The 288,358-nt window shown below is 43.0% G+C and overlaps 1 protein-coding gene across 5 annotated transcripts; it reads left to right on the top strand.

Annotated features, from left to right (window-relative positions):
- Window positions 1–46,390: 46,390 nt before the first annotated feature.
- On the top strand, window positions 46,391–274,137 carry CCNY (cyclin Y). Of its 5 annotated transcripts, none has more exons than XM_008002822.3 (11): window positions 46,391–47,077; window positions 107,361–107,425; window positions 189,244–189,318; window positions 206,803–206,837; window positions 221,851–221,951; window positions 230,314–230,349; window positions 234,322–234,379; window positions 234,469–234,588; window positions 255,864–256,030; window positions 268,822–268,984; window positions 271,861–274,137. In XM_008002822.3, the coding sequence occupies exons 2-11, from the start codon at window positions 107,392–107,394 to the stop codon at window positions 271,975–271,977; spliced, it is 906 nt and encodes a 301-aa protein (XP_008001013.1). In that variant the 5' UTR covers window positions 46,391–47,077; window positions 107,361–107,391; the 3' UTR covers window positions 271,978–274,137. The 5 variants fall into 5 exon arrangements, with proteins under 5 accessions (XP_008001013.1, XP_008001014.1, XP_008001012.1 ...); XM_037986509.2 differs by lacking the exon at window positions 107,361–107,425 and adding an exon at window positions 78,901–78,927 and having other exon boundaries at window positions 46,755–47,077; XM_008002823.3 differs by lacking the exon at window positions 107,361–107,425.
- Window positions 274,138–288,358: the final 14,221 nt, after the last annotated feature.

The raw sequence follows: 288,358 nt of genomic DNA, 5'->3' as shown, positions 1-288,358 counted from the left end.
CTTGGCTAACAAGGTGAAACCCTGCTCTCTACTAAAAATACAAAAAATTAGCCTGGTATGGTGGCATGCACTTGTAATCCCAGCTACTCAGGAGGCTGAGGCAGGAGAATCTCTTGAACCCGGGAGGTGGAGGTTGCAGTGAGCAGAGATTGCACCACTGCACTGTAGCCTGGGCAACACAGCAAGACTCTGTCTCAAAAAAAAAAAAAATTAGCTGGGCATGGTGGTGTGCGCCTGTAATCCCAGATACTTGGCAGGTTTTGAGGCATGGACTCACTTGAGCCCAGGAGGCAGAGGTTGCAGTGAGCCGAGATTGTACCACTGCACTCTAGCCTGGGCAACACAGCAAGACTCCATCTCAAAAAAAAAAAATTAGCTGGGCATGGTGGTGTGTGCCTGTAATCCCAGCTACTTGGGATGTTGAGGCATGGACTCACTTGAGCCCAGGAGGCAGAGGTTTCAGTAAGCCGAGATTGTGCCACTGCACTCTGGCCTGGGTGACAGAGCGAGACTCTGTCTTAAAAAAAAAAATCATAAAAGGGTGTTTTGTTTTGTTTTTTTTTGCATCTATTGAGAGAACTATATATTTTTCTATTTTACCTGCTAATGTGCTAAATTCCGTTGATTTTTTATTGGTTTTTATAATTTTTTCAAAAAGACAATTGAGGTAAAATTACATACTTTACAATTCACTCATTTGAAGTATACAATTCAATAGTTTTTAGTATGTTTTCAGAGTTGTCCCACCATCATCACATACAATTTTACAACATTAACACACTTTAGCCAGGTGCAGTGGCTCACATCTGTAATCCCAGTACTTTCCAAGGCCAAGGTGGGAGGATTGCTTGAGGTCAGGAGTTCGAGACTAGCATGGGCAACATAGCGAGACCCTGTCTATACGAAACAACAACAACAACAACAACAACAAAAAGAAACCAAAACATAAAACAAAAACAAAAGCAAAAAGACAAATCCAACACTTGAAAAGAAAACTCCCTACTCATTACCAGTCACTCCCATTTACCCCTAACCTTTCCAGCCCTGGGCACACAATAATCTACTTTCTATCTCTATAGATTTGATAATTCTACACATTTCCTTTAAATGGAATAATGTAATATGAAGTTTTTTGTTTTTTTTTTTTTTTTAAGATGGAGTTTTGCTCATATCGTCCAGGCTGGAGTGCAATGGGGCAATCTCAGCTCACTGCAACCTCTGTCTCCTGGGTTCAAGCGATTCTCCTGCCTCAGCCTCCTGAGTAGCTGGAATGACAAGCACCCGCCACCACGCCCAGCTAATTTTTTGTATTTTTAGTAGAGATGGGGTTTCACCATGTTGGCCAGGCTGGTCTCAAACTCCTGACCCTAGGTGATCCACCCGCCTTGGCCTCTCATTGTGCTGGGATTATAGGCGTTGAGTTGTGCCTGGCCTAATATGAGGTCATTTAAAGCTAACTTCTTTCACTTAGCATAATGTTTTTAAAGTACATCCATGTTGTAGCATTACTGTACATTATTTCTTTTTATTGTCAAAAAATATTCCATTGTATCAATAGAACACATTTTATTCACTTAATCCTCTGTCAGTTGTGTTGTGTCCACATTTTTGCTCTTATGAGTAATGCTGCTACACTATTTGTGTACGACTCTTTTTTTTTTTTTTTTTTTGAGACAGAGTCTGGTTCTGTAACCCAGGCTGGAGTGCAGTGGCATGATCTCACTCACTGCTACCTCTGCCTCCCGGGTCCCGGTTCAAGCAATTCTCCTGCCTCAACCTCCTGAGTATCATGCCCAGCTAATTTCTATATTTTTAGTAGACATGGGGTTTCATCATGTTGGCCAGGCTGGTCTTGAACTCCTGACCTTGTGATCCACCGGCCTTGGCCTCCCAAAGTGGTGGGATAACAGCACCTGGCTTGTGTATGACTTTTTGTGTGGACTAAGGTTTTATTTCTCTTGGGCATATATCTAGGAATATAATTGCTGGGCCATATAACCCTATATGTAACCTTTTGAGAAATTACCAAACTGCTTTCCAAAGAGGTTGCAACATGTTACATTCCCACCAGTAACATAGTGGGGTTCCAATTTCTTCACATATTTGCCATCTTATCTTTTGGATTGCAGCAATTCTAGTGGGCATGAAGTGCCATCTCATTGTGGATTTGGTTTCCATCTCCCTGATAGCTAATGGTGTTGCATCTGTTCATGGTTTATTGGCCATTTACACATCTTTTTTGGAGAAATTCAAAATGTTTGCCCATTTTTACTTCCATGATTTGTCTTTTTATTATTGAGTTATAAGAGTTCTTTATATATTCTATATACAAGCCCCTCACCCAAGAAATGATTTTTCTCCCCATTTTGTGGGTTGTTTTTAAATTTTTTTGATGGTATCTTTTGGAGAACAATAGTTTTTAATTTTTATTTTTTTTTATTTTTATGTTTTGAAGATGGAGTTTCACTCTTGTCGCCCAGGCTGGAGTGCAGTGGCATGATCTTGGCTCACTGCAACCTCTGCCTCTTGCGTTCAAGCAATTCTCCTGCTTCAGCCTCCCGAGTAGCTGGTATTACAGGCGTTCACCACCGTGCCTGGCTAACTTTTGTATTATTAGTAGAGACGGGGTTTCACCATGTTGGCCAGGCTGGTCTCAAACTCCTGACCTCAGGTGATCCATCCTCCTTGGCCTCCCAAAGTGTTGGGATTACAGGTGTGAGCCACCACGCCCCGCCAATAGTTTTGAATTTTTATGGTATCCAGTTTATCTTTTTTCTTTCATTGCCTATGCTTTCAGTGTCATATCTAAGAAACCACTGCCTAATATTATCCTCTAAGAGTGTTTTCTGTTTTTTTTTTTTTTTTGGAGACGAAGTCTTGCTCTTGTCCCCCAGGCTGGAGTGTGATGGTGCGATCTCAGCTCACTGCAACCTCCTGGGTTCAAGCAATTCTCCTGCCTCAGCCTCCCGAGTAGCTGAGATTACAGGCACATACCACCACACTCAGTTACTTTTTGTATTTTAGTAGAGACAGGCTTTCACCATGTTGGTCAGGCTGGTCTTGAACTCCTGACCTCAAATGATCTGCCCACCTCAGCCTCCCAAAGTGTTTGGATTACAGGCATGAGCCACTGCATCTGGCACAATTGATATTTGTATGTTGATCTTTTATCTTGAAACTTTTCAGAACTCATACCTCCGTTTTAAGGCTTTTTTTTTCTTTTTTTATTAAGCTCCTTAGGATTTTTCTAGATACAAGATCATTGCATTTGCTAATAGAAATAATTTTACTTCTTCCTTCCCAATCTGGATGTTTTTACTTCTTATAATTATCCTGGCTAGAACCTCTAGTATAATACTGAATAGAAGTGATGAGAGCAGATATCTTTGTCTTATTCCTGATCTGAGAGTGAAAATATTTAGTCTTTTACCATTAAGTGTAGTGCTAACAGTGGGTTTTTCATAAATGTCATTTATCAGGTTGAGAAAGTTCCCTTCTGTTCCTAGTTTATTGAATGTTTTTATTATGAAAGATTGTTACATTTCATCAAATGCTTTTTTTTCTACAGCTATTGAGATAATCTTGTGTTTTTTGTCCTTTATTCTATTGGTATCATGTATTACATTAACTGATATTCAGATGTTAAACCACCTTTGCATATCTGGGATAAATCCCACTTGGTCATGAGGCATAAATCTTTTTATATGTTGCTGGTTTCACTTTTCTAGTATTTTGTTCAGGATGTTTACATCTATACTCGACAGATGCTTTCTAGTGATATTGTTGGGATTTAGTATGAGGGTAATACTGGCATAATAGAATAATTTGGAAAGTGTTTTATACCCTTTTATTTTTTGGAAGAGTTGGTGAAGAATTGGGATGAATTACTATTTAAGTGTTTGGTAGAATTCACAAGTGAGGTTACCTGGGCCTGGAATTTTCATCGTGGTAGTTTTCTGATGATTAATTCAATCTCTTTGTTATAGATTTATTTAAATTGTCCCTTTCTTCTTGAGCCAGTTTCAGTAGTTGTGGCTTTTTAGGCATCTGTCTATCTCATCTAAGTTATTTAACTTTTAGCCAGGTGTGATGGCTCACACCTGTAGTCCCAGTTTTCTTAGGAGGCTGAGGCAGATGGATTGCTTGAACCTTGAAGGCGGAGGCTGCAGTGAGCCGAGACTGCACCACTGCACTCCAGCCTGGACAACAGAGTGAGACCCTGTCTCCAAAATAAATAAATAAATAAAAGTTATCTAATTTGTTGGCATACAGATATTTGTAAACAAGTTATCCCTTATAATACTCTTTTTTTTTTTTTTTTTTTTTTTTTGAGATGGAGTTTCGCTCTTGTTGCCCAAGCTGGAGTGCAATGGTATGATCTTGGCTCACCGCAACCTCTGTCTTCCGGGTTCAAGCGATTCTCCTGCCTCAGCCTCCTGAGTAGCTGGGATTATAGGCATGTGCCACCACGCCTGGCTAATTTTGTACTTTTTAGTAGAGACAGGGTTTCTCCATGTTGGTCAGGCTGGTCTCAAACTCCGGACCTCAGGTGATCTGCCCGCCTCTGCCTCCCAAAGTGCTGGGATTACAGGCTTCAGCCACCGCTCCTGGCCTCATCATCACAAACAGAAACTCTATACCCATTAATCAACAAATCACCATTTTACCCTACTCCCAGCCCCTGATAACCTCTATTCTACTTTATGTCTCTATGAATGTTCATACGATACTTGTCCTTTTGTGTCTGGCTTATTTCACTTAGCTTAATCTTTTCAAAGTTCATCCATATCATATCACATGTCAAAACTCCATTTCTTTTTAAGGCTGAATAATATTCCACTATATATACAAACTACATTTTGTTTATCCATTCCTCTGTTGATAGATATTTGATTGTTCTGCTGCTGAATGACTTTGGGGTAAATAATGAAATTAAGGCAGACATCAAGAAATTATTTGAAACTAATGAGAACAAAGATACAGCATACCAGACTCTCCAGGGACATAGCTAAGGCAGTGTTGAGGGAAGTTTATCTTAATAGCACTAAACGTCCACATCAAAAAGTTAGATCTCAAATTAAAACCTAATATCACAACTAGAGGAACTGGATAAGCAACAGCAAGCCAAACCCAAATCTAGCAGAAGACCAGAAATAACCCAAATCAGAGCTGAACTGAAGGAAATTGAGAAGCAAAAAACCATACAAAAGATCAATGAACCCAGGAATTGTTTCTTTGGAAAAGTTAGTAAGATAAACCACTAGCTAGACTAATAAAGCAAAAAAGAGTCTGGGAGGGGTGGCTCATGCCTCAGGACTTTGGGAGGCCGAGGCAAGTGGATCACTTGTGGCCAGGAGTTTGAGACCAGTCTGGCCAAAATGGAGAAACCCCATGTTGACTAAAAAATACAAAAATTAGTGGGGTGTGGTGGCGCATACGTGTAATCCCAGTTACTTGGGAGGCTGAAGCAGGAGAATTGCTTGAATTTGGGAGGTGGGGTTGCAGTGAGCCGAGATTGCATCACAGCACTTCAGCCTGGGCCACAGGGTGAGACTGTCAGAAAAAAAAAAAGGAAAAAGAGAGAAGAACCAAATATACACAATTAGAAATGAGAAAGATGAAATTACCACCATCTACAGAGAAATACAAAAATCCTATGCACACAAACTAGAAAATCTAGAAGAAATGCATAAATTCCTGGACACATACCACCTCCCAAGATAGAACTAGGAAGAAATTGCATCCCTGAATAGACTAATAATGAGTTCTGAAATTGAAGCAGTAATAAAAAGCCTACCAACCAAGAAAAGCCCAGGACCAGATGGATTCACAGCTGAATTCTACCAGATGTATAAAGAAGAGCTGGTAGCATTCCTACTGAAACTATTCCAAAAATTGTGGACGGTCTCCTCTCCAACTCATTTTATGAGGCCAGAGTCATCCAGATACCAAAACCTGGCAAAGACACAACAACAAAAAAATCTTCAGATCAATATCCTTGATGAACATGGATGCAAAAATCCTTAACAAAATACTGGCAAATTGAATCCAGTAGTACACCAAAAAGCGAATCCACCATGATCAAGTAGACTTTACCCCTGGGATGCAACGGTGGTTCAACACAAAAATAAAAAAAAAAAGAAAAAATATATACAAATTAAAAAAAAAAAAAGATTGGTTCAACACATGCAAATCAATAAATGTGATTCATCACACAAACACATAAAAAAACATAAAGCGGCCGGGCGCGGTGGCTCAAGCCTGTAATCCCAGCACTTTGGGAGGCCGAGGCGGGTGGATCACGAGGTCAGGAGATCGAGACCATCCTGGCTAACATGGTGAAACCCCGTCTCTACTAAAAATACAAAAAAAACTAGCCGGGCGTGGTGGCGGGCGCCTATAGTCCCAGCTACTCGGAGGCTGAGGCGGGAGAATGGCGTGAACCCGGGAGGCGGAGCTTGCAGTGAGCCGAGATCGCGCCACTGCACTCCAGCCTGGGCGACACAGCGAGACTCCGTCTTAAAAAAAAAAAAAAACACATAAAGCATAATTATCTCAAGAGATTGAGAAAGGCTTTTGATAAAATTCAACATCCCTTCATGTTAAAAACTCTCAATAAGAAACAAGGCATTGAAGGAATATACTTCAAAATAATAAGAGCTATCTATGACAAACCCATAGCCAACATCATACTGAATGGATAAAAGCTGGAAGCATTCCCCTTGAAAACCGGCACAAGACAAGGAACCACTCCTATTCAATATAGTACTGGAAGTCCTGGCCAGAGCAATGAGGCAGAAGGAAGAAATAAAAGGCATCCAAATAGGAAGAGAAGAAGTCAAACTATCCCTGTTTGCAGACGATATGATTCTATATCTAGAAAATCCCATAGTCTCTGCCCTAAAACTCCTTGATCTGACAACTTCAGCAAAGTTCAGGATACAAAATTAACATACAAAAATCAATAGCATTCCTAAACACCAACAACATCTAAGCTGAGTGCCAAATCAGGAATGCAATCCCATTCACAACTGCCACAAAAAGAATACAATACCTAAGAAGCTAACCAGCAAGGTAAAAGATCCTACAAGAAGAATTACAAAACACTGCTTAAGGAAATCAGAGATGACTCAAACAAATGGAAAAAATATTCCATGCTTGTGGATAGGAAGAATCAGTATCATTAAAATGACCATACTGCCCAAAGCAACTTATATATTTAACACTACTCCTATCAAACTACCAATGACATTTTTCATGGAACTAGAAAAAACTATTTAAAAATTCTTATGGGCTGGGTGTGGTGGCTCACGCCTGTAGTCCCAGCACTTTGGGAGGCCAAGATGGGTGGATCCCGAGGTCAGGAGATCGAGACCATCCTGGCTAACACAGTGAAACCCCGTCTCTACTAAAAAAAATACAAAAAAATCAGCTGGGCGTGGTGGCAGGCACCTGTAGTCCCAGCTACTCGAGAGGCTGAGGCAGAATGGCCTGAACCCAGGAGGTGGAGCTTGCAGCTCCAGTCTGCACGATAGAGCGAGACCCTGTCTCAACAACAACAACAACAACAAATTCTTATTTAAAAAAAAAAAAGGCCTGAATAGCCAAGGGACTTCTAAGCAAAAAGAACAAAGCTGGAGGCATCATATTACTCAACTTCAAACTATACTACAGGGCTACAGTAACCAAAACAGCATGGCACTGGTACAAAAACAGACACATAGACCAATGGAACAGAAATCTGTTGAAGTGTAATTAACATAAAATAAGCACACCCATTTTAGGTGCACCTTTCAATGAGTTTTCACAAATATAATCTCACCATATTCAAGATACAGAACATTTCCATCATCCCCCAAAGTTCCTTCATGTCCCCTTGCAACAATCCCAACCCAACTCTTGGCACCAGGGAATGACTGATTTGCTTTGTGTCACTATTGATTAGTTTTACATTTTCTAGAATTTTCTATAAATGTAATCATAACAATATACTCTTTATGTCTGGTCTCTCAGCATGTTTCAGGGATTTGTCAATGTTGTACATGTTAGTAGTTTGCTCATTTTTATTGCTGAGTATTATTCCATTCTTTTTTTTAAAAAACAGAGACAGGGTCTTGCTCTGTTGCTCAGGCTGGAGTACAGTGGCGCTATCATGGCTCACTGCAGCCTCAAACTCCTGGGCTCAGGCAATCTTCCTTGCCTCAGGCGCCTGAGTAGCTAGGACTACAGGTGAGTGCCACCATGTCTGGCTAATTTTTTTTATTAAATTTTTTGCAGAGACAGGGTTTCACTATGTTGCTCAGGTTGGTCTCAAACTCCTGGCTTCATGAGGTCCTCCACTTCAGTCTCTCAAAGTGCTAAGACTACAGGCATGAGCCATTGTACCTGGCCTCATTGGTTTTTTTGTTTGTTTGTTTTAACTGTAGTTAGTTTATCTAGTTATCTATTGATGAATATTTGGATTGGTTGTTTCCAGTTTATGAAAATTATAAAGATGATTAAAATAATTTATGTATATGTTTTGTAATGAACATATGTTTTCATTCTTCTTGGGTAAACATCAAGAAGTACAATTGTTTATATGTTTGACTTCATGTTTTAAAAAAATGACAACTGTTTTCAAAGTGATTGTAACATTTCACATTCTTACCAGCAATGTGGAAGAGTTCTAGTTTCAGTTACTGATTTCTAATTAAATTGCATTTTGTTGGAGAAGCCCAGTATGTGATTTCAATCCTGCTCGATTAATTGAGACTAGTTTTCATGGCTCAGCATATGATGAATGAATCTGCAATGAAAACACTGTCTAGTCTGCCATTGCAGGGTGGAGTGTTCTGTAAAAGTTAATTGGATCCAGTTAGTTGATAGCGCTGTTCAAGTGTTCTGTATTCATACCAATTTTCTGTCTGCTATTTCTATCAATCATGAAGAGAAGGTGGTGAAATATGCAACTTAAATTATGGATTTGTCTTTTTTCCCTTTCAAATTCTGTCAGTTTTTGCTTCAGGTCTTTTGAAGTTCTACAACTGGGTGCATTCACATTTAGGAATGTTATTTTTTCTTAGTGACTTGATAGTTTATCATTGTGAAATGTCCCTCCTTATGTCTGGTAATATTTCTTGTCCTAAAGTGTGTTTTGCCAGAAATGAATACAGTCAATCCACCTTTCTTATGTCTCATGTTTACCTTTTTCCATCCTTTTACTTTTAACATTCTTGTGTCTGTATAAAGTGGATTTCTTGTAGACACCAGAGAGTCAGATCTTACTTTACTACCCAATTGGATAATCTTTGATTTATAATTGGAATGTTTAATTCATATTCATTTAGTATAATTACTGATATGGTTAGGTTTAACTGTACTGTCTTGCTATTTGTTTTCTATTTATACCATACGTTTTTATTTTTTTCTTCTTTTCCTGCCTTTTTGGATTAGCTGAGTATTTTTCAATATTTCATTTTATCTTCTCCATTGGCGAATAACACTCCTTTTTTTTAAAAAAATGGTTGCTATAGGTTTATGGAATACATCTTCAGTTTATCAGTGTACCTTCAAATAATATGATGCCACTCCTACAATCACGTAAGTTTTCAGAACCATATACTTTCAAGGTCTTTAGGCTTTGTCTGTTCAGAACCTGAACACCTCTCAGATCTCTGGGGACTGCTCCTCTTAGTTTCCTAGCGGATGCTCTTTGCTTGGCCTCACAGTTTTACATTGTGCACGAGCCAAAGATGCAAGAGGGCTCCCATGCGGATTTCTAGCTCTTGCTCTGTCTAAGCTTACTCATCTGTGGTACCCTGCCCTAGAAATTCCAGTTGCCCTCCCCCCGTCCCTACTTCTGTTCTGTCTCATCAAGGCAGCAAGGCTGCCACGCCCTGCCTGGGTTACCCTCCTGTATCACAATCAGCAAAGCAGCTTCAGAAAGAAAGCTGGGGTGAGCGTGGGTCTTGCCTTGTTTCATTTCTCTTGGGGGTTACAGTTCTGCTTTGTCTGTTGTTCAGTGTCTGAAACAATTGTTTCATATATCTTATCTAGTGTCCTGTTGTTTATTGCAGTAGGGCAAGTCCAGTACCAGTTACTGCTTCATGACCAGAAGCAGTAGTCTTCTCTCATATTTGTTTTTCTTAGACCTTTATTTTTGCATTCGCTTGTACAATTTATTTTTTTAATTTATCATTGCCATATGGTTCATTAAAAATCTATGTTTATTTTCTGCTTAACAACTGCTTTACTCAGTGGGTTACATGTGCTTGCAGACATACTGCTTAGAACATTTTCAAAGCAAATATGCTGTTTGTTCAGACTTCTAATGTAAGCTCCATTATTTATTCAAGCTAGTATTCTAATATTCATTCCATTATTATTATTATTATTATTATTTTGAGACAGAGTTTTGCTCTTGTCGCCCGGGCTGGAGTGCAGTGGCGTGATCTCAACTCACTGCAACCTCTGCCTCCCAGGTTCAAGTGATTCTCCTGCCTCAGCCTTCCGAGTAGCTGGGACTACAGGCAGCCACCACCATGCCTGGTTAATTTTTTTTGTATTTTTAGTAAAGACAAGGTTTCACCATGTTGGCCAGGCTGGTCTCAAACTCCTGACCTCAAGTGATCCGCCCGCCTCAGCCTCTTAAAGTGCTGGGATTATAGGCATAAGCCACCATGCCCAACTATCATACCCATTTAAATAGGCGAAAAGATGCTTTAGAGAGATCACACAAGGATTCAAACTCAGATAATCTGGCATCAGGGCCGAGATCTTAACTACAACATATATTAGCTTTCAGAGCAATTTTTGCCTGAATACAAGTATAATATTCATTGTTTAACAGATATATGGCCAATGTGTGTAGACATGACGGAAGGCCCAGTTTTGAATATGGGTTGAAATGTGTTTCTAACCCTTTCCATTAACACTAGAAAGGGTTGTCTGAGAGACAGTGTGAAGACTTTCCTGGAAATGTTTCATAATAGAATTGCTTATATCCTACCCAGGAAAGTGAAGGTAAAATGAAGTCACTTCACTTCTATGTGGTCCATGGCAAAGTGATAATCATTTTGCAGATGTTCTTGGCTGCACAGAGCTTTTATGCATGGTATTTCTCTTACTTCCTAAACACATGGGATATTTGAGCCTGACAAATTAGCAGTCTTTTCTTATTTTTTTTATTAGAAGCCTGTTTTCATCGCTGTCTTTTGTTTCGTTTTGTTTTGAGACAGGGTCTCACTCTGTCACCCAGGCCTGGAGAGCAGTGGCACGATCACGGCTCACTGCAGCCTTGATCTCCCTGGGCTCAAGTGATCCTCCTGCCTCAGCCTCCTGAGTAGCTGGGATAACAGGTCTACAGCTGCAGGGCACCATGCCTCGCTAATTTTTGTTTTTTTTTGTAGGCAGGGTCTCAATATGTTGCCCAGGCTGGTTTCAAACTCCTGGGCTCAAGCGATCTGCCTGCCTCGGCCTCCCAAAATGCTAGGATTACAGGCGCGAACCACCCCACCCAGCCTTCATTGTTATTTTTATTTTATTTATTTTTTTTGAGACGGAGTTTTGCTCTTGTTGCCCAGGCTGGAGTGCAATGGCGTGATTGCGGCTCACTGTAACCTCCACCTCCCAGGTTCAAGCGAATCTCTGCCTCAGCCTCCTGAATAGCTGGGACTACAGGCACACGCCACCACACCTGGCTAATTTTTGTGTTTTTAGTAGAGATGGGGTTTCACCAATTTGGCCAGGATGGTCTCAATCTCCTGACCTCATGACCCACCTGCCTCAGCCTCTCAGAGTGCTGGGATTACAGGTGTGAGCTACCGCACCCGTCCTCATTGCTCATTGCTATTTTTCTATCAAAACAGCAGGTTAATACTTTGACATGTTAATCTTTTTTTTTTGAGACAGAGGCTTGCTCTGTCACCCAGGCTGGAGTGCAATGGCGCGATCTCAGCTCACTGCAACCTCCCGTCTCCTGGGTCCAAGTGATTCTCTGGTCTCAGCCTCCCGAGTAGCTAGGATTGCAGGCACGCACCACCACGCCCGGCTAATTTTTGTATTTTTAGTAGAGACAGGGTTTCTCCATGTTGGCCAGGCTGGTCTTGAACTCCTGACCTCAGGTGATCCACGCGCCTCAGCCTCCCAAAGTGCCGGGATTACAGGCATGAGCCACTGCGCCCGGCCTGACATGTTAATATTTTTAAATGAAGAACAGCTAACCTAAGAAAAACAACTAGCAGGCACCCAAGGGCATCTCAGGATGAAAAATCTGTGGCTGAACAATTCAATCTACATCATAGCCACTGAGAACAATATTAATTTCTCAATCAGTAGCAAGAGCAGAGAGATCATGAACAGATAAAGCTGAGTAGAAAACTGCTAAAACATTTTGAGACATGCTAGCATAAAAGCTTCTTGTAAGTACGGCATGCTTATTCAGTGTAACTAAAACAATATTTATTAGAAATTATAAAGGTAAGGAGGCTGGGCATGTAATCCCAGAACTTTGAGAAGCTGAGGCAGGAGGATTGCTTGAGGTCAGGAATTCGAGACTAGCTTGGGAAACATAGTGAAACCCTATCTCTACAAAAATAAAAATAAAAATAAAAATAATTACCTGGGTGTGGTGGCACAAACCAGTAGTCCCAGCTACTTGGGAAGCTGAGGCAGGAGGATCACTTGAGCCCAGGGATTTCAGGCTGCAGTGATCCATGACTGCACCACCGTACTCCAGCATGGGTGACAGAGTAAGACCCTGTTTCTTTTTTTTTGAGACTGAGTTTCACTCTTGTTGCCCAGGTTGGAGTGCAATGGCACAACCTCAGCTTACCGCAACCTCTATGTCCCGGATTCAAGCAATTCTCCCACCTCAGCCTTCTGAGTAGCTGGGATTACAGGCATGTGCCACGACGCCTGGCTAATTTTGTATTTTTAGTAGAGATGGGGTTTCTCCATGTTGATCAGGTTGGTCTCGAACTCCTGACTTCAGGTGATTCTCCCACCTCGGCCTACCAAAGTGCTAGGATTACGGGCAAAACACCCTGTTTCTTAAAAAGAAAGAGGAAAGAAGGCCAGGAGCGGTGACTCGTGTCTGTAATCCCAGCACTTTGGGAGGCTGAGATGGGTGTATCACCTGAGGTCAGCAGTTCGAGACCAGCCTGACCAACATGGAGAAACCCCATCTCTACTAAAAACACAAAATTAGCTGGACGTGGTGGCACATGCCTGTAATCCCAGCTACTCGGGAGGCTGAGGCAAGAGAATCCCTTGAACCTCGGAGGTGGAGGTTGCGGTGAGCCAAGATTGTGCCATTGCACTCCAGCCTGGGCGACAACAGTGAAACTCTGTCTCCAAAAAAAAAAAAAAAAAAAAAAAAGGGGGGGGAAGGAAGGAAGGAAAGAAGGAAAAGAGGAAGGAAGGAAGGAAGGAAAAGAGGAAGGAAGGAAGGAAGGAAAAGAGGAAGGAAGGAAGGAAGGAAAAGAGGAAGGAAGGAAGGAAGGAAGCAAGGAAGGAAAGAAAGGTAGGTACATGTCAAATAGAAAAAAACCTAGTCTTTCAAATTTTCCTAATAGATTAAAAGACAAACAAGAGCACAGATTATGATATGGGGAAGAGACTAGGTTCCACCACTCTTTACCCACCCATCATAGCCTAGAATTAGAGCCAATTAGGAATAAAGGAAAGACCATTCCTGATACCTACTGGGTGCTAGCCACATGCTCCAGTTTGTCTCCTGCACCCGTGGACGGGCTTCTGGAAAGCACCGACCCCTCTTCCTCTTTAGTGCCTTCACAGCTCCTGCACATGGGGTAGCTCAGCACAGGTTTGCTCAGTTCAGGTGACAGGTAGGTTAGAAATGGATTGGGAAAGGTGTTGAAAGTAAGGCTGAGGAAGTTACAATTTATAATCTAATAAGAGCCATTGTAAATTCTTGAAAAGGCTTTTTTCTTCTTTTTTTAAAATTATTATACTTTAAGTTCTAGGGTACATGTGCACAACCTGCAGGTTTGTTACATATGTATACATGTGCCATATTAGTGTGCTGCACCCATTAACTCATCATTTACATTAGGTATATCTCCTAATGCTATCCCTCCCCCCCCCAACCCCATGACATGCCCCAGTGTGTGATGTTCCCCTTCCTGTGTCCAAGTGTTCTCATTGTTCGATTCACACCTATGAGTGAGAACATGCAGTGTTTGGTTTTCTGTCCTTGCGATAGTTTGCTCAGAATGATGGTTTCCAGCTTCATCCATGTCCCTGCAAAGGACATGAACTCATCCTTTTCTATGGCTGCACAGTACTCCATGGTGTATATGTGCCACATTTTCTTAATCCAGTCTATCATTGATGGACATTTGGGTTGGTTCCAAGTCTTTGCTATTGTGAATAGTGCTGCAATATTCTTTTAATTAAAAGTGGTTTTGTTAGCATATTGCCGGTTTTCTCAGCCACAGTACTACTGGCATGTGGAGCTAGATCATTTTTGTTTTGGGGGGCTGTCCTGTGCCTTGTAGGATGTTTAGCAGAATCCCTGGCCTGTACCCACTAGATGCCAGTGGCATCCCCTAGTTGCAACAACCAAAAATGTCTCCTGGGGGCAAAATTGCCCAGGTTGAGAACCACTAGAGTGTTAGGGGGAGTGCTGAGCCTCAAGACAGGGGGGATCAGAGGAAGAAGAGCCAAAAAAAGTGGGTGGATGGAAGAGACACTAATTCAAGTGTGGTCTGAGAGTAGTGACTCTTATCACTGTTGCTGTGTTACATAGTATTTAGGAGCCTAATATACAAGTGTCATGTAGTATTGGACTAAAAATCTACAGGAACAATTCATGAGGCATTCCCGTTTGTCTCTTTTGGAAAAATATAAAACCTGACATTGCTTGGAGAAAACTGGGGCCAGACTTGTCAGGAAAATGTTATGGCCAGGTGTCCTTTTGCCTGAAGACATTTATCCTTTATGTAACTGGCAATACCAAAAGTAAATGTGCTTTCTAATGAAAATTGTCATTTTATGTTTACAAAGCTTTTGGTTTATTGTGCAAGAGAAAAATTTCCTACAGTTAATGCTGTAGTTCCCCCCTGCTAAGGAGTAAATTGTAAAAATACATGCTGTTACTCTTTGAAATGCGGAGTGATGTTCCTTAAAGTCTAGAGGATGTTACATGAAATCAGCTTCAACACAGGCTTGAGGGGACAGGAACATGAAATATATATTACATGCAAACACTTTGGTTTTGGAAATCTGCACATGTTTATTCCAATGGCATCAGCTGATACTGTGTTCACTGTAACCTAGCAATGTCACAGCAGCATCTGGGGGCATATAATCGTGTCAGAGCTGCTGTTTACCCAGTTAAATGAGACAAAGATTAGGTAAGATTTGTGCTACTTATGATTCAATGGCAAGGCTTCATCTTCCTAATCCTCCCTATTTTTGCCCCTGCAAGAAAGAAAGAACAGTTCTAATATCTTCTTGTTTCTGAGTATTGATGATTGGGATATGTGGATACTTCTGGGTAGACATCCATTTGGAAAAGATGCTTGCTGAGTGCCCTTTGTACTGACAATGGTGGAAGAAATTTCCTGATTGGGATCTGGCTCTTGATATATGATTCTTAGAGGTAATGTCCCTGTGGATGGTGCTGCCAGTCTGGCCCCTTGTAAGACTTCACAGATAGGCTTGGGATCATTAGAGTGGGTTTCGTTTCTATCATAGAAGGAGTTGATAAAAGGTGCAGGAAATCTACTCCTATTTTCCGAAGTTAGTTTCCAGTATAGTAACACATCCTGTGTAATTTTGTACTTAAAATTCATCTTTCGGCCGGGCGTGGTGGCTCAAGCCTGTAATCCCAGCACTTTGGGAGGCCGAGACGGGCGGATCACGAGGTCAGGAGATCGAGACCATCCTGGCTAACACGGTGAAACCCCGTCTCTACTAAAAAAATACAAAAAACTAGCCGGGCGAGGTGGCGGGCGCCTGTAGTCCCAGCTACTCCGGAGGCTGAGGCAGGAGAATGGCGTAAACCCGGGAGGCGGAGCTTGCAGTGAGCTGAGATCTGGCCACTGCAGTCCAGCCCGGGCTACAGAGCAAGACTCCGTCTCAAAAAAAAAAAAAAAAAAAAAAAAAAAATTCATCTTTCATATGCCTTTTTTTTTTTTTTGAGACAGAGTCTCACTCTGTCGCCCAGCCTGGAGTGCAATGGTGCAATCTCGGCTCACTGCAGCCTCCACCTCCCAGGTTCAAGTGATTCTCCTGCCTCAGCCTCCCGAGTAGCTGGGATTACAGGCACACGCCACCACACTTGGCTAATTTTTGTATATTTAGTAGAGACGGGGTTTCACCATGTTGGCCAAGTTGGTCTCAAACTCCTGACCTCAAGTGATCCACCTGCCTTGGCCTCCCAAAGTGCTGGGATTACAGGTGTGAGCCACCGTGCCTGGCCAACCATCTTGGATTTGTCATTCAGCGCAGCAAGGAAGTTGGTGCCAGGCATCTTGCTTCTTTGTACAATATTTCCATCTCCTAGGATCATGCCACGTGACGGAGGCCTGCCTGGGTTTCCACCAGCCCCTTCCCTGGCTTTTGGTCCATTCCAGCTTCTCTGAGCAGAACTCTGTCGATGCTTGGGGGACCAAGAAGGCACAAGGGCAAACACACACATGAATGAAGGTTGTGGGTTATTTAGCGTGAAGCAAGCATCATGGCAGAAGCTGTTTGGGAAGAGGTGGTCTCTCTGGTACTCCCCAGTCTCTTCACTGTTCTCACCCCTTCTCCCACATGCCGTCTCCCCCCACTTCCCCTTCTTTTTCTTTTCTTTCTTTCCTCCTTCATTTTCTACATGACATAACAACCTTCAGGTAGCAAAACATCTGCTAGGAGTCATCCTGGCTTTTGTGTGTAAATCTGGTTCTATTTAGGATGCTCTTTAAAGGAAGTTTTATCTTAGGGGGCCAGGAGGATGGCAGGAGTGCTGTCTTAAATAGCCTTAGAGCAGCATGTCCAGGAGCCCAGGCAGCTGCTAGAAAAGCATGTGTAGCTGCAAAAGATAAGCATTTCCATCAGTCAGGGAATCAGTGAGTAAGTTTTCTACTACTCACCTGAGTGTGTGCAGTCCCGCACCCTGGGAAGCAGTACACGGCAACACACCTCGCTGCTGGGCTGGGCTGCAGTGCCTCAGTGCTGCTGCTCACTAGCCTTGTGCCCTCAGGTAACACGCTGGCAACCTGGGCCTCTGCTTCCTGATTCATAACTCAGGGATGACGACGGCAAGCTCCCTCATCAGGCTGTGGTGCAGGTTAAGCGAGTTTATAAATTTAAAATGCTGGCTCACAGTCCACATTCAAGAAATGTCAGCTATAATAATATCATGATCCTTGTCCTCAAGGAACTTGAAAACTAGTTAGACAGAGGGAACAACACATGTGAAAGAATTACAAAAAAAGAGTCAGCCTGGGTGTGGCGGCTCACGCGCATAAACGACATGGAGTTTAAAGAAGAATGAAATGTTTCCGCATCGGAGCGGTCAGATAGTATTAGCAGAGGACGGAGATTATGTTAGCTTGCAAGTTGTTAAGCCAACAAACATTAAGCACCTATTCCTGTGACTCACTCACCCAACTGTTTGCCATATGACATTGATTTTGCCAATCACGTTTTGCTAATCCTAAAACGAGGCACAATTAAGATCTTTGTGCTAGGTTCTGGGCTAAATAACCTTCCATGCATGATGCCATTTCATCCTTTCAACGAAGCTGGAACAAGGTAATTTTTTTTTTTTTTGAGATGGAGTCTCGCTCTGCTGCCCAGGCTGGAGTGCAATGGTATGATCTTGGCTCACTGTAACCTCCGCCTCCCGGGTTCAAGTGATTCTCCTGCCTCAGCCTCCTGACTAGCTGGGATTACAGGCGGCCACCACCACGTCCAGCTAATTTTTGTATTTTAGAAGAGATGGGGTTTCACTATGTTGGGCAGGCTGGTCTGGAACTCCTGACCTCAAATGATCCAGCCGCCTTGGCCTCCCAAAGTGCTGGAATTACAGGCATGAGCCATTGTGCCCGGTTGAGGTAGTAATAATTTTATGGACAAAGAAATTGAGGTTTTGGAGCTGTTAGCTTGTCTAAGATCAAAGCACTAACACATGGCAGAGCTTACAATGGAGCAGGGTCAAAGATTGCCTGATGGCAGAGCACGCAAAAGAGGAGGAGGTGGGAGGCTGGGCACAGTGGCTCATGCATGCCAGTGATCCCAGCACTTTGGGAGGTCAAGGTGGGAGGATCGCCTGAGCCCAGGAGTTCAAGACCAGCTTGAGCAACACAGTGAGACTCCATCTCAACTGAAAAGTATAAAATAGCTGGGCATGTTGACATGCACCTGTAGTCCTGGCTACTTGGGAGGCTGAGGCGGGAGGATCATTTGAGCCTGACAGTTTGAGGCTGCAGTGAGCTATGATCGTGTCACTGTACTCTAGCCTGTGTGACGAGCGAGCCCATGGGGAGGAAGGAAAAGGAGTGTGTGAGGTGTGAGAGTCTGGACAGAAAGGGAGACCAGAAAGGTGTGGAGGGTAGGGACCCAATGAAGTCAATATTCTAGTGGGAACAGGGCATCTGTGGGGGAACCTGAGTGACATACATAATGTGAGACTAATGGGCTACTGGCAGATGAGAGCTCATTTCAGCTTGAGAAAAGGCAGCCAGGCAAAAGGAAGTAGCAGCCATGCAGATGTGACCTGGTGAGGGCTCAGAGTCGGGGCAAAAAGAACAAAAAGGAAACTGTGAAGTCTAGGGAACCCCTTGAAGGCAATATTGACAGGTGTCTGTGACAGCTTGGATGATGATGGTCAGTGAGAGAGGGAGGGTGAGAGTGATCTCAGAGTCCTTGCCTCAGCAGTTCTGAAAATAGTGATCTTCAACCAGGCCAGGAAAACAGGGAAGGTGGGTGGGAAAGGAGGTGCTGTTTTACACACATTAAACTTAGGGGAACGTGTGGGAATCCTGTAAACATTCGGACAGACAAAGACTGGGGTATATGGGGGAGGCCAAACCTGGAGACAAAGATTTGAGAATCAGCCATACAGAGGGAAAGGCTACATCTCCAAGGCAGTGGTTCACGGCCAAAGGAAAAGTGGCCACAAAGGGAAAAAGAGCGATTGGTTTGGATGGTTACAGGAAAATCAGGAAAACAGAAACAGTGTCTCAAGGAAGAATATACCCCTCCACAAGAGAGAGGTCAGCAACCACTCAGGTCCTATGAGGAAGCAGACTCGGACTCAGTGGACTGTGAGGGTGGAGGAATTCCCCACCTGCCTCTGGGTGATGGAGAATCTACCTGGGAGGCTTGGGGATGACAGATGGAGGGCAAGAGCAGTGGGTTTTTGCTTTTTTTTTCATAGAGACAGAATCTTGGTGTCACCCAGGCTGAAGTGCAATGGCACCATCAAAGCTCTCTGCAGCCTCAAACTCCTGCTCTCAAGATACTTCTGTCTCACTCTCCCAAGTAGCTGGGACTGCAGGCACACACCACCATGCCCAGTTAATTTTTGAATTTTCTGTAGAGATGAGGTCTCACTATGTTGCTTAGGCTGATCTCGAACTCCTCGGCTCAAGCGATTCTCCTGTCTTAGCCTCCCAAAGTGATGAGACTGCAGGCATGAGTCACTGTGCTCAACCTCCAAGTCTTTGTTAAAAACTGATTTTTTATTGATACATGACAGTTACACATATTTCTGGAGTACACGTGCTATTTATTTATTTATTTAGAGACAGTTTCACTCTGTCGCCCAGGCTGGAGTGTAATGGTGTGATCTCTACCAGCTAATTTTTGTATTTTTAGTAGAGACAGGGTTTCACCATGTTGCCCAGGCTGGTCTCAAACTCCTGACGTCAGGTGATCTGCCTGCCTCGGCCTCCCAAAGTGCTGAAATTACAGGCATGAACCACAGTGCCTGGCCAATAAGAGAGTGTCTGAATTTTGGATTCAGTGCAGGGGTGATTCAGACCACTTGAATTAAAAGCTCTTCATTCGGGTAAATGAAGCCTCAAACGTCTCATCCCATGGCCTGTGTGGTGATTGAAATCGTGACCTTAGTGTTGTTAGCACCATGCTCTAACCAACTGAGCTAACAGGCCACACATGATATTTACATAGATGCATATAATGTGTAACGATTAAATCAGAATATTAGGATACCCATCCCCTCAAACACTTATCATTTCTTTGTGCTAGGCACATTTCAAATCTTCTAGCTATTTTGAAATATACAATAAACTACTATTAACTACAGCCATCCTATTGTACTAGCAAACGCTAGAACTTACTCTAACTGTATTTTTATACCTATTAACCTCTCCTCATCTCCCCTTTCCTCTATCCTTCCCAGCTTCTGGGAAACACTTTTTTTTTTTTTTTTTTTTTGAGACAGGGTCTCGTTCTGTCGCCAGGCTGGAATGCAGTGGCACAATCTCCGCTCACTGCAAGCTCCGCCTCCTGGGTTCATGCCATTCTCCTGCCTCAGCCTCCCGAGTAGCTGGGACTACAGGCACCCGCCACCACGCCCGGCTAATTTTTTCTATTTTTTAGTAGAGATGGGGTTTCACCATGTTAGCCAGGATGGTCTCGATCTCCTGACCTTGTGATCCGCCTGCCTCGGCCTCCCAAAGTGCTGGGATTACAAGTGTGAGCCACCGTGCCCGGCCAGGAACCACCATTCTTTTCTCTATCTCCGTGAGATGAACTGTTTAAGTTTCCCACATATTAGAGAGATCTTGTGGTATTTGTCTTTCTGTACCTGGCTTATTTCAATTCACATAATGTCCTCCAGGTCCATCCATGTTGCTGCAAATGACAAGATTTCATCCTTTTTTATGGCTGAATAGTAGTCCATCATGTATATGTACCACATTTTCTTTATCCATTCGTTAGCTGATAAGGCACTGGGGTTGATATTTTGGCTGTTGTGAATCGTGCTCCAATAAACATACGAGTGCAGGTACCTCTTTGATATGCTTACTTCTTTTGGATATATACCTAGCAGTGTGCTTGCTAGATCAACGGTAGTTCTGATTTGTAATTTTTTGAGGAAACTTCATATAGTTTTCCACGGCTGTATTAATTCACATTCTCACCAACAGTGTATATCCCCTTTCCCTTTATCCTCAACAGGATTTGTTATTTTTTGTCTTTTTTGTCAATAGTCATTGTAACTGAGGTGTGGTTTTGCTTTGCATTTCCCTGATGATGAGTGATGCTGAGCATTTTTCATACAACTGTTGGTCATTTGTGTGTCTTCTCCAAGCTTTTTTGATTGCTTAGCCTTTGTAGTGTGATTGCTTTTTGAGCACTGTCTTAATATATGTATAGTTTTAAATTATACATACACACTACTATGATTAGCTAATACCTCAAGGTATATTATTCACTAGGGTGAGTTCACTATTAAAAACAGATGATTGGCTAGGAATGGTGGCTCATGCCTGTAATCCTAGTACTTTGGGAGACCGAGGCAGGAGGATTGCTTGAGTCCAGGAGTTCGAGACCAGCCTGGGCAACATGGTGAAACCCTGTCTCAACAAAACAAAACAAAACAGAGGATTAGAAGTCACAGTGGCTCATGTCTATCATCTCAACACTTTGGGAGGCTGAGGCAGGAGGACTGCTTGAGGCCAGGAGTTGGAAACCAGGCTGGTCAACATAGCCAGATCCTGTCTCTACAAAAGCAAAATAATTAAAGTTAGCTAGACATCGTGGTGCGTGCCTGTAGTCCCAGCTACTTGAGAGGCTGAGGGAGGAGGATCCTTTGAGCCCAGGAGTTCGAGGCTGCAGTGAGCTATGACTGCACCACTGCACTCTAGCCTGGGCCACAGATCAAGACCGTCTCGATTAACAAAACAAAAAACAGAGGATATAATTTTATATTTCAAATGTTCTTGATAATTAAAAACTTATTTTTGGTTGAGTGCGGTGGCCCATGCCTATAATCCCAGCACTTTGGGAGGCTGAGGCAGGTGGATCACCTGAGCCCAGGAGTTCAAGACCAGTGTGGGCAACATGGCCAGACCATCTCTACAAAAAATACAGAAATTAGCTAGGCATGGTGGCATGTGCCTTCAGTCTCAGCTACTTGGGAGGATCACTTGAGCCCAGGGAGGTCGAGGCTGCAGTGATCCAATATTGTGCCACTGCACTCCAGCCTGGGCAACAGAGGGAGACCCCATCCCCCCCCCAAAAAATTTTTTTTTGGCTGGGTGTTGTGGCTCATGCCTGTAATCCCAACACTTTGGGAGGTTAAGGTGGGAGGACTGCTTAAGCACAGGAGTTCAAGACCAGCCTGGGACACCCCCTCTCTACAAAAAGTTTAAAAATTAGCCAAGCGTGGTGGTGTGTGCCTGTGGTCCCAGCTACTTGAGAGGTTGAAGTGGGAGGGTGGCTTTGAGTTCAGGAGTTTGTGGCCACAGTGAGCTGTGATTGTGCCACTGCACTCCAGCCTGGGCAACAGAGCAAGCCTCTAAAAAAAATTTTTTGTTTGGTTCCTTCTTGTTAGAATCAATTATATTGCCATTATGTTTACCTTGCACTTGACTAAGGGTTTGTTTAGTAAAGCTATGTAAGATAATTCATATTGGCCGGGCACGGTGGCTCATGCCTGTAATCCCAGCACTTCGGGAGGTGGAGGTGGGCGGAACACAAGGTCAGGAGATCAAGACAATCCTGGCTAACATGGTGAAACTCCATCTCTACTAAAAATACAAAACCAAAAATAGCTGGGTGTGGTGGCGGGTGCCTGTAGTCCCAGCTACTCAGGAGGCTGAGGCAGGAGAATGGTGTTCTCCGGGAGGCGGAGCTTGCAGTGAGCCGAGATCGCGCCACTGCACTCCAGCCTGGGTGACAGAGCAAGATTCCGTCTCAGAAAAAAAAAAAAAAATAATAATTCATATGAATTAGGTACTTGTAAACCCGTCTGTGCAAACTAATGCATGTGGACACCACATCCTTCTCACTATGGTGCCCTCACACCCAATTCAGGGTACCACATGCATCATTCCTGACCCATGGCTGTCTAATGTAGTACGATGTGAGGGTACCAGGCCATTTTCCCTCTTCTGTGACAAAATAAAGCATAGATTTTACGTCCTAGTGAACCGTCTTATCCTGGGGTATGTGTATCTGCCCATCTGGTAGAACACATCTTTAGAGAGCACTATGTTGAGGAAATGGGAGAATTACACTTATCATTATCCCAATAGAGTATTCCTTTTTACTTTTTTTTTTTTTTTTTTTTTTTAAAGAGTTGGGGTCTTGTTCTGTTGCCCATGCTGGAATTCAGTGGTGTGATGATGGCTCTCTGTAGACTCAAACTCCTACGCTCAAGCCATCCTGCTGCCTTGCCTCCCAAAATGCCAGGATTACAGGTATGAGTCAGTGCTCCCAGCCTCTTTCCTTTAGCTTAGCTCTTAGGCTTTTTCCTATGATTCCTTACCACCTTTCCTTCTAGGCATTGTAGGTCATTAAAAGTGCCTTGGACTGGGAATCAGGAGATGTGGTCTTAGCTGTCTCTTTGCTTCCAACTTGCATACAACAACGTAGGGCCAGTTCCTTTACCTTTCCCACACCTCAATTTCCTATAGGCCAGGGATGATAATCCGTTTCACATGATCCTGAAACGGCTGCGGCTGGCTCACGTGGACTCGTGTTTGAAAGTGTGGCAAAAACTGGAAACCGTCAAAGGCCAAAGACTGGTTTCATGATAACTGTCTTTTCAGTCTCATCTCTGGGGACATATAGATTCCACATAGTATACCATTTTCACAAATTTCTTTACATTGCAGCAAATTATTTGATTGTGAAGTATTTGTTTTATTTATATTAAGGCACTGAAGTAGGATGTGCAGGTAGAGCTGTGTTGCTTGTTAGCTGGTGATACTTACAGACTCCTTTGGGTCTCTTTGCCCATGTAACTGTCACTTCCCTGAGTTTGCATCTGTTTCAGGTTCTCGGCAACAAGCACTTTTTCATTGTCAACGAAGTCCCGTGCCTATCCCTGCTGCTGGACTGAGGCACAGGAGCCTCCAGGTGGTTTACCTTGCTCTAGGCTCTACTCAGTGTGCCCAAGCCCAATCTACACAACCATCCAGTCAACTCAAAGTGGGGAGAGACCACAACACCACACAATTGGCTCTGCATAAATTAGTAAAAGTAAATGGCCAGACACGGTGGCTCATGCCTGTAATCCTACCACTTTGGGAGGCTGAGGCAGGTGAACCGCTTGAGTCCAGGAGTTTGAGACCAGCCTGGGCAACATGTTGAAACACCGTCTCTACCAAAAAAGATTAAAAAAAAACTAGCCTGGTGTGATGATGCTCTCCTGCAATCTCAGCTACTCAGGAGGCTGAGGTGGGAGGATCACTTCAGCCTGGGAGGGGGAGGTTGCAGAAAGTCATGATTGCACCACTGCACTCTAGCCTGGGTGATAGAGAGAGACGTCATCTCGGGAAAAAAAAAATAAAAGTAAAAAACTGGTTATTTTTTGTGGGGCTGGAAACATTTAATTTTGTTTTCTAATTATGAAACATTCATCATAGCAAATTGGAAAGACAAACAGAAAAAGAAAAAAAAAATGAGCTGTAATCCTAATCTCATATTTTGGTGTCAATAGTCCTCATTCTCCCTTTATGGTAATTAGATCACACTCATAGTAGTCTGTTCTCTCGTTGCTGGTAAAGACATACTCGAGACTGGGTAATTTATAAACAAAAAGGTTTAATGGACTCACAGTTCCATGTGGCTGGGAGGCCTCACAATCATGGTGGAAGGCAAAAGGCACATCTTACATGGTGGCAGTCAAGAGAGAATGAGAGCCAAGCAAAAGGGGAAACCCCTTATCAAACCATCAGATCTCATGAGACTTATTCACTACCAAGAGAACAGTATGGGGGAACCACCCCCGTGATTCAATTATCTCCCACCAGGTCCCTCCCACAACACATGGGAACTGTGGGAGCTACAATTCAAGATGAGATTGGGGTGGAACACAGCCAAATCTTATCACACCATTTATAATTTATTAAAATTTTTTTTATTGTGGTAAAATAATATGAGATTTATCATCATAACCTTTTTCTGTATTTCCATTTTTCTCATTTTTATTTTCCATAGTACATTTATGACACAGAAATGTCCTGCGTCCTCTCCTTGAACGTCTGTAAGATTGCATTTTCAGTACCTCCTGCCTGTCATTTACTTATGCTAGCAATTGAAGTCTGATTCTTGCAATGAATATTGTCCCATTAATATTAAGTAACTTTTAAAAAAACTTTTATTTTAGTTTCAGGGATACATGTGCAGGTTTGTTACATAGGTAAACTTGTGTCAGGGTGGTTGGGTGTACAGATTATTTCATCACCCAGGTACTAAGCTACCATAGTACCTGGTAGTTATCTTTTCTGATCTTCTCCTTCCTCTTACCCTCCTCCCTCAAGGGGGGCCTCAGTGTGTGTTGTTCCCCTCTGTGCCCATGTGTTCTCATCATTTAGCTCCCACTTATAAGTGAGAACATGTGGTATTTGGTTTTCTGCTCCTGTGTTAGTTTACTAAGGATGATGGCCTCCAGCTCCATTCATGTTCTGCAGAGGACATAATCTCGTTCTTTTTTTATGGCTGCACAGTATTCCCTGGTGTATATGAACCACATTTTCTTTATCCAGTCTACCGTTGATGGGCGTTTAGGTTGATTCCACGTCTTTGTTATTAAAAAGAGTGCTTCAATGAACAATCACATGCATGTGTCTTTAAGGCAGTACGATTTATATTCCTTTGGGAATATACCCAGTAATGGGATTGCTGGGTCAAATGATAGTTCTAACTTCTTTGAGGAATTGCCATAGTGGCTGGACTAACTTACACTGCCACTAGCAGTGTATAAGCGTTCCCTTTTCTCTACAAGCTCCCCAGCATCTGTTTTTTTTTGACTTTTTAGTAACAGCCATTTTGACTGGTGTGAGATGGTATCTCACTGTGCCATCTTACCCATTTTTAAGTGTGCAGTTCAATAGTACTAAATACATTCATAATGTTGTGCAACCACCACCGCCATCTGTCTCCATTACTCTTTTCATCTTGTAAAACTGAAACACTAAGAACATCTCATTCCAGTTTCCACCCAGACCTATTTCTACCTTCTGCCTCTATAATATTGACTACTCTATCCCATATAAGTGGAATCAGACAATATTTGTCTTTTATTGTGACTGACGTAATATTTTAAAAATATGTCATATACAGTGCATTTTTTCTGTTATTAAATCTTCTTTTACAAAGTGATTTTTAATGAGGCATTAGTATATTCCATTGTGTGAATCCCACTTGATTTAGTGATGCACTGTTGTGAATACTCTGGCCATACTCTGCCTGCCTAGCAGTGTACTGGAGTAACAGAGCTGGCTAGGGGTAGAGGTCAGAAGCTAGAGATACAGAGCAGGTGTTTAACCTGAGCACATGTTCCAGAAAAGAAACTTCGATAAAAATCTTCCCCCATGTTCTCACCTCCTTAATGGCAGAACTGGACCACTGTTCATCACTGCGGTGTGCATTCCATACGGCTCTGTCTCTACCCACAACCATTGTTATCTCTTTTGGATGAATTCATAGAAATGAAAATATGGGATTAACATGTATATAATATTCTAAAGCTTTTCACAACAAGTGTTGCACAACTGCCATTCAGAAAGTTTGAACCAAATGTAAAAGAATGCTTATTTCCTGGGTGTTGTTGCCAAAATTGGGTGTAATCTCTTTTTTAAAACATGGTTTTGTACTGGAATAATTTTAACTGTTTATGTTTACTGAATTAAATTGTGCTATGGACATCTAGCCAAAAAAAAGTTTCCAAGCCTCTTTTGGATGGTTGTAAAATTGTTTTAGTTTTTTATTTCTGTTTAAGGCAATGGCCACAGCAATGAAAACTGAAAGCAGAAAGTACCAAAACAGTGTATTAAAATCACCACTGAATACTAGAATGTATCAATAAAGCAAGAATTCACTGATTACAGTATTGGTAGAGAATGTTTTAGATTACAAAGTGTGTAGACCAAGTCTTGCTCTGTTGCCCAGACTGGAGTGCAGTGGTACAATCTCACCTCACTGCAACCTCCACCTCTCAGGTTCCAGCGATTCTCCTGCCTCAGCCTCCTGAGTAGCTGGGATTATAGGCGCCCACCACCATGCCCGCCTAATTTTTGTATTTTTAGTAGAGATGGGGTTTCACCAAGTTGGCCAGGCTGGTCTTGAACTCCTGACCTCAGACTATCCATCTGCTTCAATTTTCCAAAGTGCTGGGATTACAGGCGTGAGCCATCGCGCCCGGCCTAATTTTTTTTTTTTTAAAGTTTATTTTTTATAGAGATAGGGTCTCCCTGTGTCACCCAGGCTGGTCTCAAACTCTTGGGCTCAAGTGATCCTCCACCTTAGTCTTCCAATGTGTTAGGATTACAGGCATGAGCCACTGTACCTGGGACTCAATAAATATTTTCTGATCACACTCTGCACCAGGTCCTACTCTAGGAGTTGAGGGCACAGCAGTGAACAGAACCAAGTGCCTGTCCTCTTGCAGGTGATGTTGTGGCTTTCATGACCAAGATGACCTATTTTTCTACTCCAGGGTCCTTGCTTGACCAAGCAGCACATGTGTTCAATCTGATTTCCTGTGGAGCCTGCTGGATTTAAACTTTGACTTATGCCAGGTTTGAGTTAGGACCAGGAAAATTCCAAGCTGGTTTCTGACCTTTGAATCTGGAAGTCTAAGCTACAACTGCATGAAGACTGCACTGTGACCATGTGGCATCTCTCAGCATGGAAGAGAGCAGCACATTTCCTTGAGAGACATTTCACAGATCCTGGCTGGCTGTCACTGCTTGCGGATGAAGCGCTGCCCTCCTAAGTGTGTGCACTCCCAGGGAAAGAGATGTGGGGAATGGTGATGGTGACTGAAGACTCACTTTGTCTTCAAATGTCCCAGTCAATGGACAGGTGGGCACCATTTGGAGGAAGCTACTGCTTAACTGGGCCAAAGACCCATCTAGAGAGACTTTCCCTTTGGAGGAGTGATCTACACAACCACTGTTAGTAACATGTACATACAGGGCTACGTGCTACCTTACATAGTTCCAGCCTGGCACGGTGGCTCTTGCCTGTAATCCTAGCACTTGGGAGGCTGAGGTGGGAGGACTGCTTGAGGCCAGGAGTTCAAGATCAGCCTGGGCAACATAGGGAGACCTCATTTCTACAAAAAATTTCCAAATTGGCAGAGCGTGGTTGTGTATGTCTATAGTCCCAGCTACTCGGGAGGCTGAGGTGGGAAGATCACTTGAGACCAGGAGTTTGAGGCCAGCCTGGGCAACACAGCAAGACCTTGTCTCTACCCATGATTGTGCCACTGCACTCCAGCCAAGGTGACACAGCCAGACTCTATTTCTAAATAAATAAATAAATAAGATTAAATAGCTCCATGTTAAGGAGAAGGGCAAGAAAGCAGAGTTGTGACCACCAATTGTGTGCATGTGCAACTACCCACCTACCCAGGTGCAACTGTGGGCCTTACAAGTGATAACTGAGTAGCCAATTTTAAGTTAGTCCCCTATCTAGTCATGAAGTAGAAATATTAATATATACTCCTATATCTACTGGAGAGAGATGAAAATCAGGTTTGCTGGATCTGATATGGGTTTAATTAGGTTATACACAGAAAGGTAAATGATTCTCTTATTTTTGAGGTAGTTGAATAGCTACTTTATGCTCCTGTATTGTAAACTAAAATGTGACAGAAGCTGGATCGCACGGCAATTTTCTTGCAGTTCTGACTATACATTTCCCTTTGGTAATATTGAAAAGCAAGGGCTTTTTTTGTTTCTATGCAAGGATCTGTTGGTCTGTTGGCCATTTAGCAGCAGCAATGCAGTGATTCGAGTGGTAGAACAATAATGATGACTCAGTAAAAACAAAAAAGATAGTGAAAGAACAACAAATGAAACCAAAGTAAAACAAAGTAAAAGAAAGGAAATAATAAATACAAGACTTGCCCCTCCCCCCGCTTCCCTTGAGACATGGTCTCACTCTGTTACCCAGGTGACAATTTAATTGATAATTAAATTTCCTTAGTATATATAGGGCTACTCAGATTTTCTATATCTATTTATTTATTTATTTATTTTTTGAGACAGAGTCTTACAGTGTCACCTGGGCTGGAGTGTAGTGGCGCGATCACGGCTTACTGAAGCCTTGACTGCCCGAGCTCAAGAGATCCTCCTGTCTCAGCCTCTCGAGTAGCTGAGACCATAGGTGTGTGCCACCATGCCCCAGCTAATTTTTAAAATTATTTGTAGAGATGAGGTCTTGCTGTGTTGCCCAGAACTCTTGGGTTCAAGTAAGCCACCTCAACTGGCTAATACGTATAGGAATTAAAAGAGGCTGAACACAGTGGCTGGCTCACACCTGTAATTCCAACAATTTGAGAGGCTGAGGCAGGAGGACTGCCTGAGACCAGGAGTTTGAGGCTGACTGAGTTATGATCGCTACCGTGTTCCAGCCTGGTCTGGGTGACAGAATGAGAACCTGTCTCAAACAATAAGAGCAAGGAGGAAAAGAAAAAATTACCAACATTAGGAATGAAAGAGATGATATCACCACAGATCTTGCAGACATTAAAACAAAAAAAGAATATTATAATTATGTAAATAAATTCAATGGCATAGATAAAATGGACAAATTGGTTGAATGCCGATTAACCACAGTGATTCAAGAAACTATAGAAAGAAGGCCAGGCGCAGTGGCTCACTCTGTAATCCCAGTGCTTTGGGAGGCTGAGGTGGGCGAATCATGAGGTCAGGAGTTTGAGACTAGCCTGGCCAACATAATGAAACCCCGTCTCTACTAAAAATACAAAAAATTATCCTCATCTCAGGAGTTTTAGACCAGCATGGCCAACATAGTGAAACCCCGTCTCTACTAAAAATACAAAAAATTAGCCAGACATGGTGGCGGGTGCCTGTAATCCCAGCTACTTGGGAGGTTGAGGCAGGATAATCGCTTGAACCTGGGAGGTAAAGGTTGCAGTGAGCCAAGATCGTGCCATTGCACTCCAGCCCAGGCGACACTGTGACACTCTGTCTCAAAAAAAAAGAAAAAAAAAAGAAACTAGCCCTACATATACGAAGGAAATTTAATTATGAATTAAAACTTCTCGCAAAGAAATTTCAGACTGAGGTGGCTTTAGCAGTAAATTCTATCAAATATTTAAGGAAAAAAACAATTAACAAACACACACAAACTCATTCTAAAAATAAAGAAAGATCACTTCTCTAGTCATTTTTTTGAGCCTAGACAATGACACTGAAAGGAAAGAACACTAGAGACCAGTATACCTCACTGAATACAGATGCAAAAATCCTTAATTAAATTTTTGGCAAACTGAATTTAGCAATATACAGCAAGGATAATGCATCATGACTAAGTGGGGTTTATCCCAAGAATGCAAGCTTGGTTTAACACTAAAAAAATCAACATAACTACCATATTACAGAATAAAGGAGAAAAATCATATACAATTCTCTTATTAGATGCAGAAAAATATTTAACAAAATTCGCCACCCATTCACAATTTTAAAACTCTTAGCAAACTGGAAATAGAGGGGACCTTCTTCATCCTGGTAGAGTACACAATCTCTGAAAAACCTTCAGCTAACATCATCTGTTAATGATGAACAACTGAATACTTTCTCCACAGATTGAGAATAAGGCAAGGATGTCCAGTCTCAGGATTTCTATTAAACATTACTCTGGAAGTCCTAGCCAGTACAATAGGCAAGAAAAAGGCAAAGAAAACCATACAGACTGAAAAGAAGAAATAAAACTGTCTATCTGCAGATGACATGATTGTTTACGTAGAAACATTTAAGGAATCTTTACGAAAAGCAAATCAAAATAATGTGACTTTAGCATAGGTTAATACAAAACAATATTTTCTGCATACTAGCAATGACCACCTGGAAATTTAAATAAAATATTTACTATAGTATCAAAAACAACGCCTCTGGCTGGGCATGGTGACTCACACCTGTAATTCCAGCACTTTGAGAGGCTGAGAAGGGAAGATTACTTGAGTCCAGGAGGTTGAGACCAGCCTGGGCAACACAGCAAGACCTTGTCTCAATTAAAAAAAAAAAAATTATCTGGGCGTGGTAGTGCACACTGTCATCCCAGCTACTTGGGAGGCTGAGGCAGGAGGACTGCTTGAGCTTAGGAGGTCAAGGCTGTAGTGAGCTATGATTACACAACTGCACTCCAGCCTGGGTGACAGAGTGAGGCTCTGTCTAAAAAAAAATATATATATATACAAACACACACACACACACCCCATTTACTATAGTATCAAAAACATGGACTAGTTAGGGATAAATTTAACATAATACATGCAAAGCACCTATACAATTAAAACTATAAAAACATTGCTGAATGTTATGTTGAAAATTAAAGATGCAAATAAATGGAGATATACTATGTCTATGAACTACAAGACTAAATATGATAATGACCATTTTTCCCAAATTGTTCCATAGATACAACATAATCTTAACTGAAATCCCAGCAGGGGTGGGGCATGGTGGCTCACACCTATAATCCCAGCACTTTTGGAGGCTGAGGTGAGAAGACAGCTTGAGCCCAGGAATTCAAGATCAGCCTGGGCAATGTGGTGAAACCCCATCTCTACAAAAACAAACAGCAGCCAGGTGTGGTGGTGCACACCTGTCGTCTCAGTTACTTGGAAGGCTGAGACAGGAGGATTGCTTGAGTCTGGGTGGTTGAGGATGCAATGACCTGTGATCATGCCACTGCACTTCAGTCTAAAGCTACATTATTATTATGGGATCAACATTTGGATTAATAGAACAAAATAAATGAACCCACATGTCTATGGGCAAGTAATTTTTGACCAAGTGGCCATAGTAAGTCAATAGGAGAAAGGCTTTTCAACAAATGGTGCAGGAAAAGCTGGATAACCATATGGGAAAAAATGAACATTGACTATTAACTTACTCATACACAAAATTCACCTCAAATTGGACCGTGTACCTAAGCTTAAAAGGTAAAACTTGGATGGGTGCAGTGGCTCATGCCTGTAATCCCAGCACTATGGGAGAACAAGGCGGGTGGATCAGCAGGTCAGGAGATCAAGACCACATTGGCCAACATGGTGAAACCCCATATCTACTAAAAATACAAAAATTAGCGGGTGTGGCAGTGGGACTACCTCCTGTAGTCCCAGCTACTTGGCAGGCTGAGGCAGAATTGTTTGAACCTGAGAGGCGGAGGCTGCGGTGAGCTGAGATCATGCTGGCTACTCTCCATCCTGTATGACAGAGAGAGATTCTGTACCCCGCCCCCCCCCCCCAAAAAAGGTAAAACTTAAAATGTCTAAAATAAAACATAGGAGAACATTTACATGATCTGGAGGGAGTCAAAGAGTTCTTAGATAATTGAAGACACACACACACACACACACACACAAAAACAAACAAAAAAAGATAAGAGCTATAAAAGAAGATAGCTAAAAATTAGACTTTTACAAAGTTAAAGACTTCTGCTCTTCAAAAGACAATACTAACAAAATGAAGACAAGTCACAGACTGGGAGAAAATAGTCACACAACACATATCTACATATCTGCCAAAGGTATTGTATCTAGAATATGAATAATTATTACAACTGAGTAAGAAGACAACCAACCCAACTAAATTGGAAAACACACTGAATAGGCACTTTACAAAGATACATGAATATCCAACATGCACACAAAAATATGTCAACATCATTAGTCATCACGGAAATGCAAAGTAAAACCACAGTTAGATACCACTACATATCCATTAGAATGGTGAAAATTAAAAAGACTGATAATAGCAAGTTATTATCAGTGAGAACGTACGGCAACTAGAACTCTCATAACTTTACTGGTGGGATGTGAGATGGTACCAGGACTTTGGAAAACAGTTTGGCCATTTTTTTTTTTTTTTGAGATGGAGTCTCGCACTGTCGCTCAGGCTGGAGACCAGTGGTGTGAGCTCAGCTCACTGCAACCTCCACCTCCCGGGTTCAAGTGATTCTCCTGCCTCAGCCTCCCAAGTAACTGGCATTACAGGCGTGTGCCACCATGCCCGGCTAATTTTTTTGTAGTTTTAGTAGACATGGGGTTTCGCCACGTTGGCTAGGCTGGTCTTGAACTCCTGACCTCAGGTGATCTGTCCACTTCGGCCTCCCAAAATGCTGGGATTATAGGTGTGAGCCACTGCACCCGGCTGCCATTTCTTTTAAAATTAAACATACACTTAGCATACAACCCAGTAGTCTTACTCCTAGATATTTACCCAAGAGAAAACATGTACACACAAAAATTGTACATAGATGTTCATAATGGCTTTATTTATAATAGATAAAACTGGACAAAGCCTAAATGTCCATCAACATTTGTGGTATATAAACAAATTGTGGTATATACATACATTGGAAAAATACTCAGTGATAAACAGAAATGAACCACTCATTCATGCAACATAGACAAGTCTAAAAACATTATGCTGAGGAAAAGAAACCTTACACACGAGTCTACACATTTCATAAGATCACATTTTTATGAGACTCTAGAAAAGACAAATCTGATCCGCAGTGACAGAAAACAGATGAGGGCTTGCCGGGGACCAGGGATGAGTACCAGGGAATTTGGGGATGATGGAAATGTTCTAGATCTTCATTGTGGTGATGGTGGTTACATGCGTATATTACTTTCTCAAAACCCATCAAACCGCGGCCTGGCGCGGTGGCTCACGCCTGTAATCCCGACATGTCTGGGGACCAAGGCAGGCAGATCACCTGAGGTAAGGAGTTTGAGACCAGCCTGGCAAACATGATGAAACCCTGTCTCTACTAAAAATACAAAAATTAGCAGGGCGTGGTGGGCACATGCCTGTAGTCGCAGCTACTTAGGAGGCTGAGGTAGGAGAATTGCTTGAACCTGGGAGGCGGAGGTTGCAGTGAGCTGAGGTCACGCCACTGCACTCCAGCCTGGGAGAGAGTGAGACTCTGTCTAAAAAAAAAAAATTCCAAAGGTCTAAACTTAAAATATAATAAATACTAAATATATTTGGTGTACAAAGGGAATGTGAAAAAGAATAAACCTCAAATCCAGGAAACGAGGCTCAATTCCTTTAAGAAGCCTTCACTTAGAGGACCCTGGGACTCATGGCTCAAAGCCTTGTCCTTACAGAGGCAATGAGAGCTTTACATTACCTGCTTTGTAAAACCAGATTCAGCCCTGTTACTGCCCACTCTGAAGCCAAGTCTCTTGCTTCTCTGCCAATGACTCCCTTACATCATCCACTGGAGAAAATTACTGCAGCTGAGCTCTGTAAATTAAATGGCATGAATGAGCAACGCTAATCTGAATACCTACAACATTTTTGGAATTACTAAGCATACAAGCTTATTTGGATTGTAATGAAACCCTGTAAACAAAATATTTGTATAAACCCTTTGAATTCAGTAAATCAATACAAAAAATTACACTGACAAATACTTAGGTATCTACTGTGGTCTCAAGGAGCTGAAGATCTCATTGAAAAGAGAGTTTGTAAGCACGGAATTGCCAAATAAACAAGACACCCAGTAATTCCTCTAAGAGCTGAGATAGGGGAAGCATTAGGCTTTAGTAGTCTAGAGAGGCCTGATGAGAAACTCATACTTATGCAGAACCAAAATCCAAAAGACCAATAAGGAATATTTTTTTAATTACAGAGTGCTGCTTTTGTGCATACATTTTTTTTCTATACAGTTGAACTGGGTCTGAAGAATAAAAGAAACATTAGGTTATATTTAACAGTCATAAAGGATATATTAGCCTATATTTATCCTTCATAAAGGATATTTTGTGATGATTCTAATTCTCTGAGTAATAGTTATTTGTGCACACTATATATAGGCAGCTTTCTGAAGGCTATAATGAGAACACCCATCACCCCCTCAGTCCCACTCATGGAACTACTAGAAGAGATTGAAATTTTAAGTGTCAACATACTATAAAAATATAGAGAATTAGCTAGCTGTATAAACAACATAAATTAACTGCAAGAGTTTTATTTGGAGATACGAAGTTAAGGACATTTTTGGCAATCCCAGTTCAATCAAAATTTGATTTTAACTAAAAATTTAAACCTAATTATATTCGTAATGACTCTTATTTCCCTTTCATTTTTGTTTTGTTTCATTTTTTGACATGGAGTCTCACTCTGTCACCCAGACTGGAACGCAGTGGCATGATTTTGGCTCACCGCAACCTCTGCCTCCTAGGTTCAGGCGATTTTTGTGTGTCAGCTGCCTGAATAGCTGGGATTACAGGCATGTGCCACCACACTCGGCTACTTTTTTGTATTTTTAGTAGAGAGGGGTTTGTGGCCATGTTGGCCAGGCTGGTCTTGAACTCCTGACCTCAGGTGATCCACCCACCTTGGCCTCCCAAAGTACTGGGATTACAGGTGTGAGCCACCAAGCCCAGAACTCTTTTTTTTTTTTTTTTTTTTTGAGACAGAGTTTCGCTCTCGTTTCTTAGGCCGGAGTGCAATGGCATGATCTTGGCTCACTGCAGCCTCCACCTACTGGGTTCAAGCTGAGGCTTCCCGAGTAGCTGGGATTACAGGCATGTGCCACCACGCCCAGCTAATTTTGTATTTTTAGTAGAGACAAGAGTTTACCCATGTTGGTCAGCCTGGTCTCGAACTCCCTACCTCAGGTGATCCACCCGCCTCAGCCCTCCCAAAGTGCTAGGATTGATTATAAGCATGAGCCACTGTGCTCGGTTCCCCTTTCATTTTTTCAAATCAACTTTGGTCAGGCATGGTGGTTCACACCTGTAATCCCAGAACATTGGGAAGCCAAGACAGGAGGATCTCTTGTGGTCAGAAGTTCGAGACCAGCCTGGGCAACATAGTGAGACCCTCATCTCTTAAAAAAAAAATTAGCTGGGCATGGTGGCACATGCCCATGGTCCCAACTACTTGGGAGGAGGCTGTGGTAGGAGGATCACTTGAGCCCAGGAGTTCAAGGCTACAGTGAACCATGATTATGCCACTGCACTTTAACCTGGGCAACGGGGCAAGACCTTGTTTCAAAATAAATAAATAAATAAATAAATAAATAAATACACTTTATGAGATATGGTTTACATAAAATAAAATGCGCCCATTTTAGTTATACAGTTTAATGAATTTTTTTGTTTTTGTGAGACAGTCTCACTCTGTCATCCAGGTGGAGGGCCTAGCCTGGAAAATATTTTTCAATGGAGAAGACTATGGTTTGCATTTTGGAGACATTACCTTTTACAGTGTTTTAATAATGAAAAGGCACAGGAAAATGCACATACAGTTACTCAAAGTACAGCCTTGGGGAGGGGAATGGGAAAGGAGAGGCAATGAAACGGAAGGGCCCTCAAAAGGATGGAACCTAAGTGACTAGACAGAAAGCATCTTGGCTTAAGTGGCAGCATAGCTAATATAATTTTACAGTAAGTTAAATAAAATGGAAGCTAACACGTTTGGTGCCCAAAGGCAAGAAATTGTACCAGTTGATGCCTTTTAGTCTAAGAGCTAGGATTCTGTACATAATGCTGAGTTTCCAGGCTGCACTTTTCCTGGATCAGAACCATTGCTTCTAGGCTGGGTGTGGTGGCTCGCATCTGTAATCCCAATGCTTTGGGAGGTTTACTTGAGCCTACGAGTTTGAGACCAGCCTGGGCAACATAGCAAGACCCTGTCTCCAAAAAAAACAACAACAACAACAACAAAAAACTAAACTAAAAATTAGCTGGATGTGGTGATGCATACCTGTAGTCCCTGATACTAGAGAGGCTTAGGTGGGAGGATTGCTGGAGCCCAGGGGTTGGAGGCTGCAGTGAGCTATGATGGTACCACTGTACTCCAGCCTGGGTGACAGAGCGACACTCTCTCAAAACAAAACACACACACACACACACCCCATGGCTTCCCTTTGTCTCCTGGTCCTCCTGGTCTTATAACCACATATGAAGTGTCTTCCTGCTTGGATTTTGTTCTATCGTGGGCATGGATTCTACTCTACAATCCTTCCTGGTTTTAGCAAACCACAATGGTTGATACAAAGATTAATAAGGGGAAAATAATTTGAAGTAAAAGATTTCGTTAGGCTATTCTTTTTTGGAGGGAGAAAGTGTATTACTGCTTTTTAAAAAGGTACAGATTTAACGCAAAAAAGAAAAAAGAAAAGAAAAAACAGAGGAAAAAAAAGACAACTAAGTTAATCACTGTTTAACAGTAAATATCCCTAAAGACATCTCTTTGCATATATATTCAGTTTTGCAGTCTACTTTCTCTCTCGACAATATTTTGTAGCTTTCTTTCTATAACAATAAATACAGATGTACATCCTTATTTTTATGACTTCATAGAATTCCATTGTAGTCCACTGTATGTAACTAGCTATCATTCATGGGCATTTAGGTTGCATTCAGTTTTTCACTATTATAAATTAAATGGCAATTTTTAGCATATTTTGCCCAACTAATCTGACATCTATGAATATTAATATTCTTTCCAAAGTTTAAAAAAATGAGTAATATTTTGTGAATGGAGAAAACTGTTAGCAGGAGTAGATGTATTTTTCCTTCCTGAGAAGTGCTTTCCTTTTGCTACTATATTTCCAAAATTACAATGTTCACGTTTAGGGTATGGAAGATAGTAACCTAAACCCTGTTTGTCTCTTCTGTTGAGCACTGTAGACACAGAAGCTTCCCAAGGAAAAGTTGTGAACTCTACACCTTGAGAGGAGGTTGAGGCAGTGGGGGTGAGAGGTATGAGTCTTTCCGGAGCTGACTTTACTGTTTTTCGCCTGATCTCCTGCATACTTGATGTCCCCATGTTTTCCTCTGAGTGCTCCAGGCCCTCCATGGTGGCTCCTGGCTGGATCCCCAGCAAGAGCTGATCCTGTGCTCTCACTGGTCCTTTCTCTCTAGCTTCTCACAGGTTACCGAGTGAAGGAATGAGGCTTACAGAGATTGCCCTGTGTTTTTCTGTTCCTTTAGTGCCTTGAGAGGTGAGCCAGCTGGCTAAGATACACTAGCTGGTACTGTGCTAGCAGAAAATGATAATTTTCATTTTGATGTGTGAACATTCCAAATACCACTTCTCAAAGACAAAATGAGATTTTAAGGCATCAGTCCCAAAGGGATAGTCAACTGGCAATTTTGGGCTCCCTAATGGGCACTGAAGGTGTTATCACCAGGCAAACAGGGCCTTTGCATCCTCAGGGCACACTGGTGAGGGGGGCACCTGCTTTGACCTGCCTCTTTCCAGCCCAGTACCATAGCAAGCAGAGCTATACAGATGTTATGGAATCGATCTCATTTTCAAACAGAAGACCCCAGATTCTGGGGGCTGATACAAAAAGGCGTGAAAATGGAGCTGGGATATAGGCAGAAGAGCGGGATTCACACTTCTTTCTTTTTATCTCTCACTGTTTTTCCTGGCATTTATCATACAGTGACTGATCAACATTCATTAAAACGTAGCATCATATAGTTTGCCAAGATAAAGTCCCCAGGAAATGCAGGACAGTAACTAAGCAACAAGAAGACTCTGTGGTTTGTGATACTCATTTCTCAGGCTCCTGAGTGTATATGATGAGGTTATATCATGGAGAAACGCTGCAGGCAGAACCAACTACAAGTTCGTGTGATGGATAAAATAAAAAATGGGACTGTTAAAAGGACATGGTGAAGCAATGTGGAACTTGGAAAAGAAAAACATGTTGAGGAGCTGTCAGGGCCAGGTTAAGATGAATATAGCTCTTCAACTGTATGCAGCTTCCCTAGGTTAGGTATGGAAAGCTTTATTTTGATCTATCACAGGGAAACTGAGATTGAGACAATTACTCTTTCTGCAGATTTACCTACAAAGGGCCTTGATGCCTGTTAGGTGTTACTGTTCTCAGTATCGTGCTACAAAGAGTAAAACAAGTTCTGTTTTCCACTTCAGAGCTTACTTGGAGAAATGCAAGCAAAACATAATACATCTTGATAAGTGTGTATAAATCATAATACATCTTGATAAGTATGTATAAAATGCTGCTAGAAGCAACGGAAATTTGTCCAATTACAGATCACAGAATGACCAAAAATTCTCTAGGTTTGGACCATCAATAAGGAAACAATTATTCGTGTAAAATGATGTAAACTTTCTAAGGTGTCATATGGCAATATTAAGAGATTAATGTTCCTTTTTGGTCAAAATGACCTAGATATTCCAATTCTAATGATTCCTTTTATAGAAATGAGCAGATACAAAGATTAGCATATAAAAATGTTCATCCCTGGCTGGGTGCAGTGGCTCACGCCTGTAATCCCAGCACTTTGGGAGGCCGAGATGGGCGGATCACGAGGTCAGGAGAGAGAGACCATCCTGGCTAACATGGTGAAACCCCGTCTCTACTAAAAATACAAAAAAAAAAATTTTTTTTTTCATCCCGGAACTGTTTTTATTATCCTGAAAAAGAAACAAATGAAATGTCCATTCACTGGGCAGAGGTTAAATAAGTTAGAGTACACCTAATATATTTTGCAGTCATTATAGTTTTAAAAAAATGCTAACTGGCATGGGAAATATTTATTCAGAGAGAATCTATGTGAGTTTATCATCTCCAGTCTCCAGTATGAAGGACAAAGGAAAAGCATTGTTTGTGCCAGGCCTTGAAGGTTAAGTCAGATGCAGAGGTGGGGAGGAATAGCGCTCAGAGGGACGAGGTCACAGGAGCAAAGTGAGAGGCCACAGTGGCAGACACCAAGGGAGTTGTGAGCAGGTTTGAGCGGCTGGGGAGAAAGCCTGGGGAGCAGGCCAACTTGACTGTCAGGTGGGCTGGGTTTTTAGTCTAAAAACAATGAGAAGCTATTGACGGATTTTAAGCAGGGGAGGGACAGGACCACCCACTTCAGTAGGGTCTATTGAGCTGCTCCTGGGGGGCCCACGGCTATTTTAATGTTGAATTATAGCTGCAGTGCCTTTTGAGTTCCTTGGAGGTTACTAACGTGAGACAGAGACAAGTACAACTCATCAACTATCCCTTTTTGGCTTTTAAAATGCTGTCGGGTTTTGTCCTGTTAGGAACAGGGTCTGAAGTGAAGCCAGTTAACTAAGATTAAGGTATCTGAAAGTGCCTGGCTCGGGGGAGGCACTCAATAAATCCCCTCCCAAAGTCAGTCACCTTGGATAGAAAGATTTCTTGCCAGGGTATATTCAAGGAGCTTCCTGTTCACAGGAACCGTTAGCTACAGTTCTGGGAATACTGAAGAAGTGCTGTATTAAAGTAATACATCAGACAATCCTTCTAATTTTCATGGGCCTAATCTGCCTCTTGGGTGAATCATTTATTTTTACCACTTATACCGTATCTTGGCTCCGGAGCCTGCCTACTGTATCATTCCATTCCATCCTGGATTCTCCTATGGGGAGCCAAGTACACATGATGGCCCCACAGGTCTTGGTCATAGTACCTATCGTCTGGGGGCCAATCAAGGAAAACTACCACTGGATGCTAGAACTCCAGCTATCATGACCATACTCCAAGAAGCAGAGAAGAGGTAGCTTTTTTTTTTTGAGATGGAGTCTTGCTCTTGTCATGCAGGCTGGAGTGCAGTGGCACCATCTCAGCTCACTGCAAACCTCCACCTCCTGGGTTCAAGCAATTCTCCCTCCTCAGCCTCCTGAGTAGCTGGGATTACAGGCGTGCGGCACCATGCCCGGTTAATTTTTGTATGTTTAGTAGAGACAGGGTTTTGCCATGTTGGCCAGGCTGGTCTCAAACTCCTGACCTCTGGTGATCCACCACCTTGGCCTCCCAAAGTGCTAGGACTAGAGGTGTGAGCCACCGTGCCTGGCTAGAGGTAGCCTCTTTGGAGAGCTTTTCTGGAAGCATCCACTCACATCTTAGTGGCCAGACTTAGTCCTGTGGCCAGCTGTCATCTTTGAGCTGGGCATATTGCTGTTCTTCACGAAACAGGCCTTGAAACTATGGGAGATGGGAGAACAGCCACTGGGGAGCACAGTAGCCACCTCTCTCACTTCAACCTATGCCTGACCCTGCTAGATGCTACATTTTGCCTGATCACAGGTACATCCTAGTTCTCAAGGATCCCACATATATATACTATTTCTCTTCTTGAAGAGTATGGAAGGATAAAGAAGGTAGAGTTTGGCAAGAGATAGTCTGGGCTTCCTAAGGCCATTTAGTGTGGGGACAGATAGTGAACTTGCAGTGGTGAGGCAGATAAATCAGTTTCCAAGTGGGCTTTCTCCCAGATGCCAGAGACCCTGGCTGTTCCTGTTTCATCATGCAGTCTATTAACAAAGGTTTTACTTAGGAAAAATATGTGGCACAAGTGCTACCCTCTCCCTCACTCCTCCCCTCATGGCGGCTCCCTTCTCTGCTAAGCTGGAACATGACCTCAGAATCCTCCTCAACACAACATCCCTGGCAGTTACTCTGGTCCAAAAGACTTGGCACTACTACTTAAAACTATTAGCCATCCTTATTTTCTTGCGGGAATTTTTATTTGGATAGAGAATTTCTGGGTAGTTCCTAATTTCATGGAAATAAATTTCTCATGGTGCAATTTGAGGTATATGCCCAGGCGATAAATGTAGATATTTATAGGCGGCAGGCGTGGCATTCCTTAGATTTCACCACTCAGTGGCTGCAATCACTCTCATTACTGGAAACTTGTTCTTGTGATTGTTTAACTTACTGGACTGTGAGTTTCTCCAGAATGGAAACTATAATCCACTTTTGTATCCTCATGGTTCCTGGCTCAGTATACTCTCAAAAATGTTATCCATAAATGAGTCACCTGCCTTGATCAAGGTCAAGTGGCTATCAAAGTAAATACTTCCCCTGTAGCTGGTTACACTGTGGACTGCCTACCACCAAGGACAAAAGGCAGGACTCATTTGGAGAGGAGGTTGGTGACAGGAGGAGCATCAGTAGCACAACACACAGAAGGTCTTGGTTATTCCACAACTGCCTTAGAAATGCTTGAGTAACTGTCATGAGAAACTGACTAGCAGGTGAAAGGGCAGCCATACCCCGAGGAGACACTACACGTTTTCCTTTTCACAAAAGGTTCAGGTCCTGGGCTAACTCAGCTCAGTGTTTTCCGTGTTCCAGGAGGTGACTCAGGCAGTTGTGCAAATGACTGACTCATATTTCATGGATATGAGTATGGCTGATGTAAGACTGCAATTATCTCCTCCTGATTCAATTAAGGTAGCCTATTCTTGATTGTTTTTATAAGTAGATCTATAAATTATACAAGTTGATACTAATATTGCTTACGTTTTAAATAGTGTGGTTCCACAGAAAATTTTGTTTTTTTCTGTGAAAAACAAAGCTACTATTGCTAAAACAGCGTCGAGAGCACTGACTTAGCTATAGTCCATCTGAGTTTTTTTTTTTTTCTGAGACAGAGTCTCGCTCTGTCGTCCAGGCTGGAGTGCAGTGGCGCGATCTCAGCTCACTGCAACCTCCGCCTCGCGGGTTCAGGCCATTCTCCTGCCTCAGCCTCCCGAGCAGCTAGGACTACAGGTGCCCGCCACCACACCTGGCTGATTTTTTGTATTTTTAAAAGAGGCAGGGTTTCACCGTGTTAGCCAGCATGGTCTTGATCTCCTGACCTTGTGATCCACCTGCCTTGGCCTCCCAAATTGCTCGGATTACAGGTGTGAGCCACCATGCCCGGCCCACCTAAGTTTTATATTTACCTGGTTACAGTGATCAAATTATTCAACAGTGATCATGGAGAAAGGTGAAACAAAATAATTCCCAAAAGATTCTTTCTGCTCAAACAGCAGGGTGGGTATGAGTAGATCCAGGCCAATTTCTTTTTTTTTTTTTTTTTAAGAGACAGGGTCTCACTCTGTCACCTAGGCTGGAGTGCAGTGGTGCAATCATAGCTCACTGCAGCCTCCAACTCCCAGACTCAAGCCATCCTCCTAATCCTCCTCAAGCTTGAGGACAGGCCTTGTTACAGTGCTCAGTGTGTACCTCTCCCCTTCCCCACTCCCCTTGTCCACATTCTGGGCTAGATCCACACTCTACTGAGGAACTGTCCCTGTATTTTGATTCCCGAGTGACACAGTGCTGGAGATGCTGTGGCTAGATACACGTTATTTCTGCATATGGCTATTCCTCAACCTTGTTGCCTGTCTTCTTACTCTGGTCTGAGGGCTGAACCCCACAGAAATAACAAGGCTACCCTCATCCCTTTCTCTCCCTTAAAGGTTAGTACTAGTCCTAAGTGGTCAGCTCCCAGCTTCCTTTAGGACAGAAAAAAGAGGAGAGAAGCAACACTTGTTTTTCTACTCACAAAGTCCCGGAGATGGGAGGTAGGAGGTTGGCGTGGATGTAGCTTGGACTTCGGAATTTAGAAACAGGTTCAAATCCCCAGTTAGGACATTTCTCAGTATTTTGATCTTGCATAGGTTTACTTATCAGAGTTAAAGTGTCTATTTATAAAATGGGGTACAACTTATCAGATTTAGATGTAAGAAATAGTATAGTGCATGGCAGCTAGCAGGGTTTCAACAAATGACATCTCTCATTACTATCATTTTGACATCACATTTCTCTGCTTAGAGTTGGTTACTGTTCTGCAATTTTTCCCAAAGTGTCACTGTGTGTCAGGCAGGGAGCATCTGCCTGGAGGAGTCTGAAGTGTGCATGTAGGGTGGGTGAGTTGCGGGGGTCGGCAACCAGGCAAATCACTAGCGAGGCTTTAGTACCTATCTTTTCTCTCCAGGATTCTTGACCAAAAGTTACACTCTAAAGTCCAAACAGGTACATACCTAAGGGGAATATGGTGGAAATGTCAAAGAGGAGATAGGCATGGTGCGGGGGCAGAAAAATCCCGGCAGACCACAGGCTGTACCACCCTTTGTTAAGGGTATGTGGCTACATTGATCTCTGGTCTTCCAGATGCTCTTCCCAGTTAACACTGCCCAGTGACCTGCCTGGACAGGAAGCAAGTCACCTTAGTGCCACTGTCTCTTTCTCCTCTTAAGCCCTCAAACCATAATTGAATGTAAATGTTATACATTTTATAATGAAATAAAAATTGCGTAATGCGCCTAAGTAGATATGCCACACACCTATGGTTCAATGACTGAATGCTGACTTTCATATATGGCCCAAATTACAAAGCAGCAATCAGAACAGACAACAAGGGAACTCCTCTCCCAAGGGTTCAGCAATCTGACCCAAACTGCATAGCCCAGACAATCTGAATACACACATGCAAGTGTAAATATGCCCCAATCAGCTTTCCCCGGAAGCAGGAAGGTCTACACAGCCTCAATGAAGAGCACTATTTTGGACTGTTGCTGTCTACCCACCCTCTCCAGGGCTGTAATTCTTTAGAATTCCCCTTTCACACTTCTTTTCTCATCTGGTCAGCATTACCACTTTGCAGCCACTTATTTTCCATGGATATCTGCCACTTATCCTAACAAATAGCATTAATACAGAGGAGAGCATGGAGCTTTTAAAATATGGACTAATAAATGTATAAACAGTACTTTGAAAGGGAGAGAAAGCACAGGTTAAAATATGGCTAGATGTAGAGAATTAAATGAAATGTTTATAAAGCCTTTCACAAGATGTCCACACATTGCTGATGCTAGACAAATACCAAGTCCCTTATTCCTTCTCTTCCCTTTTAGTACCTGGATTTGTCACTAACAGGTACTGAGGTCTGAATAAATCAAGGCATGATTTCATTTCTGGGCCTCAGTTTCCTCATATAAAAAATTAAGATAGCTGTACTATCATACTAACTAGTCTTTTTTTCAAGAACTAGTTCAAAAAATTCCCAGACCCCCCACCCCCCGACCAGACTCTCCTCCTGACTCTCCTCAGTAAATATTTGGAAAAAGGGTGGGAAGTTTGTTTCTCCACCTTATATTCTTCCCAATAAAGGCAAGAAAAGTCAGGGATGGGCGTCGGGAGGGAATGCTAACCAACATTTACTGTACTTCTCTCACAGCCAGGAACGTTCACATACCTTGATCTTAGTCAGCTGGCCTAAGTGAACTTGTCCCCATCACGACAAAACCCGAAGGCATTCTAAAAGCAAAGCAAAGCAAGGCCAGTGGATGAATTTTGTTAATTTAGTTCTCTACCTCACGTTAACCTCCAAGGAACTCAAAAAAAACTCCACAGCGAATTCAACATTAAAATAGCTCTGGGACCTCAAGATTTATTTCACAGCTTAAAACAAGGTCACCATCAAGTTCTCGGCAAAGCTCAAAATATAATAAAAGAGAGAGCTCCCAAATCAAGGCCCAACTTCTTTTAAATGCTAAAACAAAAACAAAACCCGGGTGCCGTGGCTCATGCCCATAATCCCAGGGGAGACCGAGACGGGAGGATTGCTTGAAGCCAGGAGTTCGATACCAGCGCGGGTTACGAAGTGATATCCCATCTCTACAAAAAGTTAACACAGACACACACTCACATCCACCACCTTAGCTTGGCTTAGGGGCGGAAGCCCGCGTTACGAAACGAGATCTCATCTCTACAAAAAGTTAACACACACACACACCCTACCTTAGCCTGATGTAGTGGCGGTGGCCTGTAGTCCTCACTGCTTTGGAGACACACACACACACACACACACACACACACACACACACACCCCTACCTTAGCCAGGGGTGGTGGCGCGCGCCTGTAGTCCCGGCTACTTTGGAGGCTGAGGCGGGAGAATCGCTTGAGCCCAGGAGTTCGAGGCTGCAGTGAGCCGAGCTTGCGCCACTGCCCTCCAGCCTGGGCGACAGACCGAAACCGTATCTCTAAAAAAATAAATTAGAAAAAGAAGAAGACAAAAAGAACAAGACCGGTCTCGGAGAGGCAGGCGCAGCCTCAGCTCCCTGGGCCTGCGTCCCCAACCCGGCCCCGGCTGCACTCGCGCCCGCTGCGGGTCCCGGGGACACACCTCGCACGCCGCGCTAGACCCCGTTCCGTCCAGCCCGGGGGAGTGGAGGAGGCAGAGGCCAGGTGGGGAAGGGCCTCCAGAAACTGAGCTCCCGACGACGTCTCCCGCGACCCCAGCGCCGGAGAGAGGCGCGGCCCCCGGGAGCGATCCCACATCCGCGCAGGGCCGCGCAGGGCCGCGCAGGGCCGCGCCGCCCCGGCCCTCCCCGCGGCCGCCGATCTGCTTCCAGGGCAGAGGGAAGGGGCGGTAACGGGGCGGGGCGGGGGCTGCGGCGAGGGCGGGCGCCGCTGGCGGGGGAGGGCCGTCAGCATCCTCCCTGGCCGCACCGCGCCGCGCGGGGCCCAGGGGCCGCGCCCACGCCCGCTGCCCGCTAGCTCGCCGGCTAGTCCAGTAGTCCGGCGCTGACACGCGTGCCCCCAGCTTGAACCGGAACCTCTTGAGGAGGCGGCCGCCGCCGCCGGGGAAGCGGACACCGACTAGGAAACGCGGGGGGAGGCGGCCTGCGCGGCGCCGCCCGCCATGGCCGCGGCGGGGTGAGGTAGGCGCGGCGGCCGCAGTCGCGCGGACCCGAGCGCTCCTCCGCCGCGGATAGGCCGGCCGAGGGGGAGCCGGGGCCGTCGCCCGCTCGTCGCCGCCGCCCGCTCGTCGCCGCCGCCGCCGCCCATGGCGAGGCCCCGCCGCCGCCGCCGCTGCTGACCCGGCGGCCGGCCGCGGCTTCCGCCCCCTCCCTTGGCGGCGAGCGGGCGGGCCTCCCCACACGCCCCCGCCGCCCGCGCCCCGCGTCTGCCCGACCCGGGTCGGGGAGAACAGGACCGCAGCAGTAGTCGGGGGGCCGCCGAAGATGGGGAACACTACCTCGTGCTGCGTGTCGTCCAGCCCCAAGCTCCGGAGGAATGCCCATTCCCGGCTGGAGTCCTACCGGCCGGACACGGACCTGAGCCGCGAGGACACGGGCTGCAACCTGCAGCACATCAGCGACCGGGAGAACATAGACGGTGAGTGCGGCCCGCCAAGCCCCCTGCCCTTCCCCGGGGCTTCAGCCGCACACCCAGCGTCGGGGCGGCCCGGCTGCACTTGCTTGCTCAGCCGGTCTCGGCGACCCTTGCATAACGGGGGCTTCGCCCGCGCAGCCGAGGCGCCCAGGGCCCCGCAGCCTCCGGGCGTACCCCTGGCTAGTTACCCCCAAGTGAGCGGCCGCGGAAACTTTGCAGGCCCGCGGCAACCAGCACGGCGGGCCGGGGGCGGGTGTGTGCGCGTGGGTCGCGAGGTGACAGGAGCCGGTCCTCGTCCTTAATGGAGCGGCCAGCGCTGGGCAGGGGCGGCCCGGGAGCTCGGGGTTCCAGGCATTACCTGAATGCAGCCCGAAGCCAAGTTGTGCACGTGTTTGTCCTGTAAAAGCGAAGTGAGTGGATTCTCATTTTGGAATCCCGGTGTCTCCAACCTGGAGTTGGAAAACATGTTGCCTTGAGTCAGTTCCTCGGAAGCTTACAAATGGACTTCACTTGGCTGACCCCCATTCCCATTCTCCCGTTTTTTTAAAAAAGATGTTTTTGAGTGGCGGTTCCGGGATTAGAGTGACATAGCTTCTCCCGAGAATGCTCTTTAAAAGATTGTCAAGACACCTTTGGGTTAAGTCACCCACTTTTTGCATGGGCCCGAATTGCAGTCCTATGAATTTATGATTTATTCAGGTGACTTTTGGTTGGACTGGAGTTTACAAAAAGAAAAAAAGCTAAGATTACTGCACGCAGTAATGTTTTATTTTATTGGTTTGGCAACATATTTATTAGCACTGTTGCGCAATGATATCGACAGAGGGATATTTATCATGCTTAAAATATAGTTTATAGAATTTTCAACTGAAAAGATTTGAAATTGGAAATGTCTTTTTATGACAACGTGATTTTTTTTTAACCAAACATCTTCTCATAATCTGCTTGAACTAATATGAAAAAATTTTTGTGTGAATGAATGAACACAACTCCATAATTCATTCCTGTCGACTTTAGGATGGAATATTCTCTCTACTGTGGAAAGGCCACGTTTAAACTCTGCTAAAGGAAAGATTTTTCTCGTTTGTCTTTGTGTAATTTCTTCCAAGTGGTAATTTCATCTTTTTAGGAGGGCATCTTTATTAAATGAGTGCCATGTATAAAGAGACTAACATAACGTCTGGTTTCTAGTACGCGCTTAGTAAACTATCATTCCATATGATGTTTCTAGTGTTGTTATTTTAGATTTCCGTTATTTTAAACGTATTCTTAGATGTTTGAACTACAGCCATATTTTCTTCTTAAATCTGTGCATTAAAGGCATTTAAAGAAGGATGAAGGCCACATCAGTCTTGATCAGTTTCACAGCCTCTAGCATCTGAAAGAAAAGTCTAGCATATAACAAACATTCAGTAAGTATTGCACTTTAAAGGGAGGAGTAAATGAATAAATTTATTACAGAAAGCCATTACCCAGTCCTATACTATGTTGACAGGCGAAAACATTTGGAAATAATTTCTTCTTTATGCTGTGCAGTAAATTTCTTTATGTTGTGCCATATCTAGCGGAGGCTTTATGTTTTGAATGATGGATCCAAAAAAAAGAAAAAAGAAAAGAAAAAAACACAAAAGATTTACATTTCTTAGAGCCAGGCTGCATAGTTATTATAGACTATATTAAAGAAATATGGTGGAAAATATAAGTGTAACCAGGTATTTGGCACCAAGGCTTAGTACAATTTTGCCAGAGTACAGTGAAATGATGTTTTGTGTTCTTTCATTTCAAAGAAATCTTAAGTTTCAGTCATTAGGAATTTTTGAGAGAACGTTTGGAAGACTGTTTTGCAGATTCAGCGTAGTTTAAGAGAGTATAGGGTAGGTTTCCAATCTAGGCTGTGGAGTGTCCTCTCATCCCAGATCCCAGTTCTTATGATTATGCTAGTTTAAACCCCAAAATACTAGTTCATCTTCTGTCTCTCAGATTCAATAAATAATACTTTCAGCATTGACCCAGCCAGCAGTTCTCAACATTGGTTTCAGTTAAACTAGAAATCTAGTACTGTACATTGCCATTAATATGTTTAATTAAATCTCTCCAAGGTGGTACTAAGATGCAGGTAGGCCTGAGAATTGTTGGCTGGACGAATCTTGGAAGTGTTACCTGCTGTTCAGGGACATTTTTGGTAGAAATTCATTATTAGAGGCTGAGAGAAGAGAACAGTTTTAATTAAATAGTGTGTATATATGCACACAACATCTATATGTCTGTATTTGCTAATCTGTATCTGTATGTATTTGAACTGAGTTACGTTGATTGTTAGGTTATTAGTAAACATTTTAAAACTAGATTTTAAGAATTATTGATTCTAGTATATATCAAAAGCTGAAGTACTCAAGTACCATTTTTTTTTTTTATGTCCTGAAAAACATCCCACCCAGCTGGTTTAGAAAGGTTTGAAGTTCATGGGTCTTCTATGATAGGTTAGCGTCTTTAAATCACAGAGATATGATATATGTATCCATGTTTTCTTTCCTCTGTCACCAAACACATGAAGGGATAATATTTGTCCTGTAGAATTTCAGTAACAATTTTAGAGTCCGGGTACTTAGATGTCTGTGGTGCTTTATGGCAACTTAATGTGTCTTTGTACTCAGTGTATCTTAGTGTTAGGTGATTCATGTTTTTGAAATTGGTATTAGACTCATGCTCCCCAGGTATTATTTTTTATAAAATCATTCAGAGATTGAGAAAAAACAACAACACATAAGAACAATGATAATAATCTTCAGAGCAATTCTTTAGGAAAAGAAAAAAAATGATAGTAATAATTGCAACCTATGTATTACTTTGTCTGTACCAGCTGCTGCTCTAAGTACTTGGATTCCATTCATTTACTTAGAACTCACAGTAACCCTATGGGTAATATTATCCTTACTTTAGGACAAAGAAATGAGTCATTGAGAGGAGAAATGACTTGCCCAAAGTCACACAGCCAATACGTGGCAAGTGGAAACTTTCCATTGTTGCTTGACTTAGCCATCAAATGTTAGCTAATCTGGGGTTGCCTTCTGGGGTAGGGTGTCTTGTCATTGCAGTCATATCCATACTTTCTCAAAGATAAACAGCTTCTGTCTGCAACAGTTATTCAGTCCAGACTTCCAGGACTACATTATTTCTGTGGGAGGAAAAAGGGAGGGAGGGACTAAAGAAAATTTAAAATGTGAGGAGACCAAATAAATCAGGATACTTGTAACAGCTGTACCATAGAGTCTTTGTAGGGTTTTACCTCAAAATGGTTAATGGCAACTTCATTTTTTTTTTTTTTTTGAGATGGAGTTTTGCTCTGTCACCCAGGCTGGAGTGCAGTGGCACAATCTTGGCTCACTGCAACTTCCGCCTCCCCAATTCAAGCGATTCTCCTGCCTCAGCGTCCCAAGTAGCTGGGATTACAGGCATGTGCCACCATGCCCGGCTAATTTTGTATTTTTAGTAGAGGTGGGGTTTCTCCGTATTTGTTAGACTGGTCTCGAAATCCCAACCTCAGGTCATCTGCCCACCTTGGCCTTCCAAAGTGCAGAGATTACGGGGGTGAGACACCGCTCCTGGCCCATTCTTTTCATTTTTATAGCTTACCTGTCATACTTGACAACTCACTTTCTCCCTCGTCTTGTATCATATCTGGTAGGAAAGTGTGGCTGTCCGTCCTCAGAATACATCCAGACTTTGACCACTCTCAAGACCTCTACTGCTGCTGTTCTGAAGATCTAAGCAGCTGCCGTCTCCCCCAGCCCACCTGGTCTCCCTGCTTCCACCCTTGCCTGCTCCAGTCTATTCTCAACACAACAGCCATGGCTGAGATCCTTTAAAAAACTTTAACTTATTCCTTCACTCAAAAACGGCAGTGACGCCTCATTGCACAAGTAAAAGCCGTACGGTGGTCTTCAGGGCCCCTTGGGATCTGCCTGCCATCAGCTCACTCTGTCGTTCATTCCAACCACATTGGCCTCCTTCCCTGCCCCTCCTGGAACATACCAGACACAAACTTCCACCCCTGTTCTCTCCCTCTGCCTGAAGTGTTCTCCATGTGCTCTCTTGGCTGAGTCCCTTTATCACCTGCAGCCTTGGTTCAAGCCTGACCTTTTCAGGGAGGCCCTCCCAATCACCTTTAAACATCCTTTCTGCTGCCCACTGGCAATGCCAGTGCATATTCTCTGCACTCCTGTTTCTTTATTCCCTAATATCTCATGATACACTGTATAAGTATAAACATAAATAATAGCTACTTTCACCTACTAGCATGTAAGTTCCAGTAGAATATTTGTTTGGTTCACTGATGTAACCTAAGTGCCTAGAGTAGCACCTGATTCCTTGAAGATACTATAAATATTTGTTGAATGAATTTGTTGAGTGAAACCAACCATTGAAAGATGTGAGTGAGAACATCATCGCGTGTATTTATTGGGTGAGGGGAAACAGGAGGGAAGAAGAAAATGAAGAGGATTTGTCATAATGAAAGTAGCATGGATGTGAAACTTTTTGGCTTTGTAGTTTAACCTGAGAGGTAGCAGATAGAGTGATGTCCTTAAAGTGAAACTTAAAGGTTTTAAAGCATATAAAGAAAAAAAGGAAAACACACCCAGGCTGAAAGGAAACCCTGGCTAATGGGAATCTGTTTACTAATGTGGTATTTTTAGTCTTTTTTCCTTGTTTCTTTCAACAAATGACTTTAGCTGTGGCCTTACATCCTTAAGGGTCAAATTGAGACTCAAGTGCTTAATTAACCAAAAAGTACTAGATGAACATCTGCAGTTATGAACATAGTCACTTACGTTGATTTTCTTGTCTGAGATGTGAAGTGTCTTATGGGATATAGGTACATGGTGTTTGGAGACTCTACAGCCAGAGAAGCTAGAAGCCTCAGGGACTCATCCCAAGCAACGGAGGGATAACTGTCTCAAGTATGATTGTGTTAGAAGGGTGGGGACATGGGGGCAATTTGAAATCTTAAGTTCCTGAAGAATGAGCTTGCATATTGTTCTTGGCTTCCTTGAGTGTCTACAATCTATTTAACATCACCTCTGCAGCACTTTCTTGAATCTTCATCCCACATTAACGTTATCAGCCCTAGTGAGCAGAACACACCTGTGAACTTTCTTTCCAGGCTAAGACTTATCAGCCCTGCTGCCTGTGAGATGTGTGGAAACACTCCGACCAAGCATGTGACTTTGTGTTAGTTAACAGTGTGGAGAGGTGCAGTTTAAGGATTTGTCAAGAGAGCCATTCTCCATAGCACTGACCGTGGGCCCATGACCTATCTCTACTCGCTTTTCATATGTTTCTCTTTCGCTTAGAATCAAGGAGTCCTTTGCTTCCACACCCCCGTTTTATAGGTAAGAAGACTGAATCTCAGAGAGGTGTAGTTTCTTGCCCAGGTCATGCAGAATTTATTCTGTTAATTTTCAGCCAAGAACAGTGTTAATTACTTGACCTGTATTGTCTTAGTCTTCTCATCATTCTCCCCACTTTCTAGGTGAAGAAATTGGGCCTTAAAGGTTAAGACATTTGTGGAAGGTTCCTCAGTTTGTTAGTGGCAGCTGGGGGTTCAGTCTGCTGTCAGCTTGCCTCCATGCCTCAACTGCCCTGTGACAGCTAATTAGAGAATGATCCATGTTTAGAATCTGAACCTCCTGGTGCCTGGCCCAGCCCACTTTGTTTCAAGAGATTCACAGTTATTGCCTGTATGCTTTTGTCTAGCAATATTTTGTGATTAGGACTTTTACATTCCCGCCTGCTTTTTTTTTTTTTTTTCCCCCTGAGACAGCGCACTCTCTTGCCCTGGCTGGAGTGCAGTGGTGCGATCTTGGCTCACTGCAACCTCTGCCTCCCAGGTTCAGGTAATATCTCCTGCCTCAGCCTCCCGAGTAGCTGAGATTACAGGTGAATGCCACTACTGCCCAGCTAATTTTTGTATTTTTAGTAGCGATGGGGTTTCACCATGTTGGCCAGACTGGTCCATATGATCCACCTACCTTGGCCTCCCAAAATGCTGGGATTATGGGCGTGAGCCATCACGCCCAGCCTGCTGCCTGCTTTTTGAGAGTAATGAAAATTAAATAATTCTGTGGAGTGGTAGCTTTTCTCACCTTCTCACCCTCTTCTACGGAACTGATGGTCCTTTTGATGGTCTTTTTTTTTTTTTTTTGAGATGCAGTTTCGCTCTTATTGCCCAGGCTGGAGTGCAGCGGTGCCATCTCAGCTCACTGCACTCTCCGCGTCCTGGGTTCAAGCGATTCCCCTGCCTCAGCCTCCTAAGTAACTGGGGCTACAGGCACGCACCACCACACCCAGCTAATTTTTGTACTTTTGGTAGAGATGGGGTTTTGCCGTGTTGGCCAGGCTGGTCTCGAACTCCTGACCTCAGGTAATCTGCCCGCCTCTGCCTCCCAAAGTGCTGGGATTACAGGTGTGAGCCACAGTCCCCAGCCTGATGGTCTTGCTTTTACATTTCTGGCTAGATGAAACTAATGCGAAGATTAAATTTATTTCTATCCAGGAAGAAGGGGCAGAACCAAAAAATACCAAGAAACAGGGTATGTGAGTGGCTTTGAAATTCTGTTTTAATCACATAAGGTCAGATATTTAGCTCCAAGTGTGTCACATTGGATTGACTTTAAGGAAACAGTGCTATTTTTCCCAAGAGGGCTATTGACAGTATCATACTTGTCGTACTTCACAGTACAAATCCTTTCATCATTCAACATTGGGCCATGAGGGTAGGTCCCCAGCAATGACAGTTGATGTAAGCCCCTCATCCTTTCAGTATTGTTTCCAGTTTGTAGCTGGAAGAAGGGTGAGAGTTCACTTTCCCTGCAGCATTTCTCATCCTCTTAAGATGTTGAGTAGTTTGTTGCTTGGAGCCTTGGTCATGAGACCGTTTCTTCTGTGATTCTCAGCATTATTCTAGCCTGTCTTTCCTGAAGAAAGGAGAGGCTCAAGGAAGGTAAAGTCAGAGAGGGCTCTTCTCAGGGAATTTATAGGGTGTGCTCTCAGCTCTGTGAAGTGTGGTGGAGGGCAAAGAGAGGAAGCCTCGTAATGGAAAGACACGCATTCCAGATGTGGCTCCACTTTTACTGAGGGGCCTCCGTCCTGCTGAACCTCACCTTCCTCTTCTGCTTAAAAAAAGTGCTTAAAAATACTGCCTTGCCTTGAGCTGGGCACCGTGGCTCACACCTGTTATCCCAGCACTTTGGGAGGATGAGGTGGGCGGATCATGAGGTCAGGAGATCAAGACCGTCCTTGCTAACACAGTGAAACCTGCTCTCTACTAAAAATACAAAAAATTTCATGGTGGCGGGTGCCTGTAGTCCCAGCTACTCAGGAGGCTGAGGCAGGAGAATGGTGTGAACCCAGGAGGCGGAGCTTGCAGTGAGCTGAGATTGCGCCACTGCACTCCAGCCTGGGCGACAGAGACTCCGTCTCAAAAAAAAAAAAAAAAAAAAAAACTGTCTCACCTTACACATTGAGGTAGTACTGTAAGGATCCAAATGAGGCTAAAATGCTTAATAAGCCACATAGTACTAGATGAACTTATGTCATTATGAATGTGGCACTCACATTGATTTTCTTGTATTATATGCGAAGTATGCTCCAAGATCTACACCTAATTATGTTTGGACTGTCCATAGCCAGAGAAGCTGGAAGCCTAAAGGGCTTATCCTAACAAAGACATCAAAGCAGGCTTCAAGGCAGTCCCAGAACATAACTGTAATTTTAGAGCTGGGTAGGGTGAGGTTATATAGAGCTGTGTGACCTTTGAGTGGGATGCTTGCTGGCTGTAGAATTTGGAATAGAAATACTATTTCTCAGATTCATTACTCTTCTCAGTTGCATCTTTCTGAAGTCAGTGTGATGCCCAGTGGGATGAATATTTGAAGAAGCTTTCCCTGACTCCTGGGGTAGTGGAGCCCACCCAGGCTGTCTCCTAACGGTGTCCTCGGAACCACATTCCTAGGAATGTCAGCATGCACCCTTAGGTATAAGCTGGAGCCAGGGCTTGCTTGCTTACTTATTTATTCGAAGAATAGGGTTTTGAGGCTTGCATAAATATGCTTTATTATATTAAAATACTGCTTTTAATAAAGGGTACTTGGTGACCTGAAATAATAAGGTCAGGCATTCCTCAGCAGGTTATTAGGGACTGTTGTTCCCATTTCTTTTAGGAAAGGAGTCTAACTGGCTAGACCCAGAGTTACAGGGAGCTCAGGAGATACCCCACCCACCTTTTCTTTTCTGCTGTTGGCTCTGTGTGCTGCTGGTAGCTGTTGCTAGGCTCTCTGTCTCCCTTTACTTTTTCTGGGGTCTTCCTTTGCTATCTGCCAGCTTGGAGAGAAGGGTGTGCTAAAGCTAAAATTGAGCACGTCAGCCTGGCAACTCAGATTGGTGGATCCCACAAGTCAGCAAGCTTTTTGCCTATAAAGTCCCTTGGTGACTCTGGCAGGAGAGTTCATTTCAGGGATTGGCCAACTCCAGACTGCTAGTTTGTTGCCTTGCCAGGAAGGTTGCTTTTCAAATAGATAAGTGGAAAACCTGTAAATCTCTGTTTTTCATCTTTGTCAGAAGATGGACGTTCTATACGTTAGGTTTTTTTTTTTTTTGAGATGGGTTTTGCTCTGTTGCCCAGGCTGGAGTGCAGTGGCGTGAGCTCACTGCAAACCTCTGCCTCCCGGGCTTAAGTGATCCTCCCACCTCAGCCTCCCAAGTAGCTGGGACTAAAGGTGCGTGCCACCATGCCCGGCTAATTTTTATATTTTTTGTGGAGAAAGGGTTTCGCCATGTTGCCTGGGCTGGTCTCGAACTCCTGGGCGCAAACCATCTGCCCGCCTCGGCCTTCCAAAGTGCTGGGATTATAGGTGTGAGCCACAGTGCCTGGCCCCATTAGTTTGTAAAAAAACTTTTTTGTTATTATTTTGTGTTTTTGTTTTAGTATGGTTTAAAAACCGATCTGAGAGGCAGTTTCATAATAGAAATTCTAAAGTGTTTTGGGTCATGGTAACAACTCTGGGGTCTAGTCTCCCATGGTTATACTACTTGCATTAAAAATTACTTCAGTGCAGACACATTATCCTCTACTGGGGATGTATAGTGGGGGTTCAGACACGTTATTCCCTACTGGGTATGTATAGCGGGGCTTCATTGGGTATGGTGTATGTAAGTGGCTTGCTCAGCAGAAATGTATGAGCAGCTTAGACATGTCAGCTGGCTCCTGGTACTGAGAGAAATACAGCTGGGCACAGTAAAGAGAATTGTTAGCAACTACAGTCACATCCGTGCCAGTTTGCTTTGTGAGCTTTGCAGAAATCCCAGTTGGGTGGTGAAATGCAAGTCACTTCTATTTTGGATGCCTCTGATTATAGACCTTCTGACTGTGAAGGCTGACTAGGAAATTCTCTGCATGGGAGTTCTATGTAATATAGCTATATGTTTCAAAACTGTGAGTGCAGTGCTTACAACATTTTATAAGCAAGTTCTTTATTTTGGGTGGATGCTTCTTTCTTGGTGGGCAATAAGGAAAAAGAGAAGTTAATAAGGATATTTTGTTTATATTTGGTAAACTCCTTGCCTCACACTACAGATTTAACATGAATCAGAGGAATTAGTGCATGGTGGGTTGGATGAGGTCTGTTTTTCACTTCTCGAGAAAAGATTTCACTCCAAATTTAGAATTCTGTCTATTCATGATTACATGGTCTTAGGATTTTAATTGACTTTCAGGATTTTATTGGATACATTTATTCCAGTTAGTGCAATAATAATAATCCTTTAAATTATTTCTGGTTCTTATAATAGGTTTGTAGAATTTGTGTAGTTGTTTAAAAGTCCAGATTTTACAGCTCCTTGTCTGTGTATCCTGCCAACATCCTGGAGGAGAAAGAAGTCATGGTATTGTGTTTCCCATGGCTGTGTTTCCTTGATGCACACATTTATCAAGGATTCCTTTCATTTACAGTGAGTGTTACTTTTGTCAGTTTAGGGATAATCTTATTTTTCCACAGCCTTTTTTCCCTCAAGCTGTGAACCGTTATTTTACCATGTAGTGCTTGTTGCTCTTTTGCTTGCAAAGTGATGATAAGCAGTTTATATAGCATTAGAGATTGCCTTCTATCTTCTGAAAGCCAAAGCTGATGTTATTGAAGAGTTACAAGTTGTTTATTCACTCTAACGTTAGCAAATGCTTGACTCCCACTTTTCTGTAAGATAAATCTGATGTCTGATTTGCCATTTTTCCTATTTGGTGGTAGGGAGTCTGGAGGAAGCCTAGTAAGCTTGCCGTTCAGAAAGGATGATGCTAGGCATAACCACGGAGGGGTCCATCCGAGGGCTGGAACATGCCCTTGCTTTGCGAACCATTGACTTCTGAGGAGGATTGTTGGTTCCGTTATGGCACATATCTTAAGCACTGTGTGTGCTCTGCGGGCACACTTGGCTGTTGGTTGAGTTCTCTTCTGAAGCAGGAGGATACAACTTTGTCACTCACAGTAGGAAGCTGCCTGCGGCCTCTGGGTGTTGGAAGTGTAAGATGTGAGCAGAGGATATGAGCAGGAGTCCCCGTCCAGGGTGATATGAGTCAGGAAGGACCCCACTGCAAGATAGCAGGGCTGTGAAAGCCCGGCAGGGCCCTGAGAGGTCAGCAGCAGACAGCCAGAAGTAACTTGGATGCTTTTATTCTTGGCGATGTTTGGGTGCCTCTGTGCTGTGCCCTGGAGAATGGCTCGGGCTGGACAGCTAGCATGGCAGGGATTCTCAGTTAGGGATGGGCTGAATCTGGACACAATTTCCTTCTTCCATGGAACTAACAGTCTGAGAGAAAAATTTGTTGAAATCTAAGTTGGGTTTTTTGAAAATGAACCTTACTCTTGTATCCAGGATATTTTGTAAGGCGGCATTGTGACAGGAATCCAGTGACCCTTGAACAACACGAACTTGAACTGTGCGGGTACACTTCCATGTGAATTTTTTCCAACCAAATCAGGTTGAAAATGCAGTGTTCTTGGGATGTAAGATAGAGGGCCGCCTTTTTGTGTATCAGCAGGTTCCACAGGGTGGACTGTGGGACTTGAGCATGCTTGGGTTTTGGTATCTGCAGGGGTCCTGGAACCAGTTCCTCTCAGACACTGAGGGATGGCTTTAGAGTTGAGAATGAAGGGTGCCTCTGGAAGGAGAGCTCAGCAGGTGAGTCACAAAAGGGATGGTGTAGATGCATGAGCAGTCTACTAGGAGACAGCCAGCTGCCTTATGGACACAGCAGAGCCTCTCCTTGCTACCCACTCTCCCACAACCTCCGACTACATCTGTGTCTTCACTTTGGAAGTGGCAGGTTGACAGTCAAGGCCTCAAACGAGTGCATTTCCCTGCCCTCTGTGTCTGGCTTTAACATGGTTTGAAACATGTAAACTGTAATATTAATGCCAACCAGAGAAGGACAGTGTGCAAGTTGACGATACACTTCTTAGTGTTCTGTTTCCTAAGCTCATTTTCATAAATGAGTTTCTTACTTGATTAGTCATATTCACATGTGAATGTGTATTTGCTAAATCTCGATTCTTGGTGTGAAATTCAAGGACACTTTAAAGCAGGAATTGATAAGGAAGCTATAGCAGGATTTCTCCCTCCCAGCACTGTTGACATTAGGTGGGGGCTGCCCTGTCCATTGCAGAATGTTTATCGGCCTCCCACCTCTGTCCACCAGATGCCATGCCAGCAGCAGCAACAGCACCCTCCATAACAAAAAAAAATGTTTCCAGATGTGGCCAAATGAAATCTCCCCTGAGAGGGCAACTCTTCTACTCTGCCTGAAAATCAGTGCCTTACAGGCTCTAGGATTCCAGGTAAAAGAGAAATTTAGTAGAGCAACTTGCAGTGGTTCTGTTTTCTTTGTGTCTGTCACTTGCACATATCCTGGCCTCAGAGAGGACTTCACAGACTGCAGGGGTTGCACAGCTCCAGGATTGCCATTAGCATCAGACTTTGATGTGCATGAGCCCTATGACTCCTCCTGCAGCTTTGCAAAGGGCTGCGTTGTTCCTTGTAACTCCTTAGAACTAACATTAGGTTTTAAGATGGTGTTACTAATGGTATTGTTGACAGAAAAGACATTGGCCACCGTTCTGACAATGGGTGGTGGGGTAGCTTTCTGTGTGCACTTGGAAGTTGTGTAATTTCTTCAACTCAGATTCATAATTCACTTTTTTTTTTTGCCCTTATTTCTTTTGCTTTTTTTTTTTTCCCTTCCTTTTTGGAGTAGTATGTCATACTGAAAGGGTAGTAAATTTTTCTTCCTTTATCCAGCAGTTTTGTTTCTTATTCATTTTTCACATTAGCTACTTCCGTATGTGTGTGTTTCATATTTTATGACTACTCACAGTGGAATTTTTTTGAGAGTCTATTCTGATGAGGAATATGTAAATAGAATGACAGTTAAGAGTCTGTAAAGTTCTAATCTGACTACATTTTCTGACAGTGTGTAGCTTTGGCTTGGTTCAGGTGCTGAATTGGTTTTGTATCTTTGTGAACTGTTCGAAATCTCAGCGGCAGCATGAAGACCTGGCCCCCTGAGGCAGGTGGTGAACCGAACAGGCGTTTGATTCAGGGGTCTGGCATTCAAGGACATCCTTAGTGGAAAACTTTGAAGGGGAGAAAAACCCTTGTTTTGTTGCATCTCTATTGAGCTGTTGAAGAAAAATAGTGATGAGATCATTTGAATTATTTGATCTCAAGAGTCACTTCCATTAGTCAAGTGCACTGCTGCTGGATTGAGGAAATGGCAGTGTGGGTTTCTTGAAATAGAGGTTTAGAAATTCGAGTCTTGATTTTCAGCTTGCCTAGATGAAGGAAGCTCCAAAGAATGTGGTGACACAGTATTCCTGACAAACATTGTCTCTAAGGATATTTGAACCAAAAGTGTCAGTTCCTTAGAAGAAAGTGTGTTTATAAATATACAAATGGAAGTGATTCTTGAAATTGAAAGTGTCTTCCAGAAGTCTTGAGGTTTGAAAGCATTTAGTCAACTCTTGCTCTGTCCATATAGCGCACAACTTTTATTAGGAAAGTTATCATTATAAGAGAATAGCTATTCATTGAAGAGGTGGTTTTCAACACTGCTGTTGCAGAGCTCAAGGGGGACTGCCTGGGCCATTACTGCAGGATTAAAAAGGCCCCTGCACATGATTGTTGGGACGTCTGTCAGTGTGTACACAATCAGTCAGGAAGATAATTTGGAGTTGTGAGAATGAACCTCTTCTGTTTGTGTGACACATCTGGAAGTGACGTGGAAGATGAACTCTTCAGGTCAGTTTAGGCGAAGCTGCCAAACCTTGATTACTTTCTCTGTATTCCTTTTGGTATTCTGTGGTCCTTCAGAGCGACTGTAAGTACTGTTTTTAGAGTGATTCTGAAGTTTAAACAAGCTCAGTATATGCCTCATTTCCTGAAATAGGAGGTCTCTTAGGGAACGTCTAGCTTAACCCAAGTTAAATACGTGCTTTAGTTTTATCAACTGTTTTTCAGATGCAACTAATCTAGAAAGTTTGTTTGCACAAAATAAAAATATGGCAAAATGTATTTTATATTGCTTACATAGTGGGTGCTTAGTTTGTGGGAAACAAATATATTTCTGAAACAAGGAAAATTATGCTTACAGAATATTTCAAGAATTTTTATTTTAAGTATATAATACCAGTGGAACAAGATGAACAGCACTACTTCTTATGAGATACCCTTACAGGACCTCTTTTGGTAAAAGGGTAACTAGCTAATTATTAGGGTAGTGTATATGTAGGGAGAGTATTTATAATAGCCTGAAATCATATTCTCTTCTCAAAGACCAGTGCTCCTCCTGAATGTCTTCAGCCTAATAATCTAAAGAGCCATTTATTATACAGTTTGGTGGTTGGATTTAGCCATCTTGTGGTGGGAGCAGTCACTGAGCTCCAAGTTCAGTTAGCCACATTGTTTTGTTTGCTTCTGAGTGTGTAAGTGATCTACCTAGTTTTCAAGTATTTTAAGATGTTTGGCGAATGATGTTTTCGCCTTCAGTTCACTTGTTTTATTCCATTGAAGTTTTAACGCTGATGGTGGGGTCACTGTATGGGGTGACAGTGGCTGAAAAACTGATTGCAAAGGTATATTTAAAATTTTTTTCAGTTCGCGAGTGTTGTCAGTTCTTCAGTTTGACATTCTTGCTATAGATAGAGGTTATGTAAACACAGTGCTAATACTCGGAGGAATGAAACAAGCTGAGTAGTGGAGTTCCTTTCCTTTCCTGGTAAGCTAACATTTGTAGCAAGTATGCATCCCCTCAGAGTGCTTGTAGAATGGGTTCTCTTCATCCACAGAGAAGATGTTGGAGAGAAAACAGAATTCACTGGGCAAGTAGTTGGCTGAGAGAATTACCAGTGCCTGTGGCGACTAGGCTTAGAGCCACAGCCATTGTAGGTGGTCCACAAATATGGTTTCCTGAACAGCAGGCCATTTTCTAGAAATGTGAGAATTGGATGTCCCCTGTGGGAGTTCGAGGTTCAGTTCTTCAGTAGGTCAACAACCATTGGTCAGTCCAAGTTCTGCGTTCCAACCTCCCTGCTGGATGCTGGGAATACAAAGATCAACATTATTTGGACCTTGCGCTTAAGGACATAATGATCTATTGGGTGAGACAGATGCAAATAAGGGATTACAATACGTTGTGTAGGAGAAGAAGGGAGACCAGAGTCCCCTGGATGGCGGAGGATGTGGTCAGGGAAAGTTAGCAAGTAAGCGCTGCCTGATTAGTGAGGGGCAAGAGTGGTGAAGGGGGTGGGGTGGCGAAGCAGAGGCCAGCAAGGCCAAGGCAGGCACAGGAATTTGCTTCTGAAAGATCCAGGCTGGACTGGGCATATCTTCCTCCCTCCCTCCCTTTTCTCCTCTCCTCTCCTCTCCTCTCCTCTCCTCTCCTCTCCTTTCCTCTCCTCCGTTCCGTTCCTTCCCCTCCCCTCCCCTCCCCTCCCCTCCCCTCCTCTCCCCTCCCCTTCCTTTTGTCTCACTCTGTCACCTGGACTGGACTGGGATCATGACTCCCCAAGTCTCAACCTCCCAGTTTCAACCAGTCCTTCCGCTTCAGCCTCCCAAGTAGCTGGGACCACAAATGTGCACCACCGTGCCTGGCTAATTTTTAAAATTATTTGTACATACAGGGTCTTGTCATGTTGCTTAGACTGGTCTGGAACTCCTGGGCTCAAGTGATCCTCCTGCCTCAGCCTCCTAAAGTGCTGGGATTACAGTCATGAGCCACCACACATGGTGGTCATATGTTCCTTTTGAAGTCAGTAGGCAGTTTAGTTGAACTTGTTCGTGGCTTAGTCCCCAAACATTTAATGCATCATGCTCATTAAGAGGACATTTGTTGGAAAAGAGATTTCACAATGATGGATGTGTACTGGAGTTTCTTGTATATTTTTATATACTCTAGATTCTGGAGAATGATCACTCAGTTTTAATGTGGAAGACAGAATAGACATCTTTAGAACTGTAAAAGGAATAAGCTATTTTTGTTGAGTATGAGAAGATAGCCTTCGTAGAATCACAGGCTGTTCAGAGCATCAAGGACCTCATACTGTGGAAATCCTCATGTTACAGATAGGACAGCTGAGCTGCCAAGAGGAGCTGCTCCTCCACTCTTCACAGCTGGTTCACAGCAGTTCTTAGTCTGAGAGCAAGTCTTCTGATATTGGAGTCAGATCCTTGCACTGCAACACACTGTACCTCTTTTAAACCAGTTCTTATAGCAAGGTAAAACTTTCTCAAGAAGAAATTGACCTATCTTAATGTTTTTCTTTTTTAATGTGATGTTAGTCTAAGTAAGAATTATGTTTTAGGGAATTGTATTAGTTGAAAAGCTGTACAAGAAATTACCCCAACATTTAGTAACTTAAAACAACATTTATTATCTCCCAGTTTTTGTGAGTCAGGACTCCCAGCTTAGCTGAGAGCCTCTGGCTCAGGGTATCTCATGGGATTACAGCTGAGCTGTCAGTTGGGGCTATAGTCATCTCAAGGCTCAACTAGGGGAACTGCCTCCAGGCTCACTTATGTGGCCAATGCAGGCATCAGGTGCTCACTGGCTGTTGGCTGGATACATCAGTTTCCTTTCACATTGGCCTCTCCATAGGGCAGCTGGCTTCCCCTGGACCAAGTGATCCGAGAGAGAGCAAGAGAGACCCATAAGATGGAAGCCATACCTAGTCTTTTTTTTTTTTTGAGGTGATGTCTCGCTCTGTCACCCAGGCTGGAGTGCGGTGGTGGGATCTCAGGTCACTGCAACCTCTGTCTCCTGGGTTCAAGAGATTCTCCCGCCTCAGCCTCCTGAGTAGCTGGGATTACAGGCACCCACCACCACACCTGGCTGTTTTTTGTATTTTTGGTAGAGATGGGGTTTCACATGTTGGCCAGTCTAGTCTCGAACTCCTGACCTCAAGTGATCTGCCTGCCTTGGCCTCCCAAAGTTCTGGGATCACAGGCATGAGCTGCTGCACCTGGCTGGAAGCCATAGTCTTTATAATCTGAGCTTAGAAGTGACATTCTGTCACTGCTATTTGATAGAATCAAGTCATTAAGTCGAGGGGACAGTATTAATACACGAGTGTGAATACCAGGAGATACATTGGGGCCTGTCTTCGGGGCTGTCCATGACAAACATGGATTAAGATTCTGTTGATTGTGTTTAGCAGAAGTCCACTGAAACTGACTTCAGCAAAATAGACTGGGAGTGGGAGAGAGAATAAATATGGGATATGAGGATTTTTCATGGAGACCAAGGGTGAGGAGCATAACTGGGTCTCATGTGGAACTGGACTTGGAAGGTGGACAGTCTTAGGAACTGAGGCAGCTTTCTCCTGCAGTATCTTAATAGTAAAGTCTCTCATCCTTCTAAGTCAGTCTTCTGTTTCACATGTCTCAAATTTATTTTTCTTTTAATCTTTATTCTTTATAAAATAGCTATTTTTCTTTGTCTGCACATGGTGGAAAATGGCCACCCCAGTGGTTCTAGGACCATAAAAGACTAATGGGAAGAATCTCCGTGTCGCAGGAGAGAGGATTGAGTTTGCTTTGCCCCACTAGTGGGATGGCTCCCCCTATGGAAGTTGTCCAGTGAGCAGGGTCAAGGTTTAGGTTGGGGATATGGACATGTCTGCAGTAGCCTTACTCTCCTGTGAGCTGTGGGGGACGGATAAACGGGATGAAGTTGGAGGGGTTTAGTGAATCATTGGGACAGCAAATTTCAGAGAAGAGCATTTGGAAATAATTTTCTCAAATACATAGTTTTAAAATCCATATTTGATTTTTTTCCTCAGGGATTCCCAAGCAAAGTAGAGCTAAAATGAATTAATTTGGGTAAAAGTAAAGTTAAGGCTAAGTTAGGAAACACTTTTAAAAAGAGGAACCTGCTTGGTGCTGTGGGCTCATGCCTGTAATCCCAGCACTTTGGGAGGCAGAGGTGGGCGGATCACCTGAGGTCAGGAATTCAAGACCAGCCTGGCCAACATTGTGAAACCCCATCTCTACCAAAAATTCCAAAATTAGCTGGGCGTGGTAGTGCATGCCTGTAGTCCCAGCTACTCAGGAGGCTGAGGCAGGAGAATCGCTTGAACCTAGTAGGCAGAGGTTGCAGTGAGCTAATATTGCGCCATTGCACTCCAGCCTGGGCAACACAGCAAGACACTGTCTTAAAAAAAAAAAAAAAAAAAAAAAGAAAAGAAAACCCTTAATGGAAAAGTAAGCTTTTCTATATCAATTATTTAAAAAAAGTCTCTGAGGCTAGTATTAACCTGGAAAACTTACTGATTATCATAAGTACTGTTTCTCTGTCTGTCTCTCTCTTTAGTTGCCCCTTATAAATTCCAGGTTTATCCACTTTTTAAAATGTTCTTGTGCTGTGAACATCTGTCAGCTTTCCTATATTAGATTTTTTTCTTTTTAGCAGCTTATATAACTTGAAATAAAATTACCATTTTTTTGTTCTAAAACTGCCTATTTAGTGTGTTGATAGGGCTTCGCTTTTGGCTTCAGTCGATTTCAATAGATGACAAAGATGCAGAGAAGGTTTTTATTTTCATTTTTGCATGCTTGTTCACTTCCATGGCACTTTAAAATGATGCACACTCCGGCTTAGCTGCAAGAAAGCTTGTATTACAAAGGTAGAAACCAAAAGCCTTTTCTGGAGGTGTTTTTCTTTTTGCTTTGTAGATAAGTCAGAAGAATCCTGTAAAACCTAAAGACAGTCTACCAGTTGCATAGTTGGGTAGTTTTCATTTTTGTTCTTGGAGTTGGATTTGAGCAGTTCAGCAGTAGCAGCAATTAAAGCATGTTAGTGTATGGTAAACACTTACGCTTGTACATCTTAAGATGTTGCTTTGTTGGTCAAAATCTGATTTTAAAAGTTGAGACTGGGGCAGTGGTTTTGGGAATTACCACATGGTAAACAGCTCTGTTCCCAGCCCCCAACTCTCCATGACTCTGCGTAGGGGAAGCTGGTGGTGTAGCGCATGTTTGAGAAGGTGGATGTGGACATGGGAAGTGTGCTTCAGGTGGGGTGGGTCCACAGAGCCTAGCACGGTTGGCTGGGTGGTGCTCCTTCAGAAAAATCTGCGCCCACTCCTTAACCTCTTCATGTTTTACTCATACTCTGCTATTGTGGCTTTAGGTTTGGCAATAATGCTGCTGTTTACAGTGAGAACCTAAGAGGGGAAAAAGAATGGACTTTGTAGTTGCAGTGATTGCTGGGAAGATGCAACAAGTTTTTTCTAGCTTCTTCCTACTATTTACTGTGATGCATTCTCTTAAAACTATTCTTTCTTATAATCTTCTCTCTGTCTCCTTAACAGATGTGGAGTTGATCATGCCATGCCCTGCTCACAACCCCTGAGTGGCTTCTGTTCTGGTTAGAGTAAATACATACTCCTCCCTGTGGCTCACGGTCATTGGTGTCTGTCCCCTGCCTGCCATGTAAACCTCCTTTCTCGTGGTGACTTCAGCCATAAGGGCCTCCCGGTGTTTTTCAAGCTTCCAACTTTGTCTGTCTCAGGGTGTGTACAGATGTTCTTCCTTCTGCCCTGCATGCTCTTCCACAGCTTGTCACCTGGCTGGCTTCTGGGCATCCCGCATCACCTCTTCAGGGTTTTTTCCTAAGAATACAATCCAGAGAGAGCAGCCTCTGCCCCTGCCGCTGCCCCTGCCCCAGCCCCAGCCCCAGCCCCAGCCCCAGCCCCACCACGCTCAGTCTCTTTACCTTTATGAGGTAATGCTTACCACAGTCTGAAATTATCTTATTTACCTGTTGCTTGTGTTTCCTCCACTCCCAGAATAGAAACACCATGAAGATAGAGACATGTCTTGCCCACCACGATGCCTCCATCACCTAACACAGTACTTAGCATATAGTAGTTCTCAGGAAATACTCGAATGAATGGAAGTGCTGCATTCGTTTAACACATAGCAAACATTTTTTTGGTCTCTGTTTTTAGACCTCAGCGTTTTTAAAGAGCACTGGTCAGTTTGTAAAATATCCCTCAATTTGACTTCGTCTGGTGTTTCCTCTGGATTAGACTCAGATTATGCATTTTTGGCAGAAGCAGTGCCTCGTGTCAGAAGGCACATGTCTGTTTATCCCAGCACTGGGGATGCTAACTTTGATCACTTTGTAAAGCTGTGGCGTATTCTAGGTTTCTTCAGTGTACTGTTGCTGCTTTTCCCTTTGTAATTAATAAGGAACTTGTGGGGAGATTGAGACTTTGTAAAATATTCAATTTCTTATCAAACTTTCACTCACAAGTTTTAGTATCCATTGATGGTTTTTTAGGTCCTGTATCTATTAGCAGCCTTTCTCTTGTAAGGAAAAGCTCTCCCTTTTCATCATTTATATATTGATCAGTATGGACAGATTGTTAATTTCATTGAGTTTTAATCTATTATTATTTTTTCGTTGCTTAAGTTGTCCAAGATTTGACTGGTGGGAGCGTCTTCAAACTGGTTTCTTTTCAAGTTGTGTTCTTTTGCTATGTCCTCATCATTCCTTCAGTGCTTCCTTAGTTTCTGTCAGGACATCTGCTTTTTAGAAGTCATTTTTCTCCTGGTTTGGAAAAAGCACTTTTTTGCTTTTTCCTCCCCCTGCAAGAAGTATGGATGTAATACTTCCCTTTACAGAACATCACCGTAACATCTGTAGTCAGTCATGGTACCTAAAAATGTGACCTTAAGCAAGTCTTACTATTTTTTTTAAACTCTCATGATTTTTCTTGCTGTTTCTGTGAAATCTAAGAGGAGCAGCTTGTCTGTTTGTAGTTCGGGGACAGAATAGCGTTGTGTGAGATGGTCCACAGTATTTACTGAATACTGCCAGTGCATAAAGCGTACTACCTGGAGCTGGAGAGAATCACAAAAGAGAGTAGAAGAGAGCATGTCTCTGCTCTCAAGGATGGCAGGATTCAGTGGAGAAAGAGAAGACTGTACTGCACGTAGGAACAAATGAAGTTGAAAAGGTTAATTTTCACAACTAACAGTCTTCTTTATCCTGCTCATGGGTAAAGATTACCATTTAATTTGTAGCAGTAGTGAGTCTTGAAAAGTGGGTGCCATTTATTACCACTTCTTGTCAAGCTCACACATGAGACAAGTCAAGGGCCAAGAAAGCCTGACCTGTAGATGAAATAAGCCGCTTGTAGATTTAGGTGGTTAATTACTTATACAGATAGAGAAAAGAAGGCGGCGGCAAAGATACCAGCTTCCTGTAGTCCTTGTCTAGCACACCAAGAAGAGTGACACTGAAACTCACGGCTGATGACCGTGAGTCACAGGATTCTGGCTGCTGAGGAACTAGATCCAGATGGCAGCTAAGTGGGTTTATCTTCTGGACCCTTAATTGAGGCCAGGTGGAGGGATGCCCAGAAAGTCCCATGCTTCACCAGAACCCAGGAGGCAGTGAGGACCTGTCTCCCGTCAGCTACAAGGGAAGTAGGGAGGTGAGTGGGTGCTGACATAGCATCCCCCTCTCTTGTGTTCCTGGAGGGTCATGAGGTATTCTTCCAAGACAAAGCATCTGCTCTTCTGTACTTGCCTACATGGCTTATTAGGTAAGTACGGGCTGCCAGGGATTTGTGGCAGAGCTGTTCTCCTGTACTTCTTTGGACTTGTTGTGTGACTGATATCTCCACATAACAGATAATCACATCGCCTCTCAGTGTTACTCCCCAGCTTTTTTGCCTCCCTGTCCTGTCCCGTCTTTTGACAGATGCTGTTGTGTGAATCAGTTTCTGTTCTTGGGGCCTGTTTTCTGTCTGCCTCCTCTTCATATCTGACATGTAAGCATGGCTGGCATTGGTTTGAGAATCCTGGTTCAGGCTCTCCCTATACATATTTAGAGCCACTGGACTGCAACAGATATTGCCTAATTGTTTGTAGAAGGCTGTGTTTTTTGTTTATTTGTTTAAAAAACAAATTTGTGGTATAATGTACACATCAAATTTACCATTTTAGCTCTTTCTTTTTTATTTATTATTATTATTTTTTTGTAGAGACGGGGTTTTGGTATGCTGCCCAGGCTGATCTTAAACTTTTGATCTGAAGCAATCTGCCCGCCTTGGCCTCCCAAGGCGCTGGGGTTACAGGCGTGATTCACCACACCCATTTTAGCCATTTGTAAGTGTGCAGCTCAGTGGCATTAGGCGCATTCACATTGCTGTGCAACCATCACCACTCTCCATCTCCAGAACTACTTCTCCCCAAACGGAAACTCCGTGCTGAGTTGTTAAAAAACCCCAAGTCCTCGTTTCGTCGTCCCCCCAGATGCTGGTGACCACCATTCTTTTGGTGCCTAAATTTGTAACTCATGTAAGTGGATCCATAAATATTTGCCTTGTGACAGGCTTATTTCACTTAACGTAATGTCCTCAAGGTTTATCCATGTTGTTGCATGTATAAAAATTTCCTTCCTTTTTCAGGCTGAATAATGTTTTATTGTATGGATATATCACATTTATTTACCCATTCATCTGTTGTGGGTTGCTTCTGCCTTTTGGTGATTGTCAATAATGCTGCTAGGAACAACAGTGTTGAAACATTTGTTTGAGTTCTTGCTTTCAATTCTTTTGGGTACTCAGAAGTGGAATTGCTGGAAGGACTGAAAGCTTACTTTTTGGTTAATTTGTATTGTTACTTAATGTTAATGGCTGTATCACCATATTATATGGGCCTTATGAGGCCAAATGGATGACTGGAATTTTAAAATTAAATTTCTTTTTTTTCTTTCTTTTCTTTTTTTTGAGGGTCTCACTTTGTCATCCAAGCTGGAGTGTAGTGGTGCGATTATGGCTCACTGCAGCCTCAATCTCCTGGGCTCAAGCAATCCTCCTGTCTCAGCCTCCTGAGTAGCTGGGACCACAGGCATGCACTACCATGCCCAGCTAATTTTTTTTTGTAGCTATGGGGTCTTGCCATGCTGCTCAGGCTGGTCTTGAGCTCCTGGACTCCAGCAGTCCTTCTGCCTTGGCCTCCCAAAGTGCTGGGATTACAGGTGTGAGTCACTGTGCTCTGCCTAAATTTTATTTTTTTAAAAGTAGTATTTATTATTTCCCTCCTTGATTGTAGAAAATTTTGAAAAGTATATGGAAAAAATTATCTGTAATTTCCTACCACACAGAGCAATGCATGTTTTTAAAATTTTGCATTAGTATTTTAATATTAATACGAACATAAATAATACTCTATGGTATATCTGTATATGATTATACACAATGTATAACTTAAAGAAAACTAGATAATATATTAATATGTCTCTGGGTCAGACACATTAATCAAGCTTCTGTGGTGGGGATTTACCAAAATGCAGGGGTTTTTTGTTTGTTTTTTTGTTGTGTTTTGTTTTGAGATGGAGTCTTGCCCTGTTGCCCAGACTGGAGTGCAATGGCGCGATCTCAGCTCGCTGCAACCTTCACCTCCTGGGTTCAAATGATTCTCCTGCCTCAGCCTCCTGAGTAACTGGGATTACAGACGCCCGCCACCACGCCCCAGCTAATTTTTGTATTTTTAGTAGAGACAGAGTTTCACCATGTTGGCCAGGCTGGTCTCGAACTTCTGACCTCGTGATCCCCCTGCCTCGGCCTCACAAAGTGCTGGGATTACAGGTGTGAGCCACCGCACCTGGCCCATAATGCAGGTATTTATTCACCCATTTACTTATTGTTTCATTTTCTCTCAGGTATGTTATCTGTATTTACATATATGCTTGTGGATATATATTTCTTTCATAATTGAGACCATGCTGTAAATATGACTTTATAATTTTTTTGTCTTATTATAATAGTATGGCCTCTAAACAGTCTTCTGAAACATAATTATTAGTTACCACAGGTAATACAAGGTACGTCAATTCCATGATTTATTTAATCATGACAGTACTATTTATACTAGCATTAATTGAGTGCTCGGATTTAGATTTTGGTTCTTTAGGTTTTTTTCTTTTAATCTTTTTAAAAACTCATATATAATATTTTGTTTTCATATCTGTGGGGGCATTTCCTTATTTTTAAAAGTCACCTTTATGAGACAAAGGAATGAAACTTTTGATACTTACTGAGTAGGCAGGAATTTAAAAACTACTGAATGTTATTTTTCAGGTGTATGTGAGTAACTTTTAATATGAGTCTGAAGAATCGGCATTCTACTCACTGTCTTCACTAATTCTCTAAGAAAATATTAAGCATCTACTGAGAACCTTATTATATTAGGTAGATGTTACACAGATATACAAGACATGGCTTCTGATTTGTGGATCACTAAATTGTAATTGTGAAAATGAGAAGTATGGGGTTGAGCATCCCTGATCTGAAAATCTGAAATCAGAAATGCTCCAAAATCTGAAACTTTTAAAAAATGTTTGCCCCCCTCAACACACACTCCCCTGCACCTAAAATCTGAAATCTTTTGAATGCCAACATGATGCCACAAGTGGAAAATTCCACACCTGACACTTTTGCTTTTTGATGGTTCACTGTACACACATCTGTTTCATGCACAAAATAATTAAAACTATTGTATAAAATTACCTTCAGGTTATGTGTATAAGGTGAATGTGAAACAAATGAATTTTGTGTTTAAACTGGGGCCCCATCCCCAAGTGTGTGAGCAGATCTTCCAAAATCAAAAAAAAATTGAAATCCAAAACACTTCTGGTACCAAGCATTTTGGATAAGGGAGACTCAGCCTGTATATACATTATCATTTAAGGCAGCATGTGATACATACTATGTTAGTTGTACAGAAGTAGCTGCTAAAATCAAATAAAAAAGAGTGTGCAGTAAGGTGTTTAAGGTGGAAGAGGCGACTTCTGGCCTGGGTGATCTGGGACAGTTTCATGGGGAGAGAGATTGGGGACTGGGGACTGGGTCTTTTGTTTGGGTGGTTCTTGCAAATAGAATATTTCTGGCAGTGGGGAAGGCAGTAGGAAAGGCCTCCAGGTGAAAAAGTACAGGATTTATTTGGGTCTTGGCAAATGAATTTACTCAAAGACAGGGAGGATAGTCCAGACAAGGCTCGGGCGACTTGCAGCCTAAGGGGTCTATGTTGTGGAGGGACCTGAATGCCCAGCTTGGGGGTACCAGATTTTTTTTTTTATTCTCCAATTTAAAACTTTTAGTTAAAAAGTAAACTTTAATGTTGAAAATGCAGACTTTTTGACAGGGCAGAAGGATCACACACAAGGCTGTCACTTCACACTTGGAGGGTTGCACAGCAGCCAGGCAGAGGCACTCCTCACTTCCCAGAAGGGGCTGCGGCCAGGCAGAGGCGCTCCTCACATTCCAGACGGTGTGGGGGCCGGCCAGTGGTGCTCCTCTCTTCCCAGACAGTAGGGGGACCGGGCAGAGGCGGGGATACCAGATTTTGAGGTAGTAGGCTCACCTGATCAAAGTGACCCTGGAAGATTAATATGCTGGAGATATGGGAACTGGATGGGAATGGGAAAAGACTGAGTCAGTGAGATCAGCTGTGTTGGTTCTGTGTAGTGGGGTATTGGATTGGAAAGGGAGTTGTAGAAGCAAGTCTGGTGCTGTCACCCCGCCCCACGACCTGCGGGAGACGATTTTGAACATACTGATACTGTCAGTCAGAAGAAAGCTTTTAAAGGTTTTCGTATTCCCCGCCTACCTGGCACTGAGTAGGTATGAAATCACTGTCGAAAGAATGAGTGAACCAGCAATATAATTTTGTACCTGAAGGTGCAGAGAAAGGGAGGATTCAGAGTTGACGCTGAGTCTTTGAAGGCAGGGTAACTGAATGAACATGCTTTTAGTGTATGGATATTGGAGAAGAGAGGAGGAAGATTGGCTCTTAAGAGGGATAGGGTAAGAATTTTGAATTTGAACAGGTTTATACAGTCTTGCTCAGTGTTAAGGGATATTGATGTTTACGAATTTTATTTTAATGTGTTACTGTTGAGAATATAATTTTTTAAGATCTGAGTGTTCTGATTTCTAAAGTGGTGTCAGAGAGATGATGGAAGGATCTGGATTTATGGTCAACTGACTTGATGACAATGTGTATTTGCAGCAGTTCTTGGTGGTTTGGGATCCTTAGATCTCATTTCTCATGTGACTTCTGATCATTAAGCCCTTTCACTCGTAGTTCACCATCCATCTAAACAATGGAAGGAGCAAGCAGGAGTGGAATTCAAATGTGTAGATTTAACAAACGCTTCTTTTTGGTTATTCTTACCTTTTTCAAGATAGCATTGGTCTACATGAACACCAATAACAGAAAGTTAACTGAATTTTACATGCTGTTTGTCCCACCTATCATTAGATATATTGAAGGACTGACTGCTGACCATCAGATGTATGTTTTTAAATTAGTTTAAAATAATGTTATGTATTTAATTTAAAAATAGTGTTGTGGTGGGGGCACAAATGCCTGTAGGGTGCTCTTTGAGCATGTTCATAGCAGTGTAAAATATTAAGAGATGACATACTTATTCTAAAGAGTTTTGAAGCCTTCTGTGAAAGTCAGCTTCAATAGGGAACATTACCTGCCTTAATATATTAGGCAGTTCACTTCTGTGAATTGTGTTTTTTTAATACTTCATTTTTTTCCAGCTACTCCTTTAGTGTTTTTTCAGAAGTTTATTTATGGTTAGCCTAGTAGCTCATTCTTACAATTACTGCAGTTTTAAAAACCATCTATTATAAACCGAGGTCTTCACCAAAGCAAAGGCTGTATAAATCTGATTGGGAAATGGTTCTGAGTGAGAACTGAGCCCTTCTCAAAGTGTGGAAATTTTCTGTTGTGCATTTTACTAGTGCTGGGTTAAGTCCAAGCTCACCATGTATATGCTTTTGAAATGAGCCAATTAGGGCATGTTTAACTATCAGTAGGCTTAAACAAATGTATTTGCATCGTGTTGGAATTTGAACTTAGTACTTTGGAAGGTGGAAAATTCCATATGTAAGTGAAAGATTTCTATCACTGGGCTCCGTACTTAACAGCCAGTCCTGTCTCAAACTTAATCTAGTAATGTTTATTGAGCTGGTAACGTTTATATATGAGATAGGCTATCTTTTCTGTAGGACATTGGTTATCTTCACTGGAGGTCTTTTGAAATTGAAAGAAAACAAGAGTAACATAAATTTGATACTTAGCTAGAGAAGATGATGTATTTATATTTAACTTGTCCTCATGATATAAAGACTTGCTTTGTGTCTTTAAAAAAGTGGTTACTGTTTTTACTATAGTATTAATATCTTAAAGCCAATACATAGATTCATTTCTTCTTTGTTCTCCAAATTCAAAATGAGGAGACATTTATTTCTGTGCTTCCTACTACTACTTGAAAAAATGTTGAATATCAAAAATAAAAAATTGCGGAAGAATAAACAGCAAGAGCTAAAGTTCTCGTTATTGGCATGTTACCTGCTCCTGGATTACCTACTGCAAATTAGGATGTTTTTGGTTAACTTTGATGGGTTTTGAGATTGTTACTTCTCTTTTACCTCTATTTAATCTTTGTATGCTTAGAAACTGCCAGTTTAGCATATTAGGTGAAAAGGGTTAGAAATATAAATAAAATCTTTAGTTGATAGTATTGTACCAATGTTAATTTTTTAGTTTAGAAACTTGTACTATAGCTATATAAGGTATTAACCTTAGAGGAAGCTGGGTAAAGCGTATATGGGAACTGAACTGTTTTCACAGTTCTTCTGTTATCTGAAAATTGTTTCAAAATAAGAAGCTAAAAAGTGATTAGACTAACTCAACAGCTACAAAGTTATTAGTGTATTGCAAAACAGAGATAAGTGATTTGTGTGTTGTAGGGATTGGACAGAGATTCTCTTCTCTTTGGATGGTTGAAATCCTTGTTCATTTTCATTGACCTGAAAAACTGAGAGTTGATGCTGTATCTCATGAGGATGAAGATGCTGTTAGAGTATGTTTAGTAAATGCAGACCTCTTTTTCTGTGTTATGAATATATGCAAAAATACACGACAGATACCAATTTGCATACATACATGCAATATGCTTCCAAATGAGGTGATTGGCTTTCTAAAAATATCACAGAATTTCATTTTGGCTTGTTACACATTTGTTTTCTTGATGAGATAGTGGCAATCATTTGCCTTTTGAGAATAAATTAGATTCTTTTATTTTGGAAACACCAGCATGTGATTTGGGGCTTCATACATAAATTGAGCGATCAGACTTTTTAATACTGAGTTGAATCTAAATTTAAGAAATGAGTTGTTTTTTTTTTTAAATAAGTGAACTGGCTCTGAATTTATTTCCAAAGAATAGTACAGATCTTTGTGTGGTTCCTGCATCATTGGACTAAGTCTGATATTTGTGGATTTCAACTTTAAAGGATATTATTTGTGTACTTGATTTATGTTTATTATAAGTTACTAGTGCTATCTGTATTAACAGAGATGGAAGACTCCAAGGTTTTTCAGCAACTGCTTTCCCTAGGCCTACGCTGTAGCTGAGTGTGGACATTCACCTGGACATTTGGGCTGCATTTCCGGTCTTCACTAGTTCCACCCCATTTACCCTCTTGGAACTCACTCTTTTTGTTCTAGGGCAGCACTGTTATTAGAGCTTTCTGTGATGATGGAAATGTTATATATCTGCACTGTCCAATGTGGCAGTCAAACACTTGAAACATAGCTAGTGTGACTGAAGAACTGAATTTTAAATCTTACCTAATTTTATAGAATAAATTTAGATAACCACATGTGACTAGAGGCTTCTATATTAGGCAGCACAGACTGAGGGCTACCATTGCTAATTCCTTAAATAGTCTACCTGGAATGCCAATTTAAGTGTAAAAGGAGGGAGTGGACACAGACATTTATCATATAACTGAATTGTCTGTTGTTCTCATATAAAATTCCCTTTATAAGCATTTTAATTGACTTGATGTGGAAATGATGTTACCATGCTGATTCCTCGCTTTTGGGTTGCCTTTTGTGAGAGGTGCTCTTTGGGTACCACTTTAAAACCTGCTTTTTTCACGTAAATTTTTTCATGTCAGTAAACACACTTCTGTCTCATTGTTTTTAATGACTGTGTAGTATTCTATTTTATTGATGTGCAGTCATTTACTTCTGTTTATCCTTTTTCAAAGTTTTTATGTTACCTACAAATTCAAGAAGACTGATCATGCACATACATTTTGGGGACACATCTTTGTTTTGTGACTTACGAAATTCCTAGCCAAGTCAAAGGGTAGGAATATATTTGGGGTTTTGTAGTGGTGGGTTGTTTAATGCACACTCCAGAAGTGCCACCTGCTGCCAAGCACCCTCCCCACTGGGTTGTACCAATTTACCCTCTAAATTGGTGTTTGTGACAGATTGTTAATCAGTGAGAAACACTTTAGGGGTTGTGTGTTTACACAAAGGCTGCTTTAAGGCAGCATCTCACACTCTTCTGTCTGTTCTTTCTGTTCAGGGCAAAAATCAAGTGGCCTTGAATGTGGTGTGTTTGATATTTGGCTTCCTTGGGTTGGCATGGCCTGAGGGTAGTCCAGAAGGGGCCCCCATGGGTGGGGTTGAGGCTCATCGGGCAGGGCTTCTGGGAGGTCCCATCAGCAACCTCTCTGCCTGCAGTTCTGCTTCATGCCGCCTTTTGTGTGGCTTGTTCCCTTGGACAGCAAGTCTGGGGCCTTTCAGCTCTGTCTTCACCAACTATAGAACAGGGGCCCTTGTGTTCCCTACCTGTGTGGCAGTGCTGCTGCTCTCTCTGATAGTGACAGCCCCGTCTGTGCACAGTGATGTATTTTTCGTGAACCCAGGCTAATCTGCTGGATTTAGCTGAGTATCTGTGGTCAGTGTTTCTAGGCTGGTCTTGAAGATAGGTGCTTATTTTAAATTTGGGACCAAAGGAGGCCTCTGTTCTTTCACACTTTTGTTAGGATGCTGTCTTATCTTAGTTTTGAGAAAGGTTTCAAGTTCAGAGGTTTCTTGAAAAAAGTGGCCCGCATTTTTTAAAAAGTAATTTTAAAATTGTGGGAATGGAGCTGTACTAACATGTTAATCTGGGACAGGGTATGGCTGGCTACTGGCAAGGAGACAAAATTCCCAAGCTTTAGAATTGATGGTGAAAAGATTTTCTCTTTCAACAGGTACTGGACATGTGCAGAATGTAGGGTTATATAAAGATGGGAATAACACTGCTTGCTTATCAGGGAATAGAGAGTTTATGTGAGAAGTAAGATATACAATGAAAAGTCATGAAACAAGAAATCTTTATAATGATAGAAGGTGGAAGAGGCAAATGGATTAACGTATATTGTGGACCTGTCAAGTCCTGGCCCTGTGCCGTGCTCTTCGTCCATTGCTGAGTTCAGTGTGGCTGTAGAGATGTGTCCAGGCACCCACGGAGAGTGTCCTGGAGTGGTGCAGGCTGCCTGACCCACGTCCATGGGGGAGAATTGGTGGGAGGGACAGGGTTCAGGCTGAGCCTGGGAACCTCGTTAATTTTGATGAAAAGGAGAGGATGCACCTTTCAGGCACAGAGAGGATTCTGAGAAAGGTTTGCCTCAGATGAAGAGAGAAGACTGAAGACATTGGCCGAGGCCACATGGTGGCTGGGGCATTTGAGCTTTACTCTTGAGGCAGGGAGGAAGATTTCTCAGCAAGGCAGTGATGTGATAAAGTTGGAGTTTCAAGGTGTTTCATTGGGTATGAGTGAGTAGGATACAATGTTGGAAGGGAGTCTAAAAGCAGGGAAACCAGAATTCCTGTCTGGAGACAGGGACACTTCCCAGTGTTTTTGGCTGTTGTTACCCTTGTGGAAGTTACCAGTGAAAGGAAGGAAGAGTCAGCAGTCAGGGCTGGATCTCTTCAGTCCCAGAGTGGGTTAGAATCCCTTTTCCACCATGCACTAGCTGGGAGCCTTGGGCCTGGTTCCTTTTTTTTTTTTTTTTTTTTCGAGACGGAGTCTGGCTCTGTCGGCCAGGCTGGAGTGCAGTGGCCGGATCTCAGCTCACTGCAAGCTCCGCCTCCTGGGTTTATGCCATTCTCCTGCCTCAGCCTCCCGAGTAGCTGGGACTACAGGCGTCCACCACCTCGCCCGGCTAGTTTTTTTTGTATTTTTAGTAGAGACGGGGTTTCACCGTATTAGCCAGGATGGTCTCGATCTCCTGACCTCGTGATCCGCCCGTCTCAGCCTCCCAAAGTGCTGGGATTACAGGCTTGAGCCACCGCGCCCGGCGGGCCTGGTTCCTATCTTCCTTCTCTGTAAAATGGGACAGTAAAAAATGTCTACCTCATAGAATTGTTTTGGGTATAAAATGAAATAAGATAAAGTGCTTGGTACAAAGTAAATGTGCTCAGTAAATAGTTATTATTAATAATATTGTTAGGTAAAGGTCATTTCTTATGAGATAACATGGGCCTACATCGCATGGATTTTATGGAATAAAACAGACACTTTAAAAGTTGGGACATGTTAAACCTCTCTGGAATGCAGATCTGAACGCGGCTGCCTTCCCAGGGTGGCCTCCGCCATAGAAGTCACGGTGTGAGAGCACACCTTCCTGCCGCTGACTGGAGCAGCGTCTTTGGGAGCTGGGTAGGATTGTCAGTGTGCGCCCATGTCAGTGCCTCTTCCCCTTAGAGACTATTGCAGGTCTGCAGTTAAACAAAAGTAATTTTCCTAAACCTGAAAAAGGCATGTCTGAATTACCGGAAGTGAAATATTTCATTTAACAAAACTGACTCTTGCGGGAGTCAGTTTTGACTCTAATTTTGCCTATACTCCTGAGTAATGAGGCACAAGAAGTAGTCACATACATACTGCCCCTCTCCCACACCTCTTTAAAAACTTTGGAGTGTAAATGCTGGCTTAAGGTGTTTGGCTCATACTTGGAAGGCTGTTAGAAATGAGTTAAAATTCTCTGAAGAATGATTTAGGTTCTTATGCTAGGAAACTCTTGAAAGATTGGATAGAGTCTGGAATTGATTACAATTGAGGCCGTGGAGTCTTTCTGCCTGGAGGTCATTAGAACAACGAGAACTGCTTATTTGGGAAATCAGCTTTGTAGTGGAAAAACATCTGCCCAGAAATCTGGAGACCTGACATAATGTGTGCTTAGTCTTTAGCTGCATGACCTTCGGTGAATCTTGTTCAGTTTTCTGGGCTTCAGGTTCCATCCTCAGCTCTAGTATTAATTTGTGGACTGTGTCCCAGTGTTTTTCATTTGCAGAAACTGCTTTGCATTAAAATGGAATAATCATAATCTTTTTCTAATTTGCAGGGGGAAAAAGCATTTTCAGCGGAACTGGTAGGCTTTTATTAGTTTTTCTAATGTAAAATTATCTTAAACTTTTTTGCTACTCTTTATCTGCTACCAAGTGCTCATGTTGTTATTCTCATGTATGTGGTACATGGCGGTTGTCATTTTTTACTGTTCAGATGTCACAGGCATGCCTCTGCTAGTGAAACCATTCCCAGGTTGGACTGTTCGCATCCACATTTCGTGGTGTTTTTGGAGTGCTCTCCAGAGACACAGTGACTCCTCCTGGGGGTGTCCGCGCCTGGGTGACTCCCTTGGGCATTGACTGCTCTACAGCCCAGCCCCAGGCATCAGGGCAGGCTGCTGTGGGGTGGGCGGTGTGGCATAGGACTGCCCTTCCAACTTGGGAATAAGGTAGCGGCTTTCTGATGTGAAGAGTCCTAAATCAGAGATAGATCCTCAAAGGGGCTGCAGAGTTCCTTTTCCTTGGCTTTCCTTAACTAGTGCTCAGAGGTACCCAAGGAAGTGAGGCTGGCAGGGTGGGGCTGGGCCTAGTGAGCAGGGTCTCTGTACTTCCACTGTTCACTTCTGAGATCTTATCACTATTTGGCTTCAGAAGTTTTTCAGTTTCTCCACTTTTCTGGTGTACAGGAAGGAGCAGCAGTAACCTGCCTGTTACTCTGAGGAACTTGCTGGTGATTTACATCATGGAGATCTGTCCTACTTCCTCTGTGGAAGTAGTCCAGGGTTAAACATACAAAAAGCATTGTGGACTAATAAATATTCAGGCAGAAATGACCTTACAGTAGACTGTAGACAACATTCATTAAGAGTATGTGAGGTGCTGGTGACTGTGCCTGTCCTGGTTTCCACTCCTGTGTGGGCATCAGCGGAACAGGAACAGAGCAGGATGATGAGGCTTGAGGTCCTACCTGTGACCTTGGACCGTATTTCCTCCTGCCAGAGGAATCTGCCAAACTGTTAAGGGCATGAACATTGTTTGGTTTCAGTGATGGATTTGTTACCACATTTGCAAAGCTCCACACAGTTTAGGGAAGTTGTAGTCTCAGGAAAGACTTAAACAGCTGTTTTTGTAATCCCTGAGAACTTGGATTCTTGCTTTCAGAAGACACAGAAGAAATTCCAGTCAACTTTTTATGGGTAAGAGTCATGAGCATATAAATTAAGAGAATACATTCTTGGCTTAATATATCCTTTTTGAGAAAACTACTGCATTGAGGCTGTTCCCTATTTAAATTTATCTTGCCTGAGATTATCATAGGATTTTTATTAGCGTGCTGAGGCAGCCACTTAAGTGAGCTGAAGATACATACAAATTTGCAATGGAAAAGTTTCTGAGATTAAGCCTATTAATATGCTGCTTAATGTTTCTTATTCTGCACATTATCTAAATGTATGTATTTTGTAAATTGGACTTCATAAATTTTAATTTCTTATCAATATTTTTATTAGAGGTGACCAAATATCTTAATAAAGTATATTTGAGTGCAGACTCATGTAACTCCAAATTTTGTAAACTACTTTTAAGAACATTTAAAAAGATGACCTGTTATTCTCTGCATTAGAATTAATTATCTGGATGACTATTTAAATTTTCAGGGATCAGATGGGAGGACACGCATTTTTTAGTAAGCCTTAAAGTTTGAGAATCACTGACTGCTTTAGTCCATGTAGGCTTCATAGTAACTTCAGAGTTTCACGGTGAGGGTATGAGCTTTAGAGTACCATCAAGCATATGCATATACATATACATATACAGTAAATTGTTTGTTAGACGTATCCATGGATCCCTCATCCATATTCTTTTTTTTTTTTTTTTTTTTTTTTTGAGACAAGGTCTCACTCTGTTGCCCAGGCGGGAGTACAGTGGCTCGATCTCGGCTCACTGCAAGCTCCGCTTCCTGGGTTCATGCTATTCTCCTGCCTCAGCCTCCCAAGTAGCTGGGACTGCAGGTGCCTGCCACCACGCCTGGCTAATTTTTTGTTTTTTTAGTAGAGACGGGGTTTCACCGTGTTAGCCAGGATGGTCTTGATCTCCTGAACTTGTGATCTGCCCGCCTCGGCCTCCCAAAGTGCTGGGATTACAGGCGTGAGCCACCGTGCCTGGCCGTTCCTCATCCATATTCTTTTGGTGTTTATGTGTATACTTGCTCTGTGCCTGGAAACAGACTTAAGTATGAAGCCTATTTGAACATTGTCATTATAAATTTAGCTAACTATAGACCTTGGATGATAATGACTAGGAATCTTCTCTGGCTCTGTTTTTATTGTGTGCAGTTATTCCAGAGACTGGGCAGGTAGTGTGAAGTGCCTCATATTTTCCCAATTACTACTTTTCTTCCTTTGGTTAAGTATCTGATCTTGGATAAAACAATTTTTTTTTTTTTTTTGAGTTGGAGTCTCGCACTTTCGCCCAAGCTGGAGTACAGTGGGGCGATCTTGGCCCGCTGCAAGCTCCACCTCCCGGATTCACACCGTTCTCCTGCCTCAGCCTCCTGAGTAGCTGGGACTACAGGCGTCTGCCACCACACCCGGCTAATTTTTTGTAGTTTTAGTAGAGACAGGGTTTCACCATGTTAGCCAGGATGGTCTCAATCTCCTGACCTCGTGATCCGCTCGCCTTGGCCTCCCAAAGTGCTGGGATTGCAGGTGTGGGCCACTGTGCCCAGCCAGGATAAAATTCTTAAAACCTATTCATTATTGATTGTCTGTTGGGTTATTTTACTTGCTGTTTTTCGAGATGGTTTTAAGAGGGCTGAATTTCTTTTCTTGACTTCTCCATGTAGCCTGTGTGTCCCTTCAAAGCAGGGACTGTATGGATCATGTTGGTAGTACCACCGCCCAGCCCAGCACTGGGATACAGAAACAATGTGATACCTGTGTAGTGACTGACTGATGAGAGGTGACCTGGACATTGTATCAGCTGATGCTTCTTTGTTATTTAACTTGGACTCTCAAGAGACCTCCCCTTCCTTTCTGTTTCAATTGTGGCCACACTAGTTTCTGCCTTGATTTACTGAGCCTGGATTAATTGTCTTCCTTGCCTTAGTCTCTTTGCTGTTAGGTCCATCTTTCACAATCCTTCCAGGCTAGTCGTCCATCCACACTCCTTTGAACAAGTCACTTTCCTTCTCAGTGACCTTCACTGACTTTCCTTTGTATGTGAGGTTCTCCATGATCTCACCTCCACTAGCCTTTCTAATTTCTCATACTGACCTTTCCAACCAAGTCTGGCTGTTGGTGACAGGTACTTTCATCCTCCCTACAGTTTTAACGTGAGGCCTCAGCTTGGGAGGAGGACTGGGACACAGTAGAGATGCTGTAACTGTTTGCATGGCATGGGAAGCTGGGGCACAGGGTGGAGGCCCCGGGCCATGTAGCACTTGTGTCTGTGAGGCATGGGGAGAAGCGAAAACCAAGAAGAGTGGTCAGAGCTAGTGCAGGAACCAGAAGCAGCAGCCACAGAAGTCAGAGGAGGAAAGAACTTCAAGATGAGGAGGATGGTCAGCAATTCTGAGTTCTCAGGCAAGTCCATGAAGACTGAGCAAGTTTCATTGCATTTGATGAGTGATTGATGGCAGCCTAATGTGTTTCTGAAAGATTTCAATGGGGACAGAAGCTGAATTGCCGACATTCAAGATTACAAAGGATGCAGCAACAAGGGCAGACCACTCCTGTGTGAGACTGGGGTGTGAAAAGTCAGGTACTGTGTTTTATATTTACATTTTCCCCCGACTGGCAGATGCATATGTGCTTTGAAGTCTCAGAGGATGAAGCCAGGTTAGAGGGAGAGATTCAAAATAATGAAAGGGGTCACTATGGAGAAGGAGGGAAAGGATGGGGGTACTTCAGGGGTCCCATTAACCCTGACAGGAAGGAGAGGAGGGGACAGCAGGAGGAGTGGCTGCATTCAAGTGGCTTCATTTTTTTCTGCCGATTAGGAGAGGAGTTTCACGTGTTAGCAGTGTGCATGGGCCAGCCTGAATTGTTTCTGCAAAGATTACTCTTCCAAAAGTCAGTGTTCTGTGGTCTTAGTCCTGTGTTCACAAGCCTTAGACGATTCACTCTGAGTCCCTGGGATCAGCCCCGGGCCTTCCAGGGTATGCAGAGGTCATGCATGAAGTGTGGCTCAGCCAGCTCTGGCCTTTCTCTCACTCTTGGCCCTCTTAGACTCTCTGTTCCACTTGTCATTCTCTGAGCACTCCCTACATTGTTTCCCGATTACGTGCCTTTGCTCACTCTGGCTTGTGCTTTTGCTGGGCATCAGCCCTTCCTGCCCCACTTTTCTTCTTTGTGTCTGTTCTGTGTCAGTTAACTGTGTATCCCATTTCATAGAGAACTACTGCTTACAGTTGTGGTCATTTTTATTTATTTATTTATTTTTTGAGACAGAGTTTCGCTCTTGTTGCCCAGGCTGGAGTGCAATGGCGCGATCTCAGCTCACTGTAACCTCTGCCTCCCGGGTTCAAGTGATTCTCCTGCCTCAGCCTCCCGAGTAGCTGGCATTACAGGTGCCTGCCACCACACCTGGCTAATTTTTGTATTTTTAGTAGAGACAGGGTTTCACCGTGTTGACCAGGCTGGTCTCAAACTCCTGACCTCAGGTTATCCACCTGCCTCAGGCTTCCAAAGTGCTGGGATTGTAGGCGTGAGCCACCACACCTGGCCAGTTGTGGTTATTTTTATTCATGCTCTTATTTCCTTTGCTAAATTGTAAACTGAAAGGATTTTAAAATGCAGGGATAATTTTAAATGTAATAAAATGTAAGAAAACTTACATGAAGTATCAGAAGACAAGCCTGAGTCAGGAAGACTTGAGTTTGAATCCTGGCCCTGCTTCTTCCTGATGCGGTTTTGGGTGATTGCATCCTGTCTCTTTATTCACTTAACTGATTTACAGAGTGGGGATAATGAAACCTACTTCTTAGAGCTGTTAGGAGAATAAACGAGACAAAGCCTGTAAAGCATTTGACCTAGGCCTGACTCCGTTGTAGGTGCTTAGTAGACCATGCTGCAGCTGTCAGCAATGGATTCCTTGCCACCCAGCAGTGTTGGGTTGAGCACCTGGATGGATGGTGAGTGGTGGTGGAATGTGCTCACCTCCCACCCCATTTATGTTGAGGGCAAGGATGGTGTACTTTACTTTGTATTTCTAACATGGGTCTATATATATATATAAAATAAAGAGGAACGGCATACTTCTTGTAACTGGGTCCACTTATGCATGGATTTTCTTACGCCTCTGCTCCCCTGGAGACAGCAAAACCAACTCCTCTTCTTCCTCATCTGCCTTCAACCTGAGGATGCCTAGGATGAAGACCTTTATAATGATCCACTTTCACTTAATGAATAGTAAATCTGTTTTCCTTATGATTTTTCTTAATGGCAGTTTCTTTTCAGTAGCTTACTCTGTTGTATGAATATGGTATATACATATATAAAACATATATTAATCGACTGTGTTATAGGTAAGGGTTGCAGTCAACAGTCAGCTATTAAGTTTTTGGGGAGTCAGAAGTTACACACAGATTTTCAACTCCATGAAGGGGTTGTTTCTCCTAACCCCTGAGTTGTTCAAAGGTCAACTATATTAACTTGTTTTCTAAAGTGCCCCATACAAATAACTTTTTTCATGTTAATTGCATAGAAGGAGGTATCATTTTGTACAGTTTTTTGAAGACTGGGAACTGGTTGGAAATGATGCATAATAAGGTGTTCATAACATTTATAGCAAGCGGTGCAGCTTATAGCATTAGTTTTCCCAATTAAAGCCCCTTTGCATTGTTTTTGCCCACAGAACTCTGGACATATTGAATGATTTGTTTTTTTGACCCTTTCCTTTGTAGAACAAATGGTGAGGCCTAGAAGTTTTAGTGCAGCGGTTGTGTGAAGTGTACATATTATATAGTTTATGAAGCCAGAGATGGAATGATACCATGGGGTTAATTTTTTTAAAATTAATTTTTAATGCATTTGACATTGTTTCTGGGTAGCTGATCCTTTCAGTTTCTCAGTAGGAACACAGATGCTTCCTCATAGAAAACAGGAAAAGAAGCTTGCTCTAGGAGAACTTGACAAACCAATATAAATGTTTTGTCAGAGTGCCCTGTTGCTCTCCACGGCCAGTCACAGGGGTTTTATCTCTCATCCATCTTTGTGATAAATGAGTACATATTAATTTTTAGTGCTGTAAAATATGTCTTATTTGTTGTAGAGACTAGGGACGAATGACACTTTCAACCAAGATATTGTATGGAGATGTTTTGCAGTTGCAGGTGGGATATGGTTTCCTCATTGAGCCAGTTAAAAGTATTTCATGAATGGCCATGCAGCTGTGGTCTTTGTGAACTGTTTCTTGGTTTGTCAGGTGTGTCCATGTTTATGAATATAAATCTGGATCATTTTATATTTATAGCATACTAGAGGTTCTAATATATGTGTCTCTGAAAAGTCGGGTAAATATGTTAAAGATAGTGGCAAAAAACGGGGTGGAAAATGAAGTAATTGCCCATGGAAGAAATTTTGGATTGTTAAAATGAGGATGCAGAGAAGGCAGAGGCGAATTGTCAACACTTGCCACTAAGTGATACTAAGCAGCTTCTCGGGTGCTTGTCATTTGATGGAAAAAAGGATTTAAGAGTAAGCATTCTCAGACTGTAAGAAAGAAAGTTGACAATCTCAAGGGGAAAGAGTGTGGCCAGGTCAGGGCCTCTATCTTATGAAATTAGTTGGGGTATGAGACTAGGAAGGGGGCGATTCTTTAATATATATATACACACAAACACACACACACACACATATATATATATATATTTTTTTTGAGATGGAGTTTCGCTCTGTTGCCCAGGCTGGAGTGCAGTGGCCAGATCTCGGCTCACTGCAAGCTCCGCCTCCCGGGTTTATGCCATTCTCCTGCCTCAGCCTCCTGAGTAGCTGGGACTACAGATGCCTGGCACCTCGCCCGGCTAGTTTTTTGTGTGTGTGTGTTTTTAGTAGAGACGGGGTTTCACCATGTTAGCCAGGATGGTCTCGATCTCCTGACCTCGTGATCTTCCCGTCTTGGCCTCCCAAAGTGCTGGGATTACAGGTGTGAGCCACCGCACCCGGCCATATTTTTTTTTTTAAAAGGTGGACTTACACTGTGTTAATTTTCTACTGATGCCATAACAAATTACCACAGAGTTAGTGGCGTAAACAACACACATTTACTATTGTGTAGTGCTGTAGGTTGGAGGTCTGACACAGGACTCGGTGGGCAGAAATCAGGCTTTCAGTAGGGTGTGTTTCCTGTTGTGGACTCTTGGGGAGAATCTATTTTCTTGCCTTTTCCTTGCTTCTAGAAGTTTCTCACATTCCTTGGCTTCAGGCCCTTCCTCCATCTTTAAAGCCAGCAGTGGTAGATGGAGTTCTTCTCACATCTTCTCTCTCTGGCTCTCCTGCCTCCCTTTTTAGGATCGTTGTGATTATGTTGGGTCCACCTGGAAAATCTGGGCTCATCTCTCTACCTTGAAACCAACAGATAGCAGCTTTAATTCCATCTGCAGCCTTAATTCCCTTTTGCTATATGAGGTAATGTATTCACAGGTTATGGGGAAGTGTTCTAAGTATTGAGTCATCTTGTTTGAATTTTGTTAGGGTACTGAAGTTCAGGGAAACTGTTCTCTCCAGAAGTCATCTGAGGCTTGCTAAGTATAGGAAAGTCTTAGTTTTTGCTGCTTCACAGATGTAATAAATATTGCAGACCTCACTCACAGAGGGTCTAACCTTGGGATTCTTTCTCTCAGCACAGAGAGAAATTGTGTCTATAGGTGAAGCAGGTTCTTATCATCAGGAAGGGAGAAGAGGTGAAGGCGTGATGACCTGACAGGTGTGCGGTGAGGAGCTCAGCAGAAGCAAGAGGAAAAGAAGACACACTGAGGTGGAAAGTAAAAGAGGGTGAGAACAGAGTGGTGGGCATTGTGGCTTGAGAGCCCCAGGCACCAGTGGAAGACACCGAAAGGAGGACTGCTCATACCTGGGGTGGGCTGGGTGCAGTAAAGCCATTCCCTGTACTGTGCCTTGGAAGCTCTGAGGGGTCGTGGCTCAGATACTCTGTCTCTAAGCCTGAGCTTCTGTAGCACATGATGACCTCACAAGGAAGGGGACTTTTATCTCAGCAGCCCACAACCTGGCACTGCAGTTATTAAACTTTTTGGTCACAGGACACCATGTATAGTGTTAAAAAGTATTGAAACTCTCATACATTGCTGGCATAAAATGGTACAGCCACTGAGGAAAACAGTTTGATAGTTCGTCAAAAAGTTAAACATGAAGTTACCATATGACTCAGCAGTGCCACTCTTAGGTGTATGCCAAAGATAACTGAAAACATGTTTATACAAAAATGTATACACAAATGTACACAGCATTATTCGTGATAGCCAAAAGGCAAAGACAACTCAAATGTCTATCAGTGGATGAATGGATAAACAAAATGTGGTATATACATACAATGGGATACAGGTTGAACATCCCTAATCTGAAAATCCAAAATCAGAAATGCTCCAAAATCTAAAACTTTGAGTGCCACCATGATGCTCAAAGGAGACACTCATTGGAGCATTTCAGATTTTGGATTTTCGTATTAGGGATGGCCAGCTGATAAGCATATAATGCACATGTTCCCAAATATGAAAAAACCTTTAATCCGGAACATTTCTGGTCCTAAGCATTTCAGGTGAGGGATGATCAGCCTGTATTATTTAGCCGTTAAAAGGAGGGAAGTAGTGATAACCTGGTACAACATGGGTGAACCTTTAAAACATTATAGTAAGTGAAAGAAGCCAGTCATAAAAAGCCACGTATATTACGATTTCACTTATATGAAATGTCCAGAACAGGGAAATCTAATAGAGACAGGAAGTAGGTTAGTAGTTGCCAGAGATGGGGGAGAAGAGGATGAGAGTGACTGCTAAAGTGTTTGGGGTTTCTTTTTAGGGTAATGAAAATGTTTTGGAATTATGTAGCAGTGATGATTATACAACTTTGTGAATGTACTAAAGCACCACTGAATTGTACAGTTAGACACCACATAATGATGTTTTGGTCAAGGATTGACTGCATATGCGTTGGTGGTCCCATAAGATTATAGTGGAACTGAGAAATTTCTATCACCAAGTGTCGCCGTAATATCGTAGTATAATTACTTTTTAAAAAATATGTATATATTTAGTGTAGCTTAAGTGTACAGTGTTTATACAGTTGACAGTAGTGTACGGTAACGTCCTCGGCCTTCCCATTCACTCACCACTCACTCGCTGACTGACCTAGAGCAACTTCCAGTCCTGCAAGCTCCATGCATGATTGGTACCCTGTGTAGGTGTACCATTTTTAATCTTTTATACCAGATGTTTACTGTACCTTTTCTGTGTTTAGATACACAAGTACTTAGCATTGTGTTACAATTGCCTATAGTATTCAGGGCATTAACATGTTGCACAGATTTGTAGCCTATGAACCACAGGCTGTCCCATATAACCAAGTGTGAAGTAGGCTATGACTGTCTAGGTTTGCGTAAGTACACTCTATGACGTTTGCACAGCAACAAAATTACCTAACAATACATTTCTCAGAACATACCCCTGTCATTAAGCAAGCATGATTGTACATATTTAATTGGTGAATTTGATGGTGTGTGAATTACATCGCAATAACAGAAATTATAGAGAAGAATGTTTATGTCTGTAGAGAGTTATATTAGAAATTAAAACTTGTAATTAAAACATACTAATTTTTAAAATAACATTATAATGTAACCATTATATGTTAACATACATTTTTATTTAAAAAATCCTCAAAACAAAAAATTAAGTGGGAAGAGTAGCATTACCTTACATTTCTTTTATATCTTTAGTATCTGGTTAGTAGGAGGCAGCAAGAACCTCATATGTGCTTCTGTGTCAGTCTTTTGTGCTGTGTTGCTTTGTGAAAGTATATGAAGAAAATTCAGCTTTACACAGATGTGATTGGAAAAGAAAGGAGTATTGTTTTACAGACTTTTAAGATTACATGGATATTCTTTGACACTACCTCAAAACGTGACAAATGGTAGTTTGTTAAAGGCTAGTTGCACTGTGGAATCTGAAATCATTTATATTAAAGTTTATTGATCTGTCATACTTTAAATGGACCTTTTACCACATGCAAGATTTTGTGTCATCATGCTTTGTCATTTGGAAAAGTATTGGTTCACTAAGTTATTCTGTCTAAAATCACATTTGCTAATGTGATCCCTGACCTCCTCAGAAAAGTCTTAATTATTGGGAAGCTTTCAAGCTCATGGTGGTAGATACGAGTTTTCCAGAATTCTGACTTCTGTGTGATGAGAGCCTGTGTCTTTTTGGTTGGCTTTGGTGGGTATGATCTTCACTGTTTTACAATATAAAAGAAGAAACGATTTTTTGGGAGAATTTGTGAGAATAGAGTGCTGGTGCTAAGTTGTCTATATTGGGTGACTTCCTAGAAGAGGTTACCGGAGCCCTCTATGGTTGCTTCTTTGGCTAGGGTGGGGTGTGTGTGTGCTGAGAAAAGTTAGGAGGGTTTTTCTATTTGAGCAGGGAGCTAGAAGGACAGTAGAAGAGCAGAGCTGAGTGTTGGACGAGGGAGATGGAGCCCAGGACGTGCCGGGGGAGTTAGAACACGTGGGTCAGGATGGCTTGCAGAGTGCTGTTCCACATCCTGCCCCGTTCGATCCTTACCGTGATCTTACTAGTTAGGCCCAGAGGGTGTTCTGTTACACTTCTTTAATAGGTAAGGGAAATGAGACTCAGAAATGGCAGTGGAATTGTCTAGAATTGTCTGGTTAGTTAGGAGTGGAATGGGCACCTGTCCTCAGCCTCTGCTTCCTAATGCATGCTGGTTTGTTTGCAGCTGCACTAGGCTTGCTTTATTGGTGAGAAACTGAGACAGAGGTTTCTCATGGCCAGAGTCAAGGGAGACATTGGTGGAGTTGATGCACCATGCATCTTTGGATGAAGGTCGAAAGGAGTATACAGGATCTTTTACTTTGGGAAATGCTGTTGCCACTGTACAGAGGTGGGATGGACCCACACAAAGTTTGGTTCACATATCAGCCTGATGAGACCTCACGATGCACCCAGAGAGTAAGAAAAGGTTAAGTATTGACATGGTAAAGCTTTTGGGGGAGAACAGGCAGACTCTCGGGTCCAAAAGTGTCTTGAGAGAGCAGGGAAAGGAGACTGGCTTGGCTCTTGCATGATTAGGGGTTGGGGTTGGTCGAGGGCTTCCTTCCTTGCCCCCCTGGACCTGGATGGTTTGAACTTCCTGCCAGTGCCAAAGGAGGGGGCCCCAGGCTTTCTTATCAGCTTGCCTAGATGGGGGTAGAAGGGGAAGGTGGGGAGTGGTGGGGCCTGAAAACTGTTAGCAGTCAAATGTCAGAAATGGAGCCAGACTCTGTATTATAGGAAATGACATCTTCTTTCAAGGAATCTAGCAAGTAGCAATTTGATTCTAAGTTTAAGACTTAGGACCAGCAAAGGGAGTGACTGAGTGAGCTACTGGCAGAACTTGTTGACTTAGCTGAAGTCTGCATGATCACAGCTCTGCATATCCTGGAACTCCACATTTCCTCCTGGTGACGAAGTGATGTGTTTCAGCTGATTTAGAATGTTGGCCTGTTGGGAACAAAGCGAAGCTTGTGGGAGAAGAAGATAATGTGGTGTAGGAAGGCCCTGAATGCAGGGATGTTGCTTTCTTTTACCGAGAATTCTCTCTTGCTTACCGTTGCCTTTATCTGCCCCCCACCCCTTCTTTCCTTTTACCCTGAGAGTTGTTGGGAGGAAGCTTAGCTGGGCCAACAGATGATGGAACCATCTGTTGGAGGCTTTGAAATCCCATTTTACCACACAAGGAGAAGCATAGCTGTCTTCTCCAGGAGTTTTAGTACTCATCAGTCCTAGGCTGTCATATGAAGCAGTCCACACAGCACAGTAAAAAAATACGAACTAGTCAATAGTTTGTATGGGAGGACTACTTTGTGATTCGAATGTTTGTACTTGGAACACTGTCCCAGATATTGCTTAGGTTACACTTGGAAGATGTTTTGGAAGCAAGTAGGACTTGAACTCCAACAGATACTGGGTTAAGGAGGCTGCCAGGCACCAGTCTTAGATCCCTGAGGGCTTGGATCTGGAAGTGCTGGTCCCATTTTGGTTTGTATTTTGTAATGAATGCTTGGAGTCAGCTCAGCGTCCAATAAGTGAAGCATTGATGTGTGAAACATTGATTATGCAGTGATCACTTGAGGAGGTGACTGGTGGTCACAGCTTATTTCTCTAATGTCTTTGCCTTTCTCTCCCACTCCTCATTTCCACCTGGGAATCCTCTCCTTCCAGTCTGGAATATATGAGAGAGTTTTAGAGCCCAAAGAGGCCTTGGAGGTGATTATTTCTCTTATGTGTTATATTTAAGGAACTTGATAATAACTAACTTCAAACATTTATTTCAAAAAGTTTCAAAACTATACAGAATTAAAGAGAATAGTGTGATGAGTATATATCACCCAGATTTAGTAATTTTAAGATATTGCCCAGGTACAACTATCCACATACAGAGCACTTCACATGCTTTACTTTTATAACCTCCCAACAGCCTCTTGCGGGTAGATACAAATATATTTCCTCTCTTGAAGATGAGAAAACTGACAGGCCCAGAGAGATGAAGAACGTTGCCTGGGGTCTCCCAGTCTGCAGCCAGCCGCCTGTGACTTCACCCTCTCTGCCGCACTGCCTGAAGAGGTTTTAAAGTTTGCCTGACGTACACGGTCAGCTGAGGTCCGGCTAGAAGTGGAACCAAGAGATCTCACTCCTTCACTGTTTCTTTCATTGTGATTTTCTGTGGCTTTTCTCTTTCTGTTACTCTTTTGCAACTGACTTTCTGGGCTTAAAGAGTCTCGGTACCATTTTAACTCTGATAGGCAGACAGCAGCATCCTAAGGTTGGGGTGGTGGGAGTGGTCTACTCCACTGCCGGTGATGAGGTGTGCATTGTCTATGGAGGATTTAATAACACTAATAAAAGCATCCAGAAGTATGCCTGTAAAGTCTAAATATCTAGAATTTTGCCTGCAGTTCTAAACAATGTCGGTGATATTCTTTCCCTGAAAATCTTTTGTTGGTGTTCTAAATAATTGCTTTATTGAGTTTTAATAATATATATATATAAGCTTCAAATGAGTACTTCTGGAGTACTTAGCCTTTAATAGATACTGCAGGCCCAGCGCCATGGCTCATGCCTGTAACACCAGCACTTTGGGAGGCTGAGGCAGGTGGATCACTTGAGGTCAAGAGTTTGAGACCAGCCTGGCCAACATGGTGAAACCCCATCTCTACTAAAAATACAAAAAATTAGCTGGACATGGTGGCATGTGCCTATAATCCCAGCTACTGGAGGGGGTGGGCTGAGACAGGAGAATGGCTTGAACCTGGGAGGTGGAGGTTGCGGTGAGCCAAGATCGTACCACTGCACTCCAGCCTGGGTGACAGAGTGAGACTCCGTCTCAAAAAAAAAAAAAAAGATACTATATGCAGCATGGAAGTTAAATCTGACACTCCTGATTATATAGTTAGCCCTGAACACATGGGGACTCAGCTGCTTGCATTCATTTCCAGAGTAACTTCTTAAGACTTTAGAATTTTCAGAAAGCTTGCTTAGGACAGTCTTGTGTATTTAACCCTGTAGTATTACATATATCTGCTTTTAAACAGTAGATTTGAAATAAATGATAGTGTTACTGATGACTATAATTGTCACTCTGTGTGATCACTTGGAGTTTTTGTCCAAGAGTCCTTAAAAATTAAAACAGTGAAACAGAATGCAAACCGTGAGGTGTAATATTTTTGCTTGGTAAGTACAAAAATAATATCTGTAAAATTAAAATTTATCACTTATCATTTAAGACAGTTGTATTAAAACTAAAGAACACATCTAGAAAATAATAGTTAATGATTTTTACATAACTATTACTGAAAATAATTTTTTTTCATACATGGAGGGTGTGTTAAAAAATGATCCTTCCTAGGTGTCTATAATGTGTTAGATATGCCATTGTAGGCAGAAGGCTTTTTCTATGATTCGTTTTTAAGTGAAGAGATTGAGAATCTTTCATACGTGCAACTGGAACCATTAGGATAGGAAGAAAGTTACACAGGGCATTACTTGTATTGAAGGATTACTCTGTGCCAGAAGTTGCTGGCGCTTGGTACAGCTTTATCTCACTTTGATATTTGTCAAGCTTCTCAGTCCTGTCTGCAGTGCTGACAGACTGTGTGTGTGACAGTGGCAAGAGCTCCTGCTGCCTCCTTTGCTTGGAGCATGCAAAGGGGGCTTAATGCCTTCTCTTGGGAGGGGGCCATGGCGCCTTTGCAGTGGTAAGACCTCAGCCGGAGCCCTAGCTTCTCTACTGTTATCTCTAGCATCACGTAGAACAGTGCTTCTCCATTGATTTTGCCCCCAGGGCAGGTTTGGCAACGTCTGAAGACATTTTAGTTGTCACCACTGGATGGGGGCTGCTATTAGCATCTTGTGGGTAAAGACATGACTCCTGCTAAGTGTCCTGTGGTACACAGGACAGCCCCTGTACCCCTCCGGTAAAGAATTACCAGCCCCAGTCATCCAGTAGTGCTGAGCTTGAGACACTGACTTAGGGCAAGTTACTTAAACTTGTATGGCCTGCTTCCTCATTTCCTCAAAATGGGAAAAATAACAGCAGTACTTTTCTCATAAGGTTGTTGTGAAAACTATGGGAGACAGATTCACAATAGCTTCAAAGACAATAAAATACCTAGGAATCCAACTTACAAGGAATGTAAAGGACCTCTTCAAGGAGAAATGTAAACCACTGCTCAGTGAAATAAAAGAGGACACAAACAAATGGAAGAACATACCATGCTCATAGATAGAAAGAATCAATGTCGTGAAAATGGCCATACTGCCCAAGGTAATTTATAGATTCAGTGCCATCCCCATGAAGCTACTAATGACTTTCTTCACAGAATTGGAAAAAACTGCTTTAAAGTTCATATGGAACCAAAAAAGACCCCGCAGTGCCAAGACAATCCTAAGCCAAAAGAACAAAGCTGGAGGCATCACGCTACCTGACTTCAAACTATACTACAAGGCTACAGTAACCAAAACAGCATGGTACTGTTACCAAAACAGAGATACAGCCCAATGGAACAGAACAGAGCCCTCAGAAATAATACCACACATCTACAGCCATCTCATGATTGACAAACCTGAGGGAAACAAGAAATGGGGAAAGGATTCTCTATTTAATAAACGGTGCTGGGAAAATTGGCTAGCCATAAGTAGAAAGCTGAAACTGAATCCTTTCCTTATTCCTTATACAAAAATTAATTCAAGATGGATTAGAGACTTAAATGTTTGACCTAAAACCATAGAAACCCTAGAAGAAAACATAGGTAATACCATTCAGGACATAGACATGGGCAAGGACTTCATGTCTAAAACACCAAAAGCAATGGCAACAAAAGCCAAAATTGACAAATGGGATCTCATTAAACTAAAGAGCTTCTGCACAGCAAAAGAAACTACCATCAGAGTGAACAGTCATCCAACAGAGTGGGAGAAAATTTTTGCAATCTACTCATCTGACAAAGGGCTAATATCCAGAACCTACAAAGAACTCAAACAAATTTACAAGAAAAAACCAAACAGCCCCATCAAAAAGTGGGCAAAGGATATGAACAGACACTTCTCAAAAGAACACATTCATACAGCCAACAGACACATGAAAAAATGCTCATCATCACTGGCCATCAGAGAAATGCAAATCAAAACCACAATGAGATACCATCTCACACCCCTTAGAATGGCAGTCATTAAAAAGTCAGGAAACAACAGGTGCTGGAGAGGATGTGGAGAAATAGGAACACTTTTACACTGTTGGTGGGCCTGTAAACTAGTTCAACCATTGTGGAAAACTGTGTGGCGATTCCTCAAGGATCTAGAAGTAGAAATACCATTTAACCCAGCCATCCCATTACTGGGTATATACCCAAAGGATTATAAGTCATGCTGCTATAAAGACACATGCACACTTATGTTTATTGCAGCACTATTCACAATAGCAAAGACTTGGAATCAACCCAACTGTCCATCAGTGATAGACTGGATTAAGAAAATGTGGCACATATATACCATGGAATATGATGCAGCCATAAAAAAGGATGAGTTTGTGTCCTTTGTAGGGACATGGATGCAGCTGGAAACCATCATTCTCAGCAAACTATCGCAGGAACAGAAAACCGAACACCGCGTGTTCTCACTTATGGGTGGGAATTGAACAATGAGATCACTTGGACACAGGAAGGGGAACATCACACACTGGGGCCTATTGTGGGGAGGGGGGTGGGGGGAGGGATAGCATTAGGAGACATACCTAATGTAAATGACGAGTTAATGGGTGCAGCACACCAACATGGCACATGTATACATATGTAACAAACCTGCAGGTTGTGCACATGTACCCTAGAACTTAAAGTATAATTAAAAAGACAAAGCAAAACAAAACAATAAAACTATGGGAGACAGTACATTTAAGAGCTTAGTAATTATAATTGTTATTATTGTGATTAACTTAGTGAAAATAAAATCCAAAAGGTAGAAAAAACAAAAACAAAAACTGCTACTGTGATATACCTAAGATCTGTAGAGAGTCAACATACTACACTCTTTGTATCCTTAGTACTACACAGTTGACCCTGAACACCTTAGATCTAAGCCACATTAGTCCACTTACATGTGGATTGTTTTCAATTGAACATGGATCAAAAACGCAGTATTTGCAGGATGCAAAACCTGCGTGACCAAGAACTGCCTTTTTCTGTATCTGTGGGTTCTACAGCTCCAACTGTGAGACTTGAGCATGCACAGATTTTGGTGTTTGTCCAAATACCAGTCGCCTGCAGATAACCTAGGGGCAACTATAAATGGATAACAGTGCTTAGAATAATGACCGTGAATCAATGTTCAGTGTATGAAACTTAGTAAAGTGGGAAATTGAACTAGAAACATTTAGAAACATTTTCTTTTTTGATGGTGTTTTGCTGTTGCCCAGGCTGGAGTGCAGTGGCACAGTCTCGGCTCACTGCAACCTCCGCCTCCTAGGTTCAATCAGTTCTCCTGCCTTGGCCTCCCGAGTAGCTGGGATTACAGGCGCCCGCCACCATGCTCAGCTAATTTTTGTAATTTTAGTAGAGACTGAGTTTTACCAATTGGCCAGGCTGGTCTCAAACTTCTGACCTCAGGTGATCTGCCCGCCTCGGCCTCCCAAAGTGTTGGGATTACAGGTGTGAGCCCTCGTGCCTGGCCTGAAACATTTTCAAAAGAAGAAAATATTTCTGGCCAAATGTTAGCTTGTCAATATTTTCTCAACTGTTCTGATCGTGTCACCTCATGTGCCTCTTAAGCTACCCGACCCCTCCCTTAAAGTTTTTGATAAAGGGATCGGGGAACCCTGTTTTAACATGATAGTCCTAGATGATTTTTAAGATCAAGCTAGATTAGGGACTGTTCTTTTAGGTAGAAAAAAGATTTATCAACTAATAAAGCAGGTTTCTTTCCTGAAGCACTTTATATGGTAAATGGTAAATTGTATTATGCATTGTGGGGAATGAGAGTAAAAAAAAAATGTATGTATCAAGTAATATTTCCTAAACTTAACTATGGAATGTTCTGTTAAACACATTTTCTGATGATGTTTCGCAGACAGCACACTGGGAAACAATTACAACTCCCTCACTATAAATTCTGATTAAAGGAAGGTTTCCTTCCCTTTCACATTTTAGCAGAATAGCTATGTAAACCCAAAAGTATTTGAGACAGATCGCATTCAGTTTAGAAGTTTATTTTGCCAAGAATAAGGACAATGACAGGGATTAAAGAAACATGGCATCACACAAGCAGTTTATAGTCTATGCTTTTCTCCAAAGATGATTTTGAGGGCATCAGTATTTAAAGGGGAAAAGCAGGCTGAAGGGGAAAGAGGGTAGGGTATTACTGAATCCACATGTTGCAAGAGAAAAGGAGCAGGTAGGGGAATAGTCAGTTACATATTCCTCTGGAGCTCAGTAAATCAACACTTTACCTAGATAAGGTGTACAATAGAGTAGCAACCTGTGGAGATACTTAGCGTTTATTCTGTAGCTATCTACTTAGGAACAAAAGGAAAAACAGCTTTCAGCTTAATATTTTTCCTTTTGACATAGTGAGTTGGAGTCCCAAGTTTTTGTTTTCCTTTCACAGCTACTTGGCTTTCGAGTGGCCCCGCAGTGGAGGAGCGGGGTGAGTACACATCATGACTCACATAGGGTGAGTCCATCTGGGTCTGCACACTCGTGTGTGGAGATGACTCCAGGCCAGTCCTGGGCACAGAGTTTGCCTGTCCTCCTGCCCCAGGGACAGGGTGCCTCTGAGACCCTTTCAGTTTAGGTTTGTGGGAAGAGCTTTCCTCAAAAAGTGCTTATGTGGGCTTCTGAGGCAGCAGGCCTGCCCTCTGAGAATTCTATTGGCTCCTCAAGTGATGCCTTGGTGGGGTTACCTAATTTCTGCCAGAGGGCCACACCCACATTTGCCTCAGGAAGTTCCTGCCAGTGCTCAGGTGACTGATGAGTTCCTTTTGGGCACCACTTCAGCTAACAACAGTCATCTCTAGGAACTCAGATTAGTGCACAACGTCAAATCCACAGCCTTTGTTCCCACCATATGGATTGAGTTTATCTGTATTTTATAGTGATTATGGCAGAAAGATAGTAGCAGAGATCCAGGTACATGACAGCTGTTGACGGATTGAGAATTGGTAGTGGCTCATAATCTGGTTACTTGTGTCTTTCATTATTGTAATTTGATACTGTTAAATCTCAAATATAGCAATATGTGAATTCAAATTATCTTACTCTTACTGTTTATTCTTTTTAGCCCTAATTTGTGAAAAGTGATTAGCCCAGAGCAGGGAGATGTGAGTGATCTCCCTCCCTCCCCCTTTGCCAGCAATTGGATTGTTTGTACATTGTTTGTATTTCCAACTCCTGTGGTACTCCTGTACTAAATGGGTGACTCAGATAAATGAAGTTAGTTCAGTGATTGTGATCCTGTCATTCTGTGTGACCACTTTAGTTTTTATTTGTGTTTAAAATTAAAAACTAAACCTAAGGTGTAATATCATTTGGTACCTGCAAAGTTTAGTTAGTACGTGGAATGCTTTGTCCACAGTTTTCCAAAGTGATTATGCCAGTGTATACTCCCAGCAGCAAAGGTGAGAATATTCCAGTTGCCCCATATTGTTACCAATACCTGGTATTTCTTTAAAATATGTGAAATTGAGTTTCGCTGCTATCTTCCTAGTATTAGATAATAAAGTTTTAAAACCCAGTTGCCCTTTGCAGTGTGTGTCATCAGAACCATACAGTCTTGGGGTGCCTTCCATAAATGAGAACTTTGTGATCTCCTCTTCCATGAATTAGATATTTAGTTATTTTGGTGGAGAGTGACACCGGCTTTTTGCTCAGTCTCTTGAAAGAGAAAAGGTCAACATCATCTTGTGGATTTCATTGAGCACAAAAACAGAATTTACCATAAGCATGTGTGAGCTCTGAATGTCACTACATATCTGCCCTAGCGTTTCTCATATTTTAAGTGTCTTGCTCCTTTGTCTTTGTTTCCCCCCCCCGCCCCGCCCCCCAGCAATCCGATTGAAATGGGAAACAGAAGGATAGGAAATGGGTGCGCTTTTGGACCTCTGGATATGCAATTTCATTAGATTTAGCCAAAAATTTGTGTCACGTTCCTGTAGAAGAGAGCTAGTGACCTGGGGATTCTTAACTTGGGGCCGGCTGGTTGAGAAGTCGTACATTACATTCTGTGAATTTATCTTTTTTAAATCTTTGTATTCATGTAAGAGTCTGTGGAACCTTTTATATACTTAGCTCCCATTAACCTTGGTGCTAGAGAAAAGGCAGGTCTGGAGTGGAAAGGATTTCCTGGTAAAGCGTGGCAGCTTTTCTCGTCCTGCAGGTCTCACTTAAGAGAGCTATGCATCCTGGTTCTTAGAAGATGACAGGTGAGGAAGAGGCCTCTGATATCCAAAGTTAGACTTGATTGTTCTTTGGTAGTGAATGAGTCCAGGAGAATGAATACTAGGTAGTATTCATGGTTTGGGGCTTTAAAGTTTATTGTATATAAGCAGTATCCCATTATGTCAATTTCTGTCATAAAAATATGATACTTATTGGCTTTTACAATATGAGAATGCAGGTTTCGCTAAACTGATGACTTAAATGGACTTGGAGTCCACTGGTGCTGACTTGTGTGAGCGCATCTTGCAATGTACGGCCTTCCAATATTGACAGAGTTGAAGGAAACCTGAAGGTTTTCTGGGAACTAATCTTCAAATGAGGCATTTACAATATATTGTTACTTTTGTAGGATTGATTCTGTGTGGAAAGTGCATTCTTTAGATATGTCAAGATTCCTTCTTTGATTTTTAATCATGAAGGTCTTTAGTAAAACTTGTTTTTTGTTTGTTGTTTGGTTTTTATGGAAGGATGGGGGGCGGTGCAATTCTCTGAAAGCCTTGGTAGTGAAAAGCTGGCAGTGGCCCAAACTGCAGTGCTGCCTTTGTGCACGTTCACATTCTTCAGTGAGCACCAGCGGGCCCTTCAGTGATTTCCTGCTGTTGGGCCAAAACATAGCTAGTACTAAATTTTATGCTACCCTGAGCTGCCAGCATATACTACACTACTGAGAGGAATTCCACTGTCCTTTTATTCTAGAGGTAAATCTATTCTGAACTTTTATGGGAGAGAAATGAGACTGACTTAAAAAATACACAGGAAAAAATCTCCCACTCCTCTTTGATTAACTTATGAACAAAGGAAAACAAAACTTACTATTGATTGCTTTAAAAAAGTTACTGCTAGTGAGATAGTCCTTTTCTTCCTCAGGATGCTGAGTTCCTTCCCCTCTGTAGCTTGCTGAGGGGTTGCGGGAGCTCCCCTAAGAATGTCTGGTGATGATGGTGGTTCTGAGGCTTGAGGGTTCTGCCCCTTCTGGATTGAAATGCAGAGGAGGCTGCTTCACAGCTGGACAGCAGTGAGCTCTGGGCCACCATGAGACTGCCTGCTCCGTGTTCTATGTGGGGCATATGTGGGAGAAGGATGGTGGGAAGAATGGCTTCCAAACTGTTGACTGATCATATATGCAAGGGAGGATGCCAGGGGATAATGCCAAGAAGAGGTGGGTAAAGAAAGGAAAGGAATCCACAGAAGGGAGCAGGGGAGTGCAGGTATGCATGTGTTCTGAAAAGTGCTCATACACATTCAGTTTGCTTGTTATTTAAAAACTTACTGTGGGAAGTTTTCTAAATGTATTTTATAAGGCAAGTTAAATGGGTTTTGTATAAATAAATTTAGTAGTTAATGTATAGCATGTAGAATTAAGCATTTTCTTCCTGAGTGAGCTCACTGCCAGGATCCACGTAGGAATATTTAAAGTCACAGATCATTGGTGAATTCTGAACAGAGCTGTAGGATTCCATACTGAAGCACAGCTTTCCTGAAAATAGCCAAATTAGGTGTGGCCCTTCCCCTCTGGCCTTAGTCCTGCTGAGGCTGTGTTCCTCTGAGTCATCTCAAGTAAGTAAACAAATGCTGCGCCAGTGTCCAGGAGGAAGCAGCCCCTTTGTGTGTTTTCGTGTTCCTTTAGCATTTCAGAATGTGGCCTGACAGGTAACTGTGGGGCTATTTTTGACTCATAAAGAGAATTCTAGAGGAGGAGATGCTCTGGCCCCCGGCTGGGGGTGGGCTGTCTTCTGTAGCTTTTCCTGGTATCACATCTAAATGTTGTGCTCCATGGTAGGCTGTATTTGTAGTGTTTCAGTTGACAAAGGCTGAAGCAAAATAGATTGAGAGCAGACATCTCAGAAGGCCCAGATGAACACTCACGTATATGGCACAAAAGTGCTAGGTGGCACTGCAGTTTCTGTATGAATAGTTATGGCCCTGTATTGGCGAGTAGTTTTTCTCCCACATCACAGCTCTGTTGACTGGCGAGTCTATGAAAGATGTTCTGGGAGCAGGCACTGGAAACTTAGTGTCACATGATGGATATATACCACTTGACATTTGCATTTTTGCACCAAGCTTTAGGTTTAATGAGCTTCCTCTCCTTGTTGGGTGTGGCTGATGGAAGCATTGGTAGGAATGAGTATTCTCTTTTGACATATAAATAATTGCATTTTCCAACGGAAAGGCTCTATGTTCATTTTCTGTTGCTGCCACAGCAAATTACTATACATTTTCTGGCTTAAAACAATACAAATGTGTTATCTTACACTTCTCTAGTTTAGAAGTCTGACCTGGGTATCACTAGGCTAAAATCAAAGGGCTGGCAGCACTGTGGTCCTCTGGAGGCTCTCAGGGAAAATCTGTTTTCTTGCCTTTTCCAGTGTCTAGAGGTTGCCTACGTTCCTTGACTTACGGGCCCCCTCTGTTTCCAAAGCCATTGGCCTCGCATGTCTGGAGTATACTTCTGTCAGCACATCTCTTTATCTTCTGCCTTCTTCTTCCCCTTTTAGGGAGATTACTTTAGGCTTACCCAGATAATCCCAGGAACATCCGTTTTAAAGTCAGTGGATTAGCAACTTTAATTCCATCTGCAGCCTTAATTCCCCTTTGCCATGTAAGGTTGCAAGTTCCAGGGATTAGGAGGTGTACATCTTTGGGGACATTATTCTGCCTACCATAGGCTTTTACTGTGTTTCCTTAGAACCCTCATCTGTATCAGGTTATATTAGAAGTTGTCTGTTTATATATATTTTACTGCTGCTGCTACTACTACTACTGCTGCTGCTGCTACTACTACTGCTACTACATTTTACAGACTTCTCAAGGTTAGGCACTGTTTGTTTCGTATTTGAATCCTGGCATTACCACAGCCCCTGGTGTACATATAATGGTGCTTAGTGTTTGCTGAGCTAAAGGGAACTCTTTCAACTCCCTGATTTTACGTATGAACAAACTAAGAAACAGAGAACTGTGCTTTTTTTTTTTTTTTTTTGAGATAGAGTCTAGCTGTGTCGCCAGGCTGGAGTGCAGTGGCATGATCTCAGCTCACTGCAACCTCCACCTTCCGGGTTCAAGTGATTCTTCTGCCTCAGCCTCCCAAGTAGTTGGGATTACAGGCACCTGCTACCATGCCCAGCTAATTTTTATATTTTTAGTGGAGACGGGGTTTTACTGTGTTGGCAAGGCTGGTCTTGAACCCTGACCTCATGATCCACCCACCTTGGCCTCCCAAAGTGCTGGGGTTACAAGCATGAGCCACCACACCCGGCTGAGAATTGTGACTCTTAAAGTACTGAGAACTCAAAAACCCTTTAATCTTGACTTCTATAAAACTGAAATGCCAAGCTCAAATCTTCATGCTTGGAAGAAAACTTGGGTATGCAATAAGAACGTGTTGTTGTTGCCTTCTCTCATAATGATACTGGTCATGAGCATAGAACAAAATGAACAAAGTGAATTATTGCCTGTGTATCTGAAGACTGCTCTCTGCTAAACAGACTATCACTTAGTCATAAATCAGCTTAGTGTTTACTTAATGGAAAATGAGGAAGATCTCCTACCAAGCATTCATTGGCTTGATTTTAAGGATTATACTCTCAAAATGTGAGAACTATCAGATTATGTTTGTACAAAATATAGCATACAAATTAAATCAGCACGGTAGCATAATTTGAAAACCATGCACTTGTGGCTGAGTATAGATAAATTCTTGTCAATTAATTTTGACCTTGTCTGAATGCCTTGCAATGATTGATTAGTAGGAAGCAAACCTAGGATGGCAAAACACACCAAAATAGTTGCCCAGGCTGCCTGGTGTGCCAGCAGACGGTATTTCCCCCCCAGGATCAGGATACTGAGGAAACCCATGTTCTTCTGCAAGATTGGCACACATTCAGGTGGTTTTAAAATAGAGTTGTTTATCTGTTGTGTTTATTTTGGTATTTGAAATTTTGTGTATCAAAGCTAACCCTAAAAAAACAACAGATTTTCTTAACTTTTTATTTAAATACTGGCTGCTTTGAGGATGTGCTTACAGATTTGGTTTTGGTGTGAACCAATGACTGACAGTTGTCACCTGATAAAAGCGCTCCTTTACTTCAGTGTCTCGGAACTTTCTGGGCCTTAGAGTTGCAGTCTTATTTCCCTCTGCTTCCCAGCCCATGTGCAGGGCAGGCCTCTTCCTCCCTCAGTCCCAGCTCGGCACACCCGCCGCCAAAGATGCCTTTGTAGTTGGCAATATGGCATAGGGCGGTGGTTTTCAAACTGTTGTTTAGTTTTGGGAGTCATGGAACTCCTGTATTATTATTATTATTTTTAATGACTTGTAAATAAGATACATAACATGAATTAAAGTGGAACTGCTGAGGTTGAAGATGAGTGGGAACCCAGGGCCCTGCTGAACTGGGGCCTGAGGCCAAGTATACAGGAATCCCTCTGGGAACACAGAATTCAGTTGAAATAGTCTTAAAGTAGAAAGAGCACAGATTTCATCACTTACTAGATGGATGAGGTGTGTGACTTTGAGCAAGTTACTGTTAGAAATGCTTGTTCCCCAGTGCCACAAAGAAATAGCGCTCGAACATAAATTTAATTCTCTCAGCAAGGCAATTTTTACTTTCTGCAGAAAGGGTGCTCGTTGCAGATGGAACAATGGCGAGAGCACACCTGAACAGGGGAGGGGCAGGGATTCTTATTCCTGTTGCAGGTAGCCCCTGCTACTGTGTTGTTCCCCTATTGGCTAGGGTTGGACCGCACAGTCTAAGCTAATTCTGATTGGCTATTTTAAAGAGATCAGGGGTATGAGCCACAGTGGCAGGGTGAGTAGTTTGGTGGGAAGAACAGTTAGAAACAGGTAACTAAAGGTGACTTACGTCAGAGCAGGTGACCAAGGGTGACTCAGGTCAAAGTGGATGACCGGAATTAGGACGGAGCAGATGACCAGGGGAACAGATGTGAACTACTGATTAGGACTGGTGGGAAAGTTGTTTACTGAAACTAGAAGCAAGTGGGCAATGAGAACCAGGAAGTTAAACTTTAAAATGGAGAATCAAAGAGTAAGAGAGCTGAACCTACTGACATACTGATTCTTTGAAGAGAAACTTGGGGTTCACCATATTTAACATTACCCTAGTTTTTAGTTTTCTCATCTTTAACATGGGAATGATAGTACTTGCCTTACTGGATGGCAGCAAAGATAGATGAGCTCGTGCTTGGGAGGAGCCTGGGATCAGGCAGGTTCTCAGTCAATGGTAGCCATAACTGTCGCTTTGTGATTCTTCTCTCTGCCCCCTCCTCCGTCTTCCTGTTGTCCCCCTTCTACTTCCACCCCTGCTACCAGTCCTCCTCTTGTTCCCTCTTCCTTCTGTTTTTATCCGCCAGCCTTCATGGCCTGACTAGTGCTGGCCTCACTTCTCCCATGACTGTCTCATTGTGTGTTCCTAGTCACAGGAACCACAGCCTTCTCTAAATTCCTATAACACTTATTATTTGTTCCATTAAAATGTTTTCAAAATGACATTTTATGTCATTATAAAAGGAGCACATGTTTGTAAAAGAAATATATGTTTATTGTAGAAAATTTAGAAGATATGTAACTACAAGATCTTTCAAGATAGGAACTCTTTTTATATTTTTTTCCTGCTGCGTAAATATAGTGGGAATCATCCATTTCATACTTAATAGATTAAAAACTATTAGTTTTAAGTCTGTGGTGTTGTATTACCTCATTTGAAAGAGATTTTGATTTTTATGGCAAAGGAGGAAAGAATGTCCTCCATGAAGTTGAGAACATAAAGACCAGAGGAAGGCACTGTTCTGGGTGTTGTGAAGGATGTAGAGGGACCCAGACCAGGTTTCCTGTCCTTCAGGAGCTCATAGTTCAAATAGGACTAAATGCTAATAAAAAAATAATCTAGTTACTGGTGCAAAGAGAATGTCCCGTGGACTCATTGAGGATGAGGAGGTCCAGTCCTGCTGGGGTATCTGAGAAAGCTTCGGAGGCATTGGAATTAGAACCAGATCTTGAAGGGAGTAAGGATTTTGACAGATGGCCACTGAGAACATTCTAGTGGTGGGGAAGTGAAGTGTGAGATGTGGTTAGGTGACCCCACTGGCTGAAAGCAGAGGAGAGGGTCGGCTGGGGAGCTGGGCCTCCAATGCCAGGCCAGCCCTCAGAGCTGCACGGCAACTCTGTCACAGCAGAGTTGGGAGTGGAGAAGTAACATGACCAGGTGACAGGACCAGTGGGAAGGTTTGAGAAGGAGCGGCCGGGAGGACTTTAGTTGGGGCCATTACAGAGCCTAGCCTAGATGACAACGACCATCTCCTTGACCAGATGATACTCAGGCTCCTTCGAGTCCTCTTTTTGACCAGGCCTTTTTCTTGGGTCCTGTCTTCAGCCTGCATAGCTTTGCTAAGTCAGTTTAACTACAACCTCCCACTCTTGAGCTCTCCTTCCCTGGCCTGCCTTCAGCAAGAATCCCCCTCCCCTTGCTGTCTCTTGTGAGTTATTTTCCATCCACTGACCCCGATCACTCTGTGCATTGGTGCTGAGTCCCCAGTTGCCTTGTGTTTTCTGAGTTGAGCTCCATCTCCTTCTCCTATTAGGATAGTCTTAGCATCTATCACAGTAGTCCTGGGAAAGTCTTCCTCACCATTTTAATAAGCGCCAGAGTAATTTTTTCTTTTACACAGATCTAGTAAAGAGATGCTCCTATAAGTATATGATGAATTGAATTGACTTGTGGAGGAAAGATGAGGCAATCAAATAGCAGTGTTTTCTCAAACCTTGCTGCCGTGGGCTTTTTGTTGTCATTGTCCTGAGTGGTGTCCTGAGTGATGTCCTGAGTGATGTCCTGAGTGGTGTCCTGTGTCTTTTATTGACTCAGAAATTGTGGCCTGGTTACTATTTGGGAAGGCATGTTTGTGAACCAGTGCAAATTGGTGGCATTTAGTACCCCTGCGTTTCCTTTTTAAATTCACCTTCCACTTTCCCTTCCACCCTGTTGTAGGGACACCTGCCTTACTCACAGGTTGCTCCTGGAGACTTTGTGTAAAGGCTCGTGTTGACCTGAAGGCCTCGTGCAGCTCGTTTTGCCTTCCTTGTGTTTTTCTTACATCTTTTCCCTTCCTTGGCTTCCAGCCATTCTCTGTGAAGAGGCAGCTCACTAGGTGAGCTGTGGCTTTAGAGCTTGTTTGCATTCAGTAGGTTTCCAGGCCATTTTCTCTAGCCTTTTAGTGCATGGCAAAGGCATCATTGGATGAGTGTCATCAGGAGGGAAAGGGCAGATGGCAGTGTGTGGACTGTTAAAGAAAGCAGTGTGTGGGCACGGTGGCACGCACCTGTAGTTCTAGTTACTCCAGAGGATTGCTTGGAGCCAGGAGTTTGAGACCAGCCTGGCAACATAGCGAGACCCTGTCTAAGAAAAACAAAAAGGTTTACAAATCTAGGCTTTTAATCTGTATAAAAGAAAAAAGAAAATGAAATAACAGCAAAAAAGAATGCAGTTTGTCCAGAGACAGGGATGTGACTGGACAGCAGGAGTGAGTTGAGCCTTTCTTTGCCAGTGTTTGGTTCAGTTCACTCTCCAGTGCTTTGTGCAACTCATGTTTCCCCTCCTGTTTCCTGCTGGGAAACAACCTTCTCCAAGAGGTGTGGAGCTGTGGCTAGAAATGGCCTTATGGCTGTGGTAATCCCCAAGTCTACCTCATAGAGACCATCTGGCTGTTTTCTGATTTCTCCACTCCTAATTTAAAGCTTTAGTTAATTGCCTGCACTTTGAGAAGCCTGGTGGAGATAACTTATAAGCATAGGTTAATAGTGAAAATGCTGAAATACAAGAACTGCCCAAACTGCCTTGATTCAATTAACATGTGCATTTTTCTTTAAAAGAATTTCACACTGTGAAAAGCCTAGTAATTGTGATTTAAATTGTTTAATAAAAGCGTTCATTTGATTGCAGACTTGAGTAACTCACATTTGTTTAAAAGACTCATGATGGGGATAAGGGGAGTTAGGTTGATTTGCTTAAGATCCCATATGAAGTTGAAGTGTATGGGTCACACGGCTTCAGGGCATTGTTTGGACCGGTCAGGGGGGCAGGGTGGCACTTCATGGCTTTCACACTGAGTTGGTTTTCAGCCAGACCGGTCTTTTGGTATGCTGTCGCATAGACACTTGTTAATATTTAAAGTATCTCTGACCTCTTGTGCCTTTTAGTTCAAGATTTTTGTTTGTTTTGTTTTTAGGGCATGTTTTTCATTCCTTACTTAGCCTCTGTTTTGAAGGGCCTTGGTGACCACACCATATTCTCCTGTTTAGGTAACCCCAGTGGCTGAAAGCAGAGGAGAAAATGTTTCATCACGGGCCCTCACCTTCTGAACACTGTGAGTCTGTGCCTTGGAAAATTAAATGCGAGTATTGTAAAACTCACTGAGGGCTTCTCTTTGGAAACTTCACATTCATTCTCCACGTGTTCTTCCTTCCCTCCCAGCCCCAATAGGAATTAAAAATTGGGAGTTGAAGAAGAAAACTAGAAGTATTATGTTGCAGCCTTGTTTGCTTTAATAAAGTAATAGTTCTATTTTATCCTCCTCACTTTGCTGTGTAGTGTGCTCCCTTAAAGGTGACTTAGACAGTTGACTGTCTCAGTCTTCTCCCTGTGGTCCCACTACCCAGGCTCCTAACAGTTAAAAAGTTTTTACCAGAAAGTGATGGGTAATAGTACTGGCTTCCTGAGGAAAAGCTATGTGTTGTTGCATTGTTAGAGAAAAAAACCAGAGCTGGGTAGTAGTTAAGGTGGTGAAAATGGATTTTACTCAGGAAAACTATTGCAACAGGGGAGGAGAGATCCCAGAATAAAACCAGGCTCAGTGCCGAGTGCAGCATGGGCCACTGGGAATTCCGAGCCAAGGAGCAGTGCGAGGGTCATTGTATGGAAATTACTGGAGGAAACCTCAGGGGTCAGCGGGATTCTAGCTTCATTGACCCAGTGAGGATTCTTGCTGAGGGCAAGCCAGGAGAATCAGACATCACCTGGGGGGTTTTGGGGGACAGTGGAGGCGAGGGACACATCACATATCAACAGTGATCAGATGTTGAGGAGGGGGCAATTCAGCTAAACTGACTTAGCAGGGCTCTTGCCAAAGTCAGGCGATGCAAAGAAGGATATGGAAGACCAAAGGTGGAGGTCCATTTTAGAAGAGCCTTAAGAGCGGTCCGACTAAAGTTGGTCAGAGAGAGACGCTGTCAGCGCCTGGTTGTATGTTACTTTTAGGTCCTGTGCACTGTCTTTTTTCAGTTGAAAGGACAAACCCTCACCTTCAGCTGTTCTGGGTGCATCTCTGAGGCTGAGTTTAGGGCTGGGCCTCTCCATTAGCTCCTGGGGATGGGGGCAGCACTCACCCTTTGCGGAGGTTTTGCAGCACCCCCAGCTGGCCCAGTGTGTGGGTGTTGTGGGGTGCATAGGGCCCCCGAGAGAGACTTTGGGTCTGTCTCAGTGTGCGTGTTACTGTGTTATGCTATAGTGGCTTCCTCTGTTTGCCTCTGTGAATGGTGGGCTCCAGAGGGCTGGGATCCTGACTGGCTCTTTCATCCTCTCATCTCCAGCATGGCGTTTTGCACATAGCACGTGCTTGATATGTAGTGTGTGAAGCAGTGAAGGTCGTTTGTGAAAACTGGCCTCAGTTCTTTATACTCATGGTGATAGGATCGGGGGATCACAGTTCAGAAACTAGTGGAGAGAGCCTGGAGTATGGAAAGCTATAATTATTTTAAAAGCTTTCTCTCAACAGGTCATTTCATTCTCACACCTTCCCAAAGCATTCACCAGACAGGCCATCTGGAGTTTCACTTCCCCATTTGCTCTGCTCCCCACCCCATTGCTGAGTTGTAAGAGGCAGGTGCCGCAAGAAGGTGGAGTGGTGGGCAGCCAGCCTTAGTATCTGCAAATTGCAGAATGAGCCCTCCTTCTTGGCCCTCCGTAATTGAATGTTATACCATCTTTCTGGTACCGATAATGGGCCAGGGTGCCCCAATGTTCTCACTGACTCTGAAATGAACCGTTTCTCTGTTGTGGGTTCTTGCATCTGGCAGGGCCATGGTGGGGAGACAGTGCTCCAGCCATGCCCCAGGGGCTGGTGAGGAGGTCCAGACAGTTTAACCTAGGCCTCAGGGACACTTCCCATGAGAAAAAAGGATTCCTGCTGGGCCGGGCACTCCTACCTTGCAGCGTGGGAGCAGTCGCTGGAGGTGCTTGAGTTGCTGGGTGCTGTGTCCCAGTGCCCCTGCAGTCCTCTTCCTGCTCTCCCCATGAAGTTCCCAAGGCAGGATCTGGAGGCCCCAGACTGTTCAGGCAGCCTTGTCTGGCTTGCAGGATTCCTCTAAGCTCTGGGTTTCTAGGATTCCAATTACAAACGGTTATAATCTCACCTCCAGTTGGGTAAGGAAAATTCAAAGTACTGGAGTCAGATCAATTTTTCTGTCTGTTACAATTCTGGGGTCTGGCTCAGAGGGAGCAGATTCTTAGCACTGCTCACTTGGCAGCTCCAGGTGCCCCTTGGACCCTACACTTTACCACATAGCCGTCTTCTTCCCAGGGCTGGGGTCCCTCTGCCACTGCTGCATGGACTTTTGTGCAGAACATACACATAAAACAAACTTGGAGCTAGTAGGAAACTTTTGTATTCAGAGGAAATGTGGAAATAAAACGCAAGTGTCCAGGAAGTTGTTCTAGTAGGCGGCCCTGTGCAGACAGCAGTGGTGTCTCTAGTGGTTCCTCCCTTCAAACCTACTTACCCCCGTCATTATTTTTAGCACAGTGCCTGAAATCCTTCTACTAAGTTCCCTAACCTTTATAATTATTCAGGAGCAAATATTGTACCTTTGGGATCCTAAGGAGTTAGCTCTTGCTTCTTTCCTCCCTTGTCTCTGGGAGGTAGCTTGTCACAGACCCTACCTTAGAGGTACTCAGATACTTTGGAGGGCAGAATTAGTCACTGATGGGGGCACCATTTCTCTCTTTGGCCCTGGATTGGGGAGGAGGAGTTCTAGGAGGTAGGGGAGAGACACAACATTGGTGGTGGGAGGGAGTAACACTTCTTCTAGGGTCAGGTCAGCCTTATATGCAGGGCACCAAATGAACCCTGTCCCTGGGACCAAAGACTGAGAACTTGGGCCAGGAGTGGCAGTGCTGGCAGTGCTTGAGTTATGTCTGAACTATCCCAGGAGATTCCAGAATTAGGGAACTCCATCAGAAATGGCCCCAGGTGTGTGTGGGCTGTTGCATCCCTCCTGCCTGGAGGCATGTGTGTCCTTTCCCTCTGCCAACCTTCTAGTTTTTCATTTTGATCCTTAGGTGGATTAAAGAGAAGACCTTAAACTGCCAGTTGCTAACCTTGAGTGAGGATTCCCAGAGGAGTGATGGCGCATTATAGGCAGGACTTCCTCTTCTGGTGATGTGCTTGCTTCCAGGGCCAAGGGAAGGGGAGGTGCAGTGAGACGAGACTCTGTTCTCTGAGCTTTGCTGGAGAGAAACACCCTCATCCATGTGGAGTGGGCATGGTTAGAGGCAGCAGGGAGGATAGTAGCTGGGCTTCCTGGGGCCTGTGGAGGCTGAGAGCAAAGCCACGTGATCAAGGAGCATGACTGGGAAGCCAGTGGAGGTCCCCTCTGCTGCATGAGAGCCACCTCCTGGATCCTAGGGCCCCGGCTGTGGGCAGAGCTGGCCCTCTGTTCTCTGCAGTGAGTATAGGGATGGATGTGATTGTGATCCTTTCAGAGGACTGATGCATTTTGCCAGAGATGTAGAAGTGGCTCAAAAGCCAGCAAGGTCCTTGGTGGACATGATATAGATACAGGTTGCGTTCCTCGGAAGTAACCTGCATGTGTCGTTTTGCATGGCGGAGATTCGGAACTGCAACCTGTGCTAATCCTGTTGGGTCCTTTTGTTGTGGCCATGGAGCCCCATGATTTGGTCACTACTTGGGGTCATTTATGTGTCTGACTGATCCAGTTCCCGTGTTTTGACTGCTGGGACCAACAGCTGTGTGTGATTAGGGCATTGCTAAGTTCCTGGTGGTTGAAATCTTTTTCTATATGGTTCTCTAGATGTCATTGTGTAATTCAAACTCCTAAGGCTGTAAGTTTTGCTAACTGCTCTTGAAGTGGTGCTTTCCTTGCGTTTTACAAAATGCACAGTAGTTTTTGTCTAAAAGGAAAACAAAAAATCGGAAAGTGACCAAGTAAATTTGCAGATAAAATACCCTTATATGTTTCTTCCTTTAAAATCACTGAAAATATGCTCAATTTTTATTTAGTTTAACCAGACCACGTTTGTGAGGGTAAGATACTCCCAAGCTATTCTGAGAGGGGGTTTAACCTGAGACCTGGTGGGGCCTGGGAAGGGATAAGACCTGCCTTGCCTGACAGAGCTGCCCCTGCGAAGAATCAGACATATGCTGTGCTTGCATTCCTGGCCTTTCAGCTTGGTATGTCAGTCCCTCATAGCGTAGGCTTCTAGCAAACTCGCTGCAGAAATGCATTTTAAGTTCCAAGCAAATGTTGTACAAATGAACTTTGAGAATCCAACTGAATTGAAAGCGTGAGCTGACTGGGTTTCTCACATGGTTTCTTTCCACATTTTATAAAGTTCCTGCTTTTTAACCATGTGTGCTTGGCAGTAAGACAACTAAAGGCAGCTTGAAAGTGAGGGTGGCATTTTGGATGTCTCTCTTGAGCATGGTGAGGTCATAGCTCCCTGCTGGGCCATGGAGGCTGTGGACTGCATGTCTGGCTGCTAACTCTTGGCTTAACTGCCCAGGGGGTCCTTCTGCATGGCCAGGATGCTTATCCATGTTTGAGATTCCTTCTCGGGGACTGGTGTCTTGGGTGTCTCCTCCACTTTTCTGAAAGTCTTTTTACTCCACCACAGAATTTGGGTACTAGTGTGTGAAGTGGTGAGGAGGTGACATGACCTGCAGACCAGCCTGCCTGCCAGGTGGCCGACACAGGACACACGCTGTTGAATTCAAGGTGTGAAGGGAGGCACAGGCTATTCTGTTTTCCTCAATTGAAAAGGAGCAGGATGGGTGTGGTGTTTCACGCTGTTAATCCCAGCACTTGGGAGGCCAAGGTGGGAGGTTTGCTTGATGCCAGGAGTTCAAGACCAGCCTAGGCAACGTAACGAGACTCTGTCTCTACAAAAATAAACATAAAAGAAAAGGGGTTATTTCTCTTCGGCAATGGATCTTTTATTTTTCTGTGCTGAGTACTGATAGGGAAATACATAACTGGACTCCCCCTTAGCAGATCCCAGTAATATGCTCCCTTCAGTGCCATGTGGGGGAGAAAATTCTGACTGTTGTATGGAGAACTCTGAGAAGACTTCTTCCTGTAAATTGGAGATGTTCTGGCTGAACACAGGATTAGCCTCCAAACTGGTGATTTTGTTTTTAGAATAAGATACATGGCTAGTAGAGATAAAGTTCTGTTGACATGGAAGGCTGGGTATGTTCTCCAGTTTACATGGGGACTCAGAAAATATGTGGAGCTGGAGTCTCAGAGAAGGGACATGCCATGGGTCCCTTCTGACATCTGTCCGCTTCCCACCCCAGATCTCCCCTGCCTGATTTTAGCCCTGTGTATAGCTGTTCTTTATGTTTGGATTTTCTTCCAGCACTATCTAGTTGATGTAGGCAGTTTTATAGAGGAATTCTTTTGGACTTTCTGAAATACTAAAAACGCTTTCTAGTGGTTTGATGAAAAGGCATTCTGTTTAGAATCTTCTAGCACAGTGCAGGGGGTGGCAGGGCTGGTGGGGTGGGGTTGTTTCCCTTCTTGGAGGGGAAGCTGCACAGATCCCTCCCTGTCTTCTCCCTCCCCTCACCTTGGGAATGAATGCCTGGGGCATTTAGGTTGGTCTCTTTGAATTAGCCAGTTCAAAGATGCTTCACTTCGGGGAATGGAGCCTTGTAATTGCTGACTTGATTGGATTACCCGAAGTAACCTTTTATGCTTGGTTAAGAATATACTTTGTTGAGAAAGCATATTTCTGTTTTAAAATATTAATAATTTTTTCTGACCAACATCTTCTCCAACCTCCCAACTAAAAGAATTATCAGTGGCTGTTTCCAGAGTTATCTACTGTTCGTTAGATAATTAGGAGCAGGAATATTTATTAATGGTGCAATATGTACTTAAACAGTATTTTTGATGGGGAGAATTCAAGTACCTGAAAACAAGGGTGTGTTTTCTCCTCCCCCAGGATTGTAACTTGACTTCTCTCTCTCTTTTCTAGAGTCTCTTAAAGCATTTTGGAATGGAATGGTTGCTGTTACAAGTTGAGCCATGGTGCAGTTGCTGTGGAAACTCTAGCATGACTTTCCAGACTATGGTGTGTTTTTTAGTAGTAAACACACCGTGGCATTGAACTGTTATCTTAATGTACACTTTTTTTTTTTTTTTGAGAGAAATAGAAGGTAGTAGAGAAGAGAAGAGACTTTCTCAAATGCACACTTTGTGGAATAGTTTACTGAAGTAACTGTGCTCTGAAGGGCGTGCAGCAGCACCTAGGGTGGAGGCCCAGCAACTGGCCAGCCCCGAACCAGGTGGCAGCTGAGTTTCAGCTGTGTCGAGCATCAGCAGTTCCTGTTTTTTGTAGAATTTTATACTGAGCTCTGTGTGCTTAGAATTGTTGGACTCTACCTGCCCTTGTGATAGTTCCTTCTCAGGTTTAATAAGAATAGAATAGGGAGCTGAGGGGCAGAGATGAGTGCAGAGGACTGTGTAGAGGACCATTTGCTTACCGGGAAAGGAAGCTGCAGGTGTGCTCTTTTGTCATAGTGCTGTCTGTCTCTGGTTAAATCAGCATGGCTGGAGGTGATACTGAAACCCTGGAATCTGCAAGACGATCACAGAGCACTTTGCAGTCCAGTTCTGATTATCTGCCAGTTTCCTTCTTAAATAGCCGTAACAAAAATTTGTTTTGCCAGGAAAGAGATCAATTCTAAGTTTCCCAAAGAAATTTTCTTTTCTTTTTTTCTTCTTAGGAGGTACAAGCAAAGGCATCTTCTTTTCTCCCTCTGAAAGTTTTTTTTTTTTTTGCTCAAAGTTAGCAATAGTAATATGATGGGTTGAGGGAAATTTATCAGAAGAGAAAATGAACAAAAAAATTTCTAACTTTACTGGAGAATATTGATGCAGAGGTTTAAACTAGAAATGGATTCAAGTAGACAAACTGTATTATTTCATCATAAATGCCTCCACTTTGTTCTTTCCTTCCATTACCCTGCTCAACTTTTTTTTTAAATTCTAGTTATGAAGAAAAAAAGTTATTTTGCCTTGACCCAGTGCAGAGATGAAAGCAGAAATCAGATTTACCCTATGTAATAGCTTGTTACTGGGCAAAGAAATGAAGTTCATTAAGGAGGCCTTTTTTCCTCCAATGACTGTTAGACTATGTATTGCAACCAGGAGTTGTCAAGCTCCTGATCCTAATCCAAGCTGGGGACTCTGGTACAGTGTGGCCAGCTGCCTTGCCAGCTGCCTCTTGCCAGGCAGGTCTCGCATCTGTGACTGTCATCCCACTGGAATCAAGTTGCATGCCAGTGAGCTTGCTGGGATGTGCCCAGGTCAGAACAGTTACAGCTTAAAAGCCTTCGCTGACTTTTTTCAGATCCTCTTCCTGGGAGAGTCTCCCACACTAAGTTCGGCGTGGGTGCTGGCTGTGGTGAGGGTATGCTGCCACTGCAGCTGCTGTCTGGGCATCTGTGTTAGGGCCAGTACTCCAAGAAGTGTGAGTCATTGTGAAGTGACTGTAGGCAGCTGGGAAGTAACAGCTGTGAACAGAAAAAAGACTGGTGACCTGCTTTCTGGAGGCCTGGCCGTAGTGATGAGAGGCCGAGGAACAGAGAGGGAAAAGAAAAATGAAGTTCTAAAATTAAAAAAAAAACTTAATTTAAACCATGATTTACGGTTAATTCCCAAGTGTGAAAGACAGTATAGGAAATACTCCAAAGAGCTTGCATTAAAATAAAAATAAATAAAAATGTAAAGATTTCCTGCCCCTATGTGAAAAAGTCATCTGTGATTGTTTTGTTTTGTTTTGTTGAGACAGAGTCTTGCATTGTTGCCCAGGCTGGAGTACAGTAGCATGATCACAGCTCACGGCAGCCATGAACTCCTAGGCTCAAGCAATCCTCCCCGCTTGAGTAGCTGGGACCACAGACATGTGTTATAAGCTATGTCTGGCTTATTTATTTTTTGTAGAGACAGAGTCTTGCTGTGTTGCCCAGGTTGATCTTGAACTTCTGGGCTCCAGTGATCCTCCCACCTCAGCCTCCCAAAGTGCTGGGAATATAAGCGTGAGCCACTGCACCAGCCATGTGATTGTTCCATACAACTTAGATGGTACAGAAAAGCAAAGGAAGGAAAAATATCAACCTTGTCCTGTCACCTAGGAGGAGGGAACCAGAGACAGACACGTGGTAAGCACGGACTTTGAACAGTGTCAAAGCTTGGAATAAGCTGAGCCTTACACAAATGCTGAAGACAAAACAAAAGAGGAAAAAGAGTTTTACATTTCAAACAGGACCAAGAAAGAGAAATGATCAATAAGTAGAAGAGGATATCAACTGAACAATTTGGTTTTCTCCAACTTTCTTCCCAGCGCCTGCTCTGTTGGCATGCCAGCATGAAACCTAGATAAGGAGAGAAATTTCCAAGAGATTTTTTTCTTTTAAAAATTATGATGTGCCAGACGCTAAGAGAACATGTGATCACGGAAACACTGCAGATAAATGTTAAGAAATTGTTAACACTGGGAAAAAAATGTCACAAGGTAAGGCAAATAGGGTCCTAATTTTCCAAAAAGGGAGGAAAGAGTTTGTGTGCACTGTGGATTGGTGAGCTTAACTTTGCTTCCAGGCAAAGATGATAGAAAGGTTGATTAAATAGTTTTGGACATTTGGAAAACAAAGAAGAGCTAACTAAAAGCAAGCTGAAGTTCAAGAAGAAGAAATCAGTGCAAGCATACCACCTTCAGTTTTGAGAGGGTTGTTCCAAGGACAGGCAAGTGCACCAGAGCTCTGCTTATCAAACCGCAGCTGCATCCGTGTCACTGGAGGGCTGGGTTTTGAGACAGTAGGTCTGGAGTAGGGCGGGAATTTGCATTTCTAGAATTCCAGGTGACGCTGATGTCGCTGGTCTAGAGAACTACTGCTAGTATACTTAGTGTTGTTGGATTTGGGGAAGACTTGTAACTTTTGGAGAATATTGAGAAATTGGTTGGGAATATTAATGGTGGTGTGTGGAGGGTGAGGGCTTTTGACTGGTTAAACAGTGTGCAACTTTGTTGTCATTATTTTAACTTGGACAGTTGTCTTTAATATTTTGTCAGAATACTCTGGACTTGACCCTCATCTGTTAAGTAATTTCATCAGGGACTCAGATGACAAAAAGGTGTGTTTCTCAAATCTGAAACACTAAAAGATTCTAACTAATAATGTTGAATGGTTGAGGGTTTAAATGATCTTGGTATGTTAGATTTAGCAGTGATAGGCCGGGTGCGGTGGCTCACGCATGTAATCCCAGCACTTTGGGAGGCCAAGGGAGGATAACCCGAGGTCAGGAGTTCGAGACGAGCCTGGCCAACATGGTGAAACCCCGTCTCTACTAAAAATAGAAACATTAGCCAGGCATAGTGGCGTGTGCCTGTGATCCCAGCTACTTGGAGATTCTCTTGAGGGAGGAGAATTGCTTGAACCCAGGAGGTGGAGGTTTCAGTGAGCTAAAATCAAGCCACTGCACTCCAGCCTGGGCGACAGAGCAAGACTCTGTCACAAAAAAAAAAAAAAAAAATGATTTAGCAGTGATACATATAAAATGACTGCAGTTAGTTACAGGAGGCTCTACAATACCTTCTGGGATAAAGGCCTAGGAATTTGGATTGACCTCAGTATTGTTTGAGATAACCTTAAGGTGGACTATATCTCTTCCATCTGACAACCTGTTTCTCACCCCTACCTGGGAAACCCAAGGCAAGTTTTATGTTCTACTGAGAGATTTCTTCCATGGTCAGGCCATATGTATTGTATTTAGTGCAGTTCTAGCACCACATTTGAAGATTTTGACAAAATTTGATAGCATCTTGAAGGAAGAGACCAAGGTGTTTAAATCTGGAATGGATTTGCTGTGATAACAACACCACTGTCTCACTGGCTTTCCCTAACAAGCCTTAATTTCTTGCTCATATCACGGGAAGGTTGCAGGTGAACTGTGGCTCTGCAGGGCTGTGCTTGGTTCCAAGTGTCTTCCTTCAGGACCCAGACCAAAGGAGCAGCTCCTGTCTGGGTCTGAGACATGCTGTTCTCCTGGGAAAGGGCTGGAGTGCAAGGTGGGGAAGATGCCATATTTGCGACCATCTAATTGGCTGAGGGTGCCAAGGTCAGCCTGTGACTGTGGGGCAGAGGGGGAAGTTGTAACTTCGTTTCAGGGAGGGAGTGGGCAGTTGGAAACAGTAATCCAATCTACAGCAGATGGAAGATTCAGTTACCTTAACATTTATTGATTACCTACAAAAAATTAGGCATTGTGCTAAGGCATGTAGGATTCAGAGATCAATAGAAACCCTGGAGGAACTCAGTATAGAAGGACAGAGGGAGATATAATCAAATAAATTGCTATACAACTTGGCAGATAGAAGAATCACAGCATTCCCAACTACAGAGGCTGCAGAGAAGAGGGTGGGAAGGGCTGGCGGCAGGGAAGTATGAGGTCAGTGTTCTCAGAGGAGGGGGGACATCCAGCCTAGGTGTTGAGGATTTAATTAAGAATTTGCAGCTGGGTGCTGTGGCTCATGCCTATAATCCCAGCACTTTGGGAGGCCAAGGCGGGTGGATTGCCTGAGCTCAGAAGTTCGAGACCAGCCTAGGCAACATGGTGAAACCCTGTCTCTACTAAAATACAACAACAACAACAAATTAGCTGGGTGTGGCAGCGTGGGCCTGTAGTCCCTGGCAGGAGAATTGCTTGAACCCAGGAGGCAGAGGTTGCGGTGAGCCGAGATCACGCCACTGCACTCCAGCCTGGGTGACAGAGCGAGACTCTGTCTCAAAAAAAAAACAAAAAAAAAAACAAACAAAAAAAACCAAAGAATTTTTGTGGTGGGCAAGAGGATGGGGATCAGGCTCTGGGCCAGGGATGGCATAATTGCAACTGGAGGCCGGAAACAGTGGGCTGCTTCCTGGGGGCCATGTTTTGCTTGCTGCTGTATCTCCAGTGTCCAGAACAGTGCCTGGTGAATGAATGGTGGGTTTAGTCTTTTGGTATTGTATTGGAGGGATAAGAAGGAAGGAACCAAAAAGGAAGACACCAAGAGGTAATTTTAATGACATTTTCATGGGACACTTGGGAGCTAGATTAGAAGAAGCTAAGACTAGAATCGGGGAGATGAGTCGCAGGAGGGAAGTGGTGAAGGTCTGAAGGAAGGTAGGAAAAGGTGGGACAGATTCCAGACATATTTAAGGGGTGGTTGGATATGGGGAGTTTAAAGGGGAAGGAATGTGGGGTGACTTGGGTGGTGAGTCAGTGGATATTGGTGACTGAAATCACCACTGCTAGGAACATAGTAGACAGAGAGCAAAAATAGCGAAAGGGAAGCTGATGTGTTTTGTTGTCATGTTTAGAATTTGAGGTGACTGTGAGACACTGAGGTGAAGATATGCAATGAGTCATTGGATATATGTGATTCTGCCCTAAAAATGTATATTTGAGCTTTATCATTAGAATGGGTGAAATTGCACAGTGAGACTGTGTAAAACTTGGAAGTGCCTGGGACAGAAGCTCTGGAACACACAGTGTAGGAATGGCCAGGGGAGGAAGCTTTTTGAAGATTTGGAGGGGATATTCTCACAGCGAGAGGGCAACCAGGGAAGGTGATGTCCTGTGTGGAGGAGAGCGTTCAGCAGGAGAGAGTGGCTGTCACTAACTGCAGGACAGGCAAGCTCAGGACCCAGCACCATGACTATGGGAATGTCAGGAGTTGAAGAAAAAGGCTCCAGTGGCACTCAAGCGGGAAACGCGGTAGAGACTTGGAGACTCGACTTTTCAGAACTTAGACTGAGAAGTGAGGGAGAGAAAGAGGAGTTCTGACATGCAGCAGGCACGTAGCTTTCGCCCCACTTCACAAAGGGAGGAGAAGCAGAGCCACGGAGGCGGACCTGGACTTCACTGGTTCCCCTCTGCGGTTGAGCTGCTGTCAGAATGTGGATTTGCAAATAAAGATCTGTTTTTTTGCCCAAGGTTTTCTAGGCTAAAAAAATAGGCCTATTTTTTTCCTGTGTTAGTTTCCTTGCTGTGTAACAAATTACCAGAAGCGTAGCAGCTTAAGACAACTCACATTGACTCTGTCACAGTTTCTGTGGGGCACGAGTCGGAACATGGCTTGGCTGGGTCCTGTGCTTCCTAGTCTCTGAGGAGGCTGCAGTCAAGGTACTGCCATGGCTAGGGTCTCATCTGAAGACTTGCCTGGGGAGGATCCCCTTCCAAGTTCCCTTGCAGAACCTGGGTGTTGGAAGGATTCCATTTCTTTCAAGTTACGGGGCTGAGGGCCACAGTTTCTTGCTGGCTCCTGGCTGGAGGCTGCCCCAAGTTCCATGTCCTGTGGGTTTTTCCACCATGAGAGCTACTACTTCATTGAAGCCAGCCAGAGAGAGACAGCTTGCAAGAGGGAAGTCATTGTATCATGCTGCCTTAGCACAGAGGTGACATCACCTGTGCCCTATTCTGTTGATTATGAGCAAGTCACAGGCCCCACTCGCACCTAGGAAAGGGGATTACATAAGAGCATGAATACCAGGAGGCGGGAATCACTGGGTGGGTGAGAACCTTAGACCTACCTGCTGCAGAGTAGAACTCCATGGTACATCTTGTAATCATGAGACTTTTGCAGCATGACTTCAGCAAGTTGGGGTCCATGGTGGAAGGGAGTGATTCAGATGAGATTTTCACAGTGAAGGTGAGATGTGAACTGGTCTTTGAAGTGGTAGATCCAGAATTTTCACACATAAAAAGGGTTTAGGGTAGCAGTCTGGTTGGAAGCAGGGTACATCACAAATGCAGTGTAACAAATTACCAGTATTTGGAGTAGCTTGCTAGCTCTGAGGGTAGAAGGGCTTTGTTGGCCCTCAGAGGAGCTGGAGCCCGATCCTCAGGGCAGAAAGCCTTTTTGGGCCTTGAGAAGATGGAAACCCTTTCCTGAAGGCAGATAGGTCTTTGTGGACTCTCAGAGGAGATGGAGCTGGGTCCTGAGGGCAGACGGGCTTTTAGCCTGGGTAATGATAGGATTAGTTTGGGCTCCTTTCCTCAGCTGCAGGGGAAACTGCTTGGGAATGTGTTTGTTGCTCACATCTGTCTCCTCTGCTCTTGGCAGGGGACAAGAAAGGATGTAAGCCGAGAAGTCAGAGGTGCTGACGTGTTTCCCAGCTTCTGTTGCATCCTGAGAAGCCTGGGTCAGGCTGAGGTTTGGGGAAGATTGGGAATGTGTGACCCCACTGAGGAATCGGGCTGCTTACTTCCAGGGCACTGTAGGCCAGCTCCCTCCTGCTGTACCTTTCACACGTGGGCTCAGCCATCCTGTGGGCCAAGCAGGTGGCAGTGCCTGCTCTGACTACACAGATCAAGACAGAGAGTTTCATAGATAAAAGCCAATGATTCTTTAAAAGGCATCTTTTCTTCACGTAGAATTGGTATATTGGATGTCAGGAAGAAATAGTTGCTCTTTTTTCCCCGTTCTTCCTGAAAGAGCAACTTTATACAATGTTTTTGGCAGCTGATGTTTAAAGAAGATCAAAGAAGAAAACTGGCATTTTTGGCAGGTTATGACATTGGTACCCATGGGGTGCTGTTCAGTACCGTGTGACCTGACTTGGAAACTTGTGGCACTCGTGTGTGTGTGTGTGTGTGTGTGTGTGTGTGTGTGGCCTTGTAGGGTGTTACTTCTCTCCTTGGCTACCTACCATTTACTTTGATGATGCTGACATTGGTGGATTTCTGCAGATGTGCTGCTTAGCCAGGTATGCAGCACTCTTTATTTAAAATGGAGGACCATTAATGGTGGCTCACGCCTGTAATCCCAGCACCTTCGGGAGGTTGAAATGGGAGGATTCTTTGTGCCCAGGAGTTTTAGACCAGCCTGGGCAACATAGTGGGATGCTGTCTTTTAAAAATAATAAAATAAGATGGGGAATCTTTTTGATTGGGGAGAAATTAGAATGTAATTTTGGAAAGGGTCATAAAATAAGTCATGAGTTTGGGGAAGCACCGTGACATGTAATTACCTAGTTATCTCTTAAATTTCAAAATTGGACTTAATTGAGCAAATGGTGGTGAAGATACCACAGAAGAAAAGATTCCCTGTTTCCTTCTGGGCTTTTTTATTATATGAAACAATGTGGCATGATTTATTTGGTTGTTGCTGTCTGGTTCTGAACATGAGCAGCCTTTAACAGACAGTTGGAATGGGGCCCAGTTGGAAGGAGGGCCGTGGACCACCTGCTTTTGTGGCCCTGTTGCCCTGGAGATCACTCCAGCTGTGACTGTTGCTGGCCTGTGGGAGCAAAATCAACTCTTCAGACAGGTGGCAGCAGGACTAAATTCTAGACTAGAGGAAACCAGGGAAGAGAAAGCCCAGCCTGAGTATAGCAGGAAAGAAACTGAAGTCGAGGATCATTAATACTAACCTTCATAACCCATCAAACAACGAAAGTGTATTTCTTGCTTAAACAAAACCATGCAGATTAACCCTCCTCCATCCCGTGGCCACCTTCTTCAGCAGGAACAGAGAGTCGGGAGAGGCATACTTACTGCCTTTCTGTGGAAGTGAGACACGTCACTTCTTAATCTCTATTGTGGCCCTAGCTGATTGCAAGGATGACCAGGAAATGCCGGGAAGCACGTGGAATGCCAGTCTTTGCTTTGACTCTCAGGACAGTTTTTCTGTCAAGGAAGTATTTAGAATCAGTCCTCTTTGTGGATTGCAAAGAGGTGTTTTCATTCCATAGTCCCTTTCAGGGAGTAAGAGGACAAGCTGATCCCATTAGCTGTGGAGCAGAGCGGCCCAGAGCAGGGGCTCTGGCATCTGAGTCTGAGCTCTTGATCCACCACTAACCATGTGACTTTGAGCAAATCATTTAACTTTTCTGCCTTTATGTCACCATCTGTAAAATGGGGTCACTGATAGGACTGTTAAAAATCTGAAATGATTGTTACATTCATAGTTTATGAGGGAAAGAGAAGTTGATGGTGGTCAGTTTTAGCTCAAATGTTTGAGCATGTTTTTCTTTGTTTTAATAAAGGGGAGGTTAAAACAAAACTCCTTGAGAGGTGTTTATAGTCACTAGATGCTTTGTAGAGCTTTTGGTCATGTAGTTTTAATTCTAGGGTGTTTGCCGTTTGTGGTTTCTTTTAGGTGTTTTAAGGAATCAGACCTGCATCTTTTTTTTTTTTTTTTTTTTAAATTATACTTTAAGTTCTAGGGTACATGTGCACAATGTGCAGGTTTGTTACATAGGTATACATGTGCCATGTTGGCGTGTTGCACCCATTAACTCGTCATTTACATTAGGTATATCTCCTAATGCTATCCCTCCCCCCTCCCCCACCCCACAGTAGGCCCCGGTGTGTGTGTGTGATGTTCCCCTTCCTGTGTCCAAGTGTTCTCATTGTTCAATTCCCACCTATGAGTGAGAACATGTGGTGTTTGTTTTTTTCTCCTTGTGATAGTTTGCTGAGAATAATGGTTTCCAGCTTCATCCATGTCCCTACAAAGGACATGAACTCATCCTTTTTTATGGGTGCATAGTATTCCATGGTGCATATGTGCCACAGTTTCTTAAGCCAATCTATCATTGATGGACATTTGGATTGGTTCTAAGTCTTTGCTATTGTGAATAGTGCCACAATAAACATACATGTGCATGTGTCTTTATAGCAGCATGATTTATAATCCTTTGGATATATATACCCAGTAATGGGATGGCTGAGTCAAATGGTATTTCTAGTTCTAGATCCTTGAGAAATCGCCACACTGTCTTCCACAATGGTTGAACTAGCTTACAGTCCCACCAACAGTGTAAAAGTGTTCTTGTTTCTCCACATCCTCTCCAGCACCTGTTGTTTCCTGACTTTTTAATGATCACCATTCTAACTGGTGTGAGATGGTATCTCATTGTGGTTTTGATTTGCATTTCTCTGATGGCCACTGATGATGAGCATTTTTTCATGTATCTGTTGGCTACATAAATGGAATCAGACCTGCATCTTCAAATGGCATTCATTTCTTTTAACTTAATATTCTAATAATAATGAACAAACCATCTATCAGAGCCAAATCTGCTATGCTCCAGATAATTGTAAGAGATTTCACTACATTTTTAGGGGTCTCTAATCCTGTCTCTGGGTTGACAGAATTGGGAGAGTGAAGAGGAAGCTACCAGGAATAGTTCACCTCTCCAGCAATCTGTTCTCTTTTTTTCATCAGCTGTTTCCAAAAGCCTTTAGCAAGATGCTGTGTGACATTCAGCTGGTACCATTTCCAGTAAGTCTAAAAAAGCTCTAAGCCCAGGCCTTTTGGAATATGTCTCCTTTAGGAAAAATCATCAGTAAAGCTTGAGAATAAGACTGTTGAGTATAAAATGGGGTTTATGCCGCAAAGTAGAAACTGAATCATTTAGCTTCGATTTTAGTGAAGGGCTGAGAGTTTATGTAACAGAACTGTCTAAATGCTCTCTTTTATATCAGGGCTTGTGAATATCAACAGCAGGGAGCAGGGAAGTAGGAAATTTTCTTCAGTGGCCTGGATGGAGTGTTTAATGAGCTTGTTCACCAAATATGTAACTGTGTCTGCCTGTAGCCAGGGCTGGAGGAATGAAAAGGCTAGGAAACCCCCACCCCCAGCTTGATCACCGCATTTTCTCAAGGAAACCTGTGTCTGTGCTGCAAAACTTTTCTACCAGGAGGGAAGATGGAGAGAACAAGATAGAAAAAAACATGCCCTTGCTTGATCCTACAGAGAAATTGGGCAGTCAGTTTTCGTCTGTGAAGCATTGGGAGCCATGTCCTATGGACAGAATTAAATACGGGGCCTCTTGTCCGCAGGCCCTTTCCTGTGCATTCGGGTGGTGTGGTTGTGGTCACCTATAACAATGATGACAGATGGGGTAAGCAGTAACTGAGAATATGCCGCTGGTGCTCAAATGTGGGGGTCGTATGTGGGGACAGTGGAGGTAGAGCGAGTACAGCCTAGCAATTCCCAGTGAGGCTCTGGAGTCAGAATGCCTGGTGTGAACCCTGGCCCTGTTGCTTGCTCACGTGAGATGTGATGTAGGCATTTTCTTTCACTCTGCTATGCTCAGTTTCTTCATCTGTAGAATGGGGATATAATAGTGGTTTTTTTTTTTTTTTTTTTTTTTTTGATCTCTCTGTCACCAGGCTGGAGTGCAGTGACACTATCTCTGCTCACTGCAACCTCCGCCTCCTGGGTTCAAGCGATTCTTGTGCCTCAGCCTCCCGAGTAGCTGGGATTATAGGCACACGCCACCACACCCAGCTAATCTTTGTATTTGTAGTAGAGATGAGATTTCACCATGTTGGCCGGGCTGGTCTCGAGTTCCTGACCTCATGATCCACCCGCCTCAGCCTCGAAAAGTGCTGGGATTACAGATGTGAGCCACCGCGCCCGGGTGGGATATAATAGTATTTATGTCCTAATGTCCTTGTGAATTAATGCATGTGAAGTAGTTAGGATACTATTTTGACATACTGTGAGTGTTCCATTGTAATACTGTTATTTGGGAATTCTTGAAGAACAGTTAATTAAAAAGTAGGCTGAAGTTTATTGTGAAGCATCTCTAATGTGACATGGTGTGAAAGAATTTGGACTTATCCTTTGAGCATTAAAAATTTTAAGCAAGGAAATGTTATGAAGGAAGTGTTTTAGAGGTATTGCAACCCTGGCAGAATGGCACAGGTTGGATCCAAGGTAGAAAGAAAGGTGGCAGGAAGGCTGACGGGAGAAAAAGTAATCCAGGTGTGACCCAGAGTGTGTGCTAGGGTGGTGGCCATGGACTTTGAGGAAAGGACTGGGTTGCATTAAACTGTTCCTTTTTTTTTTAAAAAGCAATTTGGCGGATTTTTAAGGTGCTAAGTTAGAGGTTCGAGGAAGTTATTGGATAGATAATTTGGAGATAATTCAAAACTCATTTGATATACAACTCAATTAGTCCTACAGATTAATTTTAACTGCTTTATCTCATGTCTCTCTTCCTTTATATACATTTACATAAATATATGTGTACGTATATGTCTGTGTATGTGTATGTGTGTGTGTATATAATACTTCAGGTTTTAATACTTTTAGGTCATTCATACAGCATTGTGACTGCTGAAATTAGGAAATAGGTTGACAGATAACTAATTTCTAGGCAAACTTTATAATTAAAAGAAGAAATAGATATGGCTGTGATTTTTTTTTTTTTTTTTTTTTTTTTAAAGCACAGTTCAAAATAAATGGTGCCATTTGGTCTTGCAAATGGTTTCCTTCTTATCTAGTTTTATTTTTCTCTACATGAAAAGCCTTGCTGACTCCTGTTCTTAATTTTCTATTGTTCTTAATTTAGGTCCTATGTCTGTGCTTGCCTGATTTTTCCTGTGACTATCTTTTATAGATAAAATAGTGGAAGAATCATCATGTATATAAGTTTAGGAAGTTTTCATTAAGCTGCTAATTTCCTAAAGATATCTGCATCATGGCGTACCCTTTGTTGTAGGAGGATATAGTGATGCTGAATGAATCACGTATTGCTCTGTGGCAAGAGGAATGTTTGGTAAAGTTGTTGTTTGCTTTGGTGAGCAGTGGAGGTGGAGTGGGATCTGACCCCAGTGGCCCTAAAAACAGCAAGCTGTAGAAACCAGGCCCACCTGGGTTTTCCTGGGTCTCCCTCACTCGTGCCCTCTTGTTTCTCATGAAAATGTGAAACTGCTGTGATATTTTGGGGTCTCTCACTTGGCATAGGTAGCTTTTCAGTGACTTTGCAACTATTCTTTCTACATATCTTCAGTTCGAGATGAACATGTTTGTTTCGCAACTCAGCACCTGATGGGGATTCTGGAGAGTGCAGTGTGGGATCTAGGATCACCTTACCCAGTTCCCAGTGACCATCTCATGAGGAAGTCGCAGTCTCACTCCAGAATCTCACTGGAAAACAAAATCAGACTCTCACCTAAAAAAAAGGAACTGAATATGAAGTAAACTTTTAAAAAATAAATATGTTTTCAAACTGCAAAAACAGATGCTTTCTTTTGGTAGTTTTGCTCATCAAACCTAAGCTGAATGTGAACGGAGACTAATTTTTAACTGTTAATTCACAGCCTAGATGGCAATGAGTCTGAATTCTAATTTCAAAATCTTATTTGAACTCTGTGTTTGGCTGACTGAAGTGAAAAATGTATTGTTTAGTAATTCAGAATCATACCCTGCAGTGTTTTAAGCCAATTTTGAGCGAGTCATTGCCAAGTGTAAATTTGCATACTTAACTTTTATTCGTTAGTCACACAGCCAGTCGAGTGGATAGGCCTGTTTGAAGTCAGGCTGTGTGCCCCTGTGCCAGTGCTGGCTCGGCTTAGGATTTTGGGTATAGGATGAGGTTCAAAGGACCTGGCTGAAGACGGCCACACAGGTTGAACAGGCCGTTTGTGGGGAAGCCCACTCAGGTCTTCTTCCTGGATCAGCTTTCTAGGCCAAGTATAAAAGGAGAGGGAATTTCTTCGTTAAATTCATTCCTGGTTTCAGGGCCCTTTTGTTACCTTCTCTTCCCCACAAGCTCCCATCTCTGTGCTGCAGGAAGTTCAGAGACACGGTTTATCATGGATGCTTGGCACCACTCTCTCTATGTGGATCCTAACTCCAGTCTCTTGATGGTCAGCTTGACACAGGTTCACTGGATCACTGCCTTCCAGTCCTGGGCAGGTGCTCTGTTTCTGTGTTATTCTAGAACCCCCGACCCAGACAACGCAGAGCTTGCTGGTCTGCCTTCATTTTTTCACCTCCAATTTAAGACTAAGTAATTTTATTTTACCTCCACTTGGTGTTTAGAAGCATCTGGAGACTTTTGTCAGGGTCATAGTTTCATGCCCCTCTGGCTTTTGTCCGCGTTGCCTGGTTCTCTTCTGGCTGACCCTGCTGACTGGAGTCTGTGATGGACTCCCATTTTCTTGAGCTGAGTCACTTGTTTTCTTCCAGGATGCCGTTCCCTACAGCTCATCCTGCTTGTTTTCAGTTACTTTCTTGTTTTCTGCCCTTGCTCTTATAACCAGGCCTGTTAGATCTGAATCTAGTCATTCTGCATTCTCTTCACAGGTTTCTCTTGACAGTAAACATAAATACAGTATTTTCTATGGGCCAGATATGGTTCTCAGTGTTGGGTGAATTTTAACTCAGTCTCCATAACAATCTATGAGGTGGGTACTCATCTCCATTTTGCAGAGGGGAAACTGAGGCACAGAGAAAGTCAGTGCCCCACAGTCATCAGGGTGCAAAGTGGGGGAGTCAGGGTTGAACTCAGAAAACCTGGCTCCTGAGCCTGCGCTCTTAAATGTTATTCTGTATTCTTTTTAAAACATATTTTGACTTATTTTGTATTCTATAAATATTTTTGACTCATTTTTACATCCAATTTTACACCTTTCTATTCTTTTAAAACTTTTTTAAAATTTAAGTTTAAAACCTATAGTCGTCAATAAAACATTATTCTATATTCTTGCTGGCTTGTGGCACCTTTGCTCTCTGGAATCTTCTGTGTGGCCTCCTTGCTCCCAGGATGAGTTAGCTTTTTCATATGATATTCAGCTACAATTCTGTATAGGCAGTTGTGTTTTGAAAAAAGCATTGGAGTTAGCATTAGATCCGAGGTTCTGGCTGCAGTGCATGACTGATTGTGTGGCCTTGTCTAAGCTCTGTAACCTCTCTGGCCTGCATTTCCCTGTCTTGTGGTATGAGCTGACTCTTGGGCATTTGATTAAATGTGAGTAAGTAACAAGGTACTTGATGCATAAAGGCAATCAGAAAATGGCAGTTATTATGCTAATAATTTAAAAAGTTGAAAGCTGTTATAAACTTTCAAGATGTTTTTTTATGTTTACATTTAGTCAGTTAATTCTGGTTTTTAATTGATTAGGCCAAGAAGAGAGGTCTCTTAATCAGCATTCCATTAGGGATTTATTTATTTATATTTGCTTATTTTTTTGTCATTTGAGAGTTAAAGGAATAGAAAGAATTCTGCCTTTTAAATGAAATCTTTTTAACATTAGTTACGCATTAAGATATCTGTTTATCCTTCATCATTTTTTTGTTTTATCACTAAAAAACATGGACTCATTTAATTATCTAGCTAGTAAAGGCCTTTATAAAATTTTTCTCTAAAAGCACAATAAAATAGTATTTGCTTTTATTTAAGTGCAATCTTTGTAACTGACTTTACATTTTGTTAGGTGGTACTAAATCAACCAGAGTTACGCTTTAGTTAATGGGACTGAAAAATTACTTGATTTGTGAATCTATTTCGAGTATTTTGTATGCTGAACTTTCCACCTCCCCAGTCTCCTAAAGTAAAACGACTGGTTGTCCTTTGGTGGTGTTTAGTCTGTGTGATGTTTGCCTTTAATTCATTTCCTTTTCTATAGAGCTTTTTTCATTTATGTAAAATTTTTCAGCCAAGTGTGATAGCTCAAACCCATAATGTCAACACTTCAGGAGTCTGAGGCAGTTGGATTACTTGAGCCTAGGTGTTCGAGACCAGGCTGGGCAACGTGGCAAAACCCCATCTCTACGAAACATACAAAAATCAGCCAGACATGGTGACGCACACCTGTGTTCTCAGCTGCTTGGGAGGCTGAGGTCCAAGGATTGCCTGAGCCCAGGGAGGTTGAGGCTACAGTGAACTGTGATTATACCAGTGCATTCCAGCCTGGGTGACAGAGGGAGACCCTGTGTCAAAAAAAAAAAAAAAAAAAACTACTGAAAGAGGCTTTTTTTTTTTTGGGGGGGGGCTGGGGTGGGGAGATGTGCATTGAGAGTGTTTGTTGTAAGCAGCAGGTTATTTTGGTACACTGTACATTTTATTAAGGGATTTTTCCTCTGGGGTTTGTTGAATGATGGCGGATGTCTCAGTTTGGTTTCAATAACTGAATCCTTTGGAGACCCATGCAAAGAAACTTTTTGTCCAAGAAGAGCTTTGACCTGCCTCAGTCCTGAGTTGCTGGCCATGACCAGATTAGGTAAGTGATTAAAAATAGCAGAACTCTTTTGTAGACATGATCCTTTGAAAATTCTCAAATTTGCTTATTCTGAACTCCTGTAAGCTTACAATTATCTGAAAGTCACTTACTCTTCAGCTAATAGAAATTATAAGAAGATTGGGGTTAGAGAAGAGTTTTTCAGATGGTATCTGAGATGATCACCTCAACATGGAAATGAGGAAACTGAGGCTGGGGTTAGGGGAGGTAATTCCCATATCAGTAACAAGGTAGCAGAACAGAGAGGGTGAGAGCCTGGCTCTGTGGCCACGCCGCCTGGGGCTCTGGGGACTTGACTAAGTTGTGTGGACTCGGAGCCTCGTTTGTCATCTGTCAAGAGGAAGAAGTTAGTAATCATAGCTCGTGCAGAGTAGTTGTGAGGATTGAATGAGTCAATATACCTTAGAGCATTCAGACAGCACCCAGCCCAGCATAAGTTCTCAAAAAAAAATTTTTTTTTTTGAGACGAAGTTTCACTCTTGTTGCCCAGGCTGGAGTGCAATGGCATGATCTCAGCTCACTGTAACCTCCGCCTGCAGGGTTCAAGCAGTTCTCCTGCCTCAGTCTCCTGAGTAGCTGGGATTACAGGTATGCACCACCACACCTGGCTAATTTTGTATTTTTAGTAGAAACGGGGTTTCTGCATGTTGGTCAGGCTGGTTTTGAATTCCCAACCTCAGGTGATCCGTCCACCTCAGCCTCCCAAAGTGCTGGGATTACAGGCATGAGCCACCGCGCCCAGCTGTTATTTTCTACTAATTGTAGTAAATAACCCCCTACATTTCTGCAGTGCCTTGTGGCTTACAGAGTATTTTCTCACACATCTCATTTGATGCTCACAGAATCACCATAGGGAGGCGTGTCTGATATTATTAAGTGCTTGCCAGGGTCTCCCAGCTCTCACGTGGCCTGATCAGAGAGCCTAGTCTTGCAACTCCTAAGTCTAGCTGACAACTAAGGTGTGTTCCCAAGTGTACCTGGCCAGGCACATAAAGGTACAAAATTGATACTTTAAAACTTGTGTGCAGTATGTTCTTTAGAAAGTTCCTCAAGCCATTGCCAAGAACCTGTTTGTGTTAGGGAAATGCCTAATCCACACTGTCCTACAGCCACACCAGGTTGGGGAGTCTAAGTGAAGATGTAAGGGGTGGCACTGGTTTTAAAAACAAAAACAGAACCATGATTTCTGCCTCTGAGAACCTGCTCCCTCCTCAGTACAGTGGCTGGTCCCAAAGAGGTCCTGCTGCTATGTGCTGTGTTCCCAGGAGTGGCCATGAAGATTCCACTTGTGCTGTGAGCATGTACAGTCATACCTCCTGCATGCACGGGAGACACACACTGTTCCTCTGTCCCAGAAACTGCCAGGCTGATATGGGAGCCGCTGCCCTCCAAACAAGACTGGCTTTAGGCTTGCAGTTCCCATTTCCCATAGCACTTTGTGATAACAGTTCATTTGACTTACTCTTTGTTGTTTTCTCCTGTTTTGATCAGGAGGCTTGCATAGGCTGAAGGATTATTGCATTGGTATTGTATTAGATTAAAAAATTGGGTCTCGTAAACTGTACTTCCTGACTGGAAAGCAGCTGTTTAAATTTATTCATGTGCTTTGACCTAGGAATTTCCACTTTACAGAATTTATCCCAGGAATACTCATACATGTTTGCAAAGGTAGAGATTCATCATAGCATTGTTTATTATAACTCCATAACAGAAGATGGAGTTATGGTACATTCATAGAGTGGGATGTTATATATGGCTTAAAATGAATTTTGTAAGTAGGAATATGGAAAGGTATCCAAAAATATGTAACAAAGAACAGTGTGGTAAGAATGAACCAATGTTTGTTTATAGCATGTGTAGTATGGGAACTCCGAGGGAGAAATGAATGATTTGACCTGAAAAAATGTGTTGTTATAGTTGGGAGCAGGAGTATACCTGGTGGAGGGAATGTAAACTTGCTATGGAGGACTTTCTACTTTCTAACTTTTACATCTGTGTTTGGTGTAAATGTTTAGTTAGATGTGTTGCTTTTGTAATCAGAAAAACTACAAATTAAACAACAAAAACTTACCCTTGTCAGTGACTCATCCAGTGCCCTTAGTGACCAACTCTGACCCCAGTTCTCTTCTAGGAGGGCAGTTTCTCCATCTTTATGCTGCTGAGAGGCTTCAGGAGAGGACTGCAGCTTCCTGTTCACCCTGGGGGAGACTCTGAATCCTGGCCATTGCCAGCAGCACCAAGGAGCCCACTTAGTCTTCTGCCATCTGGGCCCCTGTCCAAATTGAACCCCGGCATCTCTTCTCCCTGCGCTGATCCAGCACACACACACACACACACACTAGCATTTAGGTCTTTGCTCTCAAACCTTCTCTGCAAACATGCTGTGTTGTCCAGTTTTCCAGCTGTCAACAGGTTATTAAGAAGGCCTGATAGTGAAGAAGGAGACAGAAAAACTATAGAAACATAAGCTGAGACCCCAGAAAACACCACAGTTCAAACTCCGTTTAGTGTTGGTGCATATAGTTCACTACAGGCAGCAGCCACTGCATCACATCTGTACAGTCCCTGGGGTTTAGGACAATGACTTTGGGTGTCCATCAAGAAGAAGCAAAATACTGCTTAAAATGCTTTGTTTAGGAAGGCAGGATTGTGTGTAATACGTTTTTAGAATGTTATTAAAATTGCTTCGACAGTGTGGCACATTAAAGTGTCAGTTATCTGGAAATTCTCTGATGCTGAATCAATGATGACTTTAAAGCCAGTATCTGTATTCCTGAGACCCTTTGTCCAAAACATAAAACATTAACTTGAGGCCAGAAGTCTTTCAGAAACCCTTCCCCACTGGTGCAGTATTCTGAATTAGCAAATCTGCATAGGCAAACACTGACAGAAAGGACCTCTTGGTTTTGTTCTGAGGAAGGAGTGAAATTTCCACAGCCTGCATATCACAATAGGCCTTGTGGGTCATTCATTGTTATTAGATTGAATTATAATGAGAAGCCATTGTGCCTCTGGGCTCCCTGTCTTGGCCCACAGGGTTGGAACCACAATACCAGAAACAATTTCTAAGACACATTAGTACACTTTTTAAAAGTATATTTGTGTCTTATACAGAGGAGAACTGAAATCCTTTTAATATTTGGGGGCTTTAAAGTAGTAATTAAATGCCACAGACCCTGTCATGAATTTGTTAAAGATCTTTGAAAAATCTACCATGTCAGCTGCAGCACCAGCTGCTCTCGGGATGCTTGGACGGGGTGAGTTTTGTCAGTCGAGCATTGTTGGTGGCTGGGTGGATTGAGGCAGGAGAATGTTGGAATGAGGAACTGGGCAGGTGTTAGAGATAATGCCACCTGGCTGGGCATAGCGCCCATGGAATCCATTCCCCGAGTAGCTTTACAGTCTGCCCTGCCTGAGTCCATCCCACTCCTGTGGAAACACCCAGATGTCACGGTTTTTTAAAACTTCCTAGGTGAGTCTAATGTGCAGCCAGGTTGAGTGGTGGCTGTGCCACCTACCGGCTTGTCACCTTGGGCACTAAAGTTACACATCCCCTCTAACCCTTGGTTTTGTCAAAGCCTTGTGGTAAGAATTAACTGAAAGAATGCATGTGGCATCTAAGTGCTCCATAAATGTGTGATAATATTTATTACGATACACACATACATATATGTTACATATATAGAAGGCAAATTTGCTGTGACCCACAGGGTCATATATGTAAATAAATAGCATAGATCACAAGGAAGTTGAAACCAGCTTTAGAGATTTTCCAAAACATAAAGTACAATGTCAGTGGGAGCCTATCAGAGTTCTTGGTAAAGCAGAGTGAAGTTAAACTTTCCCTGCAGGAAAGAGCAGCAAAACAAGTGCTGACAGTTGCCAGTGGTTGAGAGGATCCTAGCCCCTCAAGTTCTGTTCTGGATCCAGCCCCACCTGGGTCTGGTGGTGGCTCTTGGTGGGTGCCTCCCCTTCCTTCTGTTAAATACCAGCTGTTACCTAGTGGTGAAGATGAAGGAAAGTAAATTGGACCGACTGTCTTGATTGACTCATTCTTTCCTGTACATACGTATGTACATTGTCAGATTTATGCTGTCCTTTCATTCATTTAATGGATATTCAGTATGTATTTACTATAGCAGGCATTGAGTTAAAATGTGGAACAAAGCAGATGCTGTCACTGCTCTTGTGTTCTTTACAGTCTAGTGGGAGAGACGGGCATTCACAACCCAGATCAAGCCACTCCGATGAGTGGCAGGTACATTCCTTGATTGCCTAAAACAGAGAGAACCTGATCCCGACTGGGGCTCCAGGAAGATTTTGCTGAAGACAGTGTGGCTGAGCTGAGACCTGAAGGGTGGTTGGGTGTATAGTGGTGGTAGAGGGTGTTTTGAGTAGAAAGAAGGCCTGTGTGTTGTTGCCATCCAGGAACTGCAGGAAAGCCAGTCTGACTGGAACGAGAGAGTGTACGCATGTGTGTGTGCATGATGAGGGTGAGCCCTGAGAGGTAGGCAGGAGCAGTTTCAACATGGCTGTGTAGGCTATATTAATAATTTTGGTATTTTTACTTAGAGCAGTAAGAAGCCATTGAAAGGGTTTAAGCAAGGGGTAAGGGTGGAGGGAGAGAAGGAGAGAGAATGGGGTAGACAGAGCTGGCAGGCTCCTCCAGAGAGTGGATCAGAATGACTGAGATTCGATCTGTGGGGAGGAGTTGTGGTCTAGGTGGAAGATGGTGGAGGTGAAGAGAAGTGATGTGTTTGAGAGAGATTTAGGTGGTGGCATTGACAGCACGTGGTTTAGAGATGTGTTGGGTGCTGTGTTCTGGTTTGTGCAATGGGATGGATGGTAGTTGCATGCATTTCGGGGAACAGTGGAGGAAGACCAAGTTGGGAAAGTACCCTGAACCCACTCTAGGGCAGCAAGCCGTTGGGTCCTTTCCTCAGAGCAAGGCAGAAGTATTCTTTTTTAACCTAAACAATTTGAGGAACAAGCACATTATATTTAGTTGTAATAATTTTTCCTGTTATATTTGTTTTGGTTGGGGATTTTAAAAATCCATTTTGCTCAAAAATAATGTGTTTCTAATCACCTTCTACCAGAATCTTACCAGGTTCTAGCAATCTAACCAGGCTTGGTAGTGAAGTGTATTCTTTGACTTTGTGATTTCTTCGTATTCTTGTATTTCAATCAAAGCAACATATTAAAACAGATTGAATGCTGAAGCAGATAGGGAACCTAGTTGTTTTCTTTTAAGCCAGACATTAGATTTTCAAAAATGTAAAACAGCATCATCTCATCAGTTTTTGTTTTGAGAAAGTTATTTTTGTAGAAATAGGTTTTATTATAACATAAATGAACTTACTTTTGTTATTTAAAATGAATACATAAATAGTATTAAAATTTCTCAGTTTTAATTTCCTAATAAGCTGTTTGGTAGATAGAACCCATATAAACCATAGCTTTTTGGGGTCTTCAATAATTTTGATTTATAATGGAGTCTTGAGACAAAGGAGTTTGAAAATATTTGCTGTGGGTCATCCTAGGGTTTGTGATAGTAGGCAAATTATTTAAACTCTTAGCCTCAGTTTACATATCTGTAAAACAGGGGGAAAATGGGGTTGCTGTGAATGTGGAGTATGCAGGTGATGTACTGTAACGTACCTAGTTCAGTTGCTGGTATGTAGTAACGGGTAAATCGGTAGCTGCATTTGTGGTTGCTGTTATTGGGTCATTTCATCTACTTTGCAAACTATTCTAGGCATGTTGCCATGTATTATGAAAGAAATTTCTGTTGTTGCTAGAACAGGTATTTAATAAAAGCCTTTTAAACAAGTGAATTGCAAAATTTCTAGAGAGTATGATTATCTGAAATAGTCCTTGATTATTCGGCAGCTAACCTTGAATATTTGACTTACAGTTAAATAGTGACTGGCTCTGTTAGTAGCAGATTTAGCATGAAATGAAAGAACAGCTTTGGAACATAGAAGACTTTGCATGTCCCATTTGTTCTGTTCCTAAGTCTCTCCTTATCTCAGTTTCATCATTACAAAAAAAAGTGATGAGATGTTGAAATCCTGCTATAGAGTTTCACATTCATCCATAGTAAATTTCATGGTATTTTTTTTAAAGACACAGGTGAAGGGAAGAGTGGGAAAGGAAAGAGGGAGAATGTGATCATCTTGTGACTGAAAATCAGGTTATCAAATGGATAAATTAGGAGAAACCATTTGAATTTCACAGGCATTTTTTACTTTAGAAATAGATTAACCACATATAGAGGATTGAGGGTGGAAGTTTAACTGTTATTTCAATGTCCATTGGAATTGAGGATAATGGTTATTTGAAATTTAACAGAATTTAATAAGAAAAAGATTTCTTTGCTCATATGTGTATCACTAGCATAACTATGTAGGTAGGTATAATTTTATGTAGGAAGGATATTTCAAAAAATGTTATGTATATAGAATTTTTAAAAATTTAATACGGCCGGGTGTGGTGGCTCATGCCTGTAATCCCAGCACTTTGGGAGGCCAAGGCGAGCGGATCACGAGGTCAAGAGATTGAGACCATCCTGGCCAACATGGTGAAACCCCATATCTACTAAAAATACAAAAATTAGCTGGGCCTGGTGATGCGTGGCTGTGGTCCCAGATACTCAGGAGGCTGAGGCAGGAGAATCGCTTGAACCTGAGACACAGAGGTTGCAGTGAGCTGAGATTGCACCACTGCACTCCGGGCTGGCGACAGAATGAGACTCCATCTCACAAAAAAAAAAATATATATATATATATATATATATATATAAATATAAATACTTACATTACTCTTTGGTCATAAACCTTTCTGGTGAATATGTTTATAAACTAAGCCTGCTAATTGCAGAGAAGCATAATTTGAGTTACTCTGTTACTGTTCTTTAAATGTTTTCCACCCATGCTTGATCTTGGAAGTGAAACTACTCACACTTGGAAGCATCCTTCACTCCTTCCTTCCCTCCTTCCCTCCTTCCCTCCTTCCCTCCTTCCCTCCTTCCCTCCTCCCCTCTTCCCCTCTTCCCCTCTTCCCCTCCTCCCCTCCCCCCTCATCCCTTCCTCTCTTCCTCCCTTCCCTCCTCTCTCTCTCTCTGTCTCTGTCTCTCTCTCTCTCTCTCTCCCCCCCTCCCTCTCTCGTATCCCCTCTTCACACCACTCTGTATGTCTGTGTGTTTGGTGGAGGGGGAGAGAGAGAGAAACATTTCTTGAGGTTTTAGCACAGTCTGTCATTGCTCTGACCTTTGAATTCTGTCTGATCTGTCTGGCAAATGCTTTGGAAACGAATGCTGTATTTTTAACTTCATTTTCATTGACTGAACTGTCATTCTTTTGAGTTTTGATAGGTGTTCTTCCTGCAGAATCCAGTAAAGCCATGCTTGTTTTGTTGGGGAGAAAGAAACACCCTAAGCATCAGGTCCCAGGCTCAGGCTTGGAGCCCCATAGGCTACGTTAGACCTCAGTTCCACCACTTACAGGATGTGGCCTTCTTGAGTTGGTTACTTAGCCTCCTAGTTTTTTTTTTTTTTTTTTTTTTTCTCCTAGCTTCTAAACCACCAGAGATTAGCCTCCTATTGTGATTCTCTGTTTTTACATCTGTAAAATAAAGGATGGACTTGTTGGTATGGAAGTTTATAAGGTATTCAGTGCTATGTCTGAGAAAAATTATGGTTCATTTTCTCTTGTCAAGGAGTGGCACCAGCACAGATAGGGAGGTCATATTATGGAGCGAATGTCAGTGTGAGAATCATCTTGGTATATCAATAACTTAAATAGTTGAGCCATGGGGCATATTTTTATTAGTATAAGCTAACCCAGATTGTATAAGTGTAGGGGAAGGATCATTGGATTTGAGTTGGAAGTGCTGTGTTGGAATCTTGGCTCTGTGACTTGCTGTTCTGCTTTGGGAAGGTGTTTTAATTTTCTCCACTTCAGTGTCCTGATTTGTAAAATGAGAATAATGATAGCTACCTCTTAATGTGGTTAAGAGGACTTAAATGAGATTATATCTCATTTAATATAGATGATTAAATGAGATTATACCAAAGAACCTAAGAGTGCTGATACACAGCAAGCCCTAATAAATGGGGATTCTCTAGATTTTGTAAGTAAATGACCAATATTTCTGTCAAACTGCTTACCTTTGACTGAAACTTTGAACTTTAGTGAGACCTTCATATAATTTTCATGACACTTAATAACTGAACATACTTTCCTGAACACACTATGCTTTGGGCATAAGAGTATGATACTTTTGTGTATTTTGTAATATTTAAGTACTTCTTCCTAATAAGCTGTTTGGTAGAGCATATATATCCATCCACCAGCCATCTTACTGAGAGAGGCAATCTATTCCTTCCACTGAAAGCTTAGGATCACAAGATGAAATTTCCTTAATATGAAAACAAAAACAAGTTCATATTTTGGGTTTCATAAATTTAATTATGGTTAAGTTTGGAAATTAAAATGTTTGAATAACTTTTCTGTTCTCCCTAGGAAAAATCCATTATTAGAATGTGAGAGACAAAACAAATCTTTTAATTATGCAGCCTAATAATGGGCAAACACCCCAATAAATTTTATCTCCTTCACTTTCATGAGTAGTTTCTTCACCATGTGTAATTTTAAAGCAGGAAGGTAGCCTTAAGAGAACATCGAGTTAACCCTCTAGCTTCACAACTGAGGAGTTTGCTGCTCAGAGGAGTTGCAGCTGGTCAGCGACAGAGCCCAGTCTAGATGCTTCTGGGGTCTCGCTTGAGTGCTGTTCCGGGGGCAAAGATGCTCAGGGCTCAGTGTGTTCCTTTGCTGTCTTTTTTGCCAGCATCTTATTTGATCCTTAATGTGTCTGGAATGTGGTTAAAATACTAAAAAATATTTTGAACTGGACTAACGTGCCATTAGCATTACCACCTTGGTTTTACCAGCTGAGTGAGTATTCAGATTCTTGATGTGCATATGAGGTTAACATCTGTTTAAAATACTACCTGTAGGCTGGGTGCGGTGGCTCATACCTGTAATCCCAGCACTTTGGGAGGCTGAGGCGGGAAGATCCCTTGAACCCAGGAGTTAAAGACCAGCCTGGGCAACATAGTGAGACCCCTGTCTCTACAAAAAATAATAAAAAAGATACTGTCTGTAAACTAAGGTGGGGTTTTTCATTGATTATCTCCCTCCTCCTATTGTAAAACCTTTTGAATGAAATAAAATACATTTTTCCTTTGTACTCTCTTCTCAGCTTTTAAGTTTACTTTTCTCAACTCGTAGAACATTTTTCAGCCTTATTTTTATTTATCTAATAAAACCTCTATTTTGAGGTTTCTTCTCATATCTTCAGTACCATAAGAAGATTTCAGGGTAATTATTTGACAAGTTCTTGTCAAGCAGTATAACACAGCCGTCGTCAAAGAAAAGGTGTGGAAAATGATGTTCAGTGCTCCAAAGTAGAAAAAGAGATATGTTAGTTATTGTGAATAAAAAGATAAAAACATGAACTTTCTAGTATATTATACATGTATTAGTCTTGGTTCTACCATCTTAAGAAATAGTCGTTTTTTGAGATGAAGTTTCACTCTTTTTTTTTTTTTCGAGATGGAGTCTCACTTTGTCGCCCAGGTTGGAGTGCAGTGGCACGATCTCGGCTCACTGCAAGCTCCGCCTCCCGGGTTCATGCCATTCTCCTGCCTCAGCCTCCCAAGTAGCTGGGACTACAGGCGCCTGCCACCACGTCCGGCTAATTTTTTGTATTTTTAGTAGAGACCGGGTTTCACCGTGTTAGCCAGGATGGTCTCGATTGCCTGACCTTGCGATCCACCTGCCTCGGCCTCCCAAAGTGCTGGGATTACAGGTGTGAGCCACCGTGCCCGGCCGAAGTTTCACTCTTGTCACCCAGGCTGGAGTGCAGTGGTGTGATCTCGGCTCACTGCAACCTGAGCCTCCTGGGTTCAAGCGATTCTCCTGCCTCGGCCTCCCCAGTAGCTGGGACCACAGGCACGTGCCACCATGCCTAATTTTTTGTATTTTTAGTAGAGATGGGGTTTCACTATGTTGGCCAGGCTGGTCTCGAACTCCTGACCTCAGGTGATCCTTCTGCCTTGACCTCCCCAAAGTGTTAGGAGTACAGGCGTGAGCTACCGCACCTGGCTAAGAAATAGTTGTTTCTGAAAGTGATGCATGTTATCACAGGAATTTGACTAGTATTGGCAATATTTCCTTGTATGTGAACTTAAGTGCTGTCAATCTCATCAGTCATATTTACACACTTGTGAGTGACAGAGACGGAAGGGGAGCAAGAGCCTGCCTGTGAATTGTCTTTGCTGGAAAATAATCTTCTATTAGTTTATTCTCTTTAGGGTATTAAAAAACAGTGACCTGTAGCATGAAGGCGGGTGAGGCCTGCGTTGCTAATGTGCCGCTGATGTGGATGCTCATTGTGGCTTTGGTTTTTACCCACAAAGGCTGTAAGTCTGGAAAAGACTAACCCATTGCCATGAGTTATTAAGTTGTCTCCCTCTGTCTGAAATGGGGATTTAGGTGCGATGGGTTCAGGGAAAAGTGATGGCTGTGTAATCTCTCCACCCTCACGAATGAGTTATGACCCTGAGGGAGTGCCCAGCTGAGCATACTGTGGAGCTATGCATCCTCAGGGGTGGAGCCTGGCTATGGATGGGAGAGCTTTGTCCTGCTCTTACTTTTGGTACTAATACTACTCATATTTCATTTTACGATTTTAGAGACTTGTACTATTTGACAAATAGTATTAAAAAAGTTTTCAAATGGGAAGTGATTAATTTTGAACTCTGTTTTTCTTGGTGTATACTTTGCCCTTAAGTGATCCTTTGTCAAACACTTTTTACAAAACATTTAAGAACAAGACTCTCCTTTCCACTTAGGAAGTATTACTCTCTATTCAGAGGGATGCTTTGAATGAAACCAGTAAGTAGGTGTTTTCAGAATGACTTTTCCTGTTTGCCTTCTTCGTGTCACAGTTCTGAGAATGATTGTATTTTTTGACCCATGTCTAGGCACATTTGCCCTTCTGAGCTGGGGCTGCTGCTTGGATAAGACTCTTCTGCTCTCTCAGTTATTTATTGCTTCTATTTTTCTCCCCTTTCCTCACTTTGTACCCGTTACACTTTCTTTCTACTTAATTTATCTCCTGCTTCTCGACTCCTTTTTACTTTGAGAATGTCAGAGAACAGAATGATCTGTGCTGAATGCTGTGGGATGATGGACTGGTGAAGAAGGCAGGGGTGAGGAGGCAAGTGAGGAAACCCAAATCCCCCCTGCCTTGCAGAGGCTGCACCTGGATTGGGACAGTGAATTGAGACATCAACATGTGGAGTCTGAGAGATGGCTGGAGATAATGTCTATCTAGGGCTGATAAACAGAAGAGGATGGTTGGAAACACGGATTACAAGGCTAGGAGTCAGAAGCTCCAAGTCCCCATCTCTGCCAGGGCCTTCAGTAGCTATAGGTGAGGCACTTACACATACCTGGTAATCAGTTTCCTCGTTTTTGAGATAATGGAAATAACTATCCATTCTACCTCTGGACAGGCTCATTGTGAAGGTGAAATAAGATAGGAAATACCTAAAGGCACCTTGTAAGGGATTAAGCCCAATGTGTAGAATAAACCTGCCTCATACCCTTGGGGAGCAGTGTGGCCTAGTGGGTCATACTGGGCTGGCTCATAGGCCCATGTGGCGCATCTGCGTGGAGGACTGGTTCTACTGAGGATAAGTAATATGAAAGATGATTTCTATACCAAAGTAATCACACACATTGTCTTGTACAATACAATGCTTAAACTTTATTTTAAAGATAAAACATGACACAGTCAAGCTGCCATTACGTCTCTGTGTTCTTTCTGGGTTACTTGTTTACACACTTTTGTTTATTAGACCATTTCAGCACAAACCTTGTGAGCTGTTGGTACAGTCAGAAGCTTTTGTGTTGAGGACTCAGTGGACATGTGCTCAGAGGCTCTCATTAAATCTCTCTGGGCCTCAGATTCCTCCTCTTTCCTGTGGGAACCAAATGCTAGGTTTTGGTGAGAATTAAATGGGAGAACATCTGGCACAGGTAATGGCTAAGGTGTTTAAGTTCCTCTTCCTAATTGTGATGGTAGTAGTGACAATGGATAGTCCCTCCTGTAGTTTGGAAGGGGGAAGTTAATTCTGGGTGGGAGGTGGTCAGCAGAAGTTCCAGAAAGGAAGGAAGTTCGGTTATGAAAGAGGGATGAAGTTTGGATAGTGGACAAGAGGCTGTTTCAGGTGGAGAGAGAAGCCCAGACACGGGAGCTGGAGAGTCAGGCAGGGGTGAGGCAAGCAGCAGCAGCCGGACCATGGGGAAGTGTGACATGGGGACTGGGCAAGGCCAGGAGGGAAGTCCGGGAGTTACTTGTGGGACCCTGAGTGCCAAGCAGGGATTCGGACGTTGTCTTTTGAAAAGGCAGGGCTTTAGAAAGGTGTGTGCGGTGGTGGGATGCAGTGTTCACATGGTAACAATTTCCGGGTGAGCTGATTCTTATGGGTCCCCCATCCCTCAGCAGGTATCTGGAAAGATTATCATGGGCATAAAGTGACCTCCGCCCTCACCTTTGTCAGAAGCTCTTGCTCCTGGTTCTCAGGGTTAGGTTTGCTGCTGCTGCTGGCTTTACCCTGCAGTTGGTTGAAGGGTTTCCAGTTAGTCTCTGGAGGGTGATGGTGTAGGACCTGGTTTCACCTGAGCTTGGTGCCCTGCTCCAGGGAGAGAGCTGTTGTGGGGGTCATGATGTTTCTAGGGTTGTGGATCTTATGACATGTGGCAGAGCTTCGTGGAACAACGCTGGAGGCACAGCACTTGCTCTCACCCACACGTTGCTCTTTTCCTCCATGACTTTGAGATCCTTAAATATGTTACCTTTTTAGAACTGGTGCTGGCTTTGATTTCTGTACATTGGATGAAAACGAAATCTTCAAAAATCTTAAAATGAGTTAATTTTTTCCTGTTTCTTTTTTTCCTTCTCTGTCGGTGATTTGGTTTACAGGTTCATGATCTATAATATTCAGTTTTAAGTTTTATATTTGGTATCTGTATTAGTCTGTTCTCATGCTGCTAATAAAGATATACCCGAGACTGAGTAATTTATAAAGAAAAAGAGGTTTAATGGACTCACAGTTCCACATGGCTGGAGAGGCCTCACAATCATGGTGGAAGGCAGAAAACACATCTTAAGTGTCAGCAGGCAAGAGAAGAAATGACAGCAGGGGAAATGCCAAATGCTTATAAAACCGTCAGATCTTGTGAGAACTCACTATCACGAGAACAGTATGGGGGAAACCTCCCCATGATTCAGTTATCCACCCGGCCCCACCATTGACACATGGGGATTATTACAATTCAAGGTGAAATTTGGGTGGGGACACAGAACCAAATCATATCAGCGTCACTTGACGGAACCGGGTTTGCAATGCCAGGATCCTTGAGAGTCTGATGTCACATTTGCTGTGTCTTCAGGCAAAGGCCTAATAATTTGAAATCAGATTTTTCCCTAGCTGTGGCCTTAGGATCAACATTCATAGAACACTTTTCAATAAATTAGTATTTGACTGTTAAAAGTATCATTTTCAGGCTGGGTGCAGTGGCTCACACCTGTAATCCTAGCACTTTAGGAGGTGGAGAGGGGAGGCTCCCTTAAGCCCAGGGGTTCAAGATCAGCTGGGCAACACGGCAAAAACCTGTCTCAACAAAAAATACAAAAATTAATCAGTCGTGGTGGCATGTGCCTTTAGTCCCAGTTACTCGGGAGGGTGAGTTGGAAGGATTGCTTGAGCTGGGGAGGCAAAGGTTGCAGTGAGCTGAGATCACACCACTACACTCTAGCACTCCAGCTTGGGTGACAGAGCCAGAGTCTGTCTCAAAAAACAAAAACAACCACCACCACCTTTTTGATGAAGCTAGTATGAATAGAGTGAGAACAGGTTTTTTTCCAGGATTTCATAAACTCTGTAGCCATGTTTAAATACATGTAAACACCTAGCTATCATGGAGGCACTGTTTTACTGTTTCCCCTTAGCTTTAGCTGAATCCTTCCAAGTCTTGCCTTTGGGTTGGGAATTTTTCACTTTTTTAAAAAAGGTTTTAAAATTAACAATAGTAAATAGATAATAAACTGGAAAGGAATGAAAATGGTATACAGGGAAACTTGTCGCCTTCACCCCACAGCCTACTGTGATCTCTGGATGCCAGTTCTCTGCTTGGCAGCAAATACTCTTACCAGCTTCTGTGTGTCTCTCCAGAGAGTCTCTGAATGCATATTTATCTTCATACAAATGATAGTATCCAGGACACACTGCTATGGCCCTGCTTGTTTTCCATAACAACATATCTTGAGTTTTTTTTTTTTCCCCAAGACAAGGTCTTTTCTGTTTCCCAGGCTAGAGTGCAGTGGTGCAGTCACAGCTCACTGCAGCCTCAGCCTCCTGGGCTAAAGCTGTCTTACCACCTCAGCCTCCCAAGTAGTTGGGATTATAGGTGCATACCACCATGCCTGACTAATTAAAAAAACATTTTTTTTTTTTTTTTTTTTTAGAGATGAGATCTCACTATTTTCCCAGGCTAGTCTTGAACTCTTGGGCTCAAGTGATCCTCCTGCCTCAGCCTTCCAAAGTGCCTGGGTTACAGTCGTGAGCCATCATGGTTGGCCTAACCGTCTTTTTAATGGTTGTATAATATTCTGTCTTATGGCTGTATCACTGTTAACTTAACCAACCCTCTATTAATGGACATTTATTTATAATCTTTCACTGTTATTCAGTGAATATTTTTGTTTATAACAGGTCATTTGGTACATATGGGAGCTATGTAATCATCTTAAATATTTCTCCTATATACATTTAGAACCACAGTAGACACTGTTACACTGTTTGCTTCAATTGTCAAATGTAATTTGGAAAATTCCAGAGAAGGAGGGGAAAGCCTTTTACATTTTACCTGTGTTTTTACACACCCTCTTCTTTCTTTCTTCCTGATGTTCCAAGGTTGAGTCATTTGATTTCCTTTTCATTTAGAGAACTTTGTTTAGCCATTCTTTCAGGGTAGGTCTGCTGGTGACAGTTTCTCTTAGTTTCATGAGAGTATCTTGATTTCCTCGTCATTCCTTAATGATATTTTTGCTGATACAGGATTCTGGGTTGTCACCTCTTTTCTTTCAATCCCTGGCAAGCATTGTGCCACTTTCTTCTGGCTTTTCCTGTTTTCTGATGAACAATCAGCTGTCATTCAAATTGTTTTTTCCTTATCAGTAGGTGTCATCTTTCTTTGGCTGCTTTCAAGAATTTTTCTGTCTTTAGTTTTTCAAGGTTTAACTAGCTTTTTGAGTCTTGGGTTTCTATTTCTTGCCAAATTTGGGAACTTTTCAGCTGTTATTTTTTCATATACTTTCCAAGCCCTGCCCTCTGTCTTTTCTCCCTTGGAACTCTGATGATGAGAATGTTAGTTCTTTTTTCACAGTCCCACAAGTCCCTGGGCTCTATTACTAGTTTTTTTCATTCTGGTCTATTTCTCGATTTCTCTCTTGTTAAGTTTGGGTAATTTCTTTTGTTCCATCTTTGAGTTCACTGATTTTTCCTTCTGTTCTGCTGTTGAGCACATCTACTGAGCTTTTTACTTCTGTTGTTATATTTTTCAGTTCTAAAATTTCCATTTGGTACTTGTTTATAGCTTTTATTTCTTTGCTGAGCTGAGCCTCTTTTTCTTTGCTGCCTCTTTCTCTCTCTCTCTCTTTTTTTTTTTTTTGTTTAAAGTGTGTGTGTGTCCTTGTTCATTAAAGAGTGTTATTATGGCTGCTTTAAAATCTGTCAGGTAACTTTAACATCTCTGTCATCCCAGTTGAGATCTAGCTTCTTTGTGAGGTGAGTGATTTTTTTTTTTTTTAATTGGAACCTCCTGGACATTTTGGATATTATTTAAACCTTCTGTTTTAGTTGACTTATGGCATTGCTCTGGCAGAGGATAGTGGGCCACTCGCTTGTTACTGCCAGGTGGAGACAGAAGTTCAGATTTTACTTAGCCACTGTTGACACTGAGGGGCTGTGGCTGGGGCTCTTTGTTATAGTTAGTGGGAGTCTCACGTCTCCATTCGTTTTCATTGATAGTGCAGTAGTGCAGGGGGCTGGTTATTACTGGCAGTGGAGGATGAAAGTCCTGGCCCCCTACTTGGCCTTCTTGGACCCTACCCTTGGACCTAGAGGTGTTGGGGCATCTCGTTACCACTTCACAATGGCAAAAGTTTAGGCCTCACACTCAGCCTTTGTTGGTGTGGTTGGGACTGGAGCCACAGTCATTTTTGATGCCTGTCTGGAGTAGAGTGGTTATTATCTAAAAATGTTTTGTCTTGCTAGACAGGCTCCTTTCTGTTCTTTGGACAGAGAGAGCGGGTGTTCTTTTGGTCACTTTTGGCACTCTTCTTGTTTGCAGATTGTCTCCTTCAGCTTTTATCTGAGATATGTGAAGCAAAAAGGAAACTCAGGGAACTCACCCCTATGCTGTTTCTCATGTTCTTGTGTCCCTGGCCACTCTGGAACAGAGGTTAGCAGAGGTTCTCTGGAAAGGGCCAAATGGTCTCTGAACTGCTCAACTCTGCTGTTGAACTTCAGAAGTGGGCATAGACGATATGTAAGAGAACAGGCCTGGCTGCTCCATTTCAGCTTTGCTTATGAAAACAGCCTGACTTGAATCTGCCTACCCTGCTCTAGACCCTTGCTTCCTACCCCTCGTAGAGCTGACTCTTTCCTAGATGTCTTCAGAATAAACTCTGGAGTTTTCTTGAGTGCAGCACATTTCTTGACTGTCTGGGGCACGGTCTTGTAGTGGTGATCACCTGTCGGGGAGAACTTCACAATCAGCTCCTAGAAAGAGAGATTCTGGGCATCAGAAAGGGCAGAGCCTAGAGCAGTTTCCAAAGTAGAATGAAGTGTAATTGCACACGTGGGACTCCAGTCCCTGCTTATCTTTACTTCTGAGAAGCATTACACACATTTGTTAATTATGCTGTGAGAGAGGTAGTCTTAATTCATAAACTAAGCTGAAATATGTCTAGATTTTCACGTGTTATTGCTATTTTAAGACATCTCTTTTCATACTCATTTTGTTTTAACAAGTGTACCTGTGAAGTTAAGGATGGGTGCTCTTACTTCTATCATACTGCTTTGGATATTTCTCTAGATGAGAGAGTATTGCAATTGCCAATTCAGAAGGCATTCTATATTGTTAGCACTGCTTATAAGACCCTATTTGCCTGAAACAGAAAGGAAGAGTCCCATAAGGAGCTAGAATGGGGCCCCATGTGGTATGAGGTTCGGGGAGAGTCTGTAGCACTGACAGGTGTTTTGGCCTCTTCTGAATACTGCCTTGTTTTACCATGTTGCAGAATGGAACCATTGTAAGCCAAGAACAAGTTGGCCTTTAAACTATTGTTAGCAAAGAAGCAGAAGCAGTCTTCTTTGAAATGGCTTTCACTTTGGAAGGAACAGTGACAAGATGAATAAGAGCTTTCCCTGATGTTAAGTGTTTGTGGCCTTAGAGAGTGGTACAGAGTTTCCTATGTATCCGCATTGTGTACGCTTCTTGTTTTTTTAATTTGGGGTCCTTATTCTTACTATGCTTTGGCTTAGCAATTGGGCTTTTAAATGGAAAAAGCAGTAGGAGGCTGGGCACGGTGGCTCTCACCTATAATCCCAGTGTTTTGGGAGGCCGAGGCAGGAGGATCACTTGAGCTCAGGAGTTCGAAACTGGCCTGGGAAACACGGGTGAAACCTCGTCTCAACTAAAAATAAAAAAGAAAATAGGCATGGTGGTGCGTGCCTATAGTATAGTCCTAGCTACTTGGGAATCTGAGGTGGGAGGATTGCTTGAGTCCAGGAGATGGAGGTTGCATGAACTGAGATTGTGCCGTTGCACTCCAACCTGGGCAACAGAATGAGGCCCTGTATGAAAATAGAAAAAGATAAAGCAGTAGGTTATTAGCATAGACTTGATAAGAGTTCATGCTGGTGTATCTTATTTTAAGGTGTAGATGTCTTTAATAAAGTTCATTTCATTAAATGAAGTTAATTACCTATTGTAAAATAAAAATGTGTTTCTCTGGAAAACAAATTTGGCTGTATGATTTAAACTGATCATACTTAAGAGAACACCCATTGTTGTAAAGTCTGTATGAAAGGAAAAGTTCCCATTTATGGTTTTATTTAAAACGATGACATAATTTTAAAGAACTTAGATTCATTGTTGCATTTTGAATAATAGTTTAAAAGTCCTAGTAAAGCAATAGTGAATACCTGGGTATAACACATGGGCTGGCTAGAAATGTCACTTAGCCTGCATGACCCACAGAGTGTTGCTATCACTCCTGATGTATAGGGCCATATTTGTGTTGGAGCGATGCAGATCTCTGAGGCAGTGCTGGTTGCCCTCCAAGGGCTTATGGTGGTGGTTGGAGAAATAGAACTAAATAAGGGAAAAGTAGGTACCCTTGAGTGCTAAGCTTAGAACTTTGAAGCAGAAGCAATGTGAGTCATTAAAAGGACATAAAATTAACTCACCGTTTATTAGCCATCTGCTGCACATCAGGCTCATAGTCTGGCGGGAGAGATGGCTTTATAATTGAAAGGTAGTGAAATAGTGAGACCGGAGACTCATACAAATTACCTGGATAGGAGGTACTTCGTTGGGAGTTTAGGGTGGTCTACCTACAAGACTTGATATTTGAAAATAGTTTTTAGAAGCAAGTAGGAGATTGCTTGTAGGATAAGAACGTTTTAGTCAAGGGAAAACTATTTGAAATACAGAGATATGAAACAGCATGATGTATTTGAGGATTAGAAGACATTTTCATGTTAGGAACATATAGAGTATGAGTAATGAATTTGGGAGTATGAATAAAGAAACTATTAGGGATGGCTACGGGATGGGCTATTGATGTGGTCTGTGTTATTTTCCCCCTTTATTTCATATACAGTCATGTGTCACTTAAGGGGATACGTTGTAAGGAAGTGCTTCCTGAGAAATGTCTCATTAGGTGATTTCATCATTGTGTGAACATGAGAGAGTGTACTTATCCACAGATCTAGATGGTTTAGCCACTACATATGTAGACTGAATAGTATAGCCTGTTGCTCCTAGGCTACAGACTTGTACAGCATCTGACTGGACTGAATAGGTAATTTGAACATGGTGGGTAAGTACTTGTATATCTAAACATCCCTAAACATGGAAAAGGTACAGTAAAAACACAGTATAGAAGATAAAAAATAGTATACCTGTTTACCGTCTCCATGAATGGAACTTACAGGACTGGAAATTGCTCTGGGTGAGTTAGCAAGTGAGTGGAGAGTGACTCTGAAGGCCTAGAACATTTCTGTATACTACTGGAGACTTAGCAAACACTGTACATCTAGGCCACACTAAACTGATACAAAATATTTTTCTTCACTAATAAATTAATCTTAGCTTACTGTAACTTTTTTACTTTATAAACTTTAAAATTTTAAAACTTTTTGACTTTTGAAATAACAGTTATAACACAAACACATTGGATAGCTGTACAGAAATATTTTTTCTCTTTATATCCGTATTCTGTATGCTGTTTTCTGTTTTAAAATTTTTATTGTCTTTTTAAACTTTTTTGTTAAAAACAAGACATGAACACACACATTAGCCAGGCCTACACAGGGTCAGGATCATCAATATCACTGTCTTCCACCAGCACCTCTGTCCCACTCTGTAGAAAATGAAGCAGAGGTTCCTCTTCAAAGGGACTTTCCTCCCAGTCTAATTGAGAATAAATAGTAGCCTCTCTTAGAAGCAAAATTTACTCAAAGACCTGTGCTAATATTCTTAACTATCTGCTAGCCATAATAAAGAAAGCAATATACTTTGTGTTCTTAGCCCCCATCTTTTAGCCTAGGTATTTGCCCTGGCATGCCTGTACAGGCCTAAGCAGGCATTAGGTCATAGCCTGTTCCTCTTTCTTATTTGGAGGTGTTTTTGCCTTTCTCAGCATTCCACAAGTTACTTCCTCCTTTCCTTTGTTCTCCTCTACCTTTGCCTCTTTTGGGAAGTTCTAAGTTGCCAGCCACTCAGGACAAGTACAGAATGTGAGGTCCTGTTCCAGCCAGTGGAAACTGGACACAGCCATAGGGTGGACGCATCAGGCTTATAAATGACCCTGTCTCCTTTGTTTATGTGTGCTCTCGTGGCAAGACTGCTAGTGAGCAGCACCCTTTCTGCAGAAAGTAAATTAGCCTTGCTGAGAGATCCTTTGTCTTAGTGTTGATTTCTGCAACACTGAATACCCATTTCCGACACACTCGAAGGGCTTTAGAGGCGACAACACATGTGGAGCTGTCACCTCCCATGATAGCAAGGCCTTCTTCTGGTACCTCCTGCAGGCCCTGCCTGGGGAAGTTTCACAGTTAACTGTATTTTGTTTTTTGTTTTTGTTTTTTTGAGACAGAGTCTCGCTGTGCCATCTGGGCTGGAGTACAGTGCGTGATCTCAACTCACTGCAACTTCCACCCCCCGGGTTCAAGCTATTCTCCTGCCTCAGCCTCCCAAGTAGCTGGGATTATGGGTGTGTGCCATCAAGCCAAGCTAATTTTTGTATTTTTTTGTAGGTATGGGGTTTCACAATGTTGGTCTGGCTGGTGTTGAACTCCTGACCTCAAGTGATCCACCTGCCTCGGCCTCCCAAAGTTCTGGGATTACAGTTGTGAGCCACTGCACCTGGCTATAATTGTTTTTTAACAAGTAGAAGAAGTGTAGTATACTCTAACAATAAAAAGTATACATAAACCAGCAAAACAATCATTTATTGTCATTATCAAGTGTTATATACTATGCATAATTTTATGTGCTAGACTTTTATATGACTGGCATATAAAAGTCATATAAAAGTAGGTTTGTTTACAACAGCATCATCACAAACACAGGAGTGATATGTTGCACTACATTGTGATGTCATTAGGTGATAGGAATTTTTCAGCTCATCATAAGCTTAAGGGACTACTGTCATTGAGGTAGTCTGTTGTTGACCAAAACGTTATGCGGTGCATGACTGAATTTTTGTTTTAAAATTTTTTACAAATGAAATTAGATTTGTATTTTGAAAAGATAATCCTAATAAAGCAACGTGGAGAATGGATGTAGGGGTGGAGGAGGCGAGAGGTAGAGATGTTAGGATATTGAATAGTCCGGGCAACAGATGATGAGGACTTAAATCAAGGTGGTGGAAGGAGTGATGGAAATGAGAGGAGCTTCCAAATAGATTTGGATATAAGGGATGAGGGAACAGTAGAAATCGGGGACATTTTTAGTATTTGTGGTTTGGCTTCAGGGTGATCAGTGGTGCCATTAACTCAGTTTGGGATTATGGAAAGAAGAGCATGTTTTGGTAGCAGAAGAGTTCACATCTGTGCAACAGTAAATGGAACTGCTTGTGGGTGGCTGGCTCTGTAGGTCTGGAAGTCAGTGGAGGAGTGTCCCTTAAAAGGTAGATTTTGGTGGGTATTAGAAATAGTTGGAATTAAAAGAGTAGATGAGTTAACCCATGAAGGAGAGCCTTTAGAGAAGGAAGTCAAGTTCCAGGTAGAGCCATGCTGCCACCCTGCTCTCCTGCCGCCCACTCTCCACCCACACAGACATTAATAACCATCACTGCTGTTTCCCATGGAGCCTGTGGGATCCTCAGAATCTTCTCAAGGCAGTGCACTGGAGAGCTGAGAGGAGTTGGGGCAAAATGTAAGGGTTAGAGGAAGAGACTGCACGGAGAGACTGAGCAGGGAAGCAGGAGTGGAGTCCGCATTTCTGCCAGGAAGGGTGGAAGACTGTTAGAGCTGGAATGTGCTGATGGATTTGGGAAGTAGGAAGTCATTGATGACTCTGGTGAGAACAGTTTTAATTGAGAGAGGGAGACAGAAGTCATGTTTTGAGGCTATTTGGAGCCAGGAGTAGGAGGTGAGAGACTACTTTTCCTAGGATCTTGACTAGGAAAGGATGGAGGTTGTTTGGAAACCAGAGGGAGGGAGGGGTGGAGCATGTGTGTAGGTGTAGGAAATAGTTCATATCTTAAATAATCCTTTTATGTAATAATCCTGCTGATACATGTTCTTTAACATTTTATTTTGAAACAATTTCAAACTTAAAGTTGAAGTAGACCTGTAATCACCAGTGTTAACACTGTGCCACATTTGTTTTATCATTTTTTTCCTTTCTTACTACTTTGTTTTCTGCACCATTAGAGAATAAGTTGCAGACAGTAAGTAGGTGTTTTTACTTCTAAATATTTCGTGATTTTTAGGCTTCGTTTAGCACCCTTTACTCTCATAAGAAAGGTCATTGGGCAGATCTGTTAAAAATAACTGGAGTACTCTGCCTGCCTCCTTAAACAATTTGTCGTTGTCTCACAGGAGGATTAAACACAGGAAATTTGGGACTTGGACTGTACTGGAAACTTCTAAAATATAATTGTTCTTTCAGATTTTGGTCTCTTGATTGTTTGCTGATCAACAGAAAAGGTGGAAGGAAATGATGGCTATTTCAGCTTTTTAAAAATAGTACTAAATGTTCGATTCCACGGTACAATACTTTATCATCTGAGAAGTCAGGTAACAGGTCAGTGAGATTCAAAAATCTCTTCAAAATACTTACATGTCGGTTACCTAAAATATTCTCCTTGATGAAGATACTGGACACACATGCTCAGTGGAAAAATGTGGGGGTTTTCCTCCACTAAATACGATTTTCTTTCATTTAAATAGTACTTAATTGTCCTAAATTAACTGGCCTCCAGAACACACTTGTGTGCAAGCAGTTGTTCCTTTGTCCTTTCCCTGCTTTTAGTAAAAGTGTGGTAGTGTAGATTTGCCATGGATAGTATAGATTTGCCATGCATAATGTAGATTTGGACATGAACTCATGGACAGGAATTGTAATAAGCAGTCATATCCAGTTTATGTTTCATGAGCAGCTTCCTTTTGCCAGGGTCTTTGTGGTTAGTGGTGGCCTTCTTGTTGCCAACCCCGCCTTGTCACTGGCTCACTGGATCCTGGATGGAACAGAGACTGACAGTGCTGGGTTATTCCTCTTGCCCCTCGTGGGATCTGTGGGGCTGATGGCCCTCTGGGTACCACCCCAGAGCTGTTCGTTGTTCTCCGGCAGAAGTGTAATAAGCAGTTTGTCTCTTCATTCCTGACAGTTTCAAAATTGCATGTCGAGATAAGTTCTAGATTTAAAAATTAATGTAATTTTTAGATACATTGATTATACAGATTTTGGAAAACATATAGTTACCATGTAGGTTGAAGAAAGGTGGTTTAGGGCCAGGCACAGTGGCTCACGCCTGTAATCCCAGCACTTTGGGAGTACGAGGCAGGTGGATCATGAGGTCAGGAGATCGAGACCATCCTGGCTAACATGGTGAAACCCCGTCTCTACTAAAAACACAAAAAATTAGCTGGGTGTGGTGGTGGGCACCTGTAGTCCCAGCTACTCAGGAGGCTGAGGCAGGAGAATGGCGTGAACCCAGGAAGCGGAGCTTGCAGTGAGCCAAGATCGCACCACTGCACTCCAGCCTGGATGACAGAGCGGGACGCTGTCTAAGAAAGGTGGTTTAGTTCGAATTCTAGAAAAACCATAGTTTAACATGTGGCTTTGTAAGCGAGACTTTCAGATGTTATTGTTTCATGTGTCCATGTGAAGAGATCACCAAACAGGCTTTGTGTGAGCCACATGGCTGTTTATTTCACCTGGGTGCAGGAGGGCTGAGTCCGAAAAAGGAGTCAGCAAAGGGTGGTGGGATTATCATTGGTTCTTATAGGTTTTGGGATAGGTGGTGAAGTTAAGAGCAATGTTTTGGGGGCAGGGGGTGAAGCTCACCAAGTACATTCTCAAGGGTGGGGAGAATTACAAAGAAACTTCTTAAGGGTGAGGGAGATTATAAAGAACATTGATCAGTTAGGGTGGGGTAGAAACAAACCACAATGGTGGAATGTCATCAGTTAAGCTATTTTCACTTTTGTGAATCTTCAGTTGCTTCAGGCCATCTGGATGTATGTGTGCAGGTTACTGGGGATATGATGGCTTAACTTGGGCTCAGAGGCCTGATAGTTATCATGTTTCAAAAAGACAGGAGGCTTTACTAGTGATAACGTGGTAAGCCAGATAGCAATTTTTATTTATATTTAGGGGCAGATGATGGGGAAACACTACTGTGGTCTTGAGACAGTGGGATGATTATGACCATCATCATCATCTCTGTTATTTCTCACACTTCTCAATTTTACCTGCACATTTCCATGTCTTAAGAAAAACTTGCTAAACCCTAAAATAATATAAATACAATCTTAATTTCTAAGATTTCAAGAGGTTTGAGGTGTTGTTTAGTAGCAGTGTCATTGCAGTAGCTTGAAATATTTATAAGTAATAACCCAAGGATAGCATTTCTGCCATGAAATGCCAGAAATAATGGGCACGTCTGACACTTGGGGAGTTTCTAGGCTTCCTGTGATTTCTGTTCTCTGGCTTGCTCAGTCTGTTTGGCACAGGTTGGATGTTTGTGCTTGGTCTGGAATTTGGAACATGTGACTGTAAACCACAGATAGTTTGATAAAGGCATAACAGGCGGGAAAACAAAAGATATGCTTTTAACCAAAAAATGTGGGCCTGCCCCTGGCATTTCCCGTGATGAAGGTATTTGAGGCTGTGCTTTGCCGTTCATGGTGTAGCTGCTCATTCGTTTTCAGCTGTTAGAAAGGCCACTTGTTCTGGTGCTCCTTGGCTCAGCTCTCACCAGGTCACTGTCCCATCCTCCAGCCAGTGAAGGAAACCACCTTCACTATGGGAACCAGTGGCTCTTATTTTAATTGTGATCTGGTGACTCCTGTACAGCAACAGATTGATGACAGCTTTGCAGGTGGCTCAGTGTGATTGAATCGTTCTTTAACTCATTCAACAAGTAATGGCCAAGTACCCGCTCTCTGTTGTACACCATCTGGGGCCCCGGGGCAGTCATGAACAAAGCAGACAAGAGAGAAAACTAAACAGGAAGTTAAGGGTGGGGACATGGGTAGGGCGGGTGTAGCAGAAATTCTGGAGCCACGCTGCCTGAGTTGGAATGCGAATTCCCATTACTTACTAGCGGTGTGACTTTGGCAAGCCCTTTAACTTCTCCCTGTCTCCTTGTAGGTAACATGAGGGTAATATGTTTATTATTACATGAGTTGTACTAAATAAATTGGCATATGTAAAACTCTTAGAATGGTGTCTGCCATGTAACTGCTATGTGTTAGGTATTAAGACAGTGCTTATATAAAGGGATCTTATGGTGTTACTCTTACGTAAGGTGACATCCTTCAGAGACCTGAAGGATGTGAGGGCTGAACCATGTGAATCCTTGGGGAAGGAGCCTTCCCAGCAGAGTGGGCATATGCCTGGTGGGTTTGAGGGGCAGAGGGAGGGTGGGGGATGGAGGGGAGAGGTCAGAGAGGCAGCAGGGGCAGGGCATGGCCAGTCCTGCAGCCACTGTGAGTACTTCACACTCTGGGATGGGGGCCACTGTGGGAATTTGAGCAGACGTGCTCCTAATGCAGTTTTGGCAGGATTCCTCTGGCAGCTCTGGAGAGAAAGGACAATGGAGTATTCCCGGGGGGTGCAGTGTGGGTGCTGAAGAGGGATTAGACCCTGAGGCATGTCAAGGGGCAAGGTCAGGGGATTTGCTGGTGGGCTGGATTGGGTGGGAATAGCGAGGGTGGAGGATGAGTGCAGGCCTTGAAGGGTGGAGTTGCTCCTTAGTGACTGATGTAGACTAGAAGGAGCAGGTCTTGAGCCTGTTGGTTTTGATTTATGTATTAGTCAACAGGGGAGCTGAACGGGCAGTACGGGAGTTCGGTGGAGTCAGTGCTGGAGATAATAGCATGGGAGCCATTGGCATACTGAGGGTATTCATTATAATCTTGTGACTGAGGTCACCAAGCAGCAGGGAGGGAAGGGACAAGGAAGCAGCAGAGGTGTGTGTGAGAAGGGGCTGGGGAGGGGCAGAGATAGGGGCAGGGAGCAGCGGTGAAGAGAGAGAGATGGTGCCGGCAGTCAGTGAGGAAGACATTTTGAGGATAAAGTGGGCATCTCTAGTAAGATAAGGACTGAGATGTGGCCATTGAATTAGCAGTGACCTTGGTAAGAGCTGGAGAGTTGGGGGTGGGAGCAATGGCCCTGCTGGGCAGGGTTGCAGAGAGAACAGGGAGGAGAAACTGGAGCACGCAGGAGCCTGGCTGAACAGGAAGCAGAGAAATAGAGGGAAGGCTGCAGAGGGGAGGCTGGTTGAGAGCTGTAGTTTTGGTGTTTGGAATGAGAGTAATTATTACGTGTGCCTGTGCTGATGGGAAATGCATGATGCAGGAGAGAGAGGATGGGAGGGGCAGGGATCCATTGCCAAGTAGTGGGGCCGGCCCCAGGTAGGTGCCTTTTTCGGGACCACAGGTCAGAGAGATGCAGGGGGCAGAGATGGCAGGGTGAGCAGAATGGAGGCAAGAGGGCTGCAGTGCTTCTCCTGGCCTCTGTCTTCTCAGCTGGATGGACAGTAAGTTGAGAGTGCCAGGGAGTGTTGGAGGTTGGGGGAGAGACAAAAAGGGCCTTTCCAGTGATGCTGTCTCACATCACTCAGGGCTTACCTGAGTGGTGTGTCAAGAGTTTACAGTGGGACCGATCAGCAGGATTCTGCATCTCCTCCAGCTGTGTGCAGCTGCTTGGGGCAGAGGAGATGGGGAGTTAGATTTAATCAGCTTGGGTTTTGCCAGAAAGTGCTTTGGAGGGCAGAGGAGTGTGGTGGCACGTGAGAGCACCAGGTAGCCGATATGACTATGAGGCTGTGGCTCTGAGTCGGGTAGAGAAGGAAGCGAGGATGTAGCAGGTTGAGGGGTGGCAGAGAGGTGGTGGAATCGGGGTCTGTGGTCATGGTGGGTGGAAGAATTTATGGGGTTGGGATGTCAGGGAGTGAACTGGGAAGGTAGGAGATTAGGGTCAGAAAAGGGCTGCTCAACTTTGAGAACAGAAAGTCCTTTTGGTGACTTACATGGGGAGGGCGGAGGTTAAGAGCAAAGCACCAGGCCTTGCCGGGGAGTGGCATCCTGGGTTTCAGCAGCGTATGGAGGATGTAGGACATTGTGCTGGGGATGTGCTCCTTGGGATGGTTTTGGAAGTTGGGAGATGGCGTTAGAGGCTCTTTGGAGTTTTCTGGGCTCAGAGCTTGAATGCTAAGGGACAGCATGGGAGTTGTCGGCTTCTTGAGCTGACAGCCAAGTGGGGATAAAGGGTTTCTTCTGATGGAAAGGTTGTGGTCCTGAGGCTGCTGGCACTTTGGGAAGGGCATCTTGTGGGTTCCCGTCATTGTGGAGCTGCATCTTTATTTCTGAATGTTGGACATGGGGCACTTGGGGAGGCCAGTATTACAAGGAGATTTTTCTTTTTTTTTTTCTTTCTCTTTCACATTTTGTGTATCAGTATTTCTTAATAAGAAATGCCTACTTATTTAAATTCAGTGGGAGATATTTTCGACATAATTTTTTCACTTTCTCTCTGTCCTCTGTTTTGGAGAATGACAGTGATGGAGCGGTGGGCTGGGAGCCTTCCTGTCACCAGCACCTGTGACTTTGGAGCAGCTACTTCCTCTGGGACTGTTGAAAAGAAAGGGTGGGGGGCTCATCTTTAAGGTCCTTTGGTTTTAGAATTAAACTCTACTTTATTGGTTTATGAAGCATGTTTTTTGTGCCCACGATCTCAAATTTCTTTGTTTTTAAAACTTTATCTATTTATTGTACCTTTAAAACAAATACATTTTTTACCTAATGCAAATTAGTATTTTTTGAAGAGTGTTAGGCAGAATAAATGTGTATTTCCCATCAGAGAAGGAACTACTGATAAGTACTTCAAGAAGACCCAGAATTAGCATGTGTGTTTATATAAATTGTGAAATCATCTTCTCCCACTTCTTCCCCCTTTTTTACAAAAACAAGTTAGGAGTCAGAGAAGGAAAGAAGAAACGGGATTCGCACCATCATGGACTGATACTGCCTGGGTGTAGTTGTTTTGCTTGGTGAGCAGAACTTGCTGTATTGTCTGTAGCTTTCTTCATGTGTACTTGGGCAGTTGTAAATGTTACCAAGTGCCTCAGACCAGAATGGGTGGGTCATTTTCCATGTCGTCTTAAAATGACGGGAAAGTTGGTGATAAACAGAAGGCGTATTTTGATAGCTGAGTATGGCCTGAAGGTGAGTGAGTGAAACCCAGAGCACTTTTCTGAGCAGGTTTTGGTTGGTTTGGTTCCTCTTTTGTTGATGCTTTTGTGAGGGCCAGTTCTGTATGGCACTAGACAGAGCTGGTTAGGCTCAAGAAATACAGTGTTACTAGGCAGGTTGAGAATGGACACCCACAAACCCAGGAGCCTCCTGAGGCCAGTCCCCCATAGTGCCTGGGCCACATGGGGCTGGGCCTGTTAACCAGGGCAGGCGGGGGATTCATGTCTTTTACCGTCTACAACAGTGCAGCCCAGCAGGTCATTACCACCTCACCTCCAGGCATGGCAGGAGCGGGGGGAGTGGTCAGGGCATGCCTGTCCTGCTGCTGTCACCCAGATGAGCTGCACATTCCACAGTGGCTTGAATGGCAGTGACTTTGGGCCTGGCAGTGTCCTCTGTCAGTCTCCTTCACTCATAATTTCATTTCAACTTTGTGTTATAGTGAAGTATTTAATATGACACTGTCTTTCCTTTTTATTCTTTAATAGTTCAAATAGTAATTTATGCCAAGGTCAGACTAATATTTTGTTTACTAGCTTAATAATTTTCTTCTTGTTCCTACATGAATTAATTTATATGGGAGCAAGTGCTGGCTTTTGTGCTGTTGAATACCAGAGAATATACAGCAAATAATGATTTTTACGTATTGAAGTTGCAGTTGTTGGCTGTGATGTTGAAGACGTCTTCAGACAGTAGTTTGTACTGCATTCCACACTTGGGACTCAGAGTGATTGGAGTGATTTCTGCAATTACTAGTTTGTTCTATAACTAAGACTGTTTGTTGGTGTCTGCATATAGTTTTAGGTCATTAAATGCTGCAGAAATGAGAAATGAAATACAGACTTTTTAACTCTTACTCAGATCTCCAAACAGCTTCTTAGTTCCTGTCAGATGGTAATAATACTGGGTTTGGTCTTTCTTAAACCAATCATAATCCTGCTTATCTTAGAATGAAACAGCGTTCCTATTCTGAGGTAAATACATTTTACTTTTACTCATGTAATTTTTATTGTTTGTTTTACCATTTAATGGTGTTCATACTAGCCCCTTTTCCTTTCCCTCTAAGTGACTGCTAAAGTTCTCACCATTTCAGAATAAAATTCTTGTCCTTTGAGGTTGGAAATTTAATGATAATTGAAAAACTGTATGTGTCAGTATACTTAAAAGGAAAGGTTGTTATATCATTCTCTTTGTTTTGGATGTAAAATTTACCTGTTAGAGAAAACTTAGAAATTATAGAAAAGTAAAGAAAAATAGAAAAAAGCTATTGTCCTTGTCTCCTACAAAGAGAAGTACTGTGAACGTTTTATGTCTCATTTCTTCTGTTTTTTAAAAGCTGGGTTTGTCTAAAACCACTGTCACCAAAACAATAAAACCCAAACCCTCCAAATTTGTATGACATATAGTTGTGGTGACATTGTCTATAACATTTTAAAAAAAATATTATTTATTTTTAGGGATGGATCTTGCTCTGTTGCCCAGGCTGGAGTGCAGTGGCACAATCATAGTTCACTGTAACTTGGAACTCTTGGGCTCAAGCATTCCTCTTGCCTCACCCACAGCGTTCAACTAATTTTTTCATAGAGATAGGGTCTTACTTTGTTGCCTAGGCTGATCTCAAACTTCTGGACTTAAGGAATCTTCCCACCTTGGTCTCCCAAAGTGCTGGGATTACAGGTGTGAGCCATTGTGGCTAGTCCTATATATAAAATTTATGTCTTTTTCACTTGGCATGATAAACAGAAGTGTTTCTCCAATTACAGATGTATTAAACTGTTTATAAAAACTATTGATTATTATTTTTGATCACTATGTAATTTTGCATGTAGGAAATTTGCCACTTATTCAGTCTTTTATTACTAGACATTTAGGTTGTTGTTTTCTTTTTCCTTTGTAATCAACATAGTAATGAACGTCTTTGTGCCTAAAGCCTCCTCTGCATGTCATATCATCTCAGCAAGGTAGAATCCTAGCAGGCATTCTGATGACTCAAAAGTTTCAGGTGCAGTCTACAAAATTGTTGTATGACAAGGTATTAATACGTGATACTAATATTTGAATTAGCAAAAGCTGCTTATTGGATGTCTAAGTTGGGCAGCATTTGGGAGGCTTATTTTTTATTCTTTTAAATTACTTCTTTCAAGTGATTAGAAACTTTAAAGAATCTTAATCAGTAGGTGAAAGAAAATCTGGCGTATTTAAGGCTCTTTGTATATTGAAATAGCTGGGCAATATTTCTGGTAACCATACTGATGTTTTACTGCTATATACATGATTTGCCAATTTTTAAACTAAGACCTATAGTAAAAAATTTACATTTGAATCCAGTTTGTTTCTTATTGATAAACACACATGAAACAATATTTGTCTTTATGCATTTCATAATGTTGTATTCTGAACTTTTCTGTTTCATTCCATTTTTTTAAAAAGATGAGCCATTATCCTCTAAATTGATTTCATAATCTCCTAGAGGTTCCAACTCATAGTTTCAAAAACACTGTACTATACTGTGACATGCAGTGAATTCAGAGGAACACATGGCTTATTTCCCTGACTGCCTTTACTTTTCCTGTGTGTGGGTGGGAATCTTGTACTCGTTCATCCTGGCAGTACCTGAGTGAGACATAAGGAAGCTAAGTACCCTACCCAATGACACACAACTACCAGTGGTCAAGCTCGGACACAGCCACTTCTGGGTGGCCCCCAGGTCCAGGGTCTCACAGTCCAGCAGCATAGAAGCTATTCCAGCTTCCCTTGTCCTGGAGGACACCAAGGCATCTGGAGGAGAGGCACATGATCTGCAGGAAAGACTCCGCCAAAGTGGTTCAGCGCAGGTTTACCAAAGGCTGTTCACCTGGGATGGACTGTGAACGCCCCCGCCCCAGAAACTGTGGCAGAAGCAGAAGTCAACCAGGGTGAAATGAGGCTTTGCACTCTGACATTTGCCCCTTAAAAACCTGGAGCCTGGTAGAGTTAGGGATGGAAAGCAAGTTTTCCATCAGCAGAGGAGCATCTTCCATAGCTGCTAGAAGGATCAGTTAAAAGTGTCAGTCCGATGGCTTCCTTTGGGTTTTGTGAACCTCAGTGACTTCCCCTGCCCTTTGCCTTTAACCAGCCAGTGGGGCCCTGCGTGAGGTGCCCAGGGAGGTGGTGCGTGCACAGCATCCTTAGTAAGCCTGGAGTGCTCTCTGGCAGCAGCCTTCCTCCTGGCCTTCTTGTGGAATTGTCCTCCTTACCAAGATGCTTCTGCCAGGGTAAGAGGAAGGCCAGTGAGTGCTTGGGAAGGGAGCTTGACAGTAACTTCCAACAAAACTTGCCCCACTGTAACTTCTCAGAAGGGTGATATGACCAGCTGCAAATACCAAATGGAAAGAGATTTTGACTAGAGGGTTTTCAGGAGGGCCTGATGAACCTGAAAACCTTCCCTGAATGCAGTGTACCCTTCCATTCCATACAGTAACCACTGAAGGGCTTCATCTTAATTAACACACGTGGACAGAAAATGCCCCCTCCCCTCACCAGGTGAAACCGTCATTGAAATCAAACTGATAGCAGAGAACACTCTTTTCCCAAAGAGCAGGTTCATTGTATCATGCCAACAAGTAGCATTTCTTATTTTCAGCCTAGTCACATTGATTGACTGGAGCTTAAAAATAGAAAATAAGAGTATATTATTGATCTTGGATTTCTTGGAATACTGAAAAAAATACTGCCTTTAAAATCAAATGTTACCAAACTTGGCAGATTACAGTAGGAAAACAACAGGATATGTGGATTTTCCTACTCCTGTTCTCTAGCACAGGGAATCTACTAAAGGGTCCTGCCTCCACTTCCATCAAACAAGGGAAGAAAATGCTGTCCATGAGGTCACTGTTAACTAAGCCAGCACAGAGAGGCTCAGCAGGTGAGCTGGCTTGGTGGGAAGTGGTGGTTCTGAATTCCCACTCTTTTGTAATGGCCTTGGGACCTGGGGCAAGGGACCCTCTCTTAGTTTTAGTTTCCTCAAGTGCACCGTGGGGCCTTGAGAGCCTCAGGATCTTCGACATGACCGAGCATTCATAAGGCTCAGTGCTCACTGTCTCCTCTTCCCTTTCTCTCGTCTTTTCTCTCTGCGTCTTGAGAGAACATGAACGAGGACCGCAGTGCCACGCGCATGGCTCTTGGCATATTTTATTGAACATTATTTACATGGTCAACAGACTAGAAAATCTCAGTGATCCTCTGATGGCTCCAAGGGATGCTTCCTTTTTTTTTTTTTAGGACAAGGTCTCGCTGTGTTGCCCACACTGGAGGGTAATGACACAATCATAGCTCACTACAGCTCCAAAATCCTGGTCTCAAGCAATCCTCCCACCTTAGCTTCTCAAAGTGTTGGGATTACAGGCATGAGCTCCTGTGCCCAGCTTTATTTTTCTTTTATAGTCATGATGACTTAAAATAGTCAACTTTAGGTGCCTTGCTGCAGTATCACAGCCCAGTATTTTTCTGCTCATGTTTTTCCCCGTGTCTCAATGGCTCAGGTTTTGCAGGAGAGTGACAGTTGTGTGTACTGGTATGTATGTAATTGCACTCACACATGTGTTGAAGGTTGTAAAGTTGCATTCACCATTCACCAGCTTATGGAGAGATACTTCCTGTCTTCTTGCTGCCACTGCATCTCCGTCTCTGTCTCCCTCAGTGTAGCCGAGACCAGAGCTGGATGTGGCAGCCATGTGCTTCTTGAGCACTCACATGGAACAAAAAAGAAAGAGAATGGAGCTTCTGTTGTGCTAGGCTAATTGCCTTATTATTGATTCAGCTGTATAAGTGAAATGAATTGTTTAAACATTTTTGGTTTTGTGATTGTTTTAATTCAGGTTTTATTAAGCTGGGCAGCAGATCATTGATTGCACAGGATTCGGAGGCACATTCATTTGTATCTTCCAGGGTAGCTTTTCTGAATGCAAATCTCGTCCATCTGGTTGCCTATTATCCATCCTTCCAAAGCTCGATGGACTTGATTAAATTCAGAAGCGCTCTGCCTTGATAGTGGCATCTCAAATTTTATCATTAGTTATGCATCACATTTCCTTGTGTCTGAGGTGACCCTCAGAGGCTACAGTATTGCCTTTCTACTTTCTCAAGAAGTGGAATGTTTGAAAGGCAGTTTAAAGTTATAGAATGAAGTAGGAAATAAATTTTCAATTTTTTTTCCCTTAAAATATGTATCAGGTCTGAAAGTGAGGAAAATACTGTAGGTGATTACTTCACTTGCAGATATGCCTGTGAGCTTGGCCATCAGGAATCATAGACGTGGCCTAGAACACCATTCACGGGTCAAAAAAATAACCCTTAGAGTCTGTGGGATATACATGTCTGTAAAAAGAGGTTGAATTGTTGTGCTTTCTCTGTCACCTGTTAATATTATGCCTTGTGATTCACATAGTGAACCAGCTCTTTGTTCTCCTATGAAAATGGAGAGGGGGAAACTACCTTAGTATTCACAGTTTGGTTTAGCCATCCAATTCATTCAAAGTTTTCTTACAGATTGGCTCCACTGTATTTGTCCTGAATTACGTGTTCTTTTTCATGTTTGGTGTATAACCTTTAAAAATATTAGTTTCTTTATGTGCTTTCTCCTTTTCATTCTCTTTGAGGTAATTTCTGATTATGTAGCCATGATTTCAGTGTTGGTTCTTTTCAATCTGAATCTCTCCCTCTTTAGTGAGGATGGTGCCCTCATTAAAGTCTCCGCAGATGACTGCCTTGCTTCAGTCCCGTCGCAGCCTGGTGCTGCCTTTCTCACTTATGGTCATGTTGTCCACAGGTCTCTCTTGTGTGTACACCTGCCTGTTCTTTCTTGCTGGATGGGCAGAACTCAGCCCAGGGAGGCCTTGCCCCTCTGTGTTTCCTGTGTCTGGACAGAAGATGCACCTTGCTTGAAATCAGTTGTAATGGTACCATAAAACAGATCTATATGTTTAATCTCCATGTTGGATCCTGCACACTCTACTGTAACCCAAATTCATAGTTGTTTTTCTTTTTCTTTTTTTTTTGAGATGGAGTCTCGCTCTGTTGCCCAGGCTGGAGTACAGTGGCATGATCTCGGCTCACTGCAAGCTTCACCTCCCAGGTTCACACCATTCACCTGCCTCAGTTCCCCGAGTAGCTGGGACTACAGGTGCTCGCCACCAAATCCAGCTAATTTTTTTGTATTTTTAATAGAGACGGGGTTTCACCGTGTTAGCCAGGATGGTCTTGATCTCCTGATCTCGTGATCCGCCCACCTTGGCCTCCCAAAGTGCTGGGATTATAGGTGTGAGCCACCGTGCCCAGCCCATGCTTGTATTTTTAAATTCTCTTATGGGGAAATCATGAATGCAGAAATATGAGTTGGATTCTTTCTGACTTTTTTTTCTCCTGTTGTTTTAACTATTCCTCTTTTTGGTTTCTCTTTTCTCATGTTTTCTGAGTTGGGGAAGATGTGGAGCAGGACATGTTATGTACGTGTTCTTTGTTTAAAAGAAAATTGGAAGTAGTACCTTCCTCCCTAAAAGGGGGAAAAAGTGGTGTTTTGTGTTTTCCTACAAGCTGTTTCTGCATACTTGTGCTTGACTGCTGTAGAGGAATTGGGCTTTGCGGGTATGTCACTGTCCCAAAGACCCCACCCATTACACCTCAGAGTTGCTGATCCCTAAGGCAGCATAGCTATAATGTGTTGGTGTGATGACACTGTCCTTTCCCTCTTCCAAGGGTGGAGAGAATCTCAGCTTTCTCCCTGCGTCCACAGTTTGTTGGAATTCTCTTTTTTCAGTTTACTTGTTCCAGACCATATAGCGTTTATAAGGATATTGTTTATAGAAGAGGAATTTTAATTAGAAATGTTATTCAGTAATTCCTCATTCAATAAATATTTATTGAGAATCTGGTTGCGGGGTTAGGGTGGCACCTTAGTATTCCCGTTCTGGGTTAGCTTCTGACCAGGGTTTTCTCTTAGGCACTGAGGATTCTGCAGTGAACAAAGGAGATGGTACCTTTCCTCAGAAATTACATTCCAGTGTGGGAGAAGGGAAGAGACAGATGACAAGCAAAATAAGTACCGTAATCTTACCTTCCGCGTCTGTAGCCTCAGCTGTGTGGAATGCCAGGGACATATGAGGGTGTGAGCCAAGCCCGTCCTGAATTGTATGCACTGAAACTCTTAACCACTGCTCCCAGGCCTGCCCGTGAGTCTTTTTCACAGGTCTTTCCTCTTTCAGGGAACCGAGGCTCTTCAGGCTCCTCTTTGCATTCACTTCTAAAGAATGAGAGAGTATCCTTTCTCAGCCCTTAGTTGATGCAGAGCAGAAAATGGAAGGAGAGTGAGGGGTAGATAGGGAGGCAGGGGACAGAAAGACCAAACCTGAGAAACAGAAGCTACTTCTATCAGCGGAAGACCTCAAGGCTGAGCCACAGAAAAGAGAACAAATTCTGCTTAGCACGTGGAGGGAAGCCCGTTATATTTTGTAAAAAAGCTTATTTTAACTGATGATTAAAATGAAGCTTTAGTTCAGAAGAGGGTAAAAATAGATGGAAATCTGTTCAGATGGGATTTCTTAGTTGAATCCGGAGTGATGCAGATACACCGTGAGAGGCAAAGCTGAGAGTCAAGAGACTCCCGGGCCAGCACTGCTGTCTGAGAGGCCACAGAATCTCTTCCAAAGGTGTAGACCAAGCTTGTCCAACCTGCAGCCTGCAGGCCGCATGTGGCCCAGAAGTGCAGCCCAACACAAATCTGTAAACTTTCTTGAAACATTATGACCTTTTTTTGCATTTTGTTTTTTGGTTTTTGCTCATCAACTTTTGTTAGTGTTACTGTATTGTATGTGTGGCCCAAGACAATTCTTTTTCTTCCAGTGTGACCCAGGGAAACCAAAAGATTGGACATCCCTTGTGTAGACGAATGAAGTGACGCTTCTTCCCAGGCATGATGACACTGTTTTGACAGGGCTGCACCTTGTTTCGACAAGGTGGGACCCTGTCTTATAGGGGTACAAACAAAGGAAGTAATACGGTAGAGGATGCAGAGTTTTCTCAGAACTCCTCCCAGGCTAGTAGCGGGTTCCACCTCCTGCGCCAGCTGACCCCCTATAGAGCACGCTCTCATTGCACCATCATCACTTGCCTGGAGGTTGAGGAATGGGCAGATAATTAACATACCTGTTATTGAATCGGATGTGTACTGGATGAGCACCTGCTTGGGGCTCTCTTTGTGTTGGGTACTTGGAGGCAATACGTACTTGGAGGGAGTACTTCATACCAGGACTAACAAGTATAGCTAACTGATCTTCTAGTCCCTAGCTAATTAAAAGGAGGGGGAAAAAAAAGAATTACTGGCTGAGGTAGATATAAATGCACCCTAAAACAACATCTGATAGCCTGGAAAAAGGATACAAAAGCTGTGAAGACCTCCATTGCATGCTAGTGGAACAGCAGGGGATGTTAACAGCATCTCTTCCTTGGTGAGGCAGCATGGTGTCATGGGAAAGAATGGCCTTTGTTTCAGGTAGAGCTCCCTGATATCCCTGACCTAGTGTCTCCCTGCCACTTGGCAGCTGTGTGAACTTAGGAATGTTCTTTAACATCTCTGAGCCTCTTTAAAAAAATCAATCTCTCTCTCTCTCTCTCATATATATATATATATATATATATATATATATATATGTATATATAATCAACTCACTGTAGGCATTGTATAAGAGAAACAGTGGTGATGCCCCGTAGCCCTCAGGGTCCCACTTTGTTGAGACAGTGTCATCATACCTAGGAAGAAGCATCACTTCATTCATCTACACCGGGGTGTCCAATCTTTTGGCTTCCCTGGGCCACATTGGAAGAAGAAGAATTGTATGTACACACACACACACACACACACACACACAGCACAAGGATAATAATTAGAAGTTTCAAGTTTTATAAGAAATTGGAATTTATTTAGGTGAAATGCCTGGATACAGTGCCTGGCACATAACATTCATTTGGTAAGCATCAAGCTACTGTTGTTATAAATATGATTTGAACAAATGGAAGAGAAAAACAAAAATACCTTTAGCAGGAGCTCAGAGGAAATAATCAGCATGAAATGTTTGTGAAAATATTTAATGTGTTATCCATTCTGTTACATAAGGTTTTCTAAAGTGTCCTGAATGTGGCAGCACAGTACCTGTGGCATGGCACAGTATCATAGTACTCCTCACTCAGTTATTTCCTCCTTTCACTAGCTCAGGTTCTCTTGTTTTATTTGTTACTCAATCATTTATAGAGCATGGATGGTAAGTGATGCTGCATGCCAAGTGCTGTACTGTGTCTAAGATGAACAGGATACAGGATTTGTAATCAAAGGAACTTGTATGTGGAGGTTGGGCTAGGACATCCACTTATAAACTGAGGGAGGGATGTGAGGAGTGGGGAGCAGTGGGCAGGGGTGGCAGGGGCTGATGATCCACTGAGCCAGCCTGAAATAGGAGACGATGGCATGGACAGCTCCCAGACCCACCACTGGGCTGGGTGAAGGTCTCCTGGTTATAGAAGCAAGTGGGGGATCTGAAGGATGACACTTTATATATCCTGTGCCTGAGGTTTGGTTGTGTTAAAGAAAATAATATTCCATGACTCTTGTTAAAGCACAATAAGGCATACTTGACTAAGGACCATCTTAATAGGTAGAGGGACCACGGCAGTGGGGTTTTGTTAAGGGGGAAAGAGATTAGGTTCAGGTCTGAATATAGCATGGGCAAGTGGGAATTTATAGCCCAGGAGCAAGGGATGTGGTTAGTGAATGGAAAATTACTAAGAGGAAGCATCAGGAGTAAGGAGAATTCTGGCTAAATCAACCCGACAGGATTCTTGCTGAAGGCAGGCCGGGAGGATCACCTGAGGGTGGTCAAGGACAAGGAGCTTGATTAGACATCAACGGTCAGGGGTTTTTGCTAATCTGACTTAGCAGGGTGCTTTGCTAAAAGTGGAGTTTATAAGGAAGTGCACAGATGGGCTCGGGAGAAGGTTCAGACGCCTGACCAAAGCTTGGCCAAGCAAAGACTCTTTAGAGTCATCCCCCAGCATCTTGGGGATCTTTTTCAGAATACTTGGGACCACTTGATGAAAATTTGAACCCAAGGTCTCTTTTGCTGCCCTTTTTCTAGCGTTCATGCCTTCCATGTGTATTATTCATGGCAAAGTATGGGCCCTTGGTCTACTGAATGGTTTTGTGTTTAAAAGGGGAAATCTCTGACTTGTTACTGAGGTATCCCAACGTTAGCATCTTCATTTGTCCCTAATGTTATTCAATCCAGCCTGCATACGTAAATGCATAAATAAATCTCTCTGTAGATTTTCTGTGGACTGCATTTTCTGTTTTCTTCCCCAGCACATCCCACTCTTTGCCCCTCTTCTTACACTCAGTATAGTTATATCCCAGGCTTCTCTAATGTCCAGGCATTTGCTTCAGTGGTGACCACACTCTAAGGCACTCAGTTTAGCACTGGAGTTTGATCCTAACTCTGGAAAATCAAGTCTTTACATCTCAGCCATAAACCTCTGGAAGTGGATTAAATAGGAATTTTGATGATTAAATGTGCATATTACCACAATGTAATGAAATTGATGTTTTTCACTAAAGTAACATTGTGACACCTTTACATCCACAGAAAGTGTTTCTTCAAAGCAGCCATGTTAGGTGGAGCTCGTTTTGATGCCTCTTTAGGAATGGCAGTAGTGGTGCTGGCTCACCAGTGGCAGAAGGACCCTGGTCTCGCGATTGGATAGTATATCCGCTCCCTTTCTCCTGTATTTTGCTCCTGAGATTTCCTGCACTTTGCATCTCCACCCTCATCTTACCTTCTGCTATTGCTTTGCCATTATGATCTGAGAAGATCCTCTTCTGAAAATCGGGAAACCATGGTGAACTAGCTAGACAGTGAGACCATGCTGAGGCTGGAACCAAGAGCCTTACTTTGAACCTAACAGGAAGCAGATGAACTTTCAGAAACACAGAGGGCAAGGTCCTCTCTGCCAGGACCTGTCTTATTTGCTTATTTGCACTCACTGCCGCTGCAGCTGCTCTCTGTGACAGCTTCTCAGAGTATGCGGGTGGAGGGGTCATTCTGGAGAAGAGGGGCTGGTGCTGGATTGGAAAGCTGCCCACCACCCACGGTCAGAAACACCAGCCATCCCTCTACCCACAGCCTGTGCAAGTTATGTCCCAGATCTTGGTGTGGGTGGTGCCCCTGTCAGGAGGGCTCCTTCCATTGAGTGCCTCTGCAGGGTGCACTGCTGTGCTGTGAGGAAGGCAGAGGAGAGGACAATGGGATCTTGGCATTCCCAGCATTGTATTGTGTATGAGCTATGTTAGGCCTTAGTTAGAGATATTTGGGGAAATGGTTGTAGTGGCACTTTTGGAATGTATAACCTGCTGGTAAATGGGGGTTCTGTACACTGAAAGTGAAGGTGTGTCTCCTTGACACTGCCTTTTGGCAGATGGAGGTTCCTAATCTTCATGGCTTCTAAGTGACTTTCACTAGAGGGATTCAAGCTAGGGTTCTGCATTCAGATGTGCTAGATGTGGAACCATAGTTGTGCTATGTGCTAGGGGTCTGACTTTGTATGATTTACCTTATCTGGTTCTCTTTATTCATCTAAAAAATAGGATTAGTAATGTCTATTTCAGAGAGTGTCTGTGAGGATTAAATAAACATGTCTGGAACATGGTAGATGCTTACTAAACATTAGTTTCTTCCCTATGCTCTTGATTACCCATAGAGTTAATGTTCAGAAAGTATCTGTTACCTCAGTAACAATGGACATAGAATATGCTAACTCAAGTGATCCAGAGTATATGCATATATGTATATAAGTTACTGAATCTGACAGAAGGAAGAGTCAAGAATGTTTTGGTGACTGAACTCTAAAGCAGCATAAGATCGTAGAAGGTGATAAATAGTGAAACCCTGGAAGCCCCAAGTTTAAAAGGAAAAAGAGTCAATGAAGCTAACAAATTACAATTTGATAACAAATGACATCATATACCAACATCTCAGGAAACAACTGTCAGGCAGAACTTTAAAAAAAGATTTATGGAAATTGTTTTAAAACTCATTATTAAATTTGGCAGCACATCCTCAACTTGGAGAGAAAGGAGGAGGCAAAGAAATCAGAGGCTCTGACAGTAATTTATGGATGTAGGCAAATGATAAATACTTCCAGCGCTTGAAATTTACGCCATCATTTTCTTGAAAGTAACCACTCGTTCACTGGATTTGGGAAGTAAGTTTATGACATTGACCTATTCCCTGATGATCAGCAGAGAAGCTGCATTATGGAAGGTCCTGCCTGGCCAGCATTAAAGCTTCAGAGTAAACAGTGGGCAGAGAAGGTGCAGGAAGCTGCTGCCTCTAGAGCTGGAGATGGTAACAGGCTATCTTTATCTTACTGAGTCTGGAGGAAAAGGTTCTAGGAAATGGGAAAGAGGAGCAGTGTCAGGCATTTGGCACAGCTGTCAGCAGATGGGGCTTAATTGCATTGACAGGCCGTGGTTTTCCCACAGATAGGTTAAATTCAGCAGCGTATCCACCCCCGAACTGGGTCTTCCAGCTCCCTCCTCTGTGCCTTAGCCCAGCGTATGGCCCCATTGTCAACCACTGCTTGTCACCCTCATCTGCCTCCTTGTCTTCATGATCCAGCTTTCATTACTTACCAGGTGCATCCCGTCTCCTGTAGATCTTCAAATCCATCTTTTTTTTCCCAACCCTTTTCCCATGTGGATGATGACCACAGCTCCCAACTGACAACTTTTCTTCCTTGGGCTCATTTTTTCAGCAGTGTGTGGTCATAATGGTGTTTTTAAAGTGTGTATTTGGTCTGGTCACTCCACTTCTTCAGTAACTCCCTGGTTCCCTGGGGATAAAAATCCAGACATCACCAATTTTTTCTCACTGTTTCCCCCGTCTTATGGTGTGTCTGAAATGCCCAGTATGCTCTCTTTCTCTCTCTTTTTTTTTAAATTAACTCTTGTGTCTTTGATCTACTTTGCTTCTTATACCCTTCCCCTGCTCCCTTGTTAGCTTGGGTAACTAATCCATTCTTCCTGGAGGCACTTACCTGGAGCAAAAGCCTCTGACTTGTCTGCCTCAGGCCCCACCCCCAGCCTTTAACCCTGGGGGCCACAGGGCCTCACCATTGTGTTTCTCTTAAGGAACACCTACACCGAGTTGATTCTCCATAAGTATTTGTTGAGTGTTTAATGGAGTAATGATAGTGGACTCAAATGCCTTTTTTCTAGCTTTCAGGGTGTTGTCATTTCATATGCTTTTCAGCTGTCTGCAACAGCAGATTTCATCAATATTGCCCCCTAGTTAAAAGACCTAGTTATTTGCCGGGTATTAAAATATCAGCAATCCAAGTGGTATTTTTCCTGTTCTAATGATAGCGCTAATTCATGCCTCTCAGGAGAGGCTGGTTGCTAGGAGATTCTTTCTTTGAGTTCATCTGCATTTGAGTTAATGCTTGGTCCTTGCCAGTTTTTCCTTTTCTTTCCTTAAGTTGTTGAGAAGAGGTATTTCATTTGATCATTCTTCTATGTTCCTTTTGTTATTCAGCTTATTTGTTAATGACTGTTGAACACTTGTACTTTAGGTGAGTACTGTTCGTGTTCTAATGTGGTACTGATTCCACTGACCAATGCTTGCCCCGCCCCCGCCTTTGTGCTGGGGTCTGAGCACCGCTGGCTTTAACTGATATTGTCGCTCTGATCGTCCTAGAACCCAGTGAGGTCGTCATGTATATTTCTCTGATGCGTGATTTTTGTTTTCTCCTTTCTCTGAATTTAAACTTGTCACTTCACCTTCACATTTTCTTTTAATGAATGTACTTCTAAACATAAACACCAGCAGTCAAATTTGAACTGTTGAGATGTCATCAGTGGTTTGTTCCTCTGTCCTCAGGAAAAGTACAACTTCTTGTTCTGGCACCCAGGGCTTTCCATAGTCTGGCCTGAATCCACCTTGCCTGCTCTCCTTATCCACAGCTTTTCTTCCTCAGCTGTCTTGCCTTGCATGTCTACTGGCAGTTCCCTAATAAACTTTTCTCTGTCCGTTATGTGCCTTGGCCTGTCCTCTTCCTTCTGGGTGAGATGCATCTCCTCTGAGCAGTCCTCCAAATAAAAATCCAGCTCTCTGTGAGGCCTGCCGAAATCTCGCCTGCTCTATGCAGTCATCTCTCCTCCACCAGTCAGTCTTGGAGCACTGCCCATCATTGCTGTATCTGTGATCCTTACTGCATTCTGCCTTGCTTCAGGATTATCAGCGGGGTAGGGAGAAGAGAGAGAGAGAGTGTGTGTGTCTGTGTTTGCTGTGGAAAGAAGCTCCTTGAGAGCGAGGACTGGATCTGAAATATCTCTCTGCAATCCATTCAGTTCCATTCCTTGGTGGCATATAGAAGACATTTGAACTAATTTACTGGCTCATTTCTGTAGTCAGTATACATTTTGGGGGTGTGGGGGACACACATTCAAACCAGTGTTTATAGGGACGTAAGAAGTACACAGGCGTGTACTAGGTTTGGTGGGAGTGGGAGAGAGTCACAGAAGTGAGCCTAGGAGGGTCAGGAAGGCTTCCAGGGCTTAGGAGTTTGCCTGACACTTGAGGTGGGAGCAGGAGTAAAGATGGCTTCCCCTAGAGAGGATATTCAGGACAGAGGGGATGGTCTGGTCAAGCCTGGGAAAAACTGAAAGAAGATTGTGTGGTGGCAAAGTTGCCAGAGCAGAAAGTGTGCGGCGAAGAGATATGGGAAACAAGGCCAGACTGGAGGAGCAGGCCAGCTCTGTAGGGGTGATGATCAGGTATGGCAGCCAGCAAGAGCTTGCCAGTCCCAGTGTTGTGAATCGGAGAGAGTTCTCAGGTGTGTCCGCCTGTGCCCATGCTTCTGTCAAACCTCACACAGAAGGGAATAGGCACTAGCATTCATCCTGTTGCTCCTGCTGTCCTTCACCCTCACCTGGACTTTCCATAACCCTCTTTATGGTTTTCCTTACCTGGCCTCTGGTGAATGTGGCAGTAAGCAGGAGAGTGCTCAGAAGGGAGCAATGTTAGGGTGAAGCAAGGTTCCTGGCAAAGCCGCACCTAAATTTCAAGGTTTAGTTTCGTTGTGTGTGTGTTTTTTTTTTTTTTTTTTTAAATTATACTTTGAGTTCTAGGGTACATGTGCATAACGTGCAGGTTTGTTACATATGTATACTTGTGCCATGTTGGTGTGCTGCAGCCATCAACTCGTCAGCACCCATCAACTCGTCATTTACATCAGGTATAACTCCCAGTGCAATCCCTCCCCCCTCCCCCCTCCCCATGATAGGCCCCAGTGTGTGATGTTCCCCTTCCCGAGTCCAACTGATCTCATTGTTCAGTTCCCACCTATGAGAGAGAACATGCGGTGTTTGGTTTTCTGTTCTTGTGACAGTTTGCTAAGAATGATGGTTTCCAGCTGCATCCATGTCCCTACAAAGGACACAAACTCATCCTTTTTTATGGCTGCATAGTATTCCATGGTGTATATGTGCCACATTTTCTTAATCCAGTCTGTCACTGATGGACATTTGGGTTGATTCCAAGTCTTTGCTATTGTGAATAGTGCCGCAATAAACATACGTGTGCATGTGTCTTTATAGCAGCATGATTTATAGTCCTTTGGGTATATACCCAGTAATGAGATGGCCGGGTCATATGGTACATCTAGTTCTAGATCCTTGAGGAATCGCCATACTGTTTTCCATAATGGTTGAACTAGTTTACAATCCCACCAACAGTGTAAAAGTGTTCCTATTTCTCCACATCCTCTCCAGCACCTGTTGTTTCCTGACTTTTTAATGATCGCCATTCTGACTGGTGTCAGATGGTATCTCATTGTGGTTTTGATTTGCATTTCTCTGATGGCCAGTGATGATGAGCATTTTTTCATGTGTTTGTTGGCTGTATGAATGTCTTCTTTTGAGAAATGTCTCTTCATATCCTTTGCCCACTTTTTGATGGGGTTGTTTGTTTTTTTCTTGTAAATTTGTTTGAGTTCTTTGTAGGTTCTGGATATTAGCCCTTTGTCAGATGAGTAGATTGCAAAAATTTTCTCCCATTCTGTAGGTTGCCTGTTCACTCTGATGATAGTTTCTTTTGCTGTGCAGAAGCTCTTTAGTTTAATGAGATCCCATTTGTCAATTTTGGCTTTTGCTGCCGTTGCTTTTGGTGTTTTAGACATGAAGTCTTTGCCCATGCCTATGTCCTGAATGGTACTACCTAGGTTTTCCTCTAGGATTTTTATGGTATTAGGTCTAACATTTAAGTCTCTAATCCATCTTGAATTAATTTTCGTATAAGGAGTAAGGAAAGGATCCAGTTTCAGCTTTCTACTTATGGCTAGCCAATTTTCCCAGCACCATTTATTAAATAGGGAATCCTTTCCCCATTTCTTGTTTCTCTCAGGTTTGTCAAAGATCAGATGGCTGTAGATGTGTAGTATTATTTCTGAGGACTCTGTTCTGTTCCATTGGTCTATATCTCTGTTTTGGTACCAGTACCATGCTGTTTTGGTTACTGTAGCCTTGTAGTATAGTTTGAAGTCAGGTAGCGTGATGCCTCCAGCTTTGTTCTTTTGACTTAGGATTGTCTTGGAGATGCGGGGTCTTTTTTGGTTCCATATGAACTTTAAAGCAGTTTTTTCCAATTCTATGAAGAAACTCATTGGTAGCTTGATGGGGATGGCATTGAATCTATAAATTACCTTGGGCAGTATGGCCATTTTCACGATATTGATTCTTCCTATCCATGAGCATGGTATGTTCTTCCATTTGTTTGTGTCCTCTTTTATTTCACTGAGCAGTGGTTTGTAGTTCTCCTTGAAGAGGTCCTTTACATCCCTTGTAAGTTGGATTCCTAGGTATTTTATTCTCTTTGAAGCAATTGTGAATGGAAGTTCATTCCTGATTTGGCTCTCTGTTTATCTGTTACTGGTGTATACGAATGCTTGTGATTTTTGCACATTAATTTTGTATCCTGAGACTTTGCTGAAGTTGCTTATCAACTTAAGGAGATTTTGGGCTGAGACAATGGGGTTTTCTAAATATACAATCATGTCATCTGCAAAGAGGGACAATTTGACTTCTTCTTTTCCTAACTGAATACGCTTGATTTCTTTCTCTTGCCTGATTGCCCTAGCCAGAACTTCCAACACTATGTTGAATAGGAGTGGTGAGAGAGGGCATCCCTGTCTAGTGCCAGTTTTCAAAGGGAATTTTTCCAGTTTTTGCCCATTCAGTATGATATTGGCTGTGGGTTTGTCATAAATAGCTCTTATTATTTTGAGGTACGTTCCATCAATACCAAATTTATTGAGCGTTTTTAGCAGGAAGGGCTGTTGAATTTTGTCAAAAGCCTTTTCTGCATCTATTGAGATAATGATGTGGTTCTTGTCTTTGGTTCTGTTTATATGCTGGATTATGTTTATTGATTTGCGAATGTTGAACCAGCCTTGCGTCCCAGGGATGAAGCCCACTTGATCATGGTGGATAAGCTTTTTGATGTGTTGCTGAATCCGGTTTGCCAGTATTTTATTGAGGATTTTTGCATCGATGTTCATCAGGGATATTGGTCTAAAATTCTCTTTTTTTGTTGTGTCTCTGCCAGGCTTTGGTATCAGGATGATGTTGGCCTCATAAAATGAGTTAGGGAGGATTCCCTCTTTTTCTATTGTTTGGAATAGTTTCAGAAGGAATGGTACCAGCTCCTCCTTGTACCTCTGGTAGAATTCAGCTGTGAATCCATCTGGTCCTGGACTTTTTTTGGTTGGTAGGCTATTAATTATTGCCTCAATTTCAGAGCCTGCTATTGGTCTATTCAGGGATTCAACTTCTTCCTGGTTTAGTCTTGGAAGAGTATAAGTATCCAGGAAATTATCCATTTCTTCTAGATTTTCCAGTTTATTTGCATAGAGGTGTTTATAGTATTCTCTGATGGTAGTTTGTATTTCTGTGGGGTCGGTGGTGATATCCCCTTTATCATTTTTTATTGCGTCAATTTGATTCTTCTCTCTTTTCTTCTTTATTAGTCTTGCTAGCGGTCTGTCAATTTTGTTGATCTTTTCAAAAAACCAACTCCTGGATTCATTGATTTTTTGGAAGTTTTTTGTGTTTCTATCTCCTTCAGTTCTGCTCTGATCTTAGTTATTTCTTGCCTTCTGCTAGCTTTCGAATGTGTTTGCTCTTGCTTCTCTAGTTCTTTTAACTGCGATGTTAGAGTGTCAATTTTAGATCTTTCCTGCTTTCTCTTGTGGGCATTTAGTGCTATAAAGTTCCCTCTACACACTGCTTTAAATGTGTCCCAGAGATTCTGGTATGTTGTATCTTTGTTCTCATTGGTTTCAAAGAACATCTTTATTTCTGCCTTCATTTCGTTATGTACCCAGTAGTCATTCAGGAGCAGGTTGTTCAGTTTCCATGTAGTTGAGCGGTTTTGATTGAGTTTCTTAGTCCTGAGTTCTAGTTTGATTGCACTGTGGTCTGAGAGACAGTTTGTTATAATTTCTGTTCTTTTACATTTGCTGAGGAGTGCTTTACTTCCAATTATGTGGTCAATTTTGGGGTAAGTGCGATGTGGTGCTGAGAAGAATGTTATATTCTGTTGATTTGGGGTGGAGAGTTCTATAGATGTCTATTAGGTCTGCTTGCTGCAGAGATGAGTTCAATTCCTGGATATCCTTGTTAACTTTCTGTCTCGTTGATCTGTCTAATGTTGACAGTGGAGTGTTGAAGTCTCCCATTATTATTGTATGGGAGTCTAAGTCTCTTTGTAAGTCTCTAAGGACTTGCTTTATGAATCTGGGTGCTCCTGTATTGGGTGCATATATATTTAGGATAGTTAGCTCTTCCTGTTGAATTGATCCCTTTACCATTATGTAATAGCCTTCTTTGTCTCTTTTGATCTTTGATGGTTTAAAGTCTGTTTTATCAGAGACTAGTATTGCAACCCCTGCTTTTTTTTTCTCCATTTGCTTGGTAAATCTTCTTCCATCCCTTTATTTTGAGCCTATGTATGTCTCTGCATGTGAGATGGGTCTCCTGACTACAGCAGACTGATGGGTCTTGACTCTTTATCCAGTTTGCCAGTCTGTGTCTTTTAATTGGAGCATTTAGTCCATTTACATTTAAGGTTAATATTGTTATGTGTGAACTTGATCCTGCCATTATGATATTAACTGGTTATTTTGCTCGTTAGTTGATGCAGTTTCTTCCTAGCCTCGATGGTCTTTACATTTTGCCATGTTTTTGCAATGGCTGGTACCGGTTGTTCCTTTCCATGTTTAGTGCTTCCTTCAGGGTCTCTTGTAAGGCAGGCCTGGTGGTGACAAAATCTCTAAGCATTTGCTTATCTGTAAAGGATTTTATTTCTCCTTCACTTATGAAACTTAGTTTGGCTGGATATGAAATTCTGGGTTTAAAATTCTTTTCTTTAAGAATGTTGAATATTGGCCCCCACTCTCTTCTGGCTTGTAGAGTTTCTGCCGAGAGATCTGCTGTTAGTCTGATGGGCTTCCCTTTGTGGGTAACCCGACCTTTCTCTCTGGCTGCCCTTAAGATTTTTTCCTTCATTTCAACTTTGGTGAATCTGGCAATTATGTGTCTTGGAGTTGCTCTTCTCGAGGAGTATCTTTGTGGTGTTCTCTGTATTTCCTAGATTTGAATGTTGGCCTGCCCTACTAGGTTGTGGAAGTTCTCCTGGATGATATCCTGAAGAGTGTTTTCCAACTTGGTTCCATTTTCCCCCTCACTTTCAGGCACCCCAATCAGACGTAGATTTGGTCTTTTTACATAATCCCATACTTCTTGCAGGCTTTGTTCATTTCTTTTTCTTCTTTTTTCTTTTGGTTTCTCTTCTCGCTTCATTTCATTCATTTGATCCTCAATCGCTGATACTCTTTCTTCCAGTTGATCGAGTCGGTTACTGAAGCTTGTGCATTTGTCACGTATTTCTCGTGTCATGGTTTTCATCTCTTTCATTTCGTTTATGACCTTCTCTGCATTAATTACTCTAGCCATTAATTCTTCCACTTTTTTTTCAAGATTTTTTAGTTTCTTTGCGCTGGGTACGTAATTCCTCCTTTAGCTCTGAGAAGTTTGATGGACTGAAGCCTTCTTCTCTCATCTCGTCAAAGTCATTCTCCGTCCAGCTTTGATCCGCTGCTGGCGATGAGCTGTGCTCCTTTGCCGGGGGAGATGTGCTCTTATTTTTTGAATTTCCAGCTTTTCTGCCCTGCTTTTCCCCCATCTTTGTGGTTTTATCTGCCTCTGGTCTTTGATGATGGTGACGTACTGATGGGGTTTTGGTGTAGGTGTCCTTCCTGTTTGATAGTTTTCCTTCTAACAGTCAGGACCCTCAGCTGTAGGTCTGTTGGAGATTGCTTGAGGTCCACTCCAGACCCTGTTTGCCTGGGTATCAGCAGCAGAGGCTGCAGAAGATAGAATATTGCTGAACAGCGAGTGTACCTGTCTGATTCTTGCTTTGAAGGCTTCCTCTCAGGGGAGTACTCCACCCTGTGAGGTGTGGGGTGTCAGACTGCCCCTAGTGGGAGATGACTCCCACTTAGGCTACTCAGGGGTCAGGGACCCACTTGAGCAGGCAGTCTGTCCCTTCTCAGATCTCAACCTCCGTGTTGGGAGATCCACTGCTCTCTTCAAAGCTGTCAGACAGAGTTGTTTGCGTCTGCAGAAGTTTCTGCTGCGTTTGTTATTGTTTACTGTGCCCTGTCCCCAGAGGTGGAGTCTACAGAGACAGGCAGGTTTCCTTGAGCTGCTGTGAGCTCCACCCAGTTCGAGCTTCCCAGCGGCTTTGTTTACCTACTTAAGCCTCAGCAATGGTGGGCGCCCCTCCCCCAGCCTCGCTGCTGCCTTGTGGGTAGATCACAGACTGCTGTGCTAGCAATGAGGGAGGCTCCGTGGGCGTGGGACCCTCCCGGCCAGGTGTGGGATATAATCTCCTGGTGTGCCCGTTTCCTTAAAGCGCAGTATTGGGGTGGGAGTTACCCGATTTTCCAGGTGTTGTGTGTCTCAGTTCCCCTGGCTAGGAAAAGGGATTCCCTTCCCCCTTGCGCTTCCCAGGTGAGGCGATGCCTCGCCCTGCTTCAGCTCTCGGTGGTCGGGCTGCAGCAGCTGACCAGCACCGATTGTCCGGCACTCCCCAGTGAGATGAACCCAGTACCTCGGTTGAAAGTGCAGAAATCACCGGTCTTCTGTGTCACTTGCACTGGGAGTTGGAGACTGGAGCTGTTCCTATTTGGCCATCTTGCTCCGCCCCCTGTTGTGTTTTTTAAATAGAGATAGGGTCTGGCTCTGTCACCCAGGCTGGAATGCGGTGGCACAGTCATAGCCCACTGCAGCCTTGAACTCATATGCTCCAGCGATCCTCCTGCCCCAGCCTCGCTAGTAGTTGAGACTAGATTCCTGCACCGGCATGCCTAGCTAATTGAATTTTAAATCTTAAAATGAAAGTAGGTTGTAAAATGAACTGTGACCAGACAAGAGTGATGATCTTTAAACTTCCCAAAAGGATTGATAATTCTATGAGCAGGGGCCATACCTTTTGTGTTCACTGCTGTGTGCCCAGCTCAGCATGCAGCCCATGACTTGACACAGGGCAGGGTATGTGTAGGTGTGAATAATTGTATGTACAGATGTGTATGTATGTGAGTAGAATATATTTCTATACATTATAGACATAGTTTGGCTTTTTATAATTTTCTGTATAAGGTCTTTACACATCTTTTGTTTAATGATATTTTGTTTGTATTGCTTAGTAAATGGGTTATTTTTTTATTGTCATTATTAGTATGCTAATTGTTTATTGCTCTGGGCCATAGTGTTTCTCAGTGAATACCCTGTTGGCCTTGGGAGGTACAGTTTCTCATTGTGTGAGACACTGGTGTGGACAAGTAGCAGCCACTTGACATGTGACAACTCCACACATTGCTGAACACCCCTAGGGTGAAGAGGATGACATTGCTCCTTAAGTTGAGCACTGTTGCTGGGATGAAGGAGTGAAATTGGTTTCTATATGTCGGTTTATGTCTAGCACTAATAGGTTTTTAAACTGTCTTATATTTTCTATGTAGAGGATTATATGCAAATAACAATTTTGTTTCTTTCCATTTCAATAAATTCCTTGTATGTTATGTTTTCTTGTCATTTTTCATTGACTAGGGCCCCCAGTACAATGTTGATGGTAGGTGGATCCCAGTTTCATTCCTGACTTGAGAATGTGTCTGATGTTTCACCATTAAGTATACAGATTGCTGTTAAGTTTTTGGCGGATAGCCTTTATCAGATTAAGGAGGTTTGCTGAGAGTTTTTATCCTAGGTGGTTATGGAGTGTAGAGCCCCTGTTAGTTGAACTTAGTTCATTCTATACAATGTAACTCTATTCTGTGTGCTCTATTCTAAGTGATTTCCTCAGATCTATTTTTCAGGTCACCAGTTCTGTATTCAGGAATGTCTAACCTGCAGTTTAACTCATCTATTGAATTTTAGATTTCATTGACCATCTTAGTCATTTGGGCTGCTATAGCAAAATATTATAGACTGAGTAGCTTATAAGCCATAGAAATGTATTCCTTACAGTTCAGGAAGCTGGTAGGTTCAAGACCAAGGTGCTGGCAGATTTGGTGTCTGGGGAAGGTCTGCTTCCTGATTCATAGATGACCATCTTCTTTTTAGCGTAACCTCACATGGCAAAAGGGGCAAGGACACTCTCTGGGGCCTCTTTCATAAGAGCGCTAATCGTATTCATGAGGGCTCTGCCCTCATGACCCAGTCACCTCCCAGAGGTCCCACCTCCAAATACTGTCACACTGGGAGCTAGGATTTAGTGTATGGATTTTGGGGGGACACAAATATTCAGTCTGTAGTGATTGTGTTTGCATGCATGTATAGACACTTGTGTGTATATGTGTATGTCTCTATATGAATCCTACAAACATGGTTCTTTTTTAAACAGACAAAAAGGGAGTCTTCTAAAACTCCCTTTTATTTTTTCAGAGTATCTGTTCCTTCTTATTTTAATATTTATTTTGGTTTTCCCCACTGTGCACAGATTTATTCTGTGGTCTTTATTTAGTTTTGTTATCTCAAGTTTTTGAGGGTCTGATCTTGATATTTTTGAGTTTCTTTACTCTTGCTCGAGAGTCACAAGACTGTTTTTCCTCCTGTGTCTTGCCATTTTAGATGGCGAGCCCGTCATCAGAGGACATAATCTGGTGGAATTTGGGGAGACAGCCTGCTTTAGAGTGGTTTATAATTTGGCCAATTTGGTGTGAATTTCTTTTCCAGGAGTTTTCTGGGCTACATGTGTAAAGTAGAATGTCAAAAACCACATTAGAGATGCAGACAGACTGATAGTTACCAGTTGTTGGGTGATGGGGCAATTGCTCCTTCTGCCAGGCCCCGCCTCCTTTTCATTTGGGTTCATAGATACTTTTTCTTAATTCCGGTTTTTGCTAACATTATAGCCCTCTGAGAGTTCTAGCTATATGTAAAAGTGTCAGTTCCAACTCATGTGTTATATCCTGTCCTGCAGGAGCGTTAAAATAATAGTGTCTTCAAACCAAGACACTTCTGAGAGTAAAGGGAGTTAGGATTCTTAATTATGCCACATCACTGGTGTGAACCCGTGTGTGTGTCACCTTGCCAAAACCCAAGACCAGCTCACACAGCTGGGTATCCCCTGTCCTGCCACAGACTTCAGTTCTCTCTTTGATTCGGGCCTTAGACCGTTTACCTGGCTTTCTTGCCACACCGGCATTTAAAAGGCTGTATTATATTTTAACTCACATTTCGAAGTGCCTGTAGCATGAGAGCTTTTAGGTTATCTGGTCTGTGTAGTAGCAGAATAGTCTGTCTTTAGTCTTAACATTATCTTATCTCCTTGATTAATCTTCAGATATAATATTAGATACATTAAGATAGAAAATTAGAAATAGGGCAGCAGAGAGGAACTGGGGAGGGAGGAAGGGAAAAAGGAAACAAATAGTTATAGCGAGGAAAAGAGGAGGAGTAGAAGAGAGGCTGAGAGATGGGTTGGAAAGAGGAAGATGGAGAGGCAGACCGGGAGATGGAGAGATGGACAGACAGGGAGATGGAGAGACGGACAGACGGGGCAATGGAGAGACAGATAGACGGGGAGATGGAGAGTCAGACAAGGAGATGGAGAGTCAGACAGGGTGATGGAGAGTCAGACAGGGTGATGGAGAGTCAGACAGGGTGATGGAGAGACACATAGGGCGATGAAAGGCCGACAGGGAGATGGAGAGACAGAGAGAAGACAGGGAGATGGAGAGACAGGGAGATGGAGAGACAGACAGGGAGATAGGGCAATGGAGAGATAGACAGGGAGATGGAGAGACAGGGAGATGGAGAGATAGGGCAATGGAGAGACAGGGAGATGGAGAGACAGGGAGATGGAGAGATGGACAGGCAGGTGGATAAACCAACAGAGGGAAGGAGAGGCAAACAGGGAGATGCAGAGATGGACAGAGAGATGGAGGGACAGACAGACAAACAGAGCAGATGAGTGAGGGCTGGATGTGTGTGCACAGATAGCTGCACACAGATACACGTCCATTCAGACAGCAGCCCACTCCCGGAGAGACTGCCCTGGAGGCCCACACACGTAGACGTGTGGACACAGGGACACACACTTGCAAAGACATACACGGAGAGCACCTGCAGGGGCACCAGTGGCTGAAAGAGAGTGAAAATAGGAAACAACTAAATATAAGTGTGTTATAATAGTCCAGAAAATAAACTTGAAGTCAGTGGGAGTAGAAAAGATGGCTTTAGATGGAATTAACCAGAATTGCATAGCAGCACTTGGCTGCAGCAGCTGTTGCTCTCATGGGAATGCTGATGCGGGCTCCTGGTCTCAGGCTTGCCTGGTGACAGCCTCCTGGAGCAAACCAGGCAGGTCAGCTCCTGATTTCATCCTGTTGACACTAACAAGTGGAAATAATCACTGATTTTGAGGCAGTGACGGACAATAGTAACAACAAAAGAAACAATCTGATTTAAAATTAACAGGCTTTGTTGATTTCATAATTGCCTCCCACATCATAGCCAGATTTGGAAATGTGACTACCTAAAATTGAAATTAGGGGTTTGAGATTTTAACCGTATCAAATATTGCTCAAAAGACAGGAAATAGAACTAGTGATGTCTTCGGAGGGTAACGGTGGGGCTGTATCACATTTGGCCTCCCAGTTGGAGCTCACCTTCTATGTATCTTGAAATTCCAGAACCTATCAAGGAATCACAGGACCCTTGATTCCTTTGGGCTCTGCTCACTGACACTGTCTAGACCTGAGTGGACAGTTCATCTTGTGGAGATGATTTATGGGAGTGATTATCAGTTTGGGGCGTGGCAGTGCAGAGAAAGGGGGATGTGAGGGGGAGGGGATGGTTTGACTTTGCAGGCTTGCTTTGGCGCCTCCTCTACATCCAGTGCTGTTTAGGTCTTGCTGTGCTTTTCTGCTTTGCTTTTTACTAGTTTTTCAGACCATTAATGATAGCTAATGACGGCTGCTTTTCTTAGCCACTATCTTATTACCTGGATCCTTTATAATATTGGAAGGTAAATTTGGTGCTGGTTTAAAAGCTGAGATGAGCAATTGTGGATCACTGTTATTGTGACATCTGTGGAAAAGATTCAAGAAAATGAGGTTGCCCGGTATAAGAGAATACTGCAGAATTAAACTGTGCCACATGCTGTTCAATTTTTTACTTTTGAATAAAGGCATTGTATTTTACCTTGTGCTCAGCTGACACATGGACTGAAAGCAGTGTGACCGAACATTCAGTTGCCACCTCAGAGTCTGGCAGGAGGCCCTTAGAAAACTGTTCTTTGAATATTTTAATTCAGCTATGTATCTTAATAGGTATCAACATCATAAACAAAAAATAGGCTAAAACTCTGCTTCCTAAATATTAGATTGAAATCAACTCGGGATTCCATGACATTCCTTAAAACTGCCTTTTCCTGTAAAGCATTACTTCCTCAGAGGTTAATTTATGGATGATCTTGCCATTCTTTTAGGAGGTAAGAGACTCTAAGTCAGGGGTATACAACACCGAAGTTTTAAACATCAATTTCAAGCCAGCACTCTTTAGAGAACAGAAATTGTGCAATGAAATTTAACAGTCTTTAATGTCTCTAAGCCTAACATTTATGTATTGAGAGTTTTATTTCTTTAGCCCTGATCTAAGTGCTGTGGCTTAATGTTTTTAATACCCATTATTTCTGGGGCCCCTATTGTGTGGCGGGCATCCTGCCCATTGCACTAGTACATAACTCCTAATCTTCACAGCAGTCCTTGAAGCTAGATGTTATTAGCCCACTTTATAGATAAGGAAAATGAGATCAGAATAGTATCACCATTTGCCTAAGGCCATAGAGCTAGCAAAAACGAATTCAAATCTGGATCTTTTATATTATAAAATGTGTAATTCTTTTTCTACTGTTTGAGCATCTCTTTGGGGAATGAATGATTCTGAGAACTCCTGGAGAGTCTAAATTCAGCTTTCTGAATGTGGGTTATAGAGTCAGTCTTTATGGGTTTTTCATTCTTTTTGTTTTCTCCTGAAATACTTTATACCTTCAACCTAGAAGGGTAGGGCTGAAACTTGATCTCTTTCGTTACTTCTGTATCCTCAGTACCTGTAACTCAGCAGTACTTAGTACCTAGTAGATGCTCAGTGATTATTCGTTGAATAAATGAATGAATGAATGAAAACCGTGGCAGAATGGACTGGCTCTGACAACCTCTCAGTATATCCTCGTGACGTCTAATGAAATGCTAATTTATCCTATCACAGTATAATCATGAAGGTAAATGATAGAAATGTCATAGGATGCATTTTGAAGTCAGCTAAATACATGTTTTGTCTCACCATTAATTGACTGTAGCCCTTTAAAAACCAAGAATGCTTTCTTATGACCATGAAATAGGTCATGTAGAATAGGAAAGTTAATGACACAAGTGGTTACTACCTCAAAGTAGTATTTCGATACAAACAGGATTGAACATAATACCTAGCATAGAGTGGAGACTCAATGCATGTTGGTCCATTTAACTGAATTCAACTGAATAGCCTTGCTAGGAAAAAACAATATTTATTTTTGACTCGTAAAATTATGAGTCCAGTGCTTTGTTTAAGCTATTTTCTTGTAAGCATGCTATTCTGTGGTCTCCTAGGATTTGGTCACATATTTTATTCTTCATTGTTCCCTAGCTGGTTCTGCACTCTGATGTGTCATGTACTTCATCTTGACTCCCTGAATCAATTGTAAGTTTGGGTAGGATAAACCAGGCCGTACATGTCTCTGCCCCTCCTGGAGGCCGACCACATGCCCGCCTGCCTCGTGGCAGAGCTCTCGGCTTCTGTGTAGTGTAGTCTTTTCTCAGGGATGGAAATGCTCTGGTAGGGCTTCACACTTTCAGTAAGGCAGTGGTTTCTGTTACAATGACACCCAGTAGAGTAACTATTTAAATTTGTAAGTTCTTCTTCTGGGTGAGTTAGCACATGAGGTACTTCAAGAGCTTGATGGGAGCAGGTAGAAAGAGTCAGAGCTCTCTGCATGCTGCACAGGCAGGTCTAAGGGAGGCCCAGCTGTGTGAGGTTCCAAGAGGGGCTTCGTGAGGGGTGAGGGATATGTGATTTTGGGGTGGATTAAGGGAGGATCATGTGAACAGTGTTTAGATTATTACTTTAAAAATGAGTGATAAACTGTTAGAGCTGACTTCAGTGAAGTGGTCAGCATACTTTAGCAGTGAAGTATATTTCGTCTGTAATCTCTAATTTTAAGCTCAGTATTCCATGAATTTATTCCTTTTAATTTTTGTCATTGAAAAACATCATAGAGGTGAACTGAAACCACTACGCTCTTCCAAGTGTGTTCTACCTCATGGTAAACATTGGGGATATCATTTTTCCTGACTCTGCAATGAGATTTTTTTCCTTTATGGCTAAAATTGCACTGTTTGTTGTGCTTGGCTTCAGTGTGAAGTTTGGATGATAAAGCAGGTTCATTTTGCTTGGCTCATGAGAATGGTGGCTTTTCCCTTTTTTTTTTTTTGTTCCCCAGAGAGGTGGAGTTGCCGTGACGGAACACATATTGTAATTATCATAGTTTTCTTCAAGATCTGGCCTGTACTTGCCTCATCTGTGAATTTCACATCAGACACTGGTCTTAAAGTCTCTGAACTCTGCAAGTCACTTCATGTGTGTCACCGCACTGGGGAGCGATGACACCTGGCTTGTCGCCATTAGGGACCACTTGTGGCCCAGGGAGCATTCTTGTCAGACTTAGAGTTATAAGTTGGCTGTGAAGGAAACGTGACAGGCTTTTCTTTGCCTCCCACTTGGTGCTCACCTTTCATAGGGAGAGTGAGAGACATAATTCTGCTGCTTGGCTTCCCCCACAGAAGAACAAGTGGGTCCTTCTGCCTTTCCTCGCTGCAGCCCTCTTGAGGAGGAGTGGAGAGGCACAGGGGCTGCTGGTGGAGGGCAAGGGTGCCTTTGCTCAGGAGTGCCTCTGAGCCCGTCAGTTTTCACCCTGAGTTTCTATGACAGTGGACACTGCCAAGGGGAGTCTCATCTTGGTGACTCTGTGTGAATCTCCTCTGAATTCAAGCTTCAGGGCATCTCCTGGGAACACCACTGTGTGTTGGAGAGGCAGTCCAGCCACTCAGAGGGTCAAATCAGTTTTCACAAGTAGTTTTTAAACAAAAGTTTAAAAAAGCAAACCAATAGGCTGGGCACAGTGGCTCACACCTGTAATCCCCCAGCACTTTGGGAGGCTGAAGCAGGAGGATCGCTGGAGACCAGCCTGGGCAACATAGTAAGACTCTGTAGCTACAAAAAATTAAAAAATTAGCCAGGCTTGTGGTGCATGCCTGTAGTCTCAGCTCCTCAGGAGGCTGAAGCAGAAGGATTGCTGGAATCCCAGAAATTGAGGCTGCGGTGAGCCATGATTGCGCTACTGCACTCCAGCCTGGGCGACAGAGCAAGACTCCATCTCAAAAACAAAAACCAAAAAACCAACAAAAGTGTTTACAGTGCATAAAACTCAGAAAACAATCACATTATTCAAAGGTAACTAAATATTGGTGTATATTCTCTTAATGTATTTTCTGTACCTACACATACTTTCCCCCAAAAGGGTGTCATACTGCTTTCGTCACCTAATGACCTATGGTACATAGGTTTCCATGTCAGTAAAATATTCTTCTTGTGATTTTTAGATGGAATGATAGCATTTCACCATCCAAATGATAGTACTGTTATTTACTAGTAAACATGCCCCATTATTGGAAGCTGTCCCTTAGAATCTGTGACATCCCTATTAACAACTTCGAGGGCTTGTAAACATAACAGCATAGAACCCCAGTCTCCAGGCAGTCAGGGGATTGTCCTCCAGGACATTCTTGGACTTAGGAGCAGGATCTCAATTCTCCAAGAAATAACAGTCTCGTGTTATTTTGGTTCCAAACAGGAAAGCTTTACGTTTTTTGATTGTGGTGTTCCATAAACCCCTACTGATATATTTTAATAATAAAAGTGGGTCTTAAAGAAAACTGGTCTGATAGATGAGTCTCAGTTGGGCATTAAGGTAATAAGGTAGTAGTCGCTAGTCCAGATGCTGTCTGAGGCCAAGGATCGATTTTCTGGTGTCACCTTGCTGGCATGTGGGAACTGCATACGTGTTGTGTTCCCAGTGATGCTTTTCTAGGGGACTATGTGTTAAGATTCTGGGACATTAAAAGCATCCATCATGGTTAGGATTTTATATTTGCCCTCATTTTGATATGCAGAAGCCATCAAAACATTTAGTAGCACATTTGTTATTTAACCCCTTTTATATCCTAGTTGAGCAGGAAACCTCCTTGCAGAGTCATTTTCACCATGAAATTTCTTGACTAACTGTAGTTCAAATTGAAGCAAATTCGAAAAATTCAGTGTCTCTTCCACCCATCTTTCTCCTTCCATCAAAACTCTTTAACACCTTTTAACTCTGAAATTATTGTGTAATGTTAATAGAAGTTATATAATACAAGAAGGGCCAGATAATTTAAGTAGCATCTGTTTAAGATTCAGATGTTTCTTTAATCAGGTACTCAGGGAGAAGTTAGGAACTGGCCCAGTAGCCATTGGCTGACGTAGGAAAAAGTCACCACGCTTCAGAAGTTTGCTGAGAATAAATCTCCTTGTGGATAAGTGATTAGGTGTTACCTCCAGTGTGTATTTATTTGACCATCCTTGTGTTTCTTTCACTTTATCTTTGATTGATTAGCTATTAAGGCTAAGGATAGCGCCATCTGTTTTTGTTAGTGTTGATTAGGTTTCTCTGCAAATTTATGGAAGTAATTGAACCCAAAAAGTTTTCTTCTGACTCTAAGTTGATTTGAAGATCATTCTGGCTTTCCAGTAATTTTGATCTCTGTTTCCTCCCCTAACTTAATTCTTCTGTTTTGCTTATTTTCTATGGGATCAGTTAAAAAAAAAAAAAAAAGAAAAAAGAAAAAACTCTTCTGTGTTGGCATTCTAAGTTGTTTATACCATCCTGACAAGTTGTAGACCTTGGAGATTGTTCTAAGAGTTCTAAGATTGCAAAATCAAATGCTTGTGAAAACCTGCCAGTAAAGCATAGAGGGGTGGTCACTGGGGAGCTGGAGTCTTGTGTCCCATAAGGGACACAGCCACTGTGAAGGGGTCACAGCTGCTTGGCTTTAGCCGATCGTGACCATTGGGGTAGAGGCAGGGTGTTGCCAAACGATCTGATTTCTCAAGGGAAGCTGGAATTAGGGGTGTGTGTGTGTGTGCGTGTGTTGTGTTTGAAATCTCTTTTATATGTTGTCTTAAATGTTTCTTGAAAAGTAGGAATCAAAACATGTCTGGGGCCCAGATTAGGTCCACAAATGGCCGATTTGTAGCTTTTGCTCTAAGGAATAAGTTTTGCTTTTTCAGAAAATAATTAAGCAGGGTATGTGGATGCTGATTCGCCCTAACGAGTTGAGATATTCCTATTTTAATCACCTTGAATAAGGAACTACAACATACTTGACTGTAATGTTTAGATGAATCTGTTGTAGCACATAACTCTCTTTAATCACATGCTATAACTCTATCCTGCTATTTTATAATATAGGGTGCAGAGCAGAATTTTTTCAGAAGAAAGTGGAGTTTTTCTTAGGCTAATAGGTGTCTAGCCAACTGTCTACTTTTATGTATGACTTTCAGATTTCTAAATAGCAGTATTCTGAATTGAACCAAAAGAATCTATTAACATAATAGCTATAGGTTTCCAGAATCCTTGAATGTATTAGCAATTTAAAGTTGGAAAAGAATTGAGTAATCTTGGTTCCTCTTAGTTATCAGATGGTTTATTCATATAATTTCTTTTCCTTTCTTTAAAGATTTGAACATGGAATTCAATCCTTCAGATCATCCTCGGGCCAGCACAATATTCCTCAGTAAATCTCAGACAGACGGTAGGTCCTTAATTTATGCTTCTTTTTTTAAAAAAGGCTCATGTTGGTACTTTGCCTAGTTTTGATTTCTCACTAGATTTAATTTTCAATATGAAATAGAGTCCCTTTAGTGACCCACACATACACTGTTTAATGGTAGTTCTTTGGGGATTTTTTTCTTTTGCAGTGTTTTTAGGATTTCCTATTTGAAGCATCTATCCTCATTTTGTCAATCAGCTGTATTATTTCTACATACATTGTGTCATGAGAGTTTCTGCCCTAAGAGTCAGAAATTTTCCTTTTAGAATTGATATTTGCATACTTTCTCACAAGATCAGAAGTATTTGTTAATTTAGACAGTGTGCAAAAGAAAGCAAAATATAATCCTTAAATAAAAGTACCACTAACTAGCTCTGTTGTGTCAGTTGAGAGCTGAATTGAACCCGTACACTAGGTGCAGATGTTTTCTTCTCTTTTTTTTTTTTTGCCACCTCTATAATAATAACAACCATATCTAAGTTTATTCTTATAGATCGTACAATCTTTGTGGTTCATCCCACAATCTTTGTGGTTCATCCCAAGTGTGTGTGGAATTTCTCCTAGGGGTTTTCTCTCTTTTCAGCCCCTTCCCTGGGCCTTGGCTGCAAAAGAGAGAAAAGATAAAACTTACACAATGTGGCAAACACACATCTTCATTGGATTCCTATAGAAAAAGGTGGCAGGAGAAACTTGTTAAATGATGACATCGTGACCAGGATATTACTTTAGGATGCTGGAGTCCTGCATGATTCTATCTCTGACTTTTTGGGTAATTGCTAAGCTTTAATTCAGAGAAGATCCTAAATGGACCAGAAAATAACCAAACATGTTTAAGATAGTAAGTTCATATATGAAAATTGATAACACTTCAGTAACAGTTAGATAACAATTTTGGCAAGGTATAGTGCTGATTTAATATTATTGGGAATCTTTGGTTAAGCAAGACACTGACTTGATTTGAAAGAGTTTGATGTGTTTATGAAAAGTAAACATTTCCAAGAATAAATTAGTATAGGCATCAAGTATTTAGGTTGGTCCAAAAGTAATTTCGGTTTTTGCCGTTAAAAGTAATAGCAAAACTGAAGTAAGTTTTCGGTGTGCTGGATACAAAAGAAACATTTTTTTTTCCTCTGGTGAAGCAGGAAGCCATTGGGAGGGGTGGGATAATACAAAGGAAGGAGAGTGGCAGTGAAGATGGGTGTTTAGAACCATGAAAAATGAGGGTCAAAACCAAGTTTTGCAGACACTTACTGATAGTACTATAAAAACAAGAAACAAAGTTGGCTGACTTTCAGGTTTCATTCTTGCTTCTTGTGAACTCAGGGTGTAGACCAACTTCATTCAGAAGATGTGCTAACAAGATTCCCATGAAATTGCATTAGAGCTTCTAAGTAGATTTCCCAAATCTTGGTTGTCCTGGTAGAAGGAAACTTGACCTAAGTCAGGGTTGTTCCAGACTTAGCTTAGGGAACTCTGTCTTCCCTCGTCACCTTTGCACTAGATATCGTTCCCTTTCCTCTTCTGGAACATCAGGGCATCGATTACTCTGACCTCTCTGTTTATTGCTTCAGTTTCTTTTTAAATGCTGGATCTTTCTACTCAACATGTAAACATACACGAGTCTCACAGAAAAAGGAAAAATAACCAATATCTCTCTTCAGGTGAAAGCTTCTATGCCATTTCTACCTCTCTTCCTGTCCACTCTCCCATTGGGAACTTCCTCCTACCCCTGCCATTCTGTGGAGCATTGCGGTAGAGTGACCTAAGGACATTTTCTCTTCTTGGGCTATTGCCCACATATGTGGCACTTGCTGTCGCCAAGAATTCCATGCTTTTAAAAAACTTTTTGGCCTTCTGTTTTCAAATGGGCAAGTTGCTGAAATTAAGTGCCTCTAATGAACAATTGCTTTATAAATAATTAGAAAAAAAATCAATTTTAAAAATAGATTTGGTAACTTTAATGAATTAATTATTTGGTGACATGATAATCAGAGAATTGGCTACTTGGTGAATTGGCTTTTGGCAAATTGGTCCTGAGAAATCCTGCCCTTCTGAAAGCTCCTTCTGAGACATCTTCATAAACTTCTATTTGTCCCTGTAATGTAGTATTTCCCAGGGTCTCTCCTTTACCCTCTTACCTTTTTGATTTGCACACAGTTCCTCATGGCATTTGTGCTAACTGTCGTGTCTAACCATATTTTTCTCTGTACTGTTCAAAATGCATGTATTCATCTGCCTGCTGGACATGTTTCTAGTGAAGGCTGTAAGTTCCCCTGACTCAGTATGTCCCAGACAGAACTTAAGAATTCCGGTTGACTTTCTGCATTGTCTACCCTGCCCAGGTCCCTAAGCCAAGGAGGGCTTTGGATTTTCCTAGACTCTGCTCTTCTCAGAGGTGGGCGGCGGTGCTGGAGATACATTTCTTCCCAGCTCCAGGTTCGGTGACATCATATTGGTGGCATGAAATAGCCATAGTCAGAGTATTTACACCATGGAAATTGACGAATGCTACAAATCAGAGCGTTTTTAAAACACATGACTGTTAAACATTTACTAGCACACCATTGCATCCAGGCATTCCAAGGTGTACTCAGTTTCATCTCTTACCCAGCCTTGAACCTGACCACTATTTCCTATTGCAGTTGCTGCCGCCTTAGTTCAGACTCAATTCCCCACCTGTGTTACTGCAGCAGTCTCTAGACTGGGCTCCCTGCCCTTGACCTCATCCCTCTCTAGTCCCGGGTCTGTGCTGCCGCTAGCTAACAGGACTTCCCATGAATCAGATATGATTGTGCCACTGGCTTCCTTAACCTTTCTTAAGGGCTCCCCAGTTGCTTTAGAGTTAAATTTCAAACATCTTAGCATGGAATATGAGGCCCATCGTGATCCAGCCTCTGCCTTCCTTCCCAGCAACTTCCTCTCTTCTTTGCGTACTTCTGAGCTTCCGCCATACTGAAATCACTTGCTTCCTCAAGTCTGCCACTTGCCTTACACATGGATTTCTCCTCCCCTTTTTCACACAGCTGATTTCTTCTGTCCTCCAGGCTCCTCCTGCTGTTACTTCCTCCTTGAGGGTCTCTTTGACCCATCAGGCTGGGTTGAGTGGACCCTTGGTGAGCTCCCATAGGAGTAGCCTGTGGATCTTTCTTCATCATCAGAACCATACTGTGGAATTTAAAACGACCTTTTTGTCTTTGCCACCCGCTAGCCCCTAGAAGAAAAGGCATGTGATACTGGATGTCAGTATTCCTTGTGCCAACCTGACTGGTTGAAAGAAGGAAGATGACAAAACCTGGAAACATTCTTGATTTGATTGTGATTTGTCACTTGGATAAACTTACATTTCCATTACAGGACCACAGCTGTGGATCTTCTACTGTATTTTTTTTTCTAATTGGAAGAAATGTAGTCTGAGACAATAATGCATACTTCTGGTAGAGTCCTTTCTTTTGAATCTGGTGATCTTTTTCCTTCATTCAGGTTGATGTACTTCGACAGTAGTTTAGATTCGATTTGTGGATAGGAAGCCATGGTTGGGATGAGGACAGTCATGTTAGGGCAGCTGTTGCTTGGACCACAGACATGCAGCTCCTGGGTCTTGACAGCTCTGTGTTTCTGCAGACCCCACATTCTCTTTCCCCTCAGCACTTTATGATCTGACAAACAAGTTGTCGGCCATGCGTCCCACCTCCCAGCTGTTCGCTAGACTGATTTAGATGGCATCTGCATGATGTCATCAGAGTTTTCGTGATTGCTGAATTCCTTTTCCTTCTGGATATCCAAGAGATTTAGGCTGGACATGGAACTTTTTTCTTGTTCCAAGCAGGAGAATAGAAACTCCAACAAACTGAGTAAGTAGCCTGCTCATCAGACCCCTTCAGAGGCTGAAGGTAAGGGTATTTTATTCAAAACCAGAGTGACTGCTTTCTTTCTTCACACAAAGAGGATGGCATTGCAGACTTTGTACAGGAGCCGTTCAGCAAAGAAGGGACCAAGAGTTCCTCCTGGGGGTAGAGAAGTTTGCCAGGCCAGAGAGAAGTTTGAGGCCTGCCACGGTTTTTCATGCTACTCTCATTACTTGTGGGGAAGAATTGTAGTTCCTCGTGTCCTTTCCTTTTCTGTACTTATTTTAGTTAATCATTTTCAAAGATGTGAGAGCTTAATATTCTTAAATAATATGAGAAAGCAGCCAAACCACATCTTTTTCCTTTTAATTAGTATGATTTTTAGAGATTTATTGTCTTAACAAAGAATTTGGAGGAAAAAACCCTAAATGTGCGAAATCTATGTTTCTCAGGAGTCCCTTGAAATAATTAAAGGAATAAAAACTGTCCGTCCCTTGAGTGACTTGAAGCCAAAGTAGAAACATTAAAATTCAGAAATAAAAATATGTCATAGTTTTTGTTGCACAACCTTTTAGAAATACAGAAATTGAAAAAATATTCTGTGGCTGTCCTCATTGGGGTGGTGTTTTGGTTCCTGGGCAGTGTTGAACTTTTGCATGGTGAAACAACCGCCCTTTTTGTTCTCCTTTTATCTAGCATTTAGGAGCAACTTTCCGCTGCCCTGTCGGAATCACTTGCCTCTGAGCGCTGTGATGACCTTGCTTTCCCCACCTCACTTGCATTCCCAGCTGTCTTTAGCTCCTTTGTGTGTGCAGATGCTGGGATGCCCCTTTCTCTAGCTGCCCTTAGTTGCTTGGTGTGTCTCCTTCAGGGCATGTCAAGTGCCATGGGGAAGACCTAAGCATACACCAGTGATTTTCATGCTTTGTTCCTTTGCTTACATACCATGGAAAACAATTTTGAAAAACTGAACTCCTTCAAGCATTTTTATGTTGACCTTAAAATTTTTTTACCTTATCAAAGCACATAATTTCTGATGTATTATAAACGTTGATATTTTAAAATAAACTGTCTTTCTTTAACAAATGTTTCAGATGAAATTTAATACCATAGTGATTTGATACCCATCAGTCCTTTAAAAATGTATGAACACGCTCCTCTCTAACAGTTGGAAATTTCGTATCACTCTTTTATCATCTTGAATTTGTATTTCCATTCTATTTTCTCCATAAAATTTTATAGTAGTATAATATATTTTGATTTTGGAAAGTCATTTATCACACTATCATATTCTTTTCTATAAAAATATGACCTAGGCCGGGTGCAGTGGCTCATGCCTGTAATCCCAGCACTGTGGGAGGCCGAGGCAAGCGGATCACAAGGTCAGGAGATCAAGACCATCCTGGCTAAGAGTGAAACCCTGTCTCTACTAAAAATACAAAAAATTAGCCGGGTGTAGTGGCGGGCGCCTGTACGTTTTAATGGATAATTATTAAACAGAAAAGTGAAATATTTTTTGGAAAAACATTTCTTGGTGAGATGCTTCTGTGGTTGGATATTACTTATTACTGAAATGAGGCAGTATTCATCATCAAAGCCTTTGTTTTTTTGTTTGTTTGTTTTGTTTTGTTTTTGAGATGGAGTCTTGCTCTGTCACCCAGGCTGAGTGCAGTGGCACGATCTTGGCTCACCTTCTGGGTTCACACCATTCTCCTGCCTCAGTCTCCCGAGTAGCTGGGACTATAGGCGCCCGCCACCACGCCCAGCTAATTTTTTGTATTTTTAGTAGAGACAGGGTTTCACCATATTAGCCAGGATGGTCTCGATCTCCTGCCTCGTGATCCTCCCACCTTGGCCTCCCAAAGTGCTGGGATTACAGATGAGAGCCACCGCACCCGGCCAAGCCTTTGTTTTTATAGATGTAAGTGCTGAGGAACTTTGTTCATCTATATAAATAGATGGAAATAGAAAGAGTTTTATTATAGTCATATCATTGAATTCTTTCTACTTCGTCTAGTTTATATGCCGAAAAATCTCCAAGGGATTTATCAACCAAAATAATTCCTAATAATCAGCTACAGTTCAGTTTTGTTCCCCTTCAGTTTTATTGACAGTAGAGAACTGGAATCTATTTGATTTGCAAAAGAGTTACTCAGTTAGAGGAGTCCCTCATTTTCACAGTTTCTGGGAAGTACATCAAAAAAGATTTACCAAATGTAACACATGACTTTTAATTATATCTACTACTCTTTACATTTGGTGGCACCTAGCTTAACCTGATACCCTTGGGAGCTTTGGGAGAATAAGTCTAGGCTTCATCTTAGAACACCTTCCCTGACTGCTGCCCCACTGCAGTCTGCATGCCCCTCTGTCGCTGCAGAGATCTTCACTGTATCGTGATTTATTCCAAGTCTTCACGTTTATATATCTCTGCCATTCACAGTGCCAGACCCATAGAAAGAACTCAAATATATGTTGAATGGAGCAACCCCCACCTGCTCTTTTCCTCCAAACTAATGTTTTCAGCTTCTCTTTTGTTTTAAATATATTTTCCTCAGAATGCTACAGGTTCTTCATATGACTTTGTTGGCAAAGCCAGGCATCATAGTCAATCCAGTCAGTCAAATCAGTCTTACTTTCTTTTTAATTAGATATTTATTTTTATTTTTGCCTGTCACACCTGTTTCTTATAATCAGTCTTACCTTCTGTCAGAAAAAGTCTGATTTTATTTTTCCAATTCACATAACATGTTAATGTGCATGCCCGTGGCTGCCTTTGTGCTTCTGATCATAAATGGCCAGACAGGTGCAGGGGAGTGCATGCCTGGCCAGCAGTCTGCGGTCTGCTGCACCTTCCCACCCTGCCCTGTGCCCTCCTACTCTGCTGCCCTTGCTGCTCCCCGAGCTTTGCTTGGGAGTCTAACGCCTCAAGAGGCAGGTCCTGTTGGAAACCGTCCTCACTATGATATCTGTAAACTCAGAGCCAGATGTCTTTCCAGCACCCCTCCAGGGAAAATCCATAGGACAAAGAAGCCTCCAGGTTGTGCCACAGGAGGCTGGCAGGAGAGGAAAGACACATGAACCTGGTTTGAAGGTGGTTACCACAACCCCAGTGGCTGCTTGTCTTTTCGTCTGGCGCCCCAGGAGGTTTTCACACCAGGTCAGTGCAGGTCCCAGCTCAGGTGTGCCTGCCTTTCTTTGTGAAGCTGTGAGGGAGGAAGGTGGTTCCTGCATCACACCTCAGCCCTTTTAAAGGTCTCTTTGAATACTTGGTTTGGGGACCTTTGCTCTAGTCTAGCCCTAAGTTACTTGTGACAGATCATTTCAATAAAAGAATTGCAAAAACTACTACCTCACCTGTCTTTCCCTCTAGTTTGGGGTGTGTGGAGGAGGGTGGGTACTCAAAAGCCATGAGTAATTGAGTGTGCAGACAGGTTCATTTGTGCGTGCTGGGCTGCCCATGCCCTCGCCAGCCTGTGGCCACCCCGGCAGCAGGGAACTGGCCTCTGGCTTCCAGTTAGGCAAGGCTCTAGGACCCAGCTCTGTCTTAGGCCCTTGCCTGCCATTAGTTGAATTTACAGTCACATAATCTCTTGGGTCATAACTTCCTATAAATTGACAGTGGGCACACCTGTCTCCTCAGACGATTGCTCTCCTGAAGCAGTAGGGTGAGTCCCAGGCACACAGCGAGCCCTCAGCAATGTCTGCTCATTACCTGTGATGTAACAGGTACTTTGGGATCCTCACTGGGGATCCCTTGAGCCAACCTCTCCCAGGACCCCTGGCAAGGAGGAGCCACCCCGTCCTGGCACTGTAAGCATGCGTTCCAGAGGTGTTTCCTACCACCTGGTAGGCAGCCAGTCTGGAAATCATACTTGCTCCTTGGGGTTGGCATGTCCACATTAGAAGTCAGCATCTTTCCTCTCCTGCCAGCTTTCTCTCCCTCTCCCTCATCATCTAATTTTTTTTTTTTTTTTTTTTTTTTTTTTTTTGGAGACGCTCTGTCACCCAGGCTGGAGTGCAGTGGCACGATCCTGGCTCACTGCAAGCTCCTCCTGCTGGGTTCACGCCATTCTCCTGCCTCAGCCTCCCGAGTAGCTCGGACTACAGGCGCCTGCCACCACTCCTGACTAATTTTTTGTATTTTTAGTAGAGATAGGGTTTCACCGTGTTAGTCAGGATGGTCTCGATCTCCTGAAATCCTCTCCTCCTTCCTCACCTGGTCTGTGGCAAGGCCCTTTCCCAGCCTCCTGCCTCCATCATGTCCTGTCTCACCTTTCTTCCACATGCCTGCAAGTGGAGCTTCTCTTAGGCTCCTCCCTGCCTGACCGTCTGTTTCCTCACCACTGGAACAGTCAGACGCCAGCACACACACAGAGCCCTTTTCACCTTCTTGTGGGTCCCCTCCCCTGCAGGCCTGCAAGACCATCACCTGTGGGATGCTCTGCCCACAACACCTGCCCTCTGTCCCAGCTGACCCAATGGCTGCCTCATAGGTGATGCTCCCCTGTTTCCCTTCATTCCATTGATTCTGATAGACACCTTTACTTGGCTGGAACACCTCTGAAATCAGCACAGTCAGTGACTTGCCAAAATTTAATTGGCGTTTTTTTTTTTCTTTCTTAGTGACACATAGAGTAATGGTTTACCAGAAAATCAGTGGCATTACATTCAATGCAGTTTGCATATTCCTCTGTGTGGAGGTGATTATTTTTATGGTATAGAAATAAATAGCCTGTTTATCTGCTGGATTGCATCTTGCTCATGGGTAGAAACTGTGCCTTTCACATTCCACAGTCTCTGCAGTGGCTAGCACATAGAAGAAACTTTCAGGGACAGGGGAATGAAAGAATGAAGGCAGGGCATCATGACCCACCCTGAGCAGACCTGCCATGGCACAGTGGCAGTCTTCCTGAGTAGAGGCTTTCTGTTTTGTGTTGCAGCTTTACCTTCTCCTACCTTCCCTAGCTTTGTTAGAAAACAACACATCCATTATTTAGGGACAGGAGGATGTAGGTTTTTTTTAGGCTTAGGTGGTGTGTTTGGGCTTTCCTATCCTGGGTCAGAACTCATCATACCGTGCCACCCTCAGGCCAGCCCTCCCCTCTCCCCTCTGCAGTCTTCTCTTGAGGTGCATGGGGGAGGGGAGGGCAGGTGTCAGATCTCTTGGCCAGGTCTTACCCTGTAAGTCAGATGTACAGGAGAGGCGCTCTTTGGGTGCCATGGCTCACTTTTCTTGGGAGCATCATCCAACTCCAGTATTTCTTCTCTTGGGCTTTCCAGTGTGGAGAAAGCTGCCGACATAGTACAAACTCAGATGAATCATTTAGACCCAGAATGTCAGTTTTCTCAGTATGCCTTTTATCATATCCCCTCTCCTGACCTGCCCTGTTCCCAGTCAGAACATTGCTCAGTGAGCACAGATCCAGAATAGAGGTTAGCAGGGATAATTCCCCCAGGCTGGGGAAGTTTGGTGCCCTGTCTACCATAGCCTTGTCTTACTGTTAAACAGCGCTTGTGGCCTCCTGGTAGCCATAAACTCTTACTTTTCAGTTCTCTTTTTAAAAACTCTGAGCACCTGCATTTCCCCTTCAGTTGGCACAGACTGACAACCTTGTAAATACTTTTCATAGCTTACCGTGTTTATAGCTTACCTTACGTGGCTGATGTTTTCAGCTGGCTGCCCTGTGACATCTAGGGAGGCAGCTGAATTTCAGGATAATCTGATGCGGTCACCATATAAGAATAGTTAATGCCTTGGAATGATTGCCTGAAGATAGCGATCCTCTGGAATCAGACTGCCTGAGCTGGAGGCTTAGATCCAACACTCTCCATATAATCTTGGTGCATATGATCCGTCCACATGATTTCCCTGAACCTCAATTTTATCACTGTAAAATGGAGTTAGGACCTCTTTGTGAGATTGTCAGGAGGACTAAATGCATAATCCATCAAAGCACCGAGTCCTGTACGTAAGACAGCATAAGTTCTCAGTAAATATAATCCTTACTCTGGAGTGTAGGTTCTCATTTGCTCAGTTGGATTGAGTTTCTACCGTGACTTGTGTCTGTGCCATCTTCTAGCTTGTCTGTGCTGACAGCTCCTCTGTGCTGACTGTGACACCTTGCACCAGAACACTGGGCCTGATCAGGAGGAGAAGGGATGGATGCCAGGCCAAGAGTAGAGGGTGGCTTCTGTGCAATGCTGTGCCCAGTCCCATCTTTTTCTGTGTTTCTTTGATAAAGATAGATCATGGACCCCCACATCTTAGAGTTGCTTCCAAGCTAGGCACAATGGCTCACTCCTATAATCCCAGCACTTTGGAAGGCTGAGCGGGGAGGATTGCTTGAGCCCAGGAGTTCAAGACCAGCCTGGACAGCATAGTGAGACCCCCCCCCCACCATGATTTCTACAAAAAAAAAAATAAAGATTAAAAAAAAAAAAAAAAAAAAAGAGTTGCTTCAACACACCTTGGAAGCAAACCAGAAAGAGGCCAGGTCTGAAATTATGTCAGCCAGCATTTGATAGCAGCTCATTATAATAGAATACACAACACTTTAAGTCTCACTTAAAAAATAAAATGATAACCTCACCTCCGCCATGTGTCAGGATAGATTTCTGATGGATTGACTAGTGGTAGAGTAAGTGTAACAAATACAATCATAATCATCTAGAAATAGTATACATGAATATTTAGTGTCAGAATGGGGAAGGGGCATGTAAGTTTGTAGAAGCAATGGAGGAGATTGCCTAAAAATGAAAACTCATGTCAAAATGCATCCTAACAATGAAATCATCAGTGATGGAAATATCATAATATATAGGAAAAAGGATTAATGCCTTTACGTATTAAAGAATTATTATACAATCAGTGAAAATGCTAACACACCAATAGAAAAATGGGCATATTTCTGTTGGCGTGTTCATATATGAGCACATGTATACTTGCATGTATTTATATACAAATACATTCATATGCAAAAGTATCCATCATTCTTGCTTTGTGTGCATGCACACAAAAGAGGCTCAAAGGATACACGTCAAAATATTAATAGTGATTGTCTCTGGGTTATTGGATTAAACAGGTTGGGCCTCTCAAATTTGAAAATTTGAAATCTGAAATGCTCCAAGGTAGATCTGTAACTTACTGAGCACCAACCTGATGTTCAAAGGAAATATTCATTGGAGCATTTTGGATTTCAGATTTTTGGATTTGGGATGCTCAAATAATGCAAAATTTCAAAATCTGTTAAAAAAAATTCTAAACCCACGCATTTCAGATAAGGGGTGGTAAGGATACTCAGTCTGTGTGTGTGTATGTTTTATGTATCTCTATGTTTTCCAAGCAAGCTTTTAATTTTTATTTGCAGTCGCATTTTCTTGTTTATACAGCTCTGTATTTTCCAAATTTTCTGCAATAAGCATGCATTTCTTTTCAAATTAGCAGAAAGTTTTAAATGGATGCCACTTAGTTGAAGTTTCCATGCTTCTGAAGAAATCCTTTGGCCTTAGATATTCTCTATGGGAAACAGAAAACCTTTCGAGTGAGTTGGCAGCTTAGATGGATATTTGTTCTTTGAATGGTTTTCTTCTTATGTTCTTCCTTTGTCTACTTCCTATTCTTTTCCCTGGAATTTTCTCCTCTCCATGACTGGCTGTGCCCTCAACATCTTAGAAATGTTTCTGTGTCTTTTCATTTTTGTTCATTGGCTTTGCTTATTTAGATTTCACTTGGAATGCACAGAATGTCCTGTTCCTCTGTGCCCAGATTTAGAAATAAGTGCAGGTCCGAGACAGTTCAGAGCAGGCCAGAGGTCTAATTGGAAGCTTCCTTCCTGCAGCACAGGAGGTGTGCCTCTGGGGGAAATGGCCACACCAGGATGCTTTGTTCTGAGCTCCAAAGTGTGGGTGATGTTCCTGCTACAGTGCACTTTGTGTCCTGGCCGTTTGTGTTCATGATGACCTCTCTGTCAGGGCAGGAGCTCAGCAGGGCAGGAGCCTCCATGTGCACTCTGAACAGGTGCTCAACAGTTGTTTTGAATTGAGTGTGAATTCACTGAATTATTGAAAACTGTAGGAACTGTGTGGTAATCTCAAATTTACTATAAGAAAAGTTAATAGTAAACTTTTAATTTTATTCTTCAAGGCCTGATCTGTGCTACCCACAGGAAAAAGGAAAGAGAAATGAAACCTTTTCTTTTCAACCAGATCTTCGTGATCTGCATTGGAGCTACCTCAGCAATTAGCTTCGTATATCCAAACAAAATTCTATCTTTGTTTAGTTGAATCCTGCCCCTTGTGTGGCCTGCCAGTCCTTCACATCCAGAGTAATCAGTTAAGTAGATTTTCTTTGTAGAATAGCACAGCTCTGTTCATACCTGGTTCTAATTGTCATTCTGTTTTTAAATGGGACTCGTTTTATGCAGATGCCAGAGGTGTCTGTTCACACCAGTGATGCTCCTGTTGGAGGGCGGGTGTATAGAGGAAGGGGTCCTGCACGCGATCTGCTCTCTTCTTCTGGGCCCTCCCTTTCTTGGCCTGCTTGGGCTCTTCCCTTATTTGCCAAAGAAAGGATATCTTAGGTATCTTAGGACCTTTTTAGCACCAGCATCCTGTGGCTTGGTGGTGGCTAACACTTGCCATTGGAAGGTCGGTCTATTTTAGAAATGGAAGAGGAGAGTCAGGTGCGGTGGCTCATACCTGTAATCCCAAAACTTTGAGGGGTGCCGAGACAGGAGGATTGCTTGAGCCCAGTAGTTCAATACCAGCCTGGGCAACATAGTGAGATCTCATCTCTAAAAAAAAAAAAAAAAAATGGAAATGGAAGAGGAGAAACCAAGGTAGTCTTTTAAATGCTGACCTATGACAGGAATCAGCTCAAATTGTGTTTAGATTGTTAATAAATCCTCATTAATAATCAGGCACTAGGTTGAAAGTTGTATTTTAAAGAGTCACTTGTGTGGCATTGTGGCAAGAGAGTATCCCATAGCAACAAGTGTAATTTTGTTTGTCCCTCAGATTGCAAGCACTGCCTTTTCCTCTCTTAACTCCCCATTTTATCAGGAGAAGACTTTTAATGCCAACTGTATTGTTTTTGCTGATTTTAGATGGCTTATTTTTAAAGCCACTGGTACATTTTCTGTTTACGTCGTTATGGACTGTCACTATAGCCAATTAAAAATCCTCTTAACTATCATAGATTGTGTCAAAGGAGATTGCTATTATTCCTCTCCCAGGAAAGAAAAAATTTATGATCCATATCAATTTATTGCCTGTTTTCCCTAAAGAAGCAAAACATGATTATTAGTTAATTCAGTTAGACATTAACTCAGAAAACTCCAGAGATTTTAATTGATATATTATAGTGACCAAAAATACTGAAGTTTTAAAGATGACTGAAACCAGCTATTAGGAATGAGTTGGCATATTGCTTATACCATTACATAAAACAGCTAAAGCATTTTTAATTTCAGAGCTGTACCCACATCAGCCTCAGTGGTTTCAAATTTATTTTAAAGCCAGATTTAGATTTGGGCAATTCTGTCAGTCGTTTCAGGTGTTATGCCACTGTAAAATATTCTGCTTATCACTGGGTGTGGTGGTTCACGCCTGTAATCCCAGCGCTTTGGGAGGTCGAGGCAGGCGGATCACTTGAGGTGAGGAGTTCGAGACCAGCCTGGCCGACATGGCAAAACCCTGTCTCTACTAAAAAATACAAAAAATTAGCTAGGTGTGGTGGTGCGCCCCTGTACTCCCAGCTACTTAGGAGGCTGAGGCAGGAGAATTGCTTGAACCTGGGAGGCGGAGTGAGTCAGCTTACTTCCCTCCAGCCTGGACAACAGAGCGAGACTCCGTCTCAAAAAAAAAAAAAAAAAAAAGATTCTACTTATCTTATTCCCCCATAGTAATGTCTTGGTTGTGCTCCAGCTAGCTTAGGGGAAAAGGAATAATTAATTTTAAGGGCACTGAGGGTATCTCAGACAGCTCACAAATTGGTGGAACTGGGTACTAAAAGCCGTTAGGACTAAGGCAGCACCTGCCTTCTGCCCATCTCCCTCTGCCATGCTTCTCTGCATGGCAGCTGTGTGGGGGGTCTAGGAATCATAAGACACAAAATACAGTCACACTCATGACTGTAACTTACTACAGTGCAAGCACATGAGGGAAACTCAGTAAAGGGAAGAGGTGCATGGGGCGAGTCCTCGCCCATGGAGCCGCACAGGTTGCACTTCATCCCCCCATTCACAAATGAGTTGTGAAAACACCTGTGGAATGTTGTCAGCCAGGGAAGCTCCTGGGTAGAAACCCAGCACCCAGGATTTTTATGGAGGACCGCTTATGTAAGAAGGCTCTGCCTGTTAAGTACCAAAGTTCCAGATTCCCAGAAGGAAATAAACCATACTGTATGCGGCATAGAGCATATTGTTTGTGCAGACAGCTTAGGCACAATGAGCCACTTTTACCAGTTAGGGAATAATGGAAGGGAACCCTTCTAAATCCAAGTTCCCAGATACCAGCCAAGGGCCAGCCTCGCAACAGGTGCTTTAGGGATGGCAGTCAGATCTGCTGCTTCACTCTTTCCTGCACAGCAGGAGATGAGCCCCACCCCAGTCTGAAGTTTACACATCATACCCTCAGTTAAGGTTGAGCAGAGCCCTTCGAGTATGTCCCAACTCCAGATTCCCAGGAGAAAGAGTTAGCCCAGAGAGGGTAGAGTGCCCCCCAGTCCAGGCAGGATGGTCAAAGTAATGGGCCACTTGGTCCAACATGGATATCAGGAATTCTCCCCATTTATGTAGGGATAGGTTGTTGGTTTGGGGGCGCAGAAGACACTCCAAAAGCCAGTCGGCCATAGGGATTCATGTATGGAAAATCTTCTCAGAAACTGTGCAGACTTCATCTGCCGAAGGCCCTCTTATCTTAGCAGGGGCATTATAAAACCATACAGGAAAGTGGCACCTGACTCAGGCCCCAGGAGCCCCAGGTTGCTCTGAGGAAATAGGGTAGTGTGTAGGTGTTCATTTGCATAGAAGCAGTGAATGCGTGAGAGATTCTGTAATAGATGCAGATAGCTTATCCTTAGGTGTTTTGTAATAGTCTTCGTGAACTTTCGTTTTTCTTCACCATTCTGATTGCAGCCAGTTGGAGTTCATGAAAATGACCTGATTCCTCCCTGAGATTGATCCTTGTAGGTCGCAGACAAGAATGGCATGTGTTTATAATAGTCTTCTGTGTCTGCTGTAGTTTTTTGTTGTTGTTGTTTGTTTGTTTGAAAGCTTTTGTATTAGTCCGTTTTCACACTGCTGATAAAGACATACCCCCAGACTGGGCAGTTTACAAAAGAAAGAGGTTTAATGGACTTACGGTTCCATGTAGCTGGGGAGGCCTCACAGTCATGGTGGAAGGTATCTCAGGCACGTCTCACATCGCAGCAGACAAGGCAAAGAGGGCTTGTGCCGAGAAACTCGCCTTTTTACAATCATCAGATCTGATGAGACTTATTCACTATCATGAGAAAAGCGTGGGAAAAGCATGAGAAAGCATGGGAAAGACCTGCCCCCATGATTCAGTTACCTTCCATTGGGTCCCTCCCACAACATATGGGAATTCAAGATGAGATTTGGGTGGGGACACAGCCAAACCATATCAGCTTTCTTGGTCAGACTTATTGAAGGTTATGCATCTCAGCCATTACTTCTATGTGTGAATATTTCCTAATCTCAATAGTACACATATAGGAAGCGCTGGTATTTTTTGAGGCATGGATATCTTTCATTTGCTGAAGGCAGGGGCTGATGTAGGGTGTTGAGGTGACCTTAGTATATGCAGTGGTCCCCACAATTGGGAGACACAAGTCTCTTTTGCACAAACCTCAGATGCTCTGAGAAGGACTGTTATGTCAGAGTATTGTGGGTACCCTGTGAGTTCTGTGGCCCACGTAGAAAGGGTTTCCAGATCCCTTCGGTCAGTGGGAAATCACTGTAGAATTATCATCATATCTCCATCCTTGGCTGCATGCATAATAGTTTAGTATAAATTGATTTAAAGAAAACACACACATGTGCATGCACACACTGTATGTATGTATGTATGTATGTATGTATGTATGTATGCCAGGAAGTTAAAACCCAGAGCTTCCAGCGAGACCATCCTGTTTGTTTTGCTATGGTTTAAATGTGGATGCTTCCTTGGAGTCAGGTAAAATGTAATCCCTCTGCCTCCATGCTGTGCATAGCAGACCAGTTTGTCGCCGCTGTCTGTGCACTCATGTTCTTTGAGTGGTAGCCTGGCCTCAGGCATGGCCAGGGTGCCCTGTCCTGTGACAGCAGGGGGCTGATCTTCTGCACATGGGTCCATCGAGCTACCTTCTATGTGTCAGTCTCTTTTTAAAGTGCCCAATAGTATCCTCAGACAGATTTTTGCTTTTGTATTTTTGCTTTTGTTATCTTTGAGATATCAAGGGTGGAAGGCAGCATTCATTCCAGAGAGGACAAGACTTCTATGGAAAAGAGAAGTGTTTTTTTGTGAGCCTAAGAACAGCATATGAGTGTTAGAAAAACAGTTCCATCATCCCTCCAACAGATCAGCAGGAAGGCTTTTGAAAACAGTAGTGAATCTGCTTTGTGGGGGCATGGACTGTAAGGAGAAAACCTTCCTCTATCTTTTATACACTGTTGTTTTAGGGTACCCCAAGATAACATTGTTGATTCTTGGGGACCTAGGATGTTATCTCCTTGAAGGAAATGTATTTTTCATATCTTTTACAGTAACGAATAAATGTGTTAATGGATTAATCTGTTCCCACAAAATGAGCCTTCAGAAAAGAAAATGCAAAGTTCAGTGATACTAGGTTATTACAAGCTCTTCGCGTTCCCTGTGACTGACCCTTCTACCTCTCTGGGGCTGCAGGCTCCCATTCTGAGAAACACTGGTGTCTGGGGACACTGGAGGCTGAGCTGCTCAACACAGGCCATGTGTACAGACAGCACTGTGAGAAGCCACCTTGTTAGAGCAGGATCAATTATGGTGACCTCTGTCAGACTTGTGGGGTTGGGGGTGGGTGCCACAAGGAGCTCCAGGGGCCTCCCAGACAGAAGCTCAGCTGTATTCACCAGCACCCAGCATGGAGAATAATGGGTTTCCATGATAAGTAACGCCACTGATATACGTCGTCTTCCTGGATCTCAATGCTTTCTAGATATTGTTGTTATTTATATTTCCCTTATATGCTGTGGAGCTTTATGGGTCTGGTAGGGTTGGGAATAAATAGTCCTATTATTTGTTAATTACATTAAACTAATAGATGCATATGAGTTTCATGACAGTTACTAATTGCTTTTTTATTCAGTTAATGGAAATCTGTTACCCCTTAATTGATTTCAGCTGCAGTTATATTGTTAGGGTGCTGTTGTTTAAATGGTTGTATATTTCCCTTTGTGAGCCAAGTTCATTCAGATCTGCATTTGTGCAGATCCCATATTCTTATGTTTGATAAATGAGCAAGTGGGTATGTTGGTTGGTGGAAGGATGGGACCATGACACAGGGGCCCAGTCCTCAGCCACCTGCCAGGGGTTGGCATGCAGGCATGTAACATTTCTGTTGCATCTTTTGTTTTCACAGTGAGAGAAAAACGCAAGAGTCTCTTCATTAACCATGTAAGTGAAGCTGTCTCCCTGTGTTTTTCATAATGACTGTACAGTATAAAGAGCTGAAATAACTGTGTCTGTGATGGATGAAAATGGCTCATGTGCTTTGTAGATACTTGGAAGAATGTTGCAGTGTACTTATGCTTAATTTGGTTTGTAATTTGACAAGCATTACTTGGTATCTGTCCACTGTCCCAAATATTTTTCCAGAAGCCCTAGACCACTATTGTTCATGAGATGATGTGTGTGAACAATAACATATCAAACATCACCCAGCAAGTCCAAGGGAAAGGCACTTCTTTTTAATTTTGAATCCTTTCCTTTCTCTACCCTCACCCCCAAATTACTCTTTCTCTCTTGTAGCTCAGTTTCATTTGAATAAACACATAATTGTTTTCCATGAGGCTCTCTGTCTCCACACTTGACTCTTCCCATTTGTTGTTTGTGGGTCCAGTAGAGTCTGCATGTTCTTCTGATGCTCGAAGAAAGAGGATAAACTTGATAACACTAAATTAAAAAAAGATGTTCAAACATTTGGCTGTAGTCTTTTGGCCATTCTTAGCCATGTCTCCCTCCCCTGGTGGCCAGGTGCAGGTGCCCCGTTGAGATACTTTATCCCTCTTCCTTCCTTGAGCAGAGGTGTAGCTGGCTGGCTCCAGCGCCTCCTCCACACCTTATGTACCAGGCAAGTCCTAGCCACCCCTTCTTCTTAGAAATGTGCCCCTTTAGGAAGGAAAACTCTCTGAGAGGTATGGAATGATAAAACAGGTGTAAATTATCAAAATAAGTATGCTCTAAGTCCTCATTCTAAAAACAGAACCATACAAGGGTCTTTCTCAGGATTTGTAGACTGTCTGCATCAATGTATTTGCAGATCTTGGAATACTTAGTCCTAAAGCTGTGTATTAAAGAGACTTAAAGCCTTAATATTGTATTCTCTGCCTTTTGAAAATATGGACAAAATGCAGTTGGGAAGAAATTCATAAGCTGGGCTGTTACACTTAAGGGACATGATGCTATGCCCATAGGAGACTGATGACTTCTTTGTAGTCAGTGTTAATATATGTGCACATATACAGTTTCTAGGGGTCAGAGGGCTTATAATTTTTAGCAGATTCTTAAAGCAATCTGTGACCTTTTCCCTCAGCCCCTTAAATTTCAAAACATCCGTGTAAAGCACCTTTGAAATTGCAATTTGTGTCATGAGGAAAATATGAAAATTGCTGTGCCTTTTTTTTTTTTAAAGCAGTATATACCTGGATATAAAAATTCGAGCGATTGGAACAAATTCTCTAAATCCTTGCTTCCATTTCTTTGCCTGCTGGGTGCACTTGAATGCTTTCCTACTCATTACACTCATTAGCACGCCTGCCAAGGAGCTTGCAAGGGAAAGGGAAGAGCTGGAACTGCATCCAGGCCATCTTTCCTATTCACTGCAGCTCCATGGAAGGTGCATTGAAGAAAGAGGAGGATAGGAGTTTGTGCCGCTCTGTTCTCATTGCAGCTGATGATACAGAGATGTGCTCCCACAGTTCTAACCTGCATACCTCTTTTAACACCCCTGCCCTCCACCCAGGCACACACCTAACCTTGCCATTTTGTGTCCTTTACAGTCCTAGCATCTGCCACACACTTGAGTACACACCTTCTGCACCCAGCACGTGGATTAGAATGGGAGGTCATGCATTCTCATGCACGATAGCTTCTAAAACCCAGCCCAGCATTCAAACCTCTGTAAAATCACATCTGCTGACACAGAGTGAAATTGCACAGTTGTTGAGATCTATGCAAATGCACCTATTCCTATAGAAAAGAAATCTGGGTGCTAAGTTTCTTATATAATAGATGACCCTGTAACAAGGAGCACGACCCTCCAAACTGTGAACAGACCTCACTGCAAATGAGCGCCATCAGTCCTGCCACACTGGAAAAAGCCATGGGAGTGTGCCAGTCCAACCAGCTGAAATATCATTTGAGTGAAATTACTTGCAGATTCAATTAGGCTAATAAAGCAGCTGTACTTTGCAGGTTTTGAAACTTGGGAATAGTAAGTTAGAACGGTGGAGAAAAGATGAGCAATAATAATAATCAGTACCATCTGCTGAGTGCTTTAAAGCGTGTGTGCCAGGCTCTGCTGTAATTGGTTTAACGGACTCATTTAGTTAGCACAATGGCCGTGCTAGGTAGGTACAATTCAGTATTACTATTTTACAGATGAGGAGACCGAGGCACAAAGAAGTTAGCCAAGTAGACAGTGGAGCCTGGGTTGAGTTCCAGGTGGTCTGCTTCAGCACCCCATTTAGCTCGCACCCTCTGTGCTCCTCAGATAATGACACCGGTTCCTGTGTGACAGAGGTTGTTTAGCTTGCTTATCTGAAGTTAGAGATAACATTTATAATTAAATTTGTGTGGCACAGTCTCTAGGGTTCATTTCTGAATATGGATCTCAACTAAAATTTATCATTTAGTCTGTTACTGAACTCTGGAGTGACAGTTATTTTTCACCCTTATTATACCATTTCATTTTTTTATTTGCCATATTGTGAGGGAGGTTGTTTCTTTAATTTCTCTTTCAAGTTTTGAAGAACCCACTTAGTGCATGTTGCTAAAATAACCTACAAAGAGGTTACTATTTAAGAGAAACGAATATAGTTGTGTAGGTAAGCCATTTAAGACAAGGTGGGTGTTCACCTCTACTCCCAGGACCATGATAACTGCAGGGGAAATAACCTCCTTCAGGTGGAGAAAAGTAGGGCTTTTCTGGTTTCTAGCAAACAACACACATGAGCAAGTGAAAAGAGTGGGCTTTGACCCAGGACATTCTCCGGGGAATGGGGCAGTAGAGAATGGAACCCCAGGCTAGAAAATGAGAAGGGCCTTTAAGTGACTCAAAACAGCCAAGAGAGACTCAGAGGATTAAGTGAAAGGAGACCACTTCTCAAGCAATTATTACAGGTTTTAAAGCTTGAAACCTGAAAATAAACCACTTTGGATGTTTGGCAGCAAGTTCAACCAGGGTGAATTATAAAGGTTAATATTCTAATCAACACGTATGTTTTAGATGTAATTAAAGTGAACAGTTATAGGAAGTTTTTGTGTGTGTTTGTTTGTTTGTTTGTTTGTTTGTTTTGAGACGGAGTCTCACTCTGTCCCCCAGGCTGGAGTGCATTGGCATAAACTTGGCTCACTACAGCCTCCCCCTTCTGGGTTCAAACTATTCACCTGCTTCAGCCTCCCAAGTAGTTGGGATTACAAGCATGCACCACCATACCCGGCTAATTTTTGTATTTTTAGTAGAGACAGGATTTCGCCATGTTGGCCAGGCTGGTCTCAAACTCCTGACCTCAGGTGTTCCACCCACCTTATTAGCTTCCCAAAGTTCTGGGATTACAAGCATGAACCACTGTGCCCAGCTAGGAAAATTTAATGCATATGAAAGATACATGTATTTTTAAAAGGCTGTGTAAAGGGCTTTATTTAAAGTGTATACTTTGTTTAAAATTTGCTGACGTTTTGACTTTGCTTTTTTTTTTTTTTTTTAAAGGTTAGCTGTTTTTATGAATCTTTAAAGTGTAAAAATATTTGATTATAGATTGTGGGTGACATTGTAGGTGGTTGGAGTTAATAATCACTCCTGAAAAAAAAAATCACTCCTGAAACTCAGAGAGAATGCATGCTTTTTACCTTAGCCTAACTTTTCTATGATTATCTTCCTGCTACCTGGTGATAGCATACCAAAAATGAATGGATTATTCTAAGAAGTTAAAAAAAAAAAGTATGAAAACAGAACGGATCAGGAGTTGAATAGCCAGCTTCCTTTGTCTTGTTTGCCATAGGTGCACTTTGAAACGAGAAAACCAGACTGCGGATTGTGTGTAGTGTCATCCTCAAAAAAACCAAAGCATTTGTCTCAACACTGAGTCTGGTGATAGTTCAGGAAACTTTGTGAGTAAGTAAAGCAACTAGGGAGTGTTACTTATCAGCTAAGCAAGAGTCACATTATTAGCAGGACTTGGAGCCAAAAGAACTTTGTTCAAGCCCTCATTGGGCAGTCTTGGAAACATCTTGAAATGTCAGTTCTCTTATCTCCTAGGATGGGTCATAATTTCAGACCTACTTGACTCAAAGAAGGTAATGATTTGCAGCCTAATTATAACACCATATACGTATGTTGTATTATTATTGCCCATTGGAGTTTAGGTAAATTTGATTTAATTTTCAAAGTTCAATATCAAAACTGATGAAAGTCTTGCTGGTATTTTGAGTATGGATATAGTTTTTTCATAATCATTAAGACCAAGATTTTCTGGGAGGAGTATATTCTGTTCAGCTCCCTTTGGGGAATACTGACTTGAATAGTTTGCTCCTCTTAATGTAGTTCAGTTCCAAATCAGTTTCTGCCTTTTAGTTTTGAGTGAGGTAGGAATAGGATTCCTTGTAAAATGGTGTCTATTCTGGTTATAAGCTTCATTTGTAAGTCATAAAAGTCAAGTAATACAGTGAGCTACATCTAGGAACTGAAATTTAAAACATTTTAATCTTGCTTTTGCCTCTGGAAGATTTGCTCTTAATAGAATGAGAGTTTATTGAGCAGCTGCTGTGTTAGCATCAGTGCCATATGCTTGGAGGATGTGAAAGAAGATTCAGTTTTAAAATATCAGTACAAATTTAAAAAATCCAGTAAGATTAAAGAAATCCAGCTTTTACTTTGAAATAATTTCAAATTTATAGAAAAGTAGCAGCAATAATTGAGAGTACAGGATTTTCATGTCACTAAAGGAACCTTAGATGCCCTGGTTCTCAGACCTCCTGTTCTGCTTCACCCAGGGATGTTGAAATGGGGTAGATATTTTGTTATTTTCTCTTTTTTGTTTTTTCTTCTTTTTGCGGAATGTTTAGAAATGATAATGTTACACGTGGAAATACTGGTACGTTAAGAAGCTTGTGTAGGACATCAATTCCTTGAGTGTATTGGTTATGTCTGTGGAGGACTGTCTCTTTTCTTACCTCTTTCTGTTTCTTCTTCCCTTCCTTCATGCTGTCACTCTTGTTACGAGGCACAAAGGAAGTGGCACTTGTAAAGTTTAATGGCCCATTCAAATACAGGGCAGCTGACAGGTGGAATTGCTTCCCTAGTGCCTTTGTGGAAGGTCATTTTGAAAGCTACATTGTCCTTGTTAAGACACCCAAGTGAAGGGGCCACTGAGCTGATGTTACGATTTATCCTGGTAACTTACGGTGTGTTCTCCGTGGAAGTTTCTATGTTGGAAGCCCTGATCTTTTGTATATAGCGTTAGGATCTCATCCCTTAATTAGCCAGCACAAATTCTTGACCACAGCTGCCTGTTTTTCACGTTGCTCAGACACTGCTACGTGTGGGGAAGGAGCTGTTCTCATTTTAGTCAGTCACTGACTCTTGGTTCCATTGCTGCCATTCCTGGGGTCAGGGGAAGCACAACCACTCCTGCTAGCTGGGCAAGCACTGAGTGCGTCTTCGCTGTGCATTCTACTTGTCACTTCATTGCTCTCCTAAACTCCTCAGTTTTCAACTTCATCACCTTGCTCAGGGACTTCTGGAGTAGAGAGAAGAAAGGAATCAAGTGAAGCCTTGAAGGAGCATTGTATTTGAAGCAGGAACTTTGTCAGAAAAGCCCTTTAAGAAGCAGACTCTGTTACCCTTAGCCTTGTGTTATAATCTGTTCTTTGACTTTATAGATACATATATATGTGTGTGTGTATATATATGCGTGTGTATATATATGTGTGTGTATACATATATATGTTTTAACTTTTATTTCAAACTTACAGAATAATTGTAATAATAAGAATAATAACAATACAGAAAACTCTCATCTACCCTTTAGCCAGATTCATCAGTTTTAAACCAGTATTCTCTCACATTCTGCACATCCTTGGTCATTGTCCTTTATTATTTTTTTTGAATTGTTTGGAAGTAGGTTGTCTGCATTCTGCCTTTTCTCCCTAATACTCCACTGTGTGTTTCCTAAGATCAAGGCTGTTCTCTGTGTAACCACAATATTGTCAAAATAAAGAATTTAACATTGATGTGTTTCTTCTAATTAACTGACCATATTCCAGCGGTGTTAAGTGGCTCCGTAATGTCCACTACAGCGTGTTTGTCTGTGGTATGGGTTTCACTCCAGGCTGACACATGGCATTTAGTTGGCATATACCCTCAATGTCCTTTAATCTGGAGCAAATCCTCAGCGTTTCTCAGTCTTTCAGGACATTGACACTGTTGGAGGAATACAGGGTCAGGTTTTTTTTTTATTGTTTTGTTTTTGTTTTTTTAAAATAATAACATAATGTTTCTCATTTTGGATTTGCCCGAAGGATTCAGTTAAACATTTACAACCAGAGTAGTACATGGAGTGTTCCCTTGCCTTTTTCAAGGCATCAAATCAAGAGGCAGGCAGTATCATCTGACTCTTGTTGCTGGTGTTGATTTTAATTACTGGACAAGGTGCTGCCTGGATTCTCCACTGTCTGTTTACTCATTTTCCCTTGGCAACTAACAAGCAGTCTCTGGGCAGGTACTTTAAAACCATGTAGATATCCTGTGCTTTATCCCCACCCCCAGATTTAGCATCTGTTGATGAGGCTTACCTGAACCAATCTTTATTATTTATGGTTACAGAATGGTGGTTTTCCAACCCTGCCATACTTCCTCTTCCTTTGTCAGTAGGTGTTCTGCTTCAAGGGAGAGCCGTCTCTTCCCATCTGTCCATCTGTCTGTCCATCCAGCCATTTTCAGTACAGATTCCTGGATTTCTGCTTTTCCAGTGATACCTAGTTCATGCCTCTGCTTAAATATTTTGATGCTCAAACTGTCCTAGATTTGGGTAGTGGCAGTCTTTTGACACTAGTTTTGTGTTCTTGTGACATGCTCCATCCTTTCATTTTGTTTTGAGAACTCCTTTGCTCTTTGGCACAATAAGATATTCCAGGCTCATCTTGTACCTTTGCCTCAACCCTGGATAGCCATTTCTCCAGGGAGTCCTGATTCCTTTTAGTGGCAAACGGTACTAGAACCAAGGTCTGGACACCATGTGTGCTCATTGCTGCTGGGGTGTTATTGCTTCTAGGCCCATTTAGCAGGTGTAGCTAGGAAACAGACATTTCAGAAATCATGAATTCATACTGTTACTTTAAATTTCCAATTCCAGTCTATCCCATAGGTTTTTTCTTGACCTTGGCCTTTGACTTTTTAATTTCTAATGGAAAACTTATTTTTTAAAGTAAGTTTTATTGATATGCAATTAACATGTAAAATTCACCTTTTAAAAATGTACAGTTCAGTGGTTTTTAGTATAACCACAGATGTGTGCAACTGTCATCACAGTCAATTTTAGAACATATTCATCACCCCCAAAAGAAACCCTGTACCCATTAGCACTCATTCCTACTCCTTCCCCTCCCTGACTAGTCTACTGTTTGTCTCCGTAGATTTGTTTATTTTGGATATTTTATATAAATGTAATAATATTATATATATATGGCCTTTTTTGAGTGGCTTCTTTCACTTAGCATAATGTTTTCAAGGTTCATCCATGTATCTCAGAACTTCATTCCTTTTTATGGCCAAGTACATATCTACAGAGCAGAATTCTACCATAAAGTTGGCATTATCCAGTTTTTGTTCTGAGATCCAAAGTTAGTTTATTTTCTTGCTTTCATAGAGAATGATTTGGTTCACCTGTGTTCTTAACTCCATGGGCATTTTGCCTTCTACTTCAGTCTTGCTGTAAAAAATCGATCCTACTAAAAGCTGTACCCTTTTTTGTGGGGTGGGGGTACGGGGACAGAGTCTTACTCTGTTACCCAGGCTGGAGTACAGTGATGTGATCTTGGCTCACTGCAACTTCTGCCTTCTGGATTCAAGTGATTCTGCTGCCTCAGCCTCCAGAGTAGCTGGGATTACAGGCACTCGCCACCATGCCCAGCTAATTTTTGTATTTTTAATAGAGACAGAGTTTCACCATGTTGGCCAGGCTGATCTCAAACTCCTGACCTCAAGTGATCCAGCTGCCTTGGCCTCCCAAAGTGCTGGGATTACAGTCATGAGCCACTGTGCCTAACCTGCACCTTCTTTTTCTTTCTATGGAACATTAGTTTGTGAACACTTTGAGGTCAGAGAGGAAGATTTTTTCATAGTTTTGCTTTTTGTCTTTGTGTCTCTGTGACCCCTGGTGGTCTTGGAAAAGTGATGATGGTGCTTTCCTCTCTCCCAGCCTGGTGCCTTCCACGTATGGGCATCCCCCTGTGAGCACACCTGCTCTTGCTGATCAGTGCTCTGGGTTTCACAGGCTTCAGAATTCCACACAAAGTTCTTGAATTCCACTCCACCCTGTATTAGCTGTGTGAATAAGGCAAAGACACTTCTGCAAAATGAGTGGCCTTTATGGTTTCATGGAGACTGTCTGTGAGCTGGGAGTTCAGCAGGTGGCAGGTGTGATCCTGCAACCCAGCCTCCCCTCCACTTCTGCACTCCAGCAGGTCTTTCGTTCTTTCCTAGTCAAGGAATGCCAGTGCAAATGTCCTTTCTCTGTGGCCCAAGGAAGCTGCAGACCGAAACCTGCCTCCTTTATCAAGGTCATAGTTTGCCCTCCTTAAGATTAAAAAAAATTGTGGAGCTTTCATATTTAGAGATTTCACTTACATTACTTCCTTTCACAAACTTTTACTGCTTATTTTCCTCTAGTAATATTACTTCATTTTATTTATTTATTTATTTGTGAGACAGGGTTTCACTCTGTCACTCAGGGTAGAGTGTAGTGGCACAATCATGGCTCACTGCAGTCTTGACATCCTGGGCCCAACCCGTCTTCCCGCCTCAGCCTCCTGAGTAGCTGGCACCACAGGCATGCATCACCACACATGGCTAATTTATTTCTATTTTTTGTAGAGATGAGGTCTTGCTGTATGGCTCAGGTTGGTCTCGAACTCCTGGGCTCGATTGATTCTCCCACTTGGGCTTCGCAAAGTGCTGGGATTATAGGCATGAGCTACCGTGCCTGGCCCTTACATTATTTAATGCTTTTTTTTTTTTTTTTTATCCTAACAAACCTTTCTAGGAAGTAAGACCATCATTGAAAATGGGAAGTTAAAGCCTAGAGACTCTTAAGTGTAAAGTGACTTAATATTTATTGAGTTCATGTACGTGCTAAGCACTTTACAGGTGTTATTCCTCATAGCACCACAATGAAGGGCAGGTTCTGTATCTGAATTTTATAGATGAAGACATTGAAGCTTAGGGAGGCTAAGCTTAAGGTGATAGGCTTAATACATTTTAATTGATTATGAAAGGGGGTACTATTATTGGTTATTCTAGGACAACAGGGATAAACTACAGCTGTCCCGATCAAGCCAGTATGTGTGATTGTCCTCTGTAAGTAACTTGGCCACGTTTACACAACTCGTCAGTAGTAGAGCTGCAGCCAAGCACTGAGCTTTCTGACTCCACTGTGCTCCCCTGCTGCCTGTCTGGAGTGCCTCGTCCACATGAACTTGACTTCTTGATCTGCCTGCCATGCCCCATTTCGTGTGTTCTGCCTGTGTCAGCATTTCACTGCCCAATGGTACAGGCCCCTGTGGCCAGCTCATTGCCACACAGCATGCCCCTTTCTGCCGTAACACAGCTTGTGGCCACACTGTGGTCTCCCTCACAGAGGATCCTGTGCCGTCATGGAGGTAGATGACTTCCCACCGTTAGGGGAAGTAAGTACTCTAGTCCCGAGATGGAGCTGTTCTTCATTTGCTGATTCAAGAAAGTTATCCAGTCTGTACCTCCAAGATACCTGCAGTCTGGACCCTAGACACACATAGAAAACTGAGCCAGAAAAGACAATGGAGAGTGACTGGTAATGTGGAGGGTGAACATGGGCATAGAACACACAGAGGGGTGCCCAACCCAGGTGGTCTGGTGGTGGTCGGAAGGCATTTAGAGGAAGCACTGTCAGCAGAGTGCTGAAGGGTAAGTGGAGTCAGGGAGGGGAAAAGGTCTTTAGGGTATTATACGAGAAGGTTTAGGAGAGAACAGCTGAAGGGAAGGGCTGCAGAATCTCAGGGAGGGAGGCACGGGCTTGGGAGTCAGACAAATATGGCTTTATGCTCTGGTGTCTTAGATTTGATGTTGGAAATGCTACTTCACTTCTCTGATCTCCTTATCTGTTAAATGGCAATTCTACCTGCATTGCAGGGCTCTAAATGTTTGTGAGCTCTAAATGAATACACATAAAGTAACCCAGAACACTGTGGGCTCATCCTTGATGGCCATTAAATAAAACTGGCCATTGTTCCTTTCATCTTTGAATTATGTCCAAGTGTGGTGTGCAGGGAAAGAGGAAGTAAACAGTGAACCTGGAGAGATGGAGAGTTGACTCGTGTGCCTCTCCCCAGTGGAGAACCTCAGAACCATCTAGGCAGGGAGGCAACACGATCTGATTTGCTTTGTATTAAGGTGACAGTAGCACTTGAAGAAGAATGGTTTGGAGAGGAGTGAGCCTGGAGGCAAGGTGGTTACTGCAGTGATACAGGTGAGAGACGATGTGGCTTTCATATACCCGATAGTGGCTAGAGGGGTGCAGGGGAAAGGATGATGTGAAAGTGTACTTGGAGTAGAATTGATAGCACTTGATACAAGGAAACCAACAGAAAGGAAAACGAGGATTTCTGGTTTTAAGCCATTACACTTGATTAGAGGAACAAATTAGTTTGGCATTTGAGGTGCCCATGAGGAACATTGAGATGGAGGGGTCAACCAGGCAGTAGTGAGCTCAGAACAGAAGTTGGGGCCGGAGAGGAGAGATTTGGGACTCAACAGAGGGCAGAAGGAAGTTGAATTAATGAGAGTGGGTGAGAGTCCTCTGGGAAAGTGTTTAGAGGAAGAAGAAAAGACCATCACATCTAAGGAAATTCAGAGAAGCAGAGTCCACAAAGGGACTGAGACTGAGTGGCCAGAAAGATGGGAGAAAGCAAGGAGGAAACCCCAGAAAGAAAAAAACTTCAGTTCAAATATCAAATTGGTAGGAGGACTGCAGAGGACCCATCTGCATAGCAGACTTAGAGTTTTTTGTGAATGGGGAGGAAGTGTGGAGGTTGAGCCAGTTCAGAAAGACATTTTGAAGAAGCCAAGGGACTAATTAGTTCTGGCCTGAAGAGAGTTAGGGCTTCTACTCCAGGTAGAGGGAGGTATGACCGATTTGCCAAGGAAGAAGAGGCAAGAAAGTGAGGGGACGCTGTCTGGTGGCCTCTGGGTTCTGTGACTCGAACTTCCTGTGGGGAGCTCAGCATGGTGATGGGTGGAGGGTTTGAGGAGGTGTCGCGGTTGGGAGCAGTTGAAATAGTTGGGAGAAAGATTGGGGTCATTGTGTAAGGTCCAGTGGAAGTCTTATCTCTGCTTCCTCCTTCTCTTCATCCTGCACTTTGATTTTATGTTTGTGTGTGCATGTACATGTGCATGTCCATGTATCTTTGTATCTGACGTACATCAGTATTGGAATTATCTAAGGGGATAATCTCATTATTTGAGACACATGATAACTCTTCAATAAAATCTTCTTAAATATGTCATTCAGCAGTTTTCATATATTAGTGGACCTTGATGTAAATCACATTTTGTACTGTAGACATTGTGTGAATACGTGGACTAAATGAACTTGCTTCAGTCTAGCTCTAAAATTTGATTATTCTGCATATTCATAACTTAATCTGTAAGGTTCACATTATTTCAAAGATATAAATTTTATTTCTTTAGAATAATTCACAATTGGGCTTCTCACTCATCAGGCTCCTCTTCTAAGCAGTTCGTGGTGGACTCTATAGTATCTGTGCTCTCGCTAAGACACTTGCTGTTTTTGGGACAATCTTTCTAAGTTGTCTGTAGGGTGATGCCCATCCTTTGCAAGTAAAACATTGCCTTAGGCATTTCCTTTTATGTTTTTCCAAAATGTTGTAAGCGTTAGGCATAAAGAATATCCCTGTCGCTTTGTTGACCTGTTTAACGCAGTTTCTACCTAACCATTACCGACAGGTGCTTTCCACATGCTCACCCTGCTCAAGGTGCTTTACAAATACTAACTCATGCACTCCTTCTGATAGACCCATGAGGTAGGGTCTGTCATTTTCATCTCTGTTTTACAGCTAAGAAAACTGAGGGACAGAGAGGGAGGCCAGGTAACTTGCCCAGGTCACACAGCTAGTTATGTCCAAGTCAGATTGACTACTAAGAGTCATGCCCTGTTGTTTCTCCAGCGCATCACTTTGCCGTGTCATTTACTAGCAAAGATGGGAACCTAAGTGGCAGGGTCTGTGTGTGCGCGTGCACACACATGTACAAACATACCAGTGTTTTCAGAATCATGGAGCAATACATTAACAAAAACATTTTGAGTAACATTGAGAACTACGTGACACACGTGTGCTTATGAAAACTCAAATTAGAGTGCCCTGTTCTGTGAGTGATGTGCCTCTGCCGCGTCCAGAGGCCAAGCATCAGTCAGTTGTTGGATAGTACCACACAGCAGGAGGTGTTGTACTTTCCTCTGCCACACCCTGAGAGAACCAGTTCAACAACAACAACAACAACAACAAAAACCAGAGACAACCCTGGGGTCAAGAGCATTTCTGGTGGAAGGATTACAGCTCTTTCAGCTTTTTAGTGATGTGGGGTTCAGATTAAGCGAAGTTCACATTCTGTGAGTCTTGTAGTCCTGACAGTCAACAAATGACTTAGTGCCTAAATGGTCTTTAGAGTGTTGAGATACTCTGAAACTAAAATCTTTATAACTCAATATTTGGGATTTTTATTCAGTTTCAAAGTTATTAAATAGTTTAAAAGCTGGCTTGGCATCCCCCTGGGATCGAGGGCTTTGGCAGATCAGCCCTTAGTTCTGGGATGCTCAGACCCGCACCTGGGACAGTCCTCAGGCTAGGGCAGGGTCCCTTTGTGTGGCTGGCTTTGAGTTAACTCTCTGAACCTTAGGGACGGTGCACTCAGAGGGGTGTCCTGCCCATTAACTCACAAAGGTTACTTCCTAGATTATGATGGGATATTCTCTGTATCCTGAGGGATCCCATGACCCCGTGTATCACTCTTCTTTCCCTGACTTCATGGCTTATATTTTCTTAGGGAAACCATTTATTCTTTGCAAGCCCTGTTACATTTTAATCGGGAAGGAGTTTGCATCAGAGGAAACAATTGAAACCCCACAAGAAACACAAATGAAATATTATTGTCCTTTTCCTTCGTTGTTGGGATTTCTAAAGTTATCCCATATCTCTAAAAATTTATTAACACCAGAAAAAATTTAATTACTGGCTTTTAATGTTAAATATAGTGTCTGTGTTAAAGACAGATTTTTGTTTGTAGTACATTTTACATCTGTAGGAAAAATTCCCTAAGCATTTTTAGTTTATTCCCTAAGCATTTTTAGTTTATTACCTGTAGTAATAGCTGTTATTAGAGTCTGAGGCTTTAGTATGTCTTTTATGACTTACATGTGATTGCTACAAGATTTTAAAAAGAGGAAGAGAATTGTTTTTAATGTCTGGATTGTCTTAATGAAATGTGATTCATTTAATAGATGTTAAATGCCATGTGAAAACTGACATTTGATTTGAGACTTGAATTTCACAAGCATTCTCTATGCCCTGTCTCCACACAGGCACTTGAGAGTGTAAGCCTAAGGAAAGAACCCTGGGGAGAGGCCTTAGCTTCTGAATTTCCTGGTTGTGGTTCTTTCCTTCTGACCCGTGTGCTGTTGATGTGAGACTAGGGCTCCGAGGGTCAGGATGCTTCAGCAGTGCAGTGCTGTCTAACTGTGATTTAAGAAATTGGAACCCCAAAGAAGTAACTAGTATCATTTGTTATCTAGTTTTGAGAAGAGATTCTGTTTATAACGTTGTTTATATATTTCTCAGGCTGCCTCACATTTTCCTTACTTTATTACTGAGGAAATCTTATTAAATGGGAAATAAACTTTAAGATATTGAACAGGGCATTTGGTCTCTAACATTGAGGCTTCCTTTACTAAATTCGTGAACTGTGTATACCCAGGGTATGTTGTAGGCAGCCAGGTCAGGCATATGCTATTGGGATCCCCAAGGAATTGTTGGTTTTTTTGTTGCTGAAAATGACACTCAGACATTCAACATAGCATCAGGCACATGGAAACTTGTTTGCATAGTTAAATTTTTTTTCTAGTTTGCTTTTGATCAGGAGCTATCCAGATTGATGTGTACTTATCATATTGCCCGATTGTTGCCAGAAATCTATTTAGTGTTCAGCTAGCTGTCATCAGTATGTGCTATAAATTCTATTTACTTCACCGGTACCTTCTAGAAGAAATTCTGTTCTAAAGTTCCCCAAAGAGCCCAGCGCTTGTACAATTATGAAAGAACCTGTCATAAGACCACACAAAGAAGTACCGAAAAGTCATTCATTGGTTGTATTTTCAAAAGTATCAGATAATCTTCCCCTTTAAAACTTATTTTGTCCTTAACAAAGCAGCATTTTTTCATTATAACTTTACCTGCTGAAATTCAAGCAGATTAATCAGGAGATTCTAAATTAACATTGGTTGCATTTTCCATGGCCCCTAAATCAACTGTATTTCAAGAGTAAGGAAAGTGGGTACAGTGGACGCTTGTCTTGATCTTATGCATAAAACCAGGCCACCATCTAAATTGCAGGCTTTTGTTAGTGTAGTAGATCCCATGTTTCATACAAGCCATGGGGCAGGTGATTTTTGTGGACTCTGAAACATACTTTTTGATGCTTGATTGCAAGAGTTTACTGTTCTCCTGATGCAGGAAGTTAGGGACTAGGCATGGTCCTGGTGACTTTTATATGTGGAAGAGCAAGGAAGTTCATTTTATGAATAAAGTGTTTTTGTACTGTTCTTGGTGGTAATGTTGACATTTTCTTGCTAAGACATTTTTCCTCTGTGGTCTTATCTCAAGTTAAGGGGGTGATGTTAATCTTGTTGCTGTTGTTTTCTAGCATCCTCCAGGACAAATAGCAAGGAAATACAGTTCCTGCTCCACCATTTTCCTAGATGATAGCACAGTCAGTCAACCAAACCTCAAGTATACAATTAAATGGTGGGTATATGGATGGTTTTTTCTTTCTTTCTTTTTTTAAACTTAACTGAATGCTTTTTCTGTTCCTTAACCTGACAGCTAAGCTGGTTGGTTGTGGGGTCTGGGAGTGATAAGATTGGATGGGTGGGAGTGGGGATAGCACTGATAATTCAGGAAATCTTTTTAAAAAATGATTTTGGTAGTTAAATGTGGGGTATTCGAAATATTTTTACATATTTATATTAAAAGACCAGAATTTAAAAGTATTTTAAATGTAGATTACTTAAAATGTATTTTTGATTTTTGTTCATGCTTTCTACCCTTGCACTTTTTATTGAAGCCATCCTGGCATAAATCCACTAACTTTTTACCTTCTAAATAAAACAAGACTCCTGTGTTCCCAGTTGAAGACCCAGGGCTCCAGTAGAAAGCCTGCCTGGCCTGGTGAAGGTGCACTCGCCTGGGGTCTGGAGATCTGAGTTCCGATGACGGTTCTCACCAACAGGGAGGACATGGGTGGGACCCTTTCTGGGGGCCTTTAATTCCATATTTTTAAATGGAGTTTACAAGGGAGGGAGAAAAAGGGAGTCTTGGGATAAACTTTTTTCCCTTATGGGGCTTCAGTTTCCATACTTCAAAGAGGGAGAGAACACTGGATTTTCCTTTATTGTACCACTAGCATTATGGTAATAACGACCCTTGGCAGGGACTATAGAGAACTTGATGTGCTTGGGCCTGTGGTCAGCAGCTCTGTTCTAAAAAATCTGAATTTTGTCTCTATACTTGTTTAAGAAAGCACACATTTCACAATACGTGTCAGCATATGAAATAAGTGTTTAAATTTTAAATAAGGAGTATTCATCCATTTCAGTGGGCCAGGTTTTCAGGCTTAGAAGCCCTGTTCTGAGTATGACCGCAGGTGATGATCAGTTAGGCAGTGAGGACTATAACCATCTGTGGTCAGTGTCTGCTCCAGGCAAAAGGTGGAGGAGAAGGTTCTTCTCACCTCTCAGGTTCCGTGCTTCCAGGATCTAAATGGCTATGCAGCCTCTTCCCTTACGTCCTCAGCACCAGAGTGCACGGGAAGTGACTGGTGGGCATAAACTCACACCGGCAGTGCTCACAGAGCTCTATCCTAGCTCCACCATGTGTGCCCTTGCCTGAGCCACATTTACCCTTGGGCTGTGGTTTACTGAGGGGAAATGGGATGTGCAGTACCTTTGGAAGTGTTTTCCATATTAAGTTATTAGGACTTGCGGAGAGAAGTGGAAAGCCCTGAAGATCTGTGTGCCACATGACTGTTGGCTTCTGCTCAATCTCTGAGGAGCCCAGAACAGAAGCTGCTAACTTCCCTTTAATCCTGGACTCCTCTCGTTGGAAGCCAGGGCAGAGTAACACAGTTTCCTATCCTGGGGCAGTGGGGGCTCTTGGGGTTCACAAGTGGCTCTGTCTTAGTTGCTCAACACTTTCATCCTTGGACCACTTAAAATTGCCACTGGCTGTGATACAGACACTTACTAGCCTGGTGAGAGAACTGTGTGACAATTTGATAGTTCGTTGGTCAAGTCTAGGAGGCACAAGCACCTAAGTTAGAAATGTGTTGTTTGTGTAAATCACTGGTTCCTGCCCTGGCTGCACCTAGGAGTCACCTGGGAGCTTAAAACCACACTGACGATTGATGATTGAGGTCTCCTTGCAGATCTTGATTGAATCTGGCTGAGGCATACTGTGAGTATCTGGATTTTTAACAGATCTTGATTGAATCTGGCTGAGGTATACTGTGGGTATCTGGATTTTTAAACCTCCCCAGGAGAGTCTCACAGGCAGCCAAGGTTGAGGACCCCGGATGGAAGTGGATAGCTGCCCTCCCCTCCCCCAACAGTGTCCCCCTGCCACTTCTAAATGAACTGTGGGTTAGAATGTAGAGAACAGAGAAGCTGAAGAGCAGGAACAAGCTAGCTAGCTATGAGATTTCAGTGTAGATACTGGGCTTCCCTGACCCGAAGACATGGTCTCTGCACTGCACACATTTGAAACTCCTTCAGTCTGTAATTCAGTTGCTTTAAAAAGTATCTTCTTTTCCTTCCTTCCTTCCTTCCTTCCTTCCTTCCTTCCTTCCTTCCTCCCTCCCTCCCTCCCTCCCTCCCTCCCTCCCTTCCTTCCTTCCTTCCTTCCTTCCTTTCCTCCCTTTCCTCCCTTTCCTCCCTTTATTTCCTTTCTTTTCTCCCTCTCCCTCTCCCTTTTTTTTTTTCTGAGACAGGATCTCTATCCCCAGGCTGGAGTGCTGTGGCATGATCTCAGCTCACTGTAACTCCGCCTCCCAGGCTCAAGAGATCCTCCTGCCTTAGCCTCCCAAGTAGCTGGGATTACAAGCACACACTACCACGCCCAGCTAATTTTTGTATTTTTTGTAGAGACATTTGTTTCACCGTGTTGCCTCGGCTGGTCTTGAATTCCTGGGCTCAAGCAATCCACCCACCTTGGCCTCCCAAAGTGCTGGGATTATAGGCATGAGCCACAGTGCCCAGCCGAAAGTATCCTCTTTTTAAAATGCACACTGGGAGCTGGGCAGGGTGGGACCCAACTGAAGTAGTGCCATCAGAATCCTTCCCTGGAAATACCAGCATCTCACACTTCCTGTAGGTAAAGAGGGAAAAACATAGAGACGTTAGCAGGTCCAGTTGAGTTCTTTCGCTAGGGGTGTTGACAATGTGAGAGGAAAGGGATACTCAGAAGGAAGAAGAGTGAAAAAGATAGGAAGTTGTGAAATCCACATGCCATCCCATTCTAAAATTTTGCCTAAATCTTGCCCTACTCCTGTCCAAAGAAAACTCCTATTTTCTTTTTTGCTTTCTCTGCCTCCTGTTAACCCCGGGTCCTCTTGCATCCTACTCCAGACATTAAAACTGATAACACAATAATTAATATTGTAGTTCAACTTCATTGTGGGCATAAGTGAGCATTTGTGGGCCAGAGTTGCTTCCTGAAATCCAGTTACAAAGTTATAACTGTGAGAAGGATGCCCTAGGTTGTAAATAGTGATTTATAAGCTGATTTTTGGAAGATAATCCACCTGTAAAGTGGGGATTGCCAGAAATAAACATATTTGCAGATTCTAGTTGGGGATTGGGTGGAGGGTTGAGTGCTAATCTAACAGTGAAAGAAAAGCTATAAAAAGGTTGGGTATTCTTTCAGTGCTCCCTCTTTCTGTAGACATAATTTTTTATTTTGAGAACTTGATTTTCCTATTTTTCCCCTAAATGCCAACAGCTGTGGTATGAATTTAGAGTTTGTCAGCCACACTTTGTGCCTCTGCAGCCAAACCTTCTCCACCAAATCCTCTGACAAGCATAAGATGATGATCAAAGAAAAGAGTGGAGGGTGCTGGGGAGCCCCTGTGCGCACTTGGCCACACCATCAGGGTTCTTGGCCTCCAGGGCCAGGGAAGAGCTAATACCCATCACAGCCCTGTCTATGGCTCAGCCCCTCTGTGCTGCTAGAACCCACCCCTTCTTGCCCTTCAGAGGTTTTAGGATTGCCATGTACGTTGCTAATTTAGCTCTGGGTAAGAAGTAAGACAAATGCAGTGCCAGAAGTCACAAATCCATTTTGTTTTCTTGTGCAAGAAAGTAGCATTTACTTCCTCCCCAGCTAAGTGGGAAAAGCCACTGAGCAAACCCTATAGTCCAAATGTTCTGTTCTCTGTTAGGGCTCTGGCCCTTCCTTGGTGAAACTGCACCATTTTCTGAGGACTTGGCAGAGCTGACCAAGCCTCTGAAGCTGGGCACTCAGGGTCCCCCAAGTCCCCTGAGTTCTTTCTGTGTCCTAACTGAAAATCAGAGTGCCTTGACCACTCTCTGGCCTGGTTAACTTGGATTTGATAAGGGTGGTAAGAGCCGGTTAACTCTGTGGCTCACCAGGGTTAATTGATCTGGTTAGCCACTCTGGGCAGAAACTAAAGGAGGCCTTAGGCACTTGTCTGGTAGGGTAGACACCAATGGGTGGTTCTGTCTGGAGGTGAGGCAGAAAAGATTAGCAATGTCACAGCCCTCCTCTATCAGACAGCACCTACTTGGCTCCTGGGCTGTTCCCTGAGAGACAGGATCATTCTGACCCTGCGAAGGAGATATGCCTGGGGGTCCTTCACCATAGAACCCTATAAACAAGGTACAGGCTTTGTTGCACAGATTGACACTGAGGGTGGCGGTCTATGCCCCTGCTTTCCAGGGGCCGGATGGCACCCCGTTCACTGCCAGCATGCACGGTAAACCCCTCAAGACTGCTCCACCTGGATGGAAGGACACTGTTTCCCACCGTATGTCCCTTGGATGGGGCTTCGTGGCTGAAATAGGGGAAGTAGAAACAATGACTGGCACAGCTAAGGTGAGGAGTGCTGCAAAAACAGGGGAACCTGAAAAGAGACCAGAAAAAAAAGGAGAGCCAACAAAACGGGTGTTGAGGAGCCAAATTTGACAAGACCTTCTAAAGACAGGTCCAAAAACAAAATAGACAACCCGGTACAATTCTCCTTAGACTTTTAAAAACCCCCAAAGCCAGAGTACCAGTTCACCACTAGGGTTAATCCTAAACCCTGAACACTGCCTGTAGGAAAAAACCCAAGGATAGAAGGTGGTGAGCACTGCAACCTCTACACTGATAAGAAAGCAAAGTTCTCCTCAGTGTGGTGCCATTCATTGGTTCCCTCGAAACATAGTTTTGACTCTGGTGGCTCCAGGGCTGAGCGTACTCCATGCCTGCTGAGCCTCACAGTTTCTGGGCCCCTGACTCATAGATATGGATCCAGAGATCTATCCACCTGTCTTTGTGAGATGAACACGCCTCCTGTTACAAATTAGACATGCTCCACTTACCCACTGTGGGTCTGCATCTCAGTCCCAAAACACATTTTAGGGAGAGACAGTCTCCTGGGAGCTGCCTTTAGAGGAACGCAGACAAATTCCATCTCTGGGCAAGGGTGATAAGAGCCACACTCCAGGGGGAGGCCAGATGACAGCCAGTATATGACCCTACCCAAGATAGATTCTACAGATACATATCTCTCAGGAAGACTCAGAAAGATAACAGCAGCTACTCAAAAACGAAAGAGAGTGAGGATTGTGCATCCTACACAGAACCCATATAACAGCTGTGTTTGGCTGATGCAAAAATGTAACAGCCTCTGAAGGATGATGGTTGATTACCAAAAACTAAGGTAACTCTGGCCACACATGCTGTGGTCGGTCCCAAATGTTAGCCCCAAAAGACTAACTGTTTAGGAATATGAAAGACTGTCCTGCAACAAATCTTTCTTGAACATACCCTTAGATCCAGAGTCCTATGTTTGCTTTCACCAGAGAGGCCCCAAGTGAACCCTTCAGGCTTTCCTCCAGGGGTGCTCACAGAGCCCCACTACTGCCTTGGCTTGATGACCAGAGACCTGGCTGTTTGGGTGAATGCCTTGCATATTGCCTGAAACATTGTATAGATAATATGTCACTGACTTACACAGGTTTGAGTCTTTTAAAAAAGGCTACCTAAAAGGTTCTAAAATACCTGCAATTCCCAGAGGATAGGTTGTCAATGAACAGAAAGTCCAGGAACTGGGGGACACCATAAAGTCCTGGACATGGTCTAGTTGGGTGAGGCTGGTTTTTCCAATAGCCATATTTGACAAAAGACACAGCTGCAAACAGTTGAAATATTGCAGACCGTTCTAGAGCCACTAAGATATGAAAGGACCTTCATTTCCACTTGGCCCACTATCTCAGGCCATCGTACTGCCTAATTAAAAGGGGGCACAGTGGCGCAGAGATCCGTTTTTGGGGTGATTCCAGCCTTAGGTTTGACAAGAGAGACTGTGTGTAGGGTGAAGCTGCAAGCCTGGGCCTGATTCAGTTGTCAGCTGACAGCCTCTTTGGGCAGTCACTTCCTTCCAGGTGACTGCTAAACTAGTCCATGGAGCTGTACTGTACCTGGACCCTCAGCCTGGTGGTCTCACTTCCTGGGATATAACCTTGAATGGAAATTGGCCTACAGAGTGGCTCTACTTTTCCTGGAGGTCTTAGGCCATGATAATATCCAATCTGACTTTAGCTTGGGAGATAGTAATCTTGGGGCCCTGAAGGTTCTCACCCGTTCCGCAGAAGCCAGACACACTAGGGAATAACAATAATAGTAACTTTTCTTTTAAAAGTTAATGTAAGATCATGCTTTTATATACTTTTTTTTTATTTGATCATAATTACAACTCCACGATGTGGGTTGTATTGTTCTAATTTTATAAATGAGGAGATGAAAGCTCTGAGAGGTGAATTCGCACTAATAAAGAGGAAGGAGCCAGGTTCAGAACCCAGGTTGATGTGACTTCAGTCTAGTGATATTTCTACTGCTGTATGCTCCCTCACAGGGGAAGCAGGAACATCTTCTTTCTCAAAGACATTAATCATGTGAAACATTTCATTGAAATGTAACATTAGATTAGAAGAACAATCATCACAGCATGACTAGTAAATGAATAAAACTAATTCCTCCCTTTCCCAGAGGCTACATGGTCAAAACGGAAGGGCACACAGCCTTATACAGGCCAGAAATCCTGGCAGCTACTGTCTAAACCTGAGTTTTTCCCATTTATAAAATAGAATCAGTAACATCTATTTTTTTCTTACAGGACTATTAACGTATGTGAAAACACTTTGAAAACCTTATTACTTTTTATAAATTCTGAAGCCCTTTTACCCCAGTTACAGTTTCTTCGTCAGCTTCAATGCTTTTCAAGATGTTAGAAGAAAAAGGATATATTAGCACTTATTTGCTCATGAGTACTTTCAACACTAGGCGGAAGTCATTTAAATGAAGAGCTCTGAAAGAGAGAGGTTTAGAAGAATATAAGAGAGTGAGATTAGCTACTGTCATGTTAAGTCACAGGGAACATCTGGGTGCTTTGGAATCCAAGGTGCATGCTCATGTCTCTAAGCCAGTGTGGCTGAATAAGCGGAAATGTTCGGGCCAAGTCGGTACCCTGAGAGGATCAGAGCACTGTCTGCTGCAAACAGTTACGTATGTTCTTAGAAACCTAAAAATAATTTTTAGCATCCTCGATAAATTTTAATGTAAAACAAAAATAGTGGAAGTATCTAGACAGTTTTTGAAAGAGGAAATTTTAAAAAACTGTCCAGAACATGAATAACCCTGCCAACTTGATAGGAGTTTAAAGAAACCCAGGTAGAAAAAGGAAAACTTTTTTTTTTTTTTTCCACCTGTCCAGTTGCGAGACTACTTGGTCAAAAGATTCAGGTCAGTGTCAGTGAGTGCGAGTCGAAACAGACGCTGCTGGTGTAGACTTTCTGCAAAGATGTTTGGCAATATGTGTTGAGAGCCTTACCATTGTTAATGACTTGAGGTCAAGTGATTCCAATTATAGGATGTATCCTTATGGAAATAATATAGTTGTATATTGCACAAATATTGGGATGTTCATTATGGTGTTAATTATAATTGCAAAGTATTAGAAACAACCTAAATGTTCAGTAGTGGGGAATAGTTAAGTTTTCGACAACCATATGAAGGAATATAATCAGCCATTTAAAATCATGTTTTTAATGATAAAAAAATGTTAACATGAAAAAAGTTAAAAGTAGGATGCAAACCTGTCTCCTTACACACATAATTTATAGAAAGCCATATATCTTAAGCTAATAGTTGTATTTTCTAAATATGTTCTCCAAAATTTCTACAATGAATATATTTTCTAGTCAGAAAAAAAATTATTTTAGAAAAGAAGTTCAGAGAAAGGGAATGTAGTTGTTCATTAAATTCAGACCTTTTAAAATGTAAAATAAAATTTTAAGTAGTGCTACAAATAAAAGTTACAGTACCATTTTAGCAAGTGAATGAATAACTTGAGCAGATTGCCCAGAGGTTATTAAGGGAAAAATAGCAAACTTCTTGGGTGACATTCACATTTTTCTGGTAGTTATAAAGAAACCATGAATTTTCTAAACTAGTAGGTTATGAGTTGGAGATTTCTAAAGCTGTTTTCTTTATACCACCAATGTTTTACATAGTGCTTTTTTTTTTTTTTTTTTTAATACAAGTGAGGAAAGCTGAAAATTTCTGAATAGAAAGAGCAGTTTGCTTCTAACTATCACTTGAAGTTCTTTTGTTTCTAGAAGAGATGTAATATTATTCCTGGGAATGAATGCCAGATTGATTTACTCAGAAGAGGACATTTTCCTGATCAGTATTGTGAATAAAATGAGACTGTTCAGAAAGATTGTTAGGCTTTGACTTCTGTTTAAATATTTATGTTCAGACTGTGGCCAGGTAATGTGTAAGGTCTTGAGTATGCTCATGGACACTGAACCTCTGCATTTTATTTTCACAGTGTCGCTCTTGCAATATATTATCACATCAAAAACAGGTATGTGGATGGTCGTGTGCTAAAAACATACATTATCTTCTGTTATGTTGTTCCTATTTTTTTCATATTTTAGTTGCCTAAACCTTTGAATTATACATTCTTAACTCATATTTTCATAGAATTTCTAAAGGTAGTATAATTTACTAAAACTTCCCAGGTAAGTGCTGAACTGCTTTCGAATCAGAGGAAACCAAATGAGTGTGGTTGAAACCAGCAAAACAGACAAAGCTTCTCAACGATGTTTGGCTTCCTTTTTCTTCTTTATTTTCTGTAAAATTTATTTAAACATTCTGTCTTTTGTAAAATGTCGTTTTAAAAGTTCACTGGGTGCAACTTGAACATGAAAAAATGTTTAATTTATAGTTTGAATTCACTAGAGGCAATTTTGGTGTAGATTTAGCAGGCATAAACTATTTTAATGTAGAAGCCCTCTCTGATGTAAGTGTATCTGGCAATAGTTGGTTAATTTTAAAAGTCAGTTAAAACAGGGAGTGAAAAAAAATCTACCATATACATTTTATTTCAGCATAAAACATGTAAGAATACATTCATTTGCCAATTTTTAAAAAATGCAGCTTCAAAACATTTGCTTCAAGCACAGGACATTGATTGGAGAACCAAAATTTATTTCTTTCATAAGCCACAGCTATAATTAATTCATCCTTTCCAAGTTTTTTTTTTTTTTTTTTTTTGTCAGTAGTGAGAAAGCTTGAGGACATTTGCATAACAGATGAGTATAAAATCTTTCCAGTTTTGACCGCACCTAATCTACAGCAGATTTATTTTTAGCAATTTCCTTTTATCGGATGTTTCCAAAGCATCCTCCTTAGTTTTCATGAGGACATAGCCACTCTCATGGTAGTCATATTTCATGCATAATGTGACATATCATGTATGTTACATGAGTCTGCTGGGTGCAGCTGGTGTGAACTAGTTTGGGAACAAGCAGAGCCACCACATGCTAAGTGCAGAGCTCAGCCGGTGGGAGCCCCACACCTTGTATCTGTTTACAAAGTGTGGTTAGTCAGTGCAAGGGAGGTTGGATGACAGCTTCTAATGAACAGTATTGGAGAAAACATGAATATCCAGAAGGAGACACCTAGAAAGGAATTCTCTGTGATCATCTGTTTCCATACGGTAATTGTGATTCATGGTTCTTTGTGCTTGAGAATTTTGGATTTAAGAACTTACAGAACAGTACAACTTCAGAACCCTAAATCTTTAGAATTAGAGTAATGTTATCAATGAAAGTGTAGATTTTGTTGCCTATTTCTATACTAGTTCAAACTTTTTAAATCTGTAAAGCTTAAGAAACAGTGGAATTCCATTGATGAAGCTCAGTTGTGCTTTCAAGACAATTTTGCATTAGAATCTCTATTTCTTAGTACTTAGACTATGATGGATCCTGAAGTGAATGTAGCCAGAGCTGATAATAGTAAGAGTTGGCTTTGTGAAGCGCCTACTCTGACTCCTCTGGTCAGTTCTTTACATGCTTTAATAACAACTCCTTAAGGTGATGCTGGTATCTTCATTTTACAGATAAAGAAATTAGAGGCACGGAGAGATTAATTTGACTAAGATGATACAACTAGTAAATTGGGGAACTGGGAAATGAATGTAATCTGGCACTCAGACCACTAATCATATTGCTCTCCTAGATTAATGGTGATAAATTGCACCAAAAGTAAGTGAGTGGAAGTAGAGAAAGTCTAACTGAAAAATTGAGCATTGTAAACAAGCATGATTAATGTACAGATTGCCACCTGCACGTCTCTAGATATGAGGAGGCATGCCCGTCTGCATGCCTGCTCCTCACTGTCATGCTAGGCTGGCCTTTGGTGCTGGTGATAGACCTGTTAGCTTGATAAAGGTGGTGTGGTGCTGTTCAGCTGGGACACACAGCTTTTAGTACAAATAAGGAAACAGTCTGCTTCTCAGAGGATTCTCCAGAATTCCCTTTCCTGAGTCTTCTTACCTTGAGCTCTTAATTCTCATTTATATTTTTAGACTCTGTTCTCATTTTAAAAATTACTTCAGGCGAATGTTTCTCTAGAGTACTGGATGCTTTCAGGGGCCCTTGTTCTTCAGCAAAATTGAATGGGTCTCAACTGCTCAGGAATGGGGTCCTGGGCCAGGCTCTGTCTCTTGTGTAGCATCTTGAATGCCTCATAGAGATTCAAGATTTGGTTTATTTGAAAACTCAGTGAATAAGATGAGGGAATCCGCTGATTCTTTGTAGCCAGGGTTGGTGTCAGAGTGTAGCCACATGCACCCAGAAGCTGCTTTTTGCTCACAGACTCCCTGCTGGGTTGAACCTTTCTTTCGTTTGGATTGATCTGTGTCTCTGCTGCCTGTGTTCATACAGGCAAATGTAAATGACCACAGGTGTGAATGCCCAGAGCTTTAAAAATAATTGCTGTGACCGAGCGCGGTGGCTTGTGGCTGTAATGCCAGCACTTTGGGAGGCCGAGGCAGGCGGATCACAAGGTCTGGAGATCGAGACCATCCTGGCCAACATGGTGAAACTCCGTCTCTACTAAAAGTACAAAAATCGGCTGGGCGTGGTGGCATGCACTGATAATCCCAGCTACAGGGGATATTGAAGCAGCCTCTACAAGGAGGCTGAGGTAGGAGAATCGCTTGAACTTGGGAGGTGGAGATTGCAGTGAGCTAAGATTGCGCCACTGCACTCCAGCCTGGTGACAGAGCGAGACTCTGTCTCAAAAAATAGTAATAATAATTGCTGTTGTGCAAATGTGGGAATGAAAATTGAGCTGTTTTGTTAAGCTCTTTCTCTTTTATTTTTACACAGATGTTAAATTTCTAAAGCAGATATTGTAAGTTTGCAATGATGAGTGTATGTTAGGGACAGGTCTGTAGCCTTCTGAAGTTCTGAAGCCTGACACTGAAGCACAGACTATGGAAATTACACGCAGTTAGCCAAAAGTTGTCGTTTCCAAGTTTGTTGTTTACAGAAAATTTTTTAGGCAAAACTTAAATTTCATATAACAGATGAAAGCAGAGCTGTCACTGGTGAGGTACAGAGGGTCCCCACAAAGCCCAGCGGCCCATGGCACTGTGTTCACAGTGAAAGCTACCTCTTTAAGTGGTTCTGTGCATGTACCAACCTGTTAATAGCCAACTATTCACTTACAGGTTATTGACTAAAGACTTTTTATCTGTCACCTCTTGTTTTTCAGTGTAAAATTGTGAAACTTAATGAAGTAATGATGTTGCATGTTGTGAATAATAAGACTGATTTCTAGGATACATTGAGTATTCATTCTTACCCTGGCACTTCTTTCCTATCACCCACAATATGGTAATGGCTTAAACAGATCCATCAACCTTTGCTTGGAAATAAGATGTCAAATTTAAGTCATTTGCCTAGATTTGGTTCATTTGAAAACTCAGAGCATTAAAATTAAATTTTTACTTAATTTAGCTAAGTGTGGTTTATAACGTTTATTTCTTTGGGCTATTTTAATCAAAAGTGATTAAGTATTGCACCCAAGAAAAATCATTATTCATGAATAACCATTTAGCACTGACTTGTGTTTCCTGAAATAGTCGAATTGACTGGGTACAGTGGCTCACACCTGTAATCCCAGAACTTTGGGAGGCCAAAGCAGGTAGGTCTCTTGAGGTCAGGAGTTTGAGACCAGCCTGGCCAACATGGTGAAACCTTGTCTCTACTAAAAATACAAAAAAAAAAATTAGCCGAGCATGGTGGCAGGCACCTGTAATCCTAGCTACTTAGAAGGCTGAGGCAGGAGAATCACTTGAACCCAGGAGGTGGAGGTTGCAGTGAGCTGAGGTAGCACTGCTGCACTCCAGCCTGGACCACAGAGTGAGATTCCATATCAAAAAAAAAAAAAAAAAAAAAGTCATTGAATTAAAATGTATTTTTGTTTTATTTGAATGACGTTCTTGCAGAAAGTAAGTTTCATTTTCTATTATTTTCCCTACCAGGGACCCAGATGGAAGGATGCTCTTAGATATTTTTGATGAAAACCTTCACCCTCTTTCGGTAATCTCCTCCTTGTGTTTCATGAGATGATTTAATTCTTTTTTGCTCTGATTGGGAGAGCAGTCATCTGAAAATATTTTCTTCCCCAGAAATCCGAAGTGCCACCAGATTATGACAAACACAACCCAGAGCAGAAGCAGATTTACCGGTTCGTTCGGACACTGTTCAGTGCTGCTCAGCTGACGGCTGAATGTGCCATCGTCACCCTGGTGAGTGCTCTCAGGATGGCCACACCCATCCCCAGCCAGAGTGGTTCAGGGCCCATTCCTGTCACTCAGCGGAGTGGGGTTTGAGCGGGGAATCCTCACCAGGTTACCCTGTGGACACTGTGGCATAAGCTTCAGTGTTGTCATTCTCCTGGGAGAATAGAGGATAGATATCCCAGAAGAGGATGTGAAGATTGTTCCATAGCGCCCACCTAAAGTCTTTTGTGAAATCACGTTCAAATCCAATAAATGCTGAAATTAAAAATGCAGGTAAGTAAAACAGTAGGACTAAGGGAGTGATCAAATGGCCAAGGTACTCCCTATAAACGTCTAGGTTTCCTGGTGTTGATTCCCTACAAAAATTGTAATAATATTAGTAAGATATGATGAATACGCTCATTTTACATGAACACTTGTCTAGGAAGGGGTGTGTATATTCTTAGCTTCTGTTCTGTGACTTTTGAGTAAATATGTCTGCAGGATATTCAGAGACAGTATGGAGGTAATGTGTATTTTAAGACTCAAGAAAAAATAAAAATTTATTTTTATGGCTGGGCTCCATGGCTCACATTAGTAATTTCAGCACTTTGGGAGGCCAGGGCAGGAGGATCGCTTGAACCCAGGAGTTTGAGATGAGTCTGGACAACATAGTGAAACCCCGACTCTACGAAACTTAAAAGTCAGCTGGGCATGGTGGCACGTGCCTGTGGTCCCAGCTACTTGGGAGGCTGAGGTGAAAGGATCACTTAAACCCAGGAGGTCAGGCTGCAGTGAGCCGTGATCATGCCACTGCACTCCAGCCTGAGGGGCAGAGTGAGACCCTGTCTCAAAAGAAAAAGTATTCTTGGATTCTTAAAATGTTATGCACTATTTAGGTCAAATCTCACTTGGGAAATAGATTTAACAATGGAACCCTTTTTGTCACTGACCTTTTACATTGTGTGTGACTTAGATGAGAAATTAGCTTTACCTGTGCATGAGCTATCCTGGAGATCAGAATACCATTTCCTGTAGTTTCTGAGAAGAGACAATTGTCTAGTAGAAGCTTTACAGGCGACCGAAGGACTCTTTGTGTCTCCACCACATGAAGAACTGTGTGCTCTGAGGCTAACTGAACAGAAACCCTGTTGGCTTGTTTGCTCATTCATTCATCTGTTCATCCATTTGTTCATTCCTTCTCATTGAACTCACAGCCTGAAGGATAATAGAAAAATCAAATAATCATTAGATGATTAGGAATGATTGCAGGTTCCTATGTCATAATTGAGAAATGTATGTATTGCCCAGCTTTGTTCCTCAAAGGGATTTCAGATTCTAACCAAAACACACAACAGGGCAACAGGGTTGAGATTTTTATGTAGGGAAATTGAGTGAAGGGAAAAGAAGAGTAAGAAAAGCTCAAATGAAACCATAGATGAAATTAGTACTAGACTACATGCCATGAGGAAGGATTTATTTTGAAGTTGCTGTAGATGGAACGGGGTGGGGATTCTTTTTTTCTACCTTTAATTCCTGAGAAAAATATGGCCTGGCTGTGAATGATAGTGCCCTCCTGGTCGGGGTTATTATTTAGCTTGAAGGATGTTCATGTCGTGTGGAGGACAGGGCCAGCATTTAAACCCCGCAGCTCACCCAGTGTTTGCCTTGAGAGAACATCTAACAGGCATCCCTCGCTGCCCTCTGCATCACTCACCGAAGATGACACGGCTGATGAGTTCATTTCTTTGGAGTAGTGTAGGACTGGCACTTTTCTTGTGAATAATTGTAACTATTGAAATCTTCATTTGTCCTATGAAATAGACTGGTGTTGGCCAGGATGCCAGTTTGCATGGGGGTCTTGTTGGTTGCAGCTGGAGAGGAGCAGCCTTGGAGGCCTTCGTGGTGGGTGCAGCCCTACAGCCTATCCCCTGGTCACTGCTGTCTGCCAAGGCTCAGCCCAGCTGCATGCTTATGGGCAGAGGGCATAGAGATGTGTGCCTTGAGCAAGACTCTTGTAGAATTGTTCTTCCCTCCTCGTGTTCCCTAGAGTTAGAAATAGTCTTTCAGGACAAGTCTGGCCTAGAGTTGACAGAGATGCATTCATTAACCCCTTATTTTCACTGGGCATGTGTTTGGCATCTTGGCATGCTGCTCAGAAGGCGATGGGGCAGGAAGAGCAGTTAGTCCTGGCCCTGCTTCCCACACGGAGTAGGGCGGCAGCCTGCTGTGGACAGAGAGCCTGCAGGCCCTTCAGACACCCAAACCTACTTCACCCAAAGCAAATATTTCACAACAATAACTTAAGATCACTAAGTGTATTTTTTAGCCTTGTAGAATATGCTGAAAGCTCTCCTATGGATACTGCCACATGAGGAAATTCGAAAGGGAGTGAGGTAATTGATTTGCACCTTGCTGAGTTATGTAGAGGCCTTTGTGGTGTTCCTGCAGCAGCTGGGGGAAGCCAGACCTGTGGTGAGGTGAGCAGAAAGGCCTTGGCATCCAGCTGCCCCTCCACGAGGCCCTGCCCTTCCCTTAGGAGTCACCCAAGCTGGCTGATCCTGAGAACCATGCATAGCACCCACTTTAGTCCCAGGTGGTACCTTGACAACATGAAAAGCTCACCGCCTGTCTGAACTGGGATCTTCTGTTGGAAGGATGAGAAAGCCAGAGGCCAAGGCAGAAGGAGATATTGGAAGGTCCAGGCAGGTCCCACATATCCCTTGTCCTGTAGGTCTGGAAGGACATCAGTCTGTAGAATGAGGCCCACTGTAGGTTTCTCTTCCTTCTGGCTGCTTCTCTCACCTTTGCGCGCTGCTGTGACTCTGGAGTCTTAATGTGCAGGTCGGCTTTCTTGCTTCCGATGGGATGTGACAGGACAGTATGAATAGCTTTTCCCACCCTAGCTTCATCACCTCTCTGTTTAAGGCCACACACCCTCTAAATCAGTCTCCTCTTTCAATTTTGGAGGCCCCAGTTCCTTTGGGGTCAGATGTTCATCTGTAGAAAAATCAGTCATGACCCAGAGCTGAAGGAGCTTGGTCCTGCTCTTTTTTCTCACTTTGCACTCTACTCTGTTCAGAATCTATAGTGGTTCCCATCTCAGAGGAAAACACAAAGCCCTTACGTGACTGACGGGGCTCAGCAAGATTAAGCCTCCCTGTCATCTCTGTCCAGCTGCCTCCACTCTCCTCAGTGTCATGCTGCAGTCACTTTGTTCCCTGAAAGTACCAGACACACACCTGCCTCGGGACTTCTGCACCCAGCCCCCTTGGCATCCAGCCCCCTCTGACCCAGGCATGCTTGAGATGCGTCTTGCCCTCCTCCTCCTCATCTTTACTTAAAGGGCACATCAGGAAGCTGTTGCCTGGCTACCATATCTGAAGTTGCAGCCTCCCTCCTGCACCGCACTCGCTGCTCGTCACTTCCTGCTTTTTCTCCACGTGCTTATCACCTGTCAGCATGCTTTAGGTTGAAGTAATTAATTTTATTGTTTTGCCAGTAAGCCCCATGAGTAAGAAATGTTTTGTCTTTTTGTCCATTTGGTTCACTACAATATGACCAACATCTGGAACGCAGCCCAGCTTATAATAAATGCTCAGTAAGTATTTGTTGAACATGTAGTGAGCACAGTAATAACTGTCTACTGGCTGAAGTACATGGTAATGATGTACCTGAAACATAAGGAGCATTTAATACCTATTCATTATCTTCCCGTGCCCCAGTAGCTTTAGAACATTTGACACATATTCTGTCATTTCATTGCTTAAGCTTTTTTTTTTTTTTTTTTTTTTTGAGATGGAGTCTCACTTAGTTGGTCAGGCTGGAGTACAGTAGCACAATCTCAGCTCACTGCACCCTCCACCTCCTGGGTTCAAACGATTCTCCTGCCTCAGCCTTCTGAGTAGCTGGGATTGCAGGCTTACGCCACCATGCCCTGCTAAGTTTTTTGGATTTTTAGTAGAGATAGGGGTTTCACCATGTTGGCCAGGCTGGTCACTCCTGACCTCAAGTGATCTGCCCATCTCAGTCTCCCAAAATTTTGGGATTACAGGCATGTGCCATCACACCCGGCCCTGCTTAAGTTTTCTGAAGGGACAGAGGCAAACTCCTCCATTTCAGGGACATCACTCAGCTGAACCTTGATTGAGCATTCCATGTGAGGTTAGTTCTGTCTACAGAACCACAGCAATGGGAGAGGGAGAAAGAGGAAGTTGGTGATTGATGGGGGGATTCAGGCATAAGGGAAGGGGGACCAAGAAGAGACGGAGGTGGCAAAGTGACAGCTGACCAGACGAGGGGATGCAGTCCCTTTCTTTATTCCCTATTTTTTGATAGCTTTATTGAGACATATTTTATATACCATTACAATTCAGCCGTTTAAAGTGAGCATTTCAGTGGGTTTTAATACATTGTACAACCATCACTCCAACATAATTTCAGAATATTCCCTTCACCCCATAGAGAAACCCCTTACCCTTTGGCATTCACTTCGCATTCTTAGCCTCCACCCAGGCCCAGGAAACCACTACTCAAATTTCTGTCTCATTTGCCTATTCTGAACATTTCATATAAATAGTATCTCATATGATAGTTAATGATAGGCTTCTTTTACTTAGCATATGTTTTCGGGATTCATCCACATTGTAGCATGTATAGTATGTCCTTTTTTATTGCAAATAATATTCCATTGAATGGATATATATATATATATATATATATATATATATATATATATATATGAGACATATATATGCCACAGCCCCAATCCCTGTTGGAGTGAACAAAGGAGGACGAACGCAAGAATAAGACAAAGACAAAAGAATGTATTTGGAAGAAGGGGTCAGGGGTCCTTGCTTTTAGTGAACAAGGACCCTGAGCTTCTATAGCCCTTTATTGAGTATAGTATTTGTAGTACAATATTTATAGTATTTATTGAGTAAAGGAGATAGGGAGAAGGGGGTGTTTGTCAGTCAGCTGCTTGACTTAGTGCAGGCCTGCACAGCTGCATTCTCTGAACAGTAGTCTCCAGATGTTCCAGTAGATTACCTCAGGGAGCATGGAGCCAGGGAGTTACTGCCTTCAGCAAACCTTCTGGTGGCAGGCACAGTTGTGAGTTTGCCCACATCCTGCATTCATGGTGAACAGTTTGCTATTTGATCATATAGCCTCCAGTGGAATGCTGAGTTGGTCACAACGCACAGGCTTTCGGCACTCTCTCTATATGTATATGTATATGAGAGTGAGTGTTGGCCCTCCTTGTATAAGGGTTTTGCACCTGAAGGTTCAACCAACTGCAAATTGAATATGTGGTTAGGCCTGTGATGGTTGTATCTGTGCTGAACATGTTCAAACTTTTTCTTCTTGTCATTATTCCCTAAACAAAACAGTATAACAACAATTTACCTAGCGTTTACATTGTATTAGGTATTATAAGTCATGTAGAGATATACAAGATGATATGCACAGGTTATACGAAAATGACTATGCCATTTATTTCAGGGACTTGAGCATCCTCAGATTTTAATATCCGCAGGGGGCCCTGGAACCAACCTTCCACAGATGCTGAGGGTGGCTGTACTTCATTTTGTTTAGTCATTCATCAGTTGGTAGACATTTAATTTGTTTCTACTTTCTGGCTATTATGAATACTGCTGCTGTGAACCTAAGTTTGTGGTAAGATTTGTATAAGTTTGTGATGTAGTTTGACTGTGTTGCCACCCAAATCTCATCTTGAATTGTATGTCCCATAACTCCCATTATTGTGGGAGGGACCTGGTGGGAGATAACTGAAGCATGGCAGCAGTTTCCCCCATACTGTTCTCATGGTAATGAATAAGTCTTACGAGATCTGATGGGTTTATCAGGGGTTTCTGTTTTTGCCTTCTTCTTATTTTCTCTTGCTGGCACTATGTGAGAAGTGCCTTTCACCCTCCGCCATGATTCTGAGGCCTCCCCAGCTGTGTGGAATTGTAAGTCCAATTAAACCTCTTTTTTTTCCAGTCTCGGGTATGTCTTTATCATCAGTGTGAAAACGGACTGATACAGTAAATTGGTACCAGTAGAGTGGGGCGCTGCTGAAGATACCCAAAAATATGTAAGTGACTTTAGAACTGGGTAACAGGCAGAGATTGGAACAGTTTGAAAGGCTCAGAAGAACACAGGAAAATGTGGGAAAATTTGGAACTCCCTAGAGACTTGTTGAACGGCTTTGCCCAAAGTAGTGATAGCGATATGGAAAATAAGGTTCAGGCTAAGGTGGCCTCGGATGGAGATGAGGAACTGGGGAACTACTGGAGCAAAGGTGACTCTTGTTATGTTTTATCAAAGAAACTGGTGGCATTTTGCCCCTGCAATAGAGATTTGTGGAACTTTGAACTTGAGAGAGATGATTTAGGGTATCTGGTGGAAGAAATTTCTAAGCAGCAAAGCATTCAAGAGGTGACTTGGGTGCTGTTAAAGGCATGCAGTTTTATAAGGGAAGCAGAGCATAAAAGTTCACAAAATTTGCAGCCTGACAGTCTGATAGAGAAGAAACACCCATTATCTGAGGAGAAATTCATGCGGACTGCAGAAATTTGCTGGAGAGAATGTAATCCCCAAGACAATGGGGAAAATGTCTCCAGGGCGTGTTAGAGGTCTTTAGGGCAACCCCTTCCATCACAGGCCTGGAGGTCTTGGAGAAAATGGTTTCGTAGACTAGGCCCAGGGTTCCTGTGCTGTGTGCAGTCTAGGCACTTGCTGCCCTGTGTCCCAGCCACTCCAGTCATAACTAAAAGGGGCCAAGGCACAGCTCAGGCTGTTGCTTCAGAGGGTGGAAGTCTAAGCCTTGGCAGCTTCTGTATGGCATTGAGCCTGTGGGTGTCCAGAAGTCAAGAATTGAGGTTTGCCTAGATTTCAGATGTATGGAAATGCCTGAATGCCCAGGCAAAAGTTTGCTTCAGGGGCGGGGCCTTCAGTGGAGAACCTCTGCTAGGACTATGTGGAAAGGAAATATTGGGTCAGAGCCCTCACACAGAGTCCCTGCTGGGGCACTGCCTAGTGGAGCTGTGAGAAGAGCTACCCCAGAATGGTAGATCCACCAGCAGCTTGTACCGTGAACCTGGAAAAGCTGCAGACACTCAACACCAGTCAGTGAAAGCAGCCAGGATGGGAGCTATTCCTTGCAAAACCACAGGGGTGGAGCTGCCCAAGACCATGGGAACCCACCTTTTGGATCAGCATGACCTGGAGTCAAAGGAGATCATTTTAGAGCTTTAAAATTTGACTGCCCTGCTGGATTTCGGGCTTGCTTGGGCCCTGTAACTGCTTTGTTTTGGCCAATTTCTCCCCTTTGGAATGGCTGTATTTACCCATTACCTGTACCCCCATTGTATCTAGGAAGTAACTAGCTTGCTTTTGATTTTTCAGGCTTATAGGTGGAAGGGGCTTGCCTTGTCTCAGATGAGACTTTGGACTGTGGATTTTTGAGTTAATGCTGAAATGAGGGACTGTTAGGAAGGCATGATTGGTTTTGAAATGTGAGGACGTGAGATTTGGGAGGGGCCAGGGGTGGAATGATATAGTTTGGCTGTGTCCCCACCAAGATGTTGTCTTGAATTGTGTCTCCCATAATTCCCGTTGTTGTGGGAGAGACCTGGTGGGAGATAATTGAGTCATGGCACCGGTTTCCCCCATACTGTTCTCGTGGTAGTGAATAAGCCTTATGAGATCTGATGGTTTGATAAGGGGAAGCCCCTTTCGCTTGGCTGTCATTCTCTCTTTGCCTGCTGCCATCCGTGTAAGACGTGACTTGCTCCTCCTTGCCTTCCGCCATGATTGTGAGGCTTCCCCGGCCATGTGGAACCATAAGTTCAATTAAACCTTCTTTCTTTTGTAGATTGCTCAGTCTCAGGTATGTCTTTATCAGCAGCATGAAAATGAACTGATACAGTTTATATGTGGGCATATGTCTTCATTTCTCTTGGTATATATCTAGAAGTAGAATTGCTGGGTCATATGGTAACTCTGTTTTGAGGAACAGCAGATTGACTGTTTTTCAAAGTGACTGCACAGTTTCAGATTTCCTTTGGCAACATAATGAGATTTTCAGTTTCTCCACATCACATCCTTGTCAGTGCTTGTTAGTGTCTGTCTTTTTCATGTTAGCCGTTCTAGTGGGTTTGAAGGGTTAGCTCATTGTTTTTATTTGCATTTCCCTGAGGATTAATGATGGTTGAGCATCTTTGCATGTGTTTATTGACCACTTATATGTTTTCTTTGGAGAAGTATCTGTTTACATTCTTTGCCCATTTAAAAATGGGTTTGTCTTTTGGTTGTTGAGTTGCAGGAGTTCTTTATATGTTCTGGATACAAGTCCTTTGTCAGGTATATGATTCACACACATTTTCTCATCTGTTTTGTCATTTCTTTTTTGTGATGGTACATTTTGGAACTTAGGTTTTTATTTTCATGAAGCCCAATGTATTTCTTTTGTCACTTGTGCTTATCTTAAGAATCATTGCATAACCCATGATCATGATGATTTACCCCTGTATCTTCCTTTAGGAGTTTTATAAATTTAGCTCTTACATTTAGGTCCATCATTCATTTTGAGCTAATTTTTGTGAGTTAGGGGTCCACATTCATTCTTGTGCATTTGGATATCCAGTTGTCCCAGTGCCTTTATCCTTTCCCCATTGAACTGTCTTGTCACCCTTGTCACAAATCACTTGACCATAAACATGAAAGTTTATTTCTGGGTTTTCAGTTTTGTTCCATTGATCTTTATGTATATCCTTATATCAGTACTACACTGTCTTGATTACCATAGATTTGAAGTTGAAATCAGAAAGTATGAGTTTCCAGCTTTGTTTTTCTCTCTCAATGTTGTTTTGGCCATGCCATCCATTGTCCTTGCATTTCCCAATGAACATTAGAATTAGCTTGTCGATTTGTCAGCACCCACCACCCCAAAATTTTGGGATTTTAGTAGGAATTGCATTGATACATTGTAGATCAGTTTGGGAAGTATTGTGGTCTTAGCAGTATTAAGCATTCAAATATCTTCTAACATGGAATATCTTTCTGTTTATTTAGATTTTCTTTCATTTTGTCAACATTTTTCTATAGTTTTCAGTATACAAATCTTATATTTCTTTTGTTAAATTTATTCCTGGGGCTGGGCGCGGTGGCTCACACCTGTAATCCCAGCAGTTTGGGAGGCCAAGGAGGGCGGGTCATGAGGTCAAGAGATCGAGACCATCCTGGCCAACATGGTGAAACCCCATCTCTACTAAAAACACAAAAATTAGCTGGGTATGGTGACACGCACCTGTAGTCCCGGCTACTCAGGAGGCTGAGGCAGGAGAATCGCTTGAACCCAGGAGGCAGAAGTTGCAGTGGCAGAGATTTCAGTGAGCTGAGATTGTGCCACTGCACTCCAGCCTGGTGACAAGAGTGAGACTCCGTCTCAAAAAAATAAATAAATAAATAAATAATTCATAGGTATTTAACTCTTTTTAATGCTGTTATAAACTGAATTGTTTTCTTAATTTCATTTTTGGTGGTTTATTGCTAGACTATAGAAATACAATTTATTTTTGTAGATTGATCTTGTATGCTGCCACGTTGCTGAATTCATTTATTCTAATAATTTTTTTAGTAGATTCTTTAGAATGTTACATGGGAAGATCACCTGCAAATAGAGATCGTTTTACTTCTTCCTTTTCATTATGGAATGCCTTTTATTTCGTTTTCTTGCCTAGTTGCCACAGTTAGTACCTCTAGTACAGTGTTGAATAGAAGTATCATGAGTGCACATCCTTGTCTTGTCATTGATATTAGGTATGAAGCTTTCCATTCTTCTCCATTAAATGTGCTGTGTGCTGGGAGTTTTTTGTAGATGTCCTTTATCAGATTGAGGAAGTTTTCTTGTATTCCTAATTTGTGTAGTGTTTTTATTTTGAAAGGGTATTAGATTCTGTTAAATGCTTTTTCTGCATCTATCGTGATTGATTGTGTAGTTTTTATCTTTTGTTCTATTAATATGTTAACCCTGCATTCCTGGGATAATTCCCAGTTAGTCACAGTATATAATTCTTTTTATATGTTGCTGAACTCAGTTTGCTAGTCTTTTGTTGATAATTACATCCATATTTGTAAGGAATTTGGTCTATGGTTTTCTTGTGATATCTTTGGTTTTGGTATCAGGGTAATACTAGCCTCATAGAATGAATTGAAAAATATTCCTTCTTTTTTTTTTTTGAAGAGTTTGTCAAGGGTTGGTATTCTTATTTGAATGTTTGGTAGAATTTACCACTGAAGCCATGTTGGTCAGGGTTTTTCTCTTTTGGAAGTTTCTACATTACTAATCAGTCTCCTTGCTTATTTCTTATAGGTCTATTCAGGTTATCTCTTGAGTCAATTGCAGTAGTTTGTTTTTCTAGGAATTTGTCCATTTCATCAGCATTACCCAATTTGTTGTCATGCAGTTGTTCCACAGTATTCTTTTGTAATTCTTCTTATTTCTGTAAAGTCTATAATGTCCTCTGTTTTGCTTCTGATTTTACTCATTTGAGCCATCTTTCTTTTTCTTGGTTGGTCTACCTTCAGGTTTTTCAATTTTGTTGTTTTTTCCAAGGAATCAACTTTCAGTTTTATTGATTTTGTCTCTTGTTTTAATATTTCTATTTCATTTCTTTCCACTTCAATCTCGATTACTTCCTTCTACTTTAGTTTCAGTTTGCTCTTCTTCTAGTTCCTTAATATGGAAAGTTAGGTTATTGATTTGAGTCTTTTTTTTTAATACAGGCATCTACAGTTATGAATTTCTAAGCTTTAGTTGCATTGCAAAAGTTTTGCTGGGTTATACTTTCATTTCCATAGATATATTTTTTTAAATAAACTTTTGTTTTAGATTAGTTTTAGATTTACATAAAAATTGTGAAGAAAACAGTTCCTGTAAACCCCACCTCCAGTTTGTTTTTAACATCTGTATTATAAAATTGTATGATATAATGTACACAATTTAGTATCTTAGTGTGATCTATTTGTTACACTTAATGAACTGATACTGATATACTATTATTCTAACTATTATTTTTGAGATGGATCTCATTCTGTTGCCCTGGCTAGAGTGCATTGGCACCATTCATGGCTCTCTGCAGCCTCAAACTCCTGTGCTCAAGTGATCCTGTCCCTGCAGCCTCCTGAGTAGCTGGAACTACAGCCGTGCACCTTCATACTCGCTTAACTTTTAAAAATATTTTGTAGAGACTGGGCCTTGCTACGTTGCCCAGGCCGGCTTTGAACTTCTGTCTTCAAGTGACTCTTCCTCTTCGGCCTCCCTGAGTGCTAGGATTACAGGTGTGAGCCACCATACCTGCCCATATATTATTATTATTAACTGAAGTTCATTTTTACTCCAGTTTAATTAGTTTTTACCCAGCATCCCTTTTCTTCTTTAGGATCCCATCCAGGACACCATATTGTATCTATTTGTCGTTCTCCCTAGTCTCCTCTTGGCTGTGACAGTTTCTCAGGCTTTCCTTGTTTTTGACGATCTTGACAGTTTTGAGGAGTGCTAGCTAGTTTTTTTTGTAGAATGTTCCTAACTTGGGATTTGTGTGATGTTTTTCTCATGATTAGACTGGGATTATATGTTTTTTTGGAAGAAGATAACAAAGGTAAACCATCATTTTTATCACATCACATCAAAGGTACATAAGGTCAACATGACTTATGGCTATTGATGATAACCTTGATCCCTGGCTGAGGTTGTATTTGTCAGGTTTCTGTGCTTTGTAGTCACTCTTTTTCTCCACTTTCTGTACTGCGTATCCTTGGAATGAGGTCAGTCTGTACAACCCACACTTAAGCAGGCAGTTGTGCTCCACCTCCCTAGGTGATGCATTCTAAGAAGAGTGCTTGTTGTATCAGCCTGTCAGGATGACTGATCATGCCAAGTGGGGTTGGGTCTCAGCCTGAGGAGTTCTTGGCAGGGCCCAGCCATTGCTGCACGGCTGTCCGATGCCTGCCATTCAGCCCCTGAACTGCAGCCTCTAAATCCCTTCTCAGAATCTGGTGCTCTGATGGTGAAGTGACTGTGGAATCAGTTGAGTCTGACCCTGAAAGACTTCCTTTATGGGTCACTTTTAATAGATTCTGAGGAATTCAAAAGCTGTTATTCAGGTGGCATCTGTTCAGTGATGAGTCCAGACATCTTATTCAGTTGTTCCTCCAATTGCTAGCAAATAATAAGTGGTGGTCAAGTCACTAGTTATCTAAACTTAGTGACAGGGAGTCTAAGAGTTGCCATGCTTATGCAAATTCAGTAAAGTTAAAGGCAGGTGCAATGCAAATTATGTTCATCTTAGTGCACACTACTGCCCAAGATTTCATAAACAGATACCTCAACTTGCTAGATCTACTCTTTTCCATCTGTTTCTTTTTTAAAAAATTTCAGTAAAGAATGCTGTTCATAATCTGGTATATTTGTTTAAAAACCCACTAATCGGGTGCAGCCTGGCATTTGTAAAATACTGTGTGTGTTGGGAGTCCCTAAGACCACCCCAGGTTTGATCATTTACTGGCAGGACTCACAGGACCCAGCATATAGTTCTGCAGCTATGACTTATTACAATGTCCGGGTATAATGCAAAATCAGCAAAAAGGGGAGGGCCCGTGGGGTAAAGTCTGGAGGAAAAATAGTCCTCTCCCAGTGGAGTGATACAGCGCACACTTGATCCCCCGGCAGTGAGTTGTAACAATACGGTCATGTGCCACATAATGGTGTTTCAGTCAACGGTGGACCACATATATGACATTTGTCCAGAAGATTATAGTGGAGCTCAGAAATTCCTATCGCCTGGTGACATCATAACATCCTAGTGCATCCTAGGCTTCAGGTGTTTGTGGTGATGCTGATGTAAGCAAACCTGTGCTGTCAGACATGTAAAAGTCTAGCATGTGCACAGTACATATAATACTTGATAATAAACGACTCTGTTACTGTTTTATGTGTTTACTATACTATACTTTTTATTGTTTAGCGTGTACCCCTTCTACTTATTTTAAAACAAAGAAGTTAACAGTGAAACAGCCTCAGGCAGGTCTTTCAGGAGGTGTTCTGGAAGCAGGCAAGAGACCACTGCTTTGTGTGTATTACTGCCTCTGAAGACCTGGCAGTGGGGCAAGATGTGGAGGCAGAAAACAGCAATATTGATAATCCTCACTCTGTGTAGGTCTAGGCAGATGTGTGTTGATGTCTTAGTTTTTAACAAAAAAGTTTAGAAAGTGAAGGAAAAAAAACTTAAATATAAAATAGCTTGTAGAATAAGGATATAAAGAGAGAAAGTATTTTTGTACAACTGTATAGTGAGTCAGCTAAGCATTATCACAAAAGAGTCCAAAGTTTAAAATTTTTTTAAAGTTGATAAAGTTACAGTAAGCTAGGGTTAATTTTTTATTACAGAAAATCTTTTTCATAAATTTAGTAGTGCCTAAATGTACAGCATTGATCAAATCCACAGTAGTGTACAGTAATGCCCTAGGATTCACATTCACTCACCATTCACTCACTCATCCAGAGCAACTTCCAGTCCTGCAAGCTCCATTTACCGTAAGTGCCCTGTACAGGTGGACCATTTTTATCTTCAATACCATATTTTTACAGTACTTTTTCTTTAGATATATTTAGATACACAAATACTCACCCTTGTGTTCCAGTTACCTACAGTATTCAGTATAGTCACATGCTGTACAGGTTTGCAGCCTTGGAGCAATAGGTCGTACCACACAGCCTTGGTTGGTAGTAGGCCGCAGCGCCTGCTTTTGTGTAAGTGCAGTCTATGGTATTCCCACAAGGATTGAATTGCCTAATGAAGCATTTTTCAGAATGTACCCATTGTTAAATGACGTATGACTATACTTCAAAGATGTTGACCACCAGCAAAGCCCATTAGAGACTCAACGCCTGAGGTTTGTGTGTGTTGATCACGCAGACATCCTCTGTTAAGCACATACCAAAATTCCAGAGTCCCAGAGGGAAAGCAGGCTCAGCATAAACCACCTTGTTTGTACACTTGTGTGCATAGCGAGCTGCTCTTACCTGTCCTGGGAATGCTGGGAGCCCTCCTGAAATGGACGCTCTCAAATGCCAGCTGAGGTCAGCCCCAGAAGCAGCCCCATAGCAGTCTCAGGCTTGCTATGTTCACTGTTTGCTGCACTCCGTGCTGTTTTGTTCTTTCTCTTCTGTTTATACATTTTAGGTAGATGATCAGGATCATTTCCTGGGCTGCAGATGCCTCCTTTTAGAGGAAAGAGAGGGTTGTTACTGATGGCAAATGCTAAGTAAGCATGTGTTCATGTGGGTGCATGCATGTACACTCAGTAACATTTGAAAATCACAGCATGACTAATCCTTGCCATGTAGAAATGAGGGGCTGGGGCCTTCCAGTGTTCAAAGAGAAGCTAGAAAACCGAACTTATTTTTGAACATTCCCTGTTGTTAGCTGAGATTTTAAAAAGAATCTCGAAGCCAAACGAAACCTGTCTGTGAGCTACTCCTGTACTGTGGATCGCCAGCTTCGCTTCAGGTGGCAGGGAGCCATCAAGATCTTTAGACAGATATTCTGTTAATTCCCTGGGGCTTCCAGAACAATGTACTGCACACTGGGTGGCTTCAGCCCCAGAACTTCATTGTCTCCCAGTCCTGGAGGCCAGAAGTCCAAAATCAAGGCGCTGGCCAGGTTAGTTCCGAGGGCTGTGAGGGAAGGTTCTGCTCCAGGCGTCTCTCTGTGGTGTGTGGGTGCCCAGCCTCATGCTCACGCTGCATTCTCCTGTGTGTATGTCGTCTCCAAGTTTCCCCTTTATGTAAGGGCCCCAATCATATTGTATTAGGTCCTGTCCTAACGAACTCGTTTTAACTCCACTACCTCTGTAAAGGCCTTGTCTCCAAATAAGGCCCTATTCTGAGCCACTGGGGGTTAGGACTTCAACATATTGGAAGAGGGGACACAGTGTAACCCATATCCACAGGATACCAACAGAATCATGCGAGATTTTTATTAAGATCTCTCCAGGAATACCAGCAAGGAGGTTATTGCTGTAGGTTAGGGTAAAGATTATACTTTATGTTAATTTATTAACCTATATTCATAATATAAATATATATTCCAGGCTATTGGAAAATCTTCCAGCATCAGGTACAAAAAGAATCCAAATGTGAAACTGGCAGAAATTTTATAAACAGAAAATAATAATTACTCCTTTAAAATAACTTTTTTGGCCACAAAAGTGGTAATTTATGGAGCATTGCTGAATACAGGGAGTTTAGGAAGCTACCCCCATTCCCCCCAAATAGTATGTTTATGAGACAGCATTCTGGAATTAGGGTATAATTGAGAATGGAATGAAGCTACCAATTCACTTCACAGAGTCTTGACCCATATGATTTTGACCTCAGCTGTATCGTAACATGCTCTAATCATCCAAACCAAACAGCTGAAAGATGGCAGGATTAAAGTCCAGAAGGAAATTATATCTGGTACAGATTCAGAAAATTAACTGGCCTAGTATTATTCTTTAAAATCGGATTGGAATAATTTCAGCATCATTGGGATCTCATTTGCATATATCCTCGATTCCGTGAGTTTTGTTTGATCCCCTCCAAATGCCTCTGAACGGCTTTGTGATGTGCAGTCAGCTGATGCCTCTTTATAGCTCCGTAGTTGCTCATTAACCTGTAGTTTCGAGAGGGACTTCTCAGAATAGTCATTCTCATGAATTAAATCTGAAAACTTATTTGAGTAAGAGTGACCTCTTAGCAATGGTCGTGGGATATTGTTTAGGAAAATAAACTGTGTATTATTTTACTTGGCAGAGAGTTAAAATATCCAAGTGGGAGTTTACTAAAGAAGTTGCAGCTGACTCTTGACTATAGTTTTATTGGCAAGTTTTGCTAAATTAAGTATTTTTAAGTTAAGCTTACCGTGAATGCCTTATCTCCCAATATAGCAACTGCTTTCCCTCTGTTACAGGATGTATCATGTCTGATTCCTTCAGTTAGCTGTAATGGAATATCACACCTGGTTCATGACTGGTTTTTTCCCAAACATTAAGTATTCTCTTAAATATTACCTAATACACTTATTAATATTCATCTACAAATATTCTTTGTAAGTTACAAAGTCAGAAGAAAATGTAGTCAGCTTTTTGTACTGAGCCAGTGAGCACCGTCCTCTGTGGAGAGCTTGGGAGGTTTGAGCGCCTCACGTCTGTAAAGAAGTGGTGTCTCTGGTATCTGGGTGAAGATTGCATCACAGTCTTCTTTTTCTGCTGCTTTAACGATCTGGAGGTTTACTTAGGTCCAGCCCCCATTTTCTGCTGTCAGCACAGTGGTATTGCACATTTTCTGGTTGTCTCTTTGTTGGAGAGTGAGAGGAGTTTGTCATCAGCCTTTGTAAAATACACACCCTGGGACCCTGAGGTCAGTGCCAGCTGGAATTCCACTGAGCCTCACGTAGATCTTTACCTGAAGAGTTATGATGTTCACACAGAGGAAAATTATGATCTAAAACATTAGCTTATTCTTTCTGTTTAAACTTAATATAATAAATGAAAATCCCCCAAAATTGATAAGGTTATTGAGCTTTCTTGAGTGACTTACTTTTTTCCACCAATAGTTATCACACTCAAATGCTATTATTATTGAGTGAAGGACACTTGGAAACTCCCACAAAGGCCTTTCCAGTGCAGTTACAATGCCATGCTTTATGACTTCCTGGGCCTTATTTGAAAGTCTCTCTGGCTTCCTGTGTGCCCATAGCTGCCGCCTCTGTTGTTCACCACTGCACCTGTCTCACAAGCCAAGGACTCAGTTTCCCTTAGTTCACTACACCTTTGTCAATGCAGTTCTCTTTCCTGAATGCCATTATTTGTGGTCGTTTTACTAGCAAATCACTCTCATATGTAGTCCTGCCGACTTCCCTTGTGCTGGAAACCTGTCCTTTCAAAGCTCTTTCAGTAGCCTGCTGGAGCCCTGTGTGGATGCAGGCCACTCGTCATCCCTGCAGGGGACCATGTGTCCATGAAGCATTCAGGGAACACACACTGCCGGCCCCTGTGCTAGATGCCGCGCGTACTGGGGATGAGATGAGGGCTTATCCAGGCTTCCTATCCAGGGAAGAGGCCCTTACCCTACCCTGAGATAAATGCAGCACTCGGAGCAAGGGGAGGGTCACCCAACTAATTTGGGAAGGTCAAGGTGGACTTTCCCTATAATGGTTTTCCATTTTATTATTAGTATACTTAGAACCTCTTACGACAGCTTACTGGCTATTTGCCTTTGGGATTTCAAACGTGTTACTCCACTTGACCCATGAACAACTCCAGGGTTCGAGGCATGGAACCCTGCACAGTTGAAAATCCACATGGAATTTTGACCCCCCCCAAAACTTAATAGCCTACTGTTGACTGAAAGCCTTACCTATAACATAAATATTTGATTATTTTGCATGTTATATGTATACTGTACTGTATTCTTACAATGAAGTAAGCCAGAGAAAAGAAAATGTTAAGAAAATAAGGACAAATATATATGTGTGTGTGTGTGTGTGTGTGTGTGTGTATATATATATATATATATTTTTTTTTTGAGATGGAGTCTTGCTCTGTCACCCAGGCTGGAGTGCAATTTCACAATCTTGGCTCACTACAGCCTTCGCCTCCTGGGTTCAAGCAGTTCTCCTGCCTCAGCCTCCCAAGTAGCTGGGACCACAGGCATGTGCACCATGCCCAGCTTATTTTTGTATTTTTAGTAGAGATCGGGTTTCACCATGTTGGCCAGGATGGTCTTGATCTCCTGACCTTGTGATCTGCCCACCTTGGCCTCCTGACGTGCTGGGATTACAGATGTGAGCCACCGCGCCCAGCCAGGAAAATATATTTCCCATTCATTAAGTGGAAGTGGATCATCATAAAGGTCGTCATCCTGGTCGTTTTCATGTTGAGTAGGCTGAGGAGGGGAGGAAGGATTGGTCTTGCTGCCTCTGGGGCTGTGGAGGCAAAAGAGGTGGAGAAGGTGGAAGGGAGGCAGGAGAGTCAGGTGCATTCGGTGTAGCTGTTAACAAAAATATCTGCATATTAGTGGATCCACACAGCTTGAACCTGTGTTGTTCAAGGGTCAACCGTACTTTCTTTTTAGGATTTTTACTTTGTCTTCAGTACGGTGCCCTGATCTATTCTAAGGAACATCTGATAAGCTATAAAAATCCCAGTTTTTAAAATTTAAAAAATTGCTATTTCATTATTAAAGCACTGAACACAGAACAGTAATCTTTTTAAGCAAGAGAACAATTAGTCATGGATGTTTTCATTCAGCAAACATTTGGGTGCCAAACCCCCCACCCCTCACCACGCCAAAATCCCTGTTTCTCTGGAAGAGACCGAGAAGAGTCTGACCTCCCCCTCCCCACCCCACCAGTTTCTCAGGGGCTTCACAACTGCACCTGGCAAAATATGCCACAAGGAAGCTTCTGGTTGCTGTGGGGAGCATTAGACCCTCTCACTCTGTCTGTGGTTTAGGAATGAGGGGTGGGGGGCTCTGCAGAGGAGCTGGTCAAGCCATGTGACCCTACGCTGCTTGTGACCCTGCGCTGCTCATGGCCCATGACCCTACAGTGCTGGTGACCCTGTGCTGCTCACTGATGGTCTTTTTATCCTTAATCTGCCCAGAGTTTTGCTTCCATTAAGGATTGTTCGTCCATCCCCTTCTTCCACCCTGTCTTCCCCGCCACTGCTTTTGTCCCTCTACCCTTACTCACTTGCCCTTCTCTCCCTGGCCTCCCCCCTCCTGAACCCACCTGCTGCTTCTCCTGCCCCGCCACTTGCACAGTCATTGCCTCTAGAATCCTTGATCTTCCAATTTAATGTTTTATTGTGCAAGAGACCCCTTCAGTTTCCTTCTCATATGCCCCATATAATGTTGTAAGCCTAGTTTAGGCACTTGCAAACACAGCTTTGCCTTAGAAGTTCTTTTCCAAACTATTACAAGACTCAACAAGAACACCACATACCAGGTTTTACTCCTCCCTCTCCTTTGCTGCCCCTTCATCCTGTCTCCAGCCCTTAAAATGGAAGGGACTCTCCAGTCTCAGGCCCAGCCCCTCCTTTTCTTAGTTCTTAAGCCTCCCCCAGGTCCCTTGCCCCTGGCTTTGCTCTTTCTGCCTGTCACAGACTCTCAGACTGGCACCCCAGTGCTGTCTTCTTGGAGCTCCAGACTTGTGTGTTCACTACTTATGTGGCATCCTCTAGGACATTTCAAGACAGAAATCATCCAGAGTTAGGCCTGCCATCTTTTACCAACCTCTTCCTCCCCAGTGCACCCTGTCCCAGAGAACAGCACCTACCTAGCTGTGCAAGCTGGGACCTGGGGTTCTTCCATAGCAGTCCACCTTCTGTGGTTGTTGGGTCCCCTCACAGGCCTTGTGCATTCGCATCCCGTAAGAGTCAGTGTTAATTACCCTTTTTCTCAAGAACTTCCTAAACTTCATTAAGATGTCTCAAGAACATCCTAAAGAAGTAACAGGTGTGAATTCTTCCTTTTTAAAACTAAACAACAACAAACCTTTCCCATTCCATTTGGGAATGTTGGTATCATTTAACTGAAAATAATCTGTATTTTATTTATGTATAAACATTTCCTTTCCACATGTGCCTTTTTGCGTTTTGCAATATTTAAGACTTTATGGACATTATATACTATGAATAATTATAACATTAATGGGTTTTATCTGCAAGTTCTTAAAGCATAGATGATGTCTAATTGTTTTTTTTTTCTGATACATTTTCACTTTGCAAATGCATTTGATAAAAACTGTAGTAGTAATTTCATAGTTCAGAGAAGTGTTAAGACATACTATCCATAATAAACAGTTTTACTATGGGAAACTAAAAAAGGCATTCTTACCTCGTGGCCCAACTTACTGGACTTTGTAGGTATGTCTAATGTTTGTCTTCAACCTAAATTCTGTCAGTTTAGAAATCCTATATTACTTGGTTTTATTTTCCAATCATTTTAATGATTTAAAAATAGGTATATAAAATCATAATCACAATGATACACGACTTCACACCCATCGGGACGACTGTTACCAAAACAAAACAGAAAAATAAGCAGTGTTAGGGAGGATGTGGAGAAATTGGAATCCTTGTGCATTGCCAAAATGTGAAATGGTGCATACTGTGGAAAATGGTATGTCAGCTCCTCAAAAATTGAACATAGGGTTACCCTATGATCGAGCAATTCCACCTCTGGGTATGTACCCAAAGGAATTAAAAGCACGGATTCAGACAGATGTTTGTACACCAAGGTTCATAGCTGCATTGTTCACAATAGCCAAACGGAGGAAATAGCTCAAATGTTCATTGACAGATGAATGGATAAACACGATGGGGTATGAGCGTACAGTTGAATATGATTTAGTCTTAAAAAGGAAGCAAGTTCTGACCCATGCCACAACATGGGTAAGCCTTGAAGACATTACACGAAGTGGTAATAAGCCAGACAGAAAAGGACAAATATTTGATGATTCTACCAATATCATGTGCCAAAAATAGATTCATAGAGACAGATTCATAGAGAATGGTGGTTGCCAGTAGCTGCAGAGCGGGAGGAAGTGGGGAGTTATTATTTAACGGGTGTGGAGTTTCAGTTTGGGAAGATGATAAAGTTCTGGAGATGGATGGTGGTGATGGTTGCACAGCAGTGTGTCAGGTGAGTGTGGTACCCACCACACTGCAGAAACAACACAACAGTGTGAATGTGCCTAATGCCGCTGAACTGAAAATGGTTAAATGGTAAATTATATGTTGTGTATATTTTACCACAATAATTAAAAGATAGGCTTAACAACTGCATGTGTATCTACAGTTACCTCAAAACAAAAAGCTTAATTTTTAAAAACCTACAAACAAAAAAAAATAAGTGTATTCTCTATCCTTTCTGTTGGAACATTCATTAACATGTATGGATATCACAGTTGATAGAGTGAGAAATTAGCCTGTGCTTCCTGGAATTGGTTCCTCCACAGAGTCTGTTTAAGATCCAGCTGCACCCACACTGTCCACTGACGGAGTGGGACTTTTAGCCCATGTTTCATCAGACTCATTGAGCCCTTTGGCCTTTTCAAAATAAATATGATTGGGTAATAAATTCCCATTTAAAGGTGGATATGATACATAATATTTTAGCATTTCTTGAGGTGTGCTGGTGTTTAGGAGAAAACAAATCACTTAGCTCTGGCATTGTCTTGTCTTCCCAGGTGTACCTTGAAAGACTTTTAACATATGCAGAGATAGATATCTGTCCGGCCAACTGGAAGCGGATTGTTTTAGGGGCGATCCTGCTGGCCTCCAAGGTGTGGGATGACCAGGCTGTATGGAATGTGGATTACTGCCAAATCCTGAAAGACATCACGGTGGAGGACATGTGAGTAGGGGAACGGGGGCAGGTGGCCATCAGAGTCTTTGCCAGACCATTTGGAAAGAAAGCTGCCTCCTTTTTTAATGGTCTGTATAGTGCAGAATGAATGCATTTGACTGAATGTCTGTTGTGAGCTGGTACCACGGGGGCATGGCTATGGAATATTACATATGAAAACCTGCGTTTCTCATTATGTGGATCATGAACAGGTACTGGTGACACCTCCTGGTTTTGTGAAACTGGTTTACGGAAACTATATTGTAGGCAAACACTCCTTTAATTAGAAAGGTGTGGTCCAGCACTGATAGCAGCCTGTGATGTTTATATTTGGGCTTCGTATCTCACTGCAGACTGATCACAGGGAGGTAATGCCCCCATACAGTCCTTTGTAGGCAATAAGCCAATCCAAAAAGCACAAAAGCTAAAATATTTTATATTTTTGTTTAGTTTCACAGAGAAACATCCACTTTTTTGTCATGTTTTGCAGGCTCAGTTGCCTCAGGTCAGCCTTGTGTCCCGGGGCTCCCACTTGCAGCATGAACACAGCTCATGGAGGGGCATCGGCCTTGGGGGGCGTGGAGACTGAGAGCTGTCCACTCCCCTTACTCTTTGGGCAGTGTCAGGGTTTCTCAGATGGGCCAGTCTTCAGTTTAGGTGAGGATTATTAGTAGGACACCTGCAGACTATTGTTTGGGGAGTGGGGTCTCTATGGACTGGGAATCCAGGAACTGAGTTCAGAGCCCTTGGGGAGGAAGAAATTGTAGAAAACAATCAGCTAGCACTACTTGACTTACAGTTCCTTATGATTTATAGTCACTTCTGACATTATTGTTGCTAAAACTTTTCTCATACGTTTTGTTTGGCAAACCTCCTCAAGACGTCTTTAAGCTGGAGGAGGTTACCAGCTCTGTCCCAGTCTACACCCACATCCCTGCCCCCAGTGATCCTCAGATGCAGGACCTTCCCAGTGCCTGTGACAGCTACCACTGCAGGGGCATCCCTGGGCTGCAGACTTGTGGGCATGCGGTTCCGGATTCCGCAGTAGCCTAGGGCCCTCCTTGCCTCCGGTTACCAACTCCCTGGGCACCCATTGTTGTGGTGGCCTTTGAAGTATGCTTGTTTATGTTCTTAGGGCATTTGTTGCAGAGTCTATTCCTGCTGCAGACCTATAAAATTTCATCCTGTGTCTGCAGTTCTCTATTACATAAAGTAAGAAACACATAAAGAAGTTTTTTTAAAAATCAGAACTATATAGTAAGAAAAATAAAATTCTTGACTATATTTCATGGTGAAAGCAGCTACTAAAACAGTTGTCATTCATATCATAAAGGAGCTGGACATTTGTGTGCAAGGTATAAGAAATTCTGGCCTGTTTTCTTTATTAGGGATTATCTTTCCTCAGCTCCTTGGTATCATTTGACACTGACCAGCACGTCACGTGATGACTTCCTGGCTGTCCCCTCCTGTTAGATGGTACATGACCAGTGACTTGGTTTAGATGGTGCCCAGGTTCTGTGAGAGCACAGAGGGCCCCCCCCCATGACTACGTGTGTCCACTTAAAGCCAGAATACCTGATGAAATTAGACTCGGTCTTAAATATTATGATTTGTATCCTAGCTGTATTTGTAAAAGGAAGTGAGAGACAAACACAAATTACAGATACCACAGAAGCATGAAAACAAAAGAGAACAGAGAAAAATGGTCAGTGAAGAACATTAGAGGTGTGGAGGAGATGCTTTTTGTACTCTTATCCTTAACCCACCAGGTTTAATTCACTAAAATGCCAGCAAACTGAATTTTCGTGGAAACTTAGGATCAATGAAAAATCCCCTTAGTTGATTTAAAATTTTGAGGAATTTTATGAACTGTTTGTCAGGAGGTACACATTACTCAGTTCATGCACATGTCAGTTGAATCCTCTCAGCACCCCTGTGACATGTGTACTGATGTCCATGTCACAGATCTGGATACTGAGGCCTAGAGAGGGTCAGTAATGCCCCAACAAAAGAACTAAGTGGGGAGGTTTACCCCCAGCTGATGAGCAAAGGCTCACCTTTCTCAATCCCAGTGACCATTATACAGTGGCCAAATGAAAATGATGTGTACTGGTCCCCAGTTTCGAAGATGTTTTGATTAAGGGCATGAAACATTCATTTTTACTTTTTCCTACTCTCCTTAAATAAAAAGATAGGACGGTAAAGTAACAGGTAATTTGGAATTCCAGGTACTTAGGTTGTATTCATTGAAGGTTTAAATTCAAGTCAGTAGCAGCTGTCCTATATTGAGCACTTCCTCGCTCAAAAGAAATGACTTTTCTGTGTTAATTCACATCTCACATTTATACATGAGGCGGTACTATGGTTTCCATTTTACAGATGAAAACATGGCACTGAGAATTAAGTAAAATGCCCAGGTCACTTGACTAGTAAGTCAGTCAAAATTTATGTTTCTTCTCTTCTAAGCAATTGGAGCTATAGTTGTTTCATTTATCTAATACTTAATTAAAAAAAAAAACACTATTTTTTGTAAGTCAACTCTTTTTCTACACAGAGAAGTTAAAACAGTTGGCCAATGTTCATTCAGCTGAAATTAATATCAAGAATTGTTTTGATAATGATAGCCTTAATATCTGTTCTTTTGATAGGCAGTCAATAGCTTAAACAATTACACATTATAATAAGGTTGGATTTTTTTTTCAGTTGCAAAATAGTAATAGTTTACTGAATGAAACTGCTGCTTTACTCATTAAGATTTTGAAAGAATCATCACTGTGGTTAGTAGAATAGTAGGATTGATGTTAAAATTCTGTTCTGTATTTTGTCCAAAGAAAATTGATCATTTTTTAGCCTGCTTTTTGTCTTTTTTGAAAGCTGTTGGTGCCCAGGCTACTCCATCACCATCTGAGCCACTGGCTGAACGTTAGTGACTCATGCAGCATTTGATCAGTGCCCCGCATGCCTGTAGCTGGGCAGAGGAAGGAGGCATTCAGGAAGACCTGATGTTTCTAAAAGGTCTGACCATAAATAGTTCTCCTGAAGAAATTCTGGAGTGCCACCTTTTTCCACTGCCCTCTGCCAGGCTGGAGAACAGATCATGGGGAGATGCAGCTCGGGCACCCTGTGCTCCTCTGTTTTCCTTGCAGAGCTCTGAGGACTGAAGGCCCAGAGTAGGCAAAGTTGTAACCCAGCCAGACTGAGTCCTTGCGTGTTCAGATGCTTACATATTTTATTCTACTGTTTGTTTTGAGAGCCACTGTGGTCCATCTACAATATATTGTTTACTCTTTGGTTATATAATTAACACACTGTAAGACTCTATATGTTCTCCGTAGAAAAGCTGATCAAACAATCACATATATGGATATTTGGGGAGGGATAGACACGTTTTCCCCCTGCCAGAAGATTGGAGGGAGCATGGAGCTTCCTTCTGATAGGGGTGATAGCCGAAAGGATCCTCTGAACCACACATTTGCAGTTCCTGATTATGCAGAGGTACTTGGCACAGTTGTGTCTCCTTTTCTTTCTGGAGGTGCCAGCCAGTGACCACAATAGCGGAGGTCTTTATACATTTTGGCCTGTTTATCCCTAGAAGAAGTTTGAAAAATTTTGTATACCCACTACATTTTTTTTTTTTTTTTAAAGACAGACTTTCACTCTTGTTGCCCAGGTCAGAGTCCGATGGTGTGATCTCGGCTCACTGCAACCTCTGCTTCCCGGGTCAAGTGATTCTCCTCAGCCTCCTGAGTAGCTGGGATTACAGGCCCCTGCCATTAGTCCTGAGTAATTTTTGGTATTTTTAGTACAGACGGGTTTCACCATGTTGGCCAGGCTGGTCTCAAACTCCTGACTTCAGGTGATCTGCCCGCGTCGGCCTTTGTAGTTGATATTTGAAAATGTTTATCCCAAGTTTTAGTCATTGTAAAGGATGTTATTTGCAATATATTTTTTATCGTAGGATTTTAAAGTTAAAAGTATACATTGGAGACTGAATATACCAGAGTAATATGAAACTCACAATTACCCATTTTCTTAGAGGTGAAAATTTTACATTGTTCCTTTTTCTCCTTGAACTCATTATTTTCTTTCTAGTTTCCTCACACATTAGCCTCTTCCTCAAAATTCTCCATGTCAAAAATACACATTTAAGTCAAAATTGCAGTAGTGTTTTCTGGATGATAATGTTCTAATTTATTAAAAACACTTTCAGGTCCGAGTTGTCATTAGTACACAGTTGATCAAAATACAGACATACTAAGGCTGGGCGTGGTGGCTCACACCTGTAATCCCAACACTTTGGGAGACCGAGGTGGGTGGATCACTTAGGGTTAGGAGTGCAAGCCAGCCTGGCCAACATAGTGAAATGCCGTCTCTACTAAAAATACAAAAAATTAGCTGGTACTGGTAACGCTCACCTGTAGTCCCAGCTACTCAGGAGGCTGAGGCATGAGAATCGCTTGAGCCCGGGAAGTGGAGGTTGCAGTGAGCTGAGATCGTGCCACTGCACTCCAGGCTTAGCGACAGAGCAAGACTCTGTTTTATATTTTTTTTAAAAGTCAATATAAATTCTTAAATATAAGTAAAACCTTATGGGAAATAGATCTCTTAATGAGATCAGTAGTTTTTTCTTTCATTAGTTTGTATTTTTGTGTATGATGATTATTGAAACCAGGCTGAGTATCAGTTTTATTCCACTTTCCCTTCTTTTGCCTCTTTGGTGTGAGTTCAGAGCATATGTTCAGATGAGTAGGTGAAATTTTGAGGAGTTTTATTATAGCAGTGTCACTCAAGTCTTAAAACACTTCTTGAATTTTATGCTGAAGTATTAGTAAAGGCTATTTAAATGAGCCTACCAACCCCCACTTCAGTTTGTTGAAAGCAAAAATTGGAAACCATCCAAGTAGCCTGTCATTAGAGTCATTCACTTTCCCAGTACCACATGTTGGGATATAGTCTTTTTCCTGGGCTCCTTAGACGATTTTCCCCCTGAGACAGTGAACCTTAGTAAGGGCGGGTGAGCAGCCTGCCTTTCCCTCCCAGGGCAGGAGAAGAGCAACTGGGAAAGAAGAAGCCAGAAGGATAACCTGCGCACACAGATTTGTTCTCCAGCAAGTCAGTTTTAGGAGAGTGAAATGAAAGTTACAGATCTAGAAATCACTTTCCTAATGCTGTGTTCTCAAGCACGCTTAGAGACACTTTCTGTACCGTAAATTGAATGCATATCCCAGCTTGAAGTCCAGAGTCCCACTGAGTCCTGTAACAGATGCTATTCATGATATGGGCTGAATTGTCTCCTCTAAAATAGATGTGTAAAGTCCTAACCCCCAGACCCTCAGAATGTGACTGTATTTGGAGATATATTTTTTAAAGAGGAAATTAAATTAAAATGGGGTCGTTAGGGTGGGCCCTAATCCAGTATGTCTGATGTCCTCATAAGAAGAGATTAGGACACAGACAACACAGAGGGACGGCCATGTGAGGACACAGAGAGGGTAGTATCTGCAAGCCAAGGAGAGAGGTCTTGGAAGAAACCAACCCCACTGACACCTTGATCTTGGACTAGTAGCCTATAGAATTGTGAGAAAATAAATTTCTGTTGTTGAAGCTACCCAGTCTGTAAGACTTTGTTACCTGTGTTAGTCTGCCGCCCTAGCTGACTAATACAGATTATGGTACTGGGAAGTGAGGTGCTGCTGTAGAAAATACCTAAAAATGTGGAAGTGGCTTTAAAAGTCGGTAAGGAATAGAGGCAGGAGGAGTTTTGAGGTGCATATTAGAAAAACCAAAGACTGCCTTGAAGGGATTGTTGGTAGAAATGTGGGAAATAAAAGTGCTTCTGGTGAGGACTCAGAAAACAGGACAGCTGTAAAGAATGCCTCTACCATTTTGGATGCATTCACATGTCATCATGAATAGAATGTTGTTGGCAATATGAATGTCCAGGGTGCTTATGGTGAGGTCTCAGAAAGAAGTGAGGAGCATGTTCCTGGGAGCTGGAGGAAAGGTGATCCTTGTTAGAAAGCGGCAAAGACCTGACCAAATAGTGTTCTAATGTTTTGTGGAAAGTAGAATGTTTAAGAAATGAATGTGGATGTTTTAGCCAAGGAAATTTCCATGCACAGTGTGGAAGGCACAGCCTGGTTCCTCTTGCTGCTTGTAGTATAGTGTGAGAGGAGAGAGATAAACAGAAGGAGGGATTATTCAGTAACAAGGAACCAAATCTTCTAGCCGAAGATTTAGAAATCTCAAATCTTCTAATCTCAGTTTATCCATATGGCAAAAAAAATGGGAAAGTGTGCTCTGGAGGCAACACAAGGTGTGGTGGGACAGCATTTGCTGAAGAGATTGCAGATGTGACGCATGGATCCAGTCGACCATCTCAGCAGAAGCACTGCCGGCTTGCACCCAAGGGCCCAGAGACAGGACAGGTGAAGCAAGGCTGTCGTACTCTGGCATTCCACAGGCCAGCAGAACTGTCTGGCATGACGTGTGACATCCTCCAGGGAAAGGGATGAAAGATCCTGAGATGGTACCGAGGCCAGCAGGGCTGCCACTGCCACTGTGGGCCCAGCAGGCACAGCCTGGAGTGAGGCTGTTTTCTCCTTGGCTCCAGGGGGTTAGGCCAAGGCAGGGCTGGCTTCCTGGGGGCCGGTGATGGCACATCAGCAGAGAGAACTGCTCTCAAGTCTTCGATCCCTGGAGCTTGCCCTGCTAGATTTCAGGCTTGCTGGACACCGTGACCGCTTTCTTTCTGAGTTTTTTTCTTTCTTTTGGAAGTAAAGGGGATGCCTGTCCTATGTCTGTTGTGTGCCTGTGCCGCCGTTGTATTTTGGAAGCAGGTCACTGGGTCACAGCTGGAGAGGAATTTTGCCTTAGGATGAATCATACCTCAAGCTTCATCCATACCTGATTCGAATGATATTTGGATAGGATTTGGGACTTAGAGATGGAGCGGGAATGATTAGGACTTTGGGGCTGTTAGGATGAGGTGAGTGTGTTCTGCACATAAGGTGGACATGAATTCTGAAGGGCATGATGGCAGTGTTGCGGGGCTGAACTTTGGCCCCCTCAAATTCTCATGCAAAGCCCTCCCAACCCCTAGTTTAAGATGTAACCATGTCTGGAGATAAGGTCTTTAAAAACCTAATTAAATTAACATTGGTTCATTTGGGTGGGTCCTAACCTAGTATGACAGGTGTCCTATAAGAAGAAGAGATCAGGACACAGGCAACAGACAGAGGGATGAGCATGTGAGACTCAGATGGCCACCAGCAAGCTATGGAGAGTGGCCTCAGGAGATACCAGTCTGCCAACAGCTTGGACTTACAGCCACGAACTGTGGGAAAAAAATTCCTGTTGTTTAAGCCTCCTAGCATTTTCGTTACAGCAGCTCTTGCAAACTAATACACCCTGTAAACTTTATTAAAAGAAGGAATTAAATCCGTATTCTAGGAGCTGCTGGGAATATCTGTGGACATAGATGCTGGTGGAGCTAGAGGCTCCAAGTTATTTTGTGGCACCTACACAGTAAATAGATTCACTATGAGAATTTTTAGAAATGAATGCTTCATTCAGTCTTTCCCAGTAAAACCATGTGAGCTCCCAGGAATTGGTGGAATTGGGCATCACTTGGCTGAATGGCTGAGGGAAGATCATGACTCCTCGGTAGCCCTTTATGGGAAGAGGAGGCAGCACGAGGCTCACTGGAAGCTGGGGGCCCTGCGCCAAGATAAAGATGAGCAGAGGCACTGCCGGTCAGTTTTCCCAGCATAGCTTCAGGAATAGAGCTGAGATGACACAGCCTGTAGAACAGGGGCCTGGACAGCCATCCGAGCTGCACTCCCTACCTGCAATGCCTTGGATAAGCAATGGGTTCCTTCCGCAAATCCCATTTGGGTGTCCCAGAATGGGGGAGGTGCATGCCAGGAGCTTGTCATTCTTGGCACGCTATGAAAGTCCCCAGGATGCTAGAATCCTCTTGTTCTACCTCCCAAGTGGGAAAAGAGTCAGTGGCTTGGGCCTGAGGCAGGGTGGAAGGCGTTTGGGCAGGAGAAGTCTCAGATCTCCTGGGGTTGGCTCCGTCCTAGCAAGGGCTGCCCTGCCATACTTCTCTGTAATCCCATCACTCAGAATATTGCTAACATTTTTATTATATAGAACTTCCCAGTGTTTACATAGATTTTATTTTTACAAAACTGGGCTCATATTGTACGTGCTGTTTTAAACTTTTTGCCATTTAGCAGTGTGTTAATCTGTCTCAGTTTCCTGGCGGAGGCAAACAACCCGAGCTTTCCCTTGGAGCTCCTGAGCAGGGAGAGGGCTCACAGGTTTCAGACGGAAAGCTTTTCAAATGGGGTTCTTGTTAGTGCTTGTTCTTCTAGGTACCCTTTGGTACCCTTCTTCATGGTCTCCTGTGTCCCAGCTTCCTGAAGTGACTTTCCTGGTATTTTTGACCATAGGCTAATCTCCTGCTCAAGAATTATCCAACAGTGAGAACTTGACTTGGAGTCCCCCCATGTACCTTTGGACAGAGGGGTTCTGGCTTGGAAGGCAGCTGACTGTGTAGCTGTGTGTCTGTGGGCGCAGGCTGCAGAACACTACGATGAGTGTCACTGAGATTTGCAGGCAGAACAGTCAGGGCACTAGGCCATGTGGATAGTCACCAGCACCAGTCAGATGTTATCTCTAGGCAGACCTCATGTGGGAAGATGGGGCCAAGGGCCAGCGTTTCTCCCACTCTCACCAATAATCAGTGGTCACAGCATCACAGGCCAGCTTAGAGCAAGAAGTGGCAACTGCTGTGGATGGGGAAAGGACGATGAAATTTCACCGTGCAGAGTTCTGTAGGCAAAAAGCCTGTATAAAAAAAAAAAAAAAAAAAAAATTACACCTCAGGGTTTGTCTGTTTCTTGTTTTTGTTTTGCAGTGTTCCTGTAAGTGTCATTTTCATGTGTAGACAAATCCAAATAAGGAGAAATCAAGTGACTTGTCCAAGCATTGCATGGCACAGGAGGTCACAGAGAAAGAACTTCAGTTCCTCTGTAGATTCCTGGTGTCTGGGGTTTTGTTTTTAAATTGTGGTAAAATGTATGTAGCACAAAATTTACGATTGTAGCCATTTTTAAGTGTATATTTCTGTAGCGTTAAGTACATTCACATTGTTGTGCAACCATTAACCACCATCCATCTCTAAAACCCTTAATTTTCGCAAAGTGAAACTCTCCCCCGTTAAACACTAACTTGCCTTTCCTCCTTCCTCCAGCTCCTGGTAATCACTGTCCTACTTTTTGTCTCTATGAACTTGACTACTTTCGGGACCTCACATAAGTAGGATCATACAGTCTGTGTCCTTCTGTGTCCGGCATATTTCACTGGCCGTAATGTCCTCAAGGTTCCTCCATGTTGTAGCGTGTGTCTGAATTTCCTTTCTTTTCAGGGCTGTGTAGTATTGCCCTGAGGGTGTGTGTCCCGTTTTGTTTGTCCCATGTACACTTGGGTTGCTTCCACATGGGGCTAGTAGGAATGGAGGCTCTAAGTGTGGCTGTGCAGATACCTCCTCAAGACTCTGTTTCTTGTTCTTCTGGGAAGTGACCCTAGTTTCTAGAAAAATAGGCAGCATATTTGATGCTTTTTACATCATTTTAGAGTTCTGTTTTCAAGTTGCTGAATTGTACCAAATTGGGTTTTTATACAGTGTTGATCTATTTTGAATATTTCTGAAATGTGCTTTTTGTTGATCAACTTGAATGTATTTCTTACAATGTTTTACACCAAAACTGTTTCTTCATAGTTATCTAAATGCGGATAGTAAATCCATCAGGCCCATTCTTGGCATCACATTAGTTTTCTGATAGTTTATCACATAGCAAGCTGCCAGTGTCCCTGTAAAAGATGTGCTGCTGTAGTTTGGAAATTCAAGTTTTGGAAATTATTTTTATTTTCGAAATCTTTAGAAAAAATTATTTTCAAAATCTTTAGAAAAAAATTCATTGTTCAATACAACAGCTCTAAAATCTGTTTCCCCAAAGCTTAACCAGAAACTCAAGCTTGGAGAAAGGTTGTTCTGTTTTCCAGGGAATCCTGGGAAAATGCTGCCTTGTTCAAAAGCAGCTTCCTCTTGACTTTGCTCATAGTATCTGCCTCCATCTAGAAGCATGGTGTCTGTATATCATTTTGGGCAGGATTATCAGGCTGTTCTCTTAGAATACTAGGACTTCTTAGCATTGGGAGAATACGCTCTGCAGTGACGCCTGTTGGCCACCAGACGGCGGTGTGTCCATGGCAGCTCCCAGGTTCACCTGGGATTTGCTCCTTGGACGTTTATTTTGACACTTCTGGCCTTAGCAGTACCTCTGACACCTTTGTTTTATTGAAATCTTACCTGGATTCCAGTATTTCGCAGGATGATCACTTAAAATAAAAGTTGTTTTAAGTAAAAATTATCCCAAATCAAAGTAAATTATTATTTATTTATTTATTTTTGAGATGGAGTTTTGCTCTGTTGCCCAGGCTGGAGTGCAGTGGGGCAATCTCGGCTCACTGCAACCTCCGCCTCCTGGGTTCAAGCAATTCTCCTGCCTCACCTTCCCGAGTAGCTGGGAAATTAGAGGTGCCCACCACCATGCCTGGCTAATTTGTTTTGTTTTGTTTTTTGTTATTTATTTATTTTTTTGAGACAGAGTTTCACTCTTGTCATCCAGGCTGGAATGCAATGGTGCAATCTTGGCTCACTTCAACCTCCACCTCCCGGGTTCAATGGATTCTCCTGCCTCAGCCTCCTGAGTAGCTTGGATTATAGGCAGGTGCCATCATGCCCGGCTAATTTTCATTGTATTTTTAGTAGAGTTGAGGTTTCACCCTGTTGGCCAGGCTGGTCTCAAACTCCTAAACTCAGGTGATCTGCCCACCTCAGCCTCCCAAAGTGCTGGGATTACAGGCGTGAGCGACCACGCCCAGCCTAAATTCTTAAAAACTATAAAACTTACTACAGTAAATACATTTGGAGCTTGTTATAAGTCTTTTCACAAGGCTATGCGGAAACAAGCAGTGACGCTCTTCATCTGATGAAGAGACTGGAACAGGCCCTCTTCAGGCCTCCTTCCTTGCTGCCTGCCCATGGTTCCCAGTGCTCCTTTGCCCAGCAGCTTCTGTCTCCCCAGAGCCACTGGCCTTGCTCAGCCCCACCCTCCCTGCCCACCTCCTTACCGCTCCTGTCCTTTGTCACAGCAACTCGAGCTGGTGTGGAGCCCTCCTCAGTGCTTTATAGCTGAGTGCCATGACTCACCGGCAACAGCCATAGGGGTCTCGGGACATCACTCAGGACAGGATGGTGCCTGTGTGTGGGGCTCAGACCCGAACCGGCAGCATTCAGCAGAGTTGGCGGGACATGACTCAGAATGCTGAGGCTGGGATCGGGGTCAGGAGGGTGGAGGCCCTGCACTAGGGCCCTGGCTTCGCTCACAGGAATGGTGACTGTGCGTTCTGGCTACCTGCAGCAGGTTGAAGGGGACCCACACCACCTGAAATACCCCCTCCTCAGCCCTGGTTCCTCTCTGCCAGAGCTCCTTGCTTCTGTCACCTCAGTTCAGCTCTCAATGCTGTGGGAAGCCTTCTGAGAGGTCACGTGCTGGGGGCCAGGCATGCAAAAGCAGATGTTGCAGTTTCTGGCTATGAGGAGACCAGTTCAAGAGGCTGAGTTCAGCAGCCACATGCTGCATAGTATGGGCAAGGACAGGAAGTGCCTGGAGGGTGCGCGGTGGGTGGGCACCCCTGGGGGCTTCCTGGGGAGAACGTGCTGAATCTGGGTGCCTGACCCAGGACTGGTGCTCCACAGATAGTTCCCTCACTGAGAAGGTTCCCCACCTAGAGGAACTATCCAGAAATCAACCTAATTTGAAAGATAGCTGACACAAGAAGTTCTTAAAGTAGAAGTTTTTAAATTTCTCCCAGCAACCCATCAGCATGTAGATGGGCTGGCAGGGTGGGTCTCAGCACCTCCTCTCCTGACTTACCTTTTTAGTTGAGTGGTTCTCAGAGTGTGGCCCCGAGGCAAGAGCCTCAGCCTCACCATCACCAGGGAACTCCTTAGAAATGCACATTCCCAGGCCCCACCCCAGACCTACTGATCCCCACAGTGTGAGAGTGAAGCCCCATGTTTGTTCTAACAAGCTCACCAGACGATGGAGTGCACGCTCAAGTGTGGGAACTACTGCTTCCATTCTTCCCAGCTTGTGAGGTCTCTTTCTAAGAGACTGAGGCAGAGACTGGACACTCCCCCCCATAATCCCTGCCTTTAGCCTAAGAAAGCGCATACACAGTTCCTCCCCTCTTTTCTCCCTGGAGGCAAGGAGGGGCCACCAAGGAAACCAAGGTCCTCTAGGTCTGCAGAGGCCGAGTGTTTTCCTCTGGGGCCCTGCTGAAGGACCCTCACTGGACTCTACATGGCAGCTCTTGGCTGCTCCATCCACCCTGTGTTAGCAGCCTGTCCTTACGGAGACCTGCAGCCAGAGCCTGCTATGTGTGTGTTAGATCTCAGTGAAGTGATTCACCCTGAAACCCTTCCTGGTGATGATCCCAATTAATCAGTCCTCATCCTGGGCACCAGATCAAGTGGATTTGGCTTTTAATCCCAATATGGTGGTGAGACTGCAACTCTGGTGTCCAGACAGACATTTAATTAAATCACTGGTCTCCCTGGTGGATGCAGTTTTCTGGACTCAGGTCTCCAGCAACTTGCCTTGGCAGGCCATGCGGCCTGGTGTGGTGGCTAAGCACAGGCTATTTTTGTCTTTGCTTTGCAGGAACGAGCTAGAGCGACAGTTTCTTGAATTGCTGCAGTTCAACATCAATGTTCCTTCCAGTGTCTATGCCAAGTATTATTTTGATCTTCGTTCTCTGGCAGAAGCGAACAACCTGAGCTTTCCCTTGGAGCCCCTGAGCAGGGAGAGGGCTCACAAGCTTGAGGTAAGATGCTTTAAAACAGCATTTTGTGGTGCGGTGTTGCTGATGCATCATCTGAGGACCAGGGATGTATGTGGTCACACTGATCATTTTCCCCACTACATGATGTAAAATAAAGATGAGCTACTAGGATATATAGCTGGGCAGTTCATTATAATTTGTCCTTCTTTTTTCTTTGAGACAGAGTCTCTCTCTGTCACCCAGGCTGGAGTACAGTGGCGCGATCTTGGCCCACTGCAGTCTCTGCCTCCTGGGTTCAAGCAGTTTTCCTGCTTCAGCCTCCCAAGTAGCTGGGATTACAGGTACCTACCACCACACCCAGCTGATTTTTTAAATTTTTAGTAGAGACGGGGTTTCACGATGTTGGCCAGGCTGGTCTCAAACTCCCGACCTCAGGTGATCCACCCGCCTTGGCCTCCCCAAGTGCTGGGATTACAGATGTGAGCCACTGCACCTGGCCAACCGCTTCATATTTTTAATAACCAGTTTAATATCACTTAATAAGCATTTTTTTTTTGAGATGGAGTCTTGCTGTGTTGCCCAGGCTGGAGTGCAGTGGCACAATCTCAGCTCATCACAACCTCCACCTCCTGGGTTCAAGTGATTCTCCTGCCTCAGCCTCCCCTAGTAGCTGGGACTACAGATGTGCGCCACTGTGCCCAGCTAATTTTTTTTGTATTTTTAGTAGAGATGTACAGGATTTCATTATCTTGGCCAGGCTGGTCTAGAACTCCTGACCTTGTGATCTACCCACCTTGACCTCCCAAAGTGCTGGTATTACAGGCATGAGCCACCACAATTCTATTTTAAAATAAAATATTTTTTAAAACCCTTATCTTTGCAGATAGGTTTAAAAAATTATAAGTCCCCCCAAAAAGCATTTCCCACTATATAAGCCCCTCAAAAAGGTATTTCTCAGCATGCACTTTTATAGGAAAAAGCTGCCAGATGATATTAACAATTGGGAATCCAAAAAGGTTTGATTCTGCTTTTGATTTTTTTTTCCAAAATATTTTTTCCATAGCCCAGTTAGAGCTGAGGGCAGCACCACGTCTTGGTCTGGGTTTTGGGCCATCGTTAAGCTGTGTAACTTTGGTTCTCATCACAGCATATTTGTATGTGCCACCACCTCATATGCTCACCAGGCTCTTCCCACTTGACCTTTTGGCAGGAGGAAAAGGGATGGGGTGGTAATGAAGCAGGATCCCTGGGGAGAGACCCCTCCTCCAGAGAGGGTGTGCCCCAGCTTTTCCCCTCTGCACCTTTGTCCCCAGTCCTGCCTTGGTCTCATCCCACAGAGCCTTTCCAAGTAGTGGATGGCACAGTCGTGTCCCCAGCTTGTGAGACCCAGAGGTCTTCGTGCTGCCCATGCCACTGCCCATCCCAGGTGGGATGTTGTCACTCAGTGCAGAGTTGGTGTGACATTGTGATGGCCTGGCCACACGGTGGTCTAGAGCTGGGAGAAGAAAGCTGTTACGGATTACATGCTTAAGAAAGGAAAACGTTAAATAAAAATTTAAAAAGTAATATGTTAATTCCAAGAAGTAAACCATAGAAAAGACTGGATGCATAGCACTGGTTAGAAATAAAAATCCAGTGAGCGTTTCAGAACTCAACCATGCCCCTGTGATTGTGTGCCGGCCTTTGGAATGGAAAGCCCACCCAGTCTCCCAGTTATCATCTATTCGAGGAAAAATAGAAAACCCTCCCTCTGCAGGATTTCCTGCAAGGCAAATGTTATGAAGCCTTCGCAAGCACAGATGTGAGGTAGAATCTGGCTTTCCCTGAGAGCGTGAGCCCCCTCTGTGCCTGTGCTGCGGTCCCTGGTCCCCCTCATCACCAGCCATGACTCCAGTGGCTGCTTCAGTGCTGATGAGACAAGCCGGAGCTCCTGGCAGCTACACAGCTCTGCAGGGAAGCGAGTCTGTGTTCTCTGCTGAAGAATATATGGGGCTCTGGGTCAGCCACCCTGAGAGCACAGGCCCAGGTTGGTGGAGTTGGTACCTGCCGTTCCCTCTGTTAAGTTTGTGCGAGTACGGAGAAGGGAGAGCTCACCTGCTTCTGGGGCTGCTGTGCCACGGGCCCTAGGGTTTCACCGGGCCAGAAGAGAAGGCCAGTCTGTCCTGATAAGGCTGCTCTTTCTCTTCTCCAAATAATCAAAGCCTTCCCACGACGCAGACCATCCCCTCCTGGGACAGTGGGCTCAGCTTTTGTCATCAGCCGGTTCTAGCCACACCCAGTGGCAGCCCTGGGAGAGTTGTTCCCAGGGTAGCACGGCCCCTGTCCTCATCACCAAAGTGTTAATTATCTGCACATCTTAATGTTTTTGTGATCCTCCTAGGTCCCTCTTTCAGCAACCCTCTAGAGGTGACTTAAGTCCTCCATCCTTTTCTGTGGAGTCCCTAGCTGGTGGTCTGGCTGCAGCTCTCCTTGCCGACGGTGGCCAAGCTCTCCTCCCTGTGAGGCTCAGCTGCAAGCCTGTGCTTGACGCCAGCCCTGCCAGGATGGTGCTGTTCTTGCCCCGCTTGCAGATGAGGACGCTAAGGATTCAAAACAGCACCCGTGGGGGCAGGGCCGTCCCACACCCCTAGGGTGGGGAGCCAGCATTGACCCTGGTTGGGCCAATTGCAAGGTGACACTATCCTGTTATTTCACATCCTGAGAGTCTTCTCTCAGACCGTGAGCTCTTGGGAAACGAGCTGAGTCTACACTCCCTTCATATCTCCCTGCGGCCAGCAGAGAGCTGGGCTGCGGGCTGGAGCTCCAGAGGGGCAGGGGCTCTGCCTGTCCATCATGCAGCGCCCTCGGCGCCCAGGACGAGTAAGAAATGGGCACAGATATGGCCCGCCCTGACCCACACTGTCTCTCTTGCCCCTCAGGCCATCTCTCGCCTCTGCGAGGACAAGTACAAGGACCTGAGAAGATCTGCGAGGAAGCGCTCAGCCAGTGCAGACAACCTGACTCTGCCCCGGTGGTCCCCGGCCATCATTTCCTAACTGCGGAGGCCCGCCGGAGGCCACACCATCCCTTAGTTTCTCCTTTAGTTTGAGAAAAGACAGACTTGGGGTGGGTTTGTTTTTGTTTTTTCTTTCCTTTTCTTTTTTAACGCATAGTTCCGTCAGGCTGCCTGGATGAGCGCCCATGCAGCAAGGCTTGGAGGAAGCGTCAGTGCCCTGGAGGTCCCAGCTCGCTCTCACCACTGTCAGCAACAGCACTTGCTTTGTGGAGGAAGCAGACTCGAATCCTGCAGGAGGAAATAAAGGGAAAGGGAAGTCGTGGAGAGGCAGGGAAAATGGTTAAGCGGCCCGGCCCTCTGGAGTCCCCGTGGGGGCGGTAGCTGAAGTTGGTGAGCGCAGCGGTGGATGCAGAGCTGGCTGCACCCAGGGCTGGACCAGTGTGTCCTGTAAGACTTCTTGCATTCCTTCTGCTGCTTTTTTGGGATGGGGGGGATTTTTGTTCGTTTGTTTTTGCCCTGTTTTGATTTTGGTCCCACAGAGCAGGGGATGTAGTTTGTACCCACCATGGCGCAGACTTCCAAATAAATAGTACTGGTCATTTCTCTCCGCACTATTTCTGCGCGCTGTCTTCTGAGCTTTCTTCCTCACCAGTGGGCTGTGCTCGTTCCATTTCTGTACACCCTTATTTTATACCGTTTTTCTTCAACAATGGTGAAATTGACTGTAGTGCTGAACCAAAAGTATCCCTTTCCCTCCTTATTCCTCACCCCAAGAGCATTCTAGATCACATGGGTGCTTGTGCCTTCCGATTTTCTTGCATTTGTTTTTTTCCTGACCTGAAGTTGTTGTTACAAAATCAGTCAGACTTCGTGGGCTGAAGGACACTGTGCAGCAGAGGGTGTCCCCGTGAGAGTTCTGCAGAGTGCTGGGCATGCACCCGAAGCTACCGAGTAGGAGCCATTTCTTTGTACCCCTGCCTAATCCATTCCTCTCCTTCCAAGTCCATTGTTGCAAGCAATATTCTTCTCAATTTTTATATGTTCACTTTAAATCAAAGTTAGTCTATTTGTATAAAATTTTTTAAAAATCTAAAATAAAAAGAAAAAAAAACAAGGGTGGGTTGGGTATTCCAGTGGGAAGATCATTGAAGGGAAAAATGTTACTATTTACTGAGGTATTTTTCACAGAATGACTGAATTTTAAAAAACTCAACTTGCAATTTCATTGTGGGTGCTTAGAGAAGTTCTACAAAATTCAAACTGTGAAGGTTTATGCTTCATTAATTATGACCATACTTTTTCATTTTCTGACGATCCCTGATTTCCTTATCGGCTCAATAAGAATCTTTTATACCAAGTAAAATAAAAGAGTTAATGATAGAATATCAAATAGTGAATTTGATATGAAATCTAAGAATTTGAGTCACTTGCATATGTAATGCTTTGGGTTTTTGCATATTTTCTTAGGTCACAGTGACAGGTTTCTGAGTTGTTTCCTTTTTCAAGTCTCTGGGAGGCCAGTGGCAGCAGCAGGTCTGTGTTTCACCTTCTTCCCATGTGAGCTTGGAAAACGTTGGCATTTTAATTAGTATTGAATCATGTACCTGATCCCCAAACATTGCCTGCTCTCATTGAAACATGCTTTGGAAATGGAAGGGACTCAGAAAGTCAGAATCCCAAGAACTCCAAGCCAAAAGTGTTAGGTTTTAGTGAAATTTGTGTCAGGTATAAGCATACCTGTTTGGGCCAGAATTATTATCACAGCCTTTCTGGCCCAAACTTTCAAAAGCAAATAAACAGAATATAAAACATTAATTATCTTTCCATTGTAATTGTGATGATGTACTCTGTATGGGTACCAAAATCAGCTTCTCTCTTCAAGTCAGAGTTGAATTTAGAACTTTAAATGCAGGTCTAAAAATGTAGAAAATAGCATTTTATATTCCCTAATCTATATAGCTGAAAAAGGGATGTATTTTCTTAGCTGAATATGAATACCTCTTAAACATAAATTAGTTCCTCTCCAGTGAAGTATCTTATTTTACCAATCCATTTCAGGAAAGAGGTTCTGCTGCCTTAATAGCAGAATTTTATTTTTATCCCTTTTATTTGAATGAGAGATTTGAAAATTGAATTATGTAAATATTTCAATGCATCTGCTATTATTTTGTGGAGTTTATTAAACTACTTTAAAAAATTGTATAGTCTATTTATTGTATATATGTACATACAGTCTGATACCTAAAATTTAAAGTGGATTCCATAAAACCGGACTCAGTCTTGTTTAGACTACTGAATACTGTTTTAGCCTGTGCCCTCGACTCTACCTCTGTATAGGAGAATTTTCCGTATTCATTAATTAGTATTGATCTGTATTAATTGGTTATGTTTCTTGCACTAAGGATGTTTAAAACTGCTGTAAGTGTAGATTTTAGTTTTACTGGCAGGATGAATCACTTGACACACAGTAGATACTTGAGGTTCATTTTCTTTTCTTTTTCTACATGATGATGAATAGTTATGTTTTCTTCTCTGATTTGTTCAAAGTTTGCCAAAAGAAAACACACAACCAGTACAGTACTTATTGATAAATCATAGTTGACTGTAATTTGTTTGTAAGGCGAATTAATGCTCTACAATTAAAGCTGGATTACTGTTGAGGAACACATTGTCTTAGTGTAGTTTTTGAATGGAAAGTTTTTATCATTAATGAAGGATGAAGGAAACGACACAGTTTGTTACTTTAATTTTAGATTTGATTTAAACAACAAATAAAGTCATTGGGACAATAAATATATATCCCGATGAATCTTTTTTATTTGTTTTACATTTTCATTCTTTTTTTTTTTTTTTTTTTTTAACTAGAAAAAGGGAAAGAAGAAGTCAGGAGTTTAAAACCAAATTGGAGGGCAGATGAGAAATCCTGCCGAAACCGGATGTGCCCTCATGCACGAGGTGAGCCCAGAGGTGGGGGCACCCATACCTGCCTCCTTTTCTGGTCTGGCTCTCCTGCCTGCCTTCTCTCGGGCTTGGGCAGAGCTATCTCCATTCTGGGGTTTCCTTTAAGCTAAGCTGCAAAGCAGAATTTGGGGAGTGAATGATTTAAATTTTTCCTGCTGCTTTTGGTAACTTCTCACCTGGGGCCATATCTTACAGATTTGTTTTTGTTTTTTTTTTTTTTTTTTTTTTTTGAGATGGAGCCTCGCTCTTGTCACCCAGGCTGGTGTGCAGTGGCATGATCTGGGCTCACTGCAACCCCCACCTCCCGGGTTCAAACATTTCTCCTGCCTCAGCCTTCCGAGCAGCTGGGATTACAGGCGAGCACACCATGCCCAGATGATTTTTGTAGTTTTAGTAGAGACAGGGTTTCACCATGTTGGCCAGGCTGATCTCGAACTCCTGACCTCAAGTGATCCCTCCGCCTCAGCCTCCCAAAGTGCTGGGATTACAGGCGTGAGCTACCGCGCCTGGCGGGGATTTGAAGTTTTTAAAAAATAAAACACGATTCCTGGTTATTGTAGGTATCTAATAAATGTTAAATAAATACATACATAGAACAAAGTAGTGCCTGCCTTCCTGCTGTGTTTTTTGTTGGTATGTTGAGATAAAATTCAGTAGGTTTTATGGATGCTCAGTGAACCAGTTCTTTGCAAGAGCAGTGGTAGAAAGTGGTATTGGCCCTGTGTTCTTGAGCGACTCACACAGGTATGAGAGCTACTCCAGCAATTGAGAAGTGGCACAATAGAGACCTAATAGAACATGTCGCCTTCATATTGATACCCCATTTTGTCTGAAATCACTTTATCTCCCTTGATGTCATTGGAGTCAGTGTCTTGGGTGGGTCTTAAAGACATTATCTTCTGAAAAGTCAGCCATAATGAGGTCCTACCCTTGTTGAAAAGGAGAAGGAAACAAGAAACATGCTCTCGCACTGATACGGGAAAAGGATACTTCAGTTTATATATCTTTTTTTTTTGAAACAGAGTCTCACTTTGTCACCCTGCCTGGTGTGCAGTGGCACAATCATAGCTCACTGTAGCCTGAAACTCCTAGGCTCAAGTGATCCTCCTGCCTCGGCCTCCCTAGTCTCAGCCTCCCTGGGATGAAGGGTGTGTGCCACCATGCCCACCTAATTTACTTTTTATTTTTTATTTTTTGAAATGGAGTCTCGCACTGTCACCCAGGCTGGAGTGCAGTGGCATGATCTCAGCTCACTGCAACCTCCGCCTCCCAGGTTCAACTGATTGTCCCTCTCTCAGCCTCCCAAGTATCTGGGACTGCAGGCAAACACCACCAAACCCAGCTAATTTTTGTATTTTTCGTAGAGATGGGGTTTCACCGTGTTTGCCAGACTGGCCTCGAACTCCTGACCACAAGTGATCCTGCCACCTCTGCCTCCCGAAGTGCTGGGATTACAGGTGTGAGCCACCACACCTAGCCAGGCTAATTTATTTTTAAATTTTCTATACAAAGGGAGTCTTGCTTTGTTGCCCATGCCGGTCTTAAATTCCTGGCTTCAAGTGCTCTTCCTGCCTCACCCTCCCAGGGTGTTACGTCTTAAGCTGCATGGATTTCAAGGCAAGGCCTGCAAACAGCTTGGTTAAGGTGCTGACTTGCTGTTATTGAATGCAGCGCCCTGTTAGAGCTGTTGCACCCAAACAGGGCTAGGGAGATGCCCAGGAGTACTTACAGTCACAGTGGTGGGGCTGGGGTTTATACCTCCAAGTCGTCGGGCTCCCTGCCTGTTTTCCTGTTAGATTTTCTTACTAAGTTTGCATATGTGAAGGGGCTAAAGGTCCTGTCTGTCGCTCTCCTCATCAGTGATCAACCTCAAAATGAGCTGCTTAATCTGGCAGCTGCTGTCTGTGTGCACTGCGGCAGGTCTGAGCTGGGCACAGCACCCGGGTGAGGACTTGTCCTGGCAGCTATATCTGTCCTTCGTAGGTTTTTGTGAAAAGAGTTCTGCAGAACCTGTTACAGTGAGAAGTGAACTCAAACGTGATGTCTGACTTAATGATGTTCAGATTCTACAGGTCTCAATAAACTTCCCTGTGTCCTTTAAGGGACTTGGTTTCACTGAGGGGCTTTCCTTTTAAGAATTTTTGTTTATATAAATAAGTTATTTCAAATAAGGGATAAAAGAATGGCATTACAAAATGTAGTTTGGGATAGAAGTATTAAATGTAGTAAGAATTTATGCATAAGATGTTAACATTGGTATTGATTTGTATTGTCATGGAACCTTGGGTTTTAGTCTCAGTCTAAAAGATTAACTTGCTCTGTGACCTTGGACAAATTACTTGACCTCTCTGGACCTCTCAGTGACCTTGGCTGTGAGGGAGACTCTTGTTTTCATCACCTGTCTTAGTCTGTTTCTGGACACGCTCTTCTCAGCCATTCAGTCACAATTGTTGGACGCTCCTCTAAATGTAGCAAGACTGGACTTAGTAAAAGCCAAGTGCAAGCCTACCGGTGACAGAAAACCCAGGACGAGGGGAAGTTGGTTGTGTTCTGCAGGCCCTCTCCTAAAGAAGGGTGGCCATGGGTAGAAGCAGCAGGTCTTACAGGACCTGGGTACCCAGTTTTCCGCTGCTGTCCCTCCTTCCCCAGCTCTCCCCAGTACAGCTGAATGTCCAGCGTGGCCTCTAGTTGGCCGTTCCTGGACCTGTTTTGTGAGTTCTTGTCCACATTGGTGGATCCTAGAAATCTCGAAACAATGGAGGTGGGTGTGTGTATCCACTGCCAAGTGCCTCTGTCCTGAAGAGGATGCTGTGTCATTTCTGTGAGCTCCAGCAATGCTTCCTTAAACCCACCAACCAAAGCTCAGGAAGCCAGTCCTGGAAGATAAGGATTTTGCACCTCCTCCCGTACAGACACCAGCATTGGGTGGCGGCAGTGGTGGTAATGATGACTCTGCAGGGGCAGGATCCCCCAGGACCAGGCCTTGGTGCAATGCAGTGGGTGTGTGGTCTGGCGGGTCTCATGGCTGTGATCCATCCTGAGTCACTTCATCTTTTTTTTTTTTTTTTTTTTTTTGAGACGGAGTCTCGCTGTATCGCCCAGGCTGGAGTGCAGTGGCCGGATCTCAGCTCACTGCAAGCTCCGCCTCCCGGGTTTTTACGCCATTCTCCTGCCTCAGCCTCCCGAGTAGCCGGGACTACAGGCGCCCGCCACCTCGCCCGGCTAGTTTTTTGTATTTTTTAGTAGAGACGGGGTTTCACCGTGTTAGCCAGGATGGTCTCGAACTCCTGACCTCGTGATCCGCCCGTCTCGGCCTCCCAAAGTGCTGGGATTACAGGCTTGAGCCACCGCGCCCGGCCAAAATGTGTGAGTTCCAGAGCCTTTCCCCTAATATCCCATTATGGTTATGCTGGGTTTTGCAGGAGCAACCTCGAGACTAATGAGAGGTTTAGTCACCCCTGCAATCTTTGAAAAACAACAAATACAGGATGTGGAAAAACCGAGAGTGAGACACCCAGACCCCCGAATGCTGGGTAGCTCCTTCCCTAGTTTATGCAGCATCTTGTGCTGAGCTGCGGCCCCTTATGTGTAAGCAAACCTCAAAACAAAATTCCTGTTCTAGAATATTATCTAGAAAACGTGTACTTGTTTTATACTGATGTAATTCCTTCAACAAATATTGAGCTGGACACTGTCTAATTCATGTTGGGGATGGATGTGGCAGAAATAGATGAGGTCTTGGCTTTCTTTGGGGATGTTCTAGTGGAGCAGCTGGTCAAACAAGTTAGCGTGTAAAAAGGATTGTGGTAAGTGTCAGGAGGGAAATTGAGTGGTTATGATAGTAACTAGGAGGTGGCAGCTTGGTGAACATGATCTTTTGAGTGGACATCTCCGTGGAAGAGATGGGAAGAAGGAAAGATGATTGGAGACGGGGATGTGGCTGGAGAAGAGCTGATCAGCCCAGGCCTCACAGGCATTGCTGAGGAACACAGATTTGAAGACTGATGGGAAACTACGGTAGAATTTAGTTAGACTGCACCATGCCAGGTACGGTTCTGGTGCTCAAGGAGTGGGTGTGACAGGCAGCACGGTTCCCACCTGGACGGCCACAAGCTGGAGAGAAGGGCCACATGCACTTCAGAGGTTACACATAGGAAAAGAAAGACCAGTTCTTGTCACACTTCTGGGATGAACCATCGGTAAGTTGTAACAGATAATGTGTTCCTGAGGTTAGTCCAAATCCTGAGTACCCATAATCTACCATGCAACATACATGATGGGACTGTGTCAAGATGAAAAACCCGGGCCCCTGCTCTCAAAAGCTGTGTTTGGGCTGGATCAATGAAAACAGACACATTTTCGTCATAAACACATCTTCATCCTAGCATGGACATGAGGTGGAATCTTTGAACCTGTCTTTCCTAATAAAAATATAGACAAAGCGGTTCTTGAACATGATTTCGTCCTGCAGACACTCATGGGTTATATAGTCATTGTCATTTATCTTGTGTTCAGTATTTTTTTTTTTTTAGTACCTTGAAGCTAATGTGATTTCTACCAAGAAAATCTAGGAGAAACAATTGGAAAATTATAAGAATTCAGTAAGATTATAGTTACAAGATTAATACACAAAAATTGAGTTATCCAATTTACCAGCAGTAACCAATTAGAGAATATAATGGAGATGGCATTCAAAACAGCAACAAATTGTTGCTATTTTGCTGCACATGCCTATAGTCTCAGCTACTCAGGAGGCTGAGGCAGGAGGATCACTTGAGCCCAGGAGTTCGAGACTGCAAAGAGCTGTGATGGCGTCACTGCACTCCAGCCTGGGTGACAGAGCAAGACCTTGTCTCTTAAGGAAAAAACCCAGACAACAAAATGGCAACAAATATCGAAGAACAAAAACATTTATTAAATGCTTATAGTGTGCCCTGCACAGTTTAAGCACTCAGCATTTGTTAATTCATTTAATCCCCATAACAATTCCATGAGGTAGCTGCTGTTATTCCCAGATGAAGGTGCTTATTAGGCTTGGAGAGGTGAAAACCCTGGTCAGTAAGTGGTAGAGACAGAAAACCTGATTCCAGGTTTTTTTTTTTTAGAAGCAGGATCTCACTGTGTTGCCCAGGCTGGTCTTGAACTGGACTCAAGTGATCCTCCTGCCTTGGCCTCCCAGAAGGCTGGGATTACAGGCATGAGCCACTGCACTTGGCCCAATCCAGAGCTTTTTTCTCATCACTCTGCTACGTGGTCTTTCACTGCCACTGATTAGGGAGAAACCCATCTAGAAACATGCTATGCTGGATTGAGTAGTGCCCTCTAAAAATTCATGCCAACCTGAAATGTACAGATGTGACCTTTTTTGGAAATAAGGTCTTTGCAGATGTAATTAGTTAAGATGAGGTCATATGGCCGGGCGCGGTGGCTGAAGTCTGTAATCCCAGCATTTTGGGAGGCCGAGATGGGCGGATCACGAGGTCAGGAGATCAAGACCATCCTGGCTAACACGGTGAAACCCCGTCTCTACTAAAAAATACAAAATATTAGCTGGGCGTGGTGGCGGGCGCCTGTAGTCCCAGCTACTCAGGAGGCTGAGGGAGGAGAATGGCGTGAACCCGGGAGTCGGAGCTTGCAGTGAGCTGAGATCCGGTCACTGCACTCCAGCCTGGGCGACAGAGCGAGACTGCGTCTCAAAAAAAAAAAAAAAAAGATGAGGTCATATTGGACTAGGGTGGCCTAAATCCCTGTAAGGAGAGGGGGGTCGGCAGACACAGGGCCAACACACTGTGGAGGTGAAGGCAGAAGTTAGAATGATGCAGCCGTAAGCCAAGGAATGCCAAGGTTGGCCAGGGCCAGCAAAAGCTGGAAGAGACAAGGAAGAATCCTTCCCTGGAGTTTCCAGAGCATACGGCCCTGCTGGCACCTTGATTTCAGACTTCCAGCCCCCTAAATAGTGACAAAATAAATTTCTGTTGTTGTGAGCCATCCAGTGTGTAGATATTTGTTATGGCAGCCCTAGGAAACCGACACAGGTGCAATTCCTAAATAGAGAAAATGCTGGCCGGGCGCAGTGGCTCATGCCTGTAATCCCAGCACTTTGGGAGGCCGAGGCGGGCAGATTACTTGAGGTCAGGAGTTCGAGGCCAGCCTGGCCAACATGGTGAAACCCCGTCTCTACTACAAATACAAAAAGTTAGCTGGGCATGGTGGTGCGCGCTTGTAATCCCTCAGGAGACTGAGGGAGGAGAATCACTGGGACCTGGAAGGCAGAGGTTGCAGTGAGCCGAGATCACACCACTGTATTCCAGCCTGGCCACCGAGCGAGACTCCAGCTCAAAAAAAAAAAAAAAAAAGCCAAACTTTGCTGGCAGTCATCACGAAAAACCTGAATGAAAGAGACGTGCCATGTTCCTGAGTGGGAAGTCATAGGACCCGACAAATGTCACATCTCTTGTTCCCACTCCCCCTTTTGTCCAGTGTGTTCTCTACGTATACCAAGTTCTGCTCCGATTCAGGAACTTTTTCTGCGTCGTCGTTTCTGTCTGACATGCTTCCCCCCGATACCTGCATTGCTCACTCTTCTCACTATCTGCTGTTTTTCTTGTTCACTTGATTATTGTCTGGTGTGGCATTTTTCCAGAAACAAAGCACTGATCTCATATTTGGAGGTACTTCCAATTGTCAAAGCTTTCTTCTGCAACTCCCTGATGTAGGTAGAACAGCTGTTCCATCCCTATCGCTTTTCAGTCGAGCCGAGGGCAGTGTTAGGGAAAGAGCAGTCTCAGTAGAGAAGCGTATCACAAATACGGGGGGACTCTGGCCGTCAACTGAGGAAGTGTGAACAGTGTCAGTCTACAAATATGTGCCTTAAACGTAACATTTTTCCGGAAACACAGTACTGATCTCATATTTTGAGGTACTCCCAGTTTTCAAAGCTTTCTTCTTCATCTCCTCTGCAGCTCCTTGATGTAGGTAGAACAGACGTCTGCTTCAATGCCATGTCCTCACAGGCCTCCTCTGACCACCGCCCTCCGCCTGGGGAAGGGGCCCTCCTTGTTGCTCTTGTGTTGCCCAACCATAAGCCTTGCCCGGCTCTCCCCACTATCTGCTGTTTTTCTTGTTCACTTGATTATTGTCTCGTGTGGCATTTTCCCAGAAACAAAGCACTGATCTCATATTTGGAGGTACTTCCAATTGTCAAAGCTTTCTTCTGCAACTCCCTGATGTAGGTAGAATGGCTTTTCTATCCCCATCACTTTTCAGTAGAGCTGAAGTGCAGATAGGCTAGGTGACTTGTCAAGGTCGCGTCATCCGCAAGCAAACATCTTGCAGTTCATCTACAGCTGCCCCTAGAACCACAGAGCGTGGCAAGCCCTCCTACACCTAGAATGCTGACTCAGGAGGCAGGAGCCTTGTGTGACCCATTCCCCACTGAACCCCAGGACCCAATACATGCCAGGCCCTGTCCAGTGAGTGAGTGGATGGGGTGAGGCACAGGTCCAGAAGATCAGGACAGGAGTCAAGGCATAGTCAAATCTTGAGCAAAAGGAGCAAAGCTGGAGGTATAGAAATGGAGATAAAGTGGTTCTTGAACATCATTTCTTCCTGCAGGCACTCGTGGGTTCCACAGTCATTTATCTCGTGTTCAGTATTTTTTTAGTACCTTGAAGCTCACGTGATTGCTGCCAAGAAAACCTAGGAGAAACAACTGGAAAACTATCAGAATTCATCACACCTGTGAGAATGGTATGGAGAAAAGGACGTCCCTTTGCACTGCTGTTGCGAAGGCAAATTATTACAGCCATTCTAGAAGACAACATGGAGGCTTCTAAAAAGACTAAAAAGAGAACTGCCATATGATCCAGCAATCCCACTTCTGGCTGTATATCCAGAAGAATCGAAATCAGTGTGCTGGAGAGACAGCTGCACTCCCATTAAAGCACTGTTCACAATAGCCCAGACAGGGAGGCAACGTAGGTGTCCATCACTATGTGAAATAAGCCAGACACAGAAACAAATATCGAATCATTTCACTTACATGTAGAATCTAAAAAAAGCCAAACTCAGAAGTAGAAGAGTAGAGTGATGATTACCAGAGGATGGGAAAGGAGGAGGATGAACAAAGGGGAGAGCTTCACCAATGGGTACAAAATTTCAGTTAGCAGGAGTAAGCTCTAGTGATCTATTGTGCAAACAGCTACCATAATAAATGCATTGTGTATTCCAAAGTTGTAGATTTCAGTTGTTTTCACCACACACACAAATAACTACGTGAAGTGATGGACTTGTTCAATAGTTTGATTTAATCATTCCACAATGTAAAACATGTATCAGAACATATTGTACCCCATAAATATATACAATTGTCTGTCAATTAAAAATAAAAAGTAGAGCTATGAGGCAGCTCCAGGAAAGAGGCAGAGCTTGAAGCGGGTGTGTTGTAGAATCTGGATATGTAGAAAGGAAATGAATTCCAGCAGGAAGCACATGAACCAAGAGTCCGGAGCCCACCCGCTCAGCATTGCTGAGGACAGTGTTAGGGAAAGAGCAGTCTCAGAAGAGAAGCGTGTCACAAATACAGGGGACTCTGGCCGTCAACTGAGGAAGTGTGAACAGTGTCATTCAGTCTACAAATATGTGCCTTAAACATAACATTTTTTCCAGAAACGCAGTATTGATCTCATATTTTGAAGTACTTCCAATTTTCAAAGCTTTCTTCTTCATCTCCTCTGCGACTCCCTGATGTAGGTAGAACAGATGTTCTATCCCCATCGCTTTTCAGATAGCGCTGAAGTGCAGAAAGGCTAAGTGACGTGGCAAAGGTCACGTCATCAGCAACCAAACATGACTTGCAGTTAATCTACAGCTGCCCCTAAACCACAGAGCGTGGCAGGCCACACCTGTCACATGAATCTCCATGCACGTTGTCTTTGGAGAAAAGACAGCTGCAACATTTTAGCTTTAAAAAGTACTTAGCAAATAATGCACCTACAAGCGAGAATGGTGTCTGGGGATCCTGTTATTTTTATTGTTGCTGGATATAGAGCCCACACAGATGGTAAGTCTGGCTTATTAATGGCATTTTGCAGAAATCTACGAGTTACTATTTCAGAATTCCTGCCTGGCCCCCAAGTGACATCCCCTCCCCACCAGGTCTCAGTTTAAGAGCTTCAGAGAATCTGGAAACTCAGGGATTTCCTGTGTAGTCACCACCTGTCCCCTCTCTGAGGCTGTGGCCCCTACTTTAGCAGGTATGGTTCTACTGGACTAGAGTTTCATTTTTCTGAGCTTGCAATTTCTCATTTTGAGGTTTGAGGTGTTTTTCCATCTCAAAACCCGCCCAGCCCATGACTTTCATTGAATGCCTCAGTAGGAATTTCCTCATTGTTCACGTCTTATCTCAAAAGTTGTGTCTTCATTGGCCTTTTCTGTGCAGCTCATCTAAAGTAGCACCAGTCCCTCTGTCTCACCCCATTGCTCACTGTCAGCCCTCCTGATTCGATTTCTTTGGCAGCATGTCCTTTATCTGGTGGTACCCTGCTTATTCCTTACAATCTAAGTTGTGTGCCTCGCATCAAAGGCAGAGCCTACCCTTTCCCATCTGGAACAGAACGCTGACTTCCTTACTTGCTAAGCAGGGGACAGTCTCTGAGCAAAGGGAAGAGCTGATCTCACACAGGGCCTTGGAAAGCATGAAGTTCAGGGATATCAGCGCCCGGAGCATTTAGGGATTGGTGGGCATTTGCCTATGTCAGCATGGTTACTTGAGCAAGACTTGCGGATTGCCTGGCCTTGGCTACTGATGTGAAATCCTTGTTGATCAAGGAGAATGGGTTTGAAATTGGTTCTGATGGTCACTTGTTTCTATGGCCAAATAGCAACTAGCCCTCCCCAGGAGGATAGAAACTTCATTTCCCCGGAGCTCAGTCAGAGCTCATACGCTCTGTGAAATCAAGGATCTTCTGTCTTGCTCATCTCTGCATACCAGAGCGTAGAAAAATGCCCACACTGGGTGAGTGAATAAAACAACCCAATGGGCTGGGCGCGGTGGCTCACGCCTGTAATCCCAGCACTTTGGAGGCCAAGGTGGGCGGATCACTTGAGGTCAGGAGTTTGAAGCCAGCCTGGCCAACATGGTGAAACCCCGTCTTTCCTAAAAATACAAAAATTAGCTGGGTGTGGTGGTGGCCACCTGTAGTCCCAACTAGTTGGGAGGCTGAGGCAGGAGAATGGCTTGAACCAGGGAGGCAGAGGTTGCAGTGAGCTGAGATTGAGCCATTGTAATCCAGCCTGGGAGACAGAGCGAGACTCCATCTCAAAACAAACAAACAAACAAACAAAAAACTAATGAAGGACTGGCCCCAGCTTCTCCTGTGGTGGATGGAGCTGTGAGACCTTAACTTGGAAGGAAGGACTGAGCAAAGGTGAAAGACGGATGTTACTCTGCTATTGCAGAGGGCAGAACTGGAGCCAGGAATCAGCAAAAGTTTCTGAGACATGGATTTCCGCTCAATAAGGAAGACCCTTTAAGAGTTATAGTCGTGCAGAGTTAGAAACAGCCAGGGGCCGCCTTCTCATAGGTTAACCAGCGGTTATTGTTGTCCGCTTGCTTTAGCACAAGCCTGTCATACAATGAGCTCCTCTGTGGAACCCCAGTATATACAGGTCAGAGGCACACAGATCTGTGTCAGTGGAAGAAACTGTGGAGAGCCAGTTCCAGCCACATGGCAACCCCTGACATACCCTGACCAGACTTTACGGTTCTAAGAAGCAAGTGCAAGAACCACTCATTACATTATTTAAAAATTCCTCCCGTTATTCTGTGCAGTGGGCGTCTGCATTTACCACTTTTCAGCTGAAAGGATTTAGGGGAAGAGAAGGTAACTTGAGGGTGGCAGAGCCAGGATTAGAACCCATGCTGGTCTGATTCTGAGGTCACGCTCACAATCACGCTACCCTATCACCTCCCATTGAAGTGAAACAAGATGGTCCATTGCTAAAAAGAAGTCTGGGGGGCAGGGCGTGGTGGTTCATGCTTGTAGTCCCAGCACTTTGGGAGGCCAAGGCAGGCGGATCACGAGGTTAGGAGATCGAGACCATCCTGGCTAACACGGTGAAACCCTGTCTCTACTAAAAATACAAAAAATTAGTCGGGCTTGATGGCGGGCACCTGTAGTCCCAGCTACTCGGGAGGCTGAGGCAGGAGAATGGTGTGAACCTAAGAAGTGGAGCTTGCAGTGAGCCGAGATCATGCCACTGCACTCCAGCCTGGGCGACAGAGCAAGACTCTGTCTAAAAAAAAAAAAAAAAAAGGTATATGGGAGAAAGAACAAACTCCGTGTGATTTCTTAGTTTTTCAGATTCTATCTGTTAATTTTGCTTCCCTAGAAATCTTAATGACTTATTTATTGATGACAGAGATGAATCAAGAAAATATTGCTTTACAGGCAGGTGGATCACCTGAAGTCAGGAGTTCGAGACCAGCCTGGCCAACAGGTGAAACCCCGTCTCTACTAAAAACACAAAAATTAGTGGGGGGCGGTGGTGGTCACCAGTAAGCCCAGCTACCAGGTAGGCTGAGGCAGGAGAATGACTTGAACCTGAGAGGCGGAGGTTGCAGTGAGCTGAGATCACGCCACTGCACTCTAGCCTGGGTGACAGAGTGAAACTCTGTCTGGAAAAAAAAAAAAAGAAAAAGGAAAATACTGCTTCAAAAAAATCTTGTGAGTGCAAATTCATTGCTTGAAAGGAATTGAGGACGTATAAAAGGATTTTCTCACTAGCCACTGGACTATTTATTAGAGAACCTAGTACTAAACACCCATTAAAATATTTTCCCATCCATTGCCCCATTAGGTGTCTGGTTTGTTCATCCACAGTGCCTTCTTCATTCTTAACTTCATGCTCCAATAAATGGGGACTTTGAAAGGCCCACCAGCTGGTACTGGACAAGGCATTTTGCACATGAAATGGTACATGCATGGGTGCTCGAGGTTTTTTTTTTTTTTTTTTTTTTGGTCATCTTTGTTTTTTTGAGACAGGGGCTCTCTCTGTCACCCAGGCTGGAGTGCAGGGCTCACTGTAGCCTCGACTTCCCAGATTTGAGCGATCCACCCTTCTCAGCCCTGCAAGTAGCTGGGACTACGGGCATGTACCACCACGCCTGGTTAATTTGTTTGAATGTTGGTAGAGACAGGATCTTGCTATGTTGGACGCTGGTCTCCAATTCCTGAGCTTAGGCGATCCTCCCATCTTGGCCTCCCACAGACTGAGCCACCGTGCCTAGCCGGTGCTTGAGGTTTTCACGTCCAATTACAACATTTTATCTTTTCACTCACTAGTCAGCAGCAGAGATTGCTCACAAGAAAGTATACTGAAGTCCTGTATTTTATTATCTCCACTACAGGACCTTTCCTTTTGCAAACTGCTTGACGTATTCCTCCCTGAAACTTTTGTAATGCTGTAATTGTGTCACAAATATAAGCTCCAAGGACTCTGCTACAATAAAAACATTTAATGTGAACAAGGTAAGACAGACTCTAAATCCTCCCCACGCCATTTTCATTTCCCCAGGACTGTTCTTTTTACTTTACAGAGAATACAGATTTGACCTATGGGAAAAATACATCCATGGTATCCAATCAGCCTAACTCAGTGCAACATCAACCTCATTCTGCTACTTTCCCCAAACAGGGATGGCCTTTATGCAGCTTCCCCTGAGTGTCAATGATCAATCTCTTTGAACCAAATCCTGGGGAAATCTGAATGCCTCTAGCTGTTGAAATATCTTTGATTTTGTGAATAATATTTTCATATACTTATGCATCTTGTTCTCTGTGTAATCTGTTACAAAAATAAGAAGAGTTTCGGTATTCAATGACATGAGGTCTTTCCCAACCACATTCTGCCTGCACGTGAAACTCGTCAAAGTAAACGAGTTGACGGACAACCGGGTGCCCCTATGGTAACGTTCTGGCAATCAGACCTGTGAGCAGGAAAATGTCCTGAAATAACCGGAGCCAACTGGGCACAGCGCACGACTTTCCAGCGTTGCAGTTTATTGTTTTACAGCCCAAACCCCAGGCAGGGTGCTCAGGACCCGCGGTCCTTGACGACTGGGGGAGATGGTAGAACATCACAGATGAGGGTGCTTTACAAGAGCTCACTCATTTGTGAGAGTCAACTCACTGTGGATTCAGGAGGTCTGAATGATTCCAGCCCTCTGTCTTTTCTTGGAGGAAGCCAATCCAGGCAAACCAATTGCCACCCACAGAGCATGGCTCTTCACCAAACCCCAGGAGGGCCCAGGCCCGAAGATTGGATTGCTCCAGCTTCCTATGGCAGAAAGAGGGTTAGAAAAATAGCGGATGCAGCAACCGTCTTGCTGCCTGAGGAGCATAATTTCATGCTTGTTTGGAAAGACTTGAACTGGTAGCTGAGGGTGCAAACAGGGCAGC

This window comes from Chlorocebus sabaeus, chromosome 9 (genome assembly GCF_047675955.1).
Source record: "Chlorocebus sabaeus isolate Y175 chromosome 9, mChlSab1.0.hap1, whole genome shotgun sequence".
NCBI classification, from domain to species: domain Eukaryota; kingdom Metazoa; phylum Chordata; class Mammalia; order Primates; family Cercopithecidae; genus Chlorocebus; species Chlorocebus sabaeus.
The sequence above is the reverse complement of the archived record's forward strand: the minus strand, read 5'-3'. Positions and strand labels throughout refer to the sequence as shown.

What these genes read in the sequence shown, in the direction of transcription:
- CCNY (XM_037986509.2), top strand. Translation starts at nt 46,924, where the DNA reads ATGGGGAACACTACCTCGTGCTGCGTGTCGTCCAGCCCCAAGCTCCGG. An exon ending in AAGCATTTTCAGCGGAACTG is followed by an intron (nt 78,928 to 189,243) that starts GTAGGCTTTTAT and finishes CTTTCTTTAAAG; the next exon opens with ATTTGAACATGGAATTCAAT. An exon ending in CTCAAGTATACAATTAAATG is followed by an intron (nt 221,952 to 230,313) that starts GTGGGTATATGG and finishes TTATTTTCACAG; the next exon opens with TGTCGCTCTTGCAATATATT.